Here is a 274,402-nt window from a genome sequence, read left to right as displayed (position 1 = left end):
TGTAAACATTTGAAAGTTAAATTTGTTATTATGTCAATAAAAAATGCCTATGTCAACTTTTCGTCATTCATCTAGTGACAACTAATGGGAAAGTGACTAAAATATTTGATTTTGAAAAGTTGAATGACTAAATCGAAAAAATTAATTGCTATTTGGTCCTAATTCTAAAAATTAAACAAATTTAACCTTTAATGTTTGTACATTTTGTCAATTTAGTCCAAATTCTAAAATTTATAAATAAAATATTCAAAATATAAAACATTTAAAATAATAATAATCAATCAAAACCGAAAATCAAAATAGGTAAAATTTTCTTAGTTATGATGAAAAACCCACAAAATACTTCTACTTTTGATATGTGCAACCGCACAACATTGTGATTAAAAAATAAAAAGAAAAAAAGTTCAAAATTTTCTTCCCTGTTATCAGATTTTTTGGTCAACCAAACAAAAGAGAGAAACTTTGTAAAACAACATTCATCCATTCATCTCCTTCTCCGTTCATTTTCAAGCTTCCAATTATCTTCATACTTTCGCCCAAACCTCACAATCTCAAATACCATACTAAATCCATACCCAACTTACTAAACTCATACTACATCATCACTTTGCCATTGAGTACTCACCAGTAATCTCGATTAATTCTATCAATTCAATTATTAATTACATAAATTGAACTAGACCAAATTAACATATTTAAATTGATTCGATACCAATCAAAACTCAAATAATTAGATTGATTTCTATTGATTTAATAAACAATTAATGGATTTTTTTATGTCCATTCGTTAACTTAAACAAATAATCGAGTATATTAATGTTCATTACTATTTAAGATTTTAGGGCACAACTACAATTGTACTTACTATATAAATTATGTACATCAACATAATTGATTGATAATCCAAGATTAAAATATCACATAAGTCTTTGTACTATTTAAAATTTGAAATTTAATCATTGTATTTTCATTCTTAAGAATTTTATCTATTTACTTTTTAGATTTCAAAATTTAAGTTTAATTATTAACACTGTTATTTCTTTTTGTTAAATTCAAGTTCATTTGAATGCTGTTTAATTTTTTAATTTAAAATAACAAAATGTCACACCAACAAATTTAACAAAAAATATTAACAGTTGGACTTAGATTTTAAATTTTAAAAAGTGGATGGATTTATGACATTTTAACCTAACCTCCGTATATTCAGAACTAGACCAAAATAAATATAGATAATACACATATAAACTAAGATAAACCCGAAGAAAGCCCACACATTGCAAGACTCGAACGTAGGTGTTTAAAATCCCAATACCTCAACCTTATTAACACGATAAGGTTTTATTCACAAGGTTCATTTATAGATCATTCGAAAATCCATTTTATACTCATACAAAAAATTTTATTTAAAAGGTTAAGAGCTAAATTTATCTAAAAAAAATAAGGGTCAAGTTGACAAAAAAATATATAACTATTAATGGTTAAATTTATCACTATGCCTATTAAGTTTATACATTCGAATTACTACGAGCAAAATTAAACATTAAAAAGCACAACTTTGATATAATCTACCCTAAGACAGAATAACTCTCGAAAGGATCTCCATATAAGGGCCATATATGATTTAAATGGTATAAACGGAAAACTAACTTGAATCAAGATATTTGGACCGTTTACAAAATATAAATTAAAATTTAAAGTTTTAGGACTAATTTGATTTCTATTTTTTATTTATGTAATAACTAATTTTAATTTGTTATGATATAAAAATAAATGTTTTATATTTAAAATAATAAAACTAACTTAAATTCTATATAAAAGGGTATTTTTTTAAAAAAATTCATATGTTTTTCTTTACTTAAAATTATTCTTTTAAAAAAATTTATCGTTTAAAAGCCATAAAACAAAAATTATTTCATTAAAATAAATCGAAAGATCTAAAAATTAAACTAAATCAGATTTGAAAAAAATTAAAATTCGAAATCAGCTAATCTGTACCAAAAATGCCAAGACATGATTGGCTATATTTGGGGCACTTAATTGTGGACGTTGGCAAACGAAGAAGTCTAAAAATATCTCACGTACGGAGGTTCCACGTGACCTTTTAATTGGGGTTAATAATATTCAATGTTGAATTTAGTACTATTTTTATAATTTGTTATTTATATTTAATTTTAATATTTAATTTCATACTTGATTTTTTCTAATCAAGTACACGAGTTTAGCTTTAATATTAAATCCGAGACTTGAATTTTCTTTTTTTGTTTCAATTAAGTATTTATGTTTTTTATTATAATACACGTGTTAAATATTCACTAAGTCGCATTATATCATTTGGTTTGGGTACCACATTAAATATTAAAATTATACTTTAAGTACCAAATTGAATATTAAAACTAAACTTAATTATCAATCGGGATATTAACCTTTTAGTTATGAATAGTGGTTAATTGAATAAAGGTAAATGTACCGAGAGGTCCCTTTATTATAGGGTTGATCAATTAGTCCTTCTAATATTAAATGGAATAATTTAATCCTTATATTATTAAAAATGAATTAAATAATGTTAAATTAAAATATAGTTAACATTTATTATTTAATAGAGTTTGTAAATTAAATTTTATTTGAAATTTTAAAATAATATAAAAACTAAATCAATCTATTTAATAATAATCCATAAAATACGTAAATTTCCTATATATTTTAACCATTAAATAAATATAATTTATAAATTTATTTAATTAGAATATTTGAAACCGAATATTATTGATTGTTATCCGAATATAAAAAGCCTAAATGAGTTGACTTTAAGGAAATTTTTCATGCACTACCACACTTCATGATTACTCATCCGCTTAACTTTGATTCTCTTTTACGTCTTAAATTCATTGTTAAATGATTTTTATCATAAAAGTTAAAAAGTTAAAATTTTAAAATTTTCATTTTTTATTTTTGTATTTATTAAAACGAGTAATTAATCATCCGTATTTTATAGACTCATTAATAGAGTAAATTCTAGCCACGAGTTTTAATAATTAAAAGAAAGGAATACATAAAATAGTTAGCTTAAATCTAGCTTATTATTTAATAATTTAGTGAAATATTTATAATAATTTATTCTATTATAACTATAAAAAATATAATGATAAATTTAGTTTTTAATATTTATATTTCAATTTATTTATTTATTAGCTAAATTTAGCCTTCAACGCCTTAAAAGAGTGAAATCATTTTTTTAAACGGAAATGTTGGTGAATATATTAATTTTTTTTATGATATGGGCATAACAACCCGCATAATAGTCCACGATACTTTATATTGACATGACTTTATTTGTTTTATATGTCGATCAATAAATTATAAATATTAAAAAGTTTACAAAATATTCAAAATAAAAAAAATTTAACATAAAGTACATGTGAATTTTCATGTAGGCTATCATATTTGAAATTTTAACGTTTTGGTCAACATTTGCGTTAAAAAAGACAACAATTTGATTTTTTTTTTCAAAAGATTAATACTCAAATTTAACTCTTTTTAAATGGTTGAGAGTCAAATTTAAATTAAAAAGGGATCAAAATGATAAAAATATAAACATCAAGAACTTAATTTGCAATTATACCGGAAAAAAACATTGCAGCTTTGTTTTTCCATTTCTTTAATGGTTTTGTTTGTTAGGTTGCTGTAACCGAAATATTTATGAAGTTGTTACCAGTTTGACATATATGAAAATATATTCTTATAATAATTAAATTGAAATAAATTATTGAATTAAATTATAAAAAAATATAAACCAAATTGATTTATATAGTTGTCAAGAACAATTGAGTTGGTATAATTAATTATAAATTAAATATTTAAAGGGTACTTAAAATAATTAATAAACAATGTACTCAAAATGCCCCATGTTTAACCAACTTTTATTTCATTGCAACTGGTAATTGGTATGAAAATTATCAAGTACTTTAAAAAATATAAAAAAATAATTGAGTTAAGTACATTTTAAGTCACTCTATTATAGAGACCTTATTAAATGAATTAATTTAGTCTCGATACTATTAAAAAGAATCAAATAAGGTAAAATTTTATTAGTGTTAAAATTTAATGTTTAAAAGAAATATTATGCTGATTGAAGTTTTAGCTCGATTGTCATAGGAATTGTTACTAATGCAGGAGGACGTAGGTTCAAGTGCATTGAAGTGTATTATCTTCTTATTTATGGTTTGGGGAGGGGTTATAAGTAGTTATAGGCATTGTGTCAGAAACTGCAAATGAACAAACAAATAATCTTCACCCTTTCCTGACATAATTCTGGGACTTACTAAGTATTTTCACCCTTTCCTGACATAATCAAAAGGTCTAATTTTGCCCTTAATCCTAGTACTTTTTGAAATTTTTAGTCCCGTTACTTTTAATTCCAGTAATTCAGTCCCTTTATTTTTTAATTTATAAATTAAAGTCCAATTGTTAATATCGTTCTATTAATTGATTTATTTAAAATGTGTTGTCAATAGGATTGTAATTTTTAAATCAAATATTTATATATTAGAACGCTAAATATTCAAATTTAATGTAAGTCTATTGATAGTGTTATTAATTGAACTTTAATAAGATGAGTAGAAAAGCTGAATTCCTAAAGATGGATTAAATTTCAAAAATTTGGAAAACAAATGGATTGGAGGTAAAATTAAACCTAAATTAAATATATAGATATTGGTTGACTGGTCATGAGTTGTGCGGATATGTATGACACTCATCTATTTAATGAAAAAACACTATATTCTAAATCTATTATTATAATAAAATTTTGTCTCAATTAACACACAAATCAAAATAAAATTAAAAATATTAGTATATTTTATTTAATTAATTATTTTGATACAACAAACGTTAAAAAAAGCATCCACTTTTAAATTTAACATAATTTTATGCACCTAACTTATAATTCAACTTTAAAAAGTTCTTACATTTTTACCAAACGACTAACCGTTCATTTTGCAACGCATTTTTTTTAATTTAAACAAAAGGGTTAATTGACCAAATATCCTCAATTTATCATCTAAATTCTAAATTGATCCTAAATAAGGGAAAGTATATAACTTTCGATTGGTGCAAGTGGTGTGAGTAGAGAAGTCTATACAATAATAATTTTAACAGCCTGGTCACTTAAATAAAAACTTTCAAATAATTAAGTCATTATTTTGTAACTTTTTAAAATTAAGTAATCAATATATAAACTTACTAATAATTAATGACTTTAGTGTAATTTACCCTTATTTTTCTTTAGTGGTGTCCAACCATTACATATTTTTTTCAAAGCACTACCATCCAAAAAAAACCCTTGATTGAAACTCCTTTAAAGTTTGCATCATACTCCATTGATGACATTCACAAGCTTTAAAAAAAACCCTACAAAATAGAGCAAATTTCATTGAAAAAATGTTCAATCTTGTTCATTTTCTTGTTTTTGTTCTTCATCATCTTCTTCAAGCTCAAGCCTTAACATTACCACAAGATATTTCAGCTTTAAAAGCCTTTAAATCCTCGATCAAACAAAGCTCAATCCCATCATGGTCTTGCCTAGCTTCATGGGACTTTTCCGACGACCCTTGCGCCGTCCCCCACCGTACTCGCTTTATTTGTGGCGTTTCTTGCTCGCCGGACGCCACTCGTATCACCCAAATCACGCTTGATCCTATTGGTTACTCGGGTCAACTCACCCCACTCATTTCACAACTCACCCAACTCACCACACTCGATCTCTCTGATAACTATTTCTTCGGTCGTATACCTTCTTCCATTTCTTCTCTACGTAATCTCCAGACTCTGATTCTAACATCCAACTCGTTTTCCGGCTCGATTCCTGACTCAGTCACGGCTCTCAAATCGCTTGAAACATTAGACCTTTCTCATAATGCTCTTTCCGGGAAATTACCGAAATCACTTAACTCGCTTACGAGTTTAAAGAGGCTCGACCTGAGTTACAACAAACTCACTGGATTTCTACCGAAACTGCCGTCTAATTTATTGGAACTTGCTTTAAAAGCAAATTCTTTATCTGGGTATGTCTCGAAATCAACTTTCGACGGGTTAACTCGGTTAGAAGTCGTTGAACTCAGTGACAACTCGTTTTCCGGTACCCTGGGAGCATGGTTCTTCCTCTTACCGTCGTTACAACAAGTTGATTTAGCCAACAACAGCTTTACACATGTCGAGATCTTGAAGCCCGCCGGTGGTAACAGCGACCTCGTCGCTATTAACCTTGGGTTCAACAAGATCGGAGGGAACCTCCCGGTGAACTTCGCCGACTATCCGATTTTGTCTTCCCTGTCCTTGCGTTATAATCGATTACGTGGCGCCATCCCATTGGGTTACAGCAAGAAAAAGTCTTTGAGGCGATTATTTTTGGATGGGAATTTCTTGATCGGAATACCACCGGCAGAGTTTTTCGCCGGCGATACCGAGGTTACAGGAAGTTTGGGCGATAATTGTCTATGGGGATGTCCGGCGAATTCTCAGCTGTGCTCGCCGCGGCAAAAATCGTACGCAATTTGCAAGCGAGCTTATAGTGGGAAACCAAGGTCCTAAGAGTCAAATTTTAGTCAACGTTTTTTATATTTTTAAATAATAATAATATAGTTAAAGAATTTGTGCAATAATTAAATAATTAATATGATGTAAATATAGTTTAATGGATTTGTTTTTTCTTTAAATAATGATTAGTGGTGTCAGCTTTGCTGGTACTTTGATGTTCATCCCTTCATTCTCAAGTTTGGTTGATTTTCCATGTGTTTTTTTCGAAAATAAAAGTTTTTTTTATTTATTTATCAAAGTTTATTTTTAGTTATGGTTGAGTGGAGTAAAATTTACGTATGATATAATAAATATATGTTTTTTTGTTTTTTTTTCATATGATTTTTATTAAAGGAAAAAAATAGAGGTACAGACTACAGACTTTTAAAAGAAAAAAGTAGAATACAAAACACAGCATGTAATGCTTCCGGAGGGAGACTATGAGGTGGCAACACAAAAATGGAATCCCACAAGTCACCATGGAGCCAGATGGGAGTCGACATTGGAGAAGGGATCCATGGCCAATGAATGGCTTCAACCACCAATCCTGTAGGCTGGTACAACAAAACACGAGCTCCGTCTAGCGAAGGACCATGGTGAATGTGATAGATAGCACTCAGAGATAAAGGCTATAGGAGAGAAGAAAGGGGGTTAGGCCCAAAGTCAGGAGCGATCGGAAAAAGGCTTCTAGATCACTGATAGAAGGTCAATGAACGAGAGGGGCACGGTTCAGACTTCATTTTGTACAAATAAAAGAAAAGGAGGAAGGAAAAAAGATCGGACAATGGCCGACACAAGGTTGATCGTGCCAACAATCACAATGGAAATGGGGAAAGCGAGGCTTCAGAGAGAGAGGAAAAGAAAAAAGAAATTGTAAGGTGCATTGTTGTATTTCTACATAAGAGTGAAACAAAAAAATAAATAAATAAGGGGCCAAAAATGAATAAAAATTAAGAGAGAATAAAGTGTAATTTTATCATTATTTTAATTTGTGATTTCATAAAAGTTGAAGAAACTATATAAATAATTTTTTTTTAGATGAGAGGTTAGAGAACATTGTTAGAAAGAAGAATACAAATTTTAAAAGAATTAAGTTTTATAAATCATAAAACGAACAAAAATACAAATGCCTAAAAATAAATACTCTAACCCTAAATATATATATATTTGAACAAAAATATAAAATGCATCCATTAAATATATATACATTTTCTCTTCTATAGTTGCCATCCATATAGAAATCTTTTTCCATCATGCGAATGGTCGTCCGACCTCTAAGTTAGTGTCGCTCACCCCTTCCTGCCCTCCATAATGTTCTCCATTTGCTCTTCATTGTCCTTTGTTTTCACTTGTCCAGCCTTTGGGGGTTGTCGGATCTTATCTTTTTTGTCACCAATGAGTCCTTAGACAATTTGTTGGGGGTTGGAGGGGGGGGGGGGGGGAAGAAGGTTCTTGCTAGCTCTGTTTTGGTTGGAACAAGGCTCGAAGGATGGTTACCCCGTCGGCCTTTAGGTTTTATTTTGTCTTGGGGCATCTTTGACACCATCTCCTCATCATGTGAGTAAAGATAACCTAGAAGCCCCGCCCCTTTTTTGTGCTTTGGTCGAGGATTCAGCCGTAGGTCGAGCAACCATTTAGGGTTTCCTTTTTTATGTTATATCGTCTTCTATTTTGTTGCCAATCAGAGAAGGTCCATGGCTTGTGCGACTGTTGCTTCTACTTGTGGACGCGATTCTCCCCTCTTGTATTCCCGATATTACTACACTAGCCTTCCACTCTAATTTCGACCTGATTTCAAGATGGAGCTTGTTTACCTTCACGATCATGCTTGTGATGCTCCTCTATATCGTAATTCGTTTGAAGTGAATGATGTTGCCCGCTTCGGTTTTATTCTTGAGGGTTGAAATTAGAGTTATTCAACCTTTGGGTTTTCTTTTTCTCCAAGAGTGAACCTATAAACTCTTTCACTAATGTACACTAGTACCGTTATTATTGATATTTTATATATTTTTTTATTTACTTCCTTTCATTCGAGTGTAACATTACAATTTTTATTTTTTATTTTTTTATACAATATTTAAAACTACCCATAATCGCTCATCAATCTTTAAATAAAAAGATAATACACTTTTATACACTCGAACTCACATCCTTTTATATTGACAACAATATCATTATCAACTAAGTTAATATACAATCGATTTATAAAAAGCTTTCTAGCTATTCCAACAAGAGAAGAGTCATGAAAAGCAGTTTCATTTCAACAACCATGTATCATTTAATATTTGAATTTAATTTTAATGTTTAATTTGACATTTAGACTAAACGACATCATGGGACTTGATGAATATGTAATATGTGTATTTTGGTAAAAGAAAAAATTAAGTACTTAATTAGAATTTAAAAATTGTCAAATTGAAAGAAACTCGTATATAATATTAAATATTAAAGTCAAATTCAGGTATCAAATTGAACATTAAAGTAAAACTCAAATCCCAAAATAGTATATTAACCTTTGGTTTTTTTTTTTACAATGTTTGGATTTAGAGTTAATTAAGGATGATATTATGCTCAACTCTTTTTTCCCAAATTTTTTAGGGTTATATTTAACTCCGGACTTATACCATAAGGCAAATGAAGAATCAGAACAATATAAATAATATAATCGGCACGAAAATGAAATAAAATATGATACATATAGACCAATTGCGAACTCCAAAAACAAACTAATAGCACACAATTTTACTACATTTATTTTATTTGACTACTACCCTAATGCTTTGCCAAATTCATAATTGGGTGACCATTATACCTCAGCTTCAAACATCATATGGCAAAAAATTTAATCCGGTCACCAGACCAAATTGAAGCAAAACCGTCAACATCGACTCATGGAAGCAAATAGCAACAACAATGACAACAAATGAGGCCTCGGGATTTAGGTACTTTCAGAGATTACCCTGATTTTGGATTCAAGCAAGCACCAAATATAGCAAACATAATAAAATCCAGTGGACCAAATCGAAGCTAAAATGTCAACATCGACTTGAGGAAGCAAATGGAATAGCAACAACAACGATGGCAATGACAACATAATGAAGCCTTGAGATTTAGGTAGTTTTCAGAGATTACCTTGTTTTCGGGTTCAAGAAAGCACCAAAGCCAAAAGATGGGAATGAATATGGCAAACATAATCAAGTCCAATGAACCAAATTGAAGCTAAAAGCTCAATATTAAATCAAAGAACCAAAAGGAACAACAACAACGACGACTGCAACAACATAATGAAGCCTTGGGATTTGGGTACTTTAAGATTTACCTGGTTTTAGGATTCAAGCGAAGGACCATAGCCAGGACAAGGGAAGGTAAATGGAAAACACAATAAAGTCCAGTGGACAAATTCGAAGCTAAAAGGTCAACATCAAACCAAAGAAGCAAACACAAACAAACAATGGATATAATGACGCCTTGGGATTTGAGTACTTCCGGATTTACCTGGGTTTCAGATTCAAGCAAAGCACCATAGCCAAAACAAGGAAATGAATATGGCAAACATAATAAATGTGGACAAATTTGAAGCTACAAGGTCAACATCAAATCAAAGAAGCAAATAGAACAACAACGACAACGACAACGAAGACAACTATGACTATGACTTAATGAAGCCTTGGGATTTAGTTACTTTGAGATTGATATTACCCTGTTTTTGGGGCTGAGCAAGGGGAAGATTGTGATGGTGGGGCATTGAAATGGGTGAGAAAAGCATCAGCTAACATGTGCCCCAACTTAACCTGAGCCTCGGTTGTTAAATGAAGATTGTCCTCTTTCAGAGCCAACCCTTTGGCATCCACACATATTACGTTCGGAAGATCGATCCCGAGTTGTGCTTCCCTCACTTTCTCCATGTATCTCTCATCCCCTGATGCAATTGCAACCTGCAAATTATTCACCACATAATGAGCAGCATGCAATATGATTATTTCATAACGTTGATCACCAATCATCATCAGTGTTGTTAAAGATTAAAGTGTAAAAATAAGCACTTGCCAAAGATTGTAGTGAAGTAAGAAACAATACGTATGTGCAATGTATATGTATGTATATATAGCAATTATTGTTTTATCACGTATGTTGTTGAGTACTAAAAATATTTATAAGAGGAGAGTTTGATAGCATCTCATTTCTTCCTAGTAGAGGTATATATAAAACTAACTAAAAAGTGACAAGTAATAAGCGTCTCAACATCATATAATATGAATTATTAATGTATTAAAATTTGTAAAAAAAAAAAAATCAAATTCTGCTATTAATTTCCATACTATATTTAAGTTGTGGGTTTAGTCTATATACTCTGAGTTTATCAATTTTAGTCCCTATACTTTCTAAACTTTGATAATTTCAGTCCTAATCCTAATGGTAGCAGCTAAATTCTTTACATCATATTCTATTGTTAGTCCTGCACAATACCTAGTTGTGGATTTAATAAATGCACTCCAATTTGTTCCCTTTTATTCTCTGCGCTATACGAATTTTGAAATTTCAGTTCTGACTAAATTTTTTTGTGCATATTACATAAAAATAGCAAGAGATAATATGTTTATTGTATAAGATTTTGGAAATAATGGAATTTATATCAACCAATTTCACTGAAATTTCAAAATTCGGAAGAAAAAAAAACCTAATTAGAATGTAAGGACTAAATCCAGAACTTATGCATAATCAAGAACCTATGAATAAAAATTAATGATCCAAACCTGAATGATAGGAAGTGAAGGCAACCCAAGATCCTCACGCACATTATGAATCAACCTCTCCATGTTTTCCTTATAAGCTTCAGCAGTATGATACGACGGCGTATCACTCTCCCCTTGGTACCAAAGCAAAGCCTTGATTTCCCCTTTAGTCTTCTCCACGCTCTCTTTACTTCTCTTAAGCATGTTATCATACAGGTGCTGCCCACGTTCCCATTCCTTGATTGCAGTGCCACCCACGGCGCAAGGGACTAGACCCAAACACTCTCCGCCGCCGCCGAGATGGTCCTTCACCGCATTGGCGAATGACATCCCGGGCCCCACTCCACAGGCCTTACGGACGTCGATGTCGTGGTGTAGCGGCTCCCGGGCAGGTTCCCAGTGGAGTTTGGCGCTAAGGCGGATGATGGAAGCGTGTGGTTGAGAATCAAGTGGGACGACGCCATCCCAGTGGTGGTGGTGAACGCCGCCTCGGCCTGCCATGTTGCTTTGGCCTGAAAGGATGAAAATGTGTTTGGGTGTTTGTGGGTATTGCTTTTGCTCTGTAACAGGGATTATTGTTTCCTCCATGTCTATGGATTCTGGGATTTGTTGGGTTTGATTTTGATTATCCTTTAAGACTTGGTTTGGTTGAGAATTTGAAGCTAAAAATGGTGATGGAGATGTAAAGTTTGTTCTTTGCGCAAGTAACGATAGCGAGCTTTTATTATTACCATTTAGGTGGGTGTGTGATTTAAAAACTAGGTGTATGATTCAGCAGTGATGTGAAAGCAGACTGGACCATTCCCTCGAAAATCGATTGGTATATATTGGTTCCCATAAAAGATTCAATGTGATTTATAATTTTTTAAATATTTTTTTTATGAATTTTTAATTGTTTACATAAAATATAAAAATTAAGATTAAAACAATTATTTTCAGTTGGATCGGTGGTTGACTCGTTTAGGTCATCGATTTGTCGGTTTGACCGGTTCGATTTAAACATTATTAAAAATAAAAAAAAAACAAAAAAAATTATTTAACTATTGGTTCAATCGATTTTTTAAGTGGTTCAACTGTTTGTACTGTTTCTTGGTCTAATCGATTTAAAGCCACTTTCAAACCAGTCCTCTGATCGGCCGATCTAGCTCAAACAACGTTGTATTAAAATTGTTATTATATCAATTAAAAAAGTGTCACTTAATAGTCGACTGAGCAAAAAAATGTTTTCAAAAAGTTTAACGGTGAAATTTATAATTTTTTTGTTAAGTGACCAAAATAATATTTTACCCAATGATGGTGTACTTTGCCCTAAAAATACTCATTTGGAAGCCATGTAACTAAAAGTGTTGACATGTAATGAACAAGGTTATTTGAACCGGATCGGACTAGTTGATCAGATTGATTGGATTGTGAACTGACCGGAGTATTGGTTTGGAGAAAGTCATTGAACCGGTTGGCCCATGAATCGATAATGATCGATTGAATCAGATTTTTAATGATTTATTTAATCAATCATATAGACCGACAAATCAGTGGCATGACCAGTTTGACTACTGTTTTGATTTTGAGAACCTTGATAATGAATTTGAATTTAACAAAATAATTTAAACAATGTCAACTTTTGGATCTCGATTATGAAATCTAATAAGTACAATGACTAAATTCTAAATTTATGAAAAGTAAAATGACTTATGGGATCTTTTAACATTTGTTTAATTATTGTTGGATCACTAGTCAAATCCATTGAACCACTAATCCATGATCTAACTAGTTTAATCATTGGCCAAATTTTAAAACATTGATTTTTAGTCTTTGTACTCTACGTAACTTGCACATTTAGTTCAATTTTAGTCATTATACTTTTCGAAATTATTAATTTTAGTTTTGATATTTTTTAATTCTTGAAAATTTAGTCCTATTTTAAGTAGTAGGAATTAAATATGTTTGGTTAAACTCTACTATTAGTAGTGTTCTCTGCGTAGAATTGTTGATTTAGCATTGTTCTCCAATTAGACCATTCACAATCATTATATTTTTAATTTCAAAATTTTAATCTTGATGTAAACAATAATCATTAAGTTTGTTAATTGATTTTTTATGAGTAATATGTAGAAATAATAAGCTAACATGGCATTACATAAGATTGAGTTTTTCTACGGCTAGGCCAGGTCATAGGTAAATTAATTGAGTCTGATATATTTTGTCCAAATTATCTGTAGCTTAACAACAAATTATATCGATGTCATGATTTGAATAAATTTTTAATGTCTCAAGACTAACTTAGAGCAATTTTTAGTAGATGGACTAAAATGAAAGTTACATAGTATTATAAGACTCCTGGTAAACATTGACCCTTTTTTATGAATGTTACTTAAAAATAACAATTTTATATAACATTTCAAATGTGATAATATGCTTGTAGCATTAAAATTTTGAAATAGTAGAATTTAATTAAATGAATTTAATGTTTACTATTTTAATTAGGATTAAAATTTTAAAATATGATAAATACAAAACTAATTTGATAAAATTAAAGTACACAAATTAAATCCGTGACTTCAGATAATACAAATATCGTTAAAATATGTCTATAGTCCCTATATATTTTTAGAATTTAAGAATTTAATCCATGTACTTGTATTTTAAGAATTTAATCCTACTTTCCAAATTTCAAAATTAGGTCAATTGTTAATACTGTTAATAATTTTTTGTTAAATTTAGGTTAATTACAATATTTTTTTAATTAAAATAAAACTATTAAAAATAAAACTATTGAAATTTAAAAACTGAAAAGTAGGAAGATTAATTTCGTAGGAATACAAGTACAAGGACTAAATTTTAAAATTTTAAAAATTATAAGGACTATAGGCACATTTGAACCAACAAATATTAATAAAATTGTATTAAAATCCTTCCCACAAACGACAAAAACGAATTAAAAAGAAAATCCCACGAATTTCTCCTCAAGTTCTTGCGATTTACTCAGTTACCAGCGCCTCATCTACCATTTCCCATATCACTAACTTCCAATAACTGTACGAGTCAAATCAGGAAACTACCGTTTTGAAATTCCCATGTTACCCCCCAAGATTTTGTTAAGATTCTCAAAATTTCAGTCATTACCGACGTGGCAACCCCGAAACGTACTACAGCTGTATTAGCTTCCAACCGGTTACTGGTCAATAACAGTTCAATTAAGGCTTATTACCTGTATTACTTTACCGGCTCTATCAGTTACCTTTACCTATCCCGTTTAAAAACCCTCCCTTCTTCTTCTTCCTTTACAAATAGATTTAAATGCCAGAGAAGAACCGACGAAGACCGCCGTCGGAATTTGGATTTAATGGGTCAGGATATTGATCGGGTACGGGGACCATGGAATCCTGAGGAGGATGAATTGTTGAGGAAGTTGGTGCAGCGGTATGGTCCAAGGAACTGGACGGCGATTTCGACGTCGATTCCCGGTCGATCGGGGAAATCGTGTAGGTTGCGGTGGTGTAATCAGCTTTCGCCGGAAGTAGAGCACCGTGCCTTCACGGCGGAGGAAGATCGGATTATTAGGAAAGCGCATGCCTTGTGCGGGAACAAGTGGGCGACCATCGCGAGGTTACTGAACGGGCGTACGGATAATGCCGTTAAGAATCACTGGAACTCGACGTTGAAGCGTAAGTTTATCGAGGATTCGGAATCGGAGAAAAAACCAGCTAAATCGCCGAGGACGGCGAGTAGTAGTAGTCCGTCGCGTTCTGACGCGAACGATTTAGGACTCGGTGTCGTTGCCGATGAGTTGACTCAGTGCTCACGTGTTTCGACTAAGCTTACACTCCGAAGTTCTTGGAACGAATCGGTCGATTTGAACAACGATGATGATCACTTGTCGAAAGAAAATGACTTGAAATTAACAGCAGAAAAGCACGAGAATGATTCGTCGGCGACGGTGGCGGCGGCAATGCTTCCACCGGAAATATTGGCGGCGATAAAGGAGATGATTAAGAAAGAAGTGAGGGATTACATGGAAGAGTTTGGATTTAAAAGTGAAAGCGTGAAGAATGCCATTGGAAACATTGAATAAAGGGAAATTTGAAGGTTTAATTCAAAATTGGCCCTCAAAGCATACCACTTTTCTCATTTAAGTACCTAATTTTTTGCCTAAATGATACTTAAACTATCAATTTCATCTCATTTCACCCTTGAAAATGTAACACTTCCAATAAAATGTCACATGTCATGTTTTTATTGGTTGATATCGAGGTAAAATGAGATAGATTTGATAGTTTAAGTACAATTTTTTGACAAAAAAATGTACCTAAGTGTAAATATGGTATAGTTTAAGGATCAATTTTATATTTTGATTAATACAGAGGGATCTAAAATGACGACAACAAAAAAAAAAAAGAGAAAACTTTAAGGATGTACAAACATAAAACGAAGCACAAAAGGGACCAAATTGGCAAAATTTTAAATAATTTTACCTTTCTTTCGGGAGAAAATTTTTCAGTTTGTACCATATAGGTTCTAACATTTGATTCGATAAATTTAATTGAAAATTTACGTAGATTTTGGTTTGGATAATGATTTGAATAATAGTGTTGAGTTGAGATTTTTCCGAAAAATATAATTTAATGATTAACTTTTTTAGGTAAACTATAAAAATAGTCACTTTTGTTGGCCTCAACTTACATTTTAGTTATTTATATTTGAAATGTTATATTTTAGTCACTTACATTATCGTTTTATTACGTAGTGTTTACTCTACTGTTACGTTCTGTTACCTCCTTAATAATGGCCTTATGTGGCAGTCCAAATGGGTTTTAAATACCAACTTGGATGTCCTATATGGTAGTCCAAATTAAATTTATTTAATTAAAAATTTATTTTCATCCCAACAACTGGACATCCAAGTTGGCATTTAAAACTTATTTGGACTGCCATTAGGCAAGTAACAAAGTTTAATGGTAGAGTGACCACTTCGTAACCAAACGATAACGTAAGTGACTAAAACGTAATATTCTAAACATAAGTGACTAAAATGTAATCTGAGGCAAACAAAAATGACTATTTTTATAGGTTACCCAACTTTTTATTCATAAATTGAATTTTACAATTATTGAGTTTGAATTAAATTAAACGTTTTTAAAATTATTTTATTTTTATTAATTAAAATATTTTATTTTAAAATAAACGATAAACTAAATTGATTTGGATATATAAGAAAATCTGGTTTTGATTAAAGATATATAAATGAAATAATTTATATAAAATTTATTTTATTTAATAAAAAGTATATGATGATCTAATTTTTATATTTATTTCGCATTTATATTATTTTTAATAATTATTAATTTATTTTTTATGGTGAGTGCGTTTTCGTTAAAAATGGGTGGTTTAGAGGATGAGATGTTCGATAGTTGGCAATCTAATAACCAGTCAAACAGTAAAGGATTGCCTGGACATTAGGTGGAGAATATGTCAATTGTTGTAGGCTGAGAGGCAAGCATAAGGTCGTCCAAAGGTAGCTCTCCGGTGTTTCTAGTTGTGCTACATGTCTCAATCAGGGTATAGTAATTTTAAATATATAAAGGGTAAATTATATTAGTAGTGAACCAAGTATTAATATTTTTTGTCACTCAACTATTAAAAGTTATAAAATAATTATTTAATTATTTAAATTATTTTTTAGTTTTAAAATGGTTAAATGGTAATAGTAGTACGGTGGTACCTTTTAAAATTGGTATAATAATAACTTTAACCCTAAATATTTATATATTGTGTCAATTTAATCTTATTTTTAAAAAATTAACCTTAAATATTTACACATTGTATAATTTGGTACTTGAATTTAATACTTTCTTCTAAAGTAACACGTGTTTTCTTGTTCAATATAATACTTTGGCAAAAGTTATATATTTTAGCATATAAAGAAAACAATGTCATAATTTAATTTTAAAATTAATTTGATAAAATACAAATGACTACCATAAGTAGATAAGTCGTGTCAAGTAAGATTGGAGCAAAATTCAAACCTAAAAACCGTCTCAAATGGTCGGTTTTAATATTAAAAAAGATCATGGAAAATAATATATTTAATTATAAATATATAAATATATATAAACATCAATATAAAATTATTTGTATTTTTTTTATTTTTAATAAGTAAACATCTGTATAAAATATAACCGATGTCAAACTTTTTACCACTGGAATTCGGCAGAGCTCAGCTCGGCTCGGCTTGCTTACTGGTCGTCGTTTTTACGTTTCCGTCTTCTCATTTTCATGTAAGAGAGATTCAGAAGAGCTGTGAGCAGATATATATATATATATATATATATATACATGATATGTATAGCTAAAAGAGATTCAAAACGATTTACAGATCAAACAGTAAATCGAACAGCTACAAAAATTCAAGCAATATGTTACCGACGGTTAGCAAAACGCGGTCGTCGATCTCCACATCACGTCCTAACGCCATGTTCCCTCAGTATCTCCGTCGAATCGTCAAGGTACGATCTCTTTTCGCTTTTGTTGGATCTTGATCCTCTTTTTCATCTTATCTTTTTATATGTATAGTTCGATTCCTGATCCAATTATGAAATTTCCTCGGTTTTGCTGTCATTTCCTGATGCCTGTTTGCTGGAATTCACAAATTTGAATCGTAATGTATGTATGTTTTTTTTTTTTGTTACTGTTTTGAATTTGAGGATTTAGTTGCCGGTAATGCCTGGCATCGAGGAGTAGATTTAAGTTTTTGGAAGTGATAAGAGAAAGTAAACAGTGACATAGTTTTAAGTAATTTTTGAATGATAAGAAGACTTTGGATCCATTAACTATTTACGAGTTTCGTACTGGAATATGTTCGAGTAACTGTAGCTGGATTATTTCTCTTCGAAATCTCTAGTAGTTAGTAATTGACAATTGACTTTTGATATAGGTCTTTGCAGTGTTAAAATTGACCGCTCACGTGTAAGAGTGTAATTGATCTGAGCCGAATCCAAATGCAAGCAAATTCAAGCTCGAGCTCAACTTGAAATTTGGAGTTCGATACTTGACTTGAGCTCGATCAAACATCTATTTTTAAGCTTGAGTTTGACTTGAGATGTAATTGAGCTACTCAAGCTCGAGCTCGATTAAGCTTGTACATATTTAAGCTTAAGCTCAAACTTAGCTCGATAATTAAGCTTAGGACTAATGATATATATTAAAAACGATAATCTAATTTAAGAATATAAAAATATTTACAATATATATTAAAAATGAAAAGCTTGATTCAACTCGTTCAATAGCTCGAGCTGCTCAAGCTCAGCTTGATAATTATAAGATTGAGTTTTAGGTTTTTCTCCGAGTTAAGTTTGAGTTGTTTGCGAGATAATTTAACTAAGTTTTTAGTTTTGAGCAGTTTAGACCTCCTAGGTGGATTGATGTCAAATGTGAAGTCTTACTTTTTCCTTTTTTACGTATTGTTATTTCTTTGACCAAGATTTGGTATAGCCGCATCTAATAAGTTCCTCTCCATTGTGTTCCCTATGATAGTCTTTCTCAATATGGCCGCTTTATCTCATCATGTTCCTTTTTCCTTGTTCATGTAGTGGCAACAAATGGATATTGAATATACATTCTGGCAAATGCTTCATCTATGTACTGCACCAAAGAATGTGTAAGTACTCAGCCATAATCATCAATCCACTTGTTTTCCATTGTTTCCTTATTTTCATTATCATCTGATTAGTGGTTACTGATACTAGTCTAGGTTCATAGAGTTCCACCAGTAGAAGACAAGTACCTTAACACACCATTTTGTGCTGACTAAATTTTTTTTCTTTTTTGTCATTGCTCGCCTTGCATACTACTTCAGAGATTCTTGAAATGAAATTTCAACTACTAATCCACTTTATCTCAGAAAGCTTTGAGCATTTATCATTTATTATTTTTTGCTCCAGAATTGTTACTTCTTAATTTTGATTATGCCTTTTGCTTGGTTACAGATATAAGATTTAGTCATATTGCTCTCTTTTATAGCACTACAGGAACCTTTCATTTCTTTGGTTGTCTTGTTGTATATTAAGTGTTCTTTTTGGTCTTTATTTGAGGAATGAGAAAGGGATTATATGAAGGAAAGGAAAAGGTATTTTGAGTTTGGAAATGTGTTTTTCTAATTAATTTTTGTTCTATTGTGTATATGGATTTCTATGTTGGATGCAGCTATCAGCACACAAAGTATCACAAACGTAAGTAATTTCTGTTAAATGAATGTGTTTTTTATCTGATTCTGCCGAGTTGGAGGACCAATGTTAATCACAGGATGCCTTTTTCTTTTCCCAAGAGGAATGCTGACTGCAATAATAGTTTGTCAATTGACACTTGATAGCCGACAATTAGCTTGCATTAGTCTAAATTGTTGTGCACACTATATGTACTATTTTATGATAGCTGCCATCATATTTGGCAAGCCTTTAAGGCTGTATGTGCTTTAATAAATTGAATAATTGATTCACTGCATGTTTTGACTGATTTGTAACCTTAAGTATCAAGTGGTTAATTGAATGTGAATGTAGTTTGTAACTGCAGTGAGCTTTCAGGTCTCTTTTCCTCCCATACCCCCTTGCACATTAAAAGCATGATTAAGTCGATTAGAATACGGTACTATTAGGTAATTTGTATAAACATTAGAACTAATAGGTAAATATAGATTTTTCTTTTTCCTTTTGGTTTTGGTTTGTAAGTTTCATGTTCATGAACTCAATAAATTCTTTCCTTGATCTTATGATCTTGAAAACTTGTTTATTTTTATTTTTGGTTCAGAAACCAAGAACCAATGGGCACGTGACGGCCCTGCTTTTGTTGTAGTCTGCCTTCTTTTGGCAGTTGCAACAGTAGCTTATTGTGCTGCGTAAGTTTCTTGTACAATTTTAAACATGGCTGCATTTAACAAAAATAGATTGCTAACCAGTGGTACTTTAAAATTGCTCCCTGCTTTTACCTTGATGGGGCTTCTGGATTTGTAATTAGCCTTAGATAAATCTTTTTAACACCGAATTGGCATGCATATGGTGCTTGTATGGTATATTTGTTCTAAAGTTTTCTTAGATTTCACTACTAAGCATCGTGAGAGTTCTAAGTTCTTCTGAGTAATTATCTGTCTGGCTCAAATATTGTACTATATATCGGAATTCTTTCACTTTATCTGTTTCCATTGCACCATCAAATATTTTATAGACCTCGTCTTGTAATGTTTTGCTGTCTTCTCTATACAGTTATGATCACAGTGCTGCACATGCTGTTTCTGTAGTTATTTCAGTATTGGTTTTCCATTTTTTACTTGCTGGAATACTCCTGGAAACATGTTGCTGGAAAGAGCCAATAGCTCTTTGTTTTTGGAGCTGGAGCTATTATATCTTAGAAAAAATGTATGCTACACTTTTTTCTCTCTAAATCGGCTTAAGTTCCACACATCTGTCTGATAATTAGAATGTTGAGTTAGTGACCATTGTTCTTTCTGAAAGTCCAGTTGCTATTAAAAGTAGACATATTTCTGTGGTTGATATTTTAGTGTCCGGTTTTTCTTTTTAAATTAGTCTCAGGCTGGACCGGTATGTTATAGTTGTTTCAGTTTCACTGTTTTTATGTGGTTTAAGCTTTGTGAAATAAGTTATGGTTGCAGATAGGCCTGGTAGTGGTTCATTGTCTAGAAGACATTACTGTTACAAAAGGGTGTGAACACTTGAGAAATCCAAGGATTTGGTGGCCAGAAGTAAATCAATTACCTTTATTTCAAGGCTATACCATTTACATTCTAAGCTCCCATCGTATGTCTTCCTTCAGTAGATAAAAAGTTTCAAAAGAACTGCAAGACAACGTTAAGAATGTGTACGAGAATGCTGCGAGCCTCTGCTGATAGGCATAATAAAAGCTCGCTTTAATTTCTTACTAGCACGTTACGACAAATGCAGGTTCCTGACAAATGCTTATCTTCGGGAAGAGTTTCGAAATACTTGCGTGGTTGAACAACGGGTTGAATGGCAAGTCTGGTGACTTCGTCCTAACCTTCCACAAATTTAATTATCTACATGAGTGAGCTGTTTGTGTCAGTTCTATTCTTCATTGATCAATGTTCATCAATACTCATCCATTGCCAACTCTGGTTTTCCTTTGCTTGCAGGCTATATGCGTTCGATGTGCATTGCAATTCTTTCTTCCCAATGTTTGTAATGCTTTACGGTAATTTTACTATTAATGACCCGTTCGGCTCTTTCATGCATAATTTCAATACTGAAACGGATCGATAAGTATGACTAATATTTCGGTTTTTGGCAGTAATACATTATTTCCTCTCACCACTTCTTGTTGCCCACGGTTTCATACCTGCACAACTATCAAACCTGCTTTTTATGGTGGCAGCATCTTACCATCACTACCTCAACTTCTTAGGTTATGACGGTAATTTCGTGCCCCTTTTTTTTCTTTGGGTAAACTATATTAATAGTCACCCAACTATTAATAAATTCTTTTTTCGATCACTCAACTATGAAAAATTATAAAATAGTCATCCAACTATTCTAGTCACCAGCTAGCTAACAAAGGCAACTTTTAGAATTAACATAATAGCAACTTTAACCCTCAATATTTATAAATTATGTCAATTTAGTCTTGGTTTTAAAAGAATTTACCCTTAACATATACGCATGAAATTAGTCTATCTTGGACTTTTTGGATGCTTTTATTTCTTGTATATTTTCAATCGAATTTAGCTAATAAAATTGTTTTCTTTTTTAAGCTTTTTAGGTGAGCAAAACCGCAAAAAAGACTAAATTACTGAATGTGTAAATGTTGAGGGTTAAATTTACTATTATGTCAAATTTAAAAGCTGTCAAGACTACTGGTGACAAAAAAAGACAATTGAATAGTTATATAACTATTTTGTAACTTTTTATAATTTGGTGACCAAAAAAGAAATTTACTAATAGTTAGTTAACTACTAGTGTAGTTTACTCTTTTTCTTTTCCGTGTTCGGTGTCAATAGCAATGAGGTCTCTTCAAAAATTGATATATCTATTGTGCTTACAGTACTTCCCTTTTTGGAAAGAACATTTTTTTCTCTATCCGATTGGCATCGTTATCATTCTATCCCCTATCTGTAAGTTTCAACATGTTATCTTCTTTTTTTTCCCTTTTTGTAACGCTTCCAATTGCTGAAACTCGACATCTTTTCTCCGTGCTGCAGTGATTTTAAGTGAATTCAACCCTTCAAGATATTTTATGAACATATACTTTAGCCGAACGTTATGATTTTCGAATCGTTAGGAATAGCAGGAGTTTTAAAGGTCAGTGAATAGTTTTTGACATGGGGAAATTACATTAGTAGCCACCCAACTTTGATTTTTTTTCTTTTTTTTTTTGGTCACACAGCTATAAGAAGTTACAAAATGGTCATCCAACCATAAAAAGTTATAAAATGAGCTTTCAACTATCCAATTTTGTCTTTTTGGACAACCACTATCTTAAATTTTTTTGTGTTTCCACTTTTAATTTCGCTAACTGGTAACCATAAAAGAGAAAATTAAATAATTGAGTGGCCATTTGTAATTTTTCATAGTTAAATGATAAAAAAGAAAAAAAAAATTATAATTGGGTAACTACTAATGTTGTTTACCCTTTTATATTGCATTAATGTTTAGAAGGCTTTAATAATTTGCATACATATAAAAAAGAAGAAAAAGTTAACCTCAGCTGAAGAAAAATGCCTTCGTAGCTTTTGTTAAATGTTCTTTACTTATCACTTATCAATAGGAACAGAAAATTAGAACCAAATGAAATTTAGGTTAGGAAAATGATTTTTCAGTGATCAAATGGGGATATATATTTTTTATTAATGTATATTGTGTTTCTAATTCGAAAACGAGTATGTGTCTTCCATGGAGACTAATTTTTTAAAAGGACATTTCATGTATTTAAAGATCCTATATCTATGATTGAATTGTGTTGGACGCGTTTGATTTTCATCCTTGTATCTTATTAATATAAATTCTTATGTTATCCGAATTCAGAGACGAGTTGCGGATGCAAATGTTGGGTATGATTTTTCTTTTCTTTTCTTTTTTAAGTAAAAAAAAATCATTTTGTTTCTTATTATATTTAAGGTTAATATATTATTTGATACAGTATTCAAGATGACATTTATTTTTAATCTTAATTTGATACTTAAATTTGATTTTAGTGTCCAATTTAGTACTCAAATCAAACATTATGTCACATAATGAATATTTAACATGTGTACTCAGTTTAAAAACATAGATATTTAATTGAAACAAAAAATAACTTAAGTATCAAATTAAGAAAAGAGAAATTTGATATCAAATCGAAACTCAAATACCAATTAATCTAATGTTATTTTGGATTTGGAGATATATAAATATAGAGTTTTCATAGATTTAGAATATCATTTCTATATCCGAATATAAGTAGGACTAAAATGAAAAATTAGAATGCGAGTATATATAATAAATAATAAAATTATTAGAACTATATATATATATATAATATTATCTTCCAAAGCAAGGCATAGGAAAATGATGGCAAAATTGTAAGCTTACAAGATCCTAGTTTTTTAGTTCTCAAGAATTCAAGATATCCCAACTCTTTTGCATGTATGAAGGCAATGGAGCAACTATTTCCAGGCTTTTGAGCTTTGAAAGATCATCATCCGTAAACGATTTCGGATTTTGCAATACCTGAGAAACATTCAGTAAGATCATTTCCCGACAATGAAGATGAAGACGAAGTTGTTTTTCCGAAATGCTTCCACTATCCATGTTGAGTCCGAAAGGGAGCATGTTTTCCTTTGCTACCTTCTCGTTTGAGTTCTTTCTAAGGTCTGACTCAGCCAGATTTTGCAACCTTCTATGAGCTTGCCACCCATATTTGTAGTCTCCAACAATCGGTGTTCCCAGTACCTCAGCACAGTGTACTCGAAGCTAGAGTAAACAGTAGAGACTGGTTTATAAAATCGGAAGTGACAAAAATTAATGAAATAGTTTGGCTTCGATACATACTTGGTGCTTTCTACCAGTGAGAGGAGACAGTTCTAACCATGTGAACCCTGCATTAAGATCACTAAGCATAAGAGGGTATGCAATGCCGAAGTCGGATTTTGAAACAAGCGTTACAATGATGTTACCATGTGTTGATGTTTTAATGACACGATACTCTGTAATTGCACGCTGAGATGACAAAATCGTCTTATTGTGTTCAAAGACAGTGATTCGATCGGATTTCCCGTCATCCACCACCACCTACAACCAGCAGAAACTGAGACTTGTTTGGTAAATGCATATAGTTCAAAGCATCCGCGGTGACTAAGGATCTTTAATAGTTCAAACATGAAGACAACCTCGAATCAAAGATTATTCAAACCTTTCGAAGTGGAGCTGAAATTGTTCCCTTGGGGCGCCTTGGAGATCCGATAACAAGTGCCCAATACCTCTTCTGCAAGACTCTTTTCTCGTTGTCAGAATCCTTAAAACATAACGGACTAAAGTTAGCCATAACCAGACCGACAATATTGCCATTCTACTGATATGTATAATATCCAAAAGGGAAAGCAAGCTTAGACAAAAGGAAGTCACATGTTTCGATGCACCGAGCGTTTCCTCACGGAATACGGAATGAAGAATTGCGGCACTCATTTGAGTTCTCCCCATCACCAATATGCCACTGCAATCTCGGTCAAGCCTGTGCACCTAAATAACACAAAAGAATGTTCACGAAAAAAACACCAGTTCTATATGTATAATGGTATAACATACTATCCGGCTACTTCATAACAGTACGGATTACGGAACATGATGAACCAGAGAATCTGAGGTCACAGTGCATCATCTACAATGCAACTCGAATTAAATCTGAGAAACAAACAAATAACAAGGATCACTTATGTTCACTCACCTAGTGAGGGGGTCTCCGACAATCATAACATAACCAGGTGGGCTGCTAAGTCATCTAATCATAACATAGCAGTATGGATTACAGAATATAACGGACCCATAAAATCTGAGCTCACAATGCATCTACAACACAACGACTTCGACCTGAGAACGAACAAATAATAAAGTTCGCTTATGTTCACTCACCAGCCGTGGTGATTCTGAGTAATCATAACGTAACCATGCAGCAGCTAATTCATCTAAACTCCATTTGATGCCAATGCCACCCTGTTTCGAAGTTTAAAAATATAAATTCAAACAAATAAGGAAAACAAATAGGAACAACAAATTAAAAAAGTCCGATGGATTACCTGAACTGGCATTCCCGGAGGCTTATTGAGAACAATAATGGCTGTATCCTAACATCAAACCGAATGTTGGATCGTAAGCTCAGGAACAAGTAAACGAAATAGCTTAATATTTACTACACCGACTTAGTCTAAAATAAGAGAACCTTATATAACTCCAAGCTTCGGATAAAGTTAGATTCTTCATCGGTGCAATCATGTTCGTGTTTCTCCTCCGGAACCTCACGAACACTAATAGGAAGAAAGATTTTATCTCCAATGTTCAATGAATCTTTAGCTCCAACCTTCACACAAAAATAAACTATGTTGATCCGACTCTTTTTTCCCTTAAAAGTACTTGCATCATCCGATGCAAAACTAAACATGGGATTTGATATTACCGACTAAAGATCTTCCAAATACATAAATAAATTAAACATACTCAATGAATCTTTCGCTCCAACCTTTACAAGAAAATAGACTATGTCGATCCAACTCTTATTTCACTTAAAGTACTAGTATCCATGCATAACTTAAAAAAAAATGGGTATGCGATATTATCATCTTAATATCTTCCAAAGACAAAAAAACTCGAAAAAAGTTAAACATACTTATATCTAACGAATTTTCTACACTTATAAACCGAGCCCGAATATTAGCAAGCTCAAGCTCGACCAGAAATTTAGAGTTCGATACTCAGCTTAAGCTTGACCGAACATTTATTTTTAAGCTCAAGCTCGGCTTGAGATATAATCAAGCTATTCGAGCAAGCTCAATTAAGCTCATTTATCTATTTTTGTACTCAATCTTGAACTTCAGCTCAATTAAGCTCATATGTATTAAATCTTGAGCTCAAGCTCAGCTTGAGATATAATCGAACTGCTCAAGCTCGATTCAGCTTATTTATCAATTTTTGTACTCTAGCTTGAGCTTTAGCTCGATTACGCTCGTACTTATTAAAGCTTGAGCTCGAGCTCAGCTTGATAATTAAGCTTAGGGTTAATAATATATATCTAGGGCAACAACATAATCTAATAATTCAAATTTAGCTTGATCAATAGCTCGAGCTTAACTCAATAATAACCAAACCAAACTTGAATAGATTGCTAACACCGTCTGAATCTAATTACCATGGAAAATAAAGCTAACTTCAAATAAAATTAAAATTACCCTTTTAAGTTGAATCTTTTGTACTTGACAACCATCATCAGTAACCTCCATGGCTATGGATTCTCTTCGAACCTGTGTGAATAAATGAAAAACAAAATCTCCTTTCAATTTAAAAAGAAAATTTCTTTTTTTTGGATTAAAAGAAAAATATTTAAAAACGAATAAAGAGTTTTAAATACGATTGAAAAATAAAAACCTGTCTTAAACGAAATAGCTTTTGTACTAGATTTCTAGGCAGCTCCGGGCAGCATTTCAGAACCCACTTCAGCGCCGTCGTTTTATAGGTGGAAGTTTCGGCGGATGTGGCGGATTTCAAATGGTTTTTTCTGGCTAATTTGGCTCCCAGTTCCGAGGCACTGACGGTTTTAGCAAATGGGGGTAGCGTGAACCATTTGCTTTCCTTCTTATTTTCACTATTTCCCTCATCTGAGAATTCGGTGGTTGTACTGTATTGTGGTCGGAGATGGTGGATGGCGGTGATGATAAAGCCAGTTCCACCGTCATCGGCGGATAGTTGTGAACGTAAGAGGCGGCGAAGAAGATTGGCGCCAACCAACATCGCCGTTACTTTGGGGTTTTGGGTTTTATGGAAGGACTAAAATGAGATTTAACTGACGGCAGATGATATAGTCGGGCTTAAGCCCAATTGTAAAAAAAAATAAAAAATCAAAATCTTAAACCAGAAAGTTACAAATTTGTTATTTAATTATTAGTAAATTTTTATTTTGATTATTTAATTATAAAAAAATTACAAAATAATTACTCAATTATGTAATTTTATACTTTTTAGTCACCAGCTAACTAACGTAAAAATGGAAACACAAAAAAATTCAAAATAGTTAAATGATCAAAAATGACGAAATTAAATAGTTGAGTGACTGCTTTGTAACTTTTCATAGTTGAGTAACTAAAAAATAACCTTACTAATAGTTGGATGACAATTTTGTAACTTTTCATAATTAGGTGACCAAAAAAAATATTACTGGGGTGCTACTAATATAGCTTACCTAGAAGAAAAACACTAAAATTCCTGAATAGCTCAACTGTTTAAATCTTGAAATTTTACTTAAAATTTAAAAGAGTTTAGATAAAAAATTAACAAATTTAAAAATAAAATAAAATAAAATTATATCTGTTTAAAGTATAAGTCAAATTTACACTTCAATATTCAAGGTCGGAATATGGCCTATTTTTCAATTATGTAATATATTATTTTATTTATATATAATGTAATTTGTATCGTATGAAATTAAATCTATAATATATAATATTATAATTTTAAATATTAAAGAATATGTTAAGCTATTTAATGCCCTACCATTTTAATGAAATTAAATATATACTAAACTATTAATTATTAAATTAAAATAGAAATTGCTTTTGTAAAATAAAAATAATAACATTGGTCAGCCTAAAAGCGAATTTAGGTTATTTATTTATAAATATTGATGGGCTTGATCAAATTTTAATATCCATAATTCAAGTTAAGTCGAGCTTATGGTAAGTATGAAGTGTATTAATATCATACATAATGTTAATCAAATCTAGTCCATAAAAATTAACCTCAAATGTTTATTTTTTTGTCACTTTGACGATAATTCTTTTAAAATTACTTTGTTGTTCAATTTTTAAAATTTAAACAAATTACTCTACCTAGGATGGAAAATTTTGTTGAATCATTAAAACTTTAACAATAGTGGCATACTACTGGGCATAGTAGCTTGTGTGTTCATATGTATTTATAAAATTAAAAATTATATGTGATAATATTTTTAAATTAAATTTTTGTAAATAGTTTATAATAAAAACTATTTATGTCAGTAATGAAGTAAATTGAATTGCCATGAGAGTTGTCATTTCAATGTAATTAAAATTTTAATTACTTCATAAAAGATAATATAAATAGTAAATTGATGTTATTAGCCCCACATATTTATTTGAAACACACCTACTAAAATTAAAAATATTTAATTTTTATTATTTTCTTTCAACATTAATCATTTTTAACCTAATAGAAAGACTAAAATAGAGGACTAAATTATGATAAATTAAAGGGATTAAATCTTAAATTTTGACCTAATAGAAAGACTAAAAATATAATTAAACCCATGTAATTGTTATACCAAACCTTGTAAGGTATCCTCATCATCGCCCGTGCTCACTCATTCAACAACAACGCAACTTAGGGAACTCCTGTCCTCCCTAGGGAATAGGGATAAGATAGAGAGAAATAAGTATTTCTAAAATCTAATGGCACAAATATATTATCACATTATAATATAATGTCAATTTGTTATTTTTATAAATTATTAAAAAAAGTCAATTATAGATGTGATTGTATTTGCGTTAAGACCGAAATTTTAAATTTTGAAAAAGTATAGAGATTAAGAATTATACAAATGGAGAAAATGGATTAAGGGAAAGTTCACCATTGGGTTGAAAAGTGTTGTAAAAAAAATACATTTGAAAATTTTGATGGTGTTTGTCATTACAGTCTACAAGTGCTTTTGGGGAGATAAAATGTCTATTTTAAACATGATATTGTAAAATAGAAGATTTAACGATGGAATAAAAAATAATTTTATTGAAAAGCCCTTTTCCAAAAGCCAAAAGCTAAACATTTTAGTTTTTTGGCTTGGCTTAAAATCTCAGTTTAAAATTAAGATTTGATTTGAAATGTTACTTTTTTTGTCCAATTTTTTTGTTTGAAATCATGGTTTGGGTTGGAAAGTGCTTTTCAGCCTTAATAATAAATACACCCTAAATTTACAACTTTATGCATAGTACATTACTTGTATAAAAATGTAACCAACAGATCCAACTACTATTATTTGGTCAAGATAAAAGTTTTAAATTTCAAAAAATATAGGGACTAAAATTGAACAATTCAAAAAGTAAAGAGACTAGATCTACAAGTTGCATAAAATCCAGGGACTAGTAATAAATTTTGACCTATTTAGTATTATTTGGTGTGAAGGTCAATAGCTTGCTATCGACCGACAAAGAATATTGAGAAATAGGTGAGAAAGTTAGTGTATTATATTCTAATAACTAATATTTCAAGTTTTCATAGACCAAATTGTGGACATAAATTGTAGCCATGCATGGAATTTCTAAGCTCCATTAATGTTGTACCCCTAGGACCGTATAAGTCCAACTTTTGTGCTCATGTAATGGGACAAATTAACATTTAGTCCCTAAATTTGAGAACTTTTTTCACACTAGTCACTATTTTCTTTTTCATATTAGTCTTAGAACTTGACATGCTTGAACTTGGATTCTATTAAGACATAATAACGTAACACTCCGAGATCATAAAATATCATCACTTGTTTTTTTTTTGGGTATTTTTTAGATTATACATATTTTTAATTTTTTATAGAAATTATGTCGCACAATTTTAAAGTGTCACATTATCATACCTTAATATTGTCCAAGTTAATTGGCCAAATTAAGAAAAGTTATCATCAAGTTCCAAGACTAATACAAACCAAAAAATCAAAGACCAATTTGATTTTTTTTTCCAAATTCAAAAATAAATATTACTTTGTCCCTTTAAAATTTATTGATACGTAGAACAATTTAATACAAAATACAACAGATTAAAATTGAAATATATTCAAATATAGATCAAAATAAATTCAAATAGAATACATATATGATGAGACTCAACTCAAAATAATCTGAAACAAAAACTCACACATAAATTTTACATGTAATAAAACTCGAACCTATACACTCAAAATATTTTTGACAGCATTATCATCTTAACCAAAAAAAAGGAAGTGCTATAAAGATGCCATTGGTATGTTGCCACAAATACTATTTTCAACTCTTAAGATTGTGGGTGTTAAACTACTCACAAGATTGTGGTGTAATTACTCAATTGATACAATGATTTGGAGTTTCGATTAAATCGGTTCAATCTGTTAATCTATAATTATTAAAATTGAATTGGATAGATTGATTAAATTGGTGATTTATAATTAAAAATAGTTGAAGTCATTTCCAATTTGATAAAAAAATAAATAAATAAATCAATAATTGATTTTTTTATTTCATTGACAAAAATTTAGATTTTGGTTTTTTTATTTTTATTTTTATATATTTTTCTAAATACTATGATTTTTATTTATTTTAATTTATTATTTTATTTCTTTTAAATTATTATAGGAGCTTGGGTCCTCCCAAAAGAGAATATCCTTCTTTAAAATTTCTCTTTAAGTGTCTTGGAATTTAAAATTAATAAATAGAAGATGTTATTAAGCTTTTATTTTTTGAATATTTTAATTATATTTTTAATTTTTTGAAAATTATCATTAAACTCTTTAAAATATTAATTAAACTCATTAGAACTTAATGTTAAGATCATCACTTGATCAAAGAGGATACATGGATGTTCTCAAATGTCTCGTACGTTGTATCACATGGTATCTAAAATATTATGTGGCACTCTACTTGTATTTTAAAAACATCGTATGCTCTATCGTTGATCAGTCAATCTCAATTGATAGAATGATACATGATGTCCTACTCCAAAAATTAAACTCCAATATTTTCAAATTGAATTTTTTTAAAAGATATTTTTAAAAATATAGTAGTCATGACTTATTATAAAGTATATATGAATGAATAATCATAATATAATAAAACCTACCACGTGGTGGATTTAGAAACTCGCACATAATAATCATTTATGGTGGGACTCGAGGTTAAATACTCAAATATACAAGGTTTTAGCCTTTGTCAACAATACCAATAACTCTTCCACTTAATACAAGTATTTAAATTGAATATTTCTATTAAAAAATGATATATATGCTTCTAAAAGAATTATATCTATATAAAGGTAAAATATTTATATTTTGAGTATTTATATTCGAGACCCATCATACTAGGGGTGAATTTGACCTTAAGGGGGAAAATTTCAGTCCAAATCTCTATTAAATGATTAAATTAAAAATTAATTTAAGGTAAAATTGTACTCTTGCCTTCTAAAATGAAGAGAATTATGTTTAATCCCTTAAAAATGATGAAATCATAAATTATGAAATTATGTTTTGAGTCCTAAAAAAATTATCCTAAAAGAATTTTGGATTCGCCTTGCACCATACACAATTATATGTGTAGGTCTTCAAGTCCCTTCATGTGTAATTCTTTAAGATTATATATTTTTTAAAATTTAGGTGATGATGTGGCATAAATTTAAAATATCACATCATCATGCTTTAACAGAATCCAAATTCAGTAATTAAATTGAGAAACATTCTCAAGTTTAGGGACTAAAGGATTGATTTATCCCTTACATGTAGATGCCCCCGCTATATCGGTAAATAGTTGTATTAAGAGTGCGCCAATTGTCAGCCGTATGATATGGGAGGCGAAAGCGCGAAATTCTGTGCCTAATAATTTGCCTTTTATGCTAAAAATCAGACGATACCATGTTGACTCTTAATTTTCGGTGAATCAAGTCCCTTCATTGTTGAGAATAAACCAATTTAGTCCATTTTAACTCCGAAATATCTCATCTGCAGAACTATAAATTTTTTTTATAAAATATTATTAAATAATAAATTATATTTTTTAAACTAATAAATGTCAACTCTGTTCAAATTTAGTCTCATTGGATTTTTTAATAGCGTAGAGATTAAATTGATTCGTCTATTATTAGATAGATTGATTTGATACCGTTCATAGGACGCTTTGTAGGAAAAGTACCCCGTAGGCCCTTGTATTGTGAGTTAGATTGCATTTCATCCCTTCTACCAAAAAATGATCAAATGATTCTTTATATGTTAGATCAAAGAGCAAACTAGCCTTTTCTATTAAAAACTCTATTCATTTGTACTGTTAACTAACCAAACAGTGACATATGGCATGTCACGTGCACTTCATGCTAACATACATGAATCAATTTTTAACAATATAAATAGATGTGATTTTTAATAGAATGATTAATTTTCTCTTTGAGCTCATGTAAATAGATTGATTTGTCCATTTTTTAAGTTAAGAAGACAATATATTACTCGACTTTTAGTACAGGGGTTTCAATGGTAATTTTTCGAGGACCTACCAAGTAAGTATATTTACCTTAATTTTCCCATGTTCCTCTGTCATTGTTGCAGACCGAACCAAACATTTTCTTTACTTTTTTCAAAAAGAAAAATCAGAGCATGAGGTTGCTTTAATGGCTCACTGCCATTGAACCAAAAGCTCAAATGGCGGCACCAAATCAAATCAACACATGATGTTTTTTCTTTCAAACAGGGGATGTTGTTTTTATTACAGTATCTGTTTTAGTCAAAAATTTCCACTATTAAATCTATAAATACAATCCCATAATTCCTTCTGCAATGTAAACTAAATAAAAGAAAAACCCTTCCACCATTTTCTAAGAGCTTTTTTTTTTGTTTTTTTTGCAGAAAAAAGAATGGGCCAAAAACTGTTCATTTTCGTTGTTTTTCTTGTTGTTTCTCTCTTGTTGTTTAAAACAGAGAGTAGGGTTTTGAAGGGTTTGAAGTTGCTGTCCGTTGATGGTGGGAAAAAGACGGTATTAGGGCAAAGTTCGGGTGTCGGACACAAATATTTTAATGTTCGAATCGTTGGGGTCCAAACATCTAGCTTGGATCAAGCTATTGGAGTTGAGAAATTAAGTTCGAGTGTCAAATATGGATACACTAATATTCAAATCGTTGTGCTTGAAAAATCCGGTCCAAGCCCCGGTGAGGGTCATAAGTGAAAAATAAATCAATGGTGATAACACTAATAAGTGACTTCAATGGTAATTATTGTATGCCCTTGTGACAATATGTACACATAATATATATATACATATGTATGTATGTATATGTGACTTCAAGTCTTATTCTTCTTCTGCATTTAAAATTTTAATTATTCTACTTTTATTTATAAGAATTTAATTTCACTATTTTTTAAATTTATGTCTATTATTAACACAATTAAAATGTTTGACATATTGAAATTAAAAAAATTTCACAACAAAAAAAATCATTGTAATGACACTAAATTTAATATAAAAATTTTATCGGGGTTACAATTGAACTTTTATTTTAAATCTAAAATATAGAAGGGTAAAATTTCTTAAAATAAAAGTAAGGGACTAAATCCCAAATTTATAGGAAGTACAAGGAGTTGGAACATATATATACATTCTAAATTTACAAAGAATATAAGAACCTAGAAATTAAAAATTTATATAAAATCTAGGCATGCTGAAGTAGTACAATGTCAAGTGATAATGTAATGACTCAAATTTTACGGTTATCGGAAAGTGAATTTTCGTGTCTCCATTTCTAAAAAATAGATTCGTAAATATTTATTAAAAATATTTACGAAGTCAATTGAATGGTTAATTAGACTTTAATTAAGTAAATTTAGCTTAATTAAGAGTAATTAGTGGAAATGATTAAATTGAATTAAGTGTGAAAGTTTAATTATAGAATAAAGAAAAGTAAAGGGACTAAATAAGAAATAAGCCAAAAGAGGTGACAAATGTATGGTTAAAATAAGTTAAATGTGTACAAATATAAATGGTACACATGTATTATACATGTTTATTTACTTATTATATAAGTAAAATAATAATAATTAAAAATATTATATTAATATTATTTTATATTAATTAATTAAATAAATAAAAGTTATGACAAGTGTAAGATGAAAATTAATACATGTGTATTAATAAATATACACATGTATAAATAATAAATATTATAATAGTTTAATAATAAAATAAAGAAATAAAATAAAGAAATAAATGAAATAAAAGAAATGAAAAAGAAAAACAAAGCAAACGAAACAGAGAAGAACAGGGGAGAAAGAAAGGAAAGGAAGAAAGAAAGGGAGAAAAGGGAAAATCAAGGTTTTGAAGCTTTAAACTTTAATAGGTATGTCAATTTAGCCCTTTTTACTTAATTTTGATGTTTTAAAAGCTTTAGAACAAAGTTTTGATGAAATTAAGTTGATATTTTGAAAGTTATTAGATTTATAAATATTGTTCGTGTTGAGTAAAATGATGAATTAAAGGCTAAATTGATAGAAATTCAAGTTAGAAATGAAATAAGGATTGAATTGTAAAGTGATTCATAAGTTTTATGCTTTAAGGACTAAATTGAAAGAATTTCGAAATTATGGTTTTATGATGAAAAATAGATAATTATGTCTAAGTTTGGTTAAAATTGAGTAGAAATAAAGTATGAATTAAGATAGAAAAGTAAGTGAATTTATTTAGGATTAAATTGAAATTAAAAGTAGAAAATCAACATTTTGCAATAAGACTATTTTGGACAGCAGCAGTAGTCTAAGTTTGAAAAATTACCAAAAATTGTAGAAATTGAATTAGAGGATGAATAAAATATGAAATTAAAGCTTATTGAGTCTAGTTTCTTATAAAAGAAACAGTTTAAGCAATTGAATTGTAAATTATGAGATATAATGAATTTTGTGAGACAAGGTCAGAATGAATTCGGGTTCCCCTGTTCTGAATTTGAAAAATCACCAAAAATTGGAGAAAAATAATTAGAGGGTTAAAGTTATATTTTTAGAATCCCTAATGAGTCTATTTTTAGGAGAAATCAATGGGAATATTATCCGAGTTCTGTACTGTGAGATAATTAATTTTTAGTGAAGAAGGGTCGAAACTGTCAGACAGCAGAATAGGGGTGGATTTAAAGAATAAACTGTACTTAATGGCTAAACCAAAAATTCTGAAAATTTTATGGTAAGAAGATTTGTGAGTCTAGTTTCAGGAAAAATTAACGGATCTTAATTTAGAATTCTGTAACTCAAGATATAAATTAGTAATGTATTAATGATTATGAATTGTATTAATCTCATAGTCAATGTGGTACCGAAAATCTTGGCTAAGGAAGGACAAGACAAAGTCGACGGGAGTTAGCTCGAAAATTACGGTTTGTATTTCTATAATCCGAACTCAGTCATTATTTGTTATATTTATATACATATGACAATTTTTAGTGTTAGAATTATGATGTTTTACAATCGAAATGGATTGATTTTGGTATGTGATGAATTTATCAAATTTATATTGATTGAAATCATTTTGATTGAATTTATATTGATTGAAATATATATTATATATATGATTTATGTAAAATTTGAATATTGAATGAATGTTATATTGATTGGAATATGAGGGAATTGATATGAATATATGAGATTTGTGATAATTGAATATTTGATATTGAAAAGTGAATTGAGTTGTATTGAATTATGAATTAATGTGAATAATTGAAATATATTTGTTGAATTGAATGAAAATATATGAAATTATGAAAATGTGTGAATATATGTGATTATTAGAATGGTATATTGATGAAAGATTTATTAAATTGAGAAAGTGAATCGAATACCCTATTAATGATGTCGGACAGATTGGATACAAATGGCATGCCATTGGATTTATGATGTGATGAGGAGATTTGTAGTTCGGCCGAGAAGATGTTTCTGTTATTATATACTTCGGTTTATCTGAAGAGGCATTTAATGCCTTATTGGTGTGTTTGGGAGGATATGATATACTGGTGTGTTATGGAGGATTTATAATATTCCGGGTGTGTTTGGGTTGGATATTCTGGTGTGTTTGGGTTGGATATTCTGATGTGTTTGGGAGGAATCCACGTATCTATCAGAGTCCGAGTCTTGTTAATAGGGGTAAATAAGTGAAAAGATAAATCGAGTGAATTTGATTGATTGAGTTATTGGAATGAAATGAGAAATTGAATTGAGAATTGAAATTGAGATATGAGATTGAAAACATGAACCAAAAGGTTCATGAAATGAGTGAAGTTCAAATGGATGATAATTGATGTTAGAATGAATTAAAATAGTATATTGTTAAGAAGTAAAGTGTGAATACAAATGAATTGTGAATATATTGTAAAGAATTTATACGGTAAGCAAATGAAAAGAATTGAGCAAATATGTTGTTGTGTTTGTTATATGGCTTGTATAGAATTTTTATGGTAAGTAAATGAAACTTATCTATAAAATAAATAAATGAATAGTTATATTTGTTATTGTGATTTTAAGTTTAATTGTTATATTATCAAGTGTTTGGATTATAGAAATACCACTGAGTGTATACTCAGCGTACGGTTTGTTTCCGTGCGAAGGTTAAGTTAAGGCTAAACTGTCGAATCAGCATTTCAGGCCGATCCCGAATTCAATGAGGTAAAGTATGTTGAGTATTGATAATGGCATGTACCTAGGATGTTTAATGAGAGTCATTTAAGTTGTAAAAGTATTGATGAACTAAATAAATTATGGTTGGCAACGGTATATAGTATGAATTTTGAAATATAAAAAAAAATTTGTATTGATTCTAAATTAGTTCCAAATTGAATTTACTATCCATATTGGACCGCGAGGGCCCATTAAAGGGACAACATCTTAAAACTAGGATGAGTATGAATATTTATTATAATTAATGACTGAAATTGGACTGTACTGACTGGTAATGTTTCGTAACCCTGTTTCGACGACGGTATAAGGTTAGGGGACGTTACAGATAATGTGGCACAATTTTAAGATGGCACATCATTACACTTTAACGAAATTTAAGTTTGAAAACCAAATTAGAAAAATGTTACTAGGTTCGAGGATTAATGTAAACCAAAAAGGATTTAAGAATTTTTTGTGTAATCCTTGATTAAAAGTCGCTCAAAAGTTGATTCAACTCTTTAGTTTGTATCGGTATGCCAACCAATACATGATTCGAACCAATTCCAACAACTATGCACAAAACTTGCTTTCTTGATTTTACTGTCATTGAAACTAAGTTTATCGGTGGCACCAAAACAAATAAAAATCTAGGGATAAAGTAACATTTAATCCCTTGAACTTGACAAAATTTTCTAATTTGGTCCTTGAAGTTTATTTGGTTTATATTAATTTTGGAACTTAACAAATTTTCTCAATTTGTTCCATGAATTTGGATTTTATTGAGGTTTCGTTATCACTTAAAAAATAAAAAAAAATTTAATATTTTATTGCATTTTTTAGATTTCACATATATATTTCAAGTGACGATATGATACAATATCAAAGTGTTTTGTTATCATACTTTAATAAAATTCAAGTTCATAGTGCAAACTGAGAAAAATTACCAAATTTCAAAACTAATATGAAAGAAAAAAAAGGGCTAAAATGAAAAAAGTTACCAAATTCAAAGATTAAATGTTATTTTATAAAATAAAAAAAATCAAATCAACACATGATTTTATAATTTTCTTTTATTGGAAACAAGGTAGGTTGTTTTTCATTACAGTATCTGTTTTAGTAATAATAATAATAAAAGAAGCCGAGCATTAAATTTCGAAAAACTACAACTTTGTTTCAAAGTGCTATAAATATAATCCAAATAATTCCTTTGCTTGGAAACTATTTTATTGAAAATAAAATGGGCAAAAAATTGCTCATTTTGGTTGTTTTTCTGTTGTTTAAAACAAAGGTAGGACTTTGAAGGATCCAATATTACTGTCCGTCGATGTCGAAAAAAATACGGTTTTGAGCTCGAATTTGGGTTTCACACACGAATCTTATGATAGTCACATCGTTGGAGTTGGAAAATTTGATTTAGGTCGATTTGATGGAATTGAGAGATTAGATTTATTAGAGTATGATAGCAGTTGTGGAAGTTAAGGTAGTTTAGGCTGTTAACAGTTAGTTAAGTTGACAGGTTTTGCATTATAAATACTATGCTTTGTATTCTGAAAGGTGTTCTCTTTTCAATCTTGATAAATAAGATTGATTTCTTGGTTCAATTCATAGTTCTCAACATGGTATCTGAGCCATAGGTTTTTTTTTTCCCACTCTCTTTGGGTTTGCTTATGGCGACTAAAACAGTTTCTGGTAATGACAGTGATCATCAGTCCATTTACACGACCACACCTATAGCCACTTCTTCTTCTGATCCTGCTTTTGCTTCCTCCCGAAAACTCCATCAGTTTCCCAAGCATGATACGGTGAAACTTGGTGAACATAATTTTCTTTTGCGGAAACAACAAATCTTGATTATTCTTAAGGGATATGGTCTGCATGGGTTTGTTCTTGGAACTATTCAGGTTCCTCCACAGTCAGTTCTTGCTATCGATGGTACTCCTATTTCTAATCCTGATTTTGTTTTTCATCAGCAACAAGACAAGTTATTGGCTTCTTGGCTCTTGTCTACCATTTCTGATAGTATTCTGGTACATATTATTGGTGCTTCTTCGAGTTTTGATGTGTGGAGTACGGTTGTCAGGCGTTTTTCTACTAAGTCTTCTCTGTCAGTATCTACTATGCGCCATTCCTTGTACTCTCAAGAGAAGGGACAGTTAACCATTAAAGAGTACTTATCCAAGATTAAAAGTCAGTGTGATGTTTTACTGGCTGCAGGAAGTGTTATTTCTGAACAAGAACAGGTTAGCATTGTTATTGTTGGTTTACCTGTTGAGTATGAGTCGATTCGCATTATTGCATCAACGATGACTATTTCTCTTGATCCTCTTACTGAGATGCTTACTGACTGTGAGGCCCGCCAGCAAGATTTTGTTTCCAATATTTCTTTGCAGGCTAATATTGCTCAGCATAATGAGTCTGGTGATAGACATGCTCGACAGTCTGATCACGATTCTCGATCATCCTCTAGGGGTGGTGGCTCCAGGGCCTTTCGAGGTCGAGGCCGAGGTAGGAAATTTTCTCATAACAAGCCTCAATGTCAACTTTGTGGATGGATTGGGCATACTGTGCACAAATGTTATTATCGTTTTGATGAATCATTTGAGGGGGTTTCTCATCAGTCAATGCAAGTGCATTGTCATCAGTTCCAAGATTCTTCTAGTCTTTCTTGTGTAGGGGCTCATTGTTGCACTCATAAGGGTACTCTGTCCACTCCTGGTCCGCAAGCTAACTTGGTCTCTCCTTCATGCCAGTTGCCTTTGAACACTATAACTTCTAAGGTCTGGTATCCAGACTCAGGAGCTTCCAATCATGTTACTAATGATCTGGATGGCCTTCGAGAGGTAGCTCCGTATACAGGTAAGCATAGGCTATTCATGGGAAATGGTATGTCTGTACCAGTGGATCATGTTAGCTCCTCTTCTTTTGTTCGATCTAATAAAATTTTTCATTTGAAAAATGTTCTCCATATTCCTCAGATCTCTAAGAATTTAATGTTTGTTGCACAGTTTGCTAGTGACAATTGTGTTTATTTTGAGTTTCATCCTCTTCGTTGTTTTGTAAAGGACATCAAGACAGGGACCATTCTATTGGTGGGGCGCATTCATAATGGCTTGTACCAGTTTGATCTCTCGGACATTCAGCTGTTCAACACTCCTTCTGTTCCAGCTATTGTTCATACAACACAATCAGGGGTTTCTTTTTCTGGTGATTCAGTTTTTAATCTATGGCACATGCATCTTGGACACCCTTGTAATAAAACTGTTACTACAGTTCTTCAAAAATGTAATGTTGTATCAAAGAATTGTAAGATGAGCTCAGTTTGCTCTGCCGGTCCACTTGGAAAATTACATAAACTGTCTTTTTCTTCTTCAACAACTGTTTATTCCGCTCCTTTCGAGCTTGTTGTTTCAGATCTCTGGGGGCCTGCTCCTATGGTCTCTGAAGGCAGTCTCTATTACATTTCATTCATTGATGCTTATTCTCGTTATACGTGGATGTACCTTATCAAAAGTAAATCTGAGGCTTTGGCCAGTTTTCTTCAGTTTCAGAAACTTGTTGAAGTTCAATTTGGTTGTAAGATAAGGACTCTTCAAACAGACTGGGGTGGTGAATAACGTTCTTTTCAAAAGCTACTTTCTCAACTCGGGATCCAACAATGACTCTTCTGTCCTCACACCTCTGAACAAAACGGTTTGGTGGAGCGGAATCATTGCCATATTGTTGATACTGGTTTGACTTTGCTTGCTCAGGCCAGCATGCCTATGTGTTTCTGGGCGCATGCTTTTATCAGTGCAGTATATCTTATTAATAGACTGCCCACACCCGTTTTAAGAGGCAGATCACCTTATGAAGTTCTCAACAAGATTGTTCCTACTTATCAGCATCTGAGAATTTTTGGTTGTAGATGCTACCCCTATTTCAGGCCTTTTAACACTCACAAGTTACAATTTTGATCTCAGCCTTGTGTGTTTCTTAGTTATAGTCTAATTCACAAAGGCTACAAGTGTCTTGCCAGCCACAATAGGATCTTTATCTCCAGACACGTGGTATTTGATGAGGATTGTTTTCCTTCCACTTCTACTTCTGGCTTATCAGGGGATTCATGTTCGGATAATAAGTCATCTATGTTCCAGCATCAGAATTCTTTTGTTCCAGTCATTGTACCTTTTTCCGAACAGTCCAGTTCTCAACCTTTGGTTTCCTTTATTCCAGCTCAAGGCGCTTCTCCTGTGCTTCCTTTGAGTTCACAGACTCCTTCTTCCCCTACGAATGATGGTTTCAGTAATCGGTCTGGTTCTGTTAATCCTGTTGGTTCTTCTTCAGTAGCTTCTAGTTCCTTGTCTGGGCCTGGTGATTGTTTGTCTACTAGAGCTCCTCAGGATCGTCCAGCTGAGTTGCCTATTAACCTTCATCCTATGCAAACGAAGACTAAACTTAGCATTTTCAAGCCCAAGGTTTTTTCAGTTGAGCTAACAGAGGTTGAACCTGCCACCATTGAAGATGCCTTCACTAGCCCAGCATGGACTCTTGCAGCACAACAGGAATATGAGGCTTTGTTAAGAAACAGCACTTGGGATTTGGTTCCATTACCTGCCAACAGGAAAACAGTAGGTTGTAAGTGGGTTTTTAAACTCAAACGCAAGTCGGATGGGACTATTGCTCGTTATAAAGGTCGCTTGGTTATTAAGGGTTATCTTCAGGCGCCAGGCATTGACTTTCAAGACACCTTTAGTCCCGTTGTCAGACCAATAACTATTCGGGTGGTTTTGACTTTAGCTGTTAAGTTTGGCTGGCAGCTTCGACAAGTGGACATCAATAATGTATTCCTCAATGGGGATTTGTCTGAAGAAATTTATATGACACAACCTCCTGGTTTTGAGCAGAATAATGGTACTGGCTTACTAGTATGTAGGTTAAAGAAGGCCCTGTATGGTCTCAAACAGGCTCCCAGGGCCTGGTTTTCTAAACTACGTGACTTTTTGTTTGGCTTACAGTTTGTTTCCGCTAAGTCCGATGCTTCTCTCTTTATTAAGAAAGCTGACGGAGTGCTATTGTATGTTTTAGTATATGTTGATGATATAATCGTCACTGGGAATCATCAAGCTAGCATTGACAGTTTTGTTTCAACTCTGGACACTCAATTTTCCTTAAAGGACTTAGGACCTCTCAGTTATTTTCTTGGTGTTGAGGTCACTCCTATTACTGATGGTCTATTTTTGAATCAACACAAGTATATTTTGGATCTGCTTAAGAAGGCTTGAATGAACCAAGCAAATGGTTCTCCTACTCCTATGGTTGCTTCCTCCAAGCTGTCTTAATATGATGGCTGTGTGATTGAAAATGAGTCTGAGTATCGCAGCATTGTAGGTACCCTCCAATATGTGGTCATCACCAGGCCAGATATCACATTTGCTGTGAACAAAGTATGTCAGTTCATGCATCGTCCTCTTGATCACCATTTCAAAGCTGTCAAACGCATTCTCTGGTATCTTCAAGGTACTATAGATTATGGTCTTCACTTCACTAAGGCTTCTACATTAGATGTGGTTGGATATTCAGATGCGAACTGGGGCACTGATTTGGATGATCGCAGATCCACTACGGGGTTTTGTATTTTTCTTGGATGTAACCCTGTCTCTCGGGGTTCGAAGAAGCAGTCCGCTGTCTCTAGGTCAACAACCGAGGCAGAATATTGGGGGTTAGCTCATACTGTTACAGAAGTAGTTTGGCTTGAGTCCTTTTTATCTGAACTACATGTTCCATCGTCGAGAAAGTCCACTGTATAGTGTGATAGCTCAGGAGCAGTAGCTGTGTCTGCAAATCCGGTGTTGCACTCCAAATTTAAACATGTGGAGTTAGATCTTTTCTTTGTTTGTGAGAAGATTGCAGCAGAGAAGCTTGTTGTGGGTCATATTCTTGCCCAATAGCAAGTTGCTGACGTGTTCACCAAACCTTTGTCATCTCATTTGTTTACGAAATTTAGGTCTTGTCTTAAAGTTGTTCAGCAGGTCTTGACTTAGTAAGAGTTGATAAGATAGGGGCATATTAGAGTATGATAGCAGTTGTGGAAGTTACGGTAGTTTAGGCTGTTAACAGTTAGTTAAGTTGACAGGTTTTGCATTATAAATACTGTGCTTTGTATTCTGAAAGGTGTTCTCTTTTCAATCTTGATAAATAAGATTGATTTCTTGGTCCAATTCATAGTTCTCAACAAGATTCAACTGTTAGATATGAGTACAATAGTGCTCGAATCATTGTAGTTGAGAAATCTGGTCTGTGCCTTGGTACCAGACATACTTGAAAAATAATGGTGATAGCACTAATAAGTAAAAAAGTATTATGGACACTTTTGTACTAAAAGTAGATTGCGTTTTATTTAATTTACTCAAAAAATGAGTAAATTAGTCATTGTACCTTTGATTAAAGAGCAAATTGACATTCTGTTAGAAATTTTATCCATTTCTATTGTTAAAAACTTATCACTATACATTAGAATGAGGAATATGTGGCATGCCATATAGAACTGTTTGGTTATTCTTCAGCTACACTAGTTTTTAATAGTATAAATGAACAAAATTTTTAACAGGATGGACTAGTTTGCTCTTTAATCTAATGTAAATAGACTACTAATTTTCTCATTTTTGAATAAGAGGAAAAATACAGTCTAACTCTTAATTTTGGGGTCTCCATAGTAAGGGTGAGCGTTCGATCGAATCAAGTAAAAAAATTCAAGTTAATTGAGTTGACGAATCTTATTTTATTATCCTAACTCGATTTGAAAATTTTTCGAATTAAGTCAAGTGAAATGAAATTCAAGTTGAGTCGAATCGAGTGAAATTGTTTGAGTTAAATTAAAAAAATTAAACATGTCGAATTAAAATCTTGTTAGTTAGAGCACATAAATTTGAAATCACATATAATTGAAAAAAATTCAAAGAAAAGGAAATACTTTAATATGATAAACTTGGATCATTGATTAACTTATCTAGGTCACAAAATTATTATTTTAGAACATTTTTAAAATTTAACTTTCTTTATATATTCTTTAGATTTTTTAAATTTTATAAAAATTTTAAAAATATAAATTTTAGATTTTTATAAATATTTAAATTTTTATTTAAATTTTTAATTTTTTTTGTAATTTTGTTGTAAGAGACCAATTTCCTCATTTTTAAAATTGATAGGGATCAAATGACATCAATCATTATTGAATTGTAAAATTCAACTTGACTCGAACTTGAAACTTGAATTACTTATTCGAGTTGACTTGAAAAAATTGAATAACTCAAAAAACTCGATTCGATTAACTTGAAATTAAATTTTTTTTTACGAATTAAATTGAGTTTTGCTCACCCTACTCTATAGTTCTTTTACCCACTAATATTAAGTGACTTCAATGGTGGTTATTGTAAGCTCTTCTAACTATATGTATGCATAATATACATGTATTATAAAAATATGACAAATGATGGTAGTTAAATCTATTGAATAAAATGGAATGACTTTTTTGTAAGTGTTACGTAAAAATAGTAAATTGATATAATATTTTTTACATGTAATAATATGATTGTCATGTAAAATTTTGAAAATAATAAAATTTAACTTAATGAATTTATTGGTAATTGTTTAGATAAGATTAAAATTTAAAAATTTAAAAATAGAAATTAAAAAGAAAAATCAACTCAGAATAAAGAGGTTAAATCTACAAGTTATATACAATATAGGGACTAATAACATAATGTATTTTTTAGTTTTGCACTTAACTTCTTCAACTTTCATTTTTTCTCAATTCACTAAAAAAAAGTTACCAATAAAAATCTTGTAAAACACTTTTATTAAATGTCAATAAATTTTAAATAAAATGGAACGAAAATAATAATTAATATAAATTATTTGAATAGTCTATAAATTTGTCTATAGTATTATTTAAGTATTTAGACCGAGTTTTAGTACAGTTGATATCGACATTATTGTTTAAGCAGAAGAATGTGAATTTAAGTGCGTTGGAATACATTTATACTCCCGATTAAAGAGCGAGAGAAATTATAGATAATTTTAAATATTTATATTCAAAATAAAGTATTTATCTCGTAACCCACTATCAATTATATATCTATATTATATTTAACCCAATACTTACTTTCGAAGGCTCGAACCGGATGAACTCTGGGAATAAACAAGACCATGCACCCGAACAAACACGAGAGTTGAATTAGATTGTAACTTTGTTAATGGAGTGATGATCCATAAACATACTCAAATCCTGCTAAGACTAATTTGAGAATTCTAGTACAAAATAGAACCTAAGCTTATTCGTATACTTAATAATATATGTGTGTATATATCTTATCCATATGCTTAATAATATATGTGTGTATATATATCTAATTTCTTGGTATGTTCTTGTAATCAGTCCACAACTGATCAACAGTTTTGCCCAGAATCTGAAAAAAGAAATCAGGGCTATAACCATCTTTGAGCTTCGCATTAAGCTCCGCCACGAACCCAGATTTCAAACCCTCACAATAATCCAAGAAATACGCCGTCACGGCGTACCCGTCGTACCAATGCTCGCCGTCCCCCGGTCGAGGCCACCCTCCGGGAACGTAATCCGCTTTCAGCCGTACGAAATCCGCGATCCCTTCCGTCAAACCCCCGAGATGCCCATCGCCGATTTGCCCGTTCCCATTCCACTGCCATATGTGAGTCATCTCATGGTAAAGCACCCCGTTGAAGCTCCGTTTCAGCTCATCGCCGGTTAAACCTTGGATCGATTTATCGCTCACGTTGATGTTATTGTTGCTTGCAAGCGCGACGAATCTCTCGTCTAGGTTGTCGACGATGAAGAGGCTTACGCTTTGTACGTTCTTTCTCGAAGCCGGATCGGGTTGCCGGAAAAGGTTCCAGATGAACTGGGAGGCTGATTCCATTTGTTGCCGTGTGTACTCGACGCCGAGCTCTTTGTCGAATACGGTGCCTCCGGGAGTCGTTGGGACCTCATTTGTGACGGTGTAATCTACCGCGGTGGAGCTGTGAAGGGATGTAGCTAATGCGAGCAGGTAAACGAGGAAGAAAACTGGGTGATTAGCCATTTTTTGGTTTGTTTGTTTGATTTGGTGAATTATTATTGCATAGTTCAAAGATTTATATAGAAAAAAACTGGAAAGCATCGTTTACTGGACGTAATGTTGAAATTTCAATATAGGTTGAAGCTTCCTTCGTCGTTGAAATTTCTTTACAAATTGAAGACGAAATGTTTACCGGGAATCTGGACACGTATAGATTTTGATGTTTTTCCGAAAGATTTTGAAAACTAAGAATGGTAAAAGTAAGAACAAACTATGTGATAAATTGTATTTTGGTCTTTTATTTAAAAATTGATAAATTAATATCTATATATATTAGATTAAAATTAAATTGGTCTTTTATTAAAAATTTACTTATTTATTTCTAATATTAAAAGTTGGTTCTTATATGTTAGTACGAGATACACATGACACACAACGTGTCACTATTCAATTATTCTTGATTAAGTCAATTTTTATCGATACAAATAGAAGATAATTTTATAAAAAAAATTAATTTATTATTTGATCTAACATACAATGACTAATTTGTCATTTTTTTAGTAGCCAAGATAAATTGTAATTTGACTTTTAATATAATGACTTTCATTGTACTTTTACCAAAGTATGAACTTTATCAAATTATTAGTTAACTTTTTTAATAGTGTAAACTAAACCTAACATCACTAAAGTATTAGTGACGACTCAATTTAAAAAAGTTACAAAAATGGTCATCGAACTATTAGAAAATTTTTATTTAAGTTATTGAATTATTAGAGAGTTTTTATTTAAGTTACTGAGATGTTATGTTTTTATTTTTAAAAAAGTCTAGTTAGCAAATTCCAAGCAACAACTGACGATCATGTCGAGTATAAAAACATACTTTAGATCCAAGTCGATTTGACGATCATGTCGAAGATTGGAGAAAAAAGTTATTTAGATTTTGGTTTGCAAATTTATGATATTCAAAGTTGTTTAATTAAAAAAAAAGAACTATAGAATATAAGGAAAATGTGAACTTTCGATTGGTGTAAGCGGTGTGAACAGAGAATGCCATACAATAATAATTTTAACAGCTCAACAACTTAAATGAAAACTTTTGAATAGTTTAATGATTAATTTATAATATTTTCAAGTTGAATTGTCAAAATGTAAATTTATTAATAATTTAGTAATTTTGAATGTAATTTGTCTTTACAAAATGCAGTAGACTCAAAGTGAATATTTAAATGATGAATTCAAAGTTAGATATCCAACTCTATTATATATTCATAACGGATTCAGGCCATCACTTTGGTTTTTGGTCAGTTGGATCAAGACGGAGCCTTGGAATTCATGCACTAGAACTTAGCTTCTGGCGCAAGAGATAGTTTGATTCGCCATTTGCAGTTGTTTAACTTGGCTCCATGATAGTTATGGCGCTCTTTTTTCGGTGTCTTGGGCTTTAAAGGGCTTGTTTGTACTAAATATCTTTAAATTATTATTTGAATTTTAAGATATTTTAATTAATTAAGAGATAGTTTGAATGAGCAATATTTTATCTGTATTTAATGTGACATAAGAAATAAACTAAATGTACTGTAATATTCACTCATCTAAATCAACCTTAAATCTTTTCATTAATTTAATATTAGCTTAGCGTAAAAATTCAGATTACATCTAACATAAACTATATTTAAAAGAGGTTAATCAAAATTTAAACACTATTTCTTATTGTACAGACACTATAGGTATATCATGTTAAAAAATTATCATTAAAATTTTAATTAAATATATTCATGAGTAAGGTTAAACTTAAGGAATCAATCATCCACAAAATGACACATTTTACTATTTTAAAAAATAAAAATAATTATTTATTTAAATTTTATTATAAAATTAAAAATTTTAATAAATTATCAAAATACACACTTTTATTTATAATTTATATTTTAGACACTAAATTATTCTATTTTTTTATATATTTTATTGTTTTTAAACAACAAATTTAGCAAGTTTAATTAAAAATACTAAATCTAGCAAATTTAATAATACGAAATATAAAAGATGATGAAGAAAAGCTCTGAGCGAAAGTTAAAAAAAAAAAAAAAAACAACAAAAAAAACTTTGCGGTGAGAGAAAGGGAGGAAGAGGGCGGAGGAGCAGCGGTGGCCGGCTGTGGCAAAATTAAATGGCCACCCCTCTTTCCTCCCATTTCCCTCTTTCTTTCTTCCCTTCTCAATCACCTTCCTTGGGAAAGCCTTTTCTCTTTTCTTCCTCTATTTCTTTCCCCGCTCTTCGTTTTCTCTCTTACACCAACCTCACGAAGCTCCCTAGAACCTCTCTCCTCGCTTTCTCTTCTAACAATTCCGGTTCTTCTCCTTTCAACGATGCTTCCGGTTCGAATTCTTCTCCTTCTAAGGTAAGGTTTTGCAAATCAGTGAGTCCTTTCTTTTCTTTTATTTTTTTGTATTTCGGGTGGAATGTTGAGAAATTAAATTTGAATTTGCTGATTTGTTTAGCGGATTGCGTGATGTGGATATAAGTGGTCTTTGAAATTTTGTTTTCTTTATGGAAATTGAGATTGCAGCTCGTGGAAGGGAGAACTTTATGTTTAGATTTGATTGAATTGTTTTAGGATTAGTTAAGATTTCATGTTTTGGTTGGATAATGAGAAAATGTAGTCGATGTAATATTGCAATAATTTGAGTTCTTTTTGTATTGTGGTTATAGGTTGATTGTGTAGTTATAGCTGATGTAAATTATATTTTGCTGGTTAGAATAGCAATTTTTCAAGTTATTATATACATGTGTGTGTGTATATATCTTTAAAATGTGTGAAAAGAATAAAATCCTCATTATGGATTAGAGTTTGGGACAAGGATGTAAACAAGACACTCATGATAGCAAGCTATTGAGATTTGACTTGGAAAAAGAACTTGAATTCGGCAATTCGAGCTATTGAGCTGAATTTGTGAGCCTAGGAATCATGCTTCTCGAGTTTGAGCATAAATAATTGAATTTGAAGTCTAGTTCTAGCATCAATTCCAAGCTTATATTTTGTTAGGTAAACAAGCTTAATCGATCTGAATTGAGTGAGTTCAAGTAACTCAATGTTTGTTCCGAACTAAGCTCAAAGTTCAAACTAGTTCAAACTCAAGCCGAGTTTCGAGGGTTGAATTTTTAGTCAAACTTGAGCTTCTTACAGCTTGAGCTGAACTGGATTACAGCTGTAGCATCTGAGGCAATTTCTTTCCGTGATTGTACAAGCATTTCTACATGGATGTTCTATTAAACTCTACTTGAATTTTGAGCCATCTTTCTTTTGTGATAAATCTTGGTATTTACAAGAACCAACATAGATTAGGCAGTGTTTCTTGATAGTTCTCGAATTGATGTATATATTTACTATTTTCAAAGTGGTTTTCTGGTAATGTTTTAAGAAGTAACTTCTAGTGTTTTCTTTCAGAAATCGGTTCTCACCAATCTGATACAGGAGATCGAACCATTGGATATTAGCCTTATCCAAAAAGATGTCCCCCCTTCAACTGTGGATGCAATGAAAAGGACTATTTCGGACATGTTGGGTTTACTTCCATCTGATAGGTTTCAAGTCTTTATCGAGGCATTGTGGGAACCTCTTTCAAAGTTATTGATCTCTTCTATGATGACAGGGTATGTTCTTATCCTGCATGATATGCGCCATTGTAAGAATTATTTATTTACTTCAGTCGATTGCCAACAAGCTGAAACCCAGTCTAATGGCTTTAACTCTATGTTACTTGGACCCTTCGTTTTCCGTATAATCTGTATGTCAGATGCCTGTATTAGACAGATTTTGGACATGGGTGTTGGGTATGATTCTCCATTGCAAACACTTTAGAAAAAATGGAGCCTACCTGTGTTGAATGCATAACCATTTTACATTATTAGCGAGTCTGAGTAACATAGGTTTCAATGTGGTAAAAGTATCATGGAGGCCCCTGTAGTAGTAGTCAGACTACATATTGCCCCTTTTATTCAAAAAATAGACAAATTAGTCCTCGTATGTTAGATCGAAGAGTAAACTAGTCCTTTCTATTAAACATTTTATTCATTTCTACTGTTAAAAACTTCTGTGACTAACAAAATAATCAAACAGTTGCATGTGGCATGCCAAGTGTACCTTATGCTGACTAATAAGGACCAGTTTTTTTTACAGTAAAAATGGTTGAAATTTTTAATAGAAAGACCAGTTCACTCTTTGATCTAAAGTACATGGATTAGTATGCCTGTTTTGAGTAGAGGGGGCAAAATGCAATCTGACTCTAATATAAGGGCCTTCATAGTACTGTTTGAATGCTTGTTGGACATATATTAGTTCATTAACCATATTATATTCTCTATTTATACCATCTTTGCCCAAAGAGGTTGACATAATATGAATGAATATTCTTGGGGAGAAAGAGCCAATCTTGAATGCACCTAATCATGCCAAGCATGGCTCAATATATCACTTCTAGGGTTTATATCCTTTCCCTCTCTATATTTCACATTTCCTACATGTGAATCACTGGAACTTTCATCTTTAATTTCAATACTAGTATCATAAGTGTAAATGTTTGATGTACTACAAGACATGAAAAGTATTTCTTACTTCTTGAATTGCAGTTATACATTGAGGAATGCTGAATGTAGGCTTTGCCTCGAACGGAACCTTGGTTGTGAAGGATGTTTGGGAAAAACTCCGGACAAATCGAACTTTGATTTACAAGAGATATTGTTGGACAGGACAAAAATAAGTGATTGTTCAGGGAAAGACAATGTGTCATCTGAATTCGAGAAAACCACTGAAGACAAAGTTGAAGACATTGAATTTCAAAGCATGGGTGAAATATCCCCTGCAACTCGTAAATACATACTTCTTTTGCAGTCTCGTCTAACTTCCATGAAAAAGGTATGTTATAGCATTTTGAAGAGCTTCTCATTGTCCTTTTCTTTTATCTCTTTCAATCTATACCGTTTTAATCAAACTATTGACTGGAGCTGTTATATATAATAGTTTGTATCAGTGTGAAGTACTAACAAGACGCCAGAAAGGCTATAAATAATTACCAGTTGATCTTGTTATGCATTTTAATCTGATTAACTCGATTCATCAATCAACAGAATACATTTCCTTATCTGCGGTAAAAGTACCATAGAGGTCTTTGTATTAGGAGTTGGATTACATTTTGCACCCTCTACTAAAAAAATGGACAAATTAGTCCCTGTACATTAGATCAAAGTGCAAATTGATCCTTTTGTTAAAAATTCCATCCATTTCTACTGTTAAAAACTGGTCCTTATATGTCAGAATGAGGTATTGTCGGGTTATTCTATTAGCCACGCCAGTTTTTAACAATAGAACTGCTTGAAAATTTTAACTGAAAGGATCAGTTTGCTATTTAATTTAATATGCATGGACTAATTTATCCATTTTTTGAGTAAAGGGGGTAAATTTGCAATTTCACTCCTAGTATAAGGCCCTTGATGATACTTTTACTCTTTATCTGCAATTTGGTTGGATACATGCTCATAATTCTTGCTTGATTGAAGGAACTTCGTGAAATCAAGGGGAAAAATGCTGCTCTACAAATGCAACAAATTGCTGGGGAAGAAAAGAACGATTTACTAAACTACTTGAGATCACTACAACCAGATAAGGTTTCCTTCGATTTCAAACGCTTTTTAAAGCAAATTTCTTTATTAGTATCTCATTAATCTGATTCTAAAGTATCAATCTCTTTATGATCAATTCATTGGTTTTTCTTCATTTATATGATGGGAAGACTGTAATAACTAAGATGAGCATTTTCGATGCCATAAATTCATATCCCAAGTTGTTTTTCAATATCACAAGTTCTCTGCTTATTTCAAATTGCTAGCACATAGCAATTTTACTGACACTTTGTTTTTCTTGAACTAGTTGTGTCTGACACTCATGTTCGACATATATCCGGACAAAGGAATCGATGTGATCTTCTAAGAACTTCCTAGATACACGGAAATCTTGGAAGAAATTAGACTTAACTGTGTGAGGCACATATGTATATCCAACACTTACTCGAGTCCAAGTAACATAGCCATATACTGATTATTTAGAAATGAACTTCAGTAAAAAATTCAATACTGTTATGGCTAATAAAATTGTAACATAAATTTCAGGTAGCGGAGCTTTCCGAACCAACGTCCCCTGAACTGAAAGAAACAATCCACTCTGTAGTCCACAATCTCCTTACCACCCTTTCTCCGAAGATGCATTCAAAGACTTCTTTGTCAGAGAACACTGCAACTGGAACTTTAAATAATATCGAGATTGAAGATTGTACAAAACTTGTTGAGAATACTTCACTTCAGTTACAACCCATTATTTCGCTAACACGAGACTACCTTGCTCGTCTTCTCTTCTGGTTAGTACTTATGGTTAGTCTATCTCACATTTGCATTTATTTCTCATTGCATATCAACTAAAATTGTAGTCGAACACAGGGGCATAGCCAAAGGGGGCAGGCAGGGCCTTGCCCCCCCCCCCCTTTTCTGAATGAATTAATTGCTATTTTAGTACCTTCTAAACGTAAATAGTTCAATTTAATCCTTTTTATCTTGTTTTAAATAGAAAAATTGTAATTTTGGCCTTTCAAAGTTTAAAGTACAATTTAAGTCATTTTAATACAGAAATTTTAGCTTTGGCCCTCCCAGCTAGGGGTGTAATCTAGCCAAGCCAAGTTCAAATACTGTTAAGCTCGAGTTTGAACTCGACTCGAAATTCAGAGCTCGATACTCGATTCGAGCTTGATTGAACATCTATTTTTAAGCTCAAGTTCGGCTTGAGATATAATCGAGCTACTTGAGCTTGATTAAACTCGTTTACTAGTTTTTGTATTCAAGTTCTTAGAGTTAATGATATATATTAAGGGCAATAACGTAATTTAATAATATAAAATATGAAAAGCTCGATAAGGCTTTCGAGCTATTCGAATCAAGTATTACTAAGTTGGAATTTGGCTCATCCAATAGTTACCGAATTGAGTTCTAATATTTTGAGTCGAACTCGAGTAGCTTGCGAGCACCAGTGTCTCATTTACACCCATACTCCCATCACATAATTCCTAGCTTCACCCCTAGACTCAAACACTTCCAATGCCTTGCCTACTTCGCTGGAGACTTTAAATGATGGGAATCCTGTCGATCCAATCTGTCTTCCCCGGCCTCCCTAATACACTTTTGATATGAAATAAACCTTCTGTAAAAACAGATCATATTATGATCCAAGAGATGTTCTGCATGCAGGGGCGGCCCCCTAAAAAATTGAAAACTTGCATTTTTTTTTTACCCTTTAAAATGTATAAAATTATAAATTAGTAACGTTAAATTGCACTTTGATTCCCAAAAAATTGTAAGATTTTAATTTAGTCCTTTAAAAATTTGTAAAGATATTAACTAATACAATGGTGAAATTTCATTTCAACTCTCATCAAAATTTATAACTTAATTCCAGCCCCAAAAAATTTTCTTGGCTTTGCCCTTGTGGCGTGTTTAAAACTCTGCCAAAACATTCGATTGAAACTATGTCTTCTGATGTTCATATTTCTTTCTGAAGGTGTATGCTATTGGGACACTACCTTAAAGGTCTCGAGTATCGGATGGAGCTAATCGAACTTTTATCCTCAACAAGCAAGGCCAAGGACAACGGCCATGGTGATGAGCAGGTTATTTAGAGTTGCTCTGATATGAAAGACCACTTTTTTTTTTCCGAAGAAGGCCGGATTTGAATCAAGGTTAGGCCCTTATACTTTCTTGCAGATGGAGTTATTTTTATGCATAAAATGGATACAAATGTTGAGCAAATTGCTAATAACCAAAGTTATTTTGCTACTTCTCAATTGTTTAATTGATCTTAATTAAAATTTAGAGTGTTTAGTATCTACCATTGATTTAAAATTTCTGGTATGGAATTTGACTAGACATGACGAAGGGTTGGGTTTTTTCGGGCTTTCGGTAGAGCTTTCTTGAATTCGGGTTGGTTTGATCCGGCTTAAGTTAATATTTAATATTTTTTAAAATAATTATATTATATTTTGTTTTATGTTTTAATATTTTTTTGGTTTAATTGCACCATACATCCTCAATTTATTTGTTTAGATTCTAAATTGGTTTTTAAACTTTAGAAATGTTCTAATTGAACCTTCAAAGTATCATTATAGTTTCAATCAGGTCTTTTTGTCAATCTCACTCAGGGCAAAGCGAGGGCCTAAAATGATTATTGTTCTTTAGTTCCCTCATAAAATTTTAAGTAAATACATGGTCAAATTATAGTTTGACCCCCTCCCCCAAAATGCTAGAATTTAGATTTAATCTTTTGAAAATCATAAAGATATAAGTTAATAAAATAGTGAAATTGTATTTTAGCTCTCATAAAAATATATTACTTAATTTTAATCCTTAAATTTATTTTTGGCTTCGCCCTTGGTCTCACTATTGCCTTTGATGGTACATGTTACAGGAAAAAAGTAGTGTTGATAATTTTGTAAACACGTCAGGTTCAAGTCGTTCATGCAGTAGGCATGCGTGTTTACAATTTAATTTATGTATTTTAAAATGCTTTGGGCTAGATTTGAGGTGCATCTAAACCAAAGGTATTCTTTTTTCTCAATATAATATTTAAAATTAACATAGCTGTGTATATGTATATATTATCTATTATTTCAGCCATGGCCAAAATGTTTATTCAACATCCTTTCAATACCTAATTCTTAAAGTTTAGTACTCACATATTTGCATGTGAATAGTGATGATCACTTGAAAAATATTCATGCTCAGACGGTTCTGGTTTATCGACACCCTCAACGTTCCGGAGCCAATATGTCTGATTCAACGATGCTGCTCCGTCCGGAACATCTTTCATTACCCATTCATGGCCTTCAGGAAAATATATCCCGCTCTTTGGATGTGGAACCCAGCACCACGAATCTTTTATATCGTTGCTGCTGTTACTGTTTGACGATGACTTTCTCGACTTTTCGATAGTTTCCCTATCGGCACCAGCGATTTTGCTTATCGGTCGCTCAACTGATCGCCTAGCTTCCCTGCCACAAATTCTCAAATTTATATAAAAAATAAAGGAAATTAATATATATATATATATATATATATATATATATATATATAAAATTAACGTTACCTAAGCATTAAAATCTTAGTTTTGGCGATGGCAAATCTTCCCATAAAATATATAAAAGAAACTTTGATCGTAATATTATATATATATAAAGCTTAAATTTGAGAAAATTATTGTACTTAAGGTGTAAGTAACGTAAGGAGAGTTTCGTTGATTTTTATAATGCTTGAAAGTACAAATGCTGCAAGAATATGTTCGATGGTACAAATGAGGAAGGTTTAATTTTGGAGGTACTTTATAAATTATAAATTGTCAAGTGTCAAGAGTCAAAAGTTAATATTTTCATTTTAAGAGTGTCGGGCATAACTTTAAGTATTGCCGTTGGTCAATAGTGTAATGAAAAAACAATTTTTAGTGTTGCCGTTGGTCAAAGGATCTCATGAAATTTTTTTTATCATTTTGAAGACAAATAAAATTGAAATTAATAACCGAAATCAAAATTAGTAGTCAATAGTTTTTTTTTGGTTAAACCATTTCATATAAATGGATTTTTGAGTATTTAAAAATATCTCAGTATTTAATAAATATAAAATATAGTAAATAATTAGAAAAATATGTATTTTTATGGTATTGTTTTTAATATAAAAGGAAAAGTTACTTAAAGTTACTCTTCAATTTAAAAATAAAATTATATATTAAATAAATTTTTAGGGTGCATGTGACGATTATTTTGTTAGTCCCAATTCTCAAATAAACTAAAATATAAATACAAATTATAAATTAATAGTGTCTATAGATTAGGTCGAGACACGATTTTAAAATTTTTCTAGGCTTAGGTCTAAACTCTGCATAACCTGTTCTAAAAGTCATATTATTATTTAGAAAACAATATTTTTTATAATTAAATATAAAATAAAATTTTTATTTAAATTTGAATAAAATCAGACTGATTCGTAGGTAACAACTCTTTATATAAATTCGACCCAAGTCGAATTGAGGCAATTGAACTAAACAAGCTACCTGATAAATCAACAAGTGATCAAAATTTTAAATACAAATAAATAAATCTATAGAAGGAATATTGTTGTTGAAATTGAGTGGGGTGAGCATTGAGAATTGAATTAAGACACCCATTGAGCAATTTGAATCAATTGATAAAAACTTCTATATCCCTCTTCAATTTAATAATTAGGCTCATTTTCGTATTTTTTTTTGTTCACGTTAGTTTTTGAATTTGACAAATAGATCTATTTTGATCCTCGAACTAAAATTTTGTGAATGTTTGATGATGCAACCAGTGTTACTGAATAATATTAGATTGGATGGATCGAGAATTGATTGATATAACAGTTTAGACAAAAAGGTTAAACCAATTAACTTGAAAACTCTGATATTGTACTACATCATCACCTATAAAATTATAAAATTTTTTTTATTTTCAAGTGATGATGTGGCTCAATCTCAAAGTGCCACATCATCAGGCTTTTTATAATTTTCAAGTTTAGGGATCAAAATGGATCTAGTTGCAAAGTTTAAATACCAAAATGAGAAAAAAATAATATATGTATTAAAATGACCCTATTTATCAAGTTTAGGGCCAAAATTATATTATCCCTTCTTTAAATAAAGTTTTAAGTATAATTTTATGAATAGAAAAATAAAATGAAAATATTTTACATTCATTTAAAAGTCTAATCCAATTTAACTTGAATCTAATTGAAGTCTAATGTGACTATTGAATATAAAAGATTAAAAAAAAGAGTGGTTATAAAAACATATGCTAAAATATGATTGCAGAGAAAAATACCACCATCGAATTTTCATAGCATAAAAATAATAAATAGCAAATAAAAAGAAAAAGGGTGGGTTAATAATTTTGATGCTTTCTTTGTTTGTTTAGGTCAATTATGGACATTCGAATATTAGCCATATTTTCTCTTCTTTTTTTGGTGAAATTCTCGTAGGGGTCCTTGTGTTAAAAGTCAAATTGTATTTTGCTCCCTACTCAGGAATTAGGCAAATTAGTCCCTGTACATTTAATCAAAGAGCAAATTGATCATTTTGTTAAAAATTTCATTAATTTTTATTGTTAAAAATTGATCCTTATACATCAGCATGAGGTACATACTATTTGACCACGTCGGTTTTTAACAGTACGAATAGGGAAATTTTTAATAGAAATAATTAATTTTGCTATTTGATTTAACATACAGGTATTAATTTACCTTTTTTTGAGTAAAAGAGTAAAATATAAAATGACTTTAATATAGGGACTTTTATGTACTTTTGCCATTTTTTATAAAAATAAAAATTTTAGAGAAATTCAGAAATTGATGTGACAATGGGGTGAAAAGAGGTGAACGGTTCATGGTTTTAGCATGAATTCCCTTTCTTTTTTGTACGTTTAAAAATGGTTAAAATTTTCTATTAGTCCCTGTATTACGACGTAAGTTGTTAATTTTCTTTACACTTTAAATTGATCATTTCAGTCTTCTATTTTTAAATTTTAAAATTTCGGTACTAGTTAGTGGTGTTCATAAGTCGAATTTGAGTATATATTTTCAACTCCGAGCAGGTCTGAACTGTTTTACTATCTAGAAATTTTATAAAAAAATACATTAATATTTATATATTATTGTAATTAGTTTTATATAAAGTAATTTTACTATTTTTTAAATAGTAAAACGAGCTATATGAACAAATCAGTTCAGACTTGAGTTTAATTTAAAAACAAAAAAATAATTGGATCTTGACCTAATCTGACTCATAAACACTAGGTATAGCATTTCGAGAGCGGAGGTTGGATAGCTAAGGCCCATTGGGCTTGCTTCTTGGTCGGTCTCTCTCCATCGCTACTTTTTTTCTACTTTATTCGATAAAATAATTGTTGTTTGATCCTTTGATCCTGACTTAGTTCCAAAAAGGAATTTTCAATTCCAAATCCAAGCCGGAGCACAACTTGTCCAAATGACACGTGTTACTATTAAAAATAATCAAAAAATATTTTTTATTTAAACTTAATTATAAAATATATAAAATACTGATATAAGCTTGTTTTCTTTTCTATATTATTTCTGACCAGCAAAACAATTTGAGCCTAAAGTTGAAATATATGAACCCTAATTCGACCCAAAGTGAGTCAAATTGAGTGATAAAATTATTTGAATTAAATAGACTAGTTAGACACGGAACCAATTAAGGTATCAGACAAAAAAAAAATTGAATCGATTAGTCGAGAATCGAAATAAACAGGTTGAACCAGGTAAAAATCAATTGAACTAAAATTTTAATGTTTTTAATATTTATGAATTTTTAATAAGTTTTGATCAAATTGGATAGAGAAGGTCGGTGAATTGATTAACTTAAAATTAATATAAACTAATTGAATCATGTAAAAATTGGTAGAATTAGATTCTTAATATTTTAATTTTTTATTAATTTTTAATAATTTATTTAATTGAACCGAACAAATCAATTCAATTAATAAATTAATGATATATCCGATTTTAGAAAGGGAAAGTCGGGCCCATAAATATCACTATTTCACAATTTATTTTATTTTAGTAAAAATTTAGTGGATTGCATTAGTAATTCCACTGATTCAAAAGTCAAAAAACAAAGAAAAGAAAACAAAGTCCCCCCTCCCGCCATTGACGCGTTTGTCCATTCTTCTTAAGCAATAAGAAACTGCAGACGATACAAATTTAAAAATAATAATAATTAAGAAAAAAAACCATTATTGTAACTGTGAAGAAGAACAGAGAATTAAAAAAATTGAAAAAAAGAGAGAGAAAGGATCCATAAATGAAAGGGAAATCGAAGAGCTCGAAGAGAAATCTAGGGTTAGCAACTACCCTTTTCTTATGTTCACTTGCTTTCTTAGCTGGTTTGTTCACTTCAACTTTTTTCTCTCAGGTAAACTTATAAAACATGAATATTTCCTCATTTTGAATTGGGTTTAGCGGTTAATTCGTTGGATTTTGTAGGATGTTCCGATTATTAAACCCAAGCTGAGAAAGCTTGAAGTGGTGCATGTTGAAGGTGATAAGTATCGTGATTTGATGCCAATTGGAGAGACTGGGGAAAGTTCGATTGATTCTATCCCTTTTCAGGTCATTTTTGAATTTTGGTTTCCTGATTTTGTTCATTGGATTTTGAATGATGAATTTGATTCTAAATGCTTTTGATTTAGTTCTTTATTTGATTAGCTTTTATTTTTTGGTAATTGATAGTATCACTTAAATTATTAAAAATTTTAAGTTGTTTCATAAATTTATGTGGGATAAGAGCTATGATTAAAAAACGGAAAAATCGAAAATCTGATCTTTGGTAAAAAGCCAGAAAATGAGAGGATACATATGCAAATAAATTCTTGATACAAGGAGATTGTGGAGGTTCGTGATGGTCTACTTGGAGGGCGGAGAGTCGTAGAGAGTGTGTCTTGGCCTCCTATCCTAATGCCCGTAGGCTTTTAAGGGGTTACCTCTGATCATTCCCAAGGTGCCACAGTCCATATATTGGTTTCGGACTCCTTGGGGATTTATCCGACCTACGGATGCTTTGTCGTCATAGATATGGGTTGTCATGTCAGGAAAATGGTATATGTGACGTATCCATGTAAGGGGTGTGGACTTGATGGTAGGGGTCATGAGGTCTTGAGTTTGTAGGTGTCTTTAACCTGCAAGGTGATTCTTCTTAGTCAAGGACACGGACTCGATAGGCGGGCTTGCGGGGTATAGGTATGACACAAATGTTTAGGATTAATGGCTATGAGTAGCAATATTCAAGTTAGCGTGTATTTCAAAGCTATGTTACCCAAGCTCTTCCTTTTCTCTAAAATATCCATATCTGACTCGTACTCAAACATGCATATGAGACTGAGAGTATTATCCTACAAAATATATAGAAAAGCTTAGAAAATTTGATGATGCATGTGTTGGTACTTACCTATACCGACATTCGACCCCAAGTCCAAGTAATATAGGTCACGAGGTAGTATATGTTGAGGCTTGTTTAACCCGAAACTAAAACTGGAGTTTTCGAATATCGAAGGAAAGTAGTAATGGAAAAGAACAAAGATTTTATGTGCAAATATTGTACAGAAAACTGCCCTGTCTGTAGACTAACTTACTTTGATTGCTTCTCTTTAAGTACAGGTTTTAAGTTGGAAACCGCGAGCTTACTATTTTCCTGACTTTGCAACTGCGGAACAATGCGAACATATAATTGGAATGGCGAAATTGAACCTTAAACCATCTACTTTGGCTTTGCGCAAGGGAGAAACCGAAGAAAGCACTAAAGGAACTAGAACAAGGTAGAGTGCCCTTTTAAGATGCTTTACTATCCATTTCTTATCGGTTTTGAGTTCAATTAACTGGTTCCGAGTTAGCATTGAGGCTGGATAGTATTTTACCCTCGTGCTAGTGAATGTTTTGAATTGGTGAATGCTGATAACTCTGTTTTGAATTTGTACTTTGCTTGGACACAGTTCGGGAACATTTATTAGTGCATCCGAGGATGAATCCAGAACCTTGGACTTGATCGAGAAAAAAATTGCAAAGGTTACAAGCATTCCACAGAGTCATGGAGAGGTACATCTTTTGTTGATTTAAGATTTTCCCGATCGATATAGAACCGATAAGCCACAAAAAGTCTCATGGCATATTTTCTATCAAAATCATAAATCTTTCTTTACATTACTTTTGAATTGTTCCGAATCGAAATTTGTACACATTGCAGGCATTTAATGTTTTGCGGTATGAGATCGGACAGAAGTATGATTCTCATTACGATGCATTCAATCCGGCCGAATATGGTCCACAATCGAGCCAAAGGGTACGGTCATACACGTGAACTTCACCATTACTTTTCTGTCTGCATTTAAGTTGATAGTGTAAATGCAATAGTTGGATATAGAATTTAGTTTATATTTGTTATGGTATGCAAGTTATGAGTTCACTTATCATTAGACGATTGGTAAATCCTTTTGTTACTAAACAATCCATTAATGTTTGTTCTTCAAAGGTTTCATTTTGGTATCAAGTTAGTTCTGGATCCATCTGGTATGATAAGTTATGTTGTTATCACGTTTTGGTAATTTTAACCGAGCCATTGTATGAATGTTGATGCTGAAGAACTAAAACACCATGCTTAATTAGCATTGAACCTTCTCTCACAGGTTGCATCATTCTTGTTATATTTATCCGATGTAGAAGAAGGCGGAGAAACAATGTTCCCATTTGAGGTAGACATTGAAGATACTAACTTGCTTTAACTCTCCTTCTTGGATTAAGCATTTACGCCGAGTCTCGGTACCAACCATGTTATTTTGGTTGCAGAATGGCATGAGCGTCGAAGGCTATGACTACAGACAATGCGTCGGTTTAAAAGTAAAGCCTCGAAGAGGGGATGGACTTTTGTTCTATTCGCTGTTTTTGAACGGCACCATTGATCCGGTAATTTTCATGTTTGCTTTTTTTTTAACAAATGCTGAGGCTTTACTATATCTGTTATATAACACACCAAAAAGTAGTATTGTTTTCGTTTCTTCATATAGGGTCATGCAGTTGGTGGGTTCAGTTTAAAAGACTTGATTGATTGTCAAAGAGAAACTGATAGACTTTAGTTTCATAACCGAAAATAGCTAAACTGATTTAGCTCGACTGGTTCAGTTGGTTATCTCTTTATTTTGGTTAATAGGGCAAACTACTCCCAAGGTCACTAGACTATTAATAAGTTTACGTTTTGGTCACTACTTTAAAAGGTTACAAAATGGTTAATGAACTAACTATTCAAAAATTTTCATTTAAGACATTGGGCTGTAAAAATTGTTGTTGTATGGCATTCTTTATTCACACTGCTAGCACCAATCGAAAACTCTCATTTCTCTTCTTTTCGGCAATTCAATTTTTTTTCATGAAACAGTTTTAAATGTTGACAAACTTGCGAATTAAAATTCAAATAGTTTTCTTCTCTGATTTTCGATACTGGTTATCTGATCAAATTGGGTTTGAGATATGTTCTTACTTTTTGATGGGTCTAGATCCACTGTAATGATCATTGAATCATTACTTAGAGCTGATTGATTTTTTTTTCTAAAAAAAAAAACTTAAACAGTCCAGTGAATTAAAATAAAAACTTTTGAATAGTTCAATGACTATTTTGTAACTGTTTTAAAAATGAGCGATCAAAACGTAAACTTATTAATAGTTTAATGACCTTAGGTGTAATTTACCCTTTATTAATTTTATTATAAGTCGGGGTCAACTAGTTGGTTGGGTTACTAAACAAATTGCAAATTGATCTACTTAACTTACTGAATCGATGGTTTGGATTTAGATTGAAACCGGCCTAGCAGACTCCGGTTCAACCGGGTAAGTTGAACATGACACTATGTTGCAGGTTAGAGCTAAATCCTAACTTCGTTTCAATATTATTTGCAGACATCACTTCATGGAAGCTGTCCAGTGATCAAAGGTGAGAAATGGGTTGCCACAAAGTGGATTAGAGACCAACAACAATTTGATTAATAAAATGTAACTTTAATATTTTTTAAAAAAAAAAATCATTATAAACCTCTCCTTTTGGAAATGATTAATAATTTTTTGTGAGTTCATGCCCATTTTTATCTTATCTTCTTTTAATATTTTCAAAACCCTAAGCTTAAGGTTTGTGAATTTTTTTAAATTTTTTTAATATATGCTTGTTCATTACATCCAAACATAAATAGAGAAATATATAAAGTATATATCAACCAAAGAATGGTAAAAAATATCAACATTATTTGAACCCGATTATTTAAAAATTGAAATCTTCTAAACAAATTGTAGGACAAAAATTGACAATTAAACTGATTATATATTTTTTTATGAATTTTAATTAATTTGATTGATTCAACCACCTTTTCGGTTATAAAATTTTCGGGTTTAAAGCTAGGACAATTTCCATTTGAAATTAAAAAATAAAAATCAAAACTAAAAATTAAAAAATTGATTAAATCGAAAATGATACATCAAAACTCATTCTATCAATATGTAATGATACTTTAATCATCGACTTTCTTCAAAATTAAGGAAAAAGAAGAAAAACAGACTAAATCATATTCTATATATTTCATTGTAAATATGAACGTCATAAATGATAATTTTCTATGCTACTATATTGTTGGTTAATGTTTTAACCAAGTGTTACTTTTTTCTCCCTCAATCTTCCAAGGAACTAAGGCTAATTTTCTCAAGTTGCAGAGGCCAATCTTCTCCGAGTACCCGCGGATTTAGTTCCATTGCAGCACGAAAATCCATCATTGATGCATTAAACGATCTTTCTCCTGCTCGTTGTGAGTAATTTCGACTTCGAGACCTTAGGCCGGCTAGTCTTATGGAGGGTTCGATCAATCTTTTCAAGTATGCATCCAAGCCATTATTCAATAGGTTAACACAATCCACCGGGATGTTAATTCCCTCGGTTTCCAACTTCTTCTGTAAACGATTTATTAACGATCTTGTATCTGGTAGCTCGCCTTTCGTTTGACAAGTCTCAGGGTGGTAACTCGGAAGAGATTTACGAGCTCCACTGAAATTTATGGAGATGCCAAGTGGAGCTGTTACGGGGCTTCTACTTTGCACACCGGGGCTTCCAGCCACCTGCTCGACCTCTTCCCCGTCTTCTACGGATGCAACATCAGGTGGAGGTCTGCTCCCGAGTGAAAGTAACTCGGTTGCGCTCTGGTCTTGTGCCTTGGAAATGGACTCTTCAGGTACAATACTTTGTGTCTTTCCCAATGGACCTAGTGGACTAGGACGGTCTCGAAACTTACGATCCCGACTAACAGGGGACCGACCTTTACGAGGGGAAGGAGGAAATGCGTCCCCGTAAAGCGATTGAAGACAATTCCGTTGATAACCATTTCCAACTTGAAGGTTACTTCCTACTTTCCGTATTGTTTTTGAAGGCGGAACTTTAGAGACACAAGCATTCTTGATAATGGATCGAATAAGCCTGTTGTGAAGCGGAATACTTTCCCTACCGATGATCTTAACGCAAGATTTATCAAATTCGGACTTTCCGATCTTCAAACCAAACAACTTTCTGAGCTGATCAAAGTATTTTTCAGCTCTTTGATGCCCAATTTTTCTTACAATAAGAGATTTTAGCTCTAAGGTATCGATCCGAACATGATCTTGGTTGACCATTATCTTCAAATCCAAAATTTCCCCCAATTTCACTCAAGAGAATACCATCAAATGAACCAAAAATGGTACTAATTGCATCAAAATCTTCAACTTTCAATAAAAAACCCAGATGAAAAAATCATAGATTCCTCAAACCCTAAAATCCCAATCCCAAAAACCCTAATTTCCACCTGCAAATCACCATAATCCAACAACATACAGAAATTCAGCTCAAAAGAAGCGAAATTCAAAGCCCAAATAATCAATAATTGCTTAAAGTTACGAGTTAAAAACCAATACAAAGAACAAAGAAAAGGTTTTTTGGGGGGGAGGTCAAAGAATTACCGAGAGACAATCGAAAGCAATCGCACAAAATTCAAAGAATCGAAGCGATTATAACGAAAATCAATCGATACCCATTTGAGATTTCGATGACAATCGAAAACCCAAAGGTTCGAATTGAGAATCGACGTACCAAAACTCGATCGATGCAGGTGGGTTCTATTTGGCTATGAACTCTCCGAGTCTTCTTTTTATTTATTTATTTGGGTTTTTTTTTTTGAAAGAATTTATTTGGGCTATTAAGTGTTTGGTGATCTGTTCTTTATATGTTTTGTTTATGTATTATGTATTAATGTGAACAAATGAAAGCCAAACAGGGCTTTAAGCATATGAAGGCTGGATATATACTTATGACAGAACTGGTGTGCTTTTCAAAGCTTACTATGTGTAACTTTGCTAGGGGCTGTTTGTTTGCACTTTTTACTTAATTTGTTATTGCAATTTTTTTCTACACTTAAATGACTTGATCCGATTAAATTAATCTCTCATATTAAATAAATTAATTTAAATTTTGTGCTATTAAAAATAATTAAATAAAGTGAAATTAAAATAAAATTAACATTTATTGTTTAATAGAGTTGATAGTCGAGTTTGGTAGAGGCCTCGGTTCCTAAAATAAAAACCCTTTAAAATTTTTAAATAGTAAATATAAAATTATATTTTAACCCTCTAAAATGATAAAATTTTGATTTAATCTTTTAAGAATTGTATTTTTACTATCATAAAATTACAATTTAATTTCAAACCCTAAAATATTTTACGGCTTTGTCCTTGTTGATAATTTTAATTTTTTTTTAGAATTGAGTACTATTGAAAAATAAATTTCAATAATTTTTTTGTATAATAGATGTTATTTTATTATAATTTGAATTCATTTGATTCTTTTTAATAGCATGAGATTAAATTCAATACGTTGATCGATGTTGATCAGCGTTGACTGACTATTTATCAACGTTGACCATCCAATGACTATTAGAATCGTCACATCATCTTTCTTTTTATTTTTAATATAATAAAATTATTGTTTAACAATATAAAATCAAATATAATATATAATAATTCAAATTTAAAAAATTAAAATGCATAATATTCTAAAATACATAAATATAAATTTTAAAAATTGAATTATATGAAAATTGAATTTTTTAAAGAATAAAAGTTAACTTTTTTAAAAATATATATAAATATGAATTTAAAAATAAAAATATTATATAAAAATTGAAATTTTTCATAAATTTTATTTTTTTCAAAACTCTAAATTCTAAAAGTTAAAAAATATAGATATATTTTGAAAAATCCAAAAAACTCTAAAGTTTTTGAAAATATATTTTCAAAATTTCAATTTTATATAATATTTTTATTTTTGAATTTATATATTTTAGAAATTTATATTTTTAAAATTTTCAATTTTTATATAATATTTTAGTTTTATATAATTTAAAAAATTCATTTTTATTAAATATTTTATATAATTTTATCTTTATATATCTTATAATTTTTATTTTAATTTTTTAAAATTATTTATATATTATATATGATTTTTCTAAATTTTAAACAGTATATTATATATAATATTAAAAGACAAAATAGAAGGGTGATATGGCATGTTCTAATAATGTCACGTGAATTATTAAAGTTGATCAATGCTAGTCAATGGTGGGTCAATGTCTTTGTTTTAAATAAACAAAAGTGCCACGTAACAATTTTTTATTGATGCCATGTGGCAACTTTTTTTTTCAACATGATTACCAAAAAAAAAAAAGCTGAACCGGGTAATGAAATGTTTGTTAAATACTAATCTCATCTAAGACAATAAAAATTTAGGTACTAAAATGAAAAAAATCTGTATAATTTAAGGGTCAAATTCGGCATTAAACCTTAGTTTTATGGAAAAAACCTTAACAAAAACTTAAAATAAATTAAAAAAATTTAATGCACGTTACTACTCTTATTTTTATTTATTTATGGGCAAAATATACATTATTAGTATCTGAACTTGGCTTTGAAGTTTAAATTGGTACTTAAGTTTTTTACCAATTGGGTTCCTAAACTTAGCCTCAAGGTTCAATTTGACACCTGATTTTTTTATCCAATTAGATACCTAAGTTTGGCTTTTTTGTTCAAATTAGTACTTGAACTTGACTTCATAGTTCAAATTTGTTCAAATAAGTCATTGACTGTAAGTACTAAATTGAAGAAAGAAACTAAGTTCAAATACCTAATTGGACAAAAAAAACTTTAAGTACCAATTTAAGCATTGAAATCAAATCCTACATTAATTAAAAAATTTATATTATAACTTAATCTGCCAATTGAGTACAGTTCAATGCAGGAGTAAAAACATATTTAAAGTAGAGAGAACTAAATCTAAAATTCTGTAAAAGTACATGTGCTAACAGCATATTTTGACCAAAAAATTATACATTTTGACTCCGCCATATAAATACGCTAATTTCCCCCAATGGACCAAACTCCACCGTCGAAATCTAGGGTTTTCCATTTTGGCTTCTTGCAGAGCCTCCATTGACGAGCAGCTAAATCAACAATGGGTCACTCTAACGTATGGAACTCTCACCCGAAAACCTACGGCCCTGGATCTCGCTCCTGGTAATTGTTTCCTTCCCTTTAATTCTTATTTAGTTTCGTGAAATTGCCTTTATTATTATTATTAAACCTTTTTAATTCTTAATTAATCTTTGTGCAAGATGTTAATCTTTTAGCATATAAATGCGGAGAAGAATGCAAACGGAAGTTCGGTTTGTTGAAAATTTTTAGTGCCTGCATCGTGCGAATTAGAATGTTAATCGTTTGCCTCTTAAGAGATTTAACAATGTGACAGTGTGAAGGAATGTGTATGAGATGGATATGGTTAGATTTTCAAAGTTTTTCCATGTATTTGGATGATTTTAACAAAAACCGAGTAGTTGGAGCTAGGGGTGTATATGAAATATTAGTGTTCGCAAGCTATTTGATTTCAACTAAAAAAACTCGAATTTGATTTGGCAATATCAAGCTGAGCTTGAGCTATTAATCAAGCCGAATTTGTAAGCTCGAGCTTGAATACAAACGAGCTTAATTGAGCTTGATCTTGAGTACAAAAAGTAATAAACAAACTTGAGCTGAGTATGGGTCTCAAATTTTGGGTTGAGCTAGAGTTGCCACTATTTAGATTTGGCTCGGCTCGATTACACCCTTAGTCGGAGCAGCATATGTTTTAATGACATCGAATTTGCTTAAATTTGGAGCACCATGAATTGTTTCAGCGTAGGATGTAGAAGTATTCTGCAATGATCCATTGTAAAATTGGGTTTTGTGTCTTTGGATGATCTTTTTGGTTTACGATGACTTAGAATTTTGTTTTTCTTTGTTTTTTGTTTATATAGCCGTGTGTGCGGCAACCCCCATGCCATTATTAGGAAGTATGGGCTCATGTGTTGCAGACAGTGCTTCCGTAGCAATGCCAAGGAAATCGGATTCATCAAGGTAAATAAAACTAATATCGTTGCCAGTTACTCTTTTGATCACTTTAGTTAAGTGCATACAACATGTTCTAGGTGTTAGAATTCTTATATTACTTGTAGTGCAAAGCCAAAAAGAAGTGCTAACTTAAGTGAAGAAAGGCGCGATATTGACTTGTTTTTATGTGTGTCTATGTATGTGTGTATATAGAATAATCTTAAGTATATAACCATGATAATGAGCTGGGAAAGTGGTCCAAAATTTTCCGAACATCCAAAATATTTATTTTATTTTTTGCTAGCCAAGATGCATGATTTCCTTATAATTTAGAAGAGAACTTCAAGCAGACGGGTTATTTGTGCATCTATTGTCTTAAAAAAAATGGGGTGGTGTTCAAGGGCAACTAGGTGTGTGCCTAATTGAATGCATCTTGCCCGAAAGGGTTTAAGGCACTTTTGTTGTTTGATGTTAAGCTGCAACGGCTTAAGAACACTTCTCGTCTGCTCCGATTGTCTTAGAAAAACGGTGTTCAATGGCAACTCGGTGTGTGCCTAATCGAATGCATCTTGCCCAAAAGGGTCTAAGGCGCTTTTGTTGTTTGATGTTAAGCCGCAATGGCTTGCTAACACTGCTCCGATGGTCAATGTTATCTTGATGTTATATGTTTTTCGGGCAAGTAATTTCTTAACTTCCTGTTGTTCCATGTTTTTTAATCTTGCAGTACCGCTGAAGAATTTATATGGTCTGAATTAGGAAGGACTTTGTTTAAGCACGAATCATTGGTGTGGAGTTTTCTAATTTATCGGTACTAGAAGACAATGTTTTGGTTTTAGGTTAATTTAGTATGAACTTGAACTGAAAATACTTTCTCCTTTCTCAATCAAGTAATCATATTGTTAACTTTCTTTGCACTGTGATGGTCCTGTTAATTTTTTGGCATTTCATGTTATTTTATTTTGGGTTAAAATAAGCTACAAGTCCCTGTGTACTCGTCACAAATTTAAAATCTAGGCACTGTATTTTTATTTTCGAGAATCCAATACGTCTACTTTTTAGATTTGGAAATTCGGATGTACTGGAATTTTGAAATTTGAAAAGGATTAAATTCCTAAAAGTAAATATATAGGGACTAAATTTTAAATTTATGAAGAGTACAAGGATTTATGAGATATTTTAACCTTTATTCTGATGTTAGACCTGTTAATTTTGGTCCGAAATTAGAAAACTTGAGTTGATCATCTTAAATTAGATTCAATTTTGATTTGATTGTAAAAAGTCAAAAATGAATGAACAAAAATTGAAATGATTGGACTCTTAATTTTAGAAATGAAAACAATAGAATTAAATATTTAAAGGAGTTGAAATGTAGAGATGGACAGAAATCAAAAGGACATTGTATCTTATATTAATTCCAATTATTTTCTTAAAATATTTCCATTTTTTAAGCTTTGCTTGTAATAATCACAAATCCATTTTTCTGTCTTTTCCTAATGAATCTGAAGTTTATTACATTTTCTTCGAAAAATTAAGAGATAAAATTTCATTAATTTATATATTTTTAATTTAATTCTTGAATTTTTTATCAGCATTAATTCTAAATTCTTAATTTTATTTTTGAATTTAGATTTTGATTAAGATATAATAACAGGAGATTCGAGATTATGTAATGTTATTTTATAATTTTTGCAAAAAAGTTGTAATTTTTTTCAAAAATAACCTACTATCTTATAATCTTTAGTTTTGAAGTTGAAAACTTTTCTCTTTAGCCCTCAGTTTTTTCCACATTAATCCTGAAATTTGGTTATTTTTTCAAATTGGTCTCGAATTAGGACTATAATAAGATATGATAATGTGACATTTTAAGATTGTTTCATATTATTATTAATTTAAAAATATATATTTCCTTATATGATATTTATTTTTAGATTTTATTAATATTTTTTAATTTTTAAGATGATGAACCGGCACAATCTTAAAATACTATGTCTTCACATATTAACGAAATCCAGATTCATGGATCAAATTGGGAAAGTTTTCAAGTTCCGATTTTAATATGGACAAAAAATTTCAGCGACCAAGTTGGAAAAAATTGGCAAGTTTAGGGACTAGTTACTTTATCCCTAAAATTTAGGATCAATTTTATATTTAAGCAATAGTCTAGGGACTTTAAGTAGAATTAACCTTATATATATATTAATTTGATGTTAGATATTATTTCTTACACGTGAAGTCGGCCTCAGAAAATGTTTATAACAGAGAAAAAAATAAGGCTCGTCGATGAAAAATAATTTTGTTCCAAAAGCTTAAATATTGCTTTTTCAGTGTATGAAATTAAATTCGCTATATTCATCTCAATTCAGATCTTTCTCTTCTTTTTTTTTTATTTTTTTTCTTTTTAATCGTAAGCTCTCCTTAAACCCTAGCTAATTTTTCATCTCAATCCATTTCTAAAATCCGTAGCTTTGTACGGTAACGGAATCGAATTTATCAAGGTGATCGATCCGGTGCTTGATCGCTTCTCTATGCAATGGTGGTCTGCAAATGCCGCAAGGTATTAGTTGTTTTTTTATCAATTTTTTTGAATTTTTTTATCATATGATGAATTTTTTATTAGTATTAGCGTTGTAGATTTAGATTTCTTCGTGGTGAATTTTTTAATTTTTATTTTTGAGAAATATGTGTTGCAATTTATGATTCATCGGTGGAGGTTTTAGATCTATAAAAAGTTTGTTATCGTCTTAAAAGAATTTAGCTGTTTTGAGATCAACGTTGTCTTAATTGTAGAGCTTATTAATTGGAAATGCGAATTTGAAATGAACGAATCTAATAGAGATTTTAGATTTCAAGTGGAATGTTGCTTGTTATATTATGAATTTACTTCATTTTTTTAGAATATGTGTTGCGATTTGTAATTTATTGCTCAAGTTTTAGATCTATCCCAAATATTAATCATCTTAGGACGTTTTCAGTTCTTTGTTTCTTAATTTTGACTTTATTAATTGGAAAATGTGAATTTGATTACTTAAATGAATGAATCGAACAGAGCGGGAACATTGACCTTGATATTTGGAGTGCTAGAGTGGCTTGTTATGCTGTGAATTACTAGTGTGTATTGCATAGGATAAATTTGAAATTATGTTATCTTGTTGGGGTCAAAGCTTTGCAAATATCTCATCGTGTAAACATCTATTCCTCCTTTTGGTGTTGTAGGCAACAAAGTTATATTGTTTTGTGCACAAGGTTCCAGTTTGTGGAGAATGCATCTGTTTTCCTGAGCATCAAATATGTGTGGTAAGTTTTTAACATTCAGTTTATTTGCATTCAAAACAGTATTTCCAAGACTTTTATTGATAAAAATGGACTGGTTATGCTTCAGTGACTACAGGAAAATAATAATCCTATTTATACCTAAAAAGTTGGTGTTGGCAGTGGTTTATTGTGGCGGCCTTTGTAGAGTTAGAACTCTTGTAAAAACTATTTTAGGGTCATAGATTGATTACAACCTTTTTTCAATTATATGTCTTGGGATATGTTGGATACTGTAATAGTTTACTTTACGATAACCTTTATGTGCAATTTTCTAAATAATATGCAACATCATGGAAATTGCTTTTTTATGATGTTAGTACGCCAATTTCTGCCATGTATATATAAGCTTGACAGTGTTACAAACCATTTTTAAGTGGAGATGTTGTATAGAATGCTGTTTTGGGGATTATAATGTACTTTCCTTTCCATTTTGATCTAGATTCGTACTTACTCGGAATGGGTAATAGATGGAGAGTATAACTGGCCTCCCAAGTGTTGCAAATGCCAAGCTGTGCTTGAGGAGGGTGCTGGCTCTGAAACTACTCGGTTGGGTTGCTTACGTATGTGTTTATGCTGATTAGATACTGCCTCAGCTTTTTCTTTTTATTTTATTTGATCTGTTTACAGACTGCATGTTTGACTTTTGCTGTGTAATCTTATCATATATATTTGCTTCTTTAGATGTTATACACACAAATTGCTTGATTTCTCATATCAAAAGCTTTCCTCTGCACACTGCACCTGCTGGCTATACATGTCCTTCATGTTCTACATCTGTAAGTTTTCTAATCATCATGAATCAGCTATATCACAGTAACATCCTTCTCTTAACTATTTTTTCAAGTGATAAATTTGCACTTGAGAAATTGTTTGTAACGCTATTCTTGAACCTTGATGGATAAGAGATGGCCATGATAAAAAGTAATGTGTCCTGCTGCTTCTTTTGGAGCTAGTCAGTGTAGTTAGTCGATGAAAACTCCTTTGCTGATTACCATTTTTCTGATATTTTCCTCTAACTTTATTCAATTGAAACTTTTCTATGGGCTTAGTGGAAGCAGAGTGTAGATATTAATAACTGGAACAGAATTTAAATGAGATTCTCTCCTGTGTGAGAACAATTCCTTTGATCTATTACTTAAGGTATAAGAATCTGTAGAAGTTTCTTGTGGCATTCCTCAATTTGTATATTTATATGCATGGATTAGAGCAGTTATATGCAATGGTCTTGGTTAAAACTTCTGCCAGTAGTGGTTCTTTGGCTTGCCTCATTTAGCAGTGCTTTCTTGCCCAGATATGGCCTCCCAAGAATGTAAAAGATTCAGCATCTCGTCTTCATTCACTGCTGAAGGAGGCTATCATGCAGGTGAGTTCATTCTAGATTTCTGTTGTTTTAGAAATCCACTCATTCTAAATGTGAACTTTAGATATCTTTTTCTTTTTCTCAATATTTCTCTTATCAATCTTTTCTTCTGCTTTTTGTTGAGTACATCCTTTGCTTCTTTATCATATTGCCCATTGGTGCCTCAAAGTCATTCTTGCCACTTGCTAGTTGTCAGTTGTTATGCTTTTCACGATGTGGTGGTCAAGCTTGATTTTGGCCTTTCAGTGGGTGACGTGAATGTTTTGGCATTTAATTGTTACTGTGGTAAAGGTTTCCAAAATGGATGCTGTAAATTCCGCTAACAAAATTTTCCTGTCAAATGTATTGATCAGCAGAACCAACTGCTTCCAATGAAAATTAAAGTAAAATGTAGGCCATGGAAGTTTATAGCCAAACCTCTTCTTTCCCTGTCCACTAAAAGCATTGAACTATGAGATAGTTCCTGAAACCTCATTTCCAAAGTTATTTCAAAATTATAAAACTCAAAACACAGCCACCAGAATGTTGAAGATCCCCTCCTCATGTGGGGTGGCCACTCAATCTTTTGATGCTTCGAAATGCTGAACTTATAGATTACCTTCTGAAATTAACATCTAAATATAATCTTTAAGAAGTGCTCAAAAGAAAAAGTGATTTGGATTGATTTTAGTTTTAGCATGCTCTGTCTCAGATCTGTTTTGTATTCTTTAGGTTGAAATTAATATAATTCTGAGTTGATCAACTTCCATATCTGCTTAAGTATGTTTTAAATGACTTAAGTTGCTAATGTGTAGACTGGCATGGAGAAGAATTTGTTCGGGAATCATCCTCCACCTGCATTTGCTTCAGATCCTCTGGTAAACGTGAACTCTACTGGACGAAGGGATCGTGATGGGAATTCATTGTCCTCTGTGGCAATAGATGAAGGATACTCAACTGTTGCAGGACCTTCTAAACTTTCGGTGACTGAAATAATGGAGATAGATGGTCCTAGTTCAGCTGAGAATTATATTAAAGCTTCTAGTCCTGTTGCTGTAAGTTTTATTCTTGTTAATTGTTGGTTTCCCTGCTTGTATGTGTTATTTTCCGAATGTTAAATTTTTGTTTCCTTGGATGTTTTGTTCTATGTTGCTACGTAACCCAGCCTGTGGCTACAACTCGCAAGAGTACAGTTCATGCTGATCGACAAAATTCAGAAATCTCATATTATGCAGATGATGAAGACGGAAATCGTAAAAAGTATTCTAGGAGGGGTAAGTTAAAAAAGCCTTTGTTCATGAAGCCATTCTGCTCTGTAATTGACTGGAATTTTCATTTTTCTCTGGCTATGACCTACTATTTTCATTTCAGATCTTTTTGGATAACTCGGATATATCATGATCTATTATATGCTCCGATCTCAAATTCATGATTCGTTTTATCGTTTGTATAATTTGTTGTTGTAGGTCCACTTCGTCATAAGTTTCTCAGAGCGTTGATTCCCTTCTGGTCAAGTGCATTACCAACTCTACCGGTGACTGCACCTCCGCGTAAAGATGCATCCAATGCGGATGATGTCCCTGAAGGTTGGTTGAAGCATCAAAGGTCATCACGGATGGATCCACGAAAAATCCTACTTTTCATGGCAATCATGTAAGTCAGCACTTATACATACATATATACATATATATATAGATATGGATAACTGCCAATGCTAACCACTAGCTTACATATGCATGCACTTGCCTGTTTCTGATTGTTATGCATATATGTTTGTGCTTATGACAAACCAACTAATATGGAAAGGTCGAAATAAGGGAGAAAAGATCTTTAGAAATATATGTAAGTATATTCGGTATTCAAATCTTTTGCTTGGTACAAGATTGGTTTTTTCTGCAATTGCATTCCCTGTATGTCACGAATTTGGGTTTTATGTGTTCTTTTACCTGACTGCTAACTCATATCATTTTGCTCGTCCTATCTTGTATCAAGAATCATAGACTTAGGATGTCTTTGTACTGCTTATATCGGTTAATATATCTGTATGTCACGAATCTGGGTTTTATCCGTTCTTTTACCTGACTGCTAACTCTAATCATTTTGCTCATGCCATCTCGTATCAAGAATCATAGACTGCGGATGTCTTTGTACTGATTATATCGGTTAATATACCTATATGTCACGAATCTTGGTTTTATGTTTCTTTTACCTGACTGCTAACTCATATCATTTTGCTCGTCCCGTTTCGTATTAAGAATCATAGACTGCAGATGTCTTTGTACTGCATATATCTGTTATTCAAAAACTGAACCGTCTATTGTGTTATGCAGGGCTTGCATGGCGACCATGGGTATTCTGTATTACAGAATTGCGCAAAGAGCTCTGGGCGAGGGACTCATTGATGATGAGCCGATAGTAACTAATTAAAGTTTCAACTGCTATAAAACCTGCCTTGTCTGCTCTGACCTTAGCTTCGACAGCAGCGGTTGGGCAGATGAATTCCGAGGTACTTACTATCCGTCAGTCCCCTCTTTTTAAAATATTTCCTATTTGGTGTTAATACAAAGAAAAATTGTCAATTCAATGAAGTTAAAAATGAATGTTTACATAGCTTTTCTTGGCCCCTTTTTGAGCTTTTTCTTCTTCTTCTATGTTTTGTTGGTATTGGAGTTTAAATGAATGACGTTGTAAAGAGGTACCTAAATGCTTTTTACAATATTCAAGGTTTTTTTTTTTGCTTCAAATTATTTTAAAAGCCAACACAAAATTCTTATATGATGTTAATATATAATAGGGGTATAATGAATATGATATGATACTTGTTAATAATTCTAATATATTTAATTATTTATATTTTTACTAGCGTAAATTACATTAGTAGTCATTCAATTATATATAATATTATTAGGTTACTCAATATTTTTAGATTTTTGGGTGGTTATAGTCGGCTAGTGACAAAAAGGACAATTCAATGGATGGATAATTATTTTGTAATTTTTTATAGTTGGGTGACCAGAAAATTACTAGGTGATATTTTGTAACTTTCTATAATTGAGATTGAAAATGAAAAAAAGCTATAGTTGGTTGATCAGTTTAGTTTACCTTTTAAGCTATCGACGAAGTTATATCGCCCGTTCATCTGGGTTCAAACTCAGTTGAGAAGTAATTAAAAAATTGTGTTTTTTATAAAGTTATACTATTTTTATATGAGGTTAAAGAAACTCGCACGGGATGAGATTTTCTAACGAGTATGCCAAAATTTAGCCCTATATATTTTCATGCAATTGAGATTGAAATTGTAAATTTGGACACTCATGGACTTGTATCTTTTTCCAATTGAATTAGAAACTTTTACCAACTGTTTATGTATCTTTTAATATTTAATGCGCAAACGATTAACTTCACAAATGTGAAATTTAATAATGATATTATACTGTTATTATTTTAAGATATGAACTAAGCATATCATAACAAATGAAAGTCAAAATTAAGTTTTTTCTGCTATCTTCTTTAATGCAAGACTGATTTTGATTATTATGAATATAAGCTAAATTTAATTTAATTATAAAAATACAATTTGAACTATAATATACCATGAACTAAACAAGTAACTCAAATTTGCTAGCAAACCTAAGTGAAATGAACTTTAAACAACCTAATCATAAAAATAATCTATTCAAATGACTCGATTAAAGAAATAATAAAATATATAAGCCAATTGACCTGATTCATTGGTTTGCTGACCTAACCGGTTTGCTACTCTGACTGTAGAATTGATCCGAATTAAACTTTATTAAAATTTCCATAAGGTAAAACATAGTAATTTGTTTAGCCGGTTCAATATCATTCTCTGGACGGATAACCTGCTGATTCTCGATCCAGCTGGTCCGGTTCAAATTTCCTTGCTTGACTTATCCAATTGCTACAATTAATATATATTCCTTTTTTTCTTTAATCTGCATCAACATTACCTCATAAAAGAAGCCTTTTTTTTTTTCTTCTCATTTTGGAGTTAAAAAGTAGGAAAAGAAATACAGTAAAAAGAACCCAAATGAAATACACAGAATTGCCATTTAAATTACGGAGCAAAACCCAAAAAAAAGCTTCCGAGGATTTAGAATCTGTAAAGAAAAAAAAAAAGCTACAGTCAGATCCTTAAGATCTGCCCCTGATCTCAACCTTTTCGGCATGAATACGGTACAAATAGTTGACTTCTATTCTGGATTTTTTTTTTTCTCCGATACATTTTTTCTTTTCGAAATAACATCCATGCTCGAAAAATCTAACTAAAGGCATAACAAGAACCATATCAAACCTGAATGATCTGAACTCCGTGAAAATATTGGAGTTTTTCCTTCTTCATGCACGATCGTTGCTTACATGGTTTGGAACTTCTCCTTGACTATCCAGAGGCATGTATTGTGCCATTATAGCTCTGATTTCGGAATCCATGTATGACTGCATATGTAATAAATCAAGTGAATATTAGGGAGAAAGGCCCATATATACTTGAAATACAAATAATACATATAATATAGAAGAAAATCCAAACGGATAGTTCAAGTTTGGCTCGCCGTAAAACCCTCAAGTCCAGGCACTTTGATTGAAACCCATGTATGCTTAAAATATAAATAATATATATACACACACATAATATAGAAGGAAATTCGAATCGATAGTTCAGGTTTGGCTTGCCGATCAAAACCGTCAAGACCAGGCATTTCGATAGAAACCCAAGACTTCAGTAAGAAAAGTAGCTTTCTTAACCAACCAATATGCAGTCCAAACTTCATATTGCAGCCTTATCTTATAATGTAATGCAACAACTTACCCTTAATCGATATTTGTAAACAAGATAAGCACCACCACCAGCCATTGCCAAGCCGATCAAAATGACCCACATAGCAGCCCATGCTGATCGTACTTCAGTACCGCTCTTACCTGAGATAGAACATGGAATCGATATAAAAACATTAATCATAAGTCATATATTCTGAAGAAAATATGTTGTAGCAAATTGAAGATCCTCCAACTCACTTATGCACGTATCATGGTCCCTGATATACAAAAGATCTCCATTGCAAGTGCACTCGTAGCTTCCCCAAGTATTTTTGCAGCTACATTCAGGGCACTGGCAGGCTCTCTTCTCCTTGCATTCATCAATATCTGCATGATGGATAAGGCAGAAACATATAATTTAATATAACATTCCTATAATACTTGGTTGAAAATGTTGGATACGACTCATTATGAGTATGCATCCTCATACGCATATCCAGAAATGTAGGATCCTTAAAGGGTCATATCCCCAAACTCATATTGAAAAATGTGCAAGGGAAGTGCTGGGTATGGATACTTCAAGAAAAATGAAAAGTCCAAACAACATAGGAACATTCAACAAACTCAAGTTTCATGCAAGTTTCTTCATTTTAAGAAAGAAGTGGAGTCAATATGTCCCGTAGCGGATAGATCCCAATTCAATCTAGTTTGAGATCCTAATCACAGCATGAAACACACATGTGTGTTTGTGTGTATCCATTCATTCAAAACTCACCTTCACAACTTTTGACACCGTCACCTTTAAACCCTGGAGGACACTGGCATTTAACATCTCCGTTATCCTGTTCAGAGCATTGATCAGAACATAAACTTACTTTCACAAGGAAGAATAAACAACAAATGGAGGAGCTTGTAAAAAATAAAGATAGCAGCTTACCAAACAAGCAGAGTATGCACGCCCATTCCGTGACTCATGCCAACAACCTCCATTATTGATCTTGCACCTTCCAGGCCCACCAGCTGAATGGCAAGAGTAATAGAATGAGTGAACATACAAATCTATGTTAGACATATTCAAAATTTTTCAAGATGTAAATATATTTTGAGAGTCCTTGGATGATCATATCCCAATATGGATGTTTCGATATATATCGGACAGGGTTACAAAGTCCTTTCTCAAGAAGAAAGTTTTAGTGCCCTTATCACACATATGCAAAACATAATAGTCAATGAGCGGCTTCAAATCAAGACATAAGTCAAAAAAACAAATCAAACTTTTCTCACAAATCAAACTTTTCTAAGTTTTTCTATATATTTGGAGGGTCCTTAGACGGCCATAGCCCTATACCCATGTCCAAATATGTGTCGGACACGGATGTTAGATAGGCTACATGAATCCTATAATGCCATGCATCCTATTACGCCCATATCATAAGACATGAATCACAAATGAACATTAAATCTGTAACTTCATATTTTAAACATTAACTTTGAAGAAAACACTTAATCCGTGCAAATAAAATCTTGATTCTCACATTCACAGTGACTGTATCCATCTCCTTTGAATTGCACGCCATCAACCAAGGGACATTCACAAACTCTTCCTCGAAATGTATCCTAAGAAGCAAATCAATATATTCAAATAAGCTCATGGAGTAGAGAACCTCCATCAAATATGTTTTGATTCATACCCTGCAGGCTGTGAGATTTGCTGCTTTATCTTGCCAACAACCACCATTATTTTCCAAGCATTCATTTGTCTCCACATCTGCGAAAAAAGTAACCGCTATCACTAGTGTTTCAAATAACAACTGGACGGTAAGTTGAAACACTACACTGGATTTCTAAAAGCCTAGCTCTGGCCTATGTTACTTAGTGTGAGAGTCGGATAAGGCCACATGCTAACATGGATATGTACAAGTTGTTCTTAGCTTTTCCTGTATTCAGAACGTCTTTGGAGGGTCATATCCCCATACTCGTATATGAAAACGTTTCAGACATGGGTACTCAAGAGAGGTAAAGAGTCAGCACCCCTAAGTGGAACCAGACTAAAATACTTCTCTTGCAAGAAAAATAAAACACGACAAACTCACCACCACTCAAACAAACAGCTGGTTCAGTAGTCTCCTCGAAGCCGGCACATATGGCCTTCAAAACAGCACCTTTGGCCAGCTTTCCTGCATGCAGATATGTTAAGAAACGGAAACCACCCTAAATTTTATCTGGGAAATACAGGGATAAATATAAACCTCGATATTGGCGATTGTTGACAACAAGTGTAGGCAATATGGTAACATCTCCTCTAGATCCTTTCCCCACCTATGAAAATGTTTCTATTAAATAGCTTCAAAAAGGTCAAAGAAGACAACGAATTGGAAAAAGAGTAGTAAAACATAAAATATCTAAGCCTGAGAGGATTACTTGAGCATCTTGTTCTTCTTTCAGAACAGGATTCTCCATATCAGCATCTGGATCTCCCATACACTTTTCAATCCTTTTAGCATCAAGCCCTGAATGGATGACAAAAGAATATCATCAATTTATTACTAGTTTCCAGCAAGATTTTGATATTTGACTGTGCTATGAATATTAACAGAAATTTTAAGATAAACCAAGGATTCTTCCAATTAACTATTTACCAAGAGATTTGATAACACCATCTGCACATTCCTTGTTATATTTTTTCTCCTTCATGGGGCATCTTATTTGAAAATCAGTCACATAATCCCACCACACCCAGGGCCTATTGGTCTCATTTGCCACTTTGAAAACGCAAAGCTGCCTTAAGTTCTCAATAACTACATCTTTCCCTTCATAACCTGAGCTAAAATCTTGTTCAGGATCCGGGGCACAGTATCTTCCGTGGTTGATGCATTGAGATTTGCACTGTCGGCTTAGGGTGAAAGCTTGAGGGCAGTACCAAGTTATATAATGGGGTGTGAACTGCGTATAGCCACCTTTTTCGAGTATCTGAGCAGCACCCTTGAAATCCTTCACAAATGCCATCAGCATATCACATTTAACTCCACATTCATCATTGCTGTTGGTCCATAACTCGTACTCGACACGATCATCAGGGTGTGGAACAGCCTCTCGCCAATCGAGATTAACATTGACCATATCCCCACCACTGATAGCTTTCTTTAGAGTTTCACCAAAAGTTTTCTCGATAAGGGCAGATGGAATTGTTATATTTTCAATGTATTTGGCAGATGAACTGTCCTCTTCAGGATTGTCCATGGTTATTAATGCTTCTTCAATATCATCCGCAACAAGCACTGCAGAAGCACCTGCTTGCTGTACATTCCAAACCTTTAAAGCAAAGAAGCAATCTGGAAAAATAATAAGAAAAAAGGTGCTAAATGCAGTTTCAGCAAATATATTTATCAAAAACTAAAGAAAAATTACATCTAAGACCATAACTCAATCAAGGACAATAAGCAAATTTTACAACCTTAGCAGCAACTGGCGTCCGTATATAGGCAACACTTCAGATTTTTCTCATCTCTTTAACAGTGTAATCACATTATAGTAATGTAACTGAATTATCTAATCCGGAAGTAACTATAAGCCATTACTACCTACTGCTTAGATCAACCAGCATTTTGAACCTCATTTTTATCACCATACATCTGTTTGAGAACCAAACAAACTCAAATCATACACTCTAAATCTATGTTCACTCGGACTCGGGTATGAGTTTCAAATATAGGCACATGTTTGACACGGATATGTTTGTTTTTGTTTTACATGTATCTGGAGGATCTTTCACAAGTCATGTGTCCCCATATGCATGTTCGAATATTGAGTCTAAAACGGGTACTTCAAACGGATATCTAGAGGATCATTAACAGTGTAATCGCATTGTAGTAATGTAACTGAATTATCTAATCTGGAAGTAACTATAAACCATTACTACGAAATGCTTAGATCACCATTATGTTGAAACTCATTTCTATTATCATATCTGTTTAAGAACCAACCAAACTCAAAGCATACACTCTAAACTTATGTCCACTTGGACTCGGGTATGAGTTTCAAATACAGGTATGTGTTTGACACGGATATATTCAAATTTTTTTCATGTACCTAGAAGGATCTTTGAAAAATCATATCACCGTACACATGTTCGGATATTGAGTCTAAAACTGGTACTTAAAGCAAAACCAAGAATCAGAGAAACTTAGCTCTACTTTTGTAGACACCTCTTAAGGCTATATCCCTATGGGAGGGAAATGAAGCTAAAAAAATGGACCTAATTTCAGAAAACAACTAGTAAGAGAAAAAGAGAAAAAGACGTCCGTCCAAACAACTTAAAGCAAAGCCGAAAAGAAATAAATTAATAAATAAATGAATGAATAAATATATAAATAATGATAATGAAATCAATGGAAACTGATAAATCTTAATTTATTTAAATGAATAAGAGTTAAAAAATAATTAACATAAATCCAAGTAGATGAAAAAACCAAATCAATTAACCCTCAAATCCCAAACTAACAAATAAATTATTGCCCCATAAATAAACCAAATCCAGCAAATTGAACTTTAAACCTAATATTAAAAATTCCCCAATTTGGAATTACTCAAATTAGATAAAACAACACAAAAATTCCTCATCGGTCAACCCTACAACAAACAAATTATAGCTCAAATAAACAAAATCACAGATTAATTTTTCTTATAAGGCGAAAAATTTGAAGAAAAAAAAGGGTACCTCCACGATCGACCAAAACAAAGGTAGGAAGAGAACCAGGCTTGGATTTAAACGAAATCCCAAAGTCATCAAAGCTTTTACAAGCTTTCTGGTTTTCTTTAGGGTAAACCACAACACCAGCCATGCTTCCACCATATTGAGGTATCCCAAAGTTCCCAATCGCACTATCATGGGTTCCTTTAATCTTCTCCGGCGATGTTACCGTCAAGCTGTTCTTTTCCACCACGAATCTCGCGTAACAATTGCTTATCAAAGATAATAACATAAACCCTTGAAGAAGATGATGCTGGAGTGTTCGTAGTTCCATATCTTTACTTTGGGTTTTTTTGTTTTTGGATTTGGATTGGATCAGTTTTAAGGACGATACTGATGAAGAAGATGAAGATCGTGTATGAAAAACATGTAAAATTAAATGGGTTTTTTAAAAATAAAGATAGTGAAAATGGCCATTAAATATTAAATCAAAAGTCGAAATCTTTGATCTTTTAAACAAACATTTTTATGTTTTAAATGATTTTAGAACACAGCTTGTGAAATTTTGACACGTAGCTTGTGAAATCTTAGTCATTCATAGACGTAGCTCGTTGTAAGAGTAAATTGCACTAGAGGCTCCTAAGCTATGACTTATTTTAAATTGGTCGTTAAATTTTAAAATATTTTAATTACATCCTTAAACTTTTAAGATTATGTTAATTAAGTCCTTATGATACTAAAACCATTAAGTTCGTTATTAAGTAACATATCAGATCCTATGTGACATAATTTAAATTTTAAAAAGTAAAGTGTCATTTTACTTAATAGTGAATTTAACAAGTTTAGTAATGAAAGGACTTAATTGACATAACCTTGAAAATTTGGAGATGTAATTAAAATATTTTAAAATTTGAAAACTATTGAAAATGAGAATCATAGTTTGAGAATCTTTGCTGCAATTTACTCTCGTTGTAATTAAATGCTTGTGAGTTGGGTCTAGAGGTGTTTATATTTGAGCAACCCGTAAGTTGATTTGGTTCAAAAGACATCGACCTTCTTTTCTCTCTATCCAAGACAATAGATGTTTTTAATTAGCTCGAGTTTTTGGGATAATTTATATGAATTATTGTTGAGGTTTCTTGCAGCCAATTTGTACTTGTGCCTCATTTAATATATGGGTTCAAACATCATCCATTATGAAATCTTTAATTCTTTTGGTATAATGACTTATTTAGTTATCCAACTTTACAAAATGACTTCAACCCTTTATTTAATTTTTTGTCTTTTTTAACATTTAAACTTGCACTTAATGTCAAATTACCCAAAACTAAATGGAAAGTTAACGAAAACGTGGCATCTACATAAGTGTCACATCAACAATTAATTATTTTTTAATTAAAAAAACAAAAAAGCCCACTATTAAAAATTAATATAAATATAAAAACAAATATTAAATTTAATTAATTTGGATTTTTTAGGTGATACGATCCGGTTTTATCCAAAGAAATAAATAAAATCTAACAACTGCTCATAGATTTAGAATGAAGATTATTTAAAAAAACTGGTGGTCTAGTTGATTGGTTTCTCATCCAAAGATTAATTATTTGGATGCAAATATCAACTATAATACAGATACATTTAATTTTGTATATAAAATATCATATATTTATTAATTTAAATTTAAAATTAACCCTCAAATTATACCATATTTTTCTTTAGAAACCTATTTTTATTTTCAGCATCTTAAAAACAATTCCCTCTCATTTTATCCTTAAAATACAATACCAACCAATAAAAAACAGACGAAATTGAATAATTTATCTGCCTACTTTTGACCCTAAAAAAAACACTTTTGAGACCAATTTTGTAATCAAGCATTCTAGTTACTCTAGAACAATTAAGAAATGGCAAACTGCCTGGTAGTGATTGGATCAAATTAATTCTTCTGATATTAAATGAATCAATTTAACCCCTATACAATTAAAAAGAATCAAATAAGGTGAAATTTCAACAAAGTTACGTCTTTGACAAGGTTAATATTTTGAAATTTTTAGGGGTTTTGCAAATAAAATCCTTTGTTTAGAGTTGAACTAGAAACGAATAAAAATTAATTTTTCATGTAATTTTTCAAACACTAAATGTTAACTTTATTACAATTTGACATTATTTGATTCTTTTTAATAATTCAAGACAAAATCAATCTATTTAATAATAAATGGACTAATTTGATTCAGTTCATATAACAGAGGGACTTAGCATAGACTTTAAACATTAAGAAATTCTATAGAACAAGAAGGGAACATTTTTAACATACCAAAGGGCAATAAACAAAATTTGCCACTTTTAAGCATACTAGAATTGGGTCATTACACCCTCCAAAAACCAGTCCCTGAACTAATAATGTCACTAAACAAACGCAATAGAACAAACAACAATAATTTAAAACAGATAAATTATTAACATTAAATTAGTAGGTGCAAGATTAGTCAACCTCCATACCAGAAATGCCTTCCTCTAGAATCTTTTGAAGTTCCTTCACTCTTTGCCGTGTTAATGCAATACAGTCCTGCATCCACGGGAAAGTTATTTTCATATCAAGCTTTTGGTCCATTAGTTCAGTACAAGTTTAAGGGTTAATATAATTTTTAGCTCCCGAACTTTGCAATTAGGTTTGGCCCATGTTAGTTTTGGAACTTGGCAACTTTTTCCATTTTGGTCATTGCAAGTTGATTTTCATTGAAGTGTGATAATGAGACACTCGGATATTGTATGAAGAAGTGGCACAATCTTAGAGTGTTATGCTCGCACCTTAATGGAACCCAAGACTAATGTGGATAAAAAAAAGTTTAGATACTAAAGTGGACTTAATTGCAAAGTTTAGGGGTAAAAATTACATTACCCATAATTTTAACAATATAATTTCAAGGGTTAATGTAATTTTTAGTTCCAGAACTTGGCAACTAAGTTGACTTTGGTATTTTAATTTTTTTTGTCCACTTAGTCCTAGAACTTGCAACTTTTATCAATTTGGTCCTTCAACTTGAATTTCGTTAAAAGTGTGATGACATGGTGCTCTGAGATTGTGCCACATAATCACCTAAAATATATATAATTGGGAAAAGCTGACATGGTACAATATTAGAGTGTCAAGTCATCACACCTTAATAGAATCAAAGTTCAATGACTAAATTAGGAAAAGCTACCGAGTTATGAGACTAATAAAAAAAAGTTAAGAGTACCAAGTTGGACCTAGTTGTCAAGTTTTAGTGACAAAAATTATATTAACCCTAATTTTACAACAATTTGTATGGCAAACACATCATAAAAAAAAAGACTTCAAAGCACCAAAAAGTTCGAACTTAGAACATGAAAACCTATATTTCTATAAACTATTTCCCTTTGGACAAGAAAATGACCTTCGGGCATAATCTTGGAGTCAAGGTGGCTTCTAAAGTTAACGGTGAAAAATACACCATGATAAGAGCACTAAAATGTAAAGCATCATAAGAAAAATAAAATAAAGTTTGAACTTTGAACATGACAACCTATATTTCTATAAACTATTTAACTTTGGACAAGAACATGACCTTCAGGCCTAATCTTGGAGTCAAGGTGGCTTCAAAAGTTAACGGGGAAAAATACACCATGATGAGAGCACTAAAATGTATTATGCTGCTAAAGCATCATTAAAACCTAAAAAGGGACATCAAGATTCAACTGACCTGGATAGCTGATGTATATGCTAGAACTGTTCCACCTGGTTTATGAAGCGAGACGAGTTGACTAGATGAATCTAAAACCACGGTTACAATTGTGTCCATAATAGATTCTTCCTCGGCAGTAGGATCTGCCAAAATGTAGTTCTTGTGAAGTACACATGTCAATGAAAACGGAACGCTGCTCAGATTAATTTTTCTTTTCTCCTTATTGACTGGTTCCCTGTCAGATAGTCCTTGTTCCTCTGATAAAACGATCTTTCCATCATCGTTGAGAGATACCACTGGGATTTCCACTGGAATTTTTTTTCGTAAAATAAAAACAGTTAGATTAGACACTCCAAACAAAATCTATTAAATCAATAGTGTAGCTGCAGAGGGAATATCAAGACCAGATAATATAAAGAGGCTTTGCATGGGACAGCAAGCTAGGCAAAATTAAAAGGTAAATAGATTACAGCCATAACATATGGTTGACCTTGCTTTGTATCTTATATCATGAAAGTATAAATTGCGGATATTTTGCAACAGGGTTTACCATTGAAGTATGCCCTATAACCAATAAGCTTGGTCAAGATTTATACTACGAATGATGCATACTAATCACTCATCTAATATGAGATTTAGTAATTTTTTGGTTTACCCAAGGAAAAGCTTTAATCATGGATTAGATGAAACCATGTCCCTAAAGCAAATTCTGATCATTGTATTGCCAAGATAGAGCAGTGATGATTTTTGCTGGTACATGAAAATGCGTTTCCTATGTTAAAACTAAAGGAAGTAATTCATGCAAAAACCCCAAGATCATCAGACACACACTTAAAAGAAGCATGAAAATCAGAATGTCAACCCTGAAATAAAATCAATTTGTATGTTAATGCATCAAGTGGATATAGCTTTTAGTGGTTTATCATAAATTTCTTAAAGATAACAAAGGAAAAGGAGCATTATGTTCCAAGTGTATTTTGTCAACCTATTATGACTCACTCTTGATAAATAAATGAAATGCTACTTTTAATTTAATTTACACCAAAGGAATCCCTCAAGCAGTCATACATTTTTCTCTTAAAAAGAACAAAGCAATTTTACCATCACAAATTTTCTTTTCCCTCTCATTGTCAATCTTCTTTCTCATGGAAGAGGTTGGTTGTTTTTGGCAAGTATTATCATATTTAGTGGCATGGTGAATTAAGGTTATAATGTTTGATGAAAATGAGAGAAACACTTACAATGAGAAAAGGCAGCAACAGCTGAGAGTAATGCAGTGTCAAAAAGAGCACCATCAGCATCCAAACAGTATATGTCCTGAAAAAACAGAATACTATGTTACTTCCATATTCAAGGAGATCAAAGGCACTATGGTATTACTTGAATTTCCATATCAACTTGCATGAACACTAGATGGCTTATGTTCGAACTCTTACACAATTTGAAAGTCCTAAGACAGATAATTAAGACATTTCAAAACCACAATCACGTACCAAATATGCCATCCAAGCAGCTTTTCCACTAACCAAGGACAGTTCCTTCAAATTGATCATGCCAGAGCTGTAATTACACATGACAAGTTGTTTGAGAACCTAACAGAAAGAAAAGGATTCAAAGTGGAACATTTTTGAAACAGAACATTTATAAGTGTAAAGAGATTCAAAAGAAACGAAACCACCAACAAATTTAGATAGAAAAACTGAGCAGTGTGCTTCAGCAAGTAGTAAGAAGCAAGAGGGAGAACTCAAAGTTTCAATATCAAGGCTAAAATATCCAGTTAACCACATCAATAATCATAAGTAAATACAGAGGAGAAAAGGAAGATAATGATTGAATCCACACCAAGATGAGATAACAAATTGCAGACTTTGCATTCTAAAGAATTACAGCACAGATAAGCATCACACGTCACAACTACAAGTAAATTAACAGGCTTAATAGGGTGCATCTTAGCATCAATAAACAATCAAGGATCTAAATTGGCATGCCTTAAAATAGTGTCTGACAATTGCTTTGCCACGACTGGTGCTCCCTCAGCCGGTCTGCCAGGCCTAACAATTGGAGAACAAATTGGAGGCATGTGGAAATCAATCGCTGAAAAAGAAAAAGAAATTATGATAAAATACGAGAGATAAGAGATACGTTTTAAGAAGAGAAAGAGAAACAGGAAAGCATGCAGCTAATCGCAGCAAACCTATACAACCCTCATCCGGTGTTTCCAATGAAGGGGTCATGACCTCCATTTTGATAGCAGCCAACATAGTCTATGCCATGCAAGGAATTAATTATTAAACTCCAAGCTTAATTGCTTGCCAAAGCAAAGCAGTATATGTATTAAGAGAAAGTGACAAACTTACAGTTGAACCAATTTTTGCAAGTGCTGAACCATTAGCAGATGCAACAGCCCCTGGGTATTAAAGGAATCAGATCCAAGTATGGAGAAATATTATGTCACATAAAAGTTTCAGAGTTATATCTTTTTTCTTTTACTAACCAAGGGCAATGGTGGTTTCTCTTGCTCTTCCAAGCGGACGAGCATCAGGACGTATAGACTCTAAAAGATGTTTCTCGTAGAAACGAAGGGGAAAGAGGCGTCTGAAAGCATCTACCTCAACTTCAGTTGACAAGTCACCGCTCGCATTTGGTAATCCCATCGTCAATCTATTTTCTTTTGATCGAAAAAGGGGGAAAAAACACATTTATACCCATCCATTATCAAAAATTATATTTCATTCATTTTAAAATGTTGTTTTGAAGGTAATAGTACCATGGAAGACCTTGTACTAGAAGTCGGATTGCTTTTTGCCTCTTCTACTCAAAAAATAAGCAAATTAGTCCTTGTACTTTAAATCAAAGAGCAAATTGCTCCTTGTGTTAAAATTTTCATTCATTTCTACTATTAAAGAATAGTTCCTATACATCAAAATAAGGTACATGTAGCACGTCAAATATAATTGTCCGGTTATTCTGTCGGCCACTATAGATTAAAAAATTTGACTGAAAGGCCTAGTTTGCTCTTTGATTTAATGTACAGGGGAAAAAGGGTTTCCATGCTGCTTTTTCCATTAAATATGTGTTTTAGTTGTACAAACAGCATCAATATTTTATAAATTTTAGCAGAACTTTCTACATAAACAATTCTAATTCATCAATAAATCAGCATAATCGGAAAATTTTCAATACTCGGAATCAATATTTGAAACACAAGCTCATGCAATGATAATGAAAACAATAAACAAATTAGAAACGAGAAATAACCCACCATACAAAGATAGGGAAAAATGATGAAAACACCCAATAAAAAGCCAAAGAAAAATGGGACTTTAAATTGGTGAAGAGGAGCTAATAAACAATCTCAATCATGGGACAAAAAGGGTCGTTTTCTTTGTGTTTATTGTCTAACTGATTCTCAAAAAAAAAAAAAGATGAATGAAACACTCTAAAACTTGAAATGAAACGAGAAAAAAAACTATAAAAAGTAATATAAAATTATTATATATGAGAATAAAAGAAAGCCATTTCCGGTGTACCTTAGCAAACCGATGGCAGACAACGACGGCTAAACGTTTAACAGAGAAGAGCGGAAGTGACAAAAAGAAGATAGCGAGGGCTCAGCATTCATTAAGAAGCTTTTTTTTTTACTCCTTTTCATATATTTAAACAGTGCAATGGGGGTAATCGGTAATTAAAGCCATCTGAAGCAAACTAAATGGGTTAATGTCTTTTTTAGCCCCCACAATTTCACTTAATGTGTAAGTTAGTACCTGTAGAAAAATCCAATTTAGTAATCAGTACCATACCGTTCTGGTCTTCTACCTGTACCAAGTTGTTTAGGTTTCGTTCCGATCAAGATTTCAGTATGCTTCAGATGTTCCAATGTTTTTTGGTCCATTCTAGCTAATACTACTAGCCTGTAACGGTTGGTACAAAATTTTGATATTTTAAATTTATTTTTAATTTTTTACTTTAAATATTTTAATATTTTATAATTATATTTAAAATTAAAATAAAGTGAAGCTATTGGACCAATTAATAAATTTAGAACTTATTTTTACAGATAAATATATTTAAATAGATGTAATTAAGATATATTTATTTGTATATATAACATATTTAGTGAAAAATTAGTATTAGACTATATATACATGAAAAGTATTTTAAAATATTGTTAAATTCGAAACAGTACATTGAAACTAATACCATAACAAAAAAAGGCATGCTCACTAATACAATACTGACAACCATGGATTGTGTCCAAAACCTTAACCCGACATAACTTAAACGATGATTTAACAATAATGAATAAATAGATAACACGTCATCGTATTTGATTTTGAATTTTGTATATAATTTTTAATTCGTTGATTATATTTTTACCACTTAATTAAATTTGAAATTATTTCAAAATTTTGTTGTTCCTTTGAAAATTGAAATAAGAAAAATAAAATAAAATATTTTAATCACTTGGTAAAAATGTAATTAGCCCGTAAAAATTATAGGTAAATTTTAAAATCAATCAAAAGAAGTCACATTGTATCTATTTATTCATTGGTGTCAAGTGAGCGTGTGAATTAAATAGTGTTAAAATTTTGGATTGTACGGATACACGACAACATAGTGTATCAAATTGGACATATTATTTGTACAAGTACTATGTTACACATTAGGTAAAAGTTTAGGGGTCAACTGAAAATAAAATATGCATTTTTTTTTTGGATAGAAGGAATCTAGGGCTTGAGTTCAACTAGGCCTGATCATGGGTCGGGCCATACGTCTCGATTTGAATGTCTATCTGAAAAGTGGGAGGGTTTAAGCAAATAGGCCCAAAAATAGGCTTGGAAAAAAAAAAGAGTCTCATTTTCTAAATAGATCGGGCCTTGGATAGGCTTTTTTGGGCCGGGGTCGACTCAAATTTGAAAAAGAAAATCTGCTACTTTTTTATGCTGCTTTGTCACTGTTTTTGTGCCGTTTCGCTATTATATTGTTATTATTTTATTGTTATTATTTTGATATTGCATAACTTTTATTTTATTGTTAATTTTGTTACTATTTTAGAAGTATCTGCATGCTAAGTTACACTTATTTTAGTGTTATTTAAGTATAAATAAATTTTAATTTATTTTCAATGTTGGGAAACATTTATTTTAATATTTTTAGTGTATTTGATGAATTATTTTTTTTAAATTTGTATTTATATAAAACAATAATATAATTTTTTTTGATCTGAAATTTGGACTTAGGTTTTAACATTTTTATCTAGGCGAACTTGGACAAAATTTTAAGTACACTTTTCAGGCCGAACTAGTCCTGGTCCTAAAATTCTATGGAGGCCCGATCCAGCCCATAATCACCTTTAAGTTCGACTCCAAACTTGAGCTTCAACGATATATATTTACTATATATTATAAAATATAAATATATTTTAGAAAATTTAAAAATATGAAATTAAATTGATTTTTTAACCAGGTTTAAAAATTAAAAAAATTATAACTAATAAAACTAACGGGTAAGAGGGATCTTATAACTAGAGATCTGTCCAAATCATTCAAATTGAGACACATCAAACTAAATTAGTTGGGTTTGTCTGTTTAAACCAACATAAGCTCTCTTTCCGTGAACATAAGTTTCGGTTGAAAAAAGAAGGAAAAATTAAGGTTAATATTATATACAATAATGAAATTGTAAATTAATAATATGTAAAATATATTAAAAATAAAAATTCAATTAGACTATTGAACCATTCGAAATAGGTATTATAATACTCGAATTTAATTTAATTAATAATTTGAATCGTTTAAACTTGAATTTATAATTATTGATTGAATTTTGGCTCAAATAACCTACAAGAAGTTTTAGCACTGTGTACTCATAACATGTAATCTGCTTTTGTAGGTAGCCTACTGAAGAAATTCTGGGGTGCATTTAGCACATCTTTTCCTAAAAATGGAGGCCTCATTACATAAAATCCTCCAAAAATAAGAAAAACTTTAAGACTAATTAAATAATATAACATTAAGGATCCAACAAGACAACAAACAAGGAACATCACCGTAATTCTTGGGTCACGCCAGTTTAGCAGCGAGTGAAACCTCTCAACCTGTGTTGCAATATCACTGATCACTGTCACAACTCTCCCCGCAATACTTCTCAGCCTATCATATCTCATCCGTAGAACATCGAATTGTCTCGAAGATGGGAAAGTATCCAACTCTTCGTCCAATTCGTCGGCTGTTACAGATCCGGCAACCGATAGGTTTACATCGATATGAGTTGGACGCCTCGGTCGCTTTCTCCATTGGAGGATCATAACTTGAATATTATAAAGAGTCACTGTTGGTAATATCAAATCTGGTTTAAGAACTATAATGCAGTAGATCGCCAAGACTAAAACAGTTGCTGCAGAATTATTCCACTTGCGGATTTCATCGAACCATTGCCGAGCATCGGAAAAGCACTTAAAAGTAGCCAAAACTCTCTGAAAATTGGCTTTGGCTTTCCTTAGGCTCCACATTGGGGAACCTCCATCCAACATGTACTCCACAACTTCTTGCCTTAACGGCGGTTCGGTTCGGCTTAGACTCCAACAAAGAATACGAACGGCTTGTTTCCTTAAAATATCGAGTTGGTATATCGAAAGAGGGTAAATATGATGCATATGAGGCAACAAAGGATTCATGGTGTAAACCAGAAATAAGCTCAAGTAAGATGAGCAAGTAAATCTTATTGCTAGCTGAAGTTCTCCCATTTTTTTCGCTCCATTGGGTTGTAACACCAAAAGGGGATAAGAATATGTGTAAATCTTGTTCGTTGCAAGAGTCGAAAGTCGAATTCGTACCTTTCCGAAACTCGGATCTTTTCCATCTCCAACTGCAACTGCATCGCCACCATGCAAGTGACAGTCATCGAAAACTCCTATGGTAAGCATGGTATACGGGTCATAAACATCCCAACTATACTGTTCATTCCATTTTGGATCGAAACTGTCAACAACTGTCCGAGTCTTGACCCACTTAGGCCCGTATTTCGCCACGCAATAAGCATCGGTCGTTTCACGGCCATCTCTTAACTTCATTGGCTGCAAATCGGAAGCGTTAATGATCCCCAACTCCAAAACTCCGATCATAGCCGTCCACAACATTTTTGCAGTAGGCCGGTAATCGCTTCCGATGTGAACAGATTCATCGAACACATGATATCCGCCATCAAGACTTACACACATGTTAAGCTTACTAAAGAAATTCACCTCTTTCTCCATTCCATCTTCAAATACAATGTCCTCAAGATTGTACCACAACGGATCAGCTGGTAAAGGTAGCAGCCTCTGTTCAACATTCGATAAACGAATCACGCACTTCCCTAAACATCGGACCGTATTATTTTCGAGCCTATCCTCGACCGTTACTATTAAAGGATCGAAAAATGGCTCAGCAACAACGAACATCAAATCCTCATTCCATTTAGGATTCACATTCTTATCAGGGGAAACTCTGGTCCTCAATATCACATCCCCAACTACAGCCTTAACATAAACTTGAGGATTTCGATCCCTTCTTCCTGGGACTAAATCTCGTGCTTGAATTACGTTAACTCGAAGGTACCAAAGTCTCGGCGAAAGATATGCCTTTGAACGAGTATTTAAAAGGCTTTCACCGCTCACAATTGCCGAATCCGAGTGCCAAGCGTCGGGAAACACGCGATCGGCTTGTGTGCTATGCCACATAGCCAACATCAATTCGCCTTTTCTTAAAGTGAAACCATTTTTATCTTCCAATTTATACCACTGTGAAGCGAGGGGACTATCAGGGGGAAGACAAGGTGGAACCTCATGCAAAGCAACGGTGATTTTGCCAATCATATTGTCACCAATTATTAGTTCCTTGTCTCTCACGGTGATCTCCATAGTTGTAGCCTGCAACTGATCTTGTCCGAAGGCGAACACTTGGTTCCATTCAAAATCCGGTTTCTTCTCGAAGTACTTGGTTGTCGCGTTATAGTTTCCGATTTTTATTTCAACGTAAGGATCAATGATTCCATTGACAGCTTTCAATGGCAAATCTCTAGCTCTAACTATTCTGACAAATAAAAACTCCATCTTCTCAACAAGATCAAATGAAGATGTAAGTTTTTCGCCGCCGGAAACTCGGTCACCGCCGATGTTTGGGCTGGTTTCTTTCAAAGAAAAATCTACTTTTTCAACTGCCATTGTGCAAAGCTAGCGGGAAAGACAGGAACGAAAAGTTTAAAAGATTCTGGAAAAAGAAAAGACAATAAAGAATCGGGCCAGATCTCAAAAGATATAAATTTCAACATTTATAGAGTTGCCATATATATATATAACTAGATACGGTTAGTTTTCAAATTTTAATTACATTAAATAATCATTTAATATTTTTTATGTCATAAGTGAATAAAGTTAATATTACAGTCTAGAAAATTATTGCTCGAAATTAGGTTATAGGTTGGCTCGGGTTGATTCTAAACATAATATTAACATATTTTATATTTGTTTAAACTTATTAATATATATAATTTAATATTTAATAAATTTATATTTTTTATTTGTTGAATTTTTATTTAGTTATCTTAATATTATTTTAATGTTTACAATTAGAATAATATTATATATTTAGTATATATTTATTTATTTAATAATATATAAAAATAAAATAATATAATGTACTACAAACTTAATAATAAACTGACCGAGCTTTGAATTTTAAAATCTAAACCCATCCCCATATTTTAAATATACTTAATATTTTTGTACCACCAATTTATGAATAGTACTATTTACGTGTCGTTGCTAGTTAGTAAGATTTTGGGATTATGTTATAAGTAGCGAAGAGGTATGATGAATGTATGTTTTTTTTTTTTTTTTTTTGCATGTTAATCCCTTACGTTTGGATTAAGTTTCCTGCATACTCTCATTCTTGTAGTCTCTTTTTAAAGCAAGAAATGGAGTTATCTTTAATAGGCCCGGAAAAACATCCCTAGTTAATGTCATTGCAGTAAGTTTACCATACAGTAACTTTTAATTCTACCATTTATTAGGGGAATAAATGATAATTTTTCCATTTGAGGGTACAAGTCCATGGTGCATATATCTTTAGTTGATGAAGTTGTTTTCTCAGTATCAAAGAGAATAGCGGAGGATGAAACTCATGTCTGTTTGTTTTGTTATCCAACCGCTCGCTGGAAGAATGGATCCAACCTTCTACCATCTGCCGTAGTTGAAAGGGCCAACCACCGTTCATCATCTTCTACCTTTCGTTTTGCATAAAGGGGAACATCACCTATCAGATAAAGAGCTTCTTCTCTTTTTAGTCCCTCTGTAGCTAGAACATGGGCAGCACTATTTGCCTGTCTCGGCACATGCTTAAAAACACGACTTTCCAACGCTATTTCAGACCTTTCAATTTTCTCTTTTTGCAGTTTTCCGATCATATCACCTTCAACCTCCACCGTCGTTAAGTCTACACCTGCAAACATGCCACTGCTTCGGCGGCAAAAGGGGAAGGCATGTTTTCATGCAATGATACTTTTGAGTGTAGAATCTTGCGCATCTCTAATGATAATGTTGGAAAAATTGTAATTTATGGAAACTTTGAGTTATTTTTTTAATTGGTAAAGGTTAAGAGTTGAATCATAAAATTATGGTTTTATATTCTACTTCATGAGACCTTTATAACGATATATCATATGCTCAAAATGGTTGAGTGATAAATGAAAAATTAATACTCAAAGTAAACTACTTGGAAATATTTGTTGAGGAAAAAAAATGCTTAGATCCCACTTAACAAACAATTAAATGATTAAATTTGATAAGTGTGAGATGTTAAATTGTTTTACTAAATTTTATTGAATGCAAAATTAAAAGTACATTTCTATAAGAAATTAAATTGAGTTGAAATGGATTTGTTACGCTAAACCACATGAAAAATGTTTTAATTAATTGTCATTAAAATTATATTTAAAATTTTCGATTCATTTTAAAAATTAATGGAATCGTTGTCAAAAGTACTAGAATATAATCTTATAGAACTTAGGGCCAGTTTTTCATTGCTTTTGAAAAGTGCTTTTGAAAAGTAAAATGTCCATTTCGACATGATATTATAAAGTAACAAATATGTATTTAAATAATGTTCAAATTAGTTAATATTATGATATTTTAGTAAAAATATAAAAATAATTTATTATAACTTATTGTTAATATTTTAATATATAATATTAATTTTAAATATTTCTAAGTAATTAATATTAATTATTTATTAAATTTAATTAGAATATATAAACTATATTTAAATATTTAAATATAATAATTAAATATTTGTAATTAGATATTGACACAATTGTATTATTTTAAAAATATTTTTATTTTTAATTAATGCTTTTAACACATTTGTAAAACTTATATTAAATAACCAAGAAAGAGAACACAAAATAATAGCATCAAACACATTTTAAATCAAAAAGTAAGGTTAAAAGGGTAAAATAACAGCCAAAAGTGCTTTTTGGCTGAAAAAGCTAAAATTTACTGCTTTTTCATCTCTAAAAAAGCTCATCACAAAAGTTAAAAAAGTTGGCCCAATGATATGTGTTCTTCATTGCTTTTAAGAGAAAATCACTTTTTTTTAGAAAAAGTTCATCCCAAAAGTAATGGAGAACACACCCTCAAACTTTTTCTTTGATTTTCAAATGCAGATTCAAAATAACTTTCTAAATTTTTTTTAAATATTTTTATAAGTAACTAATTATGCTAAATCATTTAATGTCATTTTTTTAGAATTGTCCAACAATCTTAAAATAAATTTCCTTATTTATTTTGATAGAGAATATATTAGTTGTTTATCAACCTGTAATACTCGAAAATCTTTACGATAATATATTATCCTTGATATAATAAAATAAGGAAATAAAGTGATAAAAGGGAAGTCTTGAGTTATGGCAACATTGGGAAGTAAATTATGATATCTTGATTCAGGAAAGGACTAAATTGTAAAAGTTAGAAAAGTTTTGTTGCCTAAGAGTAAATACTCAAGACTTAAAGGGTTAAAGTGTAAATATGAAAAGTTGAAGGACCAATAGTGTAAATATTTTAAGGGTAGAATGATCTAGAAACTAAGGAAAATGGATGAATTAGGACCAAATTGAATAAGTGAAGAACTATGAGGGACTAAATTGCAATTTTACCAAATTAAATGATGACTCAAGGATGGAATTCTAAAAGATCATGAAGGGCAAAATGGTCAATTAGTAAGAGAGAGAATTCTAGAATGTAATGATTATGTTAATGATATTTTAAATTAATTAATTAGATAAATATTATTTTATTAATATTTTATGAGATATTTAATATTATTTTATTATTATTTATTTAGTATATAAGGAAAGAAAGATGAAGAATTTTCATCATCTTTCCTTTCCATGCAAACTAACGTGAGAGAAAGAGAGGAAGAAAGAAAGTTTTACTTTCTTTACAATTTGGTCCTTTTACCAAAAATTCACCATTTTCACCCAAAAATCAAATGAATTTCCATAGCTACTAAGAGAAAAATGTTAAGGAGAACATGGGGAGTTAGAATATCAAGTTGGATTCAAGAAATAGAAGCTGGAGGAGAGAAAATCAAGTTAAAGATTGGTATCAAGAGAATAAGGTAAGTACATCAAGATTTCAATATGTTTTTAAGTTTGTTATTGTTGATAAATCATGGAAATAATGTTATAGTAGAGTTTTATTACATAAGGTCCTATGTTCTTGATATGTTAGTGAAGAGAAAATAAGAGAAAGTGATGAGAAATGGTGTAGAAAAAGAAAATAAGGGTGTTATAACATGGTAATTAATATCTTGCACTAAAACAGTTATGGACAGCAGCAGTAGTCTAACTTTGAAAAATCACTATAAATTTTATAAATTGAATTAGAAGATGAAAAAAATATGGAATTAAATCTTAATGAGTCTAGTTTCTCATAGAAGAAACAGTGTAAGCAATGAATTTGTAAATTTTGATATATAATGAATTTTGTGAGACAAGGTCAGAATGAATTCAGGTTCCCCTGTTCAGACTTTGAAAAATAATAAAAAAATGAAGAAAAATAATTAGAGGCTTAAATTTATATTTATAGAATCCTGAATGAGTCTAGTTTTATTAGAAACAAACTAGAACATCATTTGAATTCTGTAAAAGGAGATAACTAATTTTTAGTGAAGAAGGGTCAGAATTGTCAGACAGCAGAACAGGGGTGAATTTAATGAATAAACTGTACTAATTGGCTAAACCAAAAATTCTGAAAATTTTATGATAAGAATAAATGTGAGTCTAGTTTCAGGAAAAATTAACGGATCTTAATTTCGAGTTCTGTAGCTTAATATATAAATAATTTAGTGACTATGACGCAAATGGACAGTTTTGAATGTACATATAAGTAAATAGTGAAATTATTGATAATGTTACTTGTTGTATGTTATATAAATTAAGGATGTGGAATGGAGAGGAGGAGGAGGAAAATATGTATGAATATTCATCTAGCATGGCTAATTTGCATGTTTTAGGCTCAGGGACTAAATTGAATAAAAGTAAAATTTTATGGGCAATTTTGTAAAAATGTCAGAAATGACTAAATTGCATGAAATAGATTATTTTATTATTTAAATTAAAAAATTTAACGAAATTATCAATTTAGTTCAAGATCGGGGGAAAACATGTTTTAGGGATTAAATTGAAAGGTGTTGAAATTATGGAAAATTTTGATATTTTATAGAATTCATGGACTGTTATCAATATATATGAGAATAATAGTTGGAAATAAGGATTAAATTGCAAGAATTTTACTTTCTGTCCCTAAGGATGAAATCGTCATTAATTAAAGTTTAGGGGCAAAATGGTAATTTTGCCTAGAGCATTAATTAAATGTATTAGAATATGAAATGAATGAAAATGATGATCAAATTTATTTATAAAGATCCGGACGACACAAATACGAGACTTGATCATGGAAAAGAAAATATATCAGAATAATGAAATAATAAACACGAGCAATCAATGAGGTAAGTTCGTGTAACTTGAATTATATTCTGAAATGCTTGAGGTTGTATGTTATTGATGTGAATATGATTTGAATGTTCATTGTATGAAAATTTATAAAACATTGATATATTTGATAAAATGGGAAGAAATCCCGGTTGAATGAAAGGAAAATTCGATGGATCTCGAAAAGGAATTGACGGTAAAAGGATCTAGCGGACGGGTGATCCTATCTGATATAGCCCTCCGAAGAATATGTGTAAAATGGATTTAGCCGGACGGGTAATCCGAATTAGGGTCAATTTAGCTCGACTGGTAATTGGATCCAAGCTCATTAGAGTAATTGTCGTTGGGATTTAGCTCGACCGGTAATCCCGACAATACTCTATGAGTTTATATTGCGAGGATTTAGCTCGACTGGTAATCCCGCTGCAAGGATGAGGTTCATGGAGTGTGCTTCCGATATAAAATGTGTAAGACCATGGTTGAAAGATACCATGGCAACTCGATATAAAATGTGTAAGACCATGGTTGAAAGATACCATGGCAACTCGATATAAAATGTGTAAGACCATGGTTGAAAGATACCATGGCAACTCGATATGAAATGTGTAAGACCATGGTTGAAAGATACCATGGCAACGTGATATGAAATGAACAAGACCATGGTTGAAAGATACCATGGCAACATGACGAGAAAATGAGTAAGACCATAGTTGAAAGACACTATGGCATCATGTCAAAGATAAATAAGACCGTGGATGGGAGACGCTCTAGCATCTGTTGAACAATTGATATTCAGGTAATATGTATCAGATGACGAATGGTTATATGAAATAATTATGAAGATAGATAAACGAAATAAGTATAAGTACATGAAATATAATTTATGTTAAGTTTGATATAAACTATTACGGAATAAATATACATAAAATATATGGAAATGATGGAGCATGAAATATTGATATAATGAAATGAATGATATATGCTTATGAAGAAACGGTAAGAGCATGATATGTTTCATGACATGTACATATATGATTATCTTTGATATGTTGATACAAGGAAATTATGTAATTGAGACTATTATTAAACTCAAGTGCGATATGTCGAGAAAATAGGTATATCGATGTTGAATTTATATGAGATATGTGCAAGTATACTAACAATGTTGTTGTTTGATGCTTATACAACTGTCAAACTGTTGATTGAATGGTAATATATTTATTTATATGATGCATTGAATCGGTAAGTATTTAAATTTTTTTAGTGATCGTAAATGGTAGTAATGTTCAAACCATTTCGGCAATGGATACGGGTTAGGGGTGTTACAAACTGAAATAAATATGTCGTTATATTTTCAATTAAATTACTCTATTTATTTTAAAATAAATTAAATATAAAGATCACCTAAATATTTATTCCGCACAAATATATATATAGCGTATGATGATCAATGGAATAATTATCGGGATCTTCTTTTGACATAATTAGATTTATAGATTTATAAATTATCAATATATAACTTTTAATGACTATAATTTTTACATACTTTTTTCAATCATATCATTAATATGAAAATAATAAGTATTGGGTGCAGTGGTAACACATATTGTACTTTCAATATGAGAATGTGAATTTGAACATTTGAAACAGCATTATTAAAAAAGGCAGTCATAACTCCAAATATGAATGCATTTCTAAGGATAGAGTCGTTAATCACTTACGCTTGGTCGCACGGATGCCACAGTTGTTTCTATTATAATCATTGAAACATGTAACTAATTAAAAGTGATATTGATTAAGTTTGTTAAGATTTTTTTATTTCCTTTTTAAGTTCAAAATATCTATCATATTTAAATAGTATAATGATAAATTTAGTCTCAATATTTATATATGTGGTCAATTTGACTTTTTTAATTAAATTTAATAATTAATTTTTAGAAAGAGTCGAGTCACTTTTTTCAATGCAAATGTTTACCCATGAGCAGGTCTAATTGTAGTTAAAGATTTCCAAGTAGAATAAAGCTTACTAAAAATCCAATCTCCTTCAAAGAAATTTGATTATAACCGTTTTGCTCATACTTTTAAGCAACAATGAGAGAATTTGCTCAAAGAATTTGATTGAAGGGATTTGATCAACGACTTCAATCAAAACATCACCTTCTAAGAGTTTGATGTCTTACTCATCTCTGTATTATTGTTCGCATCTATCACATTTCCCATTGCATTGAAGAGTGTCTCATTAAATGATTATTTTTCGGTTCCTCTTCTCTTAATCAAACCTTTTTAGTATCCCGCCCTACTCTGCATAAAGAAAGTGACAAGGAGAATCCATTTTAGCAATATCCTTTGAAGAGAGCACTGTTATCATAAAATTGGTACATACAAATCTTTATACGTTAAGAAATTAAGATTTTTTTTAACGTGTTACAAATTTGTCATTAAGTAAATAATATATATTAATTAAAGTGGATAATTTCTTTGTTCAATATACATTGCGTAAGGCTGGTCGTTGCGATTAGTTTACATGTTTATGGTAATTTGCTGCGTTATTCCCTCACTAATTCTTCTCATTTTCTGTGTCAGCATTATCTTTTGCATTGCTTTTAAAATATCGAATGGCTTTAGCCACCTCTTCCTTAAAATTTGGGTCTGATGTCACATTACGGAGGTCTACTAGTCCCTCCTTTTCCATTTTCAACAAGCCATTGGAAACTTCAGTAGCAATTTCTTCTTCCGATTCTGGGGAAGCTGCAACCTCATCAGCTAAGGCAAAGGTTGTCCCATCCACACTCCTGGAATTATCTCCAACAGAGCTTTTAAACTTTTCAATGAGTTTATCCACCCTCGATACAAAGTTAGGGTCTGCTATTATTTTTTTCAAATGCTCCCTTGCATTCCATCATCCTGCAATTTCGAAATAATGCCGGTCATAACTAATGCCCCAAATACCCCTACGGCTTCTGGGGATGCTGCCTCATCAATAGCCTTCTCATTTTTGTCCTACTACGAATTGGCTTGAGAACACCGAAGTCAATAAGAATACAACGAAAGAAACCTTTGCCATATTTTTTATTTTTTAAAAAGGTTAAAGTAAAAAAGTAAGTTATATTTTTATTGATGCATAGGGATGAAAATGAGACAAATTTAAAGAGTTTTAAATGAGATATTTGTGCAAAATTTAGGGCCCGTTGATTAGTCCGATGCTTAATAACCATACATGATTAAAATACATATAATTTCTCTCCACATTTTTAAAAGCCGTGTTTTTCACCATTATTCTTGATTTTCTTTGTTTTACTCGATAAAAAAAGTTATAAATTGTATACTTATTTTAAGAATGTGCAGTATACAAAATTTTGAATATTGATTAAGGTGAATAATTTTTTTAAACAATTTTTCTTTTAATCTTTTAAATAATAAATATTCTGTATATCTCAAGAGTGATAGTTATAGACTTTCAAAGTGATATTAATATCGCGATACTTGTATTATTAAAATATACAAGACAACAAAAAATTTAATTTAAAGAAAAAGACATTTGATTGATTATTAACACATATTGTGAAATAAAAAAATCAGCACCAACATCATAAAAATAACTTTCTTGTTTTGGATTCAATCCCGAAAGGGATAAATATTAAATTTATAGATGAGTTTTATTTTAATGTATAATTTGATACATGAATTTTAATTTGGTGCAACTACACACATGAAACTTAAATTGTGGGTCTAATTTGCCTAATTTTTTACTAGAAGGACAAATGGAATTTGACTCCTAATATAGAAGCCTTCATAGTACTTTTATTTATTTTTCATTCTCGAAAAGTTATAAGAGGAATCAATAGATCATTTCATAAATTTAAAAATATTAATTTTCCAAAATAAAATATGTTATCGACTTTATTAAAATAAAAATTAAATATATTTATTAGTTCAACAAATGTTAAATTTTTAAAAGTAAATTATTACATGACATATTTTACAAAAACTATGGGATATGTGGGATTGGCGAGGTCAAAGGCTTGTCCAAAAGATAGCTTCCCACTCCTCAGCATTGGCAAGCTTGTGAATTGAATTTGACCGTATAGTACTCATTTCCTAAATCCATGGGATGGGTTGTAGTTAAAGGTTTCCAAGTAGAATAAAGCTTACTCAAAAGGATGTTAAATCCAATTCTCCCTCAAACCAATTTGATTCTAACCGTTTTGCTCATACTTTTATGCCACAATGAATGAATTTGCTCACTCAAGTTGATTCTTTCTCATTCGCAAACCCTTTAATCATTCATTTTTAACCAAAAAAAATTATCACATGAAAAATTAAACCTTTGAACAAAGGATGAAAACATGAGAATCAAATTGAAGATAAGGTACCCAAATGTTGGGGATTTTGACATGTTCGTTTTATCTTTGTTAGAATGAGAATGAATTTTCTTCTTGGGCTGTGAGCTTTTTCGGTCCCATAGGTGTTTGACTTTTTTTTGGCCTACTAAGGAGTGGCATGTTTGACAAAACAATAGTTAGAGTCTGGCTAGGACTTTTCAGCCTTTTTTATCAGTCATTGATAAGTGATAAAAGTAATATATTTTAATCCAGTTCTTAATACATTTTTGGATGATTATTTTATGCTCTTAATCCTTTAAATTTATGTTTCTATACTTAGGAGAGCATTTGAGAGCAAAATGAGCAAAAACAAGCTAAAATCGAACAAATAGAGCATATTTCAGGAGCCACACGAGTTGGGCTTTCCCACACGGGCTGGACACATGACCCTGTGAGCCACACGGGTTGGCCAAACCATGTCGATTTCGCGATTCGCATCCCAAACATGCGGAAAAATGCAATTTTTAGGCTTGCTGGGCATTCTAAGACCTATAAATACCAAATAGAAGAAGAGAATAAGGAGCCATTAGAGAGTATAAAAGAAAATGACTCGAAGAACACCATTGAAGCAGACTCTGAAGCAGATTTCTATCAAGATTGAAGACCTCCTTTTAATTTCTTTGAAGTTTTTATGAATGTCTTTATTTCTTGTGGTTATACAGTCTTTAAGATGTTTATACTTACAATTATAAACTAATTCTTTATATACCTAGGGAAGATGAACCCTATGATGAATTCTATTATTTGATTTCTATTTTACGCGATAAATACTTGATTCATGTTCTTAGTTATGTGTGCTTATCTCTTGTTTTAATATTTCCTGAATATTAATGCATGTTTAATGTGCTTAAATTAAAGGAGGAAAAGTCTTCGTTCAAGCGTAGATCTAGCATAATTGAGTGGAGTTGCATGCAATCCTAGAAATAGGACGATATAAATCTACCGGATTAGAGTAAATCTAATAAGGGATCCATAGATCGAGTTAATGCGATAATAGGAGTTTTAATTAGAAAGAAATTTCAATTAATCAACCTAGAGTCAGTTGCTCTTATTCTCGAAAGAGATATTAACATAATTTAGGGATTTCTACTGATCAAGATACCAAGTGAATAAATCGTTTAATTTAGATTCATAATAATAGATGAAGTCTAGGTAGATTATTTCTTGGGTATTGTTTAGCTTCTTGGTTATTATTCAATTATTATTATTATTTATTCTCTGCTAAATTCTTTAGTTAATTGATTTAGTAGATTTTAGCTTAAACCAATTTGTCGGTTAAATAATAGGAAAACAATAATTACTAGTACTTTTAGTTATCGTGGATACGATATCTCTACTCACCGTAGCTATACTATTTATCGATAGGTGCACTTGCCTTTTTTCGTATTTTTAGTTAGTTTCGTGATAATCAGTTATATTGAGAAGTTTAATATGAAGACAATATTTATCCTTATTCTTATCTCTTGAAAGAGTTTTGGAATAGTTGTAAGATTAAAGACTTTTATTTGAAAAATATTCTAGATAATTAATAGGATAATTTAAGCTTTTAAATAGGAGTTTAAAGCTTATCAAAACTCTATTGGATGGACTCTTGCATCAGCCTAAAAATAGGCTATCGTGCCCTCACTTAGAGGCTAGTTTTGCAGTGTCATTGTTGATAGTTTTATTGTGGTTATTTGGTGACACTCTTTTAGGTATTCTTTGATGGGTTTATTGATTGTATTGTGAGGTATTTGAATAAGTGATTTGTGACAAATGGGGTTGGTATTGGGGCTTCAATTACTTATTTGTGTAAGGGTAGATTGGGCTAACGCTGATAGGTGATTTGAATGATTGTTGAATAAAATCATTTATTAGGCGAGGCTCTGCAGACATAGGATCGTTGTGTCTAAACTATGTTAACAAATATCATGTGCTAAGTCTCTCATTTCTTTTCTCCTTGTGTTACTTTGCAGTTAACCATTATGTTCGTTTCTGTTCTAATAGTTATTGGAACGAAATTGTTTTCCAAGTGCGAACCAAAAGTTTTCTTTCATTAAAATAATCCTCTAAAAAGAAAAAAAAATTAACATTTTAGAAGAACCAATTTGAGAATATTAGAAAAATAAGATGGTCCTTGTTAATAGTTATACCTTTCTCTTTATAGCTAAGTTTCACCTTCATTCCTTTTGTTATTTGTGAGTCGTTTTTCGACACAGGAGTGCAAGGTCTTCTCTTAATTGTTTGAGATGTCCTTATTTGTCAAAATCAAGTTATCAGGACCATGCATTCAAGGGTAAAGTCAGACAATTTTTTTTGGAGGAGTCAAATTTGAATTATAAATTTTTGAGTGAGCTAAAAATGTAATTTCGTCATAGTCTTAATGTAAAATTTTGCAATTTTAAGGAATTAAGCTATCAACATTTTGTTTTTGGAGAGGGCATAATTTAATTTTAAATTTTAGGAGGAGTCGAAATACAATTTTACTATTAAATTAAATTAAAACTTTATAAATACTCAAAAGATTAGAAGGACATTTTTTTTTATTTTTGGAGGCCAAGTACCCCATTTGCCCCTTTTAGATTCACCCTTGCATGCATTTTTTAGCTAGAGTGCTTTTATATGACAAGTTATATCCAAGAACTTTGCACTCATTGATTCTGATGTTTACTTTCTAATGCTTATTTTGTAGGTCGAGATAACAAAATTTAAAATAAAGAGTTAATAGTGCAAGACGTCCCCAAACTATGACCCTTATTTTAAATTAGTCCTTAAACTTCAAAATGTTTTAATTACATCCCGAAACTATCGATCAATCAGGTTATTCTATTTCTGAAACTATTAATTTAACCATTAAATGACACATAAAATCTTATATAACATAATTTAAAAATGAAAATTTTAAAGAAAGTAAAATGTTGTGGCATAGGTTTTAAATTAAGAACTAAAAACAAACTAAAACCGAAAAAAAAGAGTAATTGAACGTTAGCTTCTATACAAGTTTTGAAAACCTCAAACCAAAGATTTTTACAACACCCGTTTTTACGATATTCATTTTTCTTTAAATTTTTTATTTTAAATTATGTCAGATAAAATTCGACATCTAATTTAACAATTAACTTAACAATTTTGGTAGTAGAAGGATCTTATTGGTATAGCACCGATAGTTTAAGGATAAAATTAGAATATTTTAAAGTTTAAAAAATAAATGAATATGGCACATGCACAAATTTGTTGTTTTTTTCCTTGAATCCTTAAATACTTTTCTTATAATAAAATAATAATAATATAACGGTTTAATAACTTATTTTTACTCTTAGTTTTTACGAGGTTTTTAAATTCAACGGTTTCTTATTTTAGGCTTGATATACTATTTGATACATAACTTTAGTTTTACCATTCAATTTGATACCTAAAGTTTTTTTGCCTCTTAATTTTTAAGAAAGAGCAATCACATGTAGTTTCTAATGCCTTTTCAATTAGACTTCCAAATTGTTGTTGTTTTGGCGTAGAGAAAAATTTGTAGCCTTTATAAATATAGACATCCATGCATTGCATAATGTTTTTTTTTTGGTTCAATTACATGGCATAAGGTTTCTTTCTGGTTGCGATTAGGTTACATATATATGGAAATTTGTTGCATCATTCCCTCACTAATTCTTCTCATTTTCTGTGTTACCATTGCTTTCATCATATTGAAATGCTTTAGCAATCTTTTTCAGGTCTACTAATCTATCCTTTCCCATTTTCCTATACAAGCTACCGACAATTTCAGTATCAATTTCTACTTTCGATTCTGGGGAAGCTGCAACCTCATCAACTAAGGTAGAAGTTGTCCCATCCACACTCTTCGAATCATCTCCCACAGAGCTTTTAAATTTTTCAACCAGTTTAGCCACCCCAGACTGAAAGTTAGGGTCTGTTATTATTTTGTTCAATTGTTCCCCTTGTAGTCCGCCATCTTGCAATGCAATAATAAAGTCGGACATAACTGAAGCCGGAAATACCCTCATGGATTCTGGGGATGCTGCAAGCTCATCAGCTAAGGCAGAAGTTGTCCCATCCACACTCTCGGAATCATCTCCAACAGAGCTTTTAAACTTCTTAACGAGTTTTGACTTAAAGGCAGGGTCTGTTATTATTTTGTTGAAATGCTCCCCAAAGTCGGACATAACGAGTTCTGGGGATGCCGCCTCATTCTCGTTTTGTCCTACCACAAATTGGATTGCTCCGAGTTCTGGGGATGCCGCCTCATCCTCGTTTTGTTCTACAACAAATTGGATTGCTCCGAGTTCTGGGGATACCTCCTCATCCTCGTTTTGTCCAACCACAAATTGGATTGAGAGCAACAAAGCCAATGAGAATACAACGAAAGAAACCTTTGCCATGTTTTTTTTTTTATTTTTTAAAAAGGTTAAGCAAGGAAAAGTAAGATATATTTTTATCAATTCATATGGATGGAAATGAGACCAATTTTAAAGAGTTTAAAATGAGATATTTTTGCCGAATTTAGGGGCCATTGACTGGTCTGGTGTTTAATAGCCGTACACGACTAAAATACATATAACTTCTCTCCACATTTTTAAAAACTGTGTTTTTCACTATTATTGTTGGTTTTAATTTGACCTATCAACTGGGCGTAAAATTTTGTTATGGCCCAACTCGAACTCTACCTAAACTCAACTTTAGCCAATCCTTTTACGCTATTTGGCTAACACTTAACTTGCAATGATATTCAGAATTTCATTTAAAAGGACAATTCTAAAAAGATCTTTCAAAAGCTTCAAAAATTTCTTTCACATTAAACATATTGCAAAGAATGCAAAAAGAGTATACAGTACAAAATGGTGGATTCCAGGATTGAAGTTAGAGGACTCGCCATGCGTCTCAAGTCATTGGCTGGGACACGACATTGTGTCCCAATTTCGAAAGTCACACGGTCTGGGGTATTCCACACAGTCGTGTATCCCATGTTTCCAAAATTTTTTATTTTTCCCTAACTTTTCATTTTTTTACAGTTTGACCCTAGAATGTTCCCAATCTATTTTTAGAACCTCGTTGACTCGTTTTAAGTCCATATATGTATATAAGTTATGAATGATATGTGATTGCTTATTTAATGGTATGAAATGTTATCGTAATACTCAGTAACCCCAATTTGGCGATGAAGAGGAGTTAACGGTGTTACATATTTTGACTCGAGAGGCAAAAAATTATTGTCAACAATGGAATAAAATTATGATGTAAAAGGGAGAAAAGAAAAGAAAGAGGAATTAAATAGAAAAGATGGAAGCAGAATTGTAAGGGGATTTGAAAAAGGCAAATCAAAATTCTAATTGGAATGAAAGAAATAAATTAAAATCCTAATGTAATTAGGAAAGGGGACTAAATAGCTAGGTTTTCAGAATTTTTGAGGGGCTGTAGAGTAATTTACCCCTTTTGCCGAAAAGGGACGGTTCGAAGTTGGGTAAGAAACGGGGAAACAAGCATGCTTAACCGTTTGGGCAGAAGCCCACTCTTGTTAAACTTTTACTTAATTATTATATATTCTCAAGTGTCTTTCATCCTAGTTTGCTGAAAATAAAAAGAAAAGAAATTGGAGAGGTGTGGTTTGAATGTAGGACTTTTAAGGAATATATAAACTACTTAACCATCAAGCCTAAGGCTTATTTCTTAGTGATTTATTACAATTAACCCCCTAAATTCTTACATACTTTTTTCAATCATATTGTAAATATTAAAATAATAAGTATTGAGTGCAGTGGTAACACACGTTGTACTTTCAATGAGAGAGCACGAATTTGAACATTTGAAACAACATTATTAGAAAGGGCAGTCATAAACCCCAAAATATGAAAAGGTTTCTAAGGATAGAGTCGTCAATCACTTGCATCCCAAATATGTTCAGCTTTTTAAGGATAGAGTCATTAATCACTTGTGCTTGATTGCACAAATGCTGCAATTGTTTCTATTATAATAATTGAAACATCCAACTGATTTAAAAGTGTTATATTTATCCAAGAAAAAAAGGGTACTGATTAATTTTGTGAATGTTTGTAGTATAAGCATTTTTAGAATATTAGAAAAATAAAGGTTGTCTTTGTTAACAGTTATACCTTCCTCTCTCACCTTTACTCTTTTTGTTATTTGTGAGTCGTTTTTTGACATAGGAGTGTATGGTCTTCTCTTGATTGTTTGAGATGTCCTTATTAGTGAAAATCAAGTTTTCAGGACCATGCATTCAAGGGTAAATTCAGACAATTGTTTTTGGAGGAGCCAAATTTGAATTACAAATTTTTGTGTGAGCTAAAAATGTAATTTCGTCATAGTATTAATGTAAAATTTTACAATTCTAAGGAATTAAACTATAAACATTTTGTTTTTGGAGAGCGAATAATTTAATTTTAAATTTTAGGAGGAGCCGAAATACAATTTTACCGTTAAATTAATTTAAAACTTTGTAAATACCCGAGATTAGAAGGGCATTTTTTTACGAGGCAAGGGCCCCCTTTCTACCCCTTCTAGATTCACCTCTGCATGCATTTGTTAGCTATAGCGCTTTTATATGACGAGGCTATGCCCAAGAACTTTACACTCATTTTATTTTTAATGCTTATTTTGAAGGTCAAGATAACAAAATTTAAAATAAAGAGTTAATGGCGCAAGACGTCCCCAAACTATGACCCTTATTTTAAATTGGTCCTTAAACTTCAAAATGTTTTAATTACATCCCTAAACTTCAAAATGTTTTAATTACATCCCGAAACTATCGATCAATCAGGTTATTCTATTTTTGAAACTATTAATTTAACCATTAAATGTCACATAAAATCTTATATAACATAATTTAAATATAAAAATTTTAAAGAAAGTAAAATGTTGTGGCATAGGTTTTAAATTAAGAACTAAAAACAAAGTAAAACCGAAAAAAAGAGTAAGTGAACGTTAACTTCTATACAAGTTTTGAAAACCTCAAACCAAAGGTTTTTACAACATCCGTTTTTACAATACTAATTTTTCTTTAAAATTTCATTTTAAATTATGTCACATAAAATCCGACATCTCATTTAACAATTAACTTAACAATTTTAGCAGCGGAAGTACCTTATTGATATAACACTAATAGTTTAAGGATAAAATTAGAATATTTTAAAGTTTAAAAATTAAATGAATATCTCACATTCACAAATTTGTTGTTTTTTTCCTTGAATCCTTAAATATTTTTCTTATAATAAAATAATAATATAACGGTTTAATAACTTTTTTACTCTTTGTTTTTCGAGGTTTTTAAATTGAATGGTTTCTTATTTTAGGGTTAATATACTATTTGGTACATGAGTTTAGTTTTATTGTTCAATTTGGTACCTGAAGTTTTTTTGTCTCTTAATTTTTAAGAAAGAGCAATTACATGTAGTTTCTAAGGCCTTTTCAATTAGACTTCCAATTTGTTGTTGCTTTGGCGTTGAGAAAAATTGGTAGCCTTTATAAATATAGACATCCATACATTGCATAATGTTTTTATTTTGTTCAATTACATGGCATATATAAGGTTTCTGGTTGCGATTAGTTTACATGTATATGGAAATTTATTGCATCATTCCCTCACTAATTCTTCTCATTTTCTGTGTTACCATTGCTTTCATCATATTGAAAGGCTTTAGACATCTTTTTCAGGTCATCTTTTCCCATTTTCCTATACAAGCCACCGACAATTTCAGTATCATTTTCTACTTCCGATTCTGAGGAGGCTGTGACCTCATCAACTAAGGTAGAAGTTGTCCCATCCACACTCTCGGAATCATCTCTCACAGAGCTTTTATACTTTTCAACCAGTTTAGCCACCCCCGACTGAAAGTTAGGGTCTGTTATTATTTTGTTCAATTGTTCCCCTTGTACTCCGCCATCTTGCAATGCAATAATAAAGCCAGACATAACCGACGCCGGAAATACCCTCATGGATTCTGGGGATGCTGCAAGCTCATCAGCTAAGGCAGAAGTTGTCCCATCCACACTCTCGGAATCATCTCCAACAGAGCTTTTAAACTTCTCAACGAGTTTCGACTTAAAGGCAGGGTCTGTTATTATTTTGTTGAAATGCTCCCCAAAGTCGGACATAACGAGTTCTGGGGATGCCGCCTCATCCTCGTTTTGTCCTACCACAAATTGGATTGCTTCGAGTTCTGGGGATGCCGCCTCATCCTCGTTTTGTTCTACAAAAAATTGGATTGCTCCGAGTTCTGGGGATGCCTCCTCATCCTCGTTTTGTCCAACCACAAATTGGATTGAGAGCAACAAAGCTAATGAGAATACAACGAAAGAAACCTTTGCCATGTTTTTTTTTTATTTTTTAGAAAGGTTAAGCAAAAAAAAGTAAGATATATTTTTATCAATTCATAAGGATGGAAATGAGACCAATTTTAAAGAGTTTAAAATGAGATATTTTTGCCGAATTTAGGGGCCATTGACTAGTCTGGTGCTTAATAGCCATACACGACTAAAATACATATAACTTCCCTCCACATTTGTAAAAGCCGTGTTTTTCATTATTCTTGTTGGTTTTAATTTGACCAATAAAGCAGGCTTAAAATTTTGTTATGGCCATACTCGAACCTTGCCGATGCTCACCTTTTGCCAATCCTTTTACGCTATTTGGCTAACACTTAACCTGCAATGATATCAGAATTCCATTTAAAAGGACAATTCATAAAAGATCATTCAAAAGTTTCAAAAATTTCTTTCACATTAAACATATTGCAAAGAATGCAAAAAGAGTATATGGTACAAAATGGAAAATTCCAAGATTAAAGTTAGAGGACTCACCGTGCGTCTCAAGTCATGGGCTGGGACACGACCTTGTGTCCCAATTTCGAAAGTCACACGGCCTAGGGTATTCTACACGGTTGTGTGTCCCATGTTTTCAAAATTTTTCATTTTTTCCTAACTTTTCATTTTTTTTACGATTTGACCCCAAAATGTTCCCAATCTGTTTTTAGGACCTCGTTGACTCATTTTAAGGTCCATATATGTCTATTAGTTATGAATGATATGTGGTTTCTTATTTAATGGTATGAAATGTTAAATGGTTGAAATGTTATCGTAATACTCAGTAACCTGAATCTGGCGATAGAGACGGGTTAAGGGTGTTATAAATTTTGATTCGAGATGCAAAAAATAATTTTCAACAATGGAATAAAATTATGATATAAAAGGGAGAAAAGAAAAGAAAGAGGAATTAGATAGAAAAGATGGAAGCAAAATTGTAAGGGAATTTGAAATGGGCAAATCGAAATTCTAATTAGAATGAAAGAAATAAATCAAAATCCTAATATAATTAGGAAAGTGGACTAAATAGCTAGGTTTTCAAAATTTTTGAGGGGCTTTATAGTAATTTACCCTTTTTTCTGAAAAGGGTGATGATCGTTTTATGAATCGCTAAACTAGACTACGATCACGACCAAGGCAAGCATACATATCGAATGGTAATATAGCTATGGTGAGTCCAGAATATAATATCTACAAGGACTAAAAGTACTAGTATTAACTATCTTTCTGTTATTTAGCATAAAATATAAGGGATTTGTTTTAATCTAAAATTAACTAACTAATTAACTATTGAACGCGATAGAGAGCGAAATGGGAAAAATACTTGAAGAAAACTTATGAGGACAATACCCAGGAAAGAATCCACCTAGACTTCACTTATTATTCTAACTCTGAATTAAACGATTTATTCACTTATCTTGATCTGTAAAAATCCCTAAATCATGTTAATATCTCTTTTGAGACTAAGAAGAACTGACTCTAGGTTGATTAATTGAAATCTCTTTCTAATTAAAAACCCTATCGTCGCATTAACTCAATCTAAGGATTCCTCTATTAGATTTGACTCTAATCCGGCAGATTTATGTCGTCCTATTTCTAGGATTGCATGTAACTCCGCTTAATTATGCTAGATCTACTATTAAATAGGGACTTTTGATCTACTGAATAAACACATCTGTAATGGCCTATATTCAAGGTTATTAGAATAGTGGTTTCGTAACCACAAATCCTATTTAAAGAGAAATTTATTTCAATATTTTTGCATGAAAATTGATATGATAGGAAAATCGTATGAAAATATTGATAGAAAATTTTTACCGATTTAGTGGTTAGTTAGAAAAAGAAATTATTAAAGAAATTGGGTAAAAACAAGGTATCGAGACCTCTATCTCGTAAAACCAAGTCAAAAATAATTTTATAAATATTTATGAAATGTTAGTAATGTGGTATTAAAATTTCGTTAGGAAATTTTAATGTTTGGGTAGTCAATTAAATGAAAAGGACTAAATTGTAAAATGTGTAAAAGTTACTAGAATGATTAAATAGCTTAAGTGTCTAATGAGAAAGGATTTAAAAGGAAATTAGACCCAAAATTTATTTGGGCTGGACGGCTAGGGCATGAAATCAGCAGGAAAATTGATAAATTAAGGGAAAAATTGGAATATTGCAAAATTAACTAAATAAAGCTAGGACTAAATAGGAAATATCTAGATTTCTCTTCATTTCTCTTCAATTCCAGCAGCTAAAAACTCCATAGGAGGGCTCTTTAAGCTGGTATTCCATAATTTTTGCACCAATTGAGTTAATACTTGCCTTTTTCTTGTAATTTTTGTGTTTCTAAGACTTTTACAACTAGGTCCTACTATTAAATTCATTAGTTTTTGATTTCATGGATAAAATTGAAAGTCACCATGGTTGAGTACTGTAATTTTATGATGATATAGCATGAAATTTAAGCTTTAATTTGTTTATAAGATGATTTTATTAGGTAATTTCAATAGAAATTGATTTTTAAGACCTAATTGTGAAAATGTTTGGAATTAAAGTCTATTGCCGAAATTCTGATTCCTAAAGGTTGTAAACTAGTTTAAGCTGATAGAATAAAGTGTTAATTGAGAAAAATAAGCTCAATTAAGAGGCTAATTGAGTAGGGATGAAATTATCATTTATTAAAAGCCTAGGGGAAAAATAGTAATAAACAGCTTGCACTAAAATAGTTTTAGACAGCAGCAGTAGACTAAATTTTAAAAATCACCATAAATTGTATAAATCGAATTAGAAGATGAACAAAATATGAAATTAAATCTTATTAAGTCTAGTTTCTCATAAAAGAAACGGTGTAAGCAATGGATCTGTAAATCATGAGATATAATGAATTTTGTGAGACAAGGTTAGAATGAATTCGAGTTCCCCTGTTCTATCTTTGAAAATTTATAAAAAATTGAATAAAAATAATTAGGGGCTTAAATTTATATGTATAAAATCCTGAATGAGTCTATTTTTAAGAGAAACAAACGAAAACATTATTTGAATCCTGTATGAATAGATAATTAATTTTTAGTGAAGAAGGGTCAGAACTGTCAGACAGCAGAACACGGATGAATTTAATGAATAAACTGTACTTATTGGCTAAACCAAAAATTCTGAAAATTTTATGGTAAGAATATATATGAGTCTAGTTTCAGGGAAAATTAATGGATCTTAATTTAGAGTTCTGTATCTTGAGTTATAAATAATTTAGTGACTATGACTCAAATAGACAGCTTTGAATGAACTATAAATAATAATGAAATTATAGAGAGTGTTGCATATGAACATGAAATGTATTAAATTGATAATAAAATTTATTTATTTAGATCCAGAAGATTCAAATACGAAGCTAGATCGAGGAAAGGAAAAAGTTCGGGATTGATAGATTTTTGTACACGAACAAGTATCAAGGTAAGTTCGTGTAACTTGAATTATATTCTTAAATGCTTGAAATGTATGTTATTGATGTGAAAATAATTTGAATGTTCATTGTATCAAAATTGATGAAACATTGATATATTTGATAAAAAGGGGAAGAAATCCCGGTTGAATGAAAGGAAAATTCGATGGATCTCTGAAAAGGAATTGACGGTAAAAAGATCTAGCCCAGACAGGTGATCCTATCCTGATATAGCCCTCCCGAAGAATATGTGTAAAATGAATTTAGCCCGGACGAGTAATCCGAATTAGGGTCTGAATTTAGCTTGGACTGGTAAGTCAGATCCAAGCTCATTAGAGTAATTGTCGTTGTAGGGGATTTAGCCTGGACTGGTAATCCCAACAATACTCTATAACTTTATATTACTGGATTTAACTCGATGGTAATCCATTGTAAGGATGAGGTTCGCGGGAGTGTGCTCTCTGAAATGGAAATGTGTGCACATGAATATGAATTGACGGACCTGGAAATGTACACTAAAGGTGTACCTCTGAAAATCCATCGAAAATTCCAAGAAATTCAACGGGATAAATATGAATATATATATAAGGGAATGGAAATCATGGTATTGATGAGTTCATCAATCATGGTATATATATTATTGATACATGGAAATTATTGTACTAACTTGAATGTTGAGTTTGTGCATGTTAGGGTAATAATGCATTGAATGGATATTTGAATGTTTATTGCATTGTATTGAAAATATTAGGTAAGTATAATTCTTGTTACATGAGCTTACTAAGCACAAAGTGCTTACCCTATTTCTTTTGTCCCTGTTTTGTAGTGTTAAGAGCTCGGAGGTCAGATTTGGTCGGAGACACATCACACTATCAACTTCAAGATTTCAGTATATCAAGAAACTTTATTTTGGAAATCAATGACATGTATAAGCTAATAAAGTAAATGTTAACGTGAAATGAATGTAAAGTTAGTTATTGGTATGGTTAACAAACCTGGTTTTTGTATGTGATGATGTTATCTTATAAATATGCGTGAATCTATATGCGTTAATTTATCTTGAAAATATGTTGAATTGGATTGGTTGATGTGGATTGTTTTTGGTTTAAAATTCTAGGGAAGGTTAGATATCTATAAAGGGGTTATATTGAGTTTAAAAAAAAATTAATTCGTAAACTCTGGTAATACCTCGTACCCTATTTCGACAATGAATACGGGTAGGGGGTATTACAATATCAAACTTGGAATAATATCTCGAAAATAATAAAACAAGGATTAAAAACACATAATGAAGAACAATAACAAGTATTTATCGTGTAATTTAGATAATTAAATAATAAGATCCATCTTAGGTTTCATCCTCTCTAGGTATTTAGGGAGTTTAGTTCATAATGTAAAAAGAAGGCATCTCAAATTTAGAAAAACAACAAGACATAAAAAAAACCCAAATAAACTTTGAGAGAAATTTGAATAGAGATCTTCAATCTTGAAGTGGATCTGCTTCTAAGATGATTCCAATCACTTCCTTCGAGTAATTTCTGCTTTCTACCCTGTGTGTCCCCTTAGGTCCTCTTCTAGTATGTATTTATAGACTTTAGAATGCTCAGAAAGCCTAAAAATTGGCTTTTTTTTTTACGTGTTTGGGAAACAGGGAGCGATATCGACACGGGCTTCCACATGGGCGTGTGGCCAGCCCGTGTGAGCCTCAGACCATGTGGAATTAGTGTGGATCTTTAAATCAGATTGTTTTGTCCGTTTTTGGCCCGTTTTCTGCTCCTTTTGTTCCCTTATGCTCTCCTAAGTATAAAACATGAAATTAAAGGATTAAGAGCATCAAATTCACTAAATTAGATAATAAACCATCCAAAAACATGCTAATATGAGCTTAAAACATGTTATATTTATGGTTTATCAAATTGACGGTTCGAAGTTGGGTAAGAAACAAGGAAACAAGCATGCTTAACCGTTTGCCGACTCTTGTTCGACTTTTACTCAATTATCATATTCTTAAGTGTCTTTCATCCTAGTTTGCTGAAAATAAAAAGAAAAGAAATGGAAGAGGTGTGGTTTGAATGTAGGACCTTTAAGGAATTTATAAACTACTTAACTATCAAGCCTAAGGCTTATTTCTTAGTGATTTATTACAACTAACCCCCTAAATTTTTACATATTTTTTTCAATCATAGTGTAAATATGAAAATAATAAGTATTGGGTGCAGTGGTAACACACGTTATACTTCCAATGAGAGAGCGCGAATTTGAACTTTGAAACAACATTATTAGAAAGGGCAGTCATGAACCCTAAATATGAAAAGGTTTCTAAGGATAGAGTCGTCAATCACTTGCGCCCAAAATCTAAACAACTTTCTAAGGATAGGGTCAATAATCACTTGCACTTGGTTGCACAAATATTGGAGTTGTTTCTATTATAATAATTGAAGCATGCAAGTGATTTAGAAGTGTTATATTTACCCAAAAAAAAAGGTACTGATTAATTTTGTGAATGTTTGTAGTATAAGCATTTTGAGAATATTAGAAAAATAAAGGTTGTCTTTGTTAACAGTTATACCTTCCTCTTTATAGCTAAGTCTCACCTTCATTCCTTTTGTTATTTGTGAGTCGTTTTTCAACATAGGAGTGCATGGTCTTTTTTTTATTGTTTGAGATGTCCTTATTAGTGAAAATCAAGTTTTCAGGACCATGCATTCAAGGGTAAAGTTAGACAATTGTTTTTGGAGGAGCCAAATTTGAATTACAAATTTTTGAGTGAGATAAAAATGTAATTTCGTCATAGTATTAATGTAAAATTTTACAATTTTAAGGAATTAAACTATAAACATTTTGTTTTTAGAGAGGGAATAATTTAATTTTAAATTTTAGGATTAGCCGAAATACAATTTTACCATTAAATCAATTTAAAACTTTGTAAATACCCGAGATTAAAATGCATTTTTTTCGAGGCGAGGGCCCCCTATCTACCCCCTCTAAATTCACCGCTGCATGCATTTGTTAGCTAAAGCGCTTTTATATGACAAGGCTATGCCCAAGAACTTTGCACTCATTGATTAAGCTGTTTATTTTTAATGCTTATTTTGTAGGTCAAGATAACAAATTTTAAAATAAAGAGTTAATGGCGCAAGACATCCCCAAACTTCAAAATGTTTTAATTACTTCCTGAAACTATCGATATTATATCAATCAGGTCATTCTATTTCTGAAATCATTAATTTAACCATTAAATGACACATAAAATCTTATATAACATAGTTTAAATATGAAAATTTTAAAGAAAGTAAAATGTTGTGGCATAGGTTTTAAATTAAGAACTAAAAACAAAGTAAAACCGAAAAAAGAGTAAGTGAACGTTAGCTTCTATACAAGTTTTGAAAACCTCAAACCAAAGGTTTTTACAACATCTGTTTTTACAATATTAATTTTTCTTTAAAAATTTCATTTTAAATTATGTTACATAAAATCCGACATCTCATTTAACAATTAACTTAACAATTTTAGTAGCGGAAGGACCTTATTGATATGACACTAATAGTTTAAGGATAAAATTAGAATATTTTAAAGTTTATAAAAATAAATGAATATGGCACATTCACAAATTTGTTGTTTTTTCCTTGAATCTTTAAATATTTTTCTTATAATAAAATAATAATATAACGGTTTAATAACTTATTTTTACTCTTTGTTTTTACGAGGTTTTAAATTCAACGGTTTCTTATTTTAGGGTTAATATACTATTTGGTACATGAGTTTAGTTTTATTGTTCAATTTGGTACCTGAAGTTTTTTTGTCTCTTAATTTTTAAGAAAGAGCAATCACATGTGGTTTCTAAGGCCTTTTCAATTAGACTTCCAATTTGTTGTTGCTTTGGCGTTGAGAAAAATTGGTAGCCTTTATAAATATAGACATCCATACATTGCATAATGTTTTTATTTTGTTCAATTACATGGCATAAGGTTTCTGGTTGCGATTAGTTTACATGTATATGGAAATTTGTTGCATCATTCCCTCACTAATTCTTCTCATTTTCTGTGTTACCATTGCTTTCATCATATTGAACGGCTTTAGACATCTTTTTCAGGTCATCCTTTCCCATTTTCCTATACAAGCCACCGACAATTTCAGTATCATTTTCTACTTTCGATTCTGAGGAGGCTGTAACCTCATCGACTAAGGTAGAAGTTGTCCCATCCACACTCTCGGAATCATCTCCCACAAAGCTTTTATACTTTTCAACCAGTTTAGCCACCCCCGACTGAAAGTTAGGGTCTGTTATTATTTTGTTCAATTGTTCCCCTTGTACTCCGCCATCTTGCAATGCAATAATAAAGCCGGACATAACTGAAGCCGGAAATACCCTCATGGATTCTGGGGATGCTGCAAGCTCATCAGCTAAGGCAGAAGTTATCCCATCCACACTCTCGGAATCATCTCCAACAGAGCTTTTAAACTTTTCAACGAGTTTCGACTTAGAGGCAGGGTCTGTTATTATTTTGTTGAAATTCTCCCCAAAGTCGGACATAACGAGTTCTGGGGATGCCGCCTCATCCTCCTTTTGTCCTACCACAAATTGGATTGAAAGCAACAAAGCCAATGAGAATACAACGAAAGAAACCTTCGCCATGTTTTTTTATTTTTTAAAAAGGTTAAGCAGAAAAAGTAAGATATATTTTTATCAACTCATAGGGATGGAAATGAGACCAATTTTAAAGAGTTTAAAATTAGATATTTTTGCCAAATTTAGGGACTATTGACTGGTCCGGTGCTTAATAGCCATACACCATTGAAATACATGTAACTTCTCTGCATATTTTTAAAAGCTATGTTTTTCGTTATTATTGTTGGTTTTAATTTAACCTATCAAGTGGGCCTAAATTTTTGTTATGGCTCAACTTGAACCCGGCCCATGCTCACCTTTAATCATGTGATGGCTTTTCCGTAATCCTTTTACGCTATTTGGTGAGCACTTAACTTACAATGATTTTCAAAATTCCATTTAAAAGGACAATTCTAAGGAGATCTTTCAAAAGCTTCAAAAATTTCTTTCACATTAAACATATTGAAAAGAACGCAAAAAGACTACACAGTACAAAATGGCGGATTCCAGGATTGAAGTTAGAGGACTCACCGCGTGTAACTATAGGTGTGGTTGTCCTTCATCGTGTCCCGGCGACACAACTTGCAGGTTTTTGCCCTATTATTTTCTCTGATTTATGTTAGGGTAAACTATAAATTAGTCACCTAACATGGATTCTTGGTTCAAATTGGTATTTAAATTTGACTTTTTGGTCCAAATTAGTACTTATAGTAAATGACCTATTTGAATAATTTGAACTTGGCTTTGTATCAAATTGAATATTGAGATCAAGTTTATGTACCTATTTGGACAAAAAAAATGTTGACTAAAGCATTTATTTTTTAACGATTTTAGCACGATAGCTTGCATGACAATCTACATGTACTTAATATTGACATAACGGTATTTATCTTATATGCTATGTCAACAAATAATTTATAATTATAATTAGTATTTTAAATATTTAAACATAACCGTTATAATTCAAATATAACATAATTCATTCAAAATAAAGTTCAAAAGAAAAATAATTGTATATTTAATATAAATATTACAAAAAATACATATTGAATTAAAATGAGAGTTAAAACGTAATTTTCACTCCAAAAATATTTTTTAAGCTAAAGAAATTATAAATTACAGCTTTTTTGTTTGTGTTTGTGTTTGTGTTTGAAATGTACTTTTTATTTTCAAAAATTATCTGATTAGCATTATTTATAACTCTAAAGAAAAAACATTGAAATAAAAAAAATGTTTTTCAAAAGCAACTATAAAAAAACTATTAATGACATGAAAAATGCTTGAGTTCAAAAATTATCCCAAAGAGCTTGAGAAGGAAAGGGTGTATTAGAAGAAAAGGTCAAGCATTTTTTATATTAATTTTTTTGGCATAAAGATAAATTTAGTCCCTGACGTTTATTTATTTATTATCACTTTGATCCCTAATTTTTAAATTTTAGGTAAATTGCTTTCTTTTTGTTAGAGAATGCCTCTTATTTTAACCAAAATTTGTTTTGACTTTTCTTCTCCTTGTTAAATTTTGTTTTTAGTTTCCTACTTAAACTCTAATTAATCTAGAGTTGTTGTAGTCATATATGCTACGAATTTTAGCATATAAATAAGCCTTAGTTACTCTAGGTTTTACACAACAAAAATATTTAGATTGAGAGATTTTATTGTTTGTTTCGATAGGTTTTTCTTGTGGGACTTCGGGTTTTTCTTTTAATTCTCTCCATATTTTGTACTCTCCTTTATTACAGTGAAATTTTCTTTTGCCCGTGGTTTTTTATCCTCTTTTGAAGAGTTTTAAAGAAAAATGAAAATTTTAAAGAAAGTAAAATGTTGTCGCATAGCTTTTAAATTAAAAACTAAAAATAAAGTAAAACCGAAAAAAAAAGAAGAGAGTGAACGTTGACTTCTGTACAAGTTTTGAAAACCTCAAACCAAAGATTTTTACAACACCCTTTTTTACAATATTCATTTTTCTTTAAAATTTTCATTTTAAATTATATCACATAAAATCTGACATCTCATTTAACAATTAACTTAACAATTTTAGTAATGGAAGGAACTTATTGATATAACACCAATAGTTTAAAGATAAAATTGGAATTTTTTAAAGTTTGAGGACCAAATTAAAATAAAGGTAATGATTTAGGGAACTTTTGGTGCAATTAACTCTAATAACAACTAAAAAATCATATAAATTTATAATAAATTTTACAAAGAGAATGATATGAAGATATTTTTCTTCTAATTTATAGACATCCATACATTGCATAAATTTTTTTGTTCAATTACATTGCGAAAGGTTGCTCGTTGCGATTAGTTGACATGTTTATGGTAATTTGTTGCACCAGTCCCTGACTAATTCTTCTCATTTTCTGTGTTAGCATTATCTTTTGCATTGCTTTTATAATATCTAACGGCTTTAGCGACCTCTTCCTTTAAATTTGGGTATGATGCCGCACCACCTAGGTTTACTAATCCCTCCTTTGCCATTTTCAACAAGCCACTAGCAACTTCAGTAGCAATTTCGTCTTCAGATTCTGGGGAAGCTGCAACCTCATCAGTATCTACATCAGCTAAGGCAGAAGTTGGCCCTTCCACATTCTCGGAATCATCTCCAATAGAGCTTTTAAACTTTTCAATGAGTTTATCCACCCTCGACACAAAGTTAGGGTCTGTTATTATTTTGTTCAAATCTTGCCCTTGTATTCCAGCATCTTGCAATTTCGAAATAATGCTGGTCATAGCTAGAGCCCCAAATATCCCTACGGCTTCTGGGGATGCTGCCTCATTCTCATTTTGTCCTACTACGTATTGGATTGAGAGCACCAAAGCGAATGAGAATGCAACGAAAGAAACCTTCGCCATCTTTTTTATTTTTTAAAAAGGTTAAAACAAAAAAGTAGGATATAATTTTATTGATGCATAGGGATGGAAATGAGACGAAATTTAAAGAGTTTAAAATGAGATATTTTTACCGAATTTAGGGGCCTGTTGATTGGTCCCGTGCTTAATAGCCATACACGAATAAAATACATATAATTTCTCTCCACATTTTTAGAAGTCGTGTTTTTCACTATTATTCTTGTTTTTCTTTGTTACTCGAACCTTTTCGGTATCCTGCCCTATGCCGAATAAAGGAAGCGACAAAAATAATCCACTTCAGCAATATTATCCCTAGAAGAGAGCATTGCTATCATAAAATTGGTACATATAGATCTTTATATCTGTGTGTCAATCTACATGTACTTCATGCTGACATAGCAATATTTGTCTTATACGCCACGTCAACAAATAAATAAATAAATTTTATTTAAAAAAAACAAAAAGTTTGTAAAAGTTCAAAAAGAATTAGCATGAAATACACGTTGATTGCCATGTAGGCTACCATGTTTAAAAATTTAATGTTTCTATCTTTACCCTTTCTCTTTGCATTAACAATACGTATAAATTTGTAGATGATTGTTTTGCATTGCATGAGATAAGTTTTTTATAAACTTTGTGTAGGAGACAATGGCGTATGCTTCCATATGTTCATTCTTTACCCATGAATATTCTATTTGTGGTTCTTTGAATCGTGTGAGAAACACTAATATACATTTATGATGTAGGAACTATCATGTGCTTCATTACAATTATGCTTGCAATGTTCGAGAAATCAATTATCATGCTAAACTGCCCTGCCAAAGGTCACATAAATTTAATTTAATGCAATTAAATTGTTAGATTCTTAATTTTAAAAAAGGGTATATCTCAAAATTACACATAAATTTTGAATGTGTACAATTTCATATATGACATTTTTATTTGACTCAATTTTTATCAACTAATATCATTATTGATATAACACTATTTTTTACATTTTAGGATAAGCAATTTCAGAATATTAGAAAAATAAAGGTGGTCCTTGTTAACAGTTTTACCTTCCTCTTTATAGCTAAGTCTCACCTTCATTCCTTTTGTGAGTCGTTTTTCGACGTAGGAGTGCATGGTCTTCTCTTGATTGTTTGAGATGTCCTTATTTGTCAAATCAAGTTTTTAGGACCATGCATTCATGGGCAAAGTCATAATTTTTTTTTGAAGAGTCGAATTTGAATTATAAATTTTTGAATGAGTTAAAAATGTAATTTCGTCATTGTATTAATGTAAAATTTTACAATTTTAAAGAATAAAACTATAAACATTTTGTGTTTTGAAATGGCATAATTTAATTTTAAATTTTAGGAAGAGCCCATATATAAATCTATCATTAAATTAATTTAAAAATTTGTAAATACTCAAGAGATTAAAAGGGAATTTTTTTTATTTTTTCGAGTCAGAGGCCACCTATTTGCCCCTTTAGATTCAACCCTGCATGCATTTCTTAGCTAGAGCGCCTTTATATGACCAGGCTATGCCCAAAAACTTTGCACTTATTGATTTAGATGTTAATTTCTAATGCTTATTTTGTAGGTCGAGATAACAAATTTTATATATACAGGATGGGTTGTCGTTAAAGGTTTCCAAGTAGAATAAAGCTTACTCAAAAAGGTGTTAAATTCAATTCTCCTTCAAAGCAATTTGATTATAACCGTTTTGCTCATACTTTTATGCAACAATAACTGAATTTGCTAAGAGAATTTAATTAAAGGGATTCGATTAACGACTTCAGTCAAAAATCAGTCTCTAAGAGTTTGATATCTTACTCATTTTTGCATCAATCACATTCCCCATTGCATTCAATAGAGTCTCTTTAAACGATCATTTTTCGGTTCACCCTCTCTTAATCGAACCTTTCCGGTATCCCACCCTACGCTGAATAAAGGAAGCGACAAGGACAATTCACTTCAGCGATATCTCTAGAAGAGAGCATTGTTATCATAAGATTGGTACATACGGATCTTTATACGTTAAGAAATTAAGAATTTTTTTAACGTTGTAAATAATATATATCGATTAAATTGCATACTTATTTTTATTCAATTACATTGCGTAAGGTTGCTCGTTGCGATTAGTTTACATGTTTATGGTAATTTGCTGCATCATTCCTCACTAATTCTTCTCATTTTCTGTGTTAGCATTATCTTTTGCATTGCTTTTATAATATCTAACAGCTTTAGCGACCTCTTCCTTTAAATTTGGGTATGATGCCGCACCACCTAGGTCTACTAATCCCTCCTTTGCCATTTTCAACAAGCCACTAGCAACTTCAGTAGCAATTTCATCTTCAGATTCTGGGGAAGCTGCAATCTCATCAGTATCTACATCAGCTAAGGCAGAAGTTGGCCCTTCCACATTCTCGGAATCATCTCCAACAGAGCTTTTAAACTTTTCAACGAGTGTATCCACCCTCGACACAAAGTTAGGGTCTGTTATTATTTTGTTCAAATCTTGCCCTTGTATTCCAACATCTTGCAATTTCGAAATAATGCTGGTCATAGCTAGAGCCCCAAATATCCCTACGGCTTCTGGGGATGCTGCCTCATTTTCATTTTGTCCTACTACGTATTGGATTGAGAGCACCAAAGCCAATGAGAATGCAACGAACAAAACCTTTGCCATCTTTTTTATTTTTTTTAAAAAGGTTAAAGCAAAAAAAGTAAGATATATTTTTATTGATGCATATGGATGGAAATGAGAAGAAATTTAAAGAGTTTAAAATGAGATATTTTTACCGCATTTAGGGGCCCGTTGATTGGTCCAATGCTTAATAGCCGTACACAATTAAAATACATCTAATTTCTCTCCACATTTTTAAAAATCCGTGTTTTCCACTATTATTCTTGGTTTTAATTTACTTCTCTTTGTTTTACTCGATAAAAAAAAAAAAAGAAGTTATAAATTGTATACTTATTTTAAGCATTTGTAGTATACAATTTTTAACAATATTTCCTTTAATATTTTAAATAGTAAATATTTCATATATCTCAAGAGTGATAGTTATCGATTTTAAAGTGATTCTAATATTTCCATACTTGTATTATTAGAATATACAAGGCAACATAGAAATTTAATTTAACAAAAAAAAAAGACATTTGAGAGATTATTAATACATATTGTGAAATAAAAAATCAGCACCAACATTAAAAAAATAACTTTCTTGTTTTGGATTCAATCTCGAAAGGAAAATTTATCGTGAACTTTGTTTTAATGTGTAATTTGATACATGAATTTGAATTTGGTACAATTATACACATGAAACTTGAATTGTGGGACTAATTTGCCTATTTTTTTTATTAGAGGAGCAAATGAAATTTGGCTCCTAGTATAGGGCCTCCATAGTACTTTTATAGATTTATACTATTCATTTCATTCTCAAACTAGCCAAACTGGCTTGTCCGTGTTAAATTTTTTATATAATTTTTAAAATATATATATATAATACATCAATAACACTAAAAATATTAAAATAAATATTTCCCAACAAATTGAAAATAAATTAAAAATAATATGTATAGTTATATACTTAAATAACACTATGATAGGTGCAACTTAACAAGCAAATGCCTATAAAATAGTAGCAAAATTAACATTAAAATAAGAGTTATACAATAACAACAAAATAGTAGCAACATAATAGTGAAATGGTAGCAAAATAGTAAAAAAAAGAAGAAAATAGCAACAAAATAAAAAAAAAAGCAAGAAAAAGTAATAAAAATAACAGTTTTTTTTCATATTCAGGCCGGGCTCGGGCCAAAAAATCTTACCTGATACCCAGCCCGTTTTCTAAACAGATCTTTTTTTTTTTTTTGCCCAACCCCACTTTTCAGGCAGCCTAACTCGGCACATAGACAGGTCTACTTTGACCTTCAACCTTGAAATTTAGTTAAATTACTCTTTTATCTGAATAAATTGTTAAAATCTTAATGCCATTGAAATGACCGCTTACATAGCAATCTGCATACTTTATTGTCAATATGGATAATTTCTCTAAATTTTTTCATTAATTTTTTTAAAAATTTGTTCAACTTTTATTTTATTTTATTTTATTTTTAATATTGATGAAGTATACATGAATAATCAATTGCTCACATTGCTCAAGCATTTGTTTAATTAAGATTAATTTTATAGATAATCTATTACACCGATAGAAAAATGAGATCGACGATGAAAACTCCACTTATTCTTTCAGAATTATTCTACCAATCTTAAAATAATCATTACATGCTTTCATGATTTCTTTTTGACATAAAGATATATAAATTACCAATAAATAACTTTTAATAATTACAAGTTAAATACGATACCGATAAATATTGGTTGCAATAATAACACGTATTATATTTTTAACGAGAGAACGTGAATTTAAATCTTTAAAATTATATTATTAAAAAGGACAATAATGAACTCCGAATATAAACCACTTTCTAAGGACAATAATGAACTTCGGAGCTTCCTGATATTGGCTCGCATGAGCTTCCCAAATATGGCTCTTATAAGCTTCCCGACTAATGGCTCTCTTGATCTTCCCGTTATATAGTTCTTGCGAGCTTCTCGATTAATGCTTTCTTGAGCTTCTCGTTTATGTGCTCTTATGAGTATTCCCGAATATGAATTGACGAATTACAATTTTATACACTTAGTGTGTAGTACCCGTATATCCATCGATATTTTAAATGATTCAATAGACAAAGTTATGATATGTGACAATTTGAGTTCAAGACGATTTTCTACGAAAATATATGCTTGAAATACATGGACATAATTGTACTTATTACAAGGACACATGATGAGAAAAGTGTATGAATTTGGAAATTTGATTATTTGTGAGCTCATACATGTTTCTTGATATTTATATGAAATACATGACTAACATGATTGTTGAGAATATGTGTTTAGGCTTTTGCCCAAGTTGTTTGGAATATGTTTTGTATGCTTACCATATATGTGAAATAATGGTAAGTTAAATTCCATGTTATACGAACTTACTAAGCATTAAATGCTTACTCTGTTTTATTTCTTCTGTTTTATAGTAATTCGGTAGCTCATTGGATTGGAAGGTTGGCGGAGATATCTCACACTATCCATCAACCCATTTTAGTACATATACAAAATTACTTTTGGTTATAATGGCATGTATAGGGTAATTTGGACAATATTGACTTATAAGTATTTTGTTGTAAATAGCCATTGAAATGGCTTGAGTTAGACATATTTTGATATGTATATATGTGTGGCTTTATTATGTTTGTTTTGTTTGATTGAGTTGAGTTTGTATGTATAATATAAGTAAGCATACATGTAATTTTGGTCAAATATGTAAGTTTTGAATTATGAAATGATATTACATGCACAAAAGCTTGAATTTGGTTTGGTTGAATGTCTTATTACAGTCTATTGATGTCCAAAAATGTTTCGTTAGGTTGATGCCAAGTTTGGGTGAGAAATGTGACCTTGGAAATGACCTATTTTTGTCCACACGGGCAGAGACACTGGTGTGTGTCTCAGCCGTGTGTGACATACGGTCTAGCACATGGGCGTGTGGCTTGGCCATGTGTCCTTTGCAACTTTATAATTTCAAAATAGAATGCTCAAAATTTCTCACATGGCCTGGCACACAGGCATGTGGCTTGGCCGTGTGACCCCTACACCTTATTTATACAAGTCAGTATGCTCACACAGCACACGGGCGTGTGGCTTGGCCGCATGACCCAAGTCAGTAAGCTCCCAAAATTTGAATACGAGCTGGGACATGGGCCGTGTGTCCCTATTTTAAATGTCCACACGGCCTGAGATACAGGACTGTCTCTTGACCGTGTATGAGACATATAGCCCTGGGACCGCAAGAAAGTACTTGCTTGACTTAATTGCTTGCATGGGGGAGAGATCCTTACATGTCAAGAAAAAGATCAAGTGCCGACCACACGGGCGTGTGTCCTCTACACTTTGGAAAAATTTTTAAATTTTGCGAAAATTTCTTTGAGTACCCGGTTTAGTCCCGACTTGTTTCTATTGTATATTTTGGGTCTCGAGGGCTCATATAAGGGACAATATGATTGAATATGATAGATTTCTGATATAAATGTTAAATGGTATGAAATATATGTATTTGATCTATAAATTTCAGTAATACTTTGTAACCCTGTTTCGGCAACGGATATGGGTTAGAGGTGTTACATTCATAGATGAGTTTTACATATTTAAACATTGATAATTAATGTATTGAAAAGCGATGAATGAAAAAATATCGATACAATACGAAATTTATGTATTGACGTTGAAAAAAAATTAATAATGCATTAAAATTAAAGCTACAATTGAATTATCTAATTTTATATTAAACAAAGGATGTAAAATTTAAATTATAAGGGCTTGACGTGATTGCAAATATGATTTCTTTTTGTTTATATCTTGTGGTATTATAACATTTATTTTAATTATCCTAAATTCAAGGTGAAAGGTATGATTTAATGCTTTTCTTAATTAGTGTATCAAATTCAGCAATGATTTTTCTAAAAATATTGGCCAAAAAACTTTATAGGGTAAAAATTTATGAAAATTAAATCTTACAATTTTTAGAAAGAAAATTTTAGCTTTGTAATCGTGATTAATGTTACTATTTTTTCCAATTGTTCCCCTTGTACTCCGCCTTCTTGCAATTCAACAATAAAGCCGGACATAGCTGAAGCCGAAAATTCCTTCATGGATTCTGGGGATGCTGCAACCTTATCAGCTAAGGCAGAAGTTGTCCCGTCCACACTCCCGGAATCATCTCCAACAGAGCTTTTAAACTTTTCATTGAGTTTAGCCATCCTCGACTTAAAGGTAGGGTTTGCTATTATTTTGTTGAATTGATCCCCAAATTGTTCTAAGGATGTGTGTGAAGTCCCAAGTTCAAGCTTTACTTGGGCAAATTTTGGTATTTTTATAAATAAAGCCTTAACCTTGTGCAAAGGGCTTAAGTTTAATTGTTGGTAAGTTTATATCAGAATGGACTTACTAGTCTAGTGGTTAAGTGGAATGTTGGAGTGTTAGAGGGGTTATCAGAAAATAATCTGATTCTTTTTTTGTTGCAAAAAAATAATAATAACATTAGAGTTTCAGTTTTCTCTCCAATTACCCAAACTTTTTCTGACGTTTTCTTTTTTTCTTCTTTTTCTCTCCTCTGTTGATTCTTTCCCCTAGTTGCTACCAAAATTTCCATTATTTTTCCCTTCCGTTTCTTTCTTTTTTTTCCAATTGATTCGGTTGTTCATCGTTGGTTGCGCGTGTACGGTAAGTAACGGTTTTGTCTATTGTTAATTGTTCTTGGATAATCTTTAAAAGGGGGATTCCTTTTGTGTTTAGGAGTTAATCAAGGGGCTAGTGGTTTTGAATCGACGTTGTAATTGTGCGAAGTCGTGGTTACTTAAGCAAGGTAAGGGTTTTGTTAGGTTTTTAGTCGAGTTCTTTCCGAAATTGGTTCATTAAAAACAATTTAAGTGATTAATCTGGAGATATGTTGGTTGATTTTTAGGTTCTGGAGGCTTAGGAGTGCTTACATAGCAATCTACATACTTAATCCTTAATATGGATAATTTCTCTAATTATTTTCATTAACCCTTTTTTAATATTGATGAAGTATACATGGATAATCAATTGCTCAAGCATTTGTTTAATTAAAATTAATTTTATACATCATCGATTGCACCTAATAGAGAAAAGAGATCAGTGATGATGAAAACTCCACTTATTTTTTCGGAATTATTCTACCAATCCTAAAATAGTCATTACATGCTTTCATGATGTCTTTTTGACATAAAGATCTATATATTACACTGATAAATATTAGATGCAATAATAACACGTATTATATTTTTAATGAGAAAACGTGAATTTAAATCTTTAAAATTATATTATTAAAAAGGACAACAATAAAATCCAAATATGAACGACTTTCTAAGGACTTCGTTGAAAACCAGGGCCTCGCTTTGAATCACTGGGCGGCACAAATGCTGAAGTTGTTGAACTTGGCGGCGCATCTAGATTAACTGAAACAGGTAAATGATGTAAAAATGATATTGATTAAATTTGTAAACGGTTTTTTTTTTAAATTTTTAAGTTGAAAAGATGGCATCAGATTTAAATAGTATAATGATAAATTTAATTTTTAATGTCGACTATTTTTACTAAATTTGGTTTAAAAAAAGAGTCAAATATATTTTTAATGTAAATACTGATCAAAGTATTTATTTTTTAATGATGTTGGCGTGACAGCCTACGTGTCAAGTTAAGGCTACATGTATTTCATGTTAACATAACAATATTTGTCTTATATGACATATTAACAAATAATTACAAATGTTACATTTTTAAAAAAAAGTTTATAAAAGTTAAAAATGAATTAACATGAAATACACGTCAATTGCATGCAAGACACCATGTTTAAAATTTAATGTTTCTAATGGTATGTTCATTTAAAAAATAATAATTCGACTCTTTTTGAAATGTTGATGATTAAATACGACTCTTTTTAAAATCTTGAGAGCCAATTTTTGCTAAAGAAAATGAGGGCTAAATTGACAAAAGATGTAAACTTTAATGACTAAATTTATTTTTATTTCAAATAAAGAGAAAAACTAAAATTGATTACATTACCTATGCTGCTTGCGAAGACTCCTCCATGAGAGAAGAAAAGTAACAAAGCTGAGAGGAAGCAAGAAATGAGGAGAGAGAATGAAGGCTTGATAATTCCCATAATTTGGTTTTGATATGAAGAATGACAAACATGGTATGTATAAAAAGTATGCCAATTACTCCTTTCTCTCATCAACCCATTCTTTGGTTTATTGAATGAAATTAATTTCAATTGGAAAAAAAATAGCAGAAGTAGGTATGCAGATTGACTTTTATATTCGTAATATGGGTCCAAGTTGTATTCTAAAAGGGTTTATATTTTTGGTATAATGATAAATTTAATTCATAAAATTTATATTTCTTTTCAATTTGACCCTCATTATTTTTAATTAATTTTAATTTTAATTCTTTTAAAAATTAAAAATTATTTTTTAATAAAATACTGACTAAACGGCCACATGAAAATGTAGGTATATTTTATGCTAATTATGATGGGAGGGAATGAAGGTGTCATCATTCCAATATTTTGCTTTTTCTCCCGATTCTCAAACCAACAACAAAATTTATCATTTTTGGCATTTTTACTACGGTTTTTGTTATATGAATGAGAGTCATGCTACTATGCGAATTTGTCAATTTTCTACCAACCCATTGTTTGGGTTACTATGCGAATTTGTCAATTTTCTACCAACCCATTTTTTGGGTTACTATGCGAATTTGTCATTTTCCATTTTCAACAAGCCACTGGGAACTTCAGTAGCAATTTCTTCTTCCGATTTTGGGGAAGCTGCAACCTCATCAGCTAAGGCCGAGATCATCCCATCCACACTCTCGGAATCATCTCCAAGAGCTTTTAAACTTTTTATTGAGTGTTTCCACCCTCGACACAAAGTTAGGGTCTGTTATTGTTTTTTTCAAATGCTCCCCTTGTATTCCGTCATCCTGCAATTTCGAAATAATGCCACCCAAATACCCCTGCGGCTTCTGGGGATGCTGCCTCATCCATAGCCTTCTCGTTTTGTCCTATACTACGAAAAATACACATAATCCAACCTATTTGGCCAATTAAAATTACACATAATCCAATTTGTTGTTGTTTATTGAATTTCTTGTTTAACAAATTGTTTTGTTTTGGCGTACGTTGAGAAAAATTGGTGGCCTTTATAAATATAGACATCCATACATTGCATAATGTTTTTTTTTGTTCAATTACATGGCGTAAGGTTGCTGGTTGCGATTAGTTTACATGTATATGGTAATTTGTTGCATCATTCCCTCACTAATTCTTCTCCTTTTCTGTGTTACCATTGCTTTTATCATATTGAACTGCTTTAGCCATCTCTTTCAGGTCTACTAATCCATCCTTTCCCATTTTCCTCGACAAGCCACTGGCAATTTCAGTAGCAATTTCTACTTTCGATTCTGGGGAAGCTGCAACCTCATCAGCTAAGGCAGAAGTTGTCCCATCCACACTCCCGGAATCATCTCCCACAGAGCTTTTAAACCTTTCAACCAGTTTAGCCACCCCCGACTGAAACTTAGGGTCTGTTACTATTTTTTTCAATTGTTCCCCTTGTACTCCGCCTTCATGCAATGCAACAATAAAGCCGGACATAACTGAAGCCGAAAATACCCTCATGGATTCTGGGGATGCTGCAACCTCATCAGCTAAGGCAGAAGTTGTCCCGTCCACACTCCCGGAATCATCTCCAACAGAACTTTTAAACTTTTCGTCGAGTTTAGCCATCCTCGACTTAAAGGTAGGGTCTGCTATTATTTTGTTGAATTGCTCCCCAAAGTCGGACATAACAAGTTCTGGGATACCGCCTCATTCTCCTTTTGTCCTACTACAAATTGGATTGAGAGCAACAAAGCCAATGAGAATACAACGAAAGAAACCTTCCCCATGTTTTTTTTTTTTAAAAAAAAAGGTTAAGCAAAAAAGTAAGATATATTTTTATCCATGGAAATGAGACCAATTTTAAAGAGTTTAAAATGAGATTTTTTTTTGCCGAATTTAGGGGGCCGTTCACTGGTCCGGTGCTTAATAGCCATACACCATTAACAGCCAAAGTATGTAATTTTTCTTGATTTTGACTCTTTTCTCTTTCTTCCCCCTTTAATTGTTTCCCAAAATAGGGTTTATTTTAATCAAGTTTCAAAGTTCTTCAGATGGGAAGAAATGGGCCTTCAATTTAGGGATTAAAACTTAAAAGGATGAAGATAAATAGGGTAAATAGGTAATGAGTATTTTGTGTATATTTCCATTCAATATAACTTTAATCAGGGGCAAAGTCAAAACAATTTTTTAAAGGGCGAATGAAATTTTAACTTTTTATAGTCTATATCTTTATAATTTTTAATAGATTAAATCGGATGTTTATAATTTTAAGAGGGGCCAAAGTGTAATTTTACCTTTACTAATTTAAAATTTTAAAAAAAATTTAAATGGCCTAAATAATAATTTTTTATTTTAAGGGGGTCGGGGCCCTGCCAGCCCCCCTAGCTACGCCTCTGACTTTAATCATGGTTTAAAAGTTTAATTTTGACAATTCATAATGAGTCTTACATATTTAAACATCGATAATTAATGTGTTGAGAAGCGATGGATGAAAAAGTATTGATAGACGTTGAAAAAAATTAAGAATGCATTAAAATGATAAATATGAATTATACTTAATGTTAATATAACATTTATTTTAATTATCCTTATTAACATTTATTTTAATTATCCTAAATTCAAGGTGAAAGATATGATTTAATGTTTTTCTTAATTAGTGTATCAAATTCTGCAATGATTTTTCTAAAAATATTGGCCAAAAAACTTTCTAGGGTAAAAATTTATGAAATTTAAATCTTACAATTTTTAGAAAGAAAATTTTAGCTTTGAATAAAATCGTGATTAACGCCGCTCTTTACAATATTGAAAAAAATATTATTAAACCTAAGCTTAGAATATTAAGCGAACATCAGTCCTAATGTGTATTATCATCCGTCACCAGTGACTCTCTAATTTCATAATCAAGCGTACCTCTCACATATTATAGTGGATCTTCCAGAATAATTAATCGTTCAATTACATCTTCATCTGTCTTAGTTATGCAGTCAGTAACTTTATTGACATTCCGTTTAATGTATATTAATTTTAATATGGAATACATGATTTATTCTTTTTATTAGCTATATATAAATATAGTCTATGCATTACATAGGATTTTATTCCTTAATTACATGTTATTAAATTATTTTTAATATCTAAATTAAGGGTAATTGAACATTTAATTATAGAAATATAATAAAAATATCCTAATATTATGGGTGATAGTTGTGTAATCTTTTTTTTAATTACAATAACAAAGTAAAACCTGAACAACAAATATGATTAGCGAAACTCAAACTCAAACTACACCTGAGGTAGTGAATACCATTAACCAACAGACCACCACATAGGATTGCCACCTAAGTGAAATATTATAAAGCGGACATCAGTCCAAATATTATAATTGCCTTGAGACATTGTGTAAAAAAAAAAAAACAGAAATGAGGCAATATTATAAAGCGATAATAATTTAAGAATCATCGTTGGGGTGTCGTTAGGATACTTATTAATTATTTGTCAGGAAGAATGCCCTTTTCCAATAATGATATGTGATTGTTTTAAAAGTTTGGGATAAATCTTAAAATTATGCATGAAATTTGATAAATCTTAAAATTATACTATTTAAAATGGATTTAATTTTTATAAATTATAACCACAAATTTAAATCAACAAGTGTTTGGTGCAATTCGATCAAACAATTGCTTTATCCTATATTATCAAATTACAAAGGAAATTTTGTTATAATTTTTTTTAACTCCGCAAGTGGGTTAAGACACATTTAAACGTCTTTAATTGATGTTTAATAATAATATATAAATGAAACATTGTTATATGGTTATAATAAAAACAACCCGACTCAATCTAATAAAAGGCTACAGACACGCCAAAAGGGGAGGGATCGACTCTGCTTTTTGGAACAGGACGCCATTCTCCTCTCCAAATTGGCCTCCATTGATACATAGTATCAACAAACACAATACGATCTTTGTTTGTAGAGTTAAAAAAAAAACTAAATTGCATTTATAATTCTTAAAAGAAAAGAAAAAGTAAAAGTAAAACTGAGCACATTACTTAGAATCCGTATGTTTCTAGCAGAGACGAGCCCTCCATGAGGGATGAAATTGAAAAGTAAGAATAAAGCCCACAGGAAGCAGCAAAGGATGAGAGAAAATGAAGGTTTCATAATTCTCATAAAAATAATATGTTTTCTTTTCTCCAGGAAACTATTTTATTATACCATCATATAAATTTTTTTCATATGAATGAGGGTATAAATACTATGCCAATTTTGTCGTCTTCTTTTTTCATAACAATGACAGTCAAGCTTGAAATTTGTTTAAGTTGGGTGTTGTTGGGTGAAATTGATGTGGTGATCCGAACATACCACAACTTAGAATTATTATTCCCCCACTCCATTTGTATTAAAATCGTAAGTATTTTTTTTTGTCGATTTCAAACTTTGATTAGCCTGTACTTATATGACGTGACATACAATTGATAGAAAATACTTACGATGATAATATTTGGACTAAAATTTTTAAATTAAAAAAATAAAAGGATTAAATTTTTTATTCTTTGATTACAATATTGTTATTTATTTTAAATTTCTTATCAAATGTCGGAATAAAAAAAAATTTAGGACCAAAGGTGTTTTCGAGTTTGGCTCCCATCCATTACTTTTGTATATATTTTTATCCAATATAGCTTTAATCACAGTTTAAAATTATGACTTTGACAATTAATAGATTAGTACTACACATTTGAAAATCGATAAATAAAAAAGTATCGAACAAGATCCCGAATTCATGCTTTACGAAGTCAAAGTCAAGTTGTTAGAGAGAAAAAAGTATCTGATTTTCTTGTGGTGATACAAGTCCCTTTGAATAATAGTAAAAATAAAAAGGCTTAATATATTTTTAAACTTTTATTTTATTTTATTTTATTTTATTTTGAATATTGATGAAGTATGCATGGATAATCAATTGCTCAAGCATTAGTTTAATTAAGATTAATTTTATGGATCATCGATTGCACCTAATAGAGAAAGAGATCAGTGACGATGAAAACTCCACTTATTTTTACGGAATTATTCTACCAATCCTCAAATAGTCATTACATGATTTCATGATTTCTTTTTGACATAAAGATCTATATATTACACCAATAAATATTGGATGCAATAATAATAAGTATTATATTTTTAATGAGAAAACGTGAATTTAAATCTTTAAAATTATATTATTAAAAAGGACAATAATAAACTCTGAATATGAACGACTTTCTAAAGATTGAATCGAAAAAAGCCGGGGCCTGACTTTGAATAACTGGGCGGCACGTGTGCACAAGGTTCCTGCGACCCGGCTGCAAAAGTTGTTGCTGTTATAGTAATTGAAACAGGCAAATGATTTTAACGTTTTTTTTTTTTTAGTTTCAAAAAGAAAGAGTCAATTTTTTTTAAGTATATACTAATGAAAGCGTTTATTTTTTTAATGATGTTAGCTTGACAGTCTACATGTCAAGCTAAGGTTACATATATTTCATGGTAACATAACAATATTTATCTTATATGTCATATTAGCAAATAATTACAAAATTTATATTTAAAAAAGTTTATAAAAGTTAAAAAGAATTAATATGAAATACACGACAGTTACATGTAGGATACCATGTTTAAAATTTAACGTTTCTACTGGTATTTTCATTTAAAAACAATAATTCGACACTTTTTAAAATGTTGATAATTAAATTCGATTCTTTTTAAAATATTGAGAGCCAAATTTAACTAAAGAAAAGGATTGCCAAATTGGTAAAAGATGTACATTTTAATGACTAAATTTATTTTTATTCCAAATAAAAGGAAAAACTAAAATTGATTACATTACCTTTATCTGGTAGGCTTCTTGCAAAGACTCCTCCATGAGAGAAGAAAAGTAACAATGCTAAGAGGAAGCAAGAAATGATGAGAGACAATGAAGGTTTGATAATTCCCATAATTTGGTTTTGATATGAAGAATGACAAACATGGTATGTATAAATACTATACCAATTACTCCTTTCTCTCATCAACCCATTCTTTGGTTTATTGAATGAAATTAATTTCAATTGGAAAAAAAATTGCAGAAGTGTATGCAGATTGACTTTTATATTCGTAATATGGGTCCAAGTTGTATTCTAAAAGGGTTTATATTTTTGGTATAATGATAAATTTAGTTCATAAAATTTATATTTCTTTTCAATTTGACCCTTATTATTTTTAACTAAATTTAATTTTAACCCTTTTCAAAAAGTCAAATTGTTGTTTTTTAATGAAAATCTAGGTATATTTTATGCTAATTATGATGGGAGGGAATGAAGGTGTCATCATTCCAATATTTTGCTTTTTCTTCCGATTCTCAAACCAACAACAAAATTTATCATTACTATGGTTTTTGTTATATGAATGAGAGTCATGCTACTATGCGAATTTGTCAATTTTCTATCAACCCATTGTTTGGGTTACTATGCGAATTTGTCAATTTTCTACCAACCCATTATTTGGGTTACTATGCGAATTTGTCATTTTCCATTTTCAACAAGCCACTAGAAACTTCAGTAGCAATTTCTTCTTCCGATTTTGGGGAAGCTGCAACCTCATCAGCTAAGGCCGAGATCATCCCATCCACACTCTCGGAATCATCTCCAACAGAGCTTTTAAACTTTTCAATGAGTGTTTCCACCCTCGTCACAAAGTTAGGGTCTGTTATTGTTTTTTTCATGCTCCCCTTGTATTCCGTCATCCTGCAATTTCGAAATAATGCCACCCAAATACCCCTGCGGCTTCTGGGGATGCTGCCTCATCCATAGCCTTCTCGTTTTGTCCTATACTACGAAAAATACACATAATCCAACCTATTTGGCCAATTAAAATTACACATAATCCAATTTGTTGTTGTTTATTGAATTTCTTGTTTAACAAATTGTTTTGTTTTGGCGTACGTTGAGAAAAATTGGTGGCCTTTATAAATATAGACATCCATACATTGCATAATGTTTTTTTTTTTGTTCAATTACATGGCGTAAGGTTGCTGGTTGCGATTAGTTTACATGTATATGGTAATTTGTTGCATCATTCCCTCACTAATTCTTCTCCTTTTCTGTGTTACCATTGCTTTTATCATATTGAACTGCTTTAGCCATCTCTTTCAGGTCTACTAATCCATCCTTTCCCATTTTCCTCGACAAGCCACTGGCAATTTCAGTAGCAATTTCTACTTTCGATTCTGGGGAAGCTGCAACCTCATCAGCTAAGGCAGAAGTTGTCCCATCCACACTCCCGGAATCATCTCCCACAGAGCTTTTAAACCTTTCAACCAGTTTAGCCACCCCCGACTGAAACTTAGGGTCTGTTACTATATTTTTCAATTGTTCCCCTTGTACTCCGCCTTCATGCAATGCAACAATAAAGCCGGACATAACTGAAGCCGAAAATACCTTCATGGATTCTGGGGATGCTGCAACCTCATCAGCTAAGGCAGCCCTATCCACACTCTCGGAATCATCTCCAACAGAGCTTTTAAACTTTTCATCGAGTTTAGCCACCTTCGACTTAAAGGTAGGGTCTGTTATTATTTTGTTGAATTGGTCCCCAAAATCGGACATAACGAGTTCTGGGGATGCCGCCTCATCCTCCTTTTGTCCTACTACAAATTGGATTGAGAGCAACAATGCCAATGAGAATACAACCAGAGAAACCTTCGCCATGTTTTTTTTTATTTTTTAAAAAGGTTAAGCAAAAAAGTAAGATATATTTTTATAGATGGAAATAAGATCAACGTTAAAGAGTTTAAAATGAGATCTTTTTGCCGAATTTAGGGGTCGTTCACTGGTCTGGTGCTTAATAGCCATACACCATTAACAGCCAAAGTATGTAATTTTTCTTGATTTTGACTCTTTTCTCTTTCTTCCCCCTTTTATTGTTTCCCAAAATAGGGTTTATTTTAATCAATTTTCAATGTTCTTCAGATGGGAAGAAATGGGCCTTCAATTATTTTTAATAACTAAATTAATGGTAATTAAACATTTAATTATAGAAATATAATAAAAATATCCTAATATTATGGGTGATAGTTGTGCAATCTTTTTTTAAAATTACAATAATAAGGTAAAACCCGAACAACAAATATAATTAGCACGACTCAAACCCAAACTACATCTGAAGTACTGAACACCCTTAACCATCATACCATGACATAGAATTCATTAATGTGCAATCTTTCATATATATGTATGCACACATGATGTTCATCTGGCTTTGTCACCTAAATGAAATATTGCTTTAGTATATATATATTAGATGAGATTTATTAATAAGTTGAAACTCTTCTTTAAATGCTATGATTGAGAGTTTCAACTCAATTAACATAGATATTATTGTTAATATAGCAGGATGTAGGTTCGAGTCCGTTGAAGTACATTATCATCCTATTTATGGGTTGGAAAGAGGCTATGAGTAGTTTTAGGCATTGTGTAAAAAAACAAAAATAGAAATGAGGCAATATTTTAAAAGCGATAATAATTGAGTTATCGTTGGTGTGTCGTTAGGATACTTATTAATTATTTGTCAGGTAGAATGCCCTTTTCCGATAATAATATTTGTTTGTTTTAAAAGTTTGGGATAAATCTCAAAATTATACATGAATTTTGATTTAATGTTTAACTCTATATATGAACTTTAATTTCATTCAATTATACACTTAAAACTCCAATTGTAGTTCAAATGTATACTTAAAATTTTAAATTTTATTTAATCATACATATTTAAAGAAATAAATACATTAATTTATTTTTATATTGGATAAATATAATTATTAATGTATGAAATATATAAACATAAAATGATATTATATCAATAATTGTGTTAATAATTTAAAAGAATTTGATCAAATCAAAATCTCATGTATAAAATTGCACAAAATCAAAGTTCATTGATACAATTGCATCTTGAACCACAGTTCATGTATAGTTTTTGGATTTATCCCTAAAAGTTTTTAATCACAAATTATTTCTATCTGGGTGCCTAGACATATTCATGGACAAGGCTATCAGCTCAAACCCGAAGGCCCACTCGAAACTTGGGAGGGTTTGAGCAAATATATTAAGCCTGAAAAATAGGCTTAGGAAAAAAATTTAGGCACATTTAAAATATGAGTCAAGCTCAACTCGAACATTCAAGGCCCGAGCCTTACTTGAGCCGTTTTTAAGTTAGTGATGTTTCATGTTATGTTATTTTTATATATTATGTAATTTATAACACATAAAAATTAAATTTATAGTAGTTAATATCATGCATAGGCCAACCCGAACTTGGCCCATGAATACCTCTAGGGGTACCGTTGAAATTATTTTTGAAAATAAATTTATTTGACAATAATTTGATTTTTTTTATTTTCTATGACAAGAATTATTTTTTAGATATCCAATTTAAATTAATTATTTCAAAACTAAGGTTAACACATGATTAATAGTATTGTTTTAAACGGGCGTATGATGGTGCTAATATCTTCCTCACAGGTAATCGTACTTCCGAACTCAATTTCTATTTCACATACCAAAAATTATATTTTAAATAAATTTTCATTTAATTTTAAAATTTTATTAAAGGGATATGCTTTTAGATAACCAATCACACCTAACAAAAAAAAAATTGGTGATCGACTCCATATTTTTTTAAAAAAAATTGTCTAACGCACTTAAGAACTGCTATGATAGTAATGTTTTAGATTTAAAGCATAACCATTACATTCTGAGGAGAACTTAGAGGTGAGAAATCTAGTCTTTAAATACAATAGTGAGGTTGGTATACTGGGATGTGATAGAACTAATGAAACCTTAAACAAATGACGGAGATAGGTGAAGGGTGTTACTACAACTGCCGTTGGGTGAATTACCATAACCACCGCCGCTGCTAGGGTGAATTACCATAACCACCGCCACCGCTGGGTGAATTACCATAACCACTACCACCGCTAGGTGAATAACCATAACTATTGCTGCCACTGGGTGAATAACCATAACTGTTGCTGCCGTGGGGTGAATAACCATAACCACCGCCGCTGCTAGGTGAATAACCATAACTAAACCCATGTGCTTGGTATGAGTTACTTCTAGGAACATACGCTTGCCCTTCTGTACTTGAAACAAGTATCAATACGGTAAGATCAAATAGTTGTGGTCAAATCAATGAAGTCGTCGATTTTTTATTCAATCAATTTTATTGTTACAAAATTAGAAAAAAAAATTTAAACAACAAGTATTGGGTGAATCGGATCCAAGCAATTGCTTTTAAAAATAAATATAAATATCTAGCACTAATAAAAAATAACAATTATTCAATACAAATTATAAAATATATCAAAAGTTTTACAAGTTTTAAAATTTTATTAATTTTAAATAATGCCTTTAAAAATTTTAAATGAAAAATTAAAAATACAATTTTAAACAGATTATGTAAATTAAAAATGAAATTATATAATTAATAAAATATAAACTAAACTATTATTAGTTTACTTTCACACACATAATTATAAACATGCACCTACTACTTAATTTTTATAAATTATAACGACAAAATTAAATCAACAATTGTTTGGTGCAATTCAGTTTTTTTTAACTCCGCAAGTGGGTTAAGACACATTTAAGCGTCTTTAATTGATATTTAATAATAATATATAAATGAAACATTGTTATATGGTTATAATAAAAACAACCCGGCTCAAGATCCGACCCAATATAATAAAAGGCTACAGACACGCCAAAAGGGGGAGGGACCGACTCTACTTTTTGGAACAGGACACTGTTCTCCTCTCCAAATTGGCTTCCGTTGATATATAGTATCAACAAACATAATACGATCTTTGTTTGTGGAGTTAAAAAGAAATTGCATATATAATTCTTAAAAGGAAAGAAAAAGTAAAAGTAAAACTGAGCACATTACTTAGAATCCGTATGTTTCTAGCAGAGACGAGTCCTCCATGAGGGATGAAATTGAAAAGTAAGAATAAGGCCCACAGGAAGTAGCAAAGGATGAGAGAAAATGAAGGTTTCATAATTCCCATAATAATATTTTTTTTTTCTCAAGGAAACTATTCTATTATACCATCATATAAATTTTTCCATATGGATGAGGGTATAAATACTATGCCAATTTTGGCTTCTTCTTTTTTCATAACAATGACAGTCAAGCTTGAAATTTGGTTAAGTTGGGTGTTGTTGGTTGAAATTGGTGTGGTGATCCAAACATACCACAACTTAGAATTATTATTCCCCCATCCCATTGGTATTAAAATCGTAAGTTTTTTTTTTTTTGTCGATTTCAAACTCTGATTAGCCTGGTACTTATATGACATGACATACAATTGATTGAAAACACTTACAATAATAATATTTGGACTAAAATTTTTAAATTAAAAAAAATTAAAAGGATTAAATTTTTACCTTTTAAAGAATAGAGACCAAATGTCAAGTTTTACCAAAATACAGGGACTAACAAAAAAATTTATCTTCTTTTTCATAATAATGACAGTCAAGCTTGAAATTTGGTTAGCTTGGGCGATGTGGAGTGAAATTAACATTTTGACATGGATCGAAAATAGCACAAGTTGATATATTGGAATTATTCCATACGTTGGGGTTTTCTTAAAAAGTACTAATTAAATAATGGGTTAGGGGCAAAAAAAAAATATAAAGAAGAAGAAAGCACCAATTAAGTTTTTGAGCGAAAAATGCACTCGGTTAAGCCCCTGAATGCTTAAATTGCATCAATTTAACCCTTTTAATAGGTATTTCTTATCTTTGACCAATACGATATTGATGTGACCAATTGATGAGTTGATCGACCCATTACTGACATAGTAATCAATGTCAGCTGTCACGTTAGCAAAAATATAAAAGATTCAAAAAAACTCATTCAATCACTTTTTTTATTTTCTGATTACAATATTGTTATTTGCTTTAAATTTCTTATCAAATATCGGAATAAAAAGAAAAATTGGGATGAAAGGTGTGTTCATTTTCGAGTTTGGCTCCCATCCATTACTTTTGTATATATTTTTATCTAATATAGCTTTAATCACCATTTAGAACTATGACTTTGACAATTCATAGATTAGTTCTACACATTTGAATATCGAAGAATAAAAAAGTATCCAACAAGATCCCAAACCCATGCTTTACGAAGTCAGTCAAGTTGTTAGAGGGAAAAAAGTACCTAATTTTCTTGTGGTCTAATGGAATGATACAAGTCCCTTTCAATAATAGTAATAATAAAAACGCTTAATGTATACTTTATTTTTGGTATAATGTTAAATTTAATTTTAATGTTGATTTTTTTTTGTTAATTTGGTTTTTTTAATTACATTTAACTATCAACATTTTAGAACAAGGGTCAATTTAAAAATTTTAAGGGATCAAAATTGAATTATAATTTCTTTAAATGTCAAATAGATTTAATTATATATTAATTTATTATTTTATCATTTATAAAACGACTAAATAGAATTTTTTTATTTTTTATTTTTTCTTAACAATGACAGATAAGCTTGAAATTTGGTTAGGTTGGGTGTTTGTGAGTGAAATTGGGTTAGCATTGTGTGGTGATCCAAACATGCCACAACTTAGAAATACTATTCCCCACCCCACTCGTATTAAAATTGTAAGTACTTTTTTAGTTAAAATTTATTGATTTATAATTTTCATTAAGCTATATTTAAAGTTTGATAAATTTTGATAGAAAATATTTATGATGATAATAATTAAATTAAAATTTTAAATTTAAAAAGTCGGAGGATTAAATTTTAAAATTTTAAAATATCAAAATTAAATATCAGAATTTGCCAATATATAAGGAGTAACAAGCAGATTTTAATATTTCATTTTCTATAACGATGACAGTCAAACTTAGAAATTTGATTAAAATAAATGAAAGTGATTGTTGATATTGAAAAACGAATTCTAGACTTAAGTGTAGTTACATAGACATATTATAATTGAAATCGGATTGGACCGATTAAATAAATTGAATAAAAAATTAATAGTTTAAATAACTCGGAAACAGTCAATTTCTTGAATGGATAATAAAAAAGTTTGAATAGGTTTCGATTAATTTGAGAATCAAAAGTCTTAGACCAATTTCCCTAGTTTTAAAAAGAGAATAAATATAATTTTTCGTTTTGAATTTAGTAATTAGATTTACTTTAGTACATGTATTTTAATTTTGGTCCATTTTAACACTTAAACATGACAACTAGAGTCGGTCCTTAAATTTGAAATATATAAAAGTGTGATGATGTGATAATATTAGATTATGTTACATTAATACTTGAAAATTAAAAATATTATATAAATTTACAAATCATGATATAGTATAATCTCAAAGTGTCATATTCACTATTTTAATAATTAGACTAATGATTAAACAAGTCAGACCATCAGTTCCTAATTCAACCAATTTGATCGGTTTGACCATCATACCAATAATAATTAATTAATTAATTAAAACTCATGAAAATCTAAAAATATAAAAAATTTATTGAATCGATTCAACTTATTCAACTATCGACCAATTTTAAGCATTTTCCAAGTCAATCAATTTTACCCCTCTATTTGGGCCATCATATTGACCAGTTTTTGATCCGTCTAATTCGATCCTATTTTAATAACACTTGTCATAAATCACCAAAATAAATCTATTTGTTAAGTTTAAGTCAAAAATTATATTATCTCGCTTAAAAACCATCTTGATGATTGAATTAGTCACCATTAATTCTCGATTCGACTGTTTCTTCGATTTCAATTCAATAAATTATAAAAAAATTCATAAAAATAAAAATTTTAAAAAATATTTAACATATTGAACTGCATTTTTGTCAACCTCTTCGTTTGAGCAAGTATACTAGTCAATTGTTTGAGCAAGTATACTAGTCAATTCCCAATCCAAACGTTCCAACTCCAACAACCATACGGATCTTTCTGATCCAGTACTTTTTTCGTTAAAGGTTTCAGCTAATGGGACAGCATGCCACAGGAGTTGCTTCAAGTGCAGCCATGAAGGATGCACCATTAGTCCATCAAACTACGCTGCACATGAAGGAAAGCTTTATTGCAAACATCACCATGTCCAGCTCTTCAAGGAGAAAAGAAACTATAGCCAACTCGAGACTGAACGGCAAAGAAATTCTATGAATTCAAAAATCGCTGCCGAATCAAGGACACCATTCGATACATCTTTTTTTATTTTTCCACCGATCGGAATTCCGGCCATACATGTCATCGCAGTATCAGATTGGCGATCAATCGATTTTAGGAAAAAAAAAAAAAGTTTCGAACCTATCATCTTCCATTGTAAGAAGAGATTTTTGGAAATAAAATGGGTACTTCTTTTTCCGTTATTTGCTAGATCTTTAAACTCGATGGAACTCGAGCCTACAACTGCTTATAAAACTAAACTCGACTCGGTTACACTTCGAGTCTTATAAAATTAGGAAATGTCGATTTAATGTCAGTCGACTATAGAGGCAGTAAAAATATAAGCTTATCGTGTCCAACATTCTGGAAAAGTTTATACAATAGATGTTTCAATTTCATCTTATTTTTTTCAATGCGATATACAGTACGGTCTCAGAAGACTTACTCTAATAACCGCTTGTACTTACACCACGCGATAGCTATTACATAAAGGAATATCGAGCCGGCAGCACCACCTCCAATTGTCCACAGAAACTCTGGCATCCCTGCTTTATCTTCATCGAATAGCTCGATATGGATGTTCATGCCAAAGATACCTGCAACGACGATAAAAGCGCTGATGACAAGGGTTGCCGTTGTTAGCATGACTCCCATTTGAAGGAGATGGTTCTGTTTGTCATCGAGCATTATATTAATGTAGTCCTCTGTGTCATCAACATATTCCCTCAGCTTTAGGAAAATACGAAAAAAAATTAAGAACAATGTCAGTAACCCGAGGTTGAAAGAATAATCACAGGTAAAGAAGCTAATTTTCGTACTGCAAATGATGGCTTGTACAATGTTTATGTCAGGGGCTGAGACTCGAGCGCATGGACCATGATATGCTTACTATAGGATCTATAGATACGAATGAAATGCACAAAAAGGGATTGTAAAGCAGATCTGGAAATATCAAACACGACACACAACAAATAACACGAATGTATGAATCAAAATCTTATATAATATGAATTATTAATGTATCAAATTTTATATAAATATAAAGTGGGCAAAAGTACCATAGAAGTCCTTGTACTAGAGTTAGATTGCATTTTGCCCCCTCTACTAAAAAAATAGGCAAATTAGTCCTTGTACATTAGTTCAAAGAGCAAATTGATCCTTTTTGTTAAAAATTTCATCCACTTGTATTGTTAAAAACTGATATAACTGACGAAATAACCAGACAATGATACATGATGCGCCACGTGTTCATGATGTACAAGGACCAGTTTTTAATAGTAAAAATGTATGAAACTTTAGAAGAACCAATTTGCTCTTTGATCTAATGTATAGGAACTAATTTGTCTAATTTTTTAGTAAAGGGAGTAAAATGCAATCCGACCACTAGCACAGAAGCCGCTATGGTACTTCTACCATATAAAGTAACTTAAACATGATTATTACACAACAAAAACCACAAACACTATATAGATACACTGCATGAAACCGTAGAATCAATCAACTTCCGTGAGCATGAAATCGAAACATGTCCAAGTTATTAGATGATAACGAAGGGGACAGTAGTGAAGTCATAAATGCAAATGAAATACCGTGGATAGCTTGTTCAGTGTACCATCAATTTGAACAAAGTATGCTTCCAAGAGCATTTCTAACTCTTCTACATCAAGGTGCTTGCTGATAGCACTGCGAGTGGTACTTGTATGAGTTCCATGGCTGTCTCGGCCAATGGCATTGGTAGCACCAAACATATTATCCTGGGGGTTATCGGAGTCTTGGATATCACCTTCATAATTGGCTGCCAAGGAGATTTCAGCAGGTGTCCTGACATAAGGCAGGGACAAATCTGAGCTGCCGAAGATTGCAAATAGAATGAACCTAAAAAGGGAGCCTTTAACGAAACTGAGCAATGAAATTGTTCAGCACCTCTCATTGATGTCTGGTCGAAGAACATGATCATCCATATCATCCCTCTCATTCATAGACGAGGTTGAAGAATTTTCAAGTAGTTGTTTCTCAGTTAAATACATCTCGGCCATATCTTCATCATCATCGAGCAAGTGTTCCAACTCATCCCTTACCTGAGAAATAAGTATATCTATATACTTAATTTAGAATTCAAAATGGAAGAAAAATATAAATCTGCATAGTTATGTTTAAATACACAACCTTTTGGACACGTCCTGTTATTGCAACTAATCGGCTTTTAATTTGGCGAACACGCTCCAAATTGAGAGTACTAATCTTGGAAGTCAATTTATCTAAGGCCGGATGTGCCTCTTGCTCCAATGTCTTTGCCTGCATTGGCAATAGAAAACAATGACCAAATATAACAAATAAAACAATAAGATGGCGAAAAAAAGTTCATAGACAAATTAACAAAGACGAATTACTCACTTCATTTTCTAAGCAGCTGCAAGCAGCTTCGAGGCATGCTTCCAATGCAACGAATTCAAATGGGAGAATCTTCGAGCCATTTGGGTTTTCAAGACTCTGTTTCTCTTCTGATTTACCTTCATCATCCTGAGTTTGAGTCTGTGAAAACCTTGACGACAAATTTTGAGAACTTGATCGAATTATGTAGCTGGAATCATCAACTCCACCTTCCTAAAGAAGAAACAAAAACACTTGGCCAATGAATATGCAATGGAATTGGCTGGAGAGCCTAGTGACAAGATGGAAATCAGGAGTTCAGGACAATGAAACAGCACAAGCTGATATTATCTAGGTTACTCCAACTCTTCAGTTTTTGTACCCGAGGCCCACACTGATGCAGGATGCATATCCAAAATAGGTAACAAAGATACTAACCTCGAAGAACCCTCCAAATACAAGGGGAAATTTTTGAGCATTCCAACATCAGGCACATACCAGTACCCGAACACAACCGAGTACGAGTAACATGGCCATGGGTGGTGTCAGGGGGTTGGCAGGGGCCTGGCCCCCCTAAAATGGTAAAATCATGTTTTGGCTCTTTAAAATTTATAAAGTTCTAAGTTCGTACATGGTAAAATTGCATTTTGGCCCCAAAAATGATAATTTTTTTATTTAATCGTTAAAAAATTACAGGAGTGAGCTTAATGCTGACAGGCCGAGAGCTGCCAAGCTCACTATTAGCTATGAAAATGGAGTGTAACCACCAGCTGAGCTATCTAGTATCTAGAAGTCAATAAATTGTATTGCTTTAAGTTTGCTGATACTAAATTCTACAAAGCAATTCGATGAATTCAGCTATGTTACTCGAGTGAGCGTCGAATATAAGTGCAGTTATGAATGAAAAATATAAATTTCTCCTTTAACTCTCCAAAATCATAAATTCACAGTGAAATTCTAATAGAACACATAATTTTACCTAATCAAAACAAGAAAGTTCATCCATGCAAAACCCTAAACCGAAGCCCCATAATAGAAAATCACCTAAACAAATATATAAAGAAATTAAAAAGAAAAGAAAAAGGTACCTGGTCTTTAGTAGCTTGATAATGGCACAAAATTCGGCTCTGTATCTCATCAACAAAGGGCGTAACTGCAGGATCCTTAGAATTCAAAAGCAAAACCTCTTGCGCCGTGATGATTGCCTTGATATGCTCCAAATTAATCACGATCGCCCTTTCTCGACCAAGAATCGTCGATGGGTACGACAACAGCGGGTCCAAGATCCGAAGATCTCGAGCAGGCAAACCCGTACGTCTCATGATAGCATGTTTTCCGGCTTCCACCATCTGGGTTTGGCATGTCGAGTCCAGTATAAGCCATGCTCGAACACCGGTCCCTTTTTTCCGATGACCGGCGGCTGTGGTGGCGGTGGTGGGAGGGAGAGTTTGGTTAGGGAACGGAGCGGGTCCGGCCGATGGATCTGGGTCATCTTCGGGTTTAGGCGGTGACGACGGAGGTTGACTCCTCATTTTTGGGGGTTTATCTTTTGGAGGATCATTCGATACTGAAATTTAGCGGTAAGAAAATGGTGCCGTTTAGTCTTTATAGCCTTCATAGTCTAACTTGCGCGCTAGTGTTAAAAGACTATTTAGTAGTACCCTTTTACCATCGTAGCTTTTGACTTCTTTTTTAAAAACGGTTGCAACCGCTTAAATTATTGGTTTGCTATCAAAAGTTAATTAAATAAAATATTTTATAAATCAGTTGAATTGATTCAATTTTCGGTTTTTATTTTGAATTTTTAATTTTATTAATTTAGAGTGGTTTACTTAAATATTAGTTGTCCGAATTGGTATATTGATCGATTTTTTATCTAATCAACTCGATTCTAATATATTATCTTTCTGTTAAGGTGAATTGTACACAAAGTTATTAAACTATTAAAAAATTTACATTTTAATCAATTAATTTTAAAAAGTTATGATCATTAAATTATTCGAAAATTTTCATTGTTATTATTCAAATTGCTGCTGTATGGCTTCCTCCCTTCACACCGCATGCAACAATCAAAAGTTCTTATTCTCTTTTCTTCTACAATTTGATATTTTTCTTAAAACAATTTTTAACGTCACGAATTTATGAACGAAAATCTAAATAGCTTCTTATCCAATCTCCAATACTAACTCTTAGATTAACTTGAATCTAAAGTATATTCTACCTGTCAATAGATATCAATTCACGTACCAATTAAAGTGTCGCTTGATGTTCACTAATCAACTTTTAAAAAAAAAATAACAATTTAATTACTTGAATAAAACTTTTTAAATAACTTAAATGAAATTTTTTTAATAGTTTGGAACTACTCTAACTAAAATAGTCCTCGAAACTTGATATGGAAATGCCAAGTGTCTAACTAGATTGAAACAGGAATCTCGACTGCCAATTGGATTCCATTTGGATCAACCACCACAAAATCCAACCATTTTTCGTCTCTTTCTACATGAACCATTCCACCTGTAACACTTCTCCACCTTTCTAGACATCTCTCAATATAATATATATATGTATATGTATGTATGCATATTTAGCTCACAGTCCAGCTTTGAACTTAAAATTCAACAAAAATGACAGCTCTGTGCTTCACTTCACACTCTTCTCTATCTTCATGCAACCTCCACACCCACCACTACAAAAAGAAACTCGGCTTCAACTTCAAGAATCTTGGGTCGAATTTATCCACCATTATCAACAAAACCCAAAGCTCCAATCCTCGAATTTCCATTCATTTCTCCGTTTATCGTCGTCACTTTCCTCTCAAATCTTCCGTCAAAGACGAGCAAGCAACCGAAACCGAACCCACCGCCCATTCCGCCGTCGCGGTGGAATCTAAAGAACCGAGAGATGAAACACACGGTCCGAACAGTGAAGAAACGGAGGGGAAAGAAGATCAGCAAGAAATGGATTGGAAAACGGATGAGGAGTTCAAGAGATTTATGGGGAATCCTTCCATTGAAGCTGCGATAAAGCTGGAGAAGAAAAGGGCGGATAGGAAGCTTAAGGAATTGGATAGGGAAAGTAATGGGAATCCCATTGTGGGGCTTTTCAATAAGGTGGTGCGTGATAATTTGGCTAGAGAAAAAGAAAGGTTGGAGCAAGCTGAAGAGACTTTTAAAGCTCTTGATCTTAATAAGGTGAGAATAAAAAAGAAAGTTTAGATTCTTTCAAGTGTTGGATTTTGATTATAAATTCTGGGTTGATTTTATTTTGTTTATTTACTTGATTTTTTGTGGTATTTTATCCAGATTTTTAATTCGAATATGCTTTGATTACATGATATGATGGTCTAAATATATGAAAATTTTAGATGACACTCCCTGAAGTCGGAGTAATAAAGTTTCTGGATACATATTGATAGCTCACCAAGGGTTTCTACTCGGACTATGTTACCCCAGTTTTTCATTTTCTTTTCCGAGTCTAATAGCTATATCTGGTCAGCCGATATTCGGACGTTCACAAAAATAAGCATATTTGTATCCGACACTCGCTCGATTCATGGTAATACGGTATTTGGGCACATACTAATATTTCCTTGTGTTTGATGTTTCGATATAATAGTTAAAGAGCTGTTTCGGATTCGATACATTTTTTGCAACAGATGTTCGAAGATTCGGAGATGGTGGGATTTTCATTGGGAATTTGAGAAGACCGATCGAAGAAGTCATTCCTATACTTGAGAAAAAGCTGACCAATGCCGCAGGCAGGGAAGTTGTCTTGTGGTTCATGGAGGAAAAAACGAACGACATAACGAAACAGGTAACTCGAGACAGGGCCAATGTTTTGCATTTATGCTTTTGGAATAAGAAGATGAAGCCTAATTTAGTTGTTGTTGTTGTACTTTCAGGCATGTGTGGTGCAACCTAAAGCCGAAATCGATCTCCAATTCGAGTCTACCAAGCTGAGCACTCCTTGGGGATATGTTAGTGCAATAGCCTTATGTGTTACAACTTTCGGGACCATTGCTTTAATGAGCGGATTCTTCTTGAAACCCGGTGCTACATTTGACGACTATCTCGCCGATGTCTTGCCTCTCTTCGGTGGCTTCATCTCCATTTTGGGAGTTTCCGAGGTATGCCATTATTTTCCGAATGGAGCCACATAAGTAATATGTATATCTTATCCCTTGGCGGAGCCAAGGGGGGCAGGCAAGGGCCTAGCCCTTAAAATGGAAAAATTTTCATTTAGGTCATTTATAATTTATAAAATTTTAAATTAGTAATGGTAAAATTGCATTTTCCCCAAATAATAAAAATTTAATTTAATCTTTTAAAAATTATAAAAATATAGTCTATTAAAATGGTGAAGTTGTATTTTTAGTATAGTATAAATATACAATTTAATTTTGGCCTCCAAAAAAAATTTTATGGCTCTGCAACTGATCTTATCCGAGGCATATCTTTCCATATGTGAGTTTCTAAGGTATGTCAGAACTTTCCGTGGGGGAGTTTCTGAGGCATTTTAACCCCAAGTTGCATTTGTTCCCTTTTAGCTTAGAATAATGTGGTATCTGTTCTTAGTGGTTGTTCAAGTCTGTGCATTACTCCTCTTAATCCGAACGGAAGGATTGTAACCTGACGTTGCTAGAATAAGATAGCATCTGTTCTCGTGATTGTTCAAAGGTTGTGCATTACTCCTCTTAATCTGAACGGAGGGATTGCAGGGAGGCATTGTAAACTGATTGTTCAAAGGCTGTGCATTACTCCTAATCCAAACAGAGGGATTGCGAGGAGGCATTGTAACCTGAAGTTGCATTTTTTTCGGTTGTTGGTAGAATAAAATAGTATTTGTTCTCGTGATTGTTCAAAGGCTGTGCATTAATCCTCCTAATCCGAACATAGAGATTGTGGTGGAGACATTTAACCCGAAGTTGCATTTTTGTTGTACATTTAATAGTTTCCTCGCTCTTGCTACGTATTTACGTACAAAGTTATTCAAGAGCGTATCTCTCATCTTTGGCAGATAGCCACGAGGGTGACAGCGGCTCGTTACGGTGTTAAACTCAGCCCCTCATTTCTTGTTCCATCCAATTGGACCGGTTGTTTAGGTGTGATGAGCAATTACGAGTCATTGCTTCCAAATAAGAAGGCTCTTTTCGATATCCCGGTGGCACGTACAGCTAGTGCTTACTTGACATCACTGGTGCTTGCAATCGCTGCCTTCATATCTGATGGCAGCTTTAATGGTGGCGATAACGCATTGTAAGATCTGTTATAGTATTATGCTATATACTCGGATTATGGTGCGAGTTTCAAAGTCAAGTATATAAAATCCCCATTTGTTATCCGATGTGAATCAGGTTCATAAGGCCTCAGTTCTTCTACAACAATCCGCTGCTTTCTTTCGTCCAATTTGTTATCGGACCATATGCGGATGAACTCGGAAACGTATTACCAAATGCCGTGGAAGGGGTCGGAGTTCCTGTTGATCCCCTCGCTTTTGCTGGACTTTTGGGTAAGTTTCTTTGCCTTATTGATCATTGTTGTAATTTTTCCATTCTTGCTCTCGTAAAGGCAAACTTTGGAAAAGAAAATCCTTAGGGTTATAAAATAAATGAATCAAGCGTGAACAGACATAAACGAGCTTGTTTATGCAGTCCCTTAAGAAATATTTAAATCATAAATTAATATATGGTTAAATTATACTTTGACCCTCCAAAAATAAATTTTTTTTTGTTAAATCCCTTAAAAGATAATGTAATCATAAATTAATACATCATAAAATTATATTTTGATCTCTTAAAATTTATAATACAATTCCGGCCCTCCTAAAAGAATTTCTAGATTTGCCCATGAACAAGCTTTATTCATGGTTGGTTTGTTTAATAAACAAACATTAAAATATTATTTATATTTGTTTATTTAGCTTGATAAGCGAACATGAACGTACAAAAATTGAACTGTTCATGAATTGGTCTTTCATTGTTGATTTTCGCAGGAATGGTGGTGACTTCTTTGAACTTGTTGCCTTGCGGAAGACTTGAAGGTGGCCGAATAGCTCAAGCGATGCTCGGACGTAGTACAGCTACGTTGTTGTCCTTTGCCACGTCCCTTCTCCTTGGCATCGGTGGTCTAAGCGGAAGCGTACTTTGCTTGGCGTGGGGATTATTCGCAACCTTCTTCCGTGGCGGGGAAGAAATGCCGGCAAAAGACGAAATAACGCCGTTGGGAGATAACAGGTTTGCTTGGGGTATAGTTTTAGGTCTCATTTGCTTCCTCACTCTTTTCCCTAATGGTGGTGGTACTTTCTCTAACCCTTTCTTAAGTGATCCCTTTTTTAGGGGCGATCTGTAAAACAAACAGTGTATATATATACTACATTATATCATACTCACGTGTAAATTTTTGATTAATTTTGAATACAAGTAAAGGTAAAAGAAAATTCAAGAAAAAAAAATAGAAACAAAAATGTGGTTCAATCTGTAATTTCATATATAAATTTTAATTTAATGTAATTATATATATGAATTTTAAAGAGATAAATTTTAAAATTACACATAAATTTTAATTTAATCTATAATTAGATATATTAACTTTAATTTATTATAATTATATACATAAAGTTTTTAATGTGATTTAAATTTATACATGAATTTTTATTATAGTTTAATCATACACATTTAAATAAATAAATTAATTAATTTATTTTAATATTCGATTAATATAATTATACGTGTATATGCATAAAATTAGGGACCTTGATCTCTTGAAAAAAATTTTATTTAAATCTTTTAAATTTTTAAAATTTTAAATTCATAAAAATAAAATTACACTTTAATTCCTCTTAAAAATTATAAAATTTAATTTAATTATTTAAAATTATAAAAATATAAATTATTTAAATTTACTATCATAAAAATTAAAATTTAATATCAACACCGACATAAGATGATTAATTGAGTATATCAATTCTACAATTAATTTGACTGTCTAAATGGAAACCGACTTATGCTGTCTACGTCTCAACAATTCTAGGTTTCTTTGCAGGAAAAATGAAAGGGACAAATTTAGCCTCTGAATTTGATAACATTTCTTAATTTAATCACTATAATTTTATTGTCCATATTAGTTTTGAAACTTAACAATATTTTCTAGTTTTGATTCATGTAATGGCATGGTACGATCTCATTCGTCACATAATCAATTGACAAATATTGAGAGAAGTTATAAGTTCAGAAATTAATATGAAAAAAAGAGAAAATAGAGACTAAATTAAAAAAATTATCAAATTCAAAGACTAAATGTTAACTTATCCCAATATAAAATCATTAATTGTGAGAGAGAAACGAAATCAAAGCAATTTTAGCCAATAAATTAATCATTAATTAGTACTTATATTTTATAATATTTATTTATAAATAGAATGTTAATCGATAATTAATACATTGTAATCAAAATGATAGGCTAAATCAATAGCTAATTAATTACTTTCCATTAAATACCAAAGTTTCCTCATTAATTATCGATTGAGTCTTACTAAAGTTTCCTCACTAATCATCGATTGAGTCTTAACTCGATTGATATAGACATTATTACCAATGTAAGAAGACATGAGTTCAAGTATGAATTCAAATTTGTAAAATTACATGTATATAAAATTGAAATTATAAGAATTCTGTAACTTATGGATTCGAATATCTGAATTCGCACCTATTGATGAATAACCAATGCAGATTTGGATAATGAATATTAAGGGTTGTCTATCTATATTCACTCTAAATTCACAAGAAATAGTAATTTTAAAAATTAAATCCGAATATTATCAAAATCCACAATTCCAATCGTCATCCGTTAGAGGCAGCATTAAGGGTTAGACAATGGTCTTAGTCCAAAAAAAAAAAATGCTATATTACCCCTGTTACTGGGAAAATGACAATTTTTTGAGTAGAGAAGGATTGGAGGCAAATTTATCTACGCCAAGCAAGCAAGTTTTTGGACATTATTCGTAATAATAGAAGGTAATTAATTAACTATTGATTTAAAAAATAGTTTTAATACAACATATTAAGTATTGATTAACATTCTAATTATAATTTAAGTAGTAATTTTGCATTTAAATCAAAAAGATTTACTTGATTTCATTTCACATTTACTTATGTTCTTGCAAAAATTTAGAAAATTTCCATATTTTATCTATAAATATTGTTCTTGTTTTTGGGTTATTTTCTCTTTCAAAAATTTCACCCTAAAAATAATAATCGAAAATACAGTACTGAAGTGATGGTACAATCCCAGGCTGCAGTTCAGTTTCTTTTCTTTTCTTTTTTTCTTTTTTTAAATTAGTCTCATTTAGTGTTTTAGTTTTCATATATTTGTTTTTGTTTATCTAATTTTATTTTATTTTATTTGTAGATTTCTATTTTAAAAGTGAATATTAACTGTTGCGACAAGTGTCGATCGAAAGCGAAGGAAAAACTACAAAAAATCGACGGTAATTTTATTATTTATGTATCTATTTTTTAACTTTTTTTTAATATAATGTTTAAAACTATTCATAATCCCTCCTCAATTCATAAATAGGATGATAATATACTCCAGTACACTTAAACCCATGCCCTCCTGCATTTACAATAATACCGATGCCAATTGAGCTAAAACACAATCGTCATCTATTTTCTGAATTTAAATTCGTTAGATATTATTTTACAATAATTTGGTTGATAATTTAATTAATGGCCTTTGTTTTTAATTTTTGTGGTTCTATTTATATGAATTTCAAATATTTTCTTTATTATTAGGTGTGGAGTTTATCGAATATGATTCGGAGAGAGTGTTAAAAATTTCCGGGAAAATAAATCCAATGAATATTGTGAAGAAGGTTGAAAAATGGGGTAAAAAGGCCGAGGTTTTGTCTTTGCAACAATCCCTTAATAGCACTGATAGTGTCCATCATGAATCAGAATCCGAAATTCACAATGATGATTGTTGTCATTGTGATTTGATTTCCGATTCCGATTTTGAAAATCAAGATAGTGAAGTTTGTGTATCGAACGAGAGTAACCCCAATATCACTTTGAACAAGCAAAGCAGAAAGAGTAAACCCAAGAAAGGGTGCCTTTGGTTGTTCGGGTTGTTTTGTAAAAAGAAGTCGGACGAGGTAACTCTGTCGAGGGAACCTTCGATGGCTAATGGACCATTGAAATGGCAATTTCCGAGGATACCAATGTTAGAATATGGTGGCCCTAGGCCATACTATCAACCGTTTCAGTCTTGTTATCCGCCGATGATGGGAAGGCCATTGGGACCTTCATATTATCCTTTTGCGGTTATGCGATCACCGCCACGGTACGGTGTTTTCAACTCTCGGCCACCGCTGAAAGTTAACCCTCTGATTCATTATACTAGTTATGCAGACAATTATAGTCCATGGTAGAAACTGTTTTATTTTAATGATTGAACATGTTTTTGCCTTTTTTTCACAAAGGACTAGTTATTTTCTTTGTGTCCTTTGCTTTAGAGATATTAGAAGGTAATTCTTTTTTTTTCTTTTTTAATTTGCCTTCGTTTGAGATCTTTTGACAATAAATTTAATTTAAACTTTATTGGTATTTATATATCTTTTATTGAGTATTTAACCAATTCAACTTTGTCATAAGATTAATATTTAATAGATTTTTTGTATATGCTTCTCACCAAACTTGATCATCTTCATTTTTTTTATATAATACTTAAAATTATTCGTAACTCTTTCCCAACTCATAAATAAAAAGATAAAATACGCTCAAATTTATGTTTCTTACATCAACAACAATATCAATACCAATAAAATAAAAACCTAATCAATCTTAAAGTACCGTGTCCAAGGCATCCCTAAAATTATAGGCCATCAATGCCACAGATGCAACCATCGAGACTAAGCACACCATTTAGTTCTCTAATTGGCGTCCAGCCAGGTTTAGCTGAGGTTAGTGCGAAACGATAGGAGAGGTATATCAAACAATCAAACCTACATACAAGTCCGAACATAGGATTACAATTTTTAAAATTTTTATTAATATTGTGAATTCATTAACTATTTTTTATCAAAACTAAATGAATCGACTCAACATAAATATATATATATATATTTTTTGTGATTCAAATTATCAAAAGCTCAAAACCATAGACAAAATTATGAAATTAAAAAATAATGATAAACAATCATGATTTGTTTTGTATGGGAAAAAGAAATTGATAACTTAATTCAATGTGATAAATAGATTTACCACAATAATTTTATTTTATCTTCAATACTAACAAAGAGAAAGAAGAATGAAAAGAAAACAACATATTTACATTAAATACAGATATGTACAGGTTTTATACAAAATATACATTTGTTTTTCTTCACCAAAAGGGACACCACCTGGAATAGAATAAATAAAACAGTTAGTGATTCCTCCTTTTGATAAATGTATGCAAATGCTATGTTGTTCCCATTATTCTTTTCCGAAATAACACGCATTTTTGAACATGGGTATTGGATAAATTTGTCAAAATATCCTTTATATACATGGAATAAATTGAAGGACACACCCGAATTTGAGAAACATGGTGCCCATGGATACATATCTATTAGAAATCTCACAATTCCGAAACACAATCCAAACTTGATTTAACCATAGTTAGTCAACTAGGAGAGAGCAATTTTCAAACCCAAAAAACTGACTCAATTGGTTTAAGCGGTTTTGGTTTGGATGGATAGGCCAGTTTTTCAGTCATGGGTTCGGTTTTGCTGATTATTACGGTCTGTTATCAGTTTTTGAACTTTCAAACTGAACCAACCGAGAAAACGACTTAATTTCATATTTTTTAATTATTTAAAATACATTTATAATTTATAATATATAAAATAAATATATATCGGTTTTGATTGGGTCGATATTTGTAGATTATGGTTGGTTAAGTTGGTTTAAAAAACCAATTGAACCGACCAAAAAAACCGAGATTGAACCTGAATTGACATGAACTGAAACAACCTGCACTCAAAATGACCCAAACAAAGTAACTCAAAACGATCCAACTTGGAGTGACCCAAACTTAGAGTGACTAGATCTTGAAAAGACCTGATCCATCAATGATCTGACTCAAAAACCAAGCCTCAAACCCAATTGACCTAAGCTCAAAATGACCCAAACCCGAGAGCTCCAAAACAAAATGATCAAAAAAATTTAAAACCCGAATTAACTCATCTAGATTGACTTGAACTACCTAAAACCAACTTGACTCACCCGATTGACAGGTCTAAAAACGACAGGTCTAATATGTGTACAAGTACATGCATATGGCTACATAAGCATACAAAAAGAGAAATAGAAGGAAGAGGATCATACCCAACATAGTTCTGGCATAAATTTTCATGGGAAGTAGCTTGGATTATTAGCTTTTGAACTTGCAGTTTAACAGATAAACCATGTTCCACTTCTCGATTATCTCCCGAAATTAAGGTGCTGTGGTCTATTGAATGTTGGATATTAGAAGAGGCTGTCGGTATTGAGGAGCAAGACAAAAAGTCGCGTCCAGTAAGTTTGTTACTCATACGAGCCATAACCACCACAGCTCGCTCGTTCAAAACCTCATTAGCATCACCAAGTTGATTAACAGCCTACAATGGCACCAAATTGATTTTAACCCATCATATTACATTTACATTAATAAAAAGATAAATTGTAGAGTTTTTGAGATGTAGAAAACCTGAAGAAGTTCCCGTTCCCGAGCCCCTCGCTGAGGTTGAGCAAGCTCTTTACTTGGAGCAGTTTCTTCCGTGTTTGTGACAGCAGTGCCATGTGTACTCGCAAAAATTGACATTTGCGGAACTTCGTTGAAATTGAAAAGACGCCAATTAATGAGAGGATCATGAACGAATGCCTGAGGAACAGTTGATTTATAAAGGCAGATCCATCAGTTTTTATGCATAAACCGGAAAACAGATGTTTTCATTTATAGTAATGGATTGGCAACAATAACAACCAGAGTGCAGTTAAGCAAATGTGATTTCATTAAGGGCACAAATTGCATATATAAATACATCACTGTTTCAATACCCACACCTGACTCCGTTTCCTTTTTCTATTATAAACATGAACTTCTCGATAGTATAATTAGTTATTAAAGCTTCAATGGAACAACATGAACAAAAAATATTTTAAGTTCAGAGGTTCATACCTCCATCATAGCCATAACACTATCCTTATTTGACCGGAGAACCTGCATCACATTTTCACATGTCAAGCGGAAATTGCCCTCGATACCACCGACTTCCATGGCTTTCACAAGCATTCTAGTCAAACGAAAAGGAACCTGAATCGAGAATTCAACACAATGGACATTAAAAAACTGCAATCCCTCTTCCCTAACCCAAAAGAATGACAAAAAGAACCTTAGTGATTCTTTCGACGGACATACCTTTTCAGGGAACTTTTCCCGGTTCATAGAGGCTTCAAAACAGTCTCCAAAATCTATGTGCAAGATCTTTCCACTGCAAAACAGTATCATGACTATGAAATACATAATAACATCAGTAACTATTAATTAATACACTTCTTTTCCATACCTAGAGCGCCGTAGCATGAGATTACTTGGGTGACGATCACCTAAGCCGAGGAGGTAACCAACCTGAAACAGAAGCCATGCATCATTCAATCGTACCAAATCTCTTAACCAGGACACAATAACTACATGTATAACGTAAATTTATGGATTTACAATGAAATTCAAAATCTAACATAACACCAATTGACTTTCTCCATACAATATCAGGGAAAAAAAACTCCAAATAGATTTGTGGACTTGAAATGCAATTGTACTATTCAAAGTAATATTTTGATTGTATGTCATATTAAAAGCGCAAATAAGCACGCATGGAAGTTTAGCAGCAGACTCTTTTCTCGTACACCACATCAAGATATCTTCATTTTGCCAAAATGGGAAGTTTTACAGAGTAATCGAAATATTTATTAAAAAAGTGAAGAAACTAAGTCAAGCAGATATGGTTCCAAACCAGGGGTGATCCAAACCTTTTACCAATAATCAATACTGTAGCCAAAGATAATACGATTGCATACTGGGATACGATAAAAATTTATCTAATCAAAAAAGATAGAAAGAAAGAGAGGACTCCGACAACAAAAGTAATAACGAAAGTTAATTTACAGCTAGAGACTAGCATTAATTACGGATACACCAAATTATGAGGTAATCACATACCATGCTCATTACTGCTAAACTTCGAGTATAATTTGTCCTCCTCTCTAGCCACACCTCAGAAGTACGACTTTTTAACCAAAGAACCTATCAAAAGCCAAATTTATGGAAGTTGAAAGAAGTTGATAAATATGAAGAGGAAAAAAAAAGAAGAAAAAGAGAGAATATTAAGAGCACATACTTTCGCCAGATCGTTTCCTTCAGTATTTTGTAGAGCATACTCAAATACTTCTACTTTAGAAATGAGTGGTAAATGGTCATAATCCGGTGCAAAACTTAGCATAAATTTGTGCTCCTGATTTAGGGTGATCTGAGACCATGAAGCACAGGAAAAGTTAAATGCAAATTTTTTATATAAAGCGGCAACAGGTATGACCAAACAGACAATATGTGGAATATGAGAACCAAAAAAAGTATTTGGAGAATTTCAACCAACCCTTCTAGCATCTCTGTACTCCCTTATGAGCTGGTGTAAGGTGTCACAATTAGGGACCCATCCAATCAACCCACTGTTTGGAGATAGGGGTATGACTTCATATCGCTGAATAGACAGATCCTTCTCTGCAGTTTTTCTGGAGTTTTCCAAGAGAGTGTTCACTAAGCCAAATAGCTGATAAAATTTGATCATCAAGGACATTAGATCTCAATAGATGATGTAAAATGGTAAAATTATAGTTATGTATAAGAAATGTAAACCTCCAAACACCAAGCAAAAGAACCGTAGAATCATCAAACTAGCATGAAAGTAATACAAAAGGGGAATGGAAAAGTAAGCAGAAACTACCTGCATGACACGCTCATCTTGGCGAAGATCTTCGTGCCCTTTTAGTAAGAAGGCATAATCTTCACCATCACTCCCATGAATAGTCAATTTCCGAGGGCGCTGTTTTGAGGTTATCACGTCAAGTTGATGTGCAAATGATGCAATGGTTACCACTGGCGATTCTGAAAATTAAAAAAGGGGCTCACTTAAGTTGGGGCAGCCAGTTTTTCTTCTTTTATTTAAAAAGAAGAAGAAAGAAATGGATACACTAGATAATTGGGGGATAAGGATGCTAGGGTTTGAACACTAGTTCTAATGCCACACAAACTTCTTTCCACTAGGCCAAGATGTTGGCAAGGCGGTCAGGTTTATACCAAGACATCCATTCAAAGCAACCACTAAGCTTACCTGCACGGTATGTCCCAGGTACAGCAAGCTCCAAATCACGGCATTCTACCAACTCAGGAGAAACAGACTGCAGAATTTACAGTGAAAAGTTAACATTGTCAAATTAATAATTGAGAAGAAATACGATGATCAATATTTGCCTGCAGGTCCAGGGTAGTAAGACTTTGAAGTTGCTTGTCTATTCTCCTGAAAACATGATAATAGAGATCCCATGCCTGATGAATTCAAAAAATAATTAAAGAGAGATCAACATTCTGGGAACCGCAGAAAAAACAGAACAGATAAACCAGTAGCATATTCTAATCAGCATTTCTATTTAAAAGAGTATATATAAGTACAACCCTAAGACATCCTCAAGCAAGAAGTTCCACAGAAGTTGGGAATAAAGCTGCTTCAGACTACAATCAAATATTGCTCACTCAAATATATGTAAAATCTAACAATTTAGTCATCAAACATTTCATACCTGAGTAAGCTCAGCATCTTTTCCGGTTCTCTTATATTTCATGCAACACTCATAGGCCTGAGACAAATCATGATGGTATGCCTGCAATTCCATGAAACCAAAATGAATTAACTGAATATGCACACCGGAAATCCTAAAATGCCAAGTGGGCTCCAATATATCAGAAAAAAAAATATGGCACATAGCAGCAGAAGTATAAACAACTAGACTTGGAATATTCACCATTAATTATGATAAAAAAATCCTTAATGCAAACAATGAAATGAATATGCAAAAGTTACTGATCAGATCCCATGGAAGGAGATAAGATAGTTGCAGCAAAGGAATAGAGAAAACCTCTATGAATGCTCTCTCCTTTATAGTAGTATTGTCCCTCATTGCCCCTTCCTCAAGCATCTCGTGTAATGGCTCTAAGACTTTCAGCATCCCTTCAATGTTATGTTCACCAAAGTATAGGCGACTAGCTTCTTCTAGCCCCTCATGCCATAACTCATGCCAAAGTATTGCAACCCTGATTAGTTCCTTTGAAACCAATTGTGCCTATGAACAGATCAAATCTATTTTTAGATCAAACTGCCAAGGCAAATAAAACAAAGAAAGAAACAAAAACAGATTCTAATTATTCAACCTGATCCACAAGTACACCACTATGCTGACGCACTTTATCAACCACTTCTTGAGCTGCTGCTTTGCGCAAATTGCTTATGGATTTACAAGCAACAAGTAGAGGGTACATAAGAGCCTGGGAAATTATTAAATCAGTCTAGCAAATGAAACAGGTCGAAACGATTTGAATTGAGGCTGCTACAGAACCAAGAGCTCCAATCCTGAAGCAGAACAGAGATAATAAAGGCAAACCTGGGGATGACTTTGTCCAATTCGCACCAAAAGTGATTGTATAAGTTCTCTCACAGCATGGTTATTTGAATGTATTCTGGCGATTATTTGAGGTAAAACAGCCAACCATGTGTTGATATTAACATGGGCAAATCCTACTTGTAGGGCCATTTGAACTTCTGCAGTAGCTCCATGGTTAAACCACAAGGTAAGAAGGCGAAGTATATCCTGAAAAAGAAAATTAGCAGACTTTAAGAACAATGTTTAGAAGAGAACAATGAAGTTATCAAGTGGCAGTTAAGAAGGTGAATAAAAATAGGTCAGATCCCAAAGTTATCATTAAAGGTTTTGTGCTATTACCAAGCTTAAAAATGATATTGTATATTTAGTTAATATACCTGTAGGCTGTCATCAACACCTTTTGCATTTGCTGCACATGCTATCGAATGGAAATATCCATTGACAGCTGAAACAACAAACTGAGAGGCGATGGTTTGAAGGCCTCTGGCGTAATGAGACATGACAGCTGTATTGAACAATGCCCATGCGTGCCATGCTTTTGCCCATTTCGGCGCAAACTGAGTGGCATTCCTAAATGCTGAAAGGATCTCTGAAAAAAAGGACCATTTAACACGAAAAAGAAATCAATAACAACTTCAGCATTTAAGAGTCCATAATAGACATCTTCTTTTTATACAATAACCAAATATTTTATTTAAAAGAGGGAAAAAGCTGCAAATGAATAAGATATCAAGTTCTTAGTATTAGCTACCTTGTATAGAATCGTCATCCAATCCAGGTGATGAGAGTGTCCATTGCCAAGCTCCAAGTTTAAGATACACACGGGCCAGAAGTGGAACATTTGCACTTGTACCATTCATTGAAGCAGTTGATGGAATGGATTGAATATTTGGAGAGATTGAAAGCTCCCTAGCCAAATTCTGGAACAGTGATTTTTCCATCATGTAAATTTAATCAGGAAAAATGCAACTTACAAATTAGCAGTAGCGAATGCCAGCAGAAAGATGTACTAATTGTGGTAGATATGCATGAAAAGCTAGAAAAAGGATAAGTGCTCTTGGTTAAAATTGGATATACCTGCAGCCTGGAAAATGCTTCCTTTCGTTTAAGATCATCTCCAAGTGACCATTGATATTTTAAGTAAGCCAGCATTACTTGAGGAGGGCCATGGTATCTTACATTTTCAGGAGCAGTTTCTGGATCATACTGAGTAGCATACAGTATCCAGAAAAAATTTAAAGTAAGAAAACAAACATGATTTTGTGCATCCTTGGAGCTTCAGAAAATGTAAGTAGTACAGACCTGTAAGAGCTTAATTAAGGTAGACCTAGCCTGACTAATCCTTCCATTCTGCCGACAGAGAGAAGCAAACTTGAGCCAGGTTTCAATGTCTTCTGTTGGAGGTAAAACAAGTGCTCTAACAGCCAAAAGCACTTGCCAGACCTGCATATTTGAACGCATAGGAACCAACACTTAAGCTTGAGACACATTGGGAGAGAGTATAAATAAGCATTAGGTTCATTCCAATTAAGCAAATGCATACAGAATCATAAACAATTCATATATGCCTGAAGTCCTAATCGAAATCTAAACCATTAAATCTTCCATGTCAATCTACGTGCATTTGGATGTGAGTCAGACACACGTACATTAAAAATGAAAAAGGAAATTAACTTTATAATATTTAAATAAAAAAACATACATGGTACATAGATTAGCAAAAGCAATACTTACTAAGACATAATGGCAAACACTTCATCAAAGTAAATAATTTACCTCAACATTTCGTTTTGCTCCCTGTATCCGCTCAGTCCACATATTTCGAATCAAGGCACGCCGCCCTTCGGCAACAGGATTTCCCATAGGTAGAGTGCAATAATCAATGACCTGCAATAAACGAAGATTTCCCTTGATAATAATTCTTTAAGGAAGTCACGCTTAGAAAAAAGAACAACTAAAAGTGAGCAAATTAAATCTAAAATAGATGTAGAATGAACCTCCTCTAGTTCTGAAAGCTGCTGAACACGGACCATATTGCTGTAAGCACGCTCATAGCTTTCCAAAACCTGAAGTAGGTATTAATATCATGATGGCCATAAAGTAAAGATTTTCTCAAGTCCAAACGCATGAATTTTTAAACTTTCACCACCAGAAATCACGATGGTATCATTCAAGGTAGCGTTATACAGATAAACAATCATAGTATTATTAAATAGAGCATCAGGGTCCTGAACCATAACAAAAGCTAAGTTCTATAATTTTATTTGAACCAAGTAATTTCATTACTTTTTATATCATGTACCAAATGAGCCCGATAACAATCATTGCCATACCAACGACGTCATAAGAAAAAACCTTTATAGATACATATATATAGACACACATATAAACTACAAAAGGGCACAGGGAATTTAACTATACTTAAAAAGGTGTTTTACTTTCCCTTTCAACTATTCTCAAAGCATGGGGGAGCTAGAGCCATAAGGACTAGAAATATCGACAATTGTAAAAAGGAAGAGAGAAGTATGTATAATGTTGGATATGTTCTAGAAACTGAAAAGTAGCAATTTAGAGTATTCGCTAACATATAGAATGAAATGGAAAAAAGAAAAACTAGAAAGTGGCTGCTCAAATAAAAAAACACTAAGTATTCAGTTCAAGAAATTGGGGCTAAGAAACTAACCAAAGCAGCAAGTTCTGTTGCTAGGCACTTTCTAGCTCTCTCAACATACTCACGTGCCTCATCATACTGCAAAATGCAGATAGAAACAGATGACAGGCATTCACAAGAATTAATAGAAGTAATGAGTATAGACTAGAAAAAGCACCTTTCCCCTCCGAACTAACAGAACAGCTCTGAAGAATGTACCATTACTGCTTCCATCACCAGTAGCAGCAGTGTTCCCTAAAGCCCGAAGTTTGGTTTCATCACCATCATCTAATCGAGACACATACTCAGCCATTTGATCCCATTCACCCATATTCCAAGCAGCATTTGCAGCCTAGAAGAAAAAATTCATTGAGTACAAGCACAATATAGAAAATGTTGACATCAACTACAGCATAAACCACAAACCATTGGTGCCATTTCCAGTCGAGCTGAGGGCTCTGCTGGAGTCCAGTACTCTTTGCACAAGTTGTTGAGCTCTTCCCATCGAGCCAATGCAGCAAGGCATCGCATCCGTCCTACAATGTACATGCCACATTAAAATTTTCAAGAAACTAGCATACACTGGTATAGGAAGTAAATTATGCTTTCTAAGCTCAATTATTATGATGTGAAATATAGATATAGGAAAATTTTACATCAGAAAATGAAAACCCAAAAAGGTTGGTGATAATTTGATCTATTTACTAGAACCTAATCAGTGCAACCAACAGTCTATAGGGTAGAAAAATCACTCAAGGCATTTTAAAAAATAAATAAATAAATAAATAAACACGGGTGCCCGAGAAACATAACTTCAGCTTATATGAGCTAACTTGAATACAGCAATAGGAAGGTTTTGTCTATCAAAAAAAGCTTGAAGAAAGAAGAAAAATATTTTAACCCATAAAAATGCCCGATCACGAGTGTTCTAAATAAAATTTCAAAAAATAAAAAAGGAAATGAGTTAAATAAGAGAATGCAAAACCATCAGTATTCATTTTGCTTTGCTCACACCGACTATAAACAAAGGTAAATCAAAATATATGTGCTCAGTCCACAACATGTCATACCATCTAAATAAATTTGCTGCAACCTGTTTTTGCATTCTTATAGAGAAATTCAAAGAATTCCAAATTTCTGTTATGAAAAGTATACTAACAAAGAGCATGCAAGTATTAAAAGAAAGAGGAACAGAACAAACAATTAAACGAGCCATTGTGCTTAAGTTAATACCTAGGGTAGCTTCTAGTACGAGGTGAGGGCTTGATGCTTGAGTGGCTTTGGCAGTGTATGCCTTAAGAGCGTCATCCCATCTCTGCAATTTCTCATACCTAACAAACACAAATCTATGTAACTAGATCTTTTCCCCCCATTTTGCCAAATATACATATTTGAGGAAGACAGCATGAAATAGCAAATCAGGGAATGACAAGCAGAAAACTACAACACAAAAGCTCTGTGAATGACATTAACGTCACTAATCATTTTGAAAATCAAATGTCTAATACCATGATTCCTTCAACTGAACATCCAAATATTGTTGAGCATTAGTCAATATCCCCACAGCAGCCTAAAAAGGTTAAAAGAAAAATAATTAACAACCTAAATCAATAAGGAGATATTTGGGCGAAAGCATGTAGATATTAGGAAAAAAAAAAAAAAAGCACAGCTCACAGAATATATATAGTTATATACCTCATGCTGGTGTAACTGGTTATTTATGTGTATGAGAGCTTCAACTACAGCAACAGGATTAGCATCCATCTTCTTTGAGCGGGCACCTTCGAATTCCATTTCTTTGTAATGTAGTGCCTTAGCAAATGCTCGACACTGGCATGTGCCATAAGAATGATAAATCTTTCACTGTCCAGATGATATAAAAAAAAAAACACATTGCATAAAAGCATTTCTCAAGGAAAGCATACCTTTTCAGCAAGTGCAGCAAGAAGTCGAATATCTATAGGGAGAGGTCTTTCATCACGTTCCATGAATTCAGCCTGAAATGATCACATATATCCTTTTAAACAAAAGAAATACATTACCTTCTCTTTCAAATACATAGTACCCAGATTGCCCTGACAAATGGGTTACGTATGTTACAATTGCTTATTGGCTACATCAGAGGGGTTTCCTTATCACATATCTGCTTATATGTTTACACCTCAAGCTGATATTTTTACCAAATTGTTTTTTAATATTGCTTGTGGACCAGTTATACAATGCCAACTCTTTTAACCATGGAATTACCAAGAATAGAAAAACAGCAAAACAATATAAAAGCAGATTAATATGGTCTTGTAAAGTGAATCTGAATTTAGTAAAGGATAAAAGCAATCAAATAGCTTGCATGAAAACAAGGAATAAAAATTAGCTGAAGGGGCATACCAAGTTGAGAAGAGTAGCCAAAATTTCAGGAGGGATATTAGGAGAAGAAAATGCCATCTCCAAGCTTCGAACCAACTGCCTCTGACTAGACTCATTAAGTTGAGACCAGCAACTAACAAAACCAGCAGCAAACAACTCACGCCCAACAAAAGGCTGCAAAGGAGCAGATTAGAAACCTCACTCCTAAGGAAACAATACATAAACAGAAACCTTGTAAACATACCTGTAATTGGGCAAGCCGAGCACAGGTTCGTAGTGCTGGAGAAGGAGATTCTTTTAAGAGTTCAATGCTAAAATGCCTCATCCATTCTGCCCAATCTTCTTTGGTACTACGCTGAGAAGCCTCCCCAGCAGTGCGTAACCTCCCATCATTGACCTATAGACAAGTAATTTATGTCAATTAAGGCCTCTATAGACGACATGAAATAATGTATGAGAATTATTTTTAAAAAAACAAAATAAAGATAAAATGAATGTAACTTCAAAGGAAAATTTCATAGGTATAGAGAACAAGATAATGGACAGAAATAATCAAATTTCTGTGTATCCAGCAAGCATAAGAATATAGAACTACACAAGATTAAGAAATGACGTATAAAAATTGTCTGGGCTCACATCTGCCACAACCAATTAACAAGTCAGATATGTAAAACGAATGCAACATCACAAGCCATTACATGTCAGAAACTGCTCACAGCATGACTGGTAACAAATAATTATTTTGATGTTTCAAATTTACAAAGGCCAAAGGTATCAAGAAAGGATGTATACAAGCATAACTAACTCCCTAAATAACTTGTACAACTCCATAAAAAAACCTAATCTTTCTATGCATACATGAGATGCTACAAAGCATAAGAAAACACTTGCCTGTTCATGCAACTGATGCCAGTGCTTACCTACCACATCACATTTAATATTCTTGTTTTACATAAGAAATTTGCTGATCATACATTCATTTCTTTAAAACATGGTGTAACCAATTAAATAGAAATCTGGCCATGCCAACAACTACTCAGCTAACTACAGCGATAGGGTAAGTCCATCCAAAACTAGCTACAAAGATTATGATTGAAAGTTACTACATAACCAGTTTTAACTGATATGTAGTACAGATTATTTCCAAGTTTCATCTTCAAGCTAGCATTGCATGTTCGCTTGGCAGCATGCTCAGGAACCTAGGTGAATAAGCTATGGACAAAATAAATAATAAACAATAGCTTGTCATACAATCATAAAAGGATGATACCTGGTGACCTCTAGGATGTTTTTGCACATCGTTCCCTTCTTCATAAGGATCATTTTCCATATCATTTAGTGGGTCACTAACAACCTCCACTGGAGGTCGTCGACTTAATCTTTGTGCTGCTGTGCTCCCCACAATTAATGGTTCACGTCGCCTTAAACGACCTTCAATTTCCTCAAATTCTTTATGCTGAAATAAACAAGTTTTGATATTAAATTTGAACATTGGAAGTAGCAGGGTACAAGTTTTCCACATGCAAAAAAAAGAATGACACGGTCAGAAGCAATACCTGCAAGCGGTGTCTCAACAAAAGTTTGTGTATAGATGGGATAAAAATAGTGAAGTCTTCTCCAAGGGCATGGGCCAGACAGCAAAGTGCATCAACAGCATCTTTACGGAGCTCATCATTTTTCCTGTAAATCAAATTTCTTTTAGGCATAGACATAGTGCATAGCATGGTGCTTCCATCAAGCCTCCTCTGATGCTGATGGTTCTAACCCATTAGAACCATCCATCAGTTATCACCATTAGCGACTCATGTTTGAAAAAAATTACTTGGTTCATAGACTATTAATTTCCATAGACAAGTACCAAAAGCATTTATAAACTAAAAACCAAAAGTGCTTTGCAAAATTGAGTTTCTTTTATCCCAAGTTATCAGTTGAGTGTAACCCTATGATATCATCATAAACAATCATTTTATTATCCTTTCTTATTTACTTGGAAAGAAACTGAAGGCAAACTAAATCAAATTATCTAGACCATAACCACGATACTGTTTTGGTTCCAAAACCAAACACAGAGAAACGTGAAAAGATGCACGCAGACTAATACCCCTGATACACGGCAAGTGATCTACCATCCATAAGTCTAAATAGGGAAGTTTCCTGTATTCATAGAGTTTTAAACAAAAGGAACAGACAACTCACCCATCTAAAACTATCTTCAAGTGATGCACTAGAGAAGATATGTGACCTGTAACCTGAGTTACAAGGATGAAAACACAAACAGAATACATGTTCAACAGAACTTGAATCCGCAGGTATTTAAAACATATATATAGTAACTGATTCTCCAATGTAGTTAAAATTCTTGCTACCTACCTGAACACAGGGGATCAACCTTGTCAAAGTTCTGATAGCAGCACGTCTTATCTCCACAGAACCATCCACTTTAAACAGTCGAATAAGGGCAGGAAGAAGTAGATGCATATGTTCATCCAATGTCCCTACATGGTAATCATAATTAGAAATCCTTTAGATATTATCATGTAAAGATGCTTAAAGTTAGACAGATAGAGAGAACAATAAGCTTCAGTTCAAAACTAACAAATTTAGTTTAGACGAGCATGGGTTAATCAAAGGTTTGAATAAAAGGTTCTCTAGAATAAAACATGAAAATTTCCACTTTCTTAATTTTTCTAACTTGTAAATAACTATAGGGTTATAAAGCTATATACAGATGTTTATTCTTCTTTCAGCATGCTTAAAGAGCATGCCCATGGTCACATGCAGCATCACAGTTACAAAATAATAGACTTAAGTCCCAAAAGTGAAATGAGTGCTACTACTAACCACCAAACACTTCCAGGGTATGGAGAATGTCAAGAACATAGGTGTAGTCATTGCAACGTTCTGCATCGCTCAAAACTTGAATGCAACAAGGAAGAATAGCAGGAAGATACTTCCGAAATTCATCATTGAGAGCCAAGCAAAGCTGCTCAACTAGGTGCAGTACCTAAGAAAGAGAGGTAGGGAGAGTTTAAGAAATAAGATCAGCAGTAAAACAATAATAATCAAGACAATCAATCTAACAATCCAACTGCAGGATACGCAAGTACAAATTACTTGTACATGTAAACTAAAGTATAAAAATACCGGAAAACCACGTGAAGGGCGAGTACTGGCTGGCAAGCTGAATAATGACCATAGTTCGGAAATTAAAGATAGCAGCTCCGGTAAATATTTACGAATATGCTGCATAAGCACATCAAAAACCCAAAATAAAATGCCAGAAGAAAGCCAATATCAATTACATACATGAAATCTTGAAGATATTTAAATGTACCTGACGCACAATGGACACAAGAGTGCCCAACTTCCATGTTATAAAATCCTTCAGATGATCATCACATGTACGAACAATCTGAAAGAGATCATGCAAAACCTACAGAAAGAAGCAAGAAAATAAGCCACGGTTCAGAAAAATAACCAACAAAAAGCCAAGCATAAAAACCAAACTTGGCTGAAAAATTAATAGACAAACCTTTGGCAAGTATGGAACACAACCCAGACCCATTGACTAACCTCGCAAAAGAGAAATTTAATGATTTAAAGAAGTTAAAAAAAGAAAATTTTAATTAAATAGTATCTTGGATAAATATTTTAGGAAAAAGATTAAAATCCATATGTTGAACGCACCTTGAAAATAAACATGAGAGATCCAACCACCTTTTGGTGGTAACTGGCAAGAGAAGGATCCCTAAGAATTCGCATGAGAGAATTGATAGCAACCTGAATTCAGTTATTTTAGCAAATAATTAAGAGGTTCTACTACAAACAAAAACTGTTAAAACAAGCAAGAAGAAAGATAAATTAGGTAGGGCATTACAGTGGAGTAGTAATCTTCAGATGTAGCAAATGATGGCCAAAGGTCCATAGGTAGTTCATCCATTGATGATGGAATATGTTGACCTGAATCACTGGCAGCATGGGTAACATCTCCATGTGACCCAGATAGGCTTTGCTGATTCCTTTTATGCGCATGGGGATCCAAAGCACCCATGATACCAAGAACCTGGGGACGACAAAGTATACTCAGTTTCACAAGAAAGCTGAACCGTTAACTACATCTAAAGTTCAAGAGCAACTACCTTCAGTACTTCTCGTCTGGTAGACCACACTAACTCACCATTCAACAATTTCAGAAGTAAGCCAAGCAATTGAGGGTATTCGTTATATGGAGCTATGACATACCTGTCAGACCCGTTCAAGAAAAATCTCTTAAACACCATCAAAGGAAAACTGGGGAGGCTAACATTTCTAACATAAAACATGCAGAAGTTTAAGAATACTAATTAGTCCAAAGCTCCTCTGGCAAATTCAAAGCAATATAAGATGTCTTACCCGGTACTCTGTACAACTTGACCAAGAGTAGCAACAGCTACTTCACGTTTTGTGACAGCTGCCCCATCCAATAATGCCTCAACAATTAAAGGCATAAGTTCGGAGATATATTCTCTCATTGCAAAACCACCCTAAAATAAGTCATAGTCCAAGAAAGAATAGTAAAAGAAAATGTTATACAAGGAAACTTACAATGAATTACACAGCAACCAAGCTAGGATTCTCATCAGACAGCAAATTTAATACAACATACAACTTATAATTCACAATTAATGCAAACACAATAATCTTTTCCTATGTCTATCAAACTGAATATCTTACTCCAAAAATGATGTCATGTGTGAAAGACTAAAAGCAAACAAACAGAAGTTCACCCACCACTCTAGCAAGATCTCCCACAGTCACAAGAACTCCACTGATAAAACCATTATTGGCATTAACTCCAGTGCCCTCAAGTAGTCGCGCCACAAGAGCCTGAAAAATAAAACATTCAATAACATGATGGCAGAGACACAAAAAAGGAAAATAACCCCAACTCCCCCCCCCAAAAAAAAAAAAAAGAGAGAGGAGCTACTAGAAAAGTGGAACGCGGAAAGAAAATAATTAAATAACACAAGACAAATTAAACCTTGTGCACTGGGGCGATATATGGGAGTATTAGTCGTTCACAGTTGCGTATTAAACAACCGAGCAACTTGGCACTCTCTTCTCTGCATTTGTTATCTGCACTGCTCACAATGCAGGAGAAGTCAATATTTAATGCTGCATAGAGAGGACAGAAGTTCTTTTATCTTTACCTTTGCCCTAAGTATGTCAATAATTGTATGAGATGACGACGAAGTGCTGGAAGAACATATGCCGGATTTTTCTCTGACAATCTCCCAGCCACTGATATTGCATATTCTCGCACATCAAAATCCTAGAGCAACAGAAATATTCTCTATTCATAAGAGTGAAACACAAAGTAATGCAAAAATTGGAACAAAAAAGCACAGCTATTTCAGCACGTTTGAAGGCTAGCTATCAAGCTTAGAACCCTACAGCTGACTCATATGAAACTGTCCTTAATCTAATCAGTATGCATGTCTTCATACTTTTTGCCAAAGGCAATTCCAATAAACAAAGTGAAACACTTTTATGAAAATAATAATCTGTTGGAAAAGACAGCAGAGAGAAAGTGCAGGCAAAAGTGGCTTAAGAATAGTTCGGGCAAGATGGTTACTATTAGACACAATGTCGCATTTAGGAAAAGTTAGAGATGTTAAGAACAGTAATAGCTGCAGAGACCAGACATACTGATCAGCAAAATATAAAGTGTTCCTTAAATATGGAAAAAATGGTAATCAACCCTATTTTGAAGAGTTACAAATCAGGAAATATCAAGTCATTTTAACTATGGAAAACACTATTTTTCACCTTCAAACAAGAAATTAGGTACACATTATTTTTCTAATTTCCTGTACAGTATAAAGAACAATATTATTCATCCCCTTTGTCTAGATACCAAGAAAGTAAAATCTTGTAATCATGATAACATTCTAATAATCTTTTATTTCATAATCCAGCAGCCCAAATATTTAATTGAAGACATGCCGACTGCCAAGACAATTAGTAGGCCTATAAAGCAACGTACTGATAAAGAGGCATATAAAGATGAGAGGAACATTCTTGACAGTATAAAACTGGATTAAATTGCACCTCATCATTTAAAGCAGCAAAAACCGCACTCAGGCTATCAGCCTGTGCTAAAAAATCATCAAAACCTCTATTTCCATGGAGAGAGGAAAATATTGAATGGCGAACAGTAACATCAGCATCTGCAACAGCTGCAATGAGAAGCTTCTCCACAAGCTGTTGAAAACCCAATATAATTTATAAGCGAGCATAATGTATCATAAAGATTCTAACACAGGTAAAACATAATACATTAACATCATCAGTATTGTAACTACTATTGCACAGACGAACAAACCTCCTCAATAAGACGCCTTCGCTTCCCTCCAGCTCGGCTAGACCGACCAGAACCAAATTGTGAGGATGTGATATCAGAAAAGGAATTTGCAACTAATTTGCAACAACATAAAGCAGCATCTTTTCGTGTGGCTCCATCCTCGTCATCAAGATAACGAACAACCGATCCTCTCGCAAACTCAAGAAGTTCATGTCCCTAAACCGCAGAATAATTAGTGCCAAACCATGGTTGACATCAGACACTCCATATAATGTAGGTAAACAAACCTTGAAATTAAAACGAGCAAGAGTCTGCAAAGCAAGCTGAACATGGGCCGAACCACTAAGCTCAGCCACAGGCTGGGGAATATTTGTGGCAGTGCCTCGAGCCACAGCTGGCCTTGCCTGAAAATAATGGGACTTCGAAAGAACCAAGGAAATGCAATCAAGAAGCCGATCTTGAATAGTGGGAAGCAAAGACGGAATACTGAAACACAACCAGTATTTTATAAAATTAATACCCTCAATTAATCCCCAAATACAATCTGAACACAAGGTCGTGACTGCCCACATACCTGACTGTAATTTGCTCAAGAGCTTCAACAAGTGTAGGAGAAAGACCAGCAGAAAACATAATATCAAGGAGACCACGAACATGGGACTCCATTGCCGGTCCCATGGCTTTCGCAATGTTTCCAACACAAGCCAAAGCTTCAAGCGAGGGTCTACCTCTTCGTGGAGCAATCTGTAGATAAATAATATGAAAGCAAACAGTTGGACAACTTCTTTCTTCTCAAATAAAAACAAGCAAACTTCAAATAATAATAATAATAATAATAATAGTAATAAAAAAAACCAACAACATGCAACCAAAAGATAAGTCATGAATCACGAGCCATGAGACTCACTGCATCACGTAAGTGAGAAGTAATTGTCGGCAAATAGTGGACCAGCTCTCCATCCAAAGCACCAGCCATCTCCCCAAGGGCAATAAACCCACTGGCACGTTCAGCTGGTATTCTTAAGACTGTAAGGATATGGTTCATGCATATCTGCAAGATATCAAAAAATCCAAATGCACATAACTGAAATGGGTTAACATGCCGGTTAAGTAATGTGATCGTATATGGAGCAAAAACAACTTACCGTCAAGTAGTTTGTGACAAATCTGTCACGCAGGAAATGTGCAATGCGAGGTAGCAAAGAAGTTATGCTAAGGCGAACAAGGCGATCTCGATGCTCTAGGTATCTAAGCACAATTTCAGCTACTTCTCTGTACCTTGACATCATGAACTCACCAGTGTTCCTGATAAAGATGAAGTTTATGTCACTAACAACACATATACACTTATATATCATTTCATATGACAATAAAATATTTCCTAAATGAAATGGATAATCTTCGTCTCATAGAGGAAGAGCATACTACAAATTGTCTAACACTATAAATATATCTACACATGTATATACATCTATAACCTAATTACAACCTATACTGCAGCAGCTAATCAGCATTAGGTGAAAGACTATCTAGCACATACGTACCTATAGCTGTATTTATTTTACTAACCAATGAGGCATATATGCAAACACAATGCGTATACAAATTTATTTTTCTATTTCTTTCTCCTTTTCTTTTTTCAATGAGGAGGGGGAAGTGATCAAGTGGAGGGAACCAATTAACTCAAAGGTTGAAACAGAAATTAGAGGACTCGAAGTCCTTTTAATTTACAAACAATAAATAAGACCATCACACCAACCTCAAAAGCTCTCCAACAGCAAGCAAAGAACCATGTATACTGTGAATAGGAGCATTTTTTCCCAATCCATCTTGCGTAGCCTCGAACATTCGATAGTACCTATAGAAACACTGAAGGTTGAGCATAGAAAAGAACAAAGAAAACACATTTGAAAAATTGAGTTCAGAAGTTACAAAGAAATGAACATGCACAAGAAACGTAACAGTAAACCCTGCCTCCTCTACAAACAAAACCAACCATCAAACTGGGGCATACAAAGAATGTAAAAAAGCCAAGCAGGTGACAACTCCACCAAGAATAGCACACTATAAAGCACTACTATCGCAAGGCAAGTTATAATTCCTCTATTCTTCTGTTTATTTGCAATTTAGAGAGCATAGTAAGATCCATAGTAGGTAAAAGGGTGGTTTGGAACAAAATTAAGGCAGAAACAGCAAATAGGAACTCAACTCAGACACCGGAAACTACGAAACCATGAAGAGATGTTTCTACATACATTCATTTAAAATAGAAAACTAGGAAGGCTGATGCAGCTATTTGGTTCAAATTTATGAAAAGAAAAAAGAAAAGAGATATCAGAACATCACAATCAATAAACTAACCACTGCACACGCCAACGTGTCTCACGTTTTTCAATAACGCGAAGGCACGCTCGCAATGCCTCCACAGCACGCTCACGAACAGCCAACGTCGGATCCCTCAATGCAACCCAAATAGCATCAACAAATTCAGGTACATGAACATTGAATACAGTGGAAGCATTTTCTGCCATTTCCTTTAGTAGTAAAATGCAAAGGTAGCTTCAATAAAACAATCTTTTACAACAAATGAACAAAATTAAATTAAACAATTTGCAGCAACTTCTAACATAAGATCAAAAATAATAATTATTTTCTAGAAATCCATTCATAAGGAACAATAAAAATCTCACATAGAACGCACCTTCAAAATTAAGACAGCAGCAAAACGGCGATACTCTATTCTATCCCCACGAAGCCACTGCAGGGCAGTTTTGACCTGAGAAACAGGCACATTGTCTAGACATTATTCCCATTGGCTTTGAATTACACTACAAAAATTAGCAATGTCCCCAACAAACCTGAAATTCCACTTCATCCGCAGTCATCGCCCCACCAGCTCTCGCAAGATGGCCAAGAACTTTACTAGAAAGGACTAGTATTTCAGGATCACGCTTAGTCTCAAAAACAGTCCGCATATAATTAGAAAACCTGGAAACCTTGGAGGCATTCTCCCCAAGTGCGACATCTATCAACTCATCAATAGCTCTTAAAGCTCCCATGTTCTGTGCAACATCGTTACTTTCCAACAGGCTCGAAATTCGATCATATAACTGGTCCATAAAACGAGAAAACGCTTCCCCGCTAAGGTCACGAGCTTCTTCTTCCACATGCTTCTTCAATGCTAATGAAGTTCCTTCCTGCTCACAATCAAAAAAAGCCAAAATTATAAAAAGTTTCAAACAAATAAAGGATAATCAAATTAACTGCTAATCTTATTCTTCATTCTTTCAGCTAAGAATCCCGAAAATTCAATTTCAAATTCCTTCCACTTTCTACAACTCAGCAAGAGAAATAGAGAAAGAAAAAAGCAAGGGAGTGAAGTGGAAAAACATCACCTTAGGGTTGCCACGGGTACAGAGGTCAGCGAGTATACGGTTTAGCGCTTCGAAGCTTCCGCCGGCGGGACCAGATGCGGCCAGTCCACAAAAGCGAAGGCTCTGTAAAGTCACCGCCATAAAAACCCCTACCCTGACCACTAACTGCTGAAAATCCAACCCTAAAATGTTAAAAAAATTGTATAAAAAATGCGTATCGGATCTTTGGTTCAAGGCATCGAATCCAACGACGATAAGCTCAAAAAGAAGAAGAAGAAGAAGGAGAGAGAAATTAGAAGAAGAATCGATTAATGACGTTAAAAATACGCGTGGAGAGTGTGCACCACCAAGAAGAACAAAGCTTTTCGCTTTGGCAAATTGGAACTGAGCATTTGACGGCAAAGGCAATTTTGGTGTGGCTGTCCCCCTATCCAAGGATGTTTTTTTTTAGTTATTTACTATAATTCCATCTATTTTCCCCACTATTAACCCAAACCACTATAATTCCATCTATTTTCCCCACTATTAACCCAAACCAAACTTGGTTGAGCCGATTTCAAGTAATTTTGGGGTGTAGATGTTTAGTCACATTTGTATCGAATCGGATTGATTGCTCAAATTGATCAGATTGAAAATCAGTCACGATATCAATTCTGTATTGAATTAGTTGGACTAAGAATTAATACAATCGAAATAAATTAGAAATTTTTTATATATTTTATTTTAAATTTTAATAATTTTTTAAATGAAACTAGTCGAATCAATAAATTAATGGTCAAATAATCTATTCGACTATCGGTCTAGTTTTAAAAATATTAGCTTTAGCCTTAACTTAAATTTCATATTCGACCTGAGTTCAATGGATAAACAACTCGAGTTTGAACAAGTTTAAACTAATTTATTAAATTTCTTATTTAGACTCAAATCCAAGTAAATTATTATCAACATAATAAGGAAAATAATGTAATTTTATAATATAAAGAAATGTTAAAATGAAAATTTTGATTAGGCTCGTAAATTATTTGATTTGAATATTAAGGTGTTCGAATTTAACTTTATCAATAATTATAATTACTCAAATTCAATTCAATAATTATCGAATCAAATTGAACATTTTTTTCAAACTTAAAAGGTTGCAAACACCTATATATCATTCACACCGTAAATGCAATAAAAGTTAATTTATTAAATAGGTTTTATTTTCTTTGTTTCATGAAAAGTTTTTATAATATAGGCGTAATAATTTATTTGGCCCTTAAACTTTTTAAAAAAATTATTTTAGCTTTTTTATTTTTTTCTTCTTTTAGCTCTAAAATTTACTTTACTTATCAAATCATCAAAAATAATGAAAAAGTTAACATTGCTAACATACAAGTGAATTATCACATGGATGCCATAAATAATTAATTAATTTTTAATTTAAATATATAATTATTTTAAAAATAAAATATGTAAAAACATTTTTATTTTTATTTTTTATTTTTAAAAGAAATAATTAATTGCTAATAGGCATACACGTTGCTACGTAGATGCCATGTCAACAAAGTTAATTAATGACTTTTTCATCCATTTTAAGTGATTTGACAAACAATATAAATTTAAAAACTAAAAGAGGTAAAAATAAATAGAAAGCAAAATGACTCTCTTTTTTAATGTTGGAGGATCAAATAAATCATTATGCCTATAATATATTATTTTCAAATTTTCTACATAATAATTTAAAAAAATAAGAGGTCAAAATTTTTCCCAATATAGGAAATCAATATATATGTTAAACAATAAAAATATTTTTATTTGTATTTGTATTTAAATATAAAATTTTAATTTTTATTTTTATTATTTATAAAAATAAAATGGATCGAATTAGTTAGATTAAAAATATAATAAACCCATGCTCGACTTATAAGTTGTATCACCGATTCATGAGCATCTCTAATCAAAAAATTTTTTTGCGGAGTTCATTTATTTATTCAAACTAATCCAAAAATCCAAATTATTGTTCATTTAATATTAAAATAAAAATATTTTATATTAATACATATATTTTATAATTAAATAAAAAATCCAAACAAAAAAAGCATTTTGAAATTATTAAACAATTGTTTCAACCAATAGTATTTGGTAATGGACTTAGCCAGCAGAATTAGATTCCAACGAAATGTTTGGAGTCTCAGTCGGTCCACCCCACGTTCTTAATCGCTCTTCTGCTTGCACCGCCTGCATCATTTTATTAAATTACATTAATTCAATTAGTATTGTATCCATGGATGTTCTATTTCTTTTATTAAGCCTAATATGTACTGATATTAAATTATTTCAATGTAACGTTTTCGGTCTATCCATAGTTTTAATATTTAATATACATCACATATACATGCAATTATACCTCGGTTACATATATATTTATACATTTACATGCAAATAAAAATTTAAATTTTTAAATGTAATGAATGAAAGTAGTTAAGATAAAAGTGTTAAAATGATTTAAAATGTTATATCAATAAATACAAGTTGAAATAAATCTAAAGCTTTAAACACACGAAATGATAGAAAAATATTGAAATTTTGATCGAAACAAAACTTAAATTACTTAGTATCAATTTAAAACAAAAACTATAAGTATGGACTACCGTGTGAATTATCCTATGAATTTGCATCTATGATGTAAAATAAAAAAATTTACATTAGGCGCTGAAATAAAATTTAAAAAAAAAGTATAAATGAATTATAAATTTTAGGGAGGGTTAAAAAAAATTAACTAATGAGGCCCAAGCCCTTTGCATGCCCCTTAACTTCTTCTCCCCTCGGTGTTAAACTCGTGTTTTGAAGTTTTTGAAGGGAGGCTAAAGGCCCCTTTGGATGGACGGAACTCTTTTTGAAGAAGTTCTCGAAGTGTCTTTGTCTCTCGAGCTCTTATCAGAGTCGAGAGACAAAACTTTGGCTTGACGTGGAGTTGGTCTGCTCTAGACGAATGACATTTCAATAACTTTCTTTGAAGGAGTCAACCTCCCGTCAACAAAAATATTTTACACTTATACATCTTTCGATAAATTAATGATTCGTATAACATAAACCTCAAAACACTGATGTACCCATATTATATTCATGTTACTTTTCTGTGTTATGATTTGGTTTACCTCTTTTCGCCAAGTGGCTCGGAGCATTACAAAGAGTAGGATGGTGGTTTGAAGGACGGTTCCGATCAGCATACCGAACCAAATCCCTTGCACCCTCAGCTTAAATTTGAAACCTAGCAAAGCTCCTCCCGGAATTCCAAGTAGATAATAGCAAGTAATGTTGATTAACCCAACATATGCTTGCCATCCTGCCCCTACTGCCACTCCTATACAACCAACAAAATTTAAAACAATAGTTAATTTCTTTTTTATTTTCAATTATCATAGTTTTTATGTCGGGTTGCTCGGATGTAAATATCATATATGGGTATGCATTATGAATTTTTCACATATTTCGATAATTTTTTGTTGTTCTTATATATAAAATACATCAAACACAAGTGTTTGCGTGTAGATTATAAAAAAAGAAGAAGATAAAAGTATTTATCAGACCCTATTATAAAAATCAGATTAAATTAATTTGTAAAAATGATGAAAGTAAGAATGTGGTGATTATATTGATTGTAGAAAAGAAAAACAATAGGTCAATTAACTTACATATTTAGTATAAATCGACTTAACATTAATTTTTGGTCAATTAAGTTTGTTAACCGATTTAAAATGAATATATTATGATAAAAATTATTAAAATAATAAATATATTAATATATTCAACTGATTTAACCGACTTATATATTAATAAAAATATAAATATATTTGAACTATCTTAAAAATATTTAATATTAAGTTGGTCGGTTCAATTATTAAATTCAATAATCATTAACCGTCTAACATGACCAAATAAATCAATCCTACAATTAATGAGAAAAGATTATATAAAATTGTGATTCCACTTTATTCTTATCATTTTTAATGGGAGAATAATAAATCAGATTTTTTTCCTGATTTTTAACTTTTTTCCCCATAAAAATTTAAATTCAACTAAAAATACTAAAAATCAAGAGGAGAAATCTAATTTGTTAGAAAATAATAAGAATAACGTAAAATTACAGTTTCATGCAATCTCTTCTCACAATTAATTTGGAATGATTTTGACTTTTATATACATGAATATTTGACTTTCAAGGACTCTAAATACCTCAAATAATGCTCATGTTTGATATATATATAGATATATATTCGTAGCAAACACATACCAATCCAATGCTCATATGCAAATTCAAATATCGTAGCTAAAAGTAAATCAGATTGCAATACTTTACCATGCAGAACAGGTAAAATGCTATTGAGGAAGATTGTTGCTGCAAGAAAATACCCAAGCTTCGACGCCGCCTTTATAACCAGCTGTTTGTCGGTGAACAACTTCGGAAAATCATGTTTGGTTGCTAGAATAATGGCCATGAAAATAACTCCGACTGCCAAAGATGTTAACACGACCACCACGATCGAGAATTTCGCGGCTTTTGGACGTCCAGCTCCGAGTTCGTTGGACACCCGAACACTGAAAGAAAATAAGCACATAATTATAAGCCAAATCATGGGGATAAGAGATAATGTTGTGAAAGTACTATAAAGATCTCTGTACGTGTTATTAAATTGCATTTTGTTCTATCTACTCAAATAAATAGACAAATTAGTCATTATACATTAAAACAAAAAGAAAATTTGTCTAATCTGTTAAAAAATTCATCTAATTATATTGTTAAAAATTGGTGTGACTAATGGAATTACCAAACAGTAACACGTGACGTGCCACATGTACCTCATGCTGATATACATGGATAAGTTTTACTAGTAGAAATAGATAAAATTTGAAATAGAAGAACCAATTTACTATATGATTCAATGCATAATGATTAATTAATCTATTTTTTAAATAAAAAAAAAAAAAGTAAAATACAATTCGACTCTTAACATAAGAACATTCATAATATTTTTATCAATATAATGTTAAAACCCTGTTGTATATGTAGGTTAAGCAACAAACCTTGCTGCTATGTTGAAACCCAATGTAACCATTGATGTCCAAAGTTGCAAGTTCAAGCTGCAAAAATTGACAACCCAAATTAATAAAGAAAAGTATATTAAAAGTATATTCATTATAGTGGCACTATTTTGATAACAGGACGGGCTGGATTTTTGTTTATCTCAATTTTATAAAGTTAAACTAAATATGATTAAGTTTTGTAAAATTTAAAGAATCCTAGCTAAAATGTATAAAGAATAGTAATGAAATTAGAAGAGAAACTATTTTATCAAAGATATGGAATAAGATGGATTTTATTATCACCTCTATTTGATTAGATTTGTGAAGAGATTGATTTTGGATTGAGTAAATTTAGATTGGGTCAATTTATATTTTAAAATTTTCAAGTAGTTTTGGGTTTAGGTTATTTTAATTTCAAATATTTTAAGATTCAAGTTAATTGGTCTAAGTTATTTAGTCGAACTGTTTTGAGTTTGAGTTATTTTGAGTTTAAATCAAGGATATTTGATTCATTAACTTTTCTAAGCTCAAATTAGATTAGGTTGAATTTCAATTCGAATTAGTCGAGTTGAAATTTCGGATTAAAATTAAAAACAACATACTTAAATTTTAAGATAAAAACCTAATTTGTATTGCTCTAAATTAGAAATATTTATGAATTGACTCGACTAGAAATTTGGTTAAAAAAATTCCAAACCCAAAACTAGGCTCACCTAGCCCAAATGGCTCATTTTATGCCAAAATAGTAAAAAAAATATTTTATTATTATTTCTAAACAATGAAACAAGTAAGATTATGCCTAGTTAAAAAATATAAACATGGGTCTATTCCAAAGTCGGATTCATGAACACATTAACTTCAAATATTTTTTAAAATTTGACTATAATTTCTAGTCCTTAAAACTTGATAATTTAGGTTCACTTTAGTATTTATATTCTTTTTTTAATCCACTTTATCGATTTTTATTCTGAAACTTGAAAAATATAAAAGTTTGATAATGTAGTATAATCTTAGAGTGCTAAATTTAGTATTTTAATAATCGAACCAATGGTTGAATAGGTCAAATTATCGGTTCTCAATTCAACCAGTTCCATTGGTTTGACCTTTGGACCAACAATAATTAAATAATTAATTAAAATATCGTAAAAATCTAAAAAAAATGTTAAACATGTCCAACCTTTTCAACTATCTAGTTTTGTCCTTATTTTTTATTTTTACCAACGTCAAGTAGTTTTCGAGACAATCGGTTCAACCCCTTTATTTGGACTATTATATTTATCAGTTCTCGGTCTATTCAATCGGGTCATGTTCTAGTAACACTAACCATATCTTTAAATCTCGACAAAATTCAAGTTGAGGGACTAAAATAGATTTAATTGTCAAGTTCAATGACCAAAGTGGACAAAAAAGAAAGTACAAGTACTAAAATAGACCTAGTTAACAAGTTTAAAGGCCAAAAGTTATATTATCCCTTTTAAAAAAAGGGTTAATATGTAGTTTACCTTTGAACTTGTTTAAAAGTATCTAGCAAGTACTTTTTTTAAACCTAATTACTACCTAAATCCATATTCCGTCACTCAAATTAATACATCTACATTAACCTATTAATTTGTGCTTAGACATCACTAACATAAATTAAAATGATTTAAGAAGTCTTCTAAAACTACGTACTAGAAAATGACAAACTAACCAGATTGAAATGGAATCTACAGCAAGTGTAGGATCTTTTAAATACCCCACCATCAGAATAATTGCCGTAAAATACCATAGCTCCAAGCTGCAATCATTCATCAAAAATGTCATTTTTCTTACCAAACTTATATATATATATATATACACTTATGTATGTACGTATGTATAAGCGGAGAACTCACCATAACATTACAGCAGATGCAAGCGATAATTTAACAAAACCCCACAATGATTTAAACGCCAACAATGAAAGACCCGTCCATGAATCTGGAAAAAACCCAGCAACCACGTAAATCACCATTGCTATAACTTGAAGCCACCATGAAATATTGCCGGCCATGGCTGCACCGAGTAAACCAAACTCAAGCTTTGTTACCAAAGCCCAATTCAACAAAACATGACAACCCAAGCCGATAATTGATATTATTGTCATAACCCAGACTTTGGTTTGGGATTGAAGGAACTTTTGAATTGGAAAATTCATGGCGTAAGCGAAGAATTGAGGGATCACCATCTTGCAATATTTTCCGGCCAGTTCTGATATGGCTTTGTCTTGTCGGAGTAGATTTAGTATCGGTGTGGCGAGGAGGTAACATGGTGTTAGACATAAAGCGGTTATTCCGGTAATGATCCATGATCGTTGGAGGTAGATTCCGAGCATGTTGTGTTGGCCGGCGCCGACGGCTTGACCGCATAGTGTCTCGAGTGCACTTCCCATTCCTAACTAAAAATGGAGAAAGATCGGTTTAGATTCGAGTTTTGTTCTTCCGATTCTTTATTTTTGAAATGTTTGTGTCGGAAAATTGTTTTCAGCACATTTCGGACATAAGAACGAAGATATGTCTCCGAAGATTCGACTCACTTCAACTAAAAGTAATGGAAGCTTCCTATATCTAGAGGTGTACATAGTGGAGTGGCTAGATTCATTTGATCCGCTTTGGATCAAAATTAAGCTCATGTAAATGTTTTTTTGAATTAAATTGATCTGTCCTCAAAATAAATAAATTATTAAAAATCAGAATAAATAATAATAAAATCTCGTTTTCGTATCAATTAGTTTTTTTATGACTCTCAGGACCGATATCTCGACCACTTTTCAATTCAATTCATCAGTCTAATCTAGTTCAAACAATATTGATTTATACTTTTCAACTTCGAGCTAGTCTTGATTGGCTACTTCTACGACTCTACATTTTTTTATACGTTAAAATATGACATAGGTTCTTTACTCTTCATGAATTTAGAATTTAGCCCCTCTACTTTTTCAAATTTTAAAATTCGGACCCAATCATTAACATTGTTAATTTTTTTGTTAAATTTATTGGCGTGACATTTTAAAATTTAAAAAGAAAAAAATTCACTTTATAGCAAAGTAACTAAAAAATGACGTTATAATGAATATAATTTAATAAAATAATTTTAATAGGGTTAACAGTTGGACTGTATTTTGAAATATGAAAAAGTAGAGAAACTAAATTCTTAAAAATAAAAAAGTATAAGGATTAAATTCTAAATTTATGAACAGCACAAGGACTTACGGCAAATTTTAACTTTTTTTATATTGTTGATTAGAGTTCTAAGACTATAGTATCCATCTTTAATGAATATTCAGACGTAGAAAAACTGAGAAAAAGAAGTGAAAAAAACCATGTTGAACACAAAATTTTGATTGAAATCTGTTTGATATTCATATATATATATATACTCACCATGATACCGAAAACGAAGCCCTCGATCACGTTCGTTGTTATGGTGACCGCAGCGAGTTCGAGCTCGCCCAAATGACCGGCAAAGGCGACGGTGACGAAACCGATAGAGAACTGAGAGACCGATACCAAAATCGCAGGGCCTGCAATCGCCCACATCTTCTTTGATTCACCCCATATGGCATTTTGCTTTACTTCCGATGGCTTTTCTTCTACTTCCAGTGAAGCCATTTTCCCTTTCTCAAATCAAATTATGTGCATTACATACATATATACAGCATGCAATAAACAAGTTGGTAGTTAGGGACCAAACCATAAATATTTTATGGGTAAATTACAGTAGAGGTCACCCATATACAAAAAGATACAAAATGGTCATCCAACTACTTAATTGAATAATTGAGAGACCATTTTATAACTTTTTATGGCCCGAGTAACCAAAAAAGGAAAAAAAACCATAGTTGAGTGATCATTTTGCAACTTTTCATAGTTCGGTGACTACTAATGTAGTTTACCCTTATTTTATTGGGAGTCGAGGTAAAAAATATAAATTCAATTGGCCAAAGCTAAAAGTTTAAGGCTTGATATATCATTTGGTACCCGAGTTTGACATTTTTCCCTAATGTGGTACTTGTATTATTTTTTTATCTAAATTGGTACTTGTATTTGACAATGTTACATATTTTAATACCCAAAGGTAACACTATTAACTTTTAATGTTTAATTTCGGGTTTAAAGTTGATTTGATGAAAGTTAACTGTTAGTATTATTAAATTTAAATTTTTGCGATTTTGTTAATAGAATATATTCAGTGTTAATTGTTAATTTATTTAATTTTGTGTTCAATCTATCAAATGTAGTCCGATGTATATGATTTAATTCAGTTTTAAGGTTTATTTGATGAAAGTTAATTGCTATTATAATTAGCTAACTATGAAATTTTCATCAAATCAACTTTAACACCCGAATTAAACACTTAAAAGTTAACATTGTTACCTTCAAGTACCAAAATGTATAAATTTTGTCCAATACTGGTACCACATTAAAGAAGTGTCAAACTCATGTACCAAAATGCATATTAAACCAAAATTTAATGTTAAAAATGCAAAATTTGAATTACAAATTTCTAGGAGGGGTCAAAAATGAAATTTCACCGTTTTATCCAAGGTGCCAAATCCAAAGCCTCTAGTCCCTTTGGATTGGCCCTTTATCTATCCTATTTTACCGACTGTTTTCGGACATGGCGTATGAGATATGATCGGTCAAATTTGATCTTGGTCCTTCTTATTATACTTAAATTTGATTTTAGTCTTTATACTTTAATTTGATATTATTGGTTTTTCTTCTTTTATAATATCAGTTGTCGGTTCAAATCATTAATTATTTTGATTAAAACATTATGATAAATATTCTTTTGGGAATCGAGGTAAAAATATAAATTCAACTGGCTGAAGCTAAAAATTTAATGTTAAAATTCAAAATCTGAATTACAAATTTTCAGGAGGGGTCAAAAATGAAATTTCACCATTTTATGTATCGTACCAAATCCAAAGCTTCTAGCTCCCTTGGGTTGGCCCTTTCTCTATCCTATTTTTTGTTTGACCTGTTTTGGGACGTGGGGTATGAGATATAATCAGTCAAATTACGGTCTTGGTCCTTCTTATTGTACTAAAATTTGATATTTAGTCTTTATAATTTATTTTGATATAATTTAATCTTTTTACTTTTATAATATTGTTAGTTAGTTCAAATCATTAACTATTCCAGTTAAAACATTACGATAAATATTTTATTGGGAATCAAGGTAAATATATATATTCAACTGACCAAAGCTAAAAATTTGATGTTAAAAGGCAAAACTTAAATTATAAATTTTTAAAAGGGGCCAAAAATGAAATTTCACTATTTTATCCTGGTGCCAAATCCAAAGCCAGTAGCCCCTTTGGGTTGGTCCTTTCTCTATACTGTTTTTGTTTGACCTATTTCTAGGCATTGTTCACAGTTTTAACTATTTAAACTAATTAATGACATTATAAAATTAAAAATATCAAATTAAAATATAAAGATTAAATCATCGGTTCAAGTATTGTAAAAGTGTAAAAACCTCAATTTAACCGATACAATACTCCAAAAACCTTACAAGTACAATAAAAAAAGTAACACACCGGAATCAAATACTTGCACTCGAGTTCGAGTATCGTAACCGGTAGAAATGGCTTACCAACAAAAAAATGAGGACTAATTTGCAAAAAAAAAAGAAGAAGAAGAATTCCATGGTTGCTTCAAATGTATAATAAGAAAGGTTTATTTATTAATGGTTTTAGGTTTCAAGAAAGCGATTTATAACTTCAGGGTTTTCTTCATTTGAGGACTTAGTGTTTTAATGTTTGATTTTTGCATTAGTTTCTTTTGAAGCAAACTTGTAAAATAAAGTGCTAACTACAATTATATTCGTATATTAAATTATAATCATAATTAATATAACTGTGTAACTACGATTATAATCAAATTATTACATGCACAAATATTTGGATTTAAGACCGGAATAAATATGAATGGGATCACATGTGGTGAGACTTTGCATTTCTAGAGAAAAGCTCGAGTTCAAATATTGGAGATAATGTTATTAGGAGGGGCACCACGAGTTGCAAAAAAATTAATCTTTATAGACCTATGAAAAAAAAAACCCGATAACCTACCATATAAAGTTACAAGGACTTCGATGCTCTTTAAACAAAATCTTGAATTTGGTTTTGTGGATGTAAAAAAACAACAATGAATAAGATTTGTGCCCTGTTTATTTAAGAGTTCGACTCGAAACTCGAAGCTTAGTATGATAGTTAACTACAAAAATATTTTAGATAAAAAAATCATAATAAAAAAATTTAAGGTCTTCTTATAAAATTTCAAATATAAGTATGACTTAATGAGAGTATAATATAAATTAAATACATGAAAAAAGTCTCTTTGCTAATACTTAAAAGATAATTTTTTTAATTTCACATTGAAATACATGAAAGCAAAAAAGATATCGGTAATCACATTTTCATTTCGATTTCTTCCCGATATTAGTAAAAGTGCTATAAACACTTTTGTACTAGAAATCTGATTGTGTTTTGTCTCATTTATGCAAAAAAAGAGTAAATTAATTTTTGTACATTAGATCAAAAAATAAATGGGTCAATTTTATTAAAAATTTCATCTATTTTTAATGTTAAAAGCTAAATTGCTCTTTAATCTATTTTATTACTTAGGAGTTGTGCGAGATGAAAGTCCCATGCACGGTTTTGAATGAGAGAAAGAAGTGAAGAATCCTCTTTTCGACTTAGACTCTCTCACTCTAGTCGTTGCTTTTCTTTCTGTTACTTCGAAAGTAGCTATTTCAACTTCAACCACTTGAATTTTCGATATTTTTTTTTATTTCTCATCAAACGAATGACATCTTCTTATGAAATTCCTAACTATTCTTATAAAGATTAATTTACTCATTTTTAAAATAACAAAATATAATATAATTATTAATACAAAGAGGTCCATAATATTTTTACCCAATATTCTATAAAAGCTAAGACCATAATTTGATGAGACGTTGTTTTCGTAATAACAATGGCGACTTTCTTGTATTAAGTTGTGAACTTTGTATCTCCTCCACAGATCCTACCAGAATAACTGTCTCAATCAACAATTCATTAGTTGAGAAATCAAATCATTAAATTATTGGGTTAAAATATCTTTTCAATCCTTTTACTTTTACAAAAATTGATATTTAATCCTTGTACTTAAAAAGTTTAAAAATTAAGTTCAATCATTAACATTATTAATGTTTGGATTAATATCCATCTATAAGTAAAAGAACATACCTTATACTCAAGTTGATATGACTATCATTGTCGAAGATTGGACACAAAAGTTATTTAAATTTTAGTTTGTAAATTTGTGTCGTTCAAAGTTTTATGAAAAAAATTAAATTGTAAAAGATAAAGGAAACGAGAGCTTTGGATTTGTGCACACGACATTAATTTTAACAGTCTGGTGACTTAACAAAAATATTCAAATAATTCAATGACTATTTTGTAATTTTTTAAATTAAGGACTAAAACATAAATTTACTATTCAACTTGGATTTGGATTAGATTTAAAAATCAAATTTAAAATTTTAATTTTATTAATTAAATAATAATATGTATATAAAAATAGAAGTGTGTGGTGGGGAAAATGACAAATATTTGAGTTTGGCAATTCAAAGAGATCTTTTTGCAGAGCCATAATTATTGGCAGTGAAGCAAATTTCAAAGGCACGTGAATTGGACTAAGTAAAGGACGCAAATTTTACTACTCAAAGTATGTGACTTTTGGCATTTTACGTACAAATACTGTATATTTAGATATAAAGATAATATTAAATTTAGTCTTTAATGTTTATATTTTATCAATTTATTTTATTTTAAAAAAATTAAATTTAAAGAGTTGCATTATTTTTAATAAAATATTGATATAAACGTTAAAATTTTAAACTTGACAATATTAATTTTTAAAATAAAATTTTAAATTATTACTTGTCATTTGAATTATTACATCAATATCGTTAAAAATTAATATTTTAATTAATATTTATATTAAAAATTTATTTAATTTATTTAAAAATTTAATGGTAAAATTTATCTTTAAAAAATAAATATAAAATTAACAAAAATATCAATATCGAGGACTAAATTTGACACTAACATCGTTCATTTCGGTCCAAATTGAATCTCCATAATCCGGCAAGTCATTCTCTCTACACTTCACTTTACCTCCTCCGTCATAAGCACGCCCTTCATCGCTCGCACTTGTACTCATACTTGTGTTAATAATTAATTGACCTTAACTTGTAAAATGAATATTTAATCAATTAAACGACGTCAACTGTATCAAAGAGTGAGGCCCATACTTGACAGATTGGGCTGTATTTGTTGACTATTTGAGTCCCTCGTTAACTTGCTTGACATAAAATCAAAAAGAAAAAAAGGGTTAAATTGCAATGGTAGTCACTCAACTATTATTAAATTTATTTTATCACTTAACTATGAAAAGTTACAAAATAGTCAACTTACTATTCAACTTTTTTTTTATCACCGGCTGTTAAATTACTAGCGAAACATAACTTAGTAGCTTTTAAAATTGGTATAATAGGAACTTTAACACTCAACATTTTCACATTATGTAATTTAGTCTTTTTTGTAATTTTACTTTTTTTTGTGACATTGAAGGTTAATTTTAAAATAACGAGAAAAAGATTAAATTTATTATCTTGAATTTTTGGTATATTTTCGATCAAATTTAGCTGATAATTTTTTTTAACTTTTAAAGTGAAATAGTCACACAGAAAAGCAAAACTACAAAAAAGACAAAATTATATAATGTGTAAACGTTGAGAGTTAGACTTTTTTAGAATCAAAACAAAATTGATACAATGTATAAATGTTGAGGGTTAAAGTTGTTATTATGTCAATTTAAAATAAAGTCACAGCTAGTCTTCTAGTGACAAAAAAATAAAATTAAATAGTTCAGTTACTATTTTGTAACTTTTAATAATTAGATGATTGCAAATTGACTTTTCAAGGAATAAAATATTCAGATTTCGTTTGGTAGAAAATTATAAATTTGCTCTTTTGTCCTATATTAAAATTAAAATTTACAGTGACCAAAACATAAATTTACTAATAATTTAATGACTTTAGTTGTAATTTACCCTCCTATAAATTTCGTAACAATTTTGTATTTTATTTCATCATATAGTATGGTCCACCTTGATGTTAACCTTTTTTTTGTTCTATATTAAGCAAAGCTTTTTTTATGTTACAACAATGGCTTCTTCAAAGCAAGCATAGTAGAGATTAATGGATGCCACCATAGCTCAAAAGAAAAAATCACAGCAGTTCTAGCAAAAAAAGAAAAAAAAACATGTCTGGGTTTGAAGCAGACAACAATGGCGTCTCCATTTCAGTTGCAGCTGACCACAAAACTGTTGCAGATTTTGAGGTTTCGAAGAAACCTAAAAGGAACAAGTTTGCTTTTGCTTGTTCCATTCTTGCTTCTTTAGCTTCTATCTTGCTTGGATATGGTGAGTTCTTTTTTTTTTTTTGGGATCCTCCATTAATGTCTGGTTTTAAAGCTTTTATCACCTTTGTTGGAAAGAAAAATGAAGAGTTTTCATTTGTGTGAGTGTTTTTTTTTTCTGGTTTAATTTTACTTTCAGTCTCTGTGCTTTTTAGACTTTTGAAATTTAGTCCCATTGTGTTTTAATTCAAGGAATTCAATCTTTGGTCTAATTTTAAATTTCATCCCTGTACCAAATGTGAGAAGCAAATATGTTTGAACTAGGTTGGACCGATCGGTTGGACTAATTAGACCAAGAATCGATTGGGTACCAATCTAGAGAAAGTTATTAGATTGGTTAAACTGGGTAATTGAATTAGATTTTTTTAATGGTTTATTTAATTAAACCGGTCAGACTGTTGGATCGACATACAGGTGGCATGACCAGTTTGACCACCAATCCGATTCTGAAAACCTTTGTGAGAAGTTAATTAATTCCTCTACTTTAAACTTGTTAGAATTTGGTCATTTTACTTTATGAAAATTGAGGAATTAGTCAAATTGTTGATAAACAAATTGATAATTTGTTGCATATAAATTACTGAAGGTCAAATGTTTAACAAAAAAATTTAACCGTTATCATTTTGGATTAAATTTTCAATTTCCATAAAATATAAAGGTCAAACTATGATAAGTTAAACAAAGGGATTAATTTATCTATTTTTATAAAGTAGGGGATCAAATTTAGAAATAAACCATTTTTTACCATGTGATTTAAAAACTACGCATAATGTCAAACTTGGCCCCAATATTTATATTTTTTTCAATTTAGCCATTATTCTTTTTTAGTTAAATTTAATCCTTAAATTTTTAAAAATGGTCAAATTGGTTTTTTACAGAAATGTTGATTAACACATTCATTTTTTTAATGATGTCCATGTGACAACTCACACGACAATTTAAATACACTTTAATGCTAACATAACACTATTTATCTTATATGTCATACCAACAAATAATTTTAAAATACAAAAAAATATTTAGAATTAAAGTAATTATAAAAAATTGCATTTTTTTAGAAAATAGCATGAAATCTACCATATTTTAAATTTTAATTATTTTGTTTATATATCTATTTTTTTTCATAGATATCGGAGTGATGAGTGGGGCTATTATTTATATAAAAGATGATCTGAAAATCAGCGACGTTCAAGTTGAAATCCTCGTCGGAATTCTAAACTTGTATTGTCTTATTGGAGCATACGCCGCCGGTAGAACCTCTGATTGGATAGGTCGTCGTTACACCATTATCATCGCAGCCGCCATCTTCTTTGTAGGAGCTTTGCTCATGGGGTTCGCCACGAACTACGCTTTCCTCATGGTCGGTCGTTTCGTCGCTGGAATCGGCGTCGGTTTTGCCTTACTGATTGCTCCGGTATACACCGCCGAAGTCTCTCCGGTATCCTCTCGTGGCTTTCTCAACTCATTCCCCGAGGTCTCATATCCTTTGAATTTTTATTTAGTTATTTTCATTTTTTATATAAATGGGATTCGAATTAATTTTAAAAATTCTAATTAATTTGCGAATTAATTGAATTTTTAGTATAATTGAATAAACTTAATACTATATTCTAATGTAATTTCCCCTTTTGTGAAGGTTTTTATTAATATTGGTTTATTGTTGGGGTACGTTTCCAACTATGCATTTTCGAAGCTACGACTCGACTTAGGATGGCGGGTAATGCTTGGCGCCGGTGCTATTCCATCGGTTTTCTTGGCTATTGGGATTCTTACAATGCCTGAGTCACCTCGTTGGCTGATTATGCAAGGTCGATTAGGTGAAGCTAAGACTGTTCTCGACAAAACTTCAGACACCAAAGAAGAAGCCCGTGGTCGACTTAGTGACATCAAAGCTGCAGCCGGAATCCCAGAAGATTGCATCGATGACTTTGTCCAGGTCCAAAAGCAGACCCATGGCGAAGGTGTATGGAAAGAATTATTTTTACACCCTACACCAGTTGTTAAACACGTGTTGATTTGCACCGTTGGGATCCATTTCTTCCAACAAGCTATAGGCTTAGACTCTGTCGTATTATATAGTCCTAGGATCTTTGAAAAAGCTGGGATCACATCGTCAGACCATAAGCTACTTGCCACTGTGGCCGTTGGACTTTCCAAGACGATCTTCATCTTAGTGGCGACATTTTTACTTGACAAAATCGGGCGACGTCCGTTGCTCCTCATCAGTTCTGGTGGCATGGTCGTTATATTGGTTACACTCGGATTTTCATTAACGATCATTGGCCATTCAGACAACAAAATAACTTGGGCTATCGGATTGTGCATCACCATGGTTTTATCTTCTGTGGCAGTTTTCTCGATAGGGATGGGACCCATTGCGTGGGTGTATAGCACGGAGATCTTCCCCTTAAGGCTACGCGCTCAGGGAGCGAGTATAGGAGTGGCGGTTAACAGGGTGACCAGTGGTGTAATCTCGATGAGTTTTATTTCATTATACGAAGCTATTACCATCGGCGGAGCATTTTTCTTATACGCCGGGGTTGCGTTGGTGGCGTTTTTCTTTTTCTTCACTTTCTTACCAGAGACTCAAGGGAAAACACTTGAGGAAATGGAAGGGCTTTTTGGTAAATTGGTGGGATGGAGGGAGGAGGCTCAAAAGTTGAAGAGAAAAAGGAATATGAATGAAGCTAACCATCAGATCCAGTTAGGCAATAATTTAGCTACAGATCGCCAATGTTAGGAAATAAATTGTAGCTTATGAATTAACTTCGCTCAATCCAATCACTCTAAATCAACAAATTATTTTATGATCCTTATCACCATATACATAATTTTGGTAATTTTTATCTTAAATCCTAAAATATCGAGGAATAGCAAGATTTGGGATTTAATGTTAGGGTTTGAGGTTTAGGGTTTAAAATTCTAGGTTGTGTATCTAAGGTTCAAGGTTTTAGATTATGGATTCCATGAAATATTAGGTAAAATTATGCAATTGGCCACTGTAATTTGTGTAAGTTGTAGATTTAGTCTCTGTATTTTAATTTGATTAGTTTTAGTTATTCTACTTTTCGAATTCTGAAATTTTAGTCCTAAGGTAGTAGTTAAATTTATTCGGTTAAATTCTACTATTAGTCTTATACTATCTTTAAAGTTGTAGGCTTAGTCCACTTGAATTTTAGAAGTTTGGTCTTGATGCAAATGATAATCGTTAAGTCCATTAACTAGTTTTTTTGTGAACAATACGTGAAAACAATAAGCTGGCATGATATTTCAAATGGAACAATATGTCTGCCGCATCAAATTTTGAAAATAATAGAGCTTAGCTTAAAGAATTTAATAGCTACCATTTAGTTAAGACTAAAATTTTAAAATTCAAAAAATAAATAAACCGAAAATGACCGAATTAAAGTATACAAATTAAATCCACAACTTTTACATAATGCAGGGACAAATAACAAAATTTAACCTAAATATTATGACTACAATTATGAAAAAGGAAGAAAATAAATAAATAAATTTAAGATAACATGGAAGAGTGGACAGTGCTCCATAGAGTATATATGGTCCACCTTGATGTTAACTCCTTTTTTGTTCTATTTAAAGACAACAATGGCTTCTTCAAAATTAGCAAACTTGACGGAGATTCATGGCTGCCACCATAGCTTGAATCTCTAATACTTACAACATTAAAGAAAAAAAAAACATGTATAGGTTTGAAGCAGACAACCATGGCGTCTCCATTTCAGTTGCAGGCGACAATAAAACTCTTGCAGATTTTGAGGTTTTGAAGAAACCTAAAAGGAACAAGTTCGCTTTTGCTTGTGCCATTCTTGCTTCATTAGCTTCTATCTTGCTTGGATATGGTGAGTTGTTTTCTTTTTTCCTCCGGGTAGACTAACACCCAATTATTACGTTTTGGTCACTTAACTTCAAAAAATTACAAAATGGTTATTGAATTATTCAGAAGTTATTAAATATTTTTTAAAAAAAAGCAAGTCTAGCTAGCAAGCTCCAAATGATGATTCAACGGTCGGCACGGTGGATCAATACCCATGTACAAATAAAAGAACATACCTTAGATTCAATTCGATTACAGTAAGTGGAAAGAAATGATTTTTTTTTTCAGTTTGATTTTATTCTCACCCCCTATACTTTTTAGTCCTTGAAATTTAGTCTCTTTGCCTTTAATTTCAAAATTTCAATCCTTAGTCTGAATCTAAATTTCATTCCTATACCAAAGATCGAGAAGTTTAGATCATATACTTTAATTTGTTAAAATTTGATCATATGAAAATTAAGAAATTAATGAAATTATTCATAAACACACCCACTTGAACAATTACTACTTTTTGCTAATTTGTTGAGTATAAATGATTTTTTTGTTAATTTCTACGGTTGATTTGTAGGTCAACGATTTAATAAAAATGTCTAACAACATTGGACAAACTTTTATTTTTGTAAAGTATAAGGATAAAATTATTACAAAATTAAAGTAATGGATCATGTTCTCAATTTTCATAAAGTAGTGGGGTTAAATTCATAAATAAACCTTAATCTTTTACTATGTCTAATTTAAAAATTAAAATTTCATTTCATAATAATGTTAATAAACTTCCGTTGGATTTTAAATATTTAATATTTAAAATCTAATTAATAAAACATATTTAAATTTAACAAAAATCACTTGAAAATGTTATTAAATTGACTTTAATTTCTAAATCAGATAATTTGAGGGATTAAATTTCTAAAATTGAAAGTAGAGGGACTAAATTTTATAGTAAAAAAGTACAGGGACTGATGGTATAATTAGACTCTTTCTTTTTGCATAGATATTGGGGTGATGAGTGGGGCTATTCTTTACATAAAAGACGACCTGAAAATTAGCGACGTTCAAGTTGAAATCCTCGTCGGAATTCTAAACTTGTATTGTCTCATCGGAGCATACGTCGCCGGTAGGACTTCCGACTGGATAGGTCGCCGTTACACCATCGTCGTGGCCGCCGCCATCTTCTTTGTGGGAGCTTTGCTCATGGGGTTCGCAACGAACTACCGGAATTGGCGTCGGCTTTGCCTTATTGATTGCTCCGGTGTACACCGCCGAAGTATCTCCAGCTTCTGCTCGTGGCTTTCTCAACTCATTCCCTGAGGTCCTATATCCACTAAATTTTTTTTAATTTTTATATTTATATTATTTTACTATAAAATTATAATTAATAGGAACATTTAAAAAAAAACAAATTAACTCCTTTTAAAATTTTTGCACTTAATTGAACCATTGATTAATAAAATTGACTAAATAAATCTTTGTCCGTATTTTTAACAGCAATGTTTATGACCATTAATAAATCGTACATCAACATTGATCCATGACGTGACAATGCCACATCATCCTTGATTGTTGATTGTCAATGTCAATGAAATGACTTATTTAATCAATTTTGTTATTGATTTTTTTGAAAAATTTTCAAGACTTATAATAACATCAAACCTAATAAATATGTAATTAATTGAAAATTAAGGATAATCGAATCAACCCAAACTGAATTTAATGGGTTTGAATTTGCTCGGTTCATTAGTTTTTAAAAAAAATTAAAATTAATATTTTTCATTAATTTAAATAGAAAATATTTTTTTTATTTCTTTAAATAATGAATTAAATGAAAGAATAATTTAGTTTGGTTTGAATAATTCAATGGAACTCAAGAACTATGATTACGTGACAGTGACAAGGAATATTAAATGAGTGAAATGTGATGTATTTGTCGAACTTTTCTTTTGAAGGTTTTCATTAATGCTGGTTTATTGTTGGGGTATGTTTCCAACTATACATTTTCGAAGCTGCGAGCTGACTTAGGGTGGCGGGTAATGCTTGGTGCCGGCGCTATTCTGTCAGTTTTCTTGGCTATTGGGGTTCTTGCAATGCCTGAGTCACCTCGTTGGCTGATTATGCAAGGTCGATTAGGTGAAGCTAAGATAGTTCTCGACAAAACTTCAGATACCAAAGAAGAAGCTCGTGGTCGACTCAGTGACATCAAAGCTGCCGCCGGAATACCAGAAGATTGCACCGATGACATTGTCCAAGTCCAAAAGCAAACCCACGGCGAAGGTGTGTGGAGAGAATTAATTTTACACCCCACACCAGCTGTTAGGCACGTGTTGATTTGCGCCATTGGGATCCATTTCTTCCAACAAGCGATAGGCTTAGAGTCTGTTGTTTTGTACAGTCCAAGGATTTTTGAAAAAGCTGGGATCACATCGTCAGATCATAAGCTACTTGCCACCATGGCCGTTGGATTTTCCAAGACAACCTTTATCTTAGTGGCCACATTTTTACTAGACAAAATTGGACGACGTCCTTTGCTCCTCATCAGTTCTGGTGGCATGGTCGTTATATTGGCTACACTAGGGCTTTCATTAACCGTCATTGGTCATTCAGAAAAGAAACAAACTTGGGCTGTCGGATTGTGCATCACCATGGTTTTATCTTCTGTGGCAGTTTTCTCGATAGGGATGGGACCTATTACGTGGGTTTATAGCACAGAGATATTCCCATTGAGGCTACGTGCACAAGGAGCAAGTTTAGGAGTGGCGGTTAATAGGGTGATGAGTGGTGTAATCTCTATGAGTTTTATTTCATTGTACAAAGCTATTACCATTGGTGGAGCATTTTTCTTATACTCCGGAGTTGCGTTGGTGGCATTTTTCTTTTTCTTCACTTTCTTGCCGGAAACTCAAGGGAAAACGCTTGAGGAAATGGAAGGGCTTTTTGGTAAATTTGTCGGATGGAGAGAAGAGACTAAAAAGATGAAGATGAAGAGGAAGAGGAATGAAGCTAACGATGACGAAATAGGTAACGATCAAATCCAATTAGGGAAAATATATCACTTCCCTACCCATTTTAGGCAATAAATACATCAACATAGTGTGAAAATTTATGTAAGAAACATTTTTATTTTAAAATTTATATTGAAAATAATTGAATTTTTTTAGAAAAATAGTAAAATTAAAGGTTTATGATTCATTGAGTGATAGAGTATAGTAGAGACCCAGTGGCCATGGCCCCCACTAAAATGGTAAAATTTTAATTTAAGCCTTTTATAATTTATAAAATTTTAAATTAGTAATAGTAAAATTACACTTTGGCTCCAAAAAATTGATAAAATTTAATTTAATCTTTAAAAATTATAAAGATATAGACTATTAAAATGATGAAATTTTATTTTTACTATCATAAAAATATACAATGACATTTTCATCCTTAAGGTTGTATGAAATGATTAAACCCAAACAACCTCGACGAGGAGTGAATTAAGAACCATCCGCAAACTAATTTGACGAATGATCAATCACGGGCCACTAGACAACCAACCACATATCTCACCCTACTAAGATATAAATATAGAATACATTTAAATTTTAAATCTCAACAATAATCAATCTTATAGTCTTTTCTCTCTCTCTCTATATATATTATAATTTATTAATATACACAAATAAAGGGCTAAATACTACAAACATATATGTATATGATTGTTAATCTTGTGTATAGGATATATATCAAAATATTGGATTATTGCAAAATTTATTCAAATTATCATATATATAACTTATATATAATTTTACAATATATTTCCAAAAATGCCCTTCAAGCTCCAATAATTGAGGGGCAAAAAGTAAGGATTTTCATTTGCATTAGAGGTGTGATAAAGGGATAAAGATGTCTTAGACAATGCATGAGATATGCAAAAAAGATGGGACAATTATGAAGCTAGCATGTGATGTTTTTGTCCCATAGTCTCTCTCCTTTGAAACAAAACATGAATGTGTGTGGTCTAAATTGATTCTTTTTTTATTGATAAGATAAATTGATGTGTTTTTTTAATTATTGACTGCATCAGGATTTGGTGGGGGACCTGTTTATTATTATTATTATTATTATTATTAAAATGGGTCCTCTACCTATGATTTTTTGGTAAAATTTTAGTTTTAGTCCTTTTAGTATGTCCAAATTTGTGATTTGCTCCTTATATTTTAATTTAACTTAATTTGGTTCTTTTGTTTATATAATATCATTTGGTTATTCCAAATAAATCACATCAGTTAATTATTTCAATTAAAATCAATTATGATGCTAGAAAATTTTAAGAAGGAATAAGATAAATAAGATTCTAAAATTTTAGGGGAATAATAAAAAATTATTAAAAGAATTTAAATTTAATTCTTAATTGTTTAGAGGATAAAATGCAAAATTTTCATTAATCAAAGGGTTAAAATGACTTAAAGTAAATAATTAATTATTGTTAAGGACTTGAATTACATTATCATGTTTTACCAATGGCCAAGACCTTTATTTATCCCTAGCGATTTAAAGAGAAAAAAACCTATTCCAACATAAAGAAAGGTAACAAATTAACCGGAATAGTTAATCGTGTTAGCTGTTGTGATGAACTATAAAATTATAAAAGTAGATAAATCAAATCATACCAAATTAAAGTAATACAAAATTTGAACATAATTGAAGGATCAAAACATAATTTCATCAAGGTTTATATTGCATTGAATACAAGTCAACAAAATACGACAACAATGTCCAAAATTGACGTAACCTTTGCTTTTTTGTTTTAATTTCTAATAATAATAATAATAATAATAATAATAAAGTTGACTAAATTATTAGTAAATTTATATTTTGATTATTTAATTTTAAAACTTACAAAATTATTATTGGATAATTTGAAAGTTTTCATTTTTCCACCTATGATTTTTATATTAAATTTTAGTTTTAATCCTTTTGCTGTGCCTAAATTTTTTATTTAGTCCTTATATCTTAATTTAACTTAATTCGGGTTGTTTTATTTATATAATTAGTTAGTTCAAGTAAATAATACAATTAATTATTTCAGTTCAAATCAATGATAATGCCAGAAATTTTTAAGGAATATCGAGATGAAAATATAAAATTTTAGGGAAAAACTCGACAAAAATTGTTAAAAGAACTTGAATTCTAAATATTTTGGTGTGACCAAACATATAAAAATTTCTATTAATCAAAAGGTTGTAAGGACTTAAATTGATAATTAATTATTGTCAAGGGACTAAACAATATCCCATTTTACCAAGGACCTAAGGCCTTATCCCCTATCTTCATCACTATAAAAATATTTAAATTTTTCTTAAAAACACTAATTCCAACACAAATAAAAAGGACATCAACATTTTAATGGGGATAATGAATGGTATTATCTGTTTTGATCAATAATCGACATTATAAAAATAGACAAATTAAATTATATTAAATTAAAATATGAAGATTGAATCCAAAATTTTAAGATAGTTGAAGGACCAAAATATAGTTTGACCATGGTTTATATTACATTGCATACAAGTCAACAAAATGCGACAGTTATGTCCAAATTTGATGTTTGTAATAATAATTAATTTGGCCTTTTTATTAATTAAAAAAAAACAAATTCCAAAACTTTGGAGATAATATTCTTTTGTCTTGCAGAGATGACAAAAATGGCTGGTTTAGGACCCGAAAACGGTGGCGTTTCAATTCAGCAAGCAGCTTTTGTAAAGAAACCAAAGAAGAAGATGTTTGCTTTTGCTTGTGCTGTAATGGCTTCGTTAACTTCCATGTTACTCGGTTATGGTAAATAAATTAAGTTCCATTTTTAAAGCTTTTTTGGGGTACTTTTTCAGTGACGATTTTGGGCTAAATTCATATTTATACCTATATAGATATAGGTGTGATGAGTGGAGCTATAATGTTCATAAAGAAGGATTTGAAAATCAACGGCGTTCAGATTGAAATCCTGGTCGGCGTACTCAACTTGTATTGCTTAGTTGGTTCAATCATGGCCGGAAAAATAGCCGATTGGATTGGTCGTCGGTACACCATCGCGTTGGCCAACGTTATTATCTTCGCGGGTTCTCTATTCATGGGCTTTTCTGTCAACTACGCTTTCCTTATGGTCGGTCGTTTCGTTGCCGGTATCGGCGTCGGCTTTGCCCTTATGAGTGCCGTTCTTTATACCGCCGAAATCTCCCCGGCTTCTTCCCGGGGTTTCCTCACTTCATTCCCTGAGGTAATTTGTTTGGCTTTTTATGTATTGCAGGGAATAAATAAAATAAATCCTAAATACATCAATTTATTCTTTGTAGTATTAAAATAATCAAAATTTATATTTATATAAAATATATTAAAAGTTATTTCCAATTTCAAAAAATAAAAACTCTTGTTAAATATTAAATGATAATTTTAAATAGTAAACATTAAATTTATTTCAATTTACGTTATTTATTCTTTTTAATAAATTAATTTATTTAATAATAGAGGATTAATTTAATTATGTACTTATAGTACAGGTACCTCCAAGTAAATTCACTTTTTTCCTTTTTCTTTGTGAATGAGATTGTAAATGTAAGAGTTTTGATATTTGTAGGTGTGTATTAATAGTGGGATATTGTTGGGATATGTTTCGAACTATGCGTTTTCGAAGCTTCCGATTAAGATCGGATGGCGGTTAATGCTCGGCGTTGGAGCCATCCCATCGATTTTCTTGGCATTTGCAGTTTTAGCAATGCCGGAGTCGCCGCGTTGGTTGGTCATGCAAGGTTAATTGGATGAAGCCAAGGTTGTGCTTGATAAAACTTTAGACACCAAAGAAGAAGCTCAACTTCGACTTGATGACATCAAAGAAGCCGCCAAAATCCCCCAAGATTCCACCACCGGCAACGTCATCCCAAAACAAACAAACGGAGAAGGGGTTTGGAGAGAATTACTATTACACCCCACACCCGCTGTTAAGCACGTCTTGATTTGTGCCATCGGGATTCATTTCTTCCAACAATCATCCGGGATATCCGGCGTTGTTTTGTACAGTCCGAGGATTTTTGAGAAAGCCGGGATCACATCATCAGATGGTAAGCTACTCGCAAACATAGCCATCGGGTTTTCCAAGACAATCTTCGTCTTGGTGGCAACGCTCTTACTTGACAAAATCGGTCGTCGTGTTTTGCTCTTAAGCAGCGTTGAAGGCATGGTAGTGTCGCTAGCGACACTCGGGTTTTCCCTAACAATCGCCGACCATTCAGAGACAAAACTAACGTGGGCCATTATCTTGTGTATGACGATGGTTTTAGCTTTCGTCTCATTTTTTGCGATCGGAATGGGGCCGATAACCAATGTTTACATGTCGGAGATCTTTCCGTTGAGGCTACGTGCACAAGGGGTGAGTATGGGAGTGGCGGTGAATAGGGTGGTGAGCGGGATCATCTCAATGACATTTATTTCCTTGTACAAAGCTATCACTATCGGCGGTGCTTTTTTCTTATTTGCTGGCATCGCCACCGTTGGATGGGTGTTTTTCTATGTGTGTATGCCTGAGACGCGTGGGAAAACACTCGAAGAAATTGAATGTCTTTTTGGTAAATTGGTTTGTTGGAAGGAGGCATCTAAGAAAATGAATGATGTTACCATTGAAGGATAAGATATTGCTAAATTATTGCTCACTTTGTCCTTAATGATTGGCTCTAATGGAATTGCAGTAAATTTCATGGCAAAGAATACTCCTTATAAGTGGATTATTCTCTATTATTGACGGTAAGTACTTTTGGTTTTGACCAAAAAATTATTAATTTTGGATAAAATACGTCATAGATTCCTATACTCTTCATAAAATTTTAATTTAGACTATATTTTATTTTTTAAATTAATCCTCTATTTTTCAGATTAATTTTGGTTAAAATATTTATAGATCTTTGTACTCTTCACAAATTTAGAATTTACTGTTTGTACATTTATTTCTAGTCTCTACTTTTCAAATTTTAAAATTCAGATCCAATTGTTAACATCTCATTAATTTTTTCATTAAATTTATTGGTTTTAAAAATAAAAAAAATATTCATTTGATAACCATGGGATATTATAGGATATTATTATGGATATTATCTTTTAGCAATTTGACTCCTACGTAACTAATACTGTATAGATATATATATATACTTGAGATCTATCAATAAAATTCAAGAGATTACTCTATTCTTGTTATGGCATCCAAATAAGGTTTTTGACACAATTTTTTTGCTTTCATCATTCTAAATGGTTGGCGGTGAGCCTCCTCCTCCTCCACCACCACCACCAAGGGAGATACTTCCTTTTTTAATATAAAACAAATATTTTATTATTATCAACAACATAATCTAAAACTTTCACAAAGTATAAAGACTAACAACAAAATTTAACAATTAAAGTATAAAGATTAAATCCACGTCTTTTGTAAAGTAGAAACACTAATATCAAAATTTAACCAAATTAATTTTTTATTCTATTTTTATTTCAAATTTGTAATTAAGGTATCTAATATATGAAAACTAATCCTTCCACTATCATTCACTACCTTCTTGCCCATGAGTGGCTCCTTTAGTATTATCTTCCTTCATCTTCTTATCCACTTCCCTCCAACCTACCAAATTGCCAAAAAGCCGTTCAGTTTCCTCCAATGTTTTCCCACGTGTCTCCGGCAAACATATATTGAAAAACAACCAACCAACGGCGGCGATGCCAGCGAATAAGAAAAAAGCACCGCCGATGGTAATCGCTTGGTATAACGAAAGGAAAGTCATCGAAATGATCCCACTCGTCACCCTATTCACTGCCACTCCTAAACTAATTCCTTGTGCACGAAGCTTCAAAGGGAAAATCTCCGACGTGTAAATCCCGGCGATGGGTCCCATTCCGATGGCGAAAAACGCTACGAAAGACAAAACCATTGTTATACATAACACTATAGCCCATGTTAATTTCGCTTCAGAATGGTTGATGATCGTTAAAGAAAACCCTAACGTCGCTAACGACACCACCATGCCGCCGGTACTAATCAAGAGCAAAGCACGGCGGCCACTTTTGTCAAGCAAAAACGTAGCTACCAAAATGAATATCGTTTTACAAATTCCGACGGCTACTGTTGTGAGTAACTGTTCATTTGATGATGAGATGCCGGCTTTTTCAAAAATTCTTGGACTGTATAATACGACGGCATCAACGCCGGACGATTGTTGGAAGAAATGAATTCCGACAGTACAAATCAAAATGTGTTTGACGGTGGGTGTAGGGTGTAAAAGTAATTCTCTCCATACCCCGTTTGAGTTGGTTTGTTTTTGGACAACGACGACGTCGCCGGTGGAATCTTGAGGGATTCCAGCGGCTTCTTTGATGTCGTTGAGCCGGAGCTCAGCTTCTTCTTTGGTGTCAAGGGTTTTTTCAAGTACTACCTTGGCTTCGCCGAGTTTACCTTGCATGACTAACCAACGTGGTGACTCCGGCATGGCTAGAACGGCGAAAACTAAGAAAACTGATGGGGTGGCTCCGGCGCCGAGCATTAACCGCCAACCTATCCTTGTTGGTAGCTTTGAAAATGCATAGTTTGAAACATAGCCTAATAATATCCCCACATTAATACACACCTACAAACATTAAAAAAAAATCTTAATTATAAAGGAATAATTGTATCCATGTCCCTTTGATTCTTGAACTTTGCAACTTGATCTATTTCGGTCACTAAACTTGGATTTTTATTAAGATTTGATGATGTGACTAGTGTTATTGGAATATGACCGGAATAAACGGACCAATAACTAATCGATATAACAATACAAATAAATGAGTTGAATCAATTGACTCAGAAATTGCTTGAAATTAGTAAAAATTGAAGATCGAAATAAAAATCAATAGTTGAACAAGTTGAATCAGTTTAATATTTTTTTATTTTTATGAATTTTAATTATTTATTTAATTATTGTTGATTTGACAATCGAACTAGTTGAATCAAGAACCGGTGATTTGACATATTAACCACCAATTCGGTTATTAAAACACTGAACGTGACACTTCAAGATCGTATCACATCAACAAACTTTTATATTTTTCAAGTTTATGTACCAAAACAGACCTAGTTGTCAAGTTTAAGTATTAGAGGAAAAATATTCCAACTATAAATTATAATCTTAATTTAGAAAATTAATCAAAGTGTTACCTCTGGGAACGAAGTGAGGAAACCACGGGAAGAAGCAGGGGAGATCTCAGCATTATAAAGAATAGCACCCATGATGGCAAAGCCGACGCCAATACCGGCGATGAAACGGCCGACCATAAGGAAAGCATAATTGACAGAGAAGCCCATGAAGAGAGATCCCACGAAGATAATGACGTTGGCCAACACGATGGTGTAACGACGACCAATCCAGTCGGCTATGTTTCCAGCGATGATCGAACCAACTAGGCAATACAAGTTGAGTACACCGACGAGGATTTCAATTTGAACGTCGTTGATTTTCAAATCCTTCTTTATGAATATTATAGCTCCACTCATCACCCCAATATCTATATCATACATATATATATAAATTAAGAATGAAATAACAAGGGTAAATTACATCCAATGTTACTAAACTATTAATAAGTTTATGTTTTGGTCACTAAACTCTAAAAAGTTCCAAAATGATCATTGAACTATTCGAAAGTTTTCATTTAACTCACTAATCCAAAATTCTCATTCCTCTTCTTTTCTACAGTTTAGGTTTTTTTAGTAAAACAATTTTGACTGACGCAAATTTGTAAACCAAAATCTAAATAGTTTTCTTTTATGATCTTTGACACTAATCTTCAAATCAACTTGGATCTAATGTACGTTCTTCTACTCATTAATGAGTATTGATCCATCATACCGATCGTTAAATCGTCTTAACAACCTAGTGATTTAAATCAAAACTTTCAAATAGCTCAGGTCTTAAATGAAAACTTTTGAATAGTTCAATGAACATTTTATAACTTTCTTAAGTTAAGGACCAAAATATAAACTCACTAATAGTTTAGTGACTTGGGTGTAGTTTACCAAAAAAAAAAAACTTAAAAATAGAATATTGATTTACCATAACCGAGTAACATGGATGTTAAAGAAGCAAGCATGGCACAACCAAGAGCAAACTTGTTCTTCTTGGGTTTCTTCGAAACCTCGAAAACGGCAAGGTTGTCCGCCGGTCGGATTGAAATGGCTCCGTTTTCATGTCCTGAACCAGCCATCTTTCTTGTATTTCTGAAGGTGCTGCAACCCTCATGGATTGAGATATAGAGTTTGCTTATATAAATAGAAAAATGGGTAACTAAAATACAAAGTACAACCGAAAGGGTTACATCAAATTAGGACATTGTTGTCGTATATGTTGGAAGTGAACATGTTGTTGACTTGTAGTAAGCAATTTGATACCACTCATGTCTGTGTTGGAAAAATCATGCATGAGCTCAGCTAATCTTTTTAGCATGTGGTCCGTTTGTTAAGACTTACAATTAATACGTCTCTTTATGATTGAGAAGACTGTATATTTATGTTCTCATCAATTTGAATACGAATTCCAAGGGGAGGAGTGGGTTATCCCTTTTATTTTATATCGGTTGATGTGGATTTTGTGGGTCGAGTTAAGGTGTACTAAAAGGGGTTAAGAAATATGTTTAAATATTTATTTGCATTTAAAATATTAAAAATATTAAAAATAAGTAGCAAAAATTAAATTAATATGGAATAGGATGAGATGGAGCGGGGTGAGGCGAGGACAGATACATTTAACATCCATGAAGGTAGTATTAATTTTCAATATTATACATCAACAGTAGAGTAAGACAAATAGTAGAACAGAGCATGCCGATTATGAAGCAATAATAGATTTAACAACATCTGCCTTGCCCTGCTCCATTGTGGTTGAAATGAGCCCATTTTTATATTTTAAAGATATAGTGATGGGCTAATTTGCTCATTCGTTGAGCATTTATGCTCTTTTATCTTTAAGCCCCTCTATATTTTGGGCATTAACAATATGTTTTAAGTTTTAAACAATGGAAATTTTAATTTAGGATGGTTGATATTGAATAAAATTATTGTAGTAATTAAAATATATAGATAATTTTTGATATTTTATTAATTCATTAATAGTAAAAATAAGTTTATGGGTTGGGTTATAATATAAGTGAAGAAATTTATATAAAAAATATTTTTTTAAAAATTTGAGATAAAAAAATTAAATGAGGTTTTAGTTGAAACGATAAAATTGAGGTTATAGATATCATAGTATTTTAAATTTAAGTCTTATAATGTGTAGTTATTATTATGAGTATAAATTAATTTTTATAGATTTTATATAAAAATATAGAAAATATAAAAGCATACTTTTAATAATATTTATTTTGTTATGAAAAAAGTTTTTTTTCGAAATTTTCCAATCAAATTAATGTTAAGGACTTAAATATAAAAGGTAAACTACACCAAAGGTCACTAAACTATTACTAAGTTTACATTTTGGTTATGCAACTTTAAAAAGTTACAAAATGGTCACTGAAGTATTTGAAAGTTTTTATTAAGTTACAGAACTATTCGAATGTTTTTCTTTAAGTCACTGAGTTGTTAAGTTTTTTTCATTAAAAAAAAAAGTCTGGCTAACAAGCTTCAAGTGATAATTTGACGATTGATATGATGGATCAGTACCTATTGACGAGTAGAATAATATACCTTACCTTATATCCAAGTCGATCTAACAATTAATGTCAAATATCGAAGAAGAAAGTAATTTGAATTTTGGTTAATAGATTTGTAAAGTTCAAAAGTGTTTCATGAAAACAAATAAGTAATTCAGTTTTTCGAGTTTGACTCGAGTTGAATTTTACAATTTGAAAAACTCAAATAACAATTTTGTGTAAATATCATTTGTTCACTATAAATATAAAAAATGAACAAATTGGTTTCTCTTAACAAAAATTATAAAAAAAAATCAAAATGTTTTTCAAAAATTCAAAATATTTATAAAAATAAAAATTCTAAATAATATATAAAAAGTTGAAAATTTCCAAAATAATAATTTTGAGGACTAAATAGGTATCATACTAAAGTATCTTATTTTTTCTCTTATTCCAAAAAACTATTAAATTGAGTTAAGATGATAAAATAAAACTCGTTAACTCAAATTTTTCACTCAATTCTATCAAATGCTCACCCTTTAATAATGATTTTAACAACTCAATAACTTAAATGAAAACTTTAGAACAGTTAAGTGACAATTTTGTAACTTTTAAAGTTAAATTATCAAAATATAACTTTACTAATATTTTAGCAACCTTGAATGTAGTTTATCCTAATATTTATTGCTTTATAGAAAAAGTTATTTTTTCTGTAATTTTCCAATTAAATTAATGTTGAGGACTTAAATATAAAACACCATTTTTAGCCCATTAAAGAAACTAATATCTCCACATGATTTTGGCCCATTACAAAAAAAAAACCAAGGTATTGCCGAACAAAAGCCCATTTTATTACCATATTTTACGGCCTTTTTACTTCCAAGGCATTCGGCTTTTGCGATAACATCTCTATTTTCTCTCCCTCTTTCTAAGCTTTTCTCTTTCCAAGCTTTTAAAAATTTCGTGAATAGTTGATAAAGTACTAACTCGTGAATAGTTTTAGTGTATTGAAACATATTATTCTCTTATTTATAAGTTGAGAAGGGGTTATGAGTAGTTCTAAACATTACATTAAAAAAAGTAGATATGATTAAAACTTGTAACGAGATTGTTTAAAAAAAAAAAACCCACATGAATAACTCTTGCCTCTACTCTCAAGTTGAGTTTTTTTAGGGTTAAATTGTTTTTTGGGACTTGAATTTGATAACTCATCTCATATTGAGGCCTAATTTTTTTTTCAAGTTAATCTCTAAACTTGGTTATTGTTCCTATATCAGAGTTTGATGTTTTCTTGAAAGCTCTAAAGATTGGGCCCCATGTGGGAACAATTGCTGGGTTCAAATCCCAATATGGAATCAATTGACTAGATCAGGGATTAATTTAGACAAAAAAAAAGTTCAAGCCTCAATATAAGAATAATTACCAAATTCATGGACTAACTTGAATTAAAAAACAAATTCAAACTTTAATATAAGATTTGTTTTTAAGTTCAGATCTCAAATAATGATTTAAATTTTTTTAATAGAGTATGGAGTAGTTACTTAAGTGTCTTGCATTGTCTCTTGTATTTATTATTATTATTGTTTTATCTTTATATATTTATCTTTTAAAATTATAAAATTGTTAAAATAAAATAAATTTATGTCCCTTGGGAGCTATGGAGCGACTTTATAATTCGTGGTCAACATCTACTCCTTGATGGGCCTACAAAACACGGAAGGAGATAATAATATCGAGTTAAGTTATGACACAAATTCAATCAAATACATTATTAATATATACGGCTGATGAAGATAATAAATTATGCATATTAACATAAAAATCTATAAAGTCCATGAAAATGAGACTTTGATTGAGTGATGAATTTAATGTTTTACTAATCCCATTGGCGCGGGTTTAAATCTCACTATATGCATATTTAAATCCACAACTTTCAAAAAATATAGGGACTAATAGCATAGTTTAACGTTTTTAAACTATCGTGTAAACTATAGTAGAGGTTACTTAACTATGAAAAGTTACAAAATAGTCACCTAACTATTAGTAAATTTTTTTTTAGTCACCTAACTATAAAAAAAAGTTAGAAAATAGTCGCCTAACAATTCAATTTTATCTTTTTTTATCATCATTCATCAGCATGCTAATGTAAAAGTGGAAACACCCAAAAATCTAAGATAGTTGGGTCATAAAAAAAAATTTAAATAGTTGAATGACTATTTTATAACTTTTCATAGTTAGATGACAAAAAAATTTATTAATAATTAAATGACTAAAATAGAAAATAACCATAACTGAGTCACTACCATAGTTTACACTAAACTATTACAGTACTACAGTGTCAAAATCCCCACGTGCGGAACACACATGCCAAAGTGCGGCTTCCGGCTTGAGCCGGACCACCAAAATGGCTTTATAATCCACGTCATCACCCCTGTGGGCCCCGCACCCCATATGAAAAACCCTAAGTTTCACGCCACATGCACCCCAAATTCACCCCAAAACTAAACCCAAAATATGCGATCCACATCAACGGACTCTACTTTTTACACGTGTTCCTACTTTCCCATCTACACCGTCCATGCCAGATCACATGGCCAGCCTTCTCCTCACCTTCCAAATCACTAACAGCCGTTGGATCAAAAATGAAACTCCATCTAACGGTCAAAACACTGCCCGAAACTCAAACGGGCAGATCTCATCGCCTTTAAGAAGCGACCCTATCCTTCGATTGTTCCTCGCTCTATCGATTCGAAAGGGGTTAGATTTGAAACCCTAATCTTTTTACTTTTAGATTATTAAAAGAAAAGAAACTATATTTTTGAATTTTTTCCTTTGTTGAATTCTTGGTTGCATTGGTTAATCGGCACGTGGAGGCCGCGCGTGATCGATTTCATGTTTTTAGTTTTCGGGTCCCAATTGGGAAACCCTCGCCGGAACCCTACCGGCTCTCGGGAATTTAATGGCGTTGGCAGTGTTGGCGAATCGAAGTGAGTCAAATTGGCCACCACAGCCGAAGAACAGTGTTGTCGATTTCATGGGCAAAGCTCCCTTTACAGCGAAAAAACCAAACCCTAACCCTAAATTCAACAAGAAACGTCATATCTACCGTCAATTCGCGCAACTTGATGACGTTGGAGGCCATGTCGTTGATGATCCCCCTGCCGTGACTCAATCCGCGGCTTCTGATGATGCGTCGTCGATTAATCGGAAAATAAACGATTTCAGCTCCGGCGCTTATGTTAGCTTCCCCATCAGCTCATTTACGAGGAAGGAGTTGATTGATCTGAAGAATCGGTTGATTTCCGAGTTGGAGCAGATTCGTGAATTTAAGAATCGAATCCAATCAAATGATTTTCACGCTAGATTCAGCTCCACGAAGAAACCCTTGCCCAAAAAGAACATTTCTGGCAACAAACGGCCTTTGCCCCCAAATTTCAGCAAAGAATTGAAGAGATTGAACCCTCAAGAGAACGGGAAAGCTTCTAGGGCTCATTTGATGAAGAATTGTTCTCAAATCTTGAGCAAATTGATGAAGCACAAGCATGGGCATATCTTCAATTCACCGGTGGATGTCGTTGGGTTGGGGCTTCATGATTATTATGCTATAATCAAGAACCCCATGGATCTGGGCACTGTTAAATCGAGGCTCGCGAAGAACTTTTATGGGTCTCCATTGGATTTCGCAGCTGATGTAAGGCTGACTTTCAATAATGCCATGTTGTATAATCCAAAAGGGCATGAGGTTTATGCGTTGGCTGAGCAGCTTCTTGCGAGATTCGAGGAATTGTTCCGCCCTTTGGGTTTGAAATTGGAAGAGCAAGAAGATCCACAAGAAATGAATTATTACGAGGAAGAGTTGCAAGCAAGTTCTTGGGATCACGGGGAAGCTGAGAGAATGAAGAAAGATTGGGAAATTGATAAGGAAGATTCCATTAACATTGCGTCAAGATCTGATAAAATTGGAGGGGTTTCGGGCTTCGTTTCGAACCAGAATGCACCACCATCGCAGATGCAGTTGCAGCCACCAGAAAGGATGGCTTCTCCGGTGAGGCCTCCACCGGTTAAGCCAGTGAAGCTGCCAAAGCCGAAAGCTAAGGATCCAAACAAGAGGGAAATGACAATGGAGGAGAAGCAAAAGTTGGGGATTGGATTGCAGAGCTTACCACAGGAGAAGATGGATAATGTTGTTCATATTATAAGGAAAAGGAACGGGCATTTGAGGCAAGATGGGGATGAGATTGAGCTCGATATCGAGGCAATGGATACAGAGACACTGTGGGAGTTGGATCGGTTTGTCACTAATTATAAGAAGATGGTCAGCAAGATCAAGCGACAAGCTTTGATGGCAAACAATGTTGCATCTAATGACAGCAATAGGGTAAGCGCTAACCATATTGTGATTGCTTTATATGAATTTGATGATTTGTATTTGTACATTAATTAGAGAATGATGTAAATTACAGAGAGAAACAACTGTGGAGAAGATGGATGCTGCAATGGAGATGAAGAAGCCAAAGAAAGGTGATGCCGGCGATGAAGATGTTGACATCGGGGATGAAATGCCAATGAGCAGTTTTCCACCTGTGGAGATCGAGAAAGATAATGACCGTGCCAGTAGCAGTTCAAGCAGCTCCAGCAGTTCAAGCAGTGGTTCATCGTCGTCAAGCGGTATGATTACCCAACTCAATTCCATATTTCAGAATGATGGGCCGAAATTGCACAAGAGAGTGATTGTTGTTATTGCAGGTTCCGATTCTGGGAGTTCTTCGGGGAGTGATTCTGATGCTGATGATGCTCGGTCATAAATGCACGAGTTACATGTTTCGAAGCTTGACAGCTGAGATTTTGAGGGGTAATCCAAGTGGAGATTATAGATGAGGTAGATTTACTAACATTGCTAACAAATTAAAAAAGTTTAGATGTGGATTTTCAGTGTATTAAATGTTGAATGTATGAACCTTTTTTCTTCTTTTTATCTTTTGTTGATGTACAGGGTGGGTTGTTTTTTAAGTGTATTGTGTGAGTTGTAATGGTTGTTGCTCCCTTTAGAGGAAAGAAACTGATGAAAATGGAAAATGGGGGTCATCATTGCTAGAGAATGAATGATTGAATTTGTGGGTTTTTTTGGCAAAATCTAGTGAAAAAATTTGGTAGAAGAAAGATATTTTTGTAGCTAAAAATATAGTTTGGGGGGGGGGGTTGGGATTATAAAGTACTTTGTATGCTTAAAACCCCAAAACTTGAGATCTTTCAGCATCAATAGAGAGGCATTTACAATTTTAAATATTTTGCTTCTTGATTGATTCTTTGGGTAGTAGTCATGTGATCTATGACTATGTCAATCGGTTTAAATGCAATTGTTTTATAGATTTGATGCTGGTTGTATTTAACTTTATTTCGACTCTTGGTTTTTCTTTTAATCTTAAAAAACTTGGTGCTTGTGCATATTTGGATGGTTGTAGGTATAGGATAATGTATTTGGATACATAAAAATGTTTAGTAGGAAATGGATTTGTGCTTGTGTTGGACATAGCCCTTGACTTTGCACATGAATCTGAGTAACGTGGATTTTGCGTTTGAATCCAAGTAGTCGAGAATTAGGGTTTGATCGAGTTGAATTCAAGCATCTTAGAGGACGGAAACCAGGGTTTGATCTTCAAAGCTTGGTTTGAGTTGGGGTTTGGCTGGCTTGAAACTTTATGACTGAAAGAGGTTGGATTGAGTTGGAATGAGTAGTAGCTTCAATTCGGTTGGAGTAGTGAAATTTAGGATTCAAAGTTGGGTTTGAGGTGGAATGAGGTTGTTGGAGTATGTTTTCATCTGCTTGCCTTTTTGCGCTTGATTCGGATTCTCAGCTGGCGATGGGACATTATATCTACAAGCCTAGTTTTTGTTTTGTATATATATGCAACTTTCCTATGTTTTACTGGTATGGATTTTCATTTTACAAATGATTTGGTCTTCTGGATTCCATCTAATGGGAATATTTGCAATATTCAATGAGTTTGTATTAATTCACTAGTCAAATGTGAAGTATTGGTATTGTTTGATTGTTGGTAAAATTGTGTTTCCATTTAGAAGACTCAAAAGTGCTTAAAAGCATCAACAGCGTGCTATTATGGTTCAATAAGTAACTGGACATATGACTATTGGACAATGATATTTCAGGTAAGTTAGTTTGGATTAAATCTTTTTGCTAATTTTGGATTTGGGATTTTGGACAACATTATTTTAAATATAAAATGTTTTTATACTGAATCTAATAAAGTTGCGGTTGAATTGGAGTAATTGAAAATTTTCAATTAGTATTCCAGAAAACCTTTTCCTTTTTCAGTTTTTACTGTTGAACCCACTTATTGTGTACTTCCATTCAACTACTCATTCTCATGGTCAAGTACTAACATGTCTCAATTATCCTACACTTTAATATTAGTTATGGTTGTAAATATTTGATTATAATTATAAATGTGATTGCGCCCATGAGGCCTTTGATGCTCAAGGTTTGACTCACTTTGCATAAATCCTGTGCGTCAAATGATTCAATTATGTTTCTAATTATACTTGATTTGTTAGAAAATCATTACTTTCTTCTCAAAAGATATATTTGTTAAAATGGCAATACTATTGCTTATAAATGTCAAGACCCTGCCTATCCTTTTGATGTGGGATTAATACTCGATCTAATTTTACAGATCATTTGGTGATACACTAAAAATTCAAGTTCAAGTTCCACCTATTTTTATATATACTAAAATCTTGAAATACAATTTTACTAAAAAAATAGATATTTACTATTATTATTCAATTTAAATAATATATTCAACTAAAGAACGAATAAAAATTCAACTTTCGTAACTAACAGGAAATAAAAATCTAATTGATGGTCACACACATACTCATTTATATAATTTCTTATACAAAATTATCTTTTAATAAAAATATCATGAAAGTTCGTGTACTAAAAGGACTAAAATAATTATTTTTAATTCAAGAGGGGAAGCTAAAATTTTTATTAAAATGCTTAAATTAAATTATGAAATTTTCAAAAGGGCTAAAAATTTAAAAGTTCTATTTAATCAACTGTTTAAAACAAATAATATTGAATTATTCAATTTTGGGAAGGGTTATAAAATAATTTTTTCATTTAGTCAAGGAGAGACCAAGGACCTTGCATACCTCTTTAGTTATACCATTGATGGCATTCTACATGTAACTCATACTAATATATAAAAATTAATATTTAATAATAAAAATGGACAGAATTGTTGACAGAATAACCCCTTTACTCTTTGATCTAACATATATGTATGAACTAATCTGCTTATATTTTTAGTAGGGGAGATAAAATTCAATCCGGCTACTAGTACAAAGTCTCTATGATAAATTTACTCTTTTTATTTATTTATTTAATTTCAGTGCATTGAAATGAAAATTAAGGAAGAAATCAATGGCGGATCTAATTTCATTTGAATAGTAAAGAATTTGGGCCATGGTTTATTGACCCAAAATTTTCATATAGGTTATTAACCCAAAGATCAAAAACCTTTTAAAAAATCAAATCTGCTACGGCGTCGTCGTCGTTCTAAACCACGTTTTCACTGAGATCCGGCAAATTCCCAGTTACGCTTTTTTTGCGTCTGTCGTGATCTTCATCTTCGAGCATCAAGCCCAGTTCTCTCTTCACTCTGAAATCAATTCAATCAATCATAAAGAAAAAAAAGAAAAAAGAAAAATGGAGAAAGTGAAGAAGAAAATAGGATCGTTTTCGTTTTGGAATTGGGTGACAGCTTCGATCATCTTCAGATTGATTCTAATTTACTTCCCCAAAAACCTCAATCTATCTTCTCGTCCCGAAGTTTCCACTCCGCTCACCAGCTTCCGCCGCCGTAATCATCCTCTTTCTTTTTTTTTTCATTCACTATAAAAAAATCAAATTCCCTCTTCTTTTTAGCTTAATTTCCCCCCTTTATTTTGAATTTTTTGGGTGCAGTGGCTGAAGGTTACTGGTTAAAACAGTCGTCTATGTCTCCTTATGCAGGTTTGTTCAACGTTTCATATTAATTCGATAAAAAATTGGAAATGTACTTGATTTTTTTTTTCTGGGTTTATGTTTTTCAGGATCTATGTACCATGGTTCACCTTTGTTATTGTCTCTTCTTGGTCCTCTCACCATTAATAGGTGCCATTCAGCTCATTATCTGACTCTAATCTTCTTCTTCTTCTTTTTTTTTTTTTAATTTACAGTTCTTATTGATTTTAGTAATTTGGGTTTTTTTTTTTGGGGGGGGGGGTGGTTCAGAATTGAAGGACAGCCAAATCATCTTTTGTACAGGTAAAATCTTTTCTGTTATTTGCATTAGTGATAATTTTGATGTTTTTTAAGGCAAAATGTTGATAAATTCTTTAGTGGACTTTTGGAGTATGGCCATTGTTGTTTCTTAACAAAAATTGTGTATTTGTTTGCTCGGGTAGTTAATACCTACACATTTTTGGATACAGTTTGGTTTCTGTGATTGCAGATGTTGTTAGTGCAATGCTTATTCGTGCTACTGGGCAAAATCTTCGGCTTGCTTATCTTCGTAGTTTGGAATCATTAGACCTTGTTAAACAAATAGAAGTTTCAGGTAAATTCTTCAGAATGTGAAAATTATAGTTATGTCTACTTCCTCTCTTTTTTTTATTGTCCGAAGCTGATGAACTTAGTTATTGTTTTTCAACCAGAGTTCCTCTTTTCAGGAGATATTGCCGCTCTTATCTACCTATGTAATCCTTTCACGATAGTTGCATGTGTGGGCTTGTCGACATCACCAATTGAAAATATGGCTGTTATTCTGTGCCTTTATGGAGCATGTTCACGTAAGAGATTTCTAAAAGGCCGCAATGTCCTTCCTGATAGTTGATTACTGTGCTTCTATGTGTGTTTTCTTTGAACACTATTCTACTTTGTCTTGATTTCTTCTTCTGTTTCTTCGTTGAATTTGTCACTTTGTTCTTGAGAAATAAATTCATATATACTAATCTCTTGAATGCTTGTAAACCAATGAATTGAGAGTTCATTCTTATGGTGGTTAAAACCCTTTATATCTGTTTCTGCAACAACTTCTGTTCATTGTTCCCATCTCATATCGTTGTGCTACCTGATTTGTTAATCACAAGCTTTAATCTCGAGTTAAAAATGGATGGATATCAAGTATCTACATGCATTTGGAGTGTCTGACGCAAGCATCCTCAAAATTTTTAGCATATGGAATAGATATACATCATACAGATTTACATTTTTTATGATAACCTACATTCACAATAAGTGTTTCAAATAATCGACTTTTCATTTGAATTAAGGGTAACCAAAAATGCACATAAGTGGCATGGTTGAGATGCAGCAGAATGTTAAATGTTACTTGAGGGACAGAGTCAAGCCTGGGCAACATTTCGTTTGTTTTGGAGATGTTTCCAGCCTGTATCTATTTGTTGAAACAATGTTTATATGTGTGCTGCCACATTTTAGTGTCGCTATAAATGGAAATTATTACACATGGTTACTTTTGGATCATCATTTGTTGAAATTTTTCTGTGAAATTGTGAGTTGGGATTAGCAACTATTAACATACATATGGATTTAGTGTGTATTTTGTACTCTTCTTGCATAATTTGCTACTGAATAATGATCTTTATGGATTGCAGGACTTATTCCCTTGGCGGCTTTTGGGTGGGTCATTGCAACTCATTTGTCTCTTTATCCTGCTATTCTGATAATTCCGGTACATCTTTGTTTTTGTTATACCTATCTGTATCCATAGAATTGCTTAACATGCTCGAGATAGTTTTTAAATTTCTTTGTTCAGTTTCCTCAACATAACAAAATCTCCAAGACATATATTCATTGTTCAGTTTTCTCACAGGTGATCTTTTTATTAGGATGTGGTCCAGATTCTCCTCCTAGGAAATTGTTTCTGCAAAGGCACCAACAAAAAGAAGTGTTGAATCAGTCGAAGCTCCCTCCTCGTTTCTCATGGGGACCAGTCATTCATTTTGCATTTTGGGCTTTTCTGTGGTCAGTATATGTGTTGGTTCTGTGTGGCATTTCTTTGAAACAGTTTGGTGGTCTATGGGAGATGTTTAAAAGGTACCAATTATGCCATTTGGCATTTTATTGCTTATAACTCAAACTAGATTGCCATATAAAAGATTTTGACTGTTCATTATGTGTGGCTGGTTTTGTAGTACATATGGATTCATCCTCACCGTGGAAGATTTGTCTCCAAATATCGGTGTCTTATGGTGAGTTCAAATTATCTTTGGGATGCACAGCTTAAGTTGATCACAACTTACAATCTCATGTCCCTGATATGTTGTGGCAGGTACTTCTTTGCCGAAGTTTTTGAATTTTTCAGGAACTTCTTTTTGATAGTTTTCCATGTCAATATTTTATTTATGATATTGCCATTAGCCATTCGGCTTCGACACCGGCCCTGCTACTTGGCTTTTGTATATGTTGCCATATGTTCCATGCTCAAGTCCTATCCATCAGTAAGTTCTCACTATATCTTTTTGGCTGTTCTACTTTTACTGTTTTTTCTTCGTAACTATTTTATGAAATTTTGACATGCAACTCCATCAACTTGTGATTTTAGTTATGTACTACCCAAACATACGACATGAGCTAAATAATAATATAGTTGGTGCAATCAAGTAGTTCCTTGAATTAGGGTAGACGATGAAGTGCACTTATTTTGTTTTCGCTAGATGCTTGTAATGCACTTGGTTAAATGATGATTGCTGTAGCAGATAGTACCTTGGACAAAATCCACATTGAGTGAGTAAATATGTCACTCGTGCCTTAATTGGCAATGTCAGAAACAGAAACATGACTGCCTGTGCCACCCTCCTTGAGCACGAATATTATATAAATATCCAAAACCAAAAGCATCCTTCAATGTTGGTCGAATGTTGCCATACTTTATCGACATTATATTCTAGTTTGAATGCACTAAGCTTCAATGATGTAAGTTTACTCGAGATGAGCTCTAAATATTGCTTGTCTTGGTTCACATCGCATCACCTATGCATGTAGTAAGTAACTTGGGGAGATTGTGGCTTGTACACTGTCATTTTCTTTCTGTAACCTTTTTTTTCCTATTCATGAGAACTTGGTTTATTTAATATGACAAACCAGATTGGTTATTCCCTAACCTTTTGTGCTTTAATATCAATTAGGTTGGAGATTCAGCACTGTACTTGGGTTTGTTGGGTTGGTTTGTTAACGAATTAGCAGGCAAGTTAATAGAATCTTTTCCGATATTGAATGATAATTATCATTGTTTCGTATTTTAAGCCTTATCTCTTCCTTACAGATATGCAATTCTCTCTCTTCCTCTTCTGTGGATATGTTGGGGTTTCTCTTCTTAGTCCTGTCATGCACAACCTATGGATATGGAGGGTACATCTCTTCTTAATTCTTTAGTATCTATGTTGCTCCGACTCTTCATTTTTCGTTAAGTACCCATGTTTGGAATCCGTGCTTGACATATTCTCGGACATGGGTATGGGATATGACCCTCCAAAGGCTCTCCAAATGAAAATACACATAGGACACATACCCTTATCTAACGCTCACACAAGTCTGAGTAATGTAGCTTAGGACTGCTATTGACGTACTGAAATTTACAGGGCACAGGCAATGCAAACTTCTACTTCGCGACAGCTATGGTTTATGCTTGCTTGCAGGTGAGTTACTTCTATTTTTGATTCATTGTTTTTTTATCTGTAACTTGCTATGAGTTGTCGAAAATGAAATTCCAATATCAACAAATTATGAAATTCCAATGTCAACAATTTAGCTTTCTTGTTATTTATGGACGATATTCCAAATGGCATTCAAAAGTGTAATTTAGTCGATAAAAGTATAATGCAGGTCTTTGTATTAGAAGTCAGATTGCATTTTTCTCCATGTACTAAAAAAATGAGTAAATCAATCTCTGTATGATAGATCAAAAAGCAAATTGATTCTCTTGTTAAAAGTTTCGTCCATTTTTACCATTAAAAATTGGGCTACGTTAGAATGAGGTACATGCGGCATTTCAGTGTAACTGTCTAGTTTTTCTGTTAGCTATGTTAATTTTTAACTGTAGAAATGGATGAAAATTTTAATAGAACTGATCAATTTGCACTTTAGTCTAACGTACAAAAATTTATTTGTCTATTTTTTTAAGTAAAAGGGACAATGCAATTTGATATTTAATACAAGGACCTCCATGGTAGTTGGAGAGGTTTTGTTTTCGAGGATATGAAGACATGATTATGCCCCTTACTTTGACCTTATTTTGCAGATTGTCTTAGTAGTTGAGGGTGTAAGCGCCATGTTAAACCACGACAGAAAGTTGAGAAACCTAATAACCGGGAAGCCCCAAGATGCCAAATCTTGAGTTCTTTTCATGCACCATACGCATCTCCGGTTTCTTCAGCTTATTATTTTGGCACTACTACTACTACTACGAAGATGATGATCCTTCCCCGGCAGGTTTGTGCCCGCCACCATATCTTTGCTCTCAGCATTGTTGTATTGTATCAAGATCATTGCTTACCATCACCGTCACTAGAGTTCGTCGGAAAATGATCGTTCATTCGTGTTTGTTTCGGTACATCTGTTAGATGATGAATGGTTGTTGATAACCTAAAAAAGTACTGAATTTTTTCCTTCACCCATTAAACGTGTCAAAATTTCCTTCAAATTGTGTTAAAAACCTTCAAACTTTTCAATAGAAAGTAGAGGCTTTTTTTCCACATTGTATGAAAATAGGCAAAGCATATCTTTCCAATTTTAGAAGCTTTATTTATTTAAAGATTAAACTCCATAGAATCATTTGGTTGGGAGCCAAGTTGTGTTTATGGATCGGATCGAGTCTTGGTTTGGATATTTTTAAAACTTTTTTGGATTTGTTCTTATCTAAGTCCGGTTTAGGTTTGATTGGCTCGAATGTTTATTTTATTATTTATTGTAATAATAATAATAATAAATTATAATATTAATATTTTTTAAAATTAAAAAAAATGGGTTGAGTTGGCAAATTATATTTTTCATATTTACATATGAGTATGTGTTCGAAATGGTTGTTTGACATCTGACCAACATACTAATAATTTAATATTCCTTAAATTCAGACTATAGTCTTTTTATTTTTAAATATTAAAATTCAGATTTAACTGTTAAATGTGTAGCATTTTGAAATTAAAAATAAATATACATCTAATAGCAATATATTTAAAAAATAATATTATAATAAACCTAAATTGATGCATTTAACAATAGGACTACTTTTGAAACCTACTAAATACTTTCACCAAACATGATAATTATAATTTTAAGTTGCGGGTATAAAAGCTAGAAATTATAATTATAAATGGTGAAACTCAGATTCAAGTATTCAAGGTTCGAAATTTTAGCCTTTGCTACCAATTCCAAAGCCTTATTGATTGAAAAAATTACATACATACCAATAGTAGATATATGAGACTTAATACTTAAATTAAGTAGATAACAGAACAATGTTGCAATAATGATTATTGGGACTTTTGGGTTTAAATCTTAAACATGAAAAATGAGGTCTAAGATTCGATTTGACTCCCGATTTAATCGTTGCACCAACATAAACACCTTTACTTTCTTTTGAATCTTAGTTGACAATAATACCCGCAACAACATTGAATATTCTCATACAAATTAATAGAAATTAATTGTAATTTGATTAGTTTCCAACTCAATTAGTTCAACCCTTTTATTCGGATTCATATATCGGTAAGTTCTTGTTTAATTCCGACCTTTTTTCACCAACAAAAACACTTCCAGTTTCTTTTGAATGTTAAATGACAATAATACCCACAATAACATTTGATATCCCAATACAGACTAACGGAAACCAGCTGTAATTTAACTGAAAAACCGTCCTTTTCCGTCCACCCAATAAAAAGAGTTGCCACTTTCGTCTGGTTCATTCCGTCACCAAACAAATAATTTCCCGGCCCGCACACAAACAGAAAAAGGCAAGAGAGAGAAAAAAGAGAGGGAAAACCTAGAGAGAGAAAGACGGAGAAATGGACGGCAGCAACTCTACGGAGGCGGAGCGGTGGCTGACCATAGCGGAGAAGCTACTCGCGTCACGTGACTTTCACGGGACAAGGACTTTCGCGATCCGAGCTCGAGAATCTGCTCCTGTCCTCGCCGATCAAATCCTCGCCGTGACAGATACTCTCTTAGCAGCACAAGCCAATCCTCATGACTGGTACGGGATTCTTCAACTCATTCCTTTAACTCAGTCCATGGAAGTAGTGGCGAGTCAGTATAGGAAACTCGCTATTCTTTTGAATCCTGCGGAGAATACGCTTTCGTTTGCAGATCAGGCGTTTCGATTAGTTTCTGAAGCTTGGAATGTGTTGTCTAATCCTTCTAAGAAGCTTATTTATGATAATGAGTTGAGGTTTCTTCAGTTTGGTCCGGTGAGTCAGATGAATCAACTCGGCCAGTTCAATCAACAGCATTACCATCAACAACCAGAGCTTCAACAGCAACAGCAACCGCAAACGCAGATGCTGTTCATGCAACCGCAACCTACTCCACCGCCTAAAGAAACGCAAACGCTGTTTATGCAAACGCCGCAGAAGGAAACGCAAACGCAAGTTACGCAGTCACTATTTGTGAGAAGCCCTAGGAGTAATAATAAAGATGGAAACGCGGAATTAGAAGGAGGAAGACAGCTGGGTTTAAGTAATACTCTACCTGAGTCAACTCGGCCGGCTGAGTCAGCTTGGACGAGGCAGATTTATCAGTTAGGTTTAGCTGAGCCGAGTCAGGTTAATCAGACAGGATCAGTTGGTTCGAGCCATATTAGTTGGCCGGAGCCTACACGGCCTAGCCAGATTAATCGGCCTGAGCCTATTCGGGCGAGCCAGGTTAATCAGCCAGGAACATCTAGCTCTACTCAGTTTAATCTGACTGAGCCGACTCGGACGGGTCAGATCAATAACACAGCATCTCCTTCTCCTCCTACTTCTACTACGGACCGTAGTCAGGCAGAGCCAACTAGTGTGACTCAGAAAACCAATTTAACTCGTCCTAATGAAGCTACTGAGTCAGAGGGACCGGCTTTCTGGACGCCAACTAGTGTGACTCAGAAAACAAATTCGACTCGTCCTAATGAAGCTATTGAGTCAGAGGGACCGGCTTTCTGGACACCAACTAGTGTGACTCAGAAAACAAATTCGGCTCGTCCTAATCAAGCTACTGAGTCGGAAGGACCAGCTTTCTGGACGGCATGTCCGTACTGTTACGTTCTCTATGAGTATCCAAATGCGTACAAGGATTGTACACTTAGGTGTCAGACTAAGAATTGCCGGAGAGCTTTCCATGCTATGGTGATACCTTCGCCACCATTGAACGGAAAGGACACATATTTCTGCTGTTGGGGGTTTTATCCCTTAGGATTTTCCGGGAATGGTAAGAATATGGGCCGTAAATTTCCCAGTTGGTCACCAATTTCCCCCATGTTTACTTGCTCTAACAACAAGGATGAAGGAAAACAAAAGAACCCCAAAAAATCTGCTCCAAGAGTGTTTTATGATGAAAATGATGTATATGTTGAGATTTCTGATCCGAGTATGGGTTCTGAGGAAAATGATGAATGACCAGAAAAATGAAAGGACAAAAAAAAAAGAAAAGGCGGAAAATACTGAGGGTAAAGGATCTATGGGGGAGAAATGCAAAGAAACCAGAGTGATAGACTGAAGTAAGGGAGTAATGAGTAATGACCAAGTTTAATATTGGTCTTTCTGCTAATTGTAGTAAATAATTGGCTATTGAAAACTTGATGGACATTAGAGGCCATGGATGAGAAATACTCCTAAATTGCTTCAGGTTATTATGTTTACTGCTTTTCTGTTGTTCAGTCTTGTACTGTAATTTGAATTGCTATATTTTACAGGTTTAGGGGTTTTAATTGTAGTCAAAACTTCTTTGTTGTATATAGTCCATTTTCTATGATTTTGTTTATATGGTGTTGTGTTGATAATGAGTTATGGTATGAGTTTTTTGGAATTAAAAGATGTTAGGATTATTATTGTATAGCAAGGGTTTTACTTCAGGTTTTATTTTCACTGATATTCTGTCAATTTTGGGCTGGTATTGCAATTTGACTTGCCATTTTTGCTTGCATTGTGGTTTTATTATTTGGGGTTGTGCCGTAGTTTAATTTCCATACCATAGTAAAAAGCTTCTTTATTGTAGCAATTAAAAAGATGTTGGTTATTGTTGTATAGCAAGGGTTTTACTTCAGGTTTTTATATTCACTGATATTCTGTCTATTTCGATCTGGTATTGCATTTTGAATTGCTACTTTTGCTTGTTTCGTGGTTTTATTATTTAGTCATGCCGTAGTTTATTTTCCATTTCATAGTAGAAGCTTCTTTATTATATATAATCTGTTCTCTTTGCTATCAGGTTTATCATGAATCATGATTAATTTGAGGTGAGGCAATGTATGATTTTGATCGAGTTTTATTTAATGTTATGTTGTTTTTGCTGATGAGAACCAAATTATGGTATGATGTTATGGTTTCTAATTTGATGTTTATGGATGGTGTGCAGTATGAGATTATTTTTTGTATAACAGTAAGTAGTTTTCTTGAGTAATGTCTAAGGTGAGATCTTATTATTGTGGGATTCTGAAGGATCTTTTTTAAATCAACGACTGCTGTTAAAGGACAGAAATGGGAGAGACTGTCGCTGTTTGATCAAGGCACATCAGAAACTAGGAACTTGTGCTGGTGAGTTGGAACTTGTTAAAATTGTTACCGAATACGCTGTTCTTTTTCTGGAAATCAGTTTATCTCCTTCTTTAGTGTTGAAATTGGTTGAATTGGTTAAAAAGTAAACTCATGTTTCTAAACGTAATTCTACGAGGCATGATCACCGGTAGATTGGTGTTTCTTTTTCTTCCTTTTTTTCCAACTTATCCCACTATACCTATTAGATTTGTTTCAAAGAATATCAGAGTTGGCAAATTCCTTCTTGTTTGGAGAGGATTCATTGCTTTTAGGGTATTTTTTTGAGACTATCAGTATTTGCTGCCTTTTATGGTCATTATTGATTGCTTGGAATGACACTGGTTGTATTGGAAATATGGAATTCTAATCTCTGGTACGGTATTCTAAAGCTTTCTACGTATCCATTCCTGTATTCGAATATGTATCGGATAGGAAGCTGAAGAATCAGAGTAACATAGGTGGGTTAGGATTGTTTGTTATTACATTCAATTGTGACATTCTTCTTTTGCCTGCATTGAGATTTCGGTATTGAAGCATGGACATCTTATTACCACGGCATCAACGATAAAGTTTCGGGATTTCACCAAGACAGTCAAACCGGAAGAAAGGTAAATTATTCTGTCAAATTACTATGTTCTAAACAATATCTGTAGGAAGCACATACTTTACATTCTTGGTCTGAATTTTTTTTTCTTTTTGGTATCATATTATCTGTGCTTAATATTTGTGTTGGATTATATATACGTACTTTCCACATGCGCATTACATGGTGCCATGTCAGACTTAATGATAAAAATGGAACAAATCGTTTATTTAATGATCATATTGTAGATTTTTAAAATTCTAATTTAAATTGTACACGAGTAAACTTATAAATTATTCTGATATAAATTATTACAAATCTTGTACTTGTATACTATGTATTCTACAGAAGATAATAAAATCCCATATAATATGAATATTATTTAATTATACAAATAATCACAATTCGGGTAAATTATATCAAGGTTATATTTTTGATTGATAACTTTAGAAAGTTGCAAAATTTTTATTGAGTTTTTGAAAGTTTTCATTTAAATTATTGAATTATTTGAAAGTTATATTTTAAGTTATTGAGTTGTTAAGTTATTTGTTTAAAAAAAAAAAGTTCGGCTAGCGAGCTCTAAGTGATGATTTGAGTGAGTAGAAAAACATAATTTATATTCAAATCGATCTGATGGTCAGTATTAAAGATAGGAAAAGAAAGCCATTTAGATTTTAGTCCAAAAATTTGTAATGTTGAAAGTTAATTCATGCAAAAAAACTAAACTATAAAGAATGAGGAAAACTTTCGATTAATACAAACAATGCAAATAGAGAAAATTATATAATATTGATTTTAAAAGTCTAATAATTTAAATAAAATTTTGAATAATCAGTGATCATTTTATAATTTTTAAAAATTAAATGACTAAATCATAATATCTCATATAATACACTTAGATTTGTATGCTTCTGATAAATATCTCATAACTTAGATTTGTATGCTTGTGATAAATATCTCATATAATACACTTATATTTGTATGCTTGTATAAATATCTCATTTAGTAAGAAACCCCGATGATCCAACGAAACAAATGATTCCGACCTTTTGATTATTAAGTCAACGACCCTTTATTCAAGGAAAATTGGATCCATAATTCGAATAATAAAACAAACAATGATTCTGTCATTAAAACTTGAACTGAGCCATATGCAGAAAAGTACACCATGTCTTCCCCAAATCTCTATTTGATCTACATTTCATCATTGTTCTTCAGTTTCCATTTATGGGTCTTGAAATCACAAGAAACACCATGTAACCCCAATGATTTGAAGGCCTTGAATGGATTTTCAAGCTGCCTGGAACCAAATGTTCTTGGATGGAACAACAGCAACTCTGTTTCGGATTGCTGCACTTGGACGGGTGTCACCTGCAACGATTCCGCGAGCAGAAGGGTGGTGGCTTTGGAACTTGGTCAAAAGAATCTTTATGGAACAATTTGTGATTCCATTGTAGGGTTAAACCAGTTGAGAATCCTGAATCTTTCCCATAACCAGCTTCACGGTTCACTTCCGACCAAGCTTTTTCGCATGGAGAAACTGGAAATCCTTGATGTAAGTGACAACAGGTTCGTTTATAGAATCCCCGAAGAGCTTCCTCTATCATCGTCTATATGGTACGTTAATGTTTCGAAGAATGGTTTGTTCGGTTCCATAGGTGAAAATCTCTGCAAAAACTCATCATCATCCAATATCAAGGTTCTTGATATGTCAATGAACTTCTTTGGGGAAGTTCAACAAGGTCTGTCAAACTGTACTTCATTGCAATATCTCATGATCAATGGCAACAATTTCAGGAGTTTGCCAAGGGGTATCTTCCAAATGATGCAAAATCTTAGAGTTTTGCATCTTCAAAACAACAGCTTTTCAGGGACATTGGATCATGGGATTGGTCATCTTCTAAACCTTGTTGAATTAGACATCTCTTCTAATTCATTTACAGGGGTTTTCCCAGATGTGTTTGGGAGCCTAGGAAAGCTTGAGAAATTCACTGCAAGTTCAAATAACTTCAATGGAGCTTTGCCAACCTCAATGCTCAACTCACCTTCAATTACAACCCTTGATCTCCACAACAACAGCTTGAATGATCCAATTAACCTCAACTGTTCAGCCATGACCAAGCTCAGATCCCTTCACCTTGGGTCTAATAAGCTCTATGGTTCAATCCTCCATAACCTTTCCTCTTGTAAGAGCTTGAACATACTCAACCTTGGCCACAACAACCTTGATGGTCAAATCCCTGAAAGTTTCAAGAATCTCAATGCTCTCACAGTGCTTTCACTCTCAAGGACCAACCTGGTCAACCTCTCATCCACCCTTAAGATTCTGCAGCACTTCAAAAACTTGACTGTTTTGATGCTCTCTGAAAATTTTCAGGGCGAACAGATTCCCGATGATGCTTATTTTCAATTCAGAAGCCTCAAGGTACTCAGCATTGCCTACAGTGAACTGCGGGGATTGATGCCACCATGGTTGCTTGGCTGCAACGGGTTACAATTCTTGGACTTGTCGACGAACCATCTGTTCGGAACCATTCCTCTGGGGTTCAACAAGTTTAAGTACCTGTTTTACCTGGATTTGTCAAACAATTCATTCACAGGTGAGATACCAAAAGGGTTAACTCAACTACAGGCCCTCATCGACATCGACATTTCGTTGTTAGGGACTCCTTTAGGATTCCCTTTGTTCAGCACCGGTATAGACGGTGCAACTTTTTGTTACAATAACATCATAAGTTTCCCACCAACATTGGACCTGAGTTACAACATGCTAAGTGGAACTATTTGGCCAAGTTTTGGCAACTTGAGAAGGCTTCATGTTCTAAACCTCAAAGAGAATCGCTTGAGAGGCTCGATCCCAGAGTCTTTGTCGGGGATGAAAAACTTGGAAACCTTGGACTTATCTCATAACAAATTATCTGGAAAGATACCAGAATCACTTGTGCTGCTCAGTTTTTTGTCCAAGTTCAGTGTGGCATATAATGAACTTTATGGGGAAATCCCCATGGGAGGTCAGTTCATGACTTTCCCATCTTCAAGCTTTGAAAGGAACAATGGCCTTTGTGGTGGACCTTATATTCCATGCTCACTTCAACAGGCTCCTGTTGATGAATCTCCAAGTGAAGCAATGACAGTATTTGGTCCTCAATTCGGATTCGGCGTTGCTACTGGCTTTGTTCTCACCATTATCGTCTGCTTTATGTCTGGTTGGATTCTTCCAAGAGAGACAACATTCAAATATAGATGCTTTACAAGTAGATCCAGTCACCATGACTAGCTTTTTTTCGATGTCTGCTGTACAGCTTTTCAAGTTGTAGACTGCTAAAAATATCTTGAAAACTGTTGTACTAAGAGTTAGATTATATTTTGTATCATCTGTTCAAAAAAATGAGCAAATTAATCTCTTTACGTTAAATTAAAGAATAAATTAATCTTTTCTGTTAAAAAAATTTTATTCATTTGTATTGTTAAAAACTAATATGATTGGTAGAATAATCAAACTGTCACATGACGTACCACGTATATCTCCTATTGATGTATAAAAACTAGTTTTTCAATTGTAGAAATTGATAAAATTTTTAACCTATTGATGTATAAAAACTAGTTTTTCAACCGTAGAAATTGATAGAATTTTTAATGAAGAATTAATTTGCTCTTTGATATAATGTACAGACAAAAAATTTCTCATCTTTTGAGTAGAGAAGACCAAGTACAATCCAACTCCTAGTATAAGGAATCCATGGTATTTTCACAGTTTTAGACCGTATATAGAGATGCTTCTTTTACAAAGTCAATATATATATATATATATTGTAATGATCTATCAACCACATAAGTAATGCATGCTCATTCCAATCCGAATCAACTGTGGGCAATAACAGTAATATTTGAATCCAAATATTATCGGAATTCTCATTACCCAAATCCACATAAAACAGATCGGAGAATTGCAAATATCATTTCTCATAGGCCATAGAACAATACTGCTTTAACCAGTTTAGCTTATGCTACAACTAACCCTAAAGCTATCCAACGAATTTCAGCTTTGCAGAGGTTTCTAGGGATGAAAACGGAACAAAAGACGTGATCTAATTGTAGATTAAACATCATGAGAATCTCTATGATGATTCATATAAGTAAAGACTGATCTAATTGTAAACTAAATGTTCGATCCAAGACCAGAGTCTGTCCCCAAGTTTGCAAACTTCACCTCAAAACCACTGCCGCTTTCCTTAGAGCTAGATACCTTTGCACATACTCATTGGGAAGTGATCTCACAAGCTTGAAAACATCGGCATTTGCATAGCGGAGATTCGTCCTCGGATCGTGGTACGGTGCCTGCACAACAATTACAAGTTTATTGTTCTTTATTTTGTTCCCGGAAATTGAATTTTGCAATTTACATCACAAGTTTCATATATGAATCCAAACCATCGGTGTATGCATCAAGATCAATCGGATTAACTATGGGATAAATGTAACTATCACTTTTATTAACTAAAGCATTCTTTATCTACGGAACATATATTCCCGACAAGTTATATCTCCATACTGTGTTTGAAAATGTCATACAGAAGTGTCAGACACCAATACTTCAAGAAAAAATGAAGGATAGGAGCAAAGCTTAAAGCATATGTTCTGAAACAAACCTCGAATCCCGTTATATCACAAATTCTTTTGCACGGTTGCATTGAAGGCGGTGATTCAATATTAACATCTGCAAAAATCCAAATTACACAAAGGAAATAGTTTCATCATTAATAACCTTGCCATCGAATTCTTTGGGTAAAACTACCATGGAGACCCTTGTACTAGAAATCGGATAATATTTTGCCCCCTTACTGAAAAATGAGCAAATTAGTCATTTTAATTAAAACTTTCATCTATTTTTACCTTAAAAACTGGTACCATTGACGGAATAACCAAATAGTTACACACATAGATCTCATGTTGACAAACAAGAATTAGTTTTTTAACATTAGAAATGAAAGAAATTTTTAACAGAATGACCAATTTGCTCTTTGGTCTAACATACAAAGACTAATTTGCTATTTTTTGAGAAAAGGAGCAAAATGTAATTAGAAGTACAAGGCGGGTACTTTTACAGGATTCTTTGCAAAAAATACTAAAACAACAACATAAGATTCTAATCATGGAATTCCTCTCAAAATAACATCACGTCAAGGTTTTCCACTACGGAATTTCGTTATAATGTCAAATAAATAACTGAGTTGACAATTGAATCCAACTTTTTCCAAAAAAAACCGTAGATTGATCCAATTGTTAACTATTCAATGTACTTAAATAAACACATATGAACACAAAAAAGAAACCCTAAAAAAATTGGCATAGGCTTACAATTGGGTTCATCAGGAGAGTAATTCTGGCAAATTTCAGCTTGAAGGATTTGCTTGAGCTGTTTCCATCTCACTTTCGATTGGCCCTTTGGGTATTTCTCATACATTTGAATCCTCTTGAAACTCATATGCGTTGGCAATACCAACTCTGCTTTTATCACCTCTGCCTCCATTGATTTCCCAATAATCTCAAATCCCTAAATAAACTCAGAGCTCCCGAAATGAAATTGGGGCAAATAAAGGCCAAAAAAAAAGGAGACAGAGGAATAATACGACGTCGGATTTGAGTCAATGCGTACGCTTATCTTTCTAGGACCGAGATAAGTAGGTCAAATTGTGATATTAGTCCCTCTTCTATCTATAAGTTACAGATTTAGTCACTGTACTTTAATTTGAAATTTTTAGTGCTTCATTTTTTTTGAATTTTGAAATTTTAGTCTAGAAACAAAACGATAACTATTAAAGTTGATTACGTTAAATTATGCTATTTTTAGAATATCATGCGACAAACATATTATCATGTGTAATAGTATATGTTTAAAAAAATTATATTATAAATATTTGGGAGGGATCAAAGGGCAATTCGATTATTAAATTAATTTATATTTATATTTTATTTTTTGAAGGACCTTAGAAGCAATTTTGCTATTTTCGTCCAGGAGGCAAGGCCTTCCATGCTATGTAATTTTAGTTAATAGATACAACCATTTGAATCAAAATTAAATGGTTAAATTTTACTATTAGTCTTTATACTTAACAAAAGTTGTGGGTTTAATCCATATACTTTTATTTGGCTATTTTTAGTCTCTGTACTTTTCAAAATTTAACATTTCAGTCTTCACTAAACAATAATTGTTAATTTCATTAAGTAAAGTTCTGCTTCCAGAATCTGCTGCACCAAACATATTATTATGTATGTAATGTCATGTCAGCTTATTATTTTCACATATTACTCATTAAGAATCTAATTAATGGATTACTAATTGCCATTTATGTTAAGACAAAAATTTCAAATTAAAAAAAATGGGGACTTAGAATGATCTAATTGGAGAAAATGGACAATATCTACAAAAACTATTAATTGAATTTAATCAAACAAATTTAATTACTTCTGTTTGGGCCAGGACTAAAATTCTAAATTTTGAAAAGTATAAGGACTAAAATTGATCAAATTAAAGTATAGAGACTAAGTCCACAAATTTTGTAAAGTATAGGTACTAATAACAAAATTTAACCAAATTGAAATTTCAAAACTCAAAAAAATATAAAGGCTAAAACTGATCAAATTAGAAAACAGAGACTAAATCCAAAACTTACTTATAACACGATACTAATATCAGAAATTGACTTAGCGGATTTAACTTCTATCATTTGGTTTAGGACTGAAACTTCATAATTTGGAAAAGCAGAAGAGCTAGAAATGACGAAATTGATAACTTACGCATAACACAAGGATTAATAGAAAATTTTGACCAATAAAAAAGGATATCATCGTGTCAACGTCATCCTAATCTTTAAGCGTAACTAAACGACGTCGGAATTTCCTCTCCTTTTACTTTTTCTTTTTTTCTTTTTCTGAAAAGCCATAAATAACGTCAACAACAAAACAACACGACATTATTTGAAGCAGTAAAACAAAAATAAAATAAAATAAATCAAATTATAATCTATTACTTTATTTATTCATCCCTGGTAATATTTTTTAATTTGATTTCTATTTTATTTTTCCATATTAGTTTTGAAATTTGATAACTTTTTTAATTTAATCCCTAAAATTAGATTTTATTAAATGCAGTGTGCCACACATTTGCTTGAAATTTTAAAAATTATATATAAAATCTAAAATTATTAGAACATTACAACACTTTAATGGAATTTAAGTTTAGGAGTCAAATTAAAAGAGACTACTGATCAGGGGGAATCAGTTCTCTAATTAGTAGAAATTTTTGAAGTGTCATCCTCTGAGCAGCCGGCCCAAACCTTGAACAATAGAGGTATTGTATCTGAGGTGTCTATGCTCGATTTTAGTCTCGAAGTTTTGTCTGGCGACTCCAATGTATTACCAATGTTCTAACCCTTTAAGCTCCTTTTAAGGCTTGGACTTCAACTCCACCAAGGCTGAAATGAGAAAACATTTTATTGGTGTACCTAGGCACTCCTTGATAAACTCCATGTACCTCTTTAGGCTCTTCTCGGAGTCAAAAGACAAAACCCCGAGATTAAAATTGAGTATAGACCTCCTGAATATAATATTTTCACTGTTTGATGTTTGAATTGGCTACTCAAAAGACGACATTTCAAAATTTTCTTTCAATAAAAGAGCCAATTTCCCCTCAACAACTACTAAGCTCTGGGGCTAATATGAAAAAAAAAAATTAATGACCAAAGTGAAAAATTATCACATTTAGGGACTAATCATTAATTTATCCCTTATTTACTCGTACAAGTTTAAAATACTTGGGTTTTTTTTCTTCTTCTTTTAAAGCAATAACTTAAATTCTATTTCAAGCATCAACTCCTCAAAGGCACTCTGGTCTTCTCTCAGTTCTTAATTTCTCCATGTAAAGCTTCAGTTCCCCCCTTCCCCCAGATTTTTGAAGATCATTATCGTTCACAGGTAATTAAATAACGATTTTAAATTACTAAAATGAACCCCCAAAAAAAAAAACGGAAAACAAAAAACCCTTTAATTGATCTGTTTCAAGAAATAATAATAATTGAGTGAAAAGGTCAAAACTTTTTTTTTTAGTTCGATTGTTATATTATGCTTGAAGTTAAAGGTTTTAAAGTGGATCTTTTGATTTTGGTTGATAATTATTTCTGGGTTTTTATTTTTTTCTTTTTTGATTTAAGTAATTGAATTTCTAAGAGAGTTTATGGAGTGTTGGTTTTTTTTTTTTAGAAATTTATCTATCAATCCATGAAATTTCTTTGATATTACGATTTGATTATTTTGTGATTGACTGATTTGTATATATTTTGTAAAATTACAGGTATGAGGAACTTCATTCTTGAATTTGAGTACTTTGCTGAAGATCTGTGTTGGTATTTTTTCGAAGCTTTCGACATTGTTGCTGAGGAATTTATTGCGTTCTTCCAGGTCTTAATTTCCTTCCTTGAGTTCTTATTTCATCTCTTGTTTTGCCCCATCTTGATTGCTTAGATTGTTGACGTAATTCGGGTTCGAAATCGGGAGTTTGTTCGTGTTAGTAATTGAAAGGTTCGAGTCCTTTTCGGTTGTGTTTTAAAACCTTGCCTGAGAGCTTTGTTCATCTCGTTTGCCTCATCTTGATTGCTTGGATTGTTGACGAAATTTGGGTTTGAAATCAAAAGCTTGTTTGAGTTAGTAGTCGAAAGGTTCAAATCCTTTTTTCGATTGTGTTTTAGCTTTGTTCATCTTGTTTTGCCTCATCTGGATTGTTGATGAAATTTGGGTTTGAAACTAAAAGCTTATCCAAGTTAGTAAGCGAAAGGTTCAAGTCCTTTCCATTCGTGTTTTAGCTTTGTTCATCTTGTTTTTCCTCATATGTATTGCCTGGATTGTTGACGAAATTCGGGTTTGAAACCGAAAGCTCATTCGAGTTAGTAATTGAAAGGTTCAAGTCCTTTTTGATTGTGTTGTAGTTCTGTTCATCTTGTTTAGATTGCTGTTGACGACTTTTTGGGATTTCGATATAGAATACTTATTTGATTTGGAGGAAGCTGAAGGTTTGAGTGTTTTTTTCCGGGTCTTGCTGTGATGGGATCGATTCAGAATACGGTTCATTATTGTTGTGTTTCGAAGGCTAACAGGACTCTATATGAATATAGTAGGGGAGATCATGAGATTGAAAATATGGCTGCCTTGTGTTTAGAAAGGACTATGTCGTTCCACAAATGGTATTTCGAGACTATAGGTAAATGGACTTTTGGGTTTTTATTCGAAGACGGGTGTGTTTATTTCGCGATTGCCGATAAAGCTGTCGAAAACCATGGTGTGCTTCGGTTCCTACAGCACATGAGAGAAGAGTTTAAAACCCTTGCTAGGAAAGGTTCGAGAAGTAGTTTCTCGGGTATGAGTTCGATTGGTGTCGAAGAGCAACTAGTCCCAGTTATTCAGCGCTTGATAACTTCTTTAGAGCAAGTTTCGCATAGTGACAATGATTGGAAAACCGAGGTTCCAGTATTGGATTATCCAAGTCACTCCCCATCTTCAAGCAATAGAAATGCCCAACTTGAATCTGCTAGTTCCACGAAAGCCCCTTTGTTGGGAAAATCAAGCAAGCAAGAGAAGAAAAATAAGGATCACATAGTTGCAGTGAGAGATATCGAGTTGGAGGAACATCGGAAATCAACAGATAGAGTAAAAACTGATTCAACCACATTAGATCCAAGTAACCAAAACGGAGCAAGTTCATCAATCACATTACAGAAGGACTTGGGTTCGACAAGGATCAGACCCGGATCTCAAAACATGCGTAAGAAATGGTGTCGCCAGGTGCGTATCGTTCTTGCCATCGATGTGGCTATTTGTTTAGTATTGTTAGTGATTTGGCTGTCAATTTGTAATGGCATATCATGCACCCGATAAATCATATTCAGATTTCAAATGCCACAGTCCCGGAGATCAGAAGTCGGTATGTATTTCGAAATTACTTATGTATAGTTTCATGGTGCTTATGTAAATCTTTATCATATTGTTTATTTGAGTGTTTTTAACACCATATTCTGCACTGCCATTTAATATAATGTTTATAGTTGCAGAGTTGAAAACGATGCCGTTTCTGCCTTGGATATACTTAAAAGTTTTATTTTAACCTGGTTTTCAAATCCGATCATTTCAGATTCGACATTCGGCATTCATCCGAGTTTGAATCCAAAATCGATAACCATTTAAATTAACAATATGGTCATTTTGGTTCTCTTTGGTATTTAAAATAATTTATAAATTTTAAAATATTAATGTGCTCAAATTAATCTTTTATTCCAAATAATGTTAATATTTACTATTTCATTTTGGAAACGAAATCTTTTGTTTTAAATTGTAATTGAAATAAATATTTTTCAAAACATTTTTATGCTTCTGGATTTCCTTAATCAGTTCAAAATCATTCTCCCCTATCTGGTTCGAACATCCTTGAATGTGACTACCGAATACCTGAGGGTTCGGGCCAAAGATGCCATCACATGAAAAAATGGAACATTTACAACAGGCATGAAATTAGCTCCAAGCAGAACTGTCTTGGACTAAGCAGTTTAACCGGCCTCAAAACAACAATGTTATTTCGACTTTTCATTTTGTCGTTAAGAAGTGCTCATGTCCAGCACTCGTATATTCGACGTTCACCCCAAGAACCAAGTCACATGATCAGACACACTAAACCCAAAAATAGATAACCGAAAAAAAAAAAAAAAACCTTGAATCTACCTCGTCTTGCATCCTCATGGAGGTATTGGATGCCAGTGTCGCCACAGCAGAGCGATTGCCGATGATTAAAATGTTTTCAACCTGCAAAAGGAATTGTAGACTATAAATAAGGTCTTTCATACCATAAGGCCTAAAGGACTATACGTTGTTCCCATAAGGTTTGGGTGGTTCGGTTCTTAATATACAATAAGAGCTGGAAACAACTTAAAGAAATGCCATTTTTGAAGTGACAAGAAGGCCAGAAATGCAGCTTCAAAACTAATTCCGGGTTAGTAACATTACCAAGTATCCAGTCAAGGTAAATAACTAATAGTTGGATAAAAGAGAGTGAGAGGACCCAAAGCTGCCAAGCAAGACTCACAAAGCAGTTAAAGCTTACATGACAAATACAAAGTTAAAGGATGGGCACAGTTCTGCATCTTTTAGATTGGTAAGCAAAAACCACTTACGGAAACATACGCATATAATGAGGAAAACATAAGCATCAAAAACTAAATCGATAAAGATCCATAATGATGAATTTTATTCTGCTATTAATCCACAATCCAGTGAAGCTTTCTCCAGAGAAATATTAACAAGCCTAAATAACTCAATAAAAAAGAACAGTCAGAGAACTTACCATCCATTCGTGCGATTCTGCAAGTATCACAGTAAGCAGAATATTCAATCTTCAACCTGGAAAATGTCTCATGGTATGTACAGTAAGTTCTCTAACCTATCTTACCAAACAGGAAAATAATGACAAAACATGATGATGCAAAATGTACAGTCTAATTCAGGTCAGGGAAGAACTATGAAATGAGATCCTTAGTACCTTCCATATAATTACAATACAATAAGCATACAATTAAAGCCACTACAACCGTGCGGGGATAAAACGATCTTACTTCACTCAGAAGCCTTAACTTTATCATCCCCGACAACTGAGAGTATAGGCAAACTACTGAAAAATTCATCTAGACCCTCGAAAAAACCGTTCCCTTCATTGTTATCCTCTTCCTCGTTTCCGGCATCATTCCCCTTACTCCTCCCTGCCACTGGCTCTTCTGCCTCGTTCCGAAACTCTACGTTCAAATCCAACTTCCCCAAAACCTTCGTTCCTCGTTTCATCTGCTTCCTTCTGCTTGATTCAGCAGTTGACACACTGTCCGGCACCATGGATGCACCAGTCGAATTTCCACCATGATCCGCATTAACTTGGTCATCACCCCCCTGCTTCATTCTCTCACTCTGTGGTTTCTTTGCATATCTCCCCCTAGATCCTTTCCCTTTAGAATTGTTCACCTTTTTCTCCCTCTTTTCATTTCGCCAATCATCATCATCATCCTCATTCTCGGAACTAATGCTCGAATCAGAGATCTCTACATATACATCTTGTTCATCATAAAACAGCTTTGGAGAAGACTTTTTGGTATTCATTTGTTTTCCAGCATTCTTGTTGTTAGGGCAAGCAAACATGGTCGAAATAGGTGACCAATTTGGGAAATTACCATTACGAGATAATCCTATAGGGAAAAAACCCCAGGAGCAGATATATGTGTCCTTTCCGTTCATCGGTGGCGGTGGTATCACAACTGCATGGAAAGCTCTCCTACAGTTCTTAGTTTGACACCTTAGCGTACAGTCCTCGTACACCTTCAGGTATTCACAGAGTGTGTAACAGTATGGACAAGCCGTCCAGAATGTCGGTTCCTCTGACTCAATAGCTTGATTGGCCCGAGTCACACCAGTTGGCTCTGTCTGAGCAGGTGGAGAAGGTATCACAACCGCATGGAAAGCTTTCCTGCAGTCCTTAGTCTGACACCTTAGTGTACAATTCTCGTACATCTTCGGATACTCAAAACGAGAGTAACAGTGCGGACAAGCTGTCCAGAAAGTTGATCCCTCTAACTCGGTAGCTTGACTAGCCTGAGCCGAATTGGTTTCCTGACTCGCACCAGTTGGCTCTACCCGACTATGCTCCTTAGTAGGAGTAGTAGTAGGAGTAGGAGCAGGAGCAGGAGCAGGAGCAGGAGCAGGAGCTGCTGAGTGATTAATCTGACCCATCCGAGTCAGCTCAGTCTGATTAATCTGGTTTTCCCCAACAGCCTCAGGTTGATTAATGGGGGTAGTCCGTGTTGGCTCCGGCCAACTAATTTGGCTCGAACCAACAGATCCCGTCTGGTTAATCTGACTCGGCTGAGTTAAACCAGTCTGATTAATCTGCCTCGTCCAAGTTGACTCAGAAGAATAATTATTTAAACCCAACTGCTCCCCTCCTTCTAATGTAGCATTTCCATCACTGTTATTATCTCTAGGGCTTCTCACAAACAGTGATTGCGTAACTTGCGCTTGCGTTTCTTTCAACGGCGTTTGCATAAATAGCGTTTGGGTTTCTTTCGGCGGTGGTGGTTGCTGCATAAACAGCGTCTGCGTCTGCGGTTGCGGTTGCTGAACTTGTGGCTGTTCTTGTTGATAATGTTGCTGACCGAGTTGACTCACATGACCAAACTGAAGAAACCTCAACTCATTATCGTAAATGAGCTTATTAGAAGGATTCGACAGCACATTCCAAGCTTCAGAAACGAACCGAAACGCTTGATCCGCAAAAGACAACGTGTTCTTCACAGGGTTCAAGAGAATCGCGAGTTTCCTATACTGACTCTCCACAACTTCCATGGATTGAGTTAAAGGAACGAGTTGGAGGATACCGTACCAGTCACGAGGGTTAGATTGAGCGGTTAAGAGAGTGTCGGTGACAGCTAAGATTTGGTCGGCGAGGACAGGTGCCGATTCTCGAGCTCGGATCGCGAAAGTCCTGGTCCCGTGAAAGTCGCCGGAAGCGAGTAGCTTCGCCGCTATAGTTAGCCATCGCTCCGCCTCGGTGGTGTTGCCGTCGTCCATTTCTACCAGTCTTTTCTCTCTCCAGGGTTTTTCCGTTTCTCCCTCTTTCTTTTTTTTGGGAAATTCTTTGTTTGGTAACGAAAGGACAAAGCTCGTGGTGTCTGGGTTTTTTTTGGGTGGACGAAAAAGGACAGATTTTTCAGACAATTAACCGGAGTTTATGGTTGGCTTGGATGAGATATAAATAACTGTATAGGTGTATTATTGTCATTAAAAATTTAATGTTAAAAAAGGTAAATTCAAAGTTGGATTCATAAGTTTTGATATTAGGCATAAAAATAAAAATAAAAAATTGCAATTTATTCTATTCGATTATATACTTTTATCCTTTACAGTTAAATACACTTATTTTTATCACTCAATTTTAATAAAATTTTATTTTCATCACTCATTTTATTTTTAAATTTTTTATTCTTTAAAAATTAATTTTAATTTTTTAGTAACAAAAATAACTTAGAAATTTTACAATGAATATTTGGATTAGAAACATCATTTCATCTTTTAGTTTTTTTTTCATTTTAGCATTAATTTCAGTTTTCTTTTTCAATAAAAGTGAAGGAAAAACCCTCCAAATTTTACAATAAAGTACCTAAAAACAATTTAATTTTAAAATATTGCACCTGCAATGTAAAAATAATATTATATATATAAATATGTTTTGAAGAATAATTATTTTTATTAAAGTAAACTAATATGGTTCTCAACCCACACTTTATCTATATTATTATTTAAGTTCTTACTTGAGTTGGTATTACAAGTCAATTAAATACTACATATTTTAAACCACACTGAATTGCATATATTTGCAGTTAGTGAGATTTGAACCATATTAAATTGCATTAGTAAAAACTTTAATTTATCACTAAATTAAAATATTATTTTAATATATTTATACATTTTAATTTTATTATACACACTTTATTACATCCATCAATTGTATATCTAAACAATTGAATCTAATAGTTTTGTTTAAATACTTTACATATTTTATGTATTATTATTAATTAATTTTAAACCATATATTTTATTATTTATTGTATAGCACACATTTATATTCAAAATTTGTGTACGTTTCAATAAAATTTCTAATACTCTTTATATGCTTAAAATTTAATTGATACGTCTTTTATATTCAAAAGTTTAATCTCTTAAACATAATTTCAACCAGGACTAAGTAATGGTTTGGACGTTATATAAACAGAAGTTATGCGAAAAGTGGGGGTCGTTGTAGGAGACTTATTAATTGAATTTTGTAGAGTTTATATAAAATATAAAATAAAATAAAAACAATCTAAAAAAGAAAAATATTTTGGAGGCTACTATCTTAAAAGAAATTATCTATTTTTATTTTTATTGTTAAAAACTAATATTATTGACAAAATAACTAATAATCTGTTACATGTGACATGTGACAAGCCACATAAGCCTCACACTGACGTATAATGATTTATTTGTAATGGTAAAAATGACTAAAAAGTTTAACGGAACCACTACTTTTTGTCAAGCTTTTAGTAGAAGAGTCAAATGCAATCTAAGCTTTGTAAATGAAATAAGGTTACAAATAATTCCCCACCTACAATTAACTCGTGGGAATAACCCAATCAAACACATTATATATATATAGATGTGTCCAACCCCGATTCCCTCTGCATAATCGGACATAAGTATGATAATAAGATCATCCAAGAATCCTCCAAATGCATGAAAAACAATAGGAAATATTAAATATACCTATACCCATCACGTATTGATACCCAACACTAGTACTCAAAGCCTAGTAAAATAATATAGAAAGACCAAGCAGTTGGGATTCATCCCCAGGAAAAGACAGGCCTTTTTTTTATGTGAGACTACTCTGTATTCAAGGGTCACATTGGATCCGTACTAAATTCGGAGTAGGGTTGGAGTCCTACCAGCACTGTTTTTTCCATCCACAAGATCCGATAGGTGTCGGATCCAGGCAAAGGACTTCGATAACAAACATTCAATTGAAAATAATAATCACAAACATCCAAGTGATTGATCCAATGCAAGCAACAGTAGTATCAAAATCATTAAGCTTAGAAAAATATCTCAAATCATCAGTTCCATTATTGTGAAGTAAACAATTAGGAAATAGTGCACAATGCCCCCACTATAATTAGAAAGCTTCAACTAAATATATATATGGCGAAATTCCAAGAAACTTTTAGCAGTATTTTCAAGGTTTTTTTTTTAAATATAAAGCAAACTGAAGGGATAGTGGGACCAATCAACTTCTCCATACAAAAACAACCAGAGAAGTAAAATACTAACTCGAAGATTAGGGATTTTACTGTTGTTTCTCATCCTCAGGTTTGGAGGCTTCTTTGATTTCATCGGTTCCATCCTCCTAAATAGTTAAAAAAACAAATAATAGTTAATAAAAGAATTCGATATATGAAAAGTTAAAACCAACTGTGCGCATTCTAACCTGCATATCCGAGGTCCACAAAGTAAGGTTATCACGAAGAAGTTGCATTATCAGAGTGCTGTCTTTGTATGAATCCTCTCCGAGAGTATCAAGCTCCGAGATGGCTTCATCAAAAGCCTGAGGAAAATAAACAGAAATTGTTGACTAAATAGAATTTGAATACAAAAATAAAGAGCAAATATAGATTTGTAATGATTTATATTTACTTGGACTCCTTGGGTAAGTATTGTATATGGGTATGTTTCCGATGACATGCAAGTTTTTCCATATATTTGCAAGATCATTATCTCTAGGGTGAACTAAAGTAGAAGTCACCCAACTATTAGTAAATTTCTTTTTTGGTCACCCAACTATTATCCCCAGTTGGCTAATGTAAAAATGGAAACAACCAAAAATCCAAGATAGTTGAATAACCATTTTGTAACTTGTCATAGTTAGGTGACTAAAACAGAAAAAACCATAGTCGGGTGCCTACTAATGTAGTTTATCCTTATCCCTATATCCAAATATGTATGACACGGTTGGGAAAATGAAAAGCACAAGTAACAAAGATAATACAATTCAGAAGTATAAACCCCCAAGCTCCCCTTCTCGAATGTTTTAGATGACCAACGTGAATATAGTCAGTAAACTAAAATTCCAAAGCTTTGTTATCCTACTTGTTTTGCAAGACTGCAAGCGCGGTCAGGAGAATTCAAGATCTCATAGTAGAAGACAGAAAAGTTCAGAGCCAATCCCAAACGAATAGGATGAGTTGGAGCGAGCTCGGAAACTGCAATGTCCTGAAAGAAAGCAGAACAAAAGGATGCTGGTAAAAGCAATAAAAGACTGGAACTATGGATAAAACACATAAATCATTATCACTTCGGTAAAATCTTCTATTAAAATGTAAAATCAGATCCAAAGGCAAATCATTAACAAGACAAGAAAAGGATCAATAAATTGAACCACCGAATATCTTTGTTTGAATTGGATTAGTACAAACTACTGAACGCATTTTGAAGTTTATGCCGTGTGGAGTCTAAGAGGACTGACTGTGGTTCAGAATTTTAGATATAAAAACACAATTTTGCTTTGGTCTAACAGGAATTTCAGTTACTCAAATCATACAAATGGTGGAAACCCATATAATACTAATTTAAAACCCATAGTGTTGAGATCATTTTCTTCTTGATAATTTTCATAAACTTTCCATTGTAATTCAATGTTATGTCTTCTAAGCAATTCAAAGCAGATCCAGATCTAAGCACAAATTTATTTTAAAAAATTACATCAAATCAAGGCAAGGAAATGAACAAATTACGAAAATGAGCACAAACCTGAGCAGATTTATACGCAGAGAGCGTATTCTCAGCAGCGGCTTTCCGGTCATCACCAGTCTTGAACTCAGCCAAGTACCTATGGTAATCTCCCTTCATCTTCAGATAAAAGACCTTGGAATCTCCGTTCCCGGCAGCCGGAACGAGCTTCTCTTCGAGAAGCTTCAAAATTCCGGCACAAATATCAGACAACTCAGCCTCGATCTTGGCCCTGTACTCACGAATGATGGAGACATGATCGGCGTTGCCACGTCCTTCCTCTTTCTGCTCGATGGAAGAAACGATCCTCCAGGAAGCACGGCGGGCGCCGATCACGTTCTTGTAGGCAACGGAGAGGAGATTCCGTTCCTCGACGGTAAGTTCGTCGGGAGCAACGACGGACGAAACGACGGTTTCCATGAACTTAACCATCTCCTCGTAGCGCTCGGCTTGCTCGGCGAGTTTCGCCTTGTAGACATTTTCCTCACGTGGTGAAGTAGCGGCCATGGTGATTTTGGGGGATGGTGGGATGGAAAGAAAATTTGAGAGGATTTTTCAGAGGGATTTGAGAGGTTGTGTTTTAGAGAAGGGAAAGCAACTTTTGACTTTTTGTTTCTGTTTCTTTTCCTTTTTTCTAATTTTTGGTAAATTACACCTAAGGCCATTTGATTATTAGTAAGTATATGTTTTGATCACTTAACTTCAAAAAGTTACAAAATGGTTATTAAATTATTTGAAAGTTTTCATTTAAGTCACTAAACTATTAAAATTGTTGTTATATGACATTCTTTGTTCGAACCACTTATACCAATTGAAAGCTCTTCTTCTCATTCTTTTCTACAGTTCAGTTTTTTTCATGAAACAATTTTGAACATTATGAATTTGCAAGCGAAAATCCAAACAACGTTTTTCTCCAATCTTTGACACTAACTGTCAGATCGACTTGGATCTAAGATATGTTCTTCTACTTGCCAATAAATATTGATCCACCGTACTGAGCATCAAATTGTTGCTTAGATCTTACTATTCGGACTTTAAAAAAAACTTAGTGAAAACTTAGTGACTTAAATAAAAAAATTCAAATAGTTCAATGACTTAAATGAAAACTTTTAAATAGTTTAATGACTATTTTATAACTTTTTAAAGTTAAGTGACCAAAACTAAATTTACTAATAGTTAGTGACCTTGGGTGTAGTTTATCCTTTAAATTTTTATTATTTTTATTTGTTTTTCATTCTTGAGATAAAAGCCACATTTAGTCCTTAAATTGGTAATTTTTTAAATTTGGTCCCTAATTTTTTATCCAAGTTACTACATTAATTATTTAACTAGACGTTTTTTCCCAAATTTGGTCACATGATAGCGTAGCACTCAAAAATTGTGTCATATCATTAACTAAAAATGGTATTTTTATTAAAAATTAAGTGATTGTGTGGCAAAATCTTATAATACCATATCATCACATAGACCAAAATTAAAAAATATTGTCAAGTTTAAAGACTAATATAGAAAAAATTTAAGGGCCTAGTTGAGAAAAATAGCCAAGTTGAAGGACTAAAGATTCCCTTTTCTTTTTTCTTTTAACTTGAGCATAACAATTTGGTATTTAAAATTTTATTTTGTTTCAATTTGATACCAAAATTATCTCTTCTATTATAAAATTTAGTCTAAAAATTAATCATGTTAATGGTACATCCAAGTAATGTGAACATATCATGTATCTTCCTTTTTCCGTGTCATGATGATGTGGCCATTGATCGTAGTCCTTGTTTAAGGAATTTAACCTCTATCTCTAATTGCACTTTCACCCTTCTTGTGGAACCTACAACTAACATGCCAACCGCATCCTTTGATAACCACACCCTATTCCCATTATCTTTTTTTTTATAAAGATATTTTAATATAATTTCTGAATTTTAAATTTTACAATTAAGTCCTTTTTATTTTAAATAATTAAATTTAAAAATTAAAATTATTCTAATTATTTGAAAAAAGTTAATAACGTGACACTTTGAGATTGTTTCATATCTTCACTTGAAAATAAAATTGCTATATAAATTTTCAAGATGTAGTACAATCTTTGAAGTGTTGCGTACAATGTTCTAGTAATTGCACTAGTGGTTAAACCAATCAGACCATTAAATTTCGATTTAATCTGTTTGATCTGCTCAATCGTTAAATAAAATTAATTAAGTACATAATTAAAAATTCATTAAAATTTTAAAAATAAAAAATTATTAAACTAGTTCAACATCTTCAACTATTGTTTCTATCCTAACTTTCGATTTTTATTAGTTTCAAGCAATTTCTAATTCAATTGGTTCAACCCCTTAATTTGGACTAGTATATCTCAATCCAATCAATTTGACAAAAACCAAATTCAATGACCAAAATAGATATAATGTCAAGTTTAAGGGCCAAAATTTACATTATCTATTTTATATAAATTTATAAAAATATGAAAATATTTAAATAAAAAAATCACGATTTCCAATTATTTTATAAAAATATTCTTATTTTTATCAAAATACGTAATTTTTATCCACGTGGCATAATTATGAAGTATTTGAAATAACAAATGGTTGTATCATTTGTGTCGGCAATGGGAAGTCAAATGAATTAATAAAAACAACAATATTCGGTTGCCTAAACATATGTGGACCATAATTTAAAGTAAGGTATATATACCTTTTATTAATTAATTTTTATATTTTTAAAGTTTCTTCTTATAAAAGTCCCTCTACGTTGGATCGGTTTTTTTTAATTATTCATAGTAATTCGGTTCGACATAGTTTTTTTCTTTCTTTTCATATTAAATTTAAGTCTTGGATTCTTTTATTTATTTTAAAAATGGTCATGATTTTTATATTATTTAATAAAATTTTAAAAATTTTGTAATAAAAATATTTTTCCAAATAAATTAAAATAATTTTTACTATTTTAAATATATATTTTTTATATCCTAAAAATTAAATAAAAATTCAAATTGTATCAAATAAATATAGTTTTTAACTTATTATATTGATTTTTTCCGTAGAAATTAAGAATATTCTTGATGGACGGTCTTCAGGTGAGAGGAAAAGAAATATACTTACCACGATCTAAAATGTTCTTAAATTAGATTTTTATAATCATTTAACTTATTGTTAATTAGATAATTATTTGAAATTTCTCAACCGTAACTAAAAAACGCAGTATTTAATTATTTGATTAAATATGTTGATTGAGGCTTAATTTGATTGTCATTAATATTGTTACCTATACGTATGACGTGAGTTTAAGTGTGCTGAAACACGTTTATCCTCATATTTAAGGGTAAGAATGAGTTATGAGTAGTTTTAAAATTATATCCACTTTAAAACTTTTAAACACTTTCGCAGTTGAACTAAATTTTCAAAAATAAAAACTATTTGGTTAAATATATATAAATTATCTTAAATTTTGTATATTCTTAAAATTCGATTATAAAAATTTAAGTTATGAAAAGAAAATAATTAAGAATTTAGAATAAAAATTGAAGTTGGATTAACTTAAAAGTGGAGTTTTTGTTAAGAATATAAAAAAATACTTTACTAGAAAAATGAAAAAAAAAAAAGAAAAAGAAAAGGAAATGTGAATAGAATTTGAAAATAACTTATTTTCAAAAAGAAAATGCATCTGATTCTTACTCTGTATTCTATTAATAAAGAATAAAAAGTTTGGTGGAAAATTTTACTTTATTTAAATAATATTTATAGTTTTATATTTATATTAAAATTTTAATTGAGTTTATGTTACGAGTCAATCGTATTAACTTAATCGAAAATTATTAAAACGAATAATATTTGATATATCGTAAGTGCATAAATTCTATACACTATAAGTGAATAATAGAATGACACGTAAATTAAACAAAAATATGGAGGACCTAAAAGTAAATTTTAATTATTTTATTCAAACATTATTTGTAAATATTATAAAATATTTCTTACGTGATTTTCTTTTCACAATCCAAGTAGATTACAAGTTAAAATACCGGTCTAATTATTAATTCCGTCCATTTATTTTATGAAAATTAAGAAGTTAGTCCTTCTATTTTTGTTTATTAGAATTTGGCTTTTGTGCTTTAGAAAATCTAAAAATTAGTCCAATTGAATGTCACTGTTAAATCTTTAACAATTCAATAATATATATGCAATTACATAAAAAAAAGGTTTATATGCAATAAGTTAGTAAAAATCGATAGTTCAGCAATTTGCATGCAACAAAGTAGCAAAAATTAGTAGTTTAAATTCACGTGTTTACTGAGAATTAGGTTAATTTCTCAGGTTTTGTAAATTACAAAGATCAAATTTTGATAAATTAAAGTAGAAAGACTGACCTTTTAGTTTTTATAAAGTAGAAAGGCGAAATTCATGACTAGACATTAAAAATAGTTTACTTTGATATAAATTACGAATTAAGAGCTTATTTATAATAAATATATAAAAATTTACGAATAAGACCTTGTGTTCTAGAAAGATTGTAATTTCAAGTTCAAATTTCACTATACGTGATTATCTTACATGGATTTTTAATCTAGATTTTATTTTGGTTTAAGTTCCAATGTGTGTGGATCTTATTCGTATTTATTCTAAATTAGGTCTAAATGTATTGTAATTGTCATCGTTTGCGAATTATACCGATTCATTTTAATTGTAGTCCCGAATTTAACAAGTATAAATTGTGTTATTAATTAGATTTTTAATTTTTAAATTAAGTAAAAGGATTAAATTTCAAAAGTTAGAAGAATACAGGGACTGAGGCTAAAAATGAACATCTCCTCATATAATAATATAAGATGAGTTGAAATGTTCCATTAGAACTTCAAGAAAGATATAACCTTTTATCTGATGAAATGGTAATCAAAATCGTGTGCCTCCGTTGCCGGCAGAAGCTAACGGTCCCGGCCTATGCCGAGAAAATTACTTGCGGAAAATGCGGCGAGGTCAATCCAATTATAAAGAAACCGTCGCCGGCGACTTCCCTAGAGCAGGGGAAGATAAGTAAACCTATGGAGAAACTGAAGAAATTACTGCTCGGTAACACCCAGAGACTTTCGGATTCATCGGGGTCATCATCCTCGCCGCCGTCCAAGCTTTGTGCTTTGGACGAATCCGGCAACCAACCGCCGGCGAAGAAACGAGCGGTGCTTTGTGGCGTGAGTTACAAGAAATGGAAGTATAAGCTTAAAGGGACCATTAACGATGTGATGAACATGAAAACTTTATTGACTCAAACGTACGGATTTCTAGAGCGAAATATTTTAGTGCTCACAGGTGAGTATTTTTTTAAATATGTCATAAGTCCCTGAATTTTTAAAAATTTAGAATTTAGTTTTTATATTTTCTAGATTTCAAAATTTAGGTTCAATTGTTAACATGGTTAAATTTTTTTGTTAAATTCAAGTTCATTACAATGCCATTTTTTAATTATATGGCTATCAAGTGAGTATTTTATTTTATTTCAAATTTTCATACTAAAAATTTAATAAAACAAATCCAACAATGTTAACATTGAATTTAAAATTTAAAATTTAAAAATAAATGGACCAAATTCTTAGAAATGAAATTATAGGGACTAAATTTTAAATTTTAAAAATATAAAGACTTATGACATATATTAACTTTTAAAATCAAATTAATTTTAGTTTAATTATGATTTCATCCTCTATTTCATAATGTTAATAATATATCTAAATTGATAATACTAGTCATTGGTGTCGTTAACGTAATTTTAGGTTTTAAATTTTGGACTAATTTTAACAAAATGATTTTGTTTTATAAATTTTGAAAATTAAAATGTATTTCATTAATATTTCTAAAAGAAATTCTAAGTAAATAAAAATCATCAATAATTCTTATATAATTTTTAAAAATATTTTTATATACTTTTATGTTATTTTCTTTATTTCAAATATGAAATATTTTTCACATAATAAAAAATTTAAAATTAATTATAAATTAAATAAAAATAAGATTCGATTCTGTAACCATAACTATAAAGATGAATTCTAAAAGTCGTCCAAACCATTGTTTTTTAAACCAAACTGATAGTTGAACTGTTAGGCCACCGCTTGTTAGTCCAACCGATTCAATTAAAAAATTATTAAAAATAAAAATAAAATCTATTCAATCAATTTTTTAACTAGTTTAATCGGTTCGTACTAGTTCTCACTCTAATTTATGTAAAATCATTCTTCGGACTGGTTCCCAATTTAATTGATCAAACCAATCTAACCGATTCAAATATCCTTGGTCCAAATACCATAGTTCGAGTTGACTTTCAAGTTTTTTTTTTCCTCAGCACTAATGACAAAAAAACAATATCTAATTCAACCCACAGAGGAAGAATCAGACACTCGACTGATTCCAACGAAGGCTAACATCGAGACATGCTTGAAATGGCTGGTGAATGGTTGTCAGAAGGGAGATTCATTGGTTTTCTATTACTCCGGTCACGGGTTACGACAACCTGATTTCAATCAAGATGAACGTGATGGGTTCGACGAAACCATTTGCCCTGTTGATTTCCTTAGAGAAGGGATGATTGTCGATAATGACATTTACGCCACCATTGTTAAGCCATTATCGGAAGGTGTTACGCTTCACGCCATTGTTGATGCTTGCCATAGCGGAACTATTCTTGATCTAGAGCATGTCTATGAAAGAGACAAGTAAGTACAAAACACCCCTAATTTTTTCACTTGTATTATAATCTAGTTTTATGGAAGTTTGTCTTATAACTATACTTATCAATAGAATGAATATTGGAGTAGTTCAGCTCAAATTAATTTTGAGTTGAGTGATTAGGATTGGATTATTTCAGTTCGGGTTAATTTTAGGTCTACGATTACTTTGAATTTGAATAATGAAGTACCTGTAAGCCCTCTAATCCCTAAAGTGGCAGAAATTGCATGCTTAAACAGGTTCGAATCCACATCCTCCAACTTATTACAACAATAATAATGCCGACTGAGCCAAGACTTAATCAATATTATTTAAGGTCTTTTTTAAGTTTAACATTATTTGGGGTCTTGAATACTTCAAATTTGAGTCATTTTCGGTTTTGGTTATTCTGGATTCAGGTCATTAAAGACTTTTAGATCATTTCAAATTATGCTTATTTCAGGTGTGGAATATCTTGTTTTCGGGTTATTTCATGTTTGAATTGTAGTTTTTGTTTTGTGTCAATTCATATTCATGTTGGACGAGTTCAAGTTGTTCACCTTTTGTGATTAAATTAGGTTGATCAAATTAGATTTTTGTATTCAGATAAAATTTAAAACAAAACCTACTTACATCCCATACATATTCAAAAATTAATCATAATCTAGATTTTATCAGGAGAATGTGGGTAGATAATAGTCCTCCATCAGGAGTGAGAAAAAAAACAAGTGGTGGCATAGCATATTCTATAAGTGCTTGCGAAGATAATCAAATTGCTGCGGACACATCCGTAAGAAATTCCCCAACTTATCTTAGTTTTCTCATCTCTTATTGACTTTAGGTCTCGAGTTCAAATCAAGACAATTCCTTTACAAATTGTGATAATTTTTTTTCTAATAACAATATATATATATACACATGTAGGCTTTAAATTCCAAAACAATAAACGGAGCAATGACATATATTTTAATAGACGTTGTGAGAGGCAACCTAAATATAACATATGGAGACCTACTTGACCAAATTGAGACGAGAATTGAAGATGCCAACCAACAAGGATGGTTTGGTGGTTCAAGAATATTAAGCAAATTGTTTGGTCCCAATCTCACTCAGGTATATATATATATATATATATATATATATATATGTATATAATGCAATTACTTGTGCATTAACTTATTGAAGAGTTCAGTTTTTTTAAGGTTAAATTCTGTTATTATTCCCTGTAGTATGTATAAGTTGTGGATTTAATTTTTACACTTGAATTTGACTAATTTTAGTTGTTATACTTTTTAAATTGGCCGATTTTAATTTTTATACTTTTCGAATTTTAAAAATTTCAATCATGAACTCAAACAGTAGTCGTTAAATTTGTTAATTATTAGTCTTGTATCATGCGTAAAGATTGTAGATTTAGTACATATGATCATATATTTGTGATATAAGATTTTGAAAATAGTAGAATTTCATGAATTTAACGACTACCGCTTGATTAAGAATAAAATTTTGAAATTCAAAAATATAATAACTAAAAAGTTCAAATCAAAGTATAGAGATTATATCCACAATTTATGCATGGTAAATGGACTAATAGCATAATTTAACCTTTTTTGAACAATAGCAATAATATAATAAGGGTGAATGTAATTTGCAGGATAAAATCAAATCGAATTAGACTCTCTACTATTAAATGAATCAATTTAGTCCTTATATTATTAAAAAGAATAAAATAAGTCCAAATTTAAGTTAAGGAACATGACTTTGACACTTTATTCTCTTTTGACTGTATACAGAAGCCTCTGCTTTCAGCTTCTGAAGAGTTTCCAGTTTACGAGAGGAAATTTAAACTTTAATTGTACTTTATATTTAATTATTTGGTTAAATATGTCGATTGAGTCTTAATTCGGTTAGCATTAACATTGTTGCCTATACAGAAAGACATGGGTTTAAGCGTGCTAAAGCACGTTTATCCTCCTATTTAAGGGTTGAGATGAGTTATGAGTAATTTTAAGCATTGTATCAACTTAAAAACTTTTAAATACTTTCGCAATTCAATTAAATTTTCGAAAGAAAACTATTTGGTTATATATATATATATAAATTATCTTAAACTTTGTGTATCGTTAAAAATTGAATATTTAAAATGATTATAAAAATTTAAGTTATGAAATAAATTTAAGAAATTAGAATAAAAATTGAAGTTGGATTAACTTAAAATGGAATTTTTGTTAAAAATATAAAAAATATACTTTACTATAGAAAAAGAAAACAAAGAAAGAAAAGGAAATGTGAATAGAATTTGGAAATAAGTTATTTTCAAAAAAAAATGCATCTGATTCTTACTCTTTATTCTATTAATAAAGAATAAAAAGTTTGGTGGAAAGTTTTACTTTATTTAAATAATATTTATACTTTTATACTTATATTAAATTTTAATTAAATTAGTGTTACGAGTCAATTAAGTATTAACTTAATCGAAAATTATTAAAACGAATAGTATTTGGTATATTGTAGGTGTATAAATTTTATACACCATAAGTGAATAATAGAATGAAACGTAAATTAAACAAAAATACGGAGGAACTAAAAATAAATTTTAATTATTTTATTCAAACATTATTTGTAAATATTGTAAATATATTTGTTAAGTGATTTTCTTTTCACAATCCAGGTAGATTACAAGTTAAAATACCGGTATAATTATTAATTCCGTCCATTTATTTTATGAAAATTAAGAAGTTAGTCCTTCTATTTTCGTTTATTAGAATTTGGCTTTTGTGCTTTACCAAATCTAAAAATTAGTCCAATAGAATGTCACTGTTAAATCTTCAACAATTCAATAATATATACGCAATTACATAAAAAAAAAATGTTTTTATGTAATAAGTTAGTAAAAATCGATCGTTTAGCAATTTGCATGCAACAAAGTAGCAAAAAATAGCAGTTTAAATTCACATGTTTACCAAGAATTAGGTTAATTTCTCGGTTTTTGTAAATTACAAGGATCAGATTTTGATAAATTAAAGTAGGAAGACAGACCTTTTAATTTTTATAAAGTAGAAAGATGAAATTCATGACTAGACATTAAAAATAGTTTACTTTAATATAAATTACGAATTAAGAGCTTATTTATAATAAAAAAATAAAAAAAAATTACGAATGAGACCCTGTGTTCTAGAAAGATTGTAATTTCAAGTTTAAATTTCAGTATGCGTAATTATCATACATAAATTTTAATCTGGATTTTATTTTAGTTTAAGTTCGAACATGTGTGGACCTTATTAGTATTTATTCTAAATTAGGTCTAAATGTATTGTAATTGTCATCGTTTGCAAATTATACCGATTCATTTTAATTGTAGCTATACAAATGTATCGGTCCCTGAATTTAACAAGTATAAATTGTGTTATTAATTAGATTTTTTAATTTTTAAATTTAAGTAAAAGGATTAAATTTCAAAAGTTTGAAAAATACAGGTACTGAGGCTAAAAATTAACATCTGCTCATATAATAATATAAGATGAGTTGAAACGATCCATTAGAACTTCAAGAAAAATATAACCTTTCATCCGATGAAATGATATTCCAAATCGTGTGCCACCGTTGCCGGCAAAAGCTAACGGCGCCGGCCTATGCCGAGAAAATTACTTGCCCACACTGTGGCCAGGTCAATCCAATTATAAAGAAACCGTCGCCGGTTATATCCGATGAAATGATAATCAAAATCGTGTGCCACCGTTGCCGGCAAAAGCTAACTGCGCCGGCCTATGCCGAGAAAATTACTTGCCCACACTGTGGCCAGGTCAATCCAATTATAAAGAAACCGTCGCCGGTGACTTCCCGAGATCAGGGGAAGATAAGTCCGCCGTTGATATGCAAACCTATGGAGAAACTGAAGAGATTACTGCTCGGTAACACCCAGAGACTTTCGGATTCATCGGGGTCATCATCCTCGCCGCCGTCCAAGCTTTGTTCTTTGGACTACTGCGGCAACCATCCGGCGAAGAAACGAGCGGTGCTTTGTGGCGTGAGTTACAAAAAAGGGAAGTATAAGCTTGAAGGGCCCATTAACGACGTGATGAACATGAAAACTTTATTGACTCAAACGTACGGATTTCCAGAGCGAAATATTTTAGTGCTCACAGGTGAGTATTGTTTTTTAAAATATGTGGTAAGTGCTTGTATTTTTAAAAATTTAAAATTTAATTTTATATTTTTAGCTTTCAAATTTAGATTTAATTGTTAATACTTTTATATTTTTTTGTTAAATTTAAGTCATTATAATATTATTTTTAAATTATATAGCTTTCAAGTGAGTATTTTTATTTCAAATTGTCATACTAATAAATTGAATAAAAAATCCAACAATGTTAACAGTTGAATTTAAAATTTGAAATCTAAAAATATGGACTAAATTCCTAGAAATAAAAATATAGGGATTAAATTTTAAATTTTAAAAATATAAAGACTTATGACATATATTAACTTTTAAAATCAAATTAATTTTGATTTAATTATGATTTGATCCTTCTATTTCATAATGTTAATAATAGATCTAAATTGATAATACTAGTCATTGGTGTCATTAACGTAATTTCGATTAACGTAATTTTAGGTTTTAAATTTTTGGACTAATTTTAACAAAATGATTTTGTTTTATAACTTTTGAAAATTAAAAATGTATTTCATTAGTATTTCTAAAAGAAATTATAAGTAAATAAAATCATCAATAATTCTTATATAATTTTTAAAAATATTTTTATATGCTTTTTACGTTATTTTCTTTATTTTAAATATGAAATGTTTTTAAATAATGAAAATTTTAAAACTAATTATAAATTAAATAAAAATAAGATTCGATTCCGTAACCATAACTATAAAGATGAATTCTAAAAGTCATCCAAACCATTGTTTTTTAAACCAAACTGATAGTTGAACTATTAGGACACCGCTTATTAATTCAACCGGTTTGATTAAAAAATCACTAAAAATAAAAATAAAATCTATTCAATCAATTTTTTAGCTTAGTTCAACCGGTTCGTACCAGCTCTCACTCTAATTGATTCAAAGTCATTCTTCGGACTATTCCAGTTTAATTGATCCAACCAATCAGTATGATTCAAATATCCTTAGTCCAAATATCGAGTGGATTTTCGATTTTTTTTCTCAGCTCTAATAACCAAAAACAATATCTAATTCAATCCACAGAGGAAGAATCAGACATTCGACTGATCCCAACGAAGGCTAACATCGAGACATGCTTGAAATGGCTGGTGAACGATTGTCAGAAGGGAGATTCATTGGTTTTCTTTTACTCCGGTCATGGGTCACAACAACCTGATTTCAACCAAGATGAACGTGATGGGTTCGACGAAACCATTTGCCCTGTTAATTTCCTTAGAGAAGGAATGATTGTCGATAATGACATTTACGCCACCATTGTTAAGCCATTATCGGAAGGTGTTACGCTTCACGCCATTGTTGATGCTTGCCATAGCGGAACTATTCTTGATCTAGAGCATGTCTATGAAAGAGACAAGTAAGTATAAGACACCCTAATTCTTTTTTTTAAGGAAAGAGACAAGTAAGTATAAGACACCCTATTTCTTTTTTTTTAAGTTATTTTAATATAATCTTTTTGATAGACATATGTTTCATACAAAATTTTCCACTCACATCATAGATGTATTATAATCTAGTTTTATGAAAGTTTGTCTTATAACTATACTTATGTCTTATAACTATACTTATCAATAGAATAAATATTGGATTAGTTCAATTCAAATTAATATTGAGTTGAGTGATTAGGATTAGATTATTTCGGTTCAAGTTATTTTGAGTTCTAATCATTTGGGTTTGAGTCATGATTCTTTTTTTAGTTGTGTCATTTTGGGTTCAGATTACTTGAGTTATTTTATACAATGTTTAAACTACTTGTAAGCCATTTAATCCCTAAAGTGGTGGAAATTGCCTGCTTAAGCAAGTTTGAACCCAAATCTTCTAGCTTATTGCAACAATAACAATGCCGACTAAGCCAAGACTTAATCAATATTATTTAAGGTCTTTTTTTAAGTTTAACATTATTTAGGGTCTTGAATTCTTCAAATTTGAGTCATTTTCGATTTGGCTTGTTCTGGATTCAGGTCATTAAAGGCTTTTAGATCATTTCAAGTTTTGCTTATTTCAGGTGTGGGTTATCTTGTTTTTGGGTGATTTCATGTTTGAATCGTTCGAGTTCAATTTACTTTCCATTTCGTGTAAATTCTTATTCATGTTAGACGAGTTCAAGTTGTTCACCTTTTGTGATTAAATTAGGTTGATCGAATCAGATTTTCGTATTTAGATCAAAATTTAAAACAAAACCTACTTACATCCCATATTTATTCAAAAATTAATCATAATCTAGATTTTATCAGGAGAATGTGGGTAGATAATAGTCCTCCATCAGGTGTGAGAAAAAAAACAAGTGGTGGCATAGCATATTCTATAAGTGCTTGCGAAGATTATCAAGTTGCTGCGGATACATCTGTAAGAAATTCCCCAACTTATCTTTGGTTTCTAATCTCTTATTGACTTTAGGTCTCGAGTTCAAACCAAGACAATTCCTTTACAAATTGTGATAATTTTTTTTCTAATAATATATATATATATATATATATATATATATACATGTAGGCTTTAAATTCAAATACAGTGAATGGAGCAATGACATATATTTTAATAGATGTTGTGAGATGCAACCCAAATATAACATATGGAGACCTACTTGACCAAATTGAGACGAGAATTGAAGATGCCAACCAACAAGGATGCTTTGGTGGTTCAAGAATATTAAGCAAATTGTTTGGTCCCAATCTCACCCAGGTATTCATATATATATATATACATATATATATATATATATATAAATATAATACAATCACCTGTGCATAAACTTATTCAAGAGTTTCGGATAAACTATTTATGAATTTGGATTGATTCGATTTGACTTGAATTATTGTTTAATAGTTTTTTAAGGTCAAATTGTATTATTATTCTCAGTATTATGCATAAGTTGTGGATTTAGTTTTACAATTTAATTTAATTAATTTTAGTCATTATACTTTTTAAATTAGCCAATTTTAATTTTTATACTTTTGAATTTTAAAATTTCAATCATGAACTCAAACAGTAGCCATTAAATTTGTTAGCTATTAGTCTTGTATCATGCGTAAAATTGTAGATTTAGTACATGTGATCATATATTTGTGATATAAGATTTTGAAAATAGTAAAATTTCATGAATTTAATGACTACCCTTTGATTAAGAATAAAATTTTGAAATTCAAAAATAAATTTACTAAAATGTTCAATCAAAGTATAGAAATTATATCCACAATTTATGCATAGTAAATGGACTAATAGCATAATTTAACCTTTTTTGAACAATAGCAATAATATAATAAGGGTGAATGTACTTTGCCGGATGGAATCAAATCGAATTAGACTCTTTACTATTAAATGAATCGATTTATTTTTTATATTATTAAAAAGAATCAAATAAGTCCAAATTTAAGTTAAGAAACATGACTTTGACACTTTGTTTTCTTTTGAATACATACAGAAGCCTGTGCTTTCAGCTTCTGAAGAGTTTCCAGTTTACGAGAGAAAATTTAGACTTTAATTGTATTCTATATTTATATTGGATCCGCCATTGAAGCAACAAAGTGCTGTTTGAGGAAAACTTTGTACACTGTATACAAAGAGGTTATATATATATATATATATATATATGCCAATAGGATTTGAATCCTTATTTTTGTTAAAATTTCCACATATTTTTATTGTCAAAAATTGGTCACTGTATATTAGCATGAGGCATATCTGATAATGGATGAAATTTTTAACAAAAAGGACTAATTTGCTCTTTGATCTAAGATACAGGGACTAATTTGCTCATTTTTAATAAAAGGAACAAAAACGCAATCTGATTCTTAATACAAGAGTCTCTTTGGTACTTTTATCCATTAACATGTCATTATTCACTTCCTATATAAAGAACTAAGTTGGTTAGCATCTTTCATTACTCTAATTTGTTGTTTACGACTTTAAAAAATGATTTTTCAATAAAGAACCAATTCGACGTTTACGCGTGAATATAAGAACATGACAATAATTTATGTAACAGAATTTAATTTGTTGAAAATTGTTTAAATATAAAGGGTAAACTACACTAGTAGTCACTCAACTATTAGTAAATTTTTTTTGGTCACCTAATTATGAAAAGTTATAAAATAATCATCCAACTATGAAAAGTTACAAGATGATCACCCAACTATTCAAATTTATCTTTTCAGGTCACCAGTTGACTAGCGATGACAATTTTTAAAATTGACGTAATAACTTTAACCATCGGTATTTATACATTGTATCAATTTAATTTCGATTCCAAAAAAATCTAGCCCTCACTATTTACACAAATTTAATAGGACAAAATACACTGATACAACATATAGTGAGAAAGAGATAACCTAAAGTATAAAAAACAGATCCCAAAATTTAAAAGGAAAAATATATTGATATGCCAAAAATTCTAAATTGTGAGTCAAAAGTAATTTCTCTTCCACTAAGTAGGATTTCTTGTTAGCCCATGAATTGAAAACATGGGCTCCATGGTTTGATTCTTCATTCACAAGTGGCCTTTGCCAATTGCCATGGTTGTTTAAAATGGTGAGTTTCATTATTATACAATAATTTGTATATGTTGGTAACAAACTCCTTTTGATTTTTGAAACAATTTAATTTCTATCAATTTTAAAAGTGAGTACTTAAGACGGTTAATTTTATATAATACGATTATTATAATAAAAAATTAGTCTTCAAAATTTACACATGTTATTTGTTTTACATATATATTTGAAGCTAAAGATTTTAAAATTTTATATATTTTTCAGAATATTTTTAAAATTAGGATCAAATTGATAAAATATGTAAATATTGATGACTTAATTTGTTATTATATCAATTAAAATTATATATAATTGGCGAAAAATATTAATTGTTGTGATTAATTATTTTAGTTTCTCGCTTTCAAATTTGAAAAGGATAAAGTTGCTTCGATTTTTTAAAAACTAACTTGTTTAATATTGAAATATTTAGAAGGACTAAAGAAGCATTTTTACCTTTAATGTTGAAAAAAGGTCATGATTTGACCTCTATTGTTTAAAGTCAACGCAGAATCTAATTCCCTATAATGAACCAAAAGTTTGCACTTTTGAATTTATTGTTTAAAATAAATTAAATAAAGATATTTTAAAAGATGAAAATATCATCAATACATGATGAAAATGTATTTCAATATACTTGAACCAATGTTCTCATATACTGATAATAATACTTGATACCATTCGAATTAAGATTTAATTAATAATAATATATTAGTTTTTTTCTTAACTAAATTGAGATAAATATAAATATTTTTTAAAAAATAGCAACCGCCCTTTAGATCCTATGTTTTATGGATAGCAATTAAGCTACTCTGCCACAACGAATCTTATCAGAAAAACAAATGAATCTGGTTCTCCACCAATTATGCTTGCAGATTCGATTATTGTCTACAATGATTGAACGAAAAGGGTATAAATCTAGCTTACTCCCCACAACTTCTTTTCACACGGTTCCGGTTCTTCGATATCATCGGGGTTATTTAACGGCTGTTCGAATCGATGGCACGAAGAGAACGATGCAGCGGATGCGGGATTAACATGTTGGTTTCACCCGAGGCACGAGTCGTTCGTTGTTCCGAGTGCCACACCCTTACCAATCTTGTCCCAATGAATGCTCGACCGGGCCGAACCAGGTTCTTTTCAAGCACTGCAGTTTTTATTATTACTACCAACCGGAAAACGTGTACGCAATCGTAATTAACATTCGTGTTTCCGTTGTTTCAGTCTGGTTATTGACAATACCGAAGGTTTTTTTTTTTTGGTAAATTATATGAGTAGTCACCCAATTATGAAAAGTTACAAATTAGTCATTTAATTATTTAATTTTATTTTTTTGTCACCCAATTATCTTAGATTTTAGGTGTTTTCATTTTTACATTGGTCCACTAGTGACAAAAAAAAAAAACAAATTGAATAATTGAATGACCAACTTGTAACTTTTCACAATTGAATGATAGTTGAGTGAGTATTAATGTTTGTTATGATAGGTATAATGGGCCACCGAGAATGCATGAAAATCCATACGGGAACGGCCCAAGCCCGCAACATCCACAATATCCACAATATCCACAACCGCGACCATCCTTATCTCCAGTTCCGATTTACGGGAGAAAACGAGCACTTCTTTGTGGTGTGAATTACCACGGAAAGAGTTATAAACTCAAAGGAAGTATCAATGATGTCAAGAGTATGAAGTACCTTCTTGTGGAGACATTAGGATTTCCCAATGATTCCATTTTAATGCTCACAGGTAATCTCGGGTTTTTAAATGTTGAGATTTAAATTTAATTTTAAATTTTTTTGCTTAACGAGCGGTTGAATAGAGATCTGTTTATGGGCTAAGCTAATCGCTCAAGCTCGAAGGCCTATTCGAAATTTAGGAGGGTTTAGATAAAAAAATTAAACTTAAAAAATTAGTTTGTACAAAAAAAATTAGGCCCATTTAAAATATGGGTCGAGCTCGAGTTTGAACATTTAAGGCCTAAGCTTAACGCAATTTTTTTTTAGGTTTATAATATTTTATAATGAGAATATTAATAAATGTTAAGATGACTACATATAAAATTTTAATAAATAAAAGTAAAATATTTAAAATATTTTATTTATTAAAAATAAAATGGGCAGTCTTAAAATGGGCTTCAATTAACTATTTACAAATATAAGCAGGTTTGAGTAAAATTTGAAGCTCATATTTCAAATCGAGCTAAACTTGAGTAAGTATAAAGTGTACTAATATTATGTTTAGGTTCGACTCATGAACACTTCTAGAATAGACTAACTCAATATGAAATCCAGTTCGTAAACATATATAAGCTACCAAAGAAGTAAATAGGGATGTAAACTAAACACATATGCTCACAAACTATTTGAGTTTTTGAGTCGAGTTTTGGTAGCTTAAGCTAATGAACAAGCTAAATTTGAGTATTTTAATACTTGGTATATATTATTTTGAAATCGAGCACAAGCACAAATATTGTCGTGCATGAGAATGAAGTTTGTTTTTTTGTTTTTCTAGGAAAACAAACCTGTTCGAGCATTTGACTCTTAAACCCGACTTTTAAATCTAAAACTATATTGAACTTCACTCGAATTTGGAGTCGAGTTTTAAACTTTCTCATACTTGGGCCGAATACATTTTCATATCCGTCACTTCTGCATATGTAGAAAATGAAAGGGAGCCTTCAAAGATCCCGACAAAACAGAATATCCGAAAGGCTTTGAAATGGCTGGTCTACGGATGCCAACCGGGGGACTCGTTGGTGTTCCATTTCTCTGGTCACGGCACTCGACAAAAAGATTACAACCATGACGAAGTTGACGGATTTGACGAAGCATTGTGCCCTCTTGATCACGAAACCGAAGGGAACATAATCGACGACGAAATCAACGACACCATCGTAAAACCGTTGACTCGAGGAACCACACTGCACGCGATCATCGATGCCTGCTACAGTGGAACAGTCCTCGATCTCCCTTTCGTTTGCAGGATGAACAAGTTAGTTAGTTAATTCGTAAAATTTATACACTATATTACCCGGACTAGATCGATAGTGTTGGACACGGGTATGTGTCCTGTAGGTTTTTTGGAAGATCTTTGGAGTATCATCTCCTCGTATTCATGTCTGGGTAGACAAATAATTTTCTAAAAAAATGAAAATTCTGAGCAACGTTTATTGGGTTTATATTTGATTTTTTGGTATTATGTAGGGAAGGGCGTTATATGTGGGAAGATCAAAGAAATCCCTTATTTTACAAGCGTACTAGTGGAGGATTAGCCTTTTGTTTTAGTGCTTGTGATGATCATCAAACCTCTGCTGATACCACTGTGAGTAAAAACTTTAGAGTTGGGTTCGAAAAAATTTGAATTTGGTTGAATCATTATCGAGTCAAGTTTGAACGGATTGGGATAATGAGTAGGTCGAATTCAAGTATTGTTAATGCTTGAATTGAGTTGGGTTGGAGTTTAGTTAACTTTTTTATTTTTAATTAATATCATAAAAAAAATTTCGAACTCAAACTCATCACAAATTAACGATATCATTTTTTACTAGGTAAATGAGCTTGATTGAAACTTACTGAAGAGCTCAAGGAGTTTGATATTTCATCTCGAATCAGGCCCAAGCTTTAAAAATAAAATTCAATTGAGTTAAAATGAAGTTTGAAGACATTGGAGGTTTTTTTATAGCTTGAACTCGACTTAGTTCGATTATACTCTTATTTCGAAGAGTCTTCTAATTTAGAACTGAGCTTTGATTTTGCAACTATTTTAAATCATCATATTGGAATCTCAATATCAGCATCATTTGGTCTTTAAAGCATTTGAGTGAAAATATCATTAGCTTTAGTGTGTTGTTTGAATTGTTATGTTGTAGGCTTTCACAGGAACCAATGTGAGAACCGGCGCGATGACATATAGCTTCGTACAAGCGATTCAAAATGAACGGAGGTTGACTTATGGGCATTTGCTTAATGCAATGCGTTACACGATTGGTGATGTTAGCAAAGCTCATGGAGCATCACAGGTATCTAAACCAAGGTTTTCAAAACTAAATTAGTGGTTGAACTGGTTAGATCATCTAGTTTCAGTCTAACTTGTCCAACCTGTTTCATAGGTTTAATTGAATAAATTATTTAGAAAAAAGGCCAGATTTTTCCATTTGGGGGTTAACTAGTTCAATTTTTATTTTGGACCGATACCTTAACCAATTCCCTATCCACCTAATCCGATTTTACCATGAGAAAATACGTATTAAATATGTGATAGTAATTTAAAAAAATGACATAATTAAAAGATGATCCCGAATACGCAAATAAGATTCTTTTTTTTTTCTGTAATATGAAATTGGTGATAAACAATTTGTAAATCTATCTATAAGTCAAGTCGAGCCACAATTCGATTCTAAAAAAAATTTTATACCTAAACCCAAATTTGAATCTATTCGACAACTCATTTTTACAACTGAATATGTTTGTTCGAGTCACGCTCCCACTCTTTGAACCTATCACCATCTTTTCTAAGCCGGTTTATTCTTGATTTGCAGGAGCCACAATTAACTTCATCAGATAAATTTGATATCTACTCTAAGCCAGTTGTGCTCTAGTATTTTTTTGTTGCTCATAATGAATTGCGTCCCGTTATACTCGGAGATTTCTCTATCCGTTCCATATTCGTGCAATACTTGTGTTTACAATACGTTAATCCATGCTCATGAGAATGAAATATATTCATGATCAGTTGTTTATCTCTTCGAAGAGCATTTGTGATGAGAGAATTAATCACTGTTATCGATGATAGATACCCACATTTCAATAAAAATAATTTTAGTTATATAAATTTTAGTGTGTTCATATTTACTCATAGTAAAAATTTATGTTATTTATAAAGTTATGCACCTTAATAATTTATATTATATAAATTTTAATTTATTTTAAGATATTGATGGTTTGTTTATCTTAAAATGAAGAGTGTTTGGTACGATGGAAAGTAATTATTAACATATATTGGATAGATTATATTAGTAGTCATCTAACTATTTTTTTTTCTTTTTAGTCACACAACTATTTAATTTTGTCTTTTTTATCACTAGTTGGCTAACGTAAAAATGGAAACACTTAAAAATCTAAAATAGTAGGGTGACCAAAAAGACAAATTTGAATAGTTGAGTGATAACTTTGTAACTTTTCATAATTAGGTGGCCAAAAAAAGAAATTTATTAATTGTTGAATAACCATTTTATAACTTTTAGGGTGACAAAAAAAACATAGTCTAGTGAATACTAATATAATTTACCCTATATTTTTAATTTATATGATACTTTTACTAATTATAAAACCATAACAATTATTAAAATTGAAATTTATTTTAAATAATATCTAACTCAATTGTAATTATATCACTAACAATAAACTATAAAAATAGTCACTTTTGTTTGCCTCAGATTACATTTTAGTTATTTATGTTTGGAATGTTACGTTTTAGTCACTTGCATTAGTGTTTTGTTACAAAGTAGTCACTTTACCGTTAAACTCTGTTATCCTTCTAACGACAGTCTTACGTGGCAGTCCAAATGAGTTTTTAATGCCAATTTCGATGTCCAGTTGAGATGAGAATAGATTTTTAATTAAATAAATTTAATTAATTAAAAAAATTTAAATTAAGTACACATTGAATTGGAAAAGAAAAATCTTTCGTCTCATTTTTCTTTTAGTTTTCTTTTCCATTTTTATTGAAGAAACTATTATCTTCTTTGTTGAATCAAAACAATAAAAATCAAATTGAGTGTTTCATCAACCGGTTCGATTTTTTTATTCAACATGGAAAAACAAAGGATGAATTCAATGGAGGATCCAAGTATATCTTATTTGCATCCGTTTGTCTCTTTTATTGAATAAGTAGTTTTATTCTAAAATAGTATACTGTTTAATGACAGCCCTAAATTAAAAACCTTGATATTTTCTTTCTTTGCATCTATTCGTCCGGGTATATCTTACTTTTTGATATTTTCTTCACAAAAGAAGAAAACATTAAAAAGAACCCCAAAAGATCCAAAGTTTAGTGTTTTATATCTGAAATTCTATTTACTTTCTTTTCCCAAATTTTTCGAGATCCAATTTTTTCTTTCTTCAAATAGAAAGTCCATATCCAAAAATGCCATCAGCAACCACTACTTACGACACCATCACCTCCAACCCAACCACCTTTTCCTCACATGCCAAACACACGCGCCGCTTGTGGCTAGAGCCATTCCCCCTCTCCTCTTTTTACCTCCCCATCTTTGCTTAACACTTCTGGCACCCATCATTCTGCGAGTTACATCCCTTTGATTTTATAGAAAAAAAAAAAAGATTTTTAGGATTTATTCTTTTGTCCAATTACCATATCCTACCCACTTTTATTTTTAATGAAAATTTCTTTAGCCAAGAGCTTATCTATAATTTTAAAACAGGGTTGAGCATATTTGTCATGTTATGAAGAAGTCAAAGAAGGAAAAGAAAACATTTCAGTAATCCCGACTTAGTTATTGCTTCTTTTTAATCAAGGGAAAATTAGGTTTTAGGGCATAATTTTATATTCTAATTTCATAAAAAAATTTAAAATTTTATTTTCCTCTCAACTGGACATTCAAGTTAGCATTTAAAACCTATTTGCACTGCACGTAAGATTACCGCAAGAGAGAAAACGGAGCTTAACGTTAAAGTGACCAATTCGTAACAAAACACTAACGTAAGTGACTAAAATATAACATTTTAAATATAAATGATTAAAATACAATCTAAGACAAACAAAATTAACTATTTTTATAGTTTACTTATCACTAAACTACACGTCCAAGGGCTTAAAAGATGATCAACAATTAAAACGCTGAACAGAACAAAGAGCGTAACAAAGAACAATTTTATAGTACCAACAAATGTTGGATTAAATGGTAAGCTACCCTGATAAATTGGTATGAATTTTAGAGACGGGCAGTCTTAAAACTCGAACATATATCATAAAACGTACATGGAGAATTAAAAAAATAATTTTCCAGTGAGAAAATTGCAATCTGGTTTTTTCTCTCGGGAATAATGTCAAACACTAGGAGTGCAAAGAACTTGGGTTAACAGTTTATCCAAGTTCACAAAATAACCGTCGGGACTAGCAGCTTTCTTTGCTTTCTTCTTCCATTCAATGGCTTTTGTTTTCATTTCCACACCCTTTTCTCCTTCTATTAACTCCCTAACAAGCTTCTCCACTTTATCTCTCTTAACATTCTCATCTATCTAAATACCAACACCCAATCTCGAGAACGCCCACGGCCCACCAACTGTTTGTTAATTGGTCTGCCCATTTATTTCAATGGTCAAATTTCAATTTTAGCCCCTAAACTATGTTGAAACTTGAGATTTAATATAAATTTGAGGATCAATTTTAAAAAATTGAAAGATAAAAAATTACGAAATTTAAGAATTAAATACTTTATCCTTAATAATAATTATTTGGACATCTAGCATGTGAGCAAAGATATTTAAAAAAGAAATAATATTTAAGTAGCTTTTAAAATATCAAAATAGATAGATTTGGTAAATTTTAAATAAAAATTGTTTTTAAAAATAGAAAGTATTCTATTTTCTAATCATTAGAGAATTTAAATTTATAATTTTAATGACACTTGTCATAACCTGATTGGACTTAATATATGAATGGGCCGAATTAGTTGGGTCGAACCCAAAAGTCTACTCGCTTTCCGACAAAGGAATGATTTTTTTAAAACAATAATAATAATTTTTTTTTTTTGTAAATACCACTTTTGTCCCTTTCATTTCTTGGGGACAAAGCAAAAAACACCAAAGGTAAAGCTAATGGCTAATCTTCATTGGTGCCCAATAAATTCATATTTAATTTTAAATTACAATAAAGTCACCATCTTTTTTATTTTTATTATTATTTTTGCAATGTCATAAGAAAAAAAAAGAATTTATGCTATGTTTTTATTCTTACCAAATTGATTCCTTTTTATGTTATTATATCTAATTCGATGCTTAAAATATCCATAATCATTTCTCAACTCTTAATTAATGCATTTCATTGTACTCGAACCCACATTCTCTTATATTAATAATAATACCGATACTAATCAAACTAATTGTTTAATATAAAATTTTTAAATTCAAAAGTAGATATAAGAAATCTTTATGTGTTTTATTTATTTAGTTTTTATTTTTTAAATATCAATAAAAACATATATATTACGATATTTAAATTTTCTCGTGAAGTTAATGGCTCACTATCACTGTATCAAATAAATATCTTTTAGGTTTAAAGATAACTTTCATTTTCTCGCTAAGTTTAAATCATGATTTAGCCTTGAATTATATTCATTTTTAGTTTTGGTACTTAAATTTCTTTTGTCCCACATTAATATTTGAAATTTCATTTTCGTCTTAATTTATAATTTTTAAATTTGCTAATAAAAACGTGAGACATAGCACATTTTTATTGAAAGTTGATTTTTTAAATTAAATTGAGAAGAAAATAATAATTTAAGAATGAAAAATAAGTCAAAAATTTTAAGCAGCAAAGTAGGAAAAAAAGGAAATATAATTTAATGCGAATTTGTTTTTAAGCAAAATAACAATAAATAGGAATATGTTTAAGAATGTAATACAACATTTTTATTCGATAAATTTTAAAATTATATCAACACAAAATAAAATTAAAAACAGAAAATACTAGAGTTTTTAGATTTTATAAACATAATTAGATATTGACAAATATTTTATAAGAGTATAGTAAAATATTAAAAATATAAATATTAAAAAACATAAATTTAAAAATAACTTAAACACGATTATGGTATAAAAAATTTAAGAACATGAAATAAGTACTTAAAAAGAGAGGATAAAACAACATTTAATCTCCGAATTTGACAATTTTTTTAATTTAATCCCTGATTTTTTTTATTCATACTAATCTTAGAACTTAACAACTTCTCACAATTTTGATCAATGTGATGAGTAATGACGAGATACTTTGATGTTATGTCACACCATCACCTAAAAATTTATATTTTTATAAAAAATTCAAAGATAAAAATATAACAGATTACCAGTTGAAAGAGTAAACGTTGTGTGATTCTAAAAAGAAAATAAATATTTTAAAATACTTAAAAATATGTCACATCATCATCTCAAATATTCAAAATTATATATATTTTTTAGGAGTTGAGTGTGTGTTACTAGTGCACCAAATAATTGTAAATAATATTAAATATGTATTTAAAATATAATGGTATAAATTTTACACGTATTTAGGTCTAAAAAATAAAAAATAAAAAAGAATTATTATATTTTTGTTGAAAAGAATTAAAATTAATTAATTATATTCATCTGGTGGTTATGAAATGAATAAATTTCTGCCTAACCTATAAAAAACCTTAAAGAGAGAGGAAACAACCTCAAAAAGGGGAAAAGAGAGACGTGAGTGGGTGTATTCCATATATGCCTTTTTCAAGAATACAGAAAATATATTTTAAAAAATAATTAAAACCCTTAAAAATAGGATCATTTGGCAAATATAAGAATTAAAAAAATTAATTTAATTATGTTAATAATTTGGGAAACCTAATTCCTCGCGATAAACTTTTAAGGAGGCGTTACGTATGATATCTGGAAAAGGAAAATATTTTCGTGTTATCAATACGATGATGGGGTAAAACATTATTTCATCCATCTAGAAAAATATATATTTAAAATTATAAATAATTTGATGGAAAAATAAATTAAAAATTTAAGTGCGAAGCTCTTTTAAGTAAATTATAAAAAGCAAAAAGAAATGGTTTTAATTTTAATTTTATTTGTTGAGAAAATTCAAAATAAAATTAATTAATATAAATAGTGATACATTACATGCATGCATAATATTTAATTAATAATTAATGACAATTCTTTTTATTTTACCACGCGCCATTTCAAGTGAGTGGACCCAAAAGTCCCGAACCTTCAGGAGACAAACGCTCGATTACGATTTGAGTAACGAAAAGCTCGACTGCGTGTACTTCACGCATACGAGTAAGAGTGTATTGCTTATTTAAGTTGTAGTGAAAAAGGTACCAAAAGTGAAAAAAAAGAAAAAAAAATTGCTTGAAGAGGAAAATCCCAGCGAGAGTCAGTCTGCAATCTGTCATTGTTTCTTTATAAATTTGTAAACCAAAAAAATTAATTTCTTTATTTAATATTATTATTTTTATATTAATTATATAATTATTTTGTTGGAGAAAAATATAAATAGCGTTTGTTCTTCTCAGAGTCCAGCTTTAATGGCGTGAGAGCGTACACAAAGGGAAGAGAGTATATATATGTATAGGTGTGTATGTATATGTATATGTTTTTTTTCTTAAAAGTAAAACCGTATGTGATCTCCTTCAATCTTTGCATGCTTCACCAAACTCTTTCACAAAAAAAGAAAACCCAAAAACCCAAAATATGATTTTTGATATCAATGAAATGAAATGCCATTTGGTTTCCAATCCTTAAAGAAAACCCACACTTTTTATCTTTTGCTTTTTCTCAAAATCTGAGCAAAACCCAGATGTTAAAAAGTGGTATTCTGTTCTGGGTATTTGTTGTTTTTTTAAGTTTTTTTTTTGTTTGATTTAATCTGATGTTTGTGTTTTGATTGTTTCTTTTGTTTTTGTTGTTCTTGTTCTTGTTCTTGTTGTTGCGTCTGTTTGTTTGTGTTTGATGTTGGAATCTACTGCTGAGATTGGGAACATGAAGGATGATGATGAGTTTGAAATGTTATTAGATGAGATCCCTCATGCAACATCTCATAATCATCATCATCATCAACATGAGAGGAAGAATCATGTAAATGGGTCATTACATGGCATGTATGGTAATGGTTTTATGTATGATGATGACCCATCATCAAGTTACTTGCATAATCGTACATGCGTTTCCCCTGTAAGCGGTTTCTCTTTACTATCAGATGGTTCCTCTTCAAGCTTGTTTTCACACAATGGGCAGTCTTTATCTGACCATGGATCACCACCACCACCATTAGAGGACTTTAAGCCACACTTGTTTGGTGAACTTGATCTCTGTAGAAGCCTTAGTAAACTGTATATTAGCAATGATCAAGAGAATTTGGGTTCTAGTTTTAGAGATTTCTCCCTTGAATCCAATGGGATTCAACGTTTTGATCAATTCAATGTTGAGAAACATGGTGTTCGTGATACATTGAGGAAAGGGTTTTCTGAATTTATGCCTTTGAGTTTCAATGGTGGGATGAATATGGCATTTTCTGGTTTGCCCCATAATTTATTAGGTCCTCAAATGTATCCTCAAGGGATGAATTGTTGGAATGGTGCAATGAGATCACCATGGCAGAACAAGGAACAAGCTTGTAATGTGTTGAATTTAAACCCTTCTTTGAGTAATGGTGACCTGATTGTTTGTGGTTCTCCCCGGCCAGTTCGAAACATGTTAAACCAGGGGCTGCCATTGTCCAATGGCTTGGCTAGACCTAGAGCTCATTCAAATGTTGGGGCTTTTAGTAATGAGGATAGTTTCATTATTCAAGGAGATGGTTTAAATTATGTAATGATCAATAAGGGGCTTGATTGTTCGAGAGGGCTAAACAAGGCAAAGGATATTGGTGCGAGTAAGCATCGAGAAGGAAGGTTGCAACTCGATAGTTGGTCTCAATTCGCACCAGCTTGTGGAAATTCTAAGAATGCTGCTAAGTTATGTACCTCGTTTTCTTTGCCGCCTAAGTATAACTCGATGGCTGAAGCTCGTGGATATATATACTTGATAGCGAAAGATCAACATGGTTGTAGGTTTTTACAACGGCTATTCGATGAGGGTACCCGAGAGGATGTTGAAATAATATTCAAGGAGATTATTGATCATGTAGTCGAACTTATGATGAACCCTTTTGGGAATTACCTTATGCAGAAGTTATTGGAAGTGTGTAATGAACAACAGAGAATGCAGATTTTGTTAGTGGCTACCGAGGAACCGGGTCAACTTGTTAGAATATCTCTAAACACGCATGGGTATGTATGAGAACACCTTGCTTTTGATATGTTTGTATTTGCTGATTGTATTTCTAATATTGTCTTTCCTTGTTTCAGGACTCGTGTGGTGCAAAAGTTGATTGAGACACTAAAAACCAGGCAACAAATTTTGCTTGTTGTATCAGCTCTTGAGCCCGGTTTTTTATCACTCATCAAGGACTTGAATGGCAATCATGTTGTACAGCGTTGCTTGCAATGTCTTAGCTGTGAAGATAACAAGGTAAAGCCTTCCATCTTATAGATTTCTAGGTGTTAACAGAGGGAATCTTTTCTGTTCCATTCTGGTTTTGTTCCTTAATTCAAAGTAAAATGTTGTCTCTTTTCGGGGTCTATATGTGCAAATGTCATACATGATTGCATTCCTTAAATCACAACCAAATTAAGCTTTAGTGACACAAAAACTGGAATGCATCATATTGCATATCGAAACTTCACAACTGAAAAGAAGTACTTGGTGATACTTTGTGTAACTTAGTAGTTTTGTTTAAAATTCAATTAAGACAATGATGCAGGTGTGCATATCGAGTTTTGTTTGTTCATCTCTTTTTCTCGAGCCATTTACTTTCGTCAGTAGCAGACATTGACAATGGCCTTTTTTCCCTGATCATTTTGACAGTTTATTTTCATTGCTGCTGCAAAGTATTGTGTTGATATTGCAACTCATCAACACGGCTGTTGTGTGTTGCAACGATGCATCAGTCATTCCACCGGGGAATATCGAGATAATTTGGTTGAAGAAATATCCTCCAATGGACTTCTACTTGCACAGGACGCATATGGGTAAGTATCTCTGCTTGCATTTTAAGAAAACTCGACTTTCATAATTTTGACATGTAGTTGTTTATACAATTATGAATTTCTGGTTTACTGAGTAGCCAAACTTTCTGGTTTGACTGATAATGCAAAATGGTGCAGTAAGCTGAAAATCTTCTTTGCATGTTTGAATGTATTAATGGCTTATTTTGTATCATGGACTTGTATTACGATAAAAAATTCGGACATTAAACATGCTCAGCAAGTCATCATATCGGTTTAATGTTCATATTATTATTGGAAAACAACCGTTTCTTCTTGTTTGGCCCATATTGTAACGAGACTGATCAGTTCATTCTAAAAACGGTATTCCCCGGTGCCCCTTAATTTTTGTTTTTCGTTTTGCAGAAATTATGTTGTTCAGTTCATCTTGGAGTTAAAAATTCCATCTGCCACTTCAACTTTGATCTCTCAATTCGAAGGGAACTACGTGCACCTCTCTTCTCAGAAGTTCAGCAGTCACGTGGTCGAAAAATGTCTCATGGTGTTAAATGATGAGAGCCGATCGAAACTCATTCATGAATTGCTATCTACAGATCACTTTGAACGGTTGCTTCAAGATCCGCATGCAAACTACGTTGTGCAAACCGCTCTCCGTGTATCCGAGGTTCGGGAATCAATCACTTTTCCCATTATTTACAAAACCCCCACTCCCTTGTTTTGATTCTTCAGTTTTCTTCTTTATATTAGGGATCTCTGCACAATTCACTTGTTGAAGCAATCGAGTCCCATAAAGCAATATCACGCAACAGCCCGTATTCGAAGAGGATTCTCTCTCAGAAGCTACTCAAAAAGTGAATGTACATTCTCCCCCTTTACTTTTTGTTGTTTTGTGTCAACTAAAACTATCATCTATATATATATATGTGGAAAAACCGGACTTGAAACCGTAAAAACGAGCTCGCGCGTTTAACCTGAGGAAGAGTTTTTGTCTTCTAAAAATGGCATGGGAAATCCCCTTCCATGTGCTCCAAAGAGTGTAAAAGATAAAAAAAGCAATTTTGAACTATAAAGTTGCTTAATTTTTGGACTTTGTATTATTTATGTTGGCTTGTTGATCTTTATCTATGGTATTTGGATGTTTTCTTTTGCAGTTGTACAATGTAAAGAATGTTAGGGTTTTTTTTCTTCTTTTTTCGGGTTCCCGTAGTTTGGAAATCGAGAAAGAAAGGGTTGCAGATCTTGAGATTCGAATCTTTGATTTATAAGATCTTACTTGTTAAAGAGTGATTGTATGAACCAACTGAATGCAACAAATCGAAGTTTTTTTTTCACTTTGGAAATAATGAAAGGGGTTGAAGATTTCGAGATTCAAATATCGGATTTGCGGTTGTTTTTTTAAGAATATTAGTTGGTATGAACCAAATTTTGATTACAACTCGTATTCGACATTCATTCTATTCCGTAAATAGTGGAAGGGGTCGAAGATTTTGAGATTTGAATATCGAATTTGCAATTGTTTTTTTAAAAAAGATTAGTTGTGTGAACTAAACTTTGATTACATACTCGTATTTGACATTCATTCTTTCCCATGAAGGGGTTGAAGTTTTCGAGATTCAAATATAGAATCAAATTTTTATTTCAAACTCATATTTGACATAGAAGAAAGTGCACTCTCTCAAAATAGTGGAAGGATTGAAGATTTTAGGATTTGAATATCATAGCAATTACCATTTAAAAGATTAGTTGTATGAATACTCGAATTCGATATTGATTCTCATGAAAAAAAGATAAAAATTTTGAGATTCTAGTATCGTATTTGTAATTATATTTAATTTAATTATAACCTCAAATTTTACATTCATAAACATTATTTAAAAAGAAAAAAACCTTATTTACAGTTTGATTTAAATTGTTATTTAATAATTATAGAATATATAAATATTAATATAAAATCTTACAAAATATTCATTCTCAATTAAATTTCAATAGATTAA

The 274,402-nt window shown here is 31.9% G+C and overlaps 36 protein-coding genes, 4 long non-coding RNA genes and 1 pseudogene across 56 annotated transcripts; 23 read left to right on the top strand and 18 right to left on the bottom strand.

Moving 5' to 3' along the window:
* Positions 1-5,318: 5,318 nt before the first annotated feature.
* LOC108481018 (LRR receptor-like serine/threonine-protein kinase EFR) lies at positions 5,319-6,829 on the top strand. Its single transcript, XM_017784179.2, has one exon. It carries the CDS (start codon positions 5,437-5,439, stop codon positions 6,583-6,585), a length of 1,149 nt encoding a protein of 382 aa, XP_017639668.1. The 5' UTR covers positions 5,319-5,436; the 3' UTR covers positions 6,586-6,829.
* A 2,418-nt stretch (positions 6,830-9,247) lies between these two features.
* LOC108480201 (probable carbohydrate esterase At4g34215) lies at positions 9,248-12,061 on the bottom strand. Its single transcript, XM_017783105.2, has 2 exons — positions 11,325-12,061; positions 9,248-10,505 (listed from the first exon to the last, which is right to left on the bottom strand). The coding sequence occupies exons 1-2, from the start codon at positions 11,889-11,891 to the stop codon at positions 10,266-10,268; spliced, it is 807 nt and encodes a 268-aa protein (XP_017638594.1). The 5' UTR covers positions 11,892-12,061; the 3' UTR covers positions 9,248-10,265.
* Positions 12,062-14,433: 2,372 nt separating this feature from the next.
* Positions 14,434-15,659, top strand: LOC108482714 (transcription factor MYB73-like). Its single transcript, XM_017785834.2, has one exon. It carries the CDS (start codon positions 14,647-14,649, stop codon positions 15,373-15,375), a length of 729 nt encoding a protein of 242 aa, XP_017641323.1. The 5' UTR covers positions 14,434-14,646; the 3' UTR covers positions 15,376-15,659.
* A 1,795-nt stretch (positions 15,660-17,454) lies between these two features.
* LOC128296620 (uncharacterized) lies at positions 17,455-19,799 on the top strand. Its single transcript, XR_008287226.1, has 4 exons — positions 17,455-17,578; positions 17,677-17,806; positions 18,890-18,957; positions 19,503-19,799. It is a non-coding gene; the product is annotated as an uncharacterized LOC128296620 (long non-coding RNA).
* A 1,363-nt stretch (positions 19,800-21,162) lies between these two features.
* LOC108480563 (uncharacterized) lies at positions 21,163-23,615 on the top strand. The gene is made up of 5 exons (XM_053032051.1): positions 21,163-21,319; positions 21,460-21,518; positions 21,615-21,737; positions 22,365-22,434; positions 22,522-23,615. Exons 2-5 carry the CDS (start codon positions 21,500-21,502, stop codon positions 22,532-22,534), a joined length of 225 nt encoding a protein of 74 aa, XP_052888011.1. The 5' UTR covers positions 21,163-21,319; positions 21,460-21,499; the 3' UTR covers positions 22,535-23,615.
* Positions 23,616-23,810: 195 nt separating this feature from the next.
* Positions 23,811-27,362, bottom strand: LOC108480947 (RNA pseudouridine synthase 4, mitochondrial). Its single transcript, XM_017784098.2, has 10 exons — positions 26,933-27,362; positions 26,737-26,808; positions 25,734-25,871; positions 25,591-25,638; positions 25,427-25,507; positions 24,923-25,036; positions 24,711-24,812; positions 24,475-24,589; positions 24,350-24,396; positions 23,811-24,271 (listed from the first exon to the last, which is right to left on the bottom strand). The coding sequence occupies exons 1-10, from the start codon at positions 27,293-27,295 to the stop codon at positions 23,912-23,914; spliced, it is 1,440 nt and encodes a 479-aa protein (XP_017639587.1). The 5' UTR covers positions 27,296-27,362; the 3' UTR covers positions 23,811-23,911.
* A 7,134-nt stretch (positions 27,363-34,496) lies between these two features.
* LOC128290020 (uncharacterized) lies at positions 34,497-37,104 on the top strand. The gene is made up of 3 exons (XR_008279665.1): positions 34,497-34,643; positions 35,595-35,666; positions 36,891-37,104. It is a non-coding gene; the product is annotated as an uncharacterized LOC128290020 (long non-coding RNA).
* A 7,917-nt stretch (positions 37,105-45,021) lies between these two features.
* Positions 45,022-46,214, bottom strand: LOC108482448 (uncharacterized). Its single transcript, XM_017785580.2, has one exon. The coding sequence runs from the start codon at positions 46,107-46,109 to the stop codon at positions 45,324-45,326; it is 786 nt and encodes a 261-aa protein (XP_017641069.1). The 5' UTR covers positions 46,110-46,214; the 3' UTR covers positions 45,022-45,323.
* Positions 46,215-48,008: 1,794 nt separating this feature from the next.
* On the top strand, positions 48,009-53,945 carry LOC108480458 (uncharacterized). Of its 3 annotated transcripts, none has more exons than XM_017783472.2 (6): positions 48,009-48,405; positions 49,453-49,658; positions 50,634-50,919; positions 51,561-51,668; positions 52,170-52,427; positions 53,605-53,945. In XM_017783472.2, the coding sequence occupies exons 1-6, from the start codon at positions 48,175-48,177 to the stop codon at positions 53,629-53,631; spliced, it is 1,116 nt and encodes a 371-aa protein (XP_017638961.1). In that variant the 5' UTR covers positions 48,009-48,174; the 3' UTR covers positions 53,632-53,945. The 3 variants fall into 3 exon arrangements, with proteins under 3 accessions (XP_017638961.1, XP_052887997.1, XP_017638960.1); XM_053032037.1 differs by having other exon boundaries at positions 48,019-48,405; positions 49,480-49,658; positions 52,170-52,414; XM_017783471.2 differs by having other exon boundaries at positions 48,020-48,405; positions 52,170-52,414.
* Positions 53,946-54,643: 698 nt separating this feature from the next.
* LOC108482650 (uncharacterized) lies at positions 54,644-55,335 on the bottom strand. Its single transcript, XM_017785773.2, has 2 exons — positions 55,186-55,335; positions 54,644-55,090 (listed from the first exon to the last, which is right to left on the bottom strand). The coding sequence occupies exons 1-2, from the start codon at positions 55,227-55,229 to the stop codon at positions 54,772-54,774; spliced, it is 363 nt and encodes a 120-aa protein (XP_017641262.1). The 5' UTR covers positions 55,230-55,335; the 3' UTR covers positions 54,644-54,771.
* Positions 55,336-58,692: 3,357 nt separating this feature from the next.
* On the top strand, positions 58,693-62,732 carry LOC108482048 (probable prolyl 4-hydroxylase 9). Its single transcript, XM_017785152.2, has 8 exons — positions 58,693-59,037; positions 59,109-59,234; positions 60,279-60,436; positions 60,611-60,713; positions 60,862-60,957; positions 61,301-61,366; positions 61,461-61,577; positions 62,565-62,732. The coding sequence occupies exons 1-8, from the start codon at positions 58,927-58,929 to the stop codon at positions 62,649-62,651; spliced, it is 864 nt and encodes a 287-aa protein (XP_017640641.1). The 5' UTR covers positions 58,693-58,926; the 3' UTR covers positions 62,652-62,732.
* A 479-nt stretch (positions 62,733-63,211) lies between these two features.
* LOC108480526 (uncharacterized) lies at positions 63,212-64,887 on the bottom strand. Of its 2 annotated transcripts, none has more exons than XM_017783556.2 (2): positions 64,638-64,887; positions 63,212-64,483 (listed from the first exon to the last, which is right to left on the bottom strand). In XM_017783556.2, exon 2 carries the CDS (start codon positions 64,311-64,313, stop codon positions 63,324-63,326), a length of 990 nt encoding a protein of 329 aa, XP_017639045.1. In that variant the 5' UTR covers positions 64,314-64,483; positions 64,638-64,887; the 3' UTR covers positions 63,212-63,323. The 2 variants fall into 2 exon arrangements, with proteins under 2 accessions (XP_017639045.1, XP_017639046.1); XM_017783557.2 differs by having other exon boundaries at positions 64,768-64,883.
* A 2,189-nt stretch (positions 64,888-67,076) lies between these two features.
* LOC108480984 (40S ribosomal protein S29-like) lies at positions 67,077-69,004 on the top strand. Its single transcript, XM_017784143.2, has 3 exons — positions 67,077-67,241; positions 68,018-68,117; positions 68,815-69,004. Exons 1-3 carry the CDS (start codon positions 67,180-67,182, stop codon positions 68,821-68,823), a joined length of 171 nt encoding a protein of 56 aa, XP_017639632.1. The 5' UTR covers positions 67,077-67,179; the 3' UTR covers positions 68,824-69,004.
* Positions 69,005-70,312: 1,308 nt separating this feature from the next.
* Positions 70,313-75,485, top strand: LOC108480215 (uncharacterized). 2 transcript variants are annotated; one of them, XM_017783124.2, is made up of 10 exons: positions 70,313-70,416; positions 70,554-70,644; positions 71,304-71,384; positions 71,842-71,962; positions 72,084-72,178; positions 72,694-72,765; positions 73,557-73,796; positions 73,907-74,015; positions 74,208-74,394; positions 75,072-75,485. In XM_017783124.2, the coding sequence occupies exons 2-10, from the start codon at positions 70,621-70,623 to the stop codon at positions 75,166-75,168; spliced, it is 1,026 nt and encodes a 341-aa protein (XP_017638613.1). In that variant the 5' UTR covers positions 70,313-70,416; positions 70,554-70,620; the 3' UTR covers positions 75,169-75,485. The 2 variants fall into 2 exon arrangements, with proteins under 2 accessions (XP_017638613.1, XP_017638612.1); XM_017783123.2 differs by having other exon boundaries at positions 70,313-70,644.
* Positions 75,486-76,798: 1,313 nt separating this feature from the next.
* Positions 76,799-82,767, bottom strand: LOC108483315 (vacuolar-sorting receptor 3). 2 transcript variants are annotated; one of them, XM_017786644.2, is made up of 13 exons: positions 82,238-82,767; positions 80,160-80,852; positions 79,942-80,030; positions 79,770-79,839; positions 79,614-79,697; positions 79,212-79,288; positions 79,056-79,137; positions 78,458-78,540; positions 78,296-78,362; positions 77,779-77,907; positions 77,573-77,682; positions 77,057-77,199; positions 76,799-76,862 (listed from the first exon to the last, which is right to left on the bottom strand). In XM_017786644.2, exons 1-12 carry the CDS (start codon positions 82,542-82,544, stop codon positions 77,101-77,103), a joined length of 1,890 nt encoding a protein of 629 aa, XP_017642133.1. In that variant the 5' UTR covers positions 82,545-82,767; the 3' UTR covers positions 76,799-76,862; positions 77,057-77,100. The 2 variants fall into 2 exon arrangements, with proteins under 2 accessions (XP_017642133.1, XP_017642132.1); XM_017786643.2 differs by having other exon boundaries at positions 76,799-77,199; positions 82,238-82,764.
* Positions 82,768-84,434: 1,667 nt separating this feature from the next.
* LOC108480752 (uncharacterized) lies at positions 84,435-89,572 on the bottom strand. 2 transcript variants are annotated; one of them, XM_017783846.2, is made up of 10 exons: positions 89,445-89,572; positions 88,682-88,725; positions 88,409-88,582; positions 88,272-88,321; positions 88,109-88,178; positions 87,903-88,008; positions 87,408-87,474; positions 87,156-87,231; positions 85,933-86,222; positions 84,435-84,776 (listed from the first exon to the last, which is right to left on the bottom strand). In XM_017783846.2, the coding sequence occupies exons 3-10, from the start codon at positions 88,566-88,568 to the stop codon at positions 84,693-84,695; spliced, it is 903 nt and encodes a 300-aa protein (XP_017639335.1). In that variant the 5' UTR covers positions 88,569-88,582; positions 88,682-88,725; positions 89,445-89,572; the 3' UTR covers positions 84,435-84,692. The 2 variants fall into 2 exon arrangements, with proteins under 2 accessions (XP_017639335.1, XP_017639334.1); XM_017783845.2 differs by lacking the exon at positions 88,682-88,725.
* Positions 89,573-91,780: 2,208 nt separating this feature from the next.
* On the bottom strand, positions 91,781-94,122 carry LOC108481310 (FT-interacting protein 3-like). The gene has a single exon (XM_017784462.2). The coding sequence runs from the start codon at positions 94,115-94,117 to the stop codon at positions 91,781-91,783; it is 2,337 nt and encodes a 778-aa protein (XP_017639951.1). The 5' UTR covers positions 94,118-94,122.
* A 36,164-nt stretch (positions 94,123-130,286) lies between these two features.
* Positions 130,287-131,335, bottom strand: LOC128289984 (uncharacterized). Its single transcript, XR_008279628.1, has 2 exons — positions 131,210-131,335; positions 130,287-130,602 (listed from the first exon to the last, which is right to left on the bottom strand). It is a non-coding gene; the product is annotated as an uncharacterized LOC128289984 (long non-coding RNA).
* A 5,007-nt stretch (positions 131,336-136,342) lies between these two features.
* On the bottom strand, positions 136,343-137,295 carry LOC128289973 (uncharacterized). Its single transcript, XR_008279617.1, has 2 exons — positions 137,171-137,295; positions 136,343-136,664 (listed from the first exon to the last, which is right to left on the bottom strand). It is a non-coding gene; the product is annotated as an uncharacterized LOC128289973 (long non-coding RNA).
* Positions 137,296-141,029: 3,734 nt separating this feature from the next.
* Positions 141,030-142,430, bottom strand: LOC108482827 (pH-response regulator protein palI/RIM9-like). Its single transcript, XM_017785916.2, has 2 exons — positions 142,261-142,430; positions 141,030-141,452 (listed from the first exon to the last, which is right to left on the bottom strand). Exons 1-2 carry the CDS (start codon positions 142,379-142,381, stop codon positions 141,232-141,234), a joined length of 342 nt encoding a protein of 113 aa, XP_017641405.1. The 5' UTR covers positions 142,382-142,430; the 3' UTR covers positions 141,030-141,231.
* A 3,245-nt stretch (positions 142,431-145,675) lies between these two features.
* On the bottom strand, positions 145,676-149,568 carry LOC108483743 (magnesium transporter MRS2-3-like). The gene is made up of 6 exons (XM_017787308.2): positions 148,967-149,568; positions 147,903-148,112; positions 147,675-147,803; positions 147,432-147,586; positions 147,098-147,329; positions 145,676-146,237 (listed from the first exon to the last, which is right to left on the bottom strand). The coding sequence occupies exons 1-6, from the start codon at positions 149,408-149,410 to the stop codon at positions 145,950-145,952; spliced, it is 1,458 nt and encodes a 485-aa protein (XP_017642797.1). The 5' UTR covers positions 149,411-149,568; the 3' UTR covers positions 145,676-145,949.
* A 739-nt stretch (positions 149,569-150,307) lies between these two features.
* On the top strand, positions 150,308-154,331 carry LOC108482159 (probable zinc metallopeptidase EGY3, chloroplastic). Its single transcript, XM_017785270.2, has 6 exons — positions 150,308-151,072; positions 151,497-151,694; positions 151,783-152,007; positions 152,898-153,136; positions 153,235-153,389; positions 153,873-154,331. Exons 1-6 carry the CDS (start codon positions 150,506-150,508, stop codon positions 154,226-154,228), a joined length of 1,740 nt encoding a protein of 579 aa, XP_017640759.1. The 5' UTR covers positions 150,308-150,505; the 3' UTR covers positions 154,229-154,331.
* Positions 154,332-156,675: 2,344 nt separating this feature from the next.
* On the top strand, positions 156,676-157,490 carry LOC108481309 (uncharacterized). Its single transcript, XM_017784461.2, has one exon. It carries the CDS (start codon positions 156,735-156,737, stop codon positions 157,305-157,307), a length of 573 nt encoding a protein of 190 aa, XP_017639950.2. The 5' UTR covers positions 156,676-156,734; the 3' UTR covers positions 157,308-157,490.
* A 590-nt stretch (positions 157,491-158,080) lies between these two features.
* LOC108483008 (serine/threonine-protein kinase TOR-like) lies at positions 158,081-178,890 on the bottom strand. The gene is made up of 57 exons (XM_053032020.1): positions 178,364-178,890; positions 177,827-178,165; positions 177,670-177,744; positions 177,330-177,502; positions 176,728-176,826; positions 176,114-176,273; positions 175,876-176,019; positions 175,543-175,712; positions 175,256-175,454; positions 174,990-175,184; positions 174,716-174,868; positions 173,815-173,936; positions 173,646-173,745; positions 173,396-173,491; positions 173,018-173,148; positions 172,765-172,867; positions 172,503-172,688; positions 172,313-172,405; positions 172,158-172,193; positions 171,960-172,058; positions 171,770-171,868; positions 171,467-171,629; positions 170,996-171,120; positions 170,822-170,874; positions 170,182-170,305; positions 169,896-170,081; positions 168,870-169,022; positions 168,647-168,799; positions 168,187-168,258; positions 167,957-168,091; positions 167,770-167,831; positions 167,495-167,592; positions 166,688-166,797; positions 166,440-166,613; positions 166,295-166,360; positions 165,609-165,677; positions 165,388-165,498; positions 164,914-165,054; positions 164,689-164,817; positions 164,363-164,531; positions 163,989-164,200; positions 163,612-163,818; positions 163,382-163,495; positions 163,090-163,293; positions 162,754-162,834; positions 162,428-162,502; positions 162,288-162,354; positions 161,901-162,061; positions 161,553-161,726; positions 161,298-161,426; positions 161,120-161,203; positions 160,467-160,528; positions 160,319-160,391; positions 160,079-160,213; positions 159,608-159,781; positions 159,247-159,518; positions 158,081-158,279 (listed from the first exon to the last, which is right to left on the bottom strand). The coding sequence occupies exons 1-57, from the start codon at positions 178,481-178,483 to the stop codon at positions 158,261-158,263; spliced, it is 7,428 nt and encodes a 2,475-aa protein (XP_052887980.1). The 5' UTR covers positions 178,484-178,890; the 3' UTR covers positions 158,081-158,260.
* Positions 178,891-180,405: 1,515 nt separating this feature from the next.
* On the bottom strand, positions 180,406-187,046 carry LOC108482314 (protein DETOXIFICATION 33-like). Its single transcript, XM_017785438.2, has 7 exons — positions 186,808-187,046; positions 185,281-185,822; positions 185,097-185,183; positions 183,407-183,463; positions 182,682-182,920; positions 181,480-181,685; positions 180,406-180,559 (listed from the first exon to the last, which is right to left on the bottom strand). The coding sequence occupies exons 1-7, from the start codon at positions 187,033-187,035 to the stop codon at positions 180,473-180,475; spliced, it is 1,446 nt and encodes a 481-aa protein (XP_017640927.2). The 5' UTR covers positions 187,036-187,046; the 3' UTR covers positions 180,406-180,472.
* Positions 187,047-192,651: 5,605 nt separating this feature from the next.
* LOC108482248 (polyol transporter 5-like) lies at positions 192,652-195,984 on the top strand. 2 transcript variants are annotated; one of them, XM_053032018.1, is made up of 3 exons: positions 192,652-192,907; positions 194,031-194,341; positions 194,540-195,984. In XM_053032018.1, exons 1-3 carry the CDS (start codon positions 192,748-192,750, stop codon positions 195,641-195,643), a joined length of 1,575 nt encoding a protein of 524 aa, XP_052887978.1. In that variant the 5' UTR covers positions 192,652-192,747; the 3' UTR covers positions 195,644-195,984. The 2 variants fall into 2 exon arrangements, with proteins under 2 accessions (XP_052887978.1, XP_017640855.1); XM_017785366.2 differs by having other exon boundaries at positions 194,031-194,377.
* Positions 195,985-196,512: 528 nt separating this feature from the next.
* LOC108482209 (polyol transporter 5-like) lies at positions 196,513-199,911 on the top strand. The gene is given in 4 exon segments (XM_053032015.1): positions 196,513-196,766; positions 197,733-197,952; positions 197,954-198,050; positions 198,685-199,911. Coding segments are annotated over 4 exon segments (1,605 nt in total). The 5' UTR covers positions 196,513-196,606; the 3' UTR covers positions 199,813-199,911.
* Positions 199,912-202,349: 2,438 nt separating this feature from the next.
* LOC108482282 (polyol transporter 5-like) lies at positions 202,350-204,472 on the top strand (annotated as a pseudogene).
* Positions 204,473-205,062: 590 nt separating this feature from the next.
* On the bottom strand, positions 205,063-208,056 carry LOC108481015 (putative polyol transporter 1). Its single transcript, XM_017784176.2, has 3 exons — positions 207,835-208,056; positions 206,940-207,286; positions 205,063-206,370 (listed from the first exon to the last, which is right to left on the bottom strand). The coding sequence occupies exons 1-3, from the start codon at positions 207,983-207,985 to the stop codon at positions 205,294-205,296; spliced, it is 1,575 nt and encodes a 524-aa protein (XP_017639665.1). The 5' UTR covers positions 207,986-208,056; the 3' UTR covers positions 205,063-205,293.
* A 4,057-nt stretch (positions 208,057-212,113) lies between these two features.
* Positions 212,114-215,469, top strand: LOC108483053 (transcription factor GTE7). The gene is made up of 3 exons (XM_017786237.2): positions 212,114-213,785; positions 213,871-214,075; positions 214,154-215,469. The coding sequence occupies exons 1-3, from the start codon at positions 212,367-212,369 to the stop codon at positions 214,210-214,212; spliced, it is 1,683 nt and encodes a 560-aa protein (XP_017641726.1). The 5' UTR covers positions 212,114-212,366; the 3' UTR covers positions 214,213-215,469.
* Positions 215,470-216,835: 1,366 nt separating this feature from the next.
* Positions 216,836-222,200, top strand: LOC108480413 (uncharacterized). 3 transcript variants are annotated; one of them, XM_017783402.2, is made up of 14 exons: positions 216,836-217,293; positions 217,398-217,445; positions 217,526-217,586; positions 217,707-217,739; positions 217,907-218,031; positions 218,129-218,263; positions 219,089-219,165; positions 219,307-219,530; positions 219,629-219,685; positions 219,766-219,934; positions 220,622-220,679; positions 220,759-220,844; positions 221,075-221,131; positions 221,734-222,200. In XM_017783402.2, exons 1-14 carry the CDS (start codon positions 217,140-217,142, stop codon positions 221,827-221,829), a joined length of 1,380 nt encoding a protein of 459 aa, XP_017638891.1. In that variant the 5' UTR covers positions 216,836-217,139; the 3' UTR covers positions 221,830-222,200. The 3 variants fall into 3 exon arrangements, with proteins under 3 accessions (XP_017638891.1, XP_017638893.1, XP_017638894.1); XM_017783405.2 differs by having other exon boundaries at positions 217,192-217,293; positions 217,927-218,031; XM_017783404.2 differs by lacking the exon at positions 217,707-217,739.
* A 963-nt stretch (positions 222,201-223,163) lies between these two features.
* On the top strand, positions 223,164-225,497 carry LOC108483006 (uncharacterized). Its single transcript, XM_017786167.2, has one exon. It carries the CDS (start codon positions 223,496-223,498, stop codon positions 225,080-225,082), a length of 1,587 nt encoding a protein of 528 aa, XP_017641656.1. The 5' UTR covers positions 223,164-223,495; the 3' UTR covers positions 225,083-225,497.
* Positions 225,498-225,636: 139 nt separating this feature from the next.
* LOC108483004 (phytosulfokine receptor 1-like) lies at positions 225,637-230,251 on the top strand. Its single transcript, XM_053032003.1, has 3 exons — positions 225,637-225,921; positions 226,124-226,219; positions 226,739-230,251. The coding sequence occupies exon 3, from the start codon at positions 227,971-227,973 to the stop codon at positions 230,077-230,079; it is 2,109 nt and encodes a 702-aa protein (XP_052887963.1). The 5' UTR covers positions 225,637-225,921; positions 226,124-226,219; positions 226,739-227,970; the 3' UTR covers positions 230,080-230,251.
* Positions 230,252-230,688: 437 nt separating this feature from the next.
* On the bottom strand, positions 230,689-232,420 carry LOC108483007 (protein EIN6 ENHANCER). The gene is made up of 3 exons (XM_017786168.2): positions 232,161-232,420; positions 231,452-231,519; positions 230,689-231,140 (listed from the first exon to the last, which is right to left on the bottom strand). The coding sequence occupies exons 1-3, from the start codon at positions 232,330-232,332 to the stop codon at positions 231,009-231,011; spliced, it is 372 nt and encodes a 123-aa protein (XP_017641657.1). The 5' UTR covers positions 232,333-232,420; the 3' UTR covers positions 230,689-231,008.
* Positions 232,421-234,640: 2,220 nt separating this feature from the next.
* LOC108482871 (phytolongin Phyl1.1) lies at positions 234,641-236,911 on the top strand. 3 transcript variants are annotated; one of them, XM_017785959.2, is made up of 3 exons: positions 234,647-234,776; positions 235,153-235,259; positions 235,914-236,911. In XM_017785959.2, exons 2-3 carry the CDS (start codon positions 235,155-235,157, stop codon positions 236,727-236,729), a joined length of 921 nt encoding a protein of 306 aa, XP_017641448.1. In that variant the 5' UTR covers positions 234,647-234,776; positions 235,153-235,154; the 3' UTR covers positions 236,730-236,911. The 3 variants fall into 3 exon arrangements, with proteins under 3 accessions (XP_052887948.1, XP_017641448.1, XP_052887952.1); XM_053031988.1 differs by having other exon boundaries at positions 234,641-234,776; positions 235,153-236,911; XM_053031992.1 differs by lacking the exon at positions 234,647-234,776 and having other exon boundaries at positions 235,149-235,259; positions 235,838-236,911.
* A 1,407-nt stretch (positions 236,912-238,318) lies between these two features.
* On the bottom strand, positions 238,319-240,635 carry LOC108482870 (uncharacterized). Its single transcript, XM_017785958.2, has one exon. It carries the CDS (start codon positions 240,447-240,449, stop codon positions 238,455-238,457), a length of 1,995 nt encoding a protein of 664 aa, XP_017641447.1. The 5' UTR covers positions 240,450-240,635; the 3' UTR covers positions 238,319-238,454.
* Positions 240,636-242,518: 1,883 nt separating this feature from the next.
* On the bottom strand, positions 242,519-244,840 carry LOC108482872 (14-3-3-like protein). The gene is made up of 4 exons (XM_017785961.2): positions 244,221-244,840; positions 243,561-243,683; positions 242,902-243,018; positions 242,519-242,820 (listed from the first exon to the last, which is right to left on the bottom strand). The coding sequence occupies exons 1-4, from the start codon at positions 244,704-244,706 to the stop codon at positions 242,761-242,763; spliced, it is 786 nt and encodes a 261-aa protein (XP_017641450.1). The 5' UTR covers positions 244,707-244,840; the 3' UTR covers positions 242,519-242,760.
* A 4,165-nt stretch (positions 244,841-249,005) lies between these two features.
* Positions 249,006-252,959, top strand: LOC108481308 (metacaspase-1-like). 2 transcript variants are annotated; one of them, XM_053025304.1, is made up of 5 exons: positions 249,006-249,496; positions 250,524-250,893; positions 251,564-251,675; positions 251,810-251,998; positions 252,679-252,959. In XM_053025304.1, exons 1-5 carry the CDS (start codon positions 249,076-249,078, stop codon positions 252,736-252,738), a joined length of 1,152 nt encoding a protein of 383 aa, XP_052881264.1. In that variant the 5' UTR covers positions 249,006-249,075; the 3' UTR covers positions 252,739-252,959. The 2 variants fall into 2 exon arrangements, with proteins under 2 accessions (XP_052881264.1, XP_017639949.1); XM_017784460.2 differs by having other exon boundaries at positions 249,008-249,496; positions 250,563-250,893.
* Positions 252,960-254,354: 1,395 nt separating this feature from the next.
* Positions 254,355-258,777, top strand: LOC108481307 (metacaspase-1-like). Of its 2 annotated transcripts, XM_053025303.1 has the most exons (5): positions 254,356-255,030; positions 256,094-256,424; positions 257,302-257,413; positions 257,561-257,749; positions 258,489-258,777. In XM_053025303.1, exons 1-5 carry the CDS (start codon positions 254,463-254,465, stop codon positions 258,546-258,548), a joined length of 1,260 nt encoding a protein of 419 aa, XP_052881263.1. In that variant the 5' UTR covers positions 254,356-254,462; the 3' UTR covers positions 258,549-258,777. The 2 variants fall into 2 exon arrangements, with proteins under 2 accessions (XP_052881262.1, XP_052881263.1); XM_053025302.1 differs by lacking the exon at positions 258,489-258,777 and having other exon boundaries at positions 254,355-255,030; positions 257,561-257,990.
* Positions 258,778-260,509: 1,732 nt separating this feature from the next.
* On the top strand, positions 260,510-264,424 carry LOC108482024 (metacaspase-3-like). 3 transcript variants are annotated; one of them, XR_008287216.1, is made up of 6 exons: positions 260,510-260,723; positions 261,078-261,340; positions 262,255-262,585; positions 262,798-262,915; positions 263,142-263,263; positions 263,463-263,496. XR_008287216.1 is itself a non-coding variant. In XM_017785130.2 (6 exons), exons 1-6 carry the CDS (start codon positions 260,590-260,592, stop codon positions 264,189-264,191), a joined length of 1,056 nt encoding a protein of 351 aa, XP_017640619.1. In that variant the 5' UTR covers positions 260,510-260,589; the 3' UTR covers positions 264,192-264,424. The 3 variants fall into 3 exon arrangements, 2 of the variants coding, with proteins under 2 accessions (XP_017640619.1, XP_052887932.1); XM_017785130.2 differs by lacking the exon at positions 263,142-263,263 and adding an exon at positions 264,132-264,424 and having other exon boundaries at positions 263,463-263,612; XM_053031972.1 differs by lacking the exon at positions 263,142-263,263 and adding an exon at positions 264,132-264,424 and having other exon boundaries at positions 260,708-260,837; positions 263,463-263,612.
* A 5,178-nt stretch (positions 264,425-269,602) lies between these two features.
* LOC108483817 (putative pumilio homolog 7, chloroplastic) lies at positions 269,603-273,781 on the top strand. 2 transcript variants are annotated; one of them, XM_017787408.2, is made up of 6 exons: positions 269,603-271,631; positions 271,710-271,872; positions 272,269-272,432; positions 272,814-273,072; positions 273,156-273,265; positions 273,560-273,781. In XM_017787408.2, the coding sequence occupies exons 1-5, from the start codon at positions 270,313-270,315 to the stop codon at positions 273,261-273,263; spliced, it is 2,013 nt and encodes a 670-aa protein (XP_017642897.1). In that variant the 5' UTR covers positions 269,603-270,312; the 3' UTR covers positions 273,264-273,265; positions 273,560-273,781. The 2 variants fall into 2 exon arrangements, with proteins under 2 accessions (XP_017642897.1, XP_017642896.1); XM_017787407.2 differs by having other exon boundaries at positions 269,672-271,631; positions 273,156-273,781.
* The last annotated feature ends 621 nt before the right edge of the window (positions 273,782-274,402 follow it).

This window comes from Gossypium arboreum, chromosome 1 (genome assembly GCF_025698485.1).
Source record: "Gossypium arboreum isolate Shixiya-1 chromosome 1, ASM2569848v2, whole genome shotgun sequence".
NCBI classification, from domain to species: Eukaryota; Viridiplantae; Streptophyta; class Magnoliopsida; order Malvales; family Malvaceae; genus Gossypium; species Gossypium arboreum.
The sequence above is the reverse complement of the archived record's forward strand: the minus strand, read 5'-3'. Positions and strand labels throughout refer to the sequence as shown.

Excerpts from the sequence above, each read along its gene's own strand:
- LOC108483006 (XM_017786167.2), top strand. The coding sequence starts at position 223,496 with ATGGACGGCAGCAACTCTACGGAGGCGGAGCGGTGGCTGACCATAGCG.
- LOC108482314 (XM_017785438.2), bottom strand. The coding sequence starts at position 187,035 with ATGGCTTCACTGGAAGTAGAAGAAAAGCCATCGGAAGTAAAGCAAAAT. Across the intron at positions 185,823-186,807 it reads GCTTCGTTTTCGGTATCATG|TTAGGAATGGGAAGTGCACT; the intron begins GTGAGTATATAT and ends CTCCATTTTTAG. Across the intron at positions 180,560-181,479 it reads GAGCCACTTGGCGAAAAGAG|GCGGTGCAAGCAGAAGAGCG; the intron begins GTAAACCAAATC and ends AAAATGATGCAG.
- LOC108482448 (XM_017785580.2), bottom strand. The coding sequence starts at position 46,109 with ATGCTTTCCAGTTTTTTTCTATATAAATCTTTGAACTATGCAATAATA.
- LOC108483817 (XM_017787408.2), top strand. The coding sequence starts at position 270,313 with ATGTTGGAATCTACTGCTGAGATTGGGAACATGAAGGATGATGATGAG. Across the intron at positions 271,632-271,709 it reads ATATCTCTAAACACGCATGG|GACTCGTGTGGTGCAAAAGT; the intron begins GTATGTATGAGA and ends TCCTTGTTTCAG. Across the intron at positions 272,433-272,813 it reads CTTGCACAGGACGCATATGG|AAATTATGTTGTTCAGTTCA; the intron begins GTAAGTATCTCT and ends TTCGTTTTGCAG.
- LOC108480201 (XM_017783105.2), bottom strand. The coding sequence starts at position 11,891 with ATGGAGGAAACAATAATCCCTGTTACAGAGCAAAAGCAATACCCACAA. Across the intron at positions 10,506-11,324 it reads CTTCACTTCCTATCATTCAG|GTTGCAATTGCATCAGGGGA; the intron begins GTTTGGATCATT and ends AATAATTTGCAG.
- LOC108482048 (XM_017785152.2), top strand. The coding sequence starts at position 58,927 with ATGAAAGGGAAATCGAAGAGCTCGAAGAGAAATCTAGGGTTAGCAACT. Across the intron at positions 59,038-59,108 it reads CTTCAACTTTTTTCTCTCAG|GATGTTCCGATTATTAAACC; the intron begins GTAAACTTATAA and ends TGGATTTTGTAG. Across the intron at positions 60,437-60,610 it reads ACTAAAGGAACTAGAACAAG|TTCGGGAACATTTATTAGTG; the intron begins GTAGAGTGCCCT and ends GCTTGGACACAG.
- LOC108482871 (XM_017785959.2), top strand. The coding sequence starts at position 235,155 with ATGAGGAACTTCATTCTTGAATTTGAGTACTTTGCTGAAGATCTGTGT. Across the intron at positions 235,260-235,913 it reads AATTTATTGCGTTCTTCCAG|AATACGGTTCATTATTGTTG; the intron begins GTCTTAATTTCC and ends GGATCGATTCAG.
- LOC108481307 (XM_053025302.1), top strand. The coding sequence starts at position 254,463 with ATGATATTCCAAATCGTGTGCCACCGTTGCCGGCAAAAGCTAACGGCG. Across the intron at positions 255,031-256,093 it reads AAATATTTTAGTGCTCACAG|AGGAAGAATCAGACATTCGA; the intron begins GTGAGTATTGTT and ends TTCAATCCACAG. Across the intron at positions 256,425-257,301 it reads CATGTCTATGAAAGAGACAA|GAGAATGTGGGTAGATAATA; the intron begins GTAAGTATAAGA and ends AGATTTTATCAG.
- LOC108482714 (XM_017785834.2), top strand. The coding sequence starts at position 14,647 with ATGGGTCAGGATATTGATCGGGTACGGGGACCATGGAATCCTGAGGAG.
- LOC108481018 (XM_017784179.2), top strand. The coding sequence starts at position 5,437 with ATGTTCAATCTTGTTCATTTTCTTGTTTTTGTTCTTCATCATCTTCTT.
- LOC108481309 (XM_017784461.2), top strand. The coding sequence starts at position 156,735 with ATGAATATTGTGAAGAAGGTTGAAAAATGGGGTAAAAAGGCCGAGGTT.
- LOC108481308 (XM_053025304.1), top strand. The coding sequence starts at position 249,076 with ATGGTAATCAAAATCGTGTGCCTCCGTTGCCGGCAGAAGCTAACGGTC. Across the intron at positions 249,497-250,523 it reads AAATATTTTAGTGCTCACAG|CACTAATGACAAAAAAACAA; the intron begins GTGAGTATTTTT and ends TTTTTTCCTCAG. Across the intron at positions 251,999-252,678 it reads TTGGTCCCAATCTCACTCAG|AAGCCTCTGCTTTCAGCTTC; the intron begins GTATATATATAT and ends GACTGTATACAG.
- LOC108482650 (XM_017785773.2), bottom strand. The coding sequence starts at position 55,229 with ATGGGAAGATTTGCCATCGCCAAAACTAAGATTTTAATGCTTAG. Across the intron at positions 55,091-55,185 it reads ACTAAGATTTTAATGCTTAG|GGAAGCTAGGCGATCAGTTG; the intron begins GTAACGTTAATT and ends AATTTGTGGCAG.
- LOC108483007 (XM_017786168.2), bottom strand. The coding sequence starts at position 232,332 with ATGGAGGCAGAGGTGATAAAAGCAGAGTTGGTATTGCCAACGCATATG. Across the intron at positions 231,520-232,160 it reads CTCTCCTGATGAACCCAATT|ATGTTAATATTGAATCACCG; the intron begins GTAAGCCTATGC and ends GGATTTTTGCAG. Across the intron at positions 231,141-231,451 it reads GTGATATAACGGGATTCGAG|GCACCGTACCACGATCCGAG; the intron begins GTTTGTTTCAGA and ends ATTGTTGTGCAG.
- LOC108482827 (XM_017785916.2), bottom strand. The coding sequence starts at position 142,381 with ATGGGAATTATGAAACCTTCATTTTCTCTCATCCTTTGCTACTTCCTG. Across the intron at positions 141,453-142,260 it reads TAGAAACATACGGATTCTAA|AAGGGCAAGCGTATGTTCCT; the intron begins GTAATGTGCTCA and ends TTTCAAGTACAG.
- LOC108482024 (XM_017785130.2), top strand. The coding sequence starts at position 260,590 with ATGGCACGAAGAGAACGATGCAGCGGATGCGGGATTAACATGTTGGTT. Across the intron at positions 262,586-262,797 it reads TTCGTTTGCAGGATGAACAA|GGAAGGGCGTTATATGTGGG; the intron begins GTTAGTTAGTTA and ends GGTATTATGTAG. Across the intron at positions 262,916-263,462 it reads AAACCTCTGCTGATACCACT|GCTTTCACAGGAACCAATGT; the intron begins GTGAGTAAAAAC and ends GTTATGTTGTAG.
- LOC108481015 (XM_017784176.2), bottom strand. The coding sequence starts at position 207,985 with ATGGCTGGTTCAGGACATGAAAACGGAGCCATTTCAATCCGACCGGCG. Across the intron at positions 207,287-207,834 it reads ATCCATGTTACTCGGTTATG|ATATTGGGGTGATGAGTGGA; the intron begins GTAAATCAATAT and ends TGTATGATATAG. Across the intron at positions 206,371-206,939 it reads TCCTCACTTCGTTCCCAGAG|GTGTGTATTAATGTGGGGAT; the intron begins GTAACACTTTGA and ends TAATGTTTGTAG.
- LOC108482159 (XM_017785270.2), top strand. The coding sequence starts at position 150,506 with ATGACAGCTCTGTGCTTCACTTCACACTCTTCTCTATCTTCATGCAAC. Across the intron at positions 151,695-151,782 it reads CGAACGACATAACGAAACAG|GCATGTGTGGTGCAACCTAA; the intron begins GTAACTCGAGAC and ends TTGTACTTTCAG. Across the intron at positions 152,008-152,897 it reads CCATTTTGGGAGTTTCCGAG|ATAGCCACGAGGGTGACAGC; the intron begins GTATGCCATTAT and ends CATCTTTGGCAG.
- LOC108482872 (XM_017785961.2), bottom strand. The coding sequence starts at position 244,706 with ATGGCCGCTACTTCACCACGTGAGGAAAATGTCTACAAGGCGAAACTC. Across the intron at positions 243,684-244,220 it reads CTGCGTATAAATCTGCTCAG|GACATTGCAGTTTCCGAGCT; the intron begins GTTTGTGCTCAT and ends GCTTTCTTTCAG. Across the intron at positions 242,821-242,901 it reads TGTGGACCTCGGATATGCAG|GAGGATGGAACCGATGAAAT; the intron begins GTTAGAATGCGC and ends TTAACTATTTAG.
- LOC108483004 (XM_053032003.1), top strand. The coding sequence starts at position 227,971 with ATGTCTTCCCCAAATCTCTATTTGATCTACATTTCATCATTGTTCTTC.
- LOC108483743 (XM_017787308.2), bottom strand. The coding sequence starts at position 149,410 with ATGAGGAGTCAACCTCCGTCGTCACCGCCTAAACCCGAAGATGACCCA. Across the intron at positions 147,804-147,902 it reads GCAGCTGCTTAGAAAATGAA|GCAAAGACATTGGAGCAAGA; the intron begins GTGAGTAATTCG and ends TTGCCAATGCAG. Across the intron at positions 147,330-147,431 it reads CGACCAGACATCAATGAGAG|GACACCTGCTGAAATCTCCT; the intron begins GTGCTGAACAAT and ends GCCTTATGTCAG.
- LOC108480984 (XM_017784143.2), top strand. The coding sequence starts at position 67,180 with ATGGGTCACTCTAACGTATGGAACTCTCACCCGAAAACCTACGGCCCT. Across the intron at positions 67,242-68,017 it reads GGCCCTGGATCTCGCTCCTG|CCGTGTGTGCGGCAACCCCC; the intron begins GTAATTGTTTCC and ends TTGTTTATATAG.
- LOC108482870 (XM_017785958.2), bottom strand. The coding sequence starts at position 240,449 with ATGGACGACGGCAACACCACCGAGGCGGAGCGATGGCTAACTATAGCG.
- LOC108480947 (XM_017784098.2), bottom strand. The coding sequence starts at position 27,295 with ATGTTGGTTGGCGCCAATCTTCTTCGCCGCCTCTTACGTTCACAACTA. Across the intron at positions 25,639-25,733 it reads GAAGCTTGGAGTTATATAAG|GATACAGCCATTATTGTTCT; the intron begins GTTCTCTTATTT and ends GTTTGATGTTAG. Across the intron at positions 25,508-25,590 it reads CTCCGGGAATGCCAGTTCAG|GGTGGCATTGGCATCAAATG; the intron begins GTAATCCATCGG and ends ACTTCGAAACAG.
- LOC108482248 (XM_017785366.2), top strand. The coding sequence starts at position 192,748 with ATGTCTGGGTTTGAAGCAGACAACAATGGCGTCTCCATTTCAGTTGCA. Across the intron at positions 192,908-194,030 it reads TTCTATCTTGCTTGGATATG|ATATCGGAGTGATGAGTGGG; the intron begins GTGAGTTCTTTT and ends TTTTTTTCATAG. Across the intron at positions 194,378-194,539 it reads TTCTCAACTCATTCCCCGAG|GTTTTTATTAATATTGGTTT; the intron begins GTCTCATATCCT and ends CCTTTTGTGAAG.
- LOC108480526 (XM_017783556.2), bottom strand. The coding sequence starts at position 64,313 with ATGGTCAACCAAGATCATGTTCGGATCGATACCTTAGAGCTAAAATCT.
- LOC108480563 (XM_053032051.1), top strand. Across the intron at positions 21,738-22,364 it reads CAACTTCTTAGGTTATGACG|TACTTCCCTTTTTGGAAAGA; the intron begins GTAATTTCGTGC and ends TTGTGCTTACAG.
- LOC108480413 (XM_017783402.2), top strand. The coding sequence starts at position 217,140 with ATGGAGAAAGTGAAGAAGAAAATAGGATCGTTTTCGTTTTGGAATTGG. Across the intron at positions 219,935-220,621 it reads TGCTCAAGTCCTATCCATCA|GTTGGAGATTCAGCACTGTA; the intron begins GTAAGTTCTCAC and ends AATATCAATTAG. Across the intron at positions 220,845-221,074 it reads ACAACCTATGGATATGGAGG|GGCACAGGCAATGCAAACTT; the intron begins GTACATCTCTTC and ends TGAAATTTACAG.
- LOC108483008 (XM_053032020.1), bottom strand. The coding sequence starts at position 178,483 with ATGGCGGTGACTTTACAGAGCCTTCGCTTTTGTGGACTGGCCGCATCT. Across the intron at positions 177,503-177,669 it reads CTGCTGTCTTAATTTTGAAG|GAAATGGCAGAAAATGCTTC; the intron begins GTGCGTTCTATG and ends TTACTACTAAAG. Across the intron at positions 166,798-167,494 it reads CGTACTAGAAGCTACCCTAG|GACGGATGCGATGCCTTGCT; the intron begins GTATTAACTTAA and ends TGTACATTGTAG.
- LOC108480215 (XM_017783124.2), top strand. The coding sequence starts at position 70,621 with ATGGTGGTCTGCAAATGCCGCAAG. Across the intron at positions 73,797-73,906 it reads AAGCTTCTAGTCCTGTTGCT|CCTGTGGCTACAACTCGCAA; the intron begins GTAAGTTTTATT and ends TACGTAACCCAG. Across the intron at positions 74,016-74,207 it reads TAAAAAGTATTCTAGGAGGG|GTCCACTTCGTCATAAGTTT; the intron begins GTAAGTTAAAAA and ends TTGTTGTTGTAG.
- LOC108483053 (XM_017786237.2), top strand. The coding sequence starts at position 212,367 with ATGGCGTTGGCAGTGTTGGCGAATCGAAGTGAGTCAAATTGGCCACCA. Across the intron at positions 213,786-213,870 it reads CATCTAATGACAGCAATAGG|AGAGAAACAACTGTGGAGAA; the intron begins GTAAGCGCTAAC and ends TGTAAATTACAG. Across the intron at positions 214,076-214,153 it reads TGGTTCATCGTCGTCAAGCG|GTTCCGATTCTGGGAGTTCT; the intron begins GTATGATTACCC and ends TTGTTATTGCAG.
- LOC108481310 (XM_017784462.2), bottom strand. The coding sequence starts at position 94,117 with ATGGCAGTTGAAAAAGTAGATTTTTCTTTGAAAGAAACCAGCCCAAAC.
- LOC108483315 (XM_017786644.2), bottom strand. The coding sequence starts at position 82,544 with ATGGAACTACGAACACTCCAGCATCATCTTCTTCAAGGGTTTATGTTA. Across the intron at positions 79,840-79,941 it reads AAGAAGAACAAGATGCTCAA|GTGGGGAAAGGATCTAGAGG; the intron begins GTAATCCTCTCA and ends ACATTTTCATAG. Across the intron at positions 77,200-77,572 it reads TTTACAAATATCGATTAAGG|TCATACATGGATTCCGAAAT; the intron begins GTAAGTTGTTGC and ends TTACATATGCAG.
- LOC108480752 (XM_017783846.2), bottom strand. The coding sequence starts at position 88,568 with ATGGGATTACCAAATGCGAGCGGTGACTTGTCAACTGAAGTTGAGGTA. Across the intron at positions 88,322-88,408 it reads AGAAACCACCATTGCCCTTG|GGGCTGTTGCATCTGCTAAT; the intron begins GTTAGTAAAAGA and ends TTTAATACCCAG. Across the intron at positions 87,475-87,902 it reads TTGTCAGACACTATTTTAAG|CTCTGGCATGATCAATTTGA; the intron begins GCATGCCAATTT and ends GTGTAATTACAG.
- LOC108480458 (XM_017783471.2), top strand. The coding sequence starts at position 48,175 with ATGGCCACCCCTCTTTCCTCCCATTTCCCTCTTTCTTTCTTCCCTTCT. Across the intron at positions 49,659-50,633 it reads ATCTCTTCTATGATGACAGG|TTATACATTGAGGAATGCTG; the intron begins GTATGTTCTTAT and ends CTTGAATTGCAG. Across the intron at positions 51,669-52,169 it reads GATCACTACAACCAGATAAG|GTAGCGGAGCTTTCCGAACC; the intron begins GTTTCCTTCGAT and ends CATAAATTTCAG.